The 274688-nt window shown below is 45.7% G+C and overlaps 7 protein-coding genes and 2 long non-coding RNA genes across 13 annotated transcripts; 7 read left to right on the forward strand and 2 right to left on the reverse strand.

Annotated features, from left to right (window-relative positions):
* The first annotated feature begins 31426 nt into the window (after positions 1-31426).
* EIF2B5 (eukaryotic translation initiation factor 2B subunit epsilon) lies at positions 31427-61008 on the forward strand. Its single transcript, XM_082224155.1, has 16 exons — positions 31427-31630; positions 36999-37123; positions 38189-38374; positions 38495-38672; positions 40646-40726; positions 41315-41392; positions 43467-43779; positions 44771-44916; positions 45494-45632; positions 46535-46636; positions 47873-47980; positions 48202-48292; positions 50333-50456; positions 53742-53867; positions 57250-57360; positions 57845-61008. Exons 1-16 carry the CDS (start codon positions 31463-31465, stop codon positions 57908-57910), a joined length of 2142 nt encoding a protein of 713 aa, XP_082080281.1. The 5' UTR covers positions 31427-31462; the 3' UTR covers positions 57911-61008.
* Positions 61009-65883: 4875 nt separating this feature from the next.
* On the forward strand, positions 65884-121677 carry DVL3 (dishevelled segment polarity protein 3). Of its 3 annotated transcripts, XM_082224158.1 has the most exons (17): positions 65884-66220; positions 94676-94745; positions 100005-100126; positions 101202-101308; positions 102020-102155; positions 103452-103545; positions 103740-103809; positions 104859-104998; positions 110042-110118; positions 110800-110867; positions 111812-111862; positions 111979-112128; positions 113908-114039; positions 114778-114945; positions 115555-115767; positions 117507-117899; positions 118337-121677. In XM_082224158.1, exons 1-17 carry the CDS (start codon positions 66054-66056, stop codon positions 118366-118368), a joined length of 2190 nt encoding a protein of 729 aa, XP_082080284.1. In that variant the 5' UTR covers positions 65884-66053; the 3' UTR covers positions 118369-121677. The 3 variants fall into 3 exon arrangements, with proteins under 3 accessions (XP_082080284.1, XP_082080282.1, XP_082080283.1); XM_082224156.1 differs by lacking the exon at positions 111812-111862 and having other exon boundaries at positions 65933-66220; XM_082224157.1 differs by lacking the exon at positions 111812-111862 and having other exon boundaries at positions 65933-66220; positions 117507-121677.
* Positions 121678-126723: 5046 nt separating this feature from the next.
* Positions 126724-155782, forward strand: AP2M1 (adaptor related protein complex 2 subunit mu 1). Its single transcript, XM_082224456.1, has 11 exons — positions 126724-126858; positions 136128-136244; positions 142640-142905; positions 144437-144519; positions 148475-148610; positions 148723-148864; positions 151001-151120; positions 152941-153076; positions 153521-153618; positions 153760-153871; positions 154659-155782. Exons 2-11 carry the CDS (start codon positions 136171-136173, stop codon positions 154791-154793), a joined length of 1302 nt encoding a protein of 433 aa, XP_082080582.1. The 5' UTR covers positions 126724-126858; positions 136128-136170; the 3' UTR covers positions 154794-155782.
* LOC309533390 lies at positions 151021-152442 on the reverse strand. Its single transcript, XR_014220202.1, has 2 exons — positions 152350-152442; positions 151021-151465 (listed from the first exon to the last, which is right to left on the reverse strand). It is a non-coding gene; the product is annotated as an uncharacterized lncRNA (long non-coding RNA).
* Positions 155380-158952, reverse strand: LOC309533426. The gene is made up of 2 exons (XR_014220239.1): positions 157793-158952; positions 155380-157705 (listed from the first exon to the last, which is right to left on the reverse strand). It is a non-coding gene; the product is annotated as an uncharacterized lncRNA (long non-coding RNA).
* Positions 158953-160963: 2011 nt separating this feature from the next.
* LOC309533222 (matrix metalloproteinase-23-like) lies at positions 160964-177915 on the forward strand. Its single transcript, XM_082224507.1, has 8 exons — positions 160964-161532; positions 162178-162305; positions 164434-164570; positions 168173-168340; positions 169012-169176; positions 170511-170624; positions 172924-173056; positions 176141-177915. The coding sequence occupies exons 1-8, from the start codon at positions 161380-161382 to the stop codon at positions 176355-176357; spliced, it is 1215 nt and encodes a 404-aa protein (XP_082080633.1). The 5' UTR covers positions 160964-161379; the 3' UTR covers positions 176358-177915.
* A 2211-nt stretch (positions 177916-180126) lies between these two features.
* LOC309533185 (cytochrome P450 2J5-like) lies at positions 180127-207509 on the forward strand. Of its 3 annotated transcripts, XM_082224401.1 has the most exons (10): positions 181199-181334; positions 184532-184634; positions 186652-186814; positions 187634-187783; positions 196142-196302; positions 198351-198527; positions 200975-201116; positions 201954-202141; positions 204179-204320; positions 206492-207509. In XM_082224401.1, the coding sequence occupies exons 2-10, from the start codon at positions 184632-184634 to the stop codon at positions 206668-206670; spliced, it is 1305 nt and encodes a 434-aa protein (XP_082080527.1). In that variant the 5' UTR covers positions 181199-181334; positions 184532-184631; the 3' UTR covers positions 206671-207509. The 3 variants fall into 3 exon arrangements, with proteins under 3 accessions (XP_082080528.1, XP_082080526.1, XP_082080527.1); XM_082224400.1 differs by lacking the exon at positions 184532-184634 and having other exon boundaries at positions 180128-181334; XM_082224402.1 differs by lacking the exons at positions 184532-184634; positions 198351-198527 and having other exon boundaries at positions 180127-181334.
* Positions 207510-213964: 6455 nt separating this feature from the next.
* LOC309533146 (cytochrome P450 2J2-like) lies at positions 213965-227317 on the forward strand (the record flags this gene model as incomplete). The annotated part of the gene is made up of 9 exons (XM_082224326.1): positions 213965-214195; positions 218522-218684; positions 219791-219940; positions 220697-220857; positions 221616-221792; positions 223813-223954; positions 224340-224527; positions 225836-225977; positions 226952-227317. The coding sequence occupies 9 exons, from the start codon at positions 213965-213967 to the stop codon at positions 227146-227148; spliced, it is 1551 nt and encodes a 516-aa protein (XP_082080452.1). The 3' UTR covers positions 227149-227317.
* A 23577-nt stretch (positions 227318-250894) lies between these two features.
* LOC309533147 (cytochrome P450 2J2-like) lies at positions 250895-268616 on the forward strand. Its single transcript, XM_082224327.1, has 9 exons — positions 250895-251239; positions 253276-253438; positions 254397-254546; positions 258865-259025; positions 260493-260669; positions 263116-263257; positions 265767-265954; positions 266920-267061; positions 268287-268616. Exons 1-9 carry the CDS (start codon positions 251009-251011, stop codon positions 268481-268483), a joined length of 1551 nt encoding a protein of 516 aa, XP_082080453.1. The 5' UTR covers positions 250895-251008; the 3' UTR covers positions 268484-268616.
* Positions 268617-274688: the final 6072 nt, after the last annotated feature.

Consider the following 274688-nt stretch of genomic DNA (forward strand, 5'->3'; position numbering starts at 1 on the left):
GCTGTTAATCTGCAGTCTTTGCGCGCGCGGTGGTTTTGGGGAAACGGGAGCTTCTCCTCCCACCCGGAATGAGCTCCGTTGGATTTTTCTTTGTAAAAACGCCCATAGGATTTTGCGCTGGTGCTGAGCCGGCTTCATAGGATGCGCGGAGTGGATTAGTTTTATTTGACAAGGTTCATGTACCGCTTTAATCAACAAAAACCTCATAAGTAGTTCAGATAACCAATGTAAAACATTCAATGCGAGTACCAGTAACTTTAACAACAAACTGGTCTCGGGGTCGTTGCTTCTACCCCCACGTTAGGAGAAAGTTTTCCTGCGTTGGAGGGCGTGGACTAGATGACGCTCTTGATCCCTTCCAACAAGTCTATGATTCTATGAAATGCACATCAAGCTTATCATAGAATCTTAGAGTTGGGTCATCTACTTCAACCCCCCTGCAATGCAGGAATCTCAGCTAAAGCGCCCATGGCAGATGGTCATCCAACCTCTGTTTAAAAACCTCCAAGGAAGGAGAGTCCACCACCTCTCGCGGGAGTCTGTTCCACTGCTGAAAGAAGAAGAAGAAGAAGAGTTTGGATTTGATATCCCGCCTTTCACTCCCCTTCAGGAGTCTCAAAGCGGCTAACATTCTCCTTTCCCTTCCTCCCCCACAACAAACACTCTGTGAGGTGAGTGCGGCTGAGAGACTTCACAGAAGTGTGACTGGCCCAAGGTCACCCAGCAGCTGCATGTGGAGGAGCGGAGACACGAACCCGGTTTCCCAGATTACGTGACTACCGCTCTTAACCACTACACCACACTGGCTTTTACTGTCAGAATGTTTTCCCGAATGTTTAGTCAGAATCTCCTTTCTTGCAACTGGAAGCCATTAGTTTGAGTCCTACCCTCCAGAGCAGGAGAAAACAAGCATGCTCCCTCCATGTGACAGTCCTTAAGATACTTGAAGATGGCTATCATATCTCCTCTCAGTCTCCTCTTTTCCAGGCTAAACATACCCAATTCCTTCAACTGTTCCTCATAAGGCTTGGTTTCCTGACGCTTGATCATCTTGGTTGCTCTCCTGTGCACACGTTCCAGCTTGTCAACCCTCCTTCTTAAATTGTGGTGCCCAGAACTGGACACAGTATTCCAAGTGTGGTCTGACTAAGGCAGAATAGAGATATTATTACTTCCCTTGATCTGGACACTAGAATTCTGTTGATGCAAAGTAGAAGTAAAATCAGTAATATCAATGGGCAGGGAAACAAAACAACAAAATCCTTCCAGTAGCACCTTAGAGACCAACTAAGTTTGTTACTGGTATGAGCTTTCGTGTGCATAGCTTTTCTTGTGGCTGCCACACTGAAAGACTAATTGCTAGCAAGTGTGGCACAAACGTTAGTTGGCACTTGTAAAGGTGCCAGTTCCTCACACCAAAACAGTCAAGTGGGCATGTATTGAGAGTAAGGTGGTCTGTACTTTGTGCCATTCATTGCATTGCCCTCTGATAACCATTTGCAGTTCCATCCTGCCCACATTACGCTGCTGGGAGCAATGATGCAGCTGATGAGGTGCACTCTAGTCTACGAAAGCATATGCTGTGATGTCATGGAACGTAAAGCTATTGATAGCAACTGGCCTTAATGGCTGTATTTACCGTCAGTATCAGAAGCGGCGCATAGTTTCTGAAACTCACAGGAGAGTTGCAGTTGCGTTCATGTCCTGCCTGCAGACTTCCCACAGGCATCTGGCTGGCCATTAGGAGAACAGGGTACTGGACTAGATGGGCCATTGGCCTGATCCAGCCCTAAGGCTGGATGTCTAGGATATGGAGCAGGGAGAGTTAAAAGGCCACGAATGCCTTGGTTGTGGCTTTGTTTCAAAGCTGCTTCTGTGTTTTATTTCTGTAGCATTTTACATAGTTACTATCTTAGTCTGCAATCAACACACTTGCCTGAGAGGAAGCCCCGTTGGCTTTCGTGTGGCTTACTTCTGAAGAAAACATGTCTAAGATGGCACTGTTAATTATTTTCCTGTATACTCCCCTGAGAGTTTTAACTGAAGGGCAGCGCTGACATTTTCTAAATAAATACATGAAATGCAAGCACTCCATTAGATCCTAGCAGGTCCAGAACTCATGCAAGAGAAGAACAAGGTGACCTACTTACAAGGATAGTATAATTAGCAATGGCTTCCTACCTTATTGACCACCTCACTTGAGGCTAAATATGTAGCATCTGCTGTAGGAAGGAAATGGTTGGGCCTTACCCAAGTAAGTGAGAGTGGGAAACGGTTGCTGCTGAGAGGCAAAGCTAAGGCCAGGGAAAATAGAATAATAGTCATATAGTCCAACTCCTGCAATGCAGAAATCACAGAATCCCTAACGGGTGCTCCCTCCAATCTCTGCTTTAAAACCTCCAGTGAATGAGAGGTCCATCACCTTCCAAAGCCCTTTCCACCCATTTAACAGCTCTTACTGTTGGAAATGGTGCTGAAGGAGACTCTTGAGAGTCCCATGGACTGCAAGAAGATCAAACCTCTCCATTCTGAAGGAAATCAGCCCTGAGTGCTCACTGGAAGGACAGATCCTGAAGCTGAGACTCCAATACTTTGGCCACCTCATGAGAAGATAAGACTCCCTGGAAAAGACCCTGATGTTGGGAAAGATTGAGGGCACAAGGAGAAGGGGACGACAGAGGACGAGATGGTTGGACGGTTTTCTCAAAGCTACCAGCATGAGTCTGACCAAACTGTGGGAGGCAGTGGAAGACAGGAGTGCCTGGCGTGCTCTGGTCCAGGGGGTCACGAAGAGTCGGACACGACTAAACGACTAAACAACAACAACAACTGTTGGAAAATTCTTCCTAATGTTTTCTCAGAATCTCTTCTCATTTGAATCAATTGGTTTGGGTTCTACCCTCTGGAGCAACAGAAGACAAACTTGCTTCATCTTCCATGGGACAACTCTTCAGATATTTGAATAAATGGCCTCAGGGGTAGCTTGCAATAACAGGCCAATCAAAATGTAATTTGGATATTTCTCCTGGAGCAAAGTATGGGGGAAGTGCTATAGTTAATTTGCATAATTTGCATGTGTATCTGAAGAAGTGTGCATGCACACGAAAGCTCATACCAAGAACTAACTTAGTTGGTCTTTAAGGTGCTACTGGAAGGATTTTTTTTATTTTGCATATGTAAGTTATTGCTACAGATGATTTGCATGCACTCATTTTTACAGTCCATGCTCCTCATATGTAGAGCAGGGATGGCAACCTGTGGCCTTCTGGATGCTCTTGGAGGCCTCCCAACAGCGCCAGCCAGCAGAGTCAAAGGTCAGTGATAACAAGACGGGGGGGGGGGGGCGGTGTCCAGCTCTCAGAGGATGACCTCCAAACCATCCTAAATATCTTCGCAGAAGCTTACAGAAAGCTTGGCCTATCACTCAACATCCAAAAAAACCAATGTGTTGCACTAACAAACACAAAAAATTTCAGAAATAGACTGGAAAGAGAAATTGCTGAATTGCAAATTATTACCAAACTTAAAACCATGGAGAGACCTGGTCTGAATAGAGAAATTGGATTCTTATCTCATTATACATGATAAAGCTATTTTTAGCCATCTCACCCCTTGCTTTTTCCTGTAAGACCAATTGCAGTCGTTAACAGTCATCAACAGGTTTACTATGCCTATCAGCCAATCACCCCTCCCCACCCTCTCATTACATATAAGGGTCTGGTGACTTCTGTTTCAGTGTATCTGCATAAATGTGCATGCACATGAAAGCTCATACCAGTAACACACTTACTTGGTCTCTAAGGTGCTACTGGAAGGAATTTTGTTTGTTTGTTTGTTTTTTTGTTCAAATACAAAACAACCCCTCTGCAGCACCACAAATCCAACTCAATAGTATAACATTGGAAAGTGTTGATCACTTCTCTTACCTGGGTGGTTATCTTTCCACATGGGCCAATATTGGTGCCGAAATCCGGCATTGCCTGAGCTCTGTGAGTGCAGCTTTCTCCCAATTGAAGTGCAGAGTGTTTGAGGACCGGGACATTTGCTGGGAAAGCAAAATGCTTGTTTATAGGAGCTATTGTACTACCAACGTTACTGCATGCTTGCGAAACATGGACCACTTATAAACGCCATTTCCAACTCTTCAAAAGATTCCATCAACAGTGTCTCCGAAAAAAATTTGCATGTCACTTGGGAAGACAGGCAAACTAATGCCTGTGTACTGGAAGAAGCAAAGATCACCAGTGTTGATGCAATGATTCATCAACTTCATTGGACTGGTCATGTTATTTGGATGCCTGATTATAGTCTTCCAACGCAACTACTCTATTCCGAACTTAAAAATGGAAAGTGTAATGCTGGTGGTCAACAAAAGAGCCTTAAAGACTGTCTCAAGGCAAATCTAAAAAAATGTAGTATAAACACTGACAATTGGGAAACACTGGCCTGCGAACACTCCAGTTGGAGAACAGCCTTTACCAAAAGTGTCATGACCTTTGAAGACGTTCAAATGCAGGATAAAAGGGAGAAATGTGCTAAGAGGAAGGCATGCTTGGCAAACCCTCACCGTGATCAACTCCTGCCAGGAAACCTATGTCCCCACTGAGGAAGGATGTGTGCATCAGAATTGACCTCCACAGTCACAGTCACTGTTAAGACAATGTTCATGGAAGACAATCTTGCTTGGCTTTGAGTGATCCATGCCAAAGAAGTAGAAGACTCCTCTCCCATTCACTAAGGACAGGGAGGGTATGCCCTTTTGTCAGCTATAGCCACTTCCGGGCCTGCCCCAGGAGGTGGGGTTGCGGGCATCACGCCCTTCCCCACGTGAGCGGGGGCTGGTCTCAGCCCCCGCGAGAGCAGGGGAATCCCATCCGGCCACGCCTCCCGGCCAGCCAATCGGCTGGCTGGAGGGGGCGTGGCTTGCCCTATTTAGGGCCGGAGCGGAGGGGGCTCGCCCTCTCTTCTCCGGCTAGCCCCACGTTTCTCCGGCGACCAGCTGATCGTTCATCGTTACCACGTGGAAGCGTTGCAGGAGCACTTTGGAGCGCGCCTTTGCAGCTATCGGGAAACCATTTCAGCAGGCATCAGCCTTGCGAAGCGGTTACCGCTGCCTTTCTCTTGAGCCGAAATCACTCTCAGGGAATCCTTTACTCCCTACCTGCTTGCGTGCTCCGTTTCACCGCAAGCCAAGAAGAGCTGAAATCGCTGGGGGTGTTTCTGGGGGGCTTATGCTCGTAGGTCTCCGGCAGCTGGAGGAAGGATCAGCCGTCGCGTCTGCAGCCCACGTGTGGCAGCTACACCTCCGATCTTCTGGTGGATTACAGTCTCCGCTTCAGCCACCCCTTAGCTGCGTGGCTCCGGCAGCCGCCGGCCAGCTGATTCCTCCTAGAACAGCCTCCCTCCTGCGATTTCCTCCATCTCTCCGGATCAGGTTGTATCGGCTTTAATTTGCGGTGGAATTCTGCGAGGGGTTTGGCCGCTGGCCTTAGGAGCGGCGTCCTTTGCCTGTTCTTTGCCTGTTGTTGCGTTTATTTCCCTGCTGTCCCGGTTGCTCCCCTTGCGGGGCTTCTCTTCAGCGCGCCCCGGTTCGCCTAAGCGTTCCCAGTCAGGGCACTGGCTGGTTTTTGCCGCTGCTTCACTCGATTGCGTGCGTCTATTTTGCATTGTTGTGTCTTGCTGGGGTAAGGGCGCCTTTACTGCATCGGCTGAGTGCGTAGCGAAGGGTAGGCTCAGCTACTGTTGCGACTTAATTAGCAGGGGGGGCGCTTCTTTCGCGTCAGCGTCGGCAGCGCTTGCAGTTAGGGACGGCGGGGGTTCCTTGGCGTTACTCTTCCTGCTCCCCTTTTGCCTATTGTTTCTGAGCCGCACTATTGACTGTTGCTAGGTAACGAGCCCCAGGCCATTTAAATTGCCCACGTGGTCAGTCGACGGCCGCCATTTTACAATAGGCTACAGCACATAGGAAGCGGTGTGCCGGCTTTTCTATTGGGCTACCGTTGCTAGGCGAACGTCTGCCCCGGCGCCATTTTGAATACCACGTGGCTTGCCTAGCGGCCGCCATCTTACTAGGAGAAAACACCTGGGATTTTTCCTTTCCGTTTGCAGCCCCCCTACGTAAATTTATCAAGAGATATAGCCATTTAAGTTTATCCTGTGTCGAATTCATTTGTTGATTTACTCAGTTGGGCTGCCAGCTCTCTTAGGGGACATAACCCAGCAGCATTAACTGGCTCAATTAAAGCTGCATAACTGACCTCTTTAAAGTGCTTGGGTTAGTTAGAGGCCTTATATAGTATTGCAAGTCATTGATTCACCTCCGTTAAAGGAATTGGTATTGCTTTCTTTTACTAGGTCATTTAATTAGGTCTGCTAGGGCTTTAAGCGGCTTCCTTCCCCTCTCTGCCTGACAAGTCCTTAATTGCTGGTTCTACTGGATTTAGTGGCACTGTGAGCCTCCATTGGTTATAGCGTTACGTTCATCTTGCCCATATAGTTTATTACAGCTGTTTAATTACAGTGCTTTAGCATCTCACGGTTACTTAACATATAGATATAATTTGATTAGGTGCTTGCATTGAAAATCAACTCATTTGGCTATCACAAGACAAATTTACCTACCTGCTCTAATTTAAATTAAAGTAAATGATATAAGAAGCAGGAGCCTTAAGTTCCAATACATTTCATTGCTTTACTTGCTCTTAACAATTTTAATTGCGATATAGTTGCAATCAATCAATTCGGCAATCGATAGATAAACAAATAAACAAATAGTTAACAACAATAAGAATAATTATAATACATATACATATATAATAAAGCGCTCTTTGGTGGGTATCCAGGGAAGACAATTCTGAGCAACTGGGTCGAGTGCGGACAATACTGAGCTAAAGTGATTGTCTGGTGTTTTACTGGTGTGCACAGTAGTGAACAGGAGCAGTTGGGTGTGTTAACTATCATTCCATTAAAGTTTTGCCAGTGCAGACGATACTGAGCTACGCACATTTGCAGTACTACGTGGTTGGTGTTTCATTGATCAAGATAAGCAAGCATCCAGAGCACATCATGTCCGGTCAAGGTAACCAAGTAAACTCCACCGTGGCTGGAGGGCTTCAGGGGAATCTTGAGGAGCCCCAACCTTTTGTAATCCCAAGTAACCCTCAAGCCTTGGCAGATTTTTTCACAGCATTTCAAGATTTCTATAGGCATAGATCTTCAGGACAAGGGGCAGCGACACCGGCAGCGCAAGTGACAGCGGCACCAGGGCTGGCGCCAGGGGCACCATCGACAGCGGCACCGGTGGTGGCGGTATCTGTAATGGAGGCACCAAGAGCGTTCACACAGGATTTCATTCCAGACACGCAACCTCACGAGGTGCAACTACCCGGCACTTCTGCAGCCGCGGTGGCAGCGCTGAAAGCAGCCAAGGAGTCAACACCCCGGCCCAAAAGGAATACCCGGGCACAGTCGGCCGGCCCGGGCAAGGCGAAAGGGGCCCCGAGGGGAGGCAAAAAGGGTAAGGCTTGCGTTCATTGTCCCGGGGCTACTAATCTGCAAAAGGATCCAGGTGTTCCAAGTCTCTTTCAGAACCCACCACTGCAGACAGCACCAGCCGAGGGTGGCTCAAGTTCTTCTTCCGACGAGGAAGCCCAGGGGACGCAAGCAGCGCAGGCGGTAGCCGTTCCGGATCAAGCCATTCCTGAGAACCACTCGGGGAAGAGGAAAGAGAAGAGGAAGCACACCTCAAAGAAGAAGAAGAAGTGTAGGCATTCGGATTCAGAGGATGATTCAGGTACCTCTTCTTCTTCCGATTCAGATAGTGATGCTCCTAGGGAGGAGTACTGGGGCCACGGGGAAGACGTGGTGGGTCTTCCTTTATGGGTGAACGAGAGAAGGGCTAATTCCTACAGGAAATCCTTTAACGGGACCCTCGAATGGAAGGATGGCGCTTTGGTCCAGGATGTTAAAACGTCCACTAATCTGTCTACGGATTTCATCGTAGGCTCTCATTTATCTCCAAGAAAGAGGAATAAGATCCTTAATGGAGAATTTATAGATGTTTTCAGACTGATACCTCCAGCCAATCACCCCTCCCCACCCTCTCATTACATATAAGGGTCTGGTGACTTCTGTTTCAGTGTATCTGCATAAATGTGCATGCACATGAAAGCTCATACCAGTAACACACTTACTTGGTCTCTAAGGTGCTACTGGAAGGAATTTTTTTTGTTTGTTTGTTTTTTTGTTCAAATACAAAACAACCCCTCTGCAGCACCACAAATCCAACTCAATAGTATAACATTGGAAAGTGTTGATCACTTCTCTTACCTGGGTGGTTATCTTTCCACATGGGCCAATATTGGTGCCGAAATCCGGCATTGCCTGAGCTCTGCGAGTGCAGCTTTCTCCCAATTGAAGTGCAGAGTGTTTGAGGACCGGGACATTTGCTGGGAAAGCAAAATGCTTGTTTATAGGAGCTATTGTACTACCAACGTTACTGCATGCTTGCGAAACATGGACCACTTATAAACGCCATTTCCAACTCTTCAAAAGATTCCATCAACAGTGTCTCCGAAAAAAATTTGCATGTCACTTGGGAAGACAGGCAAACTAATGCCTGTGTACTGGAAGAAGCAAAGATCACCAGTGTTGATGCAATGATTCATCAACTTCATTGGACTGGTCATGTTATTTGGATGCCTGATTATAGTCTTCCAACGCAACTACTCTATTCCGAACTTAAAAATGGAAAGTGTAATGCTGGTGGTCAACAAAAGAGCCTTAAAGACTGTCTCAAGGCAAATCTAAAAAAATGTAGTATAAACACTGACAATTGGGAAACACTGGCCTGCGAACACTCCAGTTGGAGAACAGCCTTTACCAAAAGTGTCATGACCTTTGAAGACGTTCAAATGCAGGATAAAAGGGAGAAATGTGCTAAGAGGAAGGCATGCTTGGCAAACCCTCACCGTGATCAACTCCTGCCAGGAAACCTATGTCCCCACTGAGGAAGGATGTGTGCATCAGAATTGACCTCCACAGTCACAGTCACTGTTAAGACAATGTTCATGGAAGACAATCTTGCTTGGCTTTGAGTGATCCATGCCAAAGAAGTAGAAGACTCCTCTCCCATTCACTAAGGACAGGGAGGGTATGCCCTTTTGTCAGCTATTTGCTAGTCATTGTACACCATTTACCCATAATTTCCCTAACAAAGGAGATACTTGTCAGGACCATTTAAATCATGGCTTCTTAGGCTCCTTAAGACAAGAGGGTTGGTGGAACCAGCAGTGCAGCTGATTGTTATCAGCAGGGAGGCATTTGTTAAGTAAATGGCTCACAAGGCCCAATAAATATTTGGCAGAAATTCTCTCCCCTCCCCTTCCCTTTCACTCCTTAGGCATGAACCTGGTGACTCCAACATGCAAATGTTCCAAGTCTAATGTGAGGATAGTTGAAATCACCCATTGCTGCAGCATTTCCTATTTCAGATGCCTACTTGATTCCATTCTCCATCTCATGATCACCCTCAGCGTTTTGGTCAGGAGACCAAGTGTTCAATTACTAAACCATCTTAATTTCAACTTCCGCTTTCCTCAGTTAAAACAGTGGACACTCAAATGGAGCAAAGGCTTATTTAATTCAGTTGCAGATGTGGTTGCTCTCCAACTCCCTTCCGCCCTAGCAAGCAAGGGATAAGAAAGAGTTGTAGTTTATCAACACATGGAGAGCAGCAGGTTCTGCACTCCTGTTTTAAATATACCTACCAGCCCAGGGGGACTGGGCCTTCAAGAAAACCAAGTGGGTAGGACATAGTGTCTGTCAATCACCTGACATCATGATATCAGATGACTGACAAGTATGTGGGACAACACAGCTGTCAAAGTTTTCACTGAAGCTTCTGCTAACACAAAGCTTTGTGCTATTGGACCAAGGTGGGCTTCCTACTTGGGTGTTGGGAACATACCTTTCTCCCGCAATTGGGAGCTCACATTAAGCTCCCAGTTGCTCCTTTTGTAACCAGGTGACATAGATTGTCAGGTATGGAGCAGGTGGGCATGGCTTGCAAGGAACAGCCTGGCAGGCAGTATTGGGACCACTGCCCGGCCAAATTTGGTCCATCATCCAAAAGTCCCCATCCACAACCAAAACATTGCAGTTGTGGAGCACTCTTGCCTTTTTTCAGGATACTCCATTCCTGTCCCACCCTTCATTGCAGGGGGTAGGGCTAGATGACCCTTGGGATCCATTCCAACGTGATAATTCTGTGACTCTATGATTCACAGATACTTAGCGTTCTTTGGCCACTGAGCACATTCTGTCCTCATTGGGTTGTCTGTAGCCATTTTTGCCCTGTTAGGTTTGTTCCCTCCTAAATAAATATGTTTCTACTTCTCCAAACATTAGGGTTCACCAAACACAGGGGTACCTCTCTCATACTGATACCTCACTCTTATTTCTCATTGGCCCCATGTCACCAAGTTTGCTATTTGTTGGTATATGATGATGATGTCAAGGCTGAGCCTACAAAACATAGATATTTTTAATATTTAAAAAAGCATACCACTCCAGGGTAAGAACCTGAAAAAGGGCGAGGGTGATTTAACACTTGGGAAAGTTGTTTCTTTGTGACTTGGGAGTTGGCCACAACCATCTCCTGGCACCCGATGAGAAACAAGACACCAGGAAGGACAACATGAAGCCATAATTTCTGACGAACAAATGCAGGTTTTGTTCTGACATTGTGTTCCAGAGCTCCTTTTTAAATGTCCTAACCCAGCAAGGAAGAACAGTGCCTGGAAGAAGCCATCTGGGGCTGCCAGTTGTTACATGCACATAGTTGCCCGTCAACAACAGCCAGATAGTCTCCAATAAAACTCTCTTTTTTGCCTTCAAAAAAAAAAAGACAAAAAGAGCCAGATAGGAACCGTTAACTGCAATATACTTTATGGTCCTCATGTCATCTGTCTTCACCATAATTTGAATGGGACCAATCTATATCACCTATATTTAATGGATAGAATCAACCAGAGTGTTGCACACACTGTGTGTCACACACAACATATATTTAAGGCACATGATGCTTCTCTGCAAACAGTCCTGGGAACTGTTTTTTGCCCCTTACAGGGCTGCTTCTCCCAGCACCCTTGACAAACTACAAACTACAATTCCCAGGATTCTTTGGGAGAAGTCGTGGGCTTTAAACGTGTGGCATGTAGCCAGCCACAAATCTTAAATTTTCATGAGGTAATTCATATGTATAGATACCCCTAGGAAATTAAGATGGTGGGTCTCTGCACTTTGCAGTCTGCCAGGCTACTGTAATGGTCCAAACTTTAGCTTCATGGCTGAATGAGGGAACCTTTGACACTTGAAAAAGAGAGTAATTAAATTGCCTAAGGGCCGCACTCCCATCTAAGCAATCTTCTGGGGACCACATGCAAATGGTGGATGGGGACAGAGGCGAAGCAACAAATGTAAATGTTAACTTGGTACAGTAGGCTAGTTTGAAGGAAGGTGTGAAGTAGGGCTGGTGGGGTGTGGGGCCAGGAGAGAGTTGCGAGGGCCAGATAGAGGGGTCTGGGGGCTGCATCTAACATTCATGTCTGAGGTCTCCCAGCCTCACTCTAAGTGCTACACCATCAAGAGTAATATGAGATGGGAGCCTTGGGGACAGTAAATGAGGTGAAGGGACAACAGCAACTGTTCTTTGAGTTATTCTTCTCCACAATTTCTCTTCCCTGGGGTGTGAGCCTGGGCAGAGTGTATGGGGCACAGGGCTGCCCAGATGACACAAGCATCCCCTCTTAGCCTTGCTAATGTGATCCAAAGGAAAGGAAAGCGATATGTTTGGCACCAGCTTGGCTGCAGGAATTGCTAGAAGCAGACAGTGTACAAGGCATCATCTAACCACACTGAGGGCTCCACTCCAGATTTGCATCGGGTTTACTTTGCTTCTCCCAGAGATATCCCACAAGGCAGCAGGTATGGATTTTTCCTCTGGGATTTACTCTCAAAGCATTTCTGACAAATGAGGTTTAGGACCAGAGTTTTTGTCCTCCTAGATGGTCTCCCTTCCCAGGATGATGAGCCCCATCTGCCCCTCACATCCCTCTACATCTCATGCAGAAAGGATTACATTTCCATGGACAGAACCAGGACAGGAAATATATCTGATGCCATGGCTTCTGCCAGTTGCTGCGTGCCCCTTGCAGACTCGGGGGCAATTCACAGGAGCCTATTTCCCCCAGGGAACGCTCTTTACCAATCACTTTTCAAAGAGTTCCTGGTTTCATCAGAGGCTCTTATCTCTTGCAACTCACTTCGCCTTCTGATTCATCCCGTTCTGGCAGGTGAAAAAAAACAGCTGCTGTAAGCAAGATGTTAGGTTTGAATTCCAGGGTAAATGAGGGTAAACACAAATTGTTACAGCTTATAGTTCAGTTTTCTTATTATTAAATGGAGTTCTTGTTTCCTTGGACACACATTTCAAGTCTATTTAATTAGTATATTGATTGTTAAATTCCATTCTGATTGTCTTTATCGTTTTTGTAAAGAACTATGCAGAAACTCTGGTTTTAGTATGCTGGCTGCTTTGACCGTAATAATAAACATTAATTCATTCATTCCTACTAACCAAGTGGTGACTGAGAAAAAGCCTCACCGCTAGCGAAAGCTCCCAGTCTTTACGCCACACATTAGAATAACTGGGGCAGGGCAGGGGATGCATGTTTTTAATTGTTTACTTGCTCCTGCAGATGGTAAATTGTTTCTTTGCATTGCGCCTGATCTGGAGAAGCAAAAGAGCTGGTACAGTGTAAAGATCTGGTTGAAATGTCGCCGCCCATCCCTCACCTTGTTAATTTCTTGCCCTGGTGGGGTATCTTTTTATTCATTATATTTTATTAAATTTCAAAAAATTCACATATACACTCCAAAACATAATAAATTTTTCTTTTTTCTTTTACTTCCATTGCCGTTTTCCATGGTGTTTACAATTTCTCCCCCTTGCTTATAATCATAACCACCATACAATAACACTGTGAACCAGTGTGGTGTAGTAAAGAGCAGTGGGCTCGTAATCTGGTGAACCGGGTTCGCGTCTCCGCTACTCCACATGCAGCCGCTGGGTGACCTTGGGCTAGTCACACTTCTCTGAAGTCTCTCAGCCTCACTCACCTCACACAGTGTTTGTTGTGGGGGAGGAAGGGAAAGGAGAATGTTAGCCGCTTTGAGACTCCTTCGGGTAGTGATAAAGCGGGATATCAAATCCAAACTCTTCTTCTTCTTCTCTGATTTCTTCTGTTGCTCATACTTCAAATCCTGCTCATTAATTCATCATACTATATTGCATTAAATATTCTGAAAAAGGCTTCCATTCTTCCACATAACAATCCTCATTAGGTTCTCTTATTTTTGCTGTTGGCTCTACCAATTCTGCCTAGTCCATCGCTTTTCTTATCCATTACCCTGGTGGGGAATCTCTAGTTTATGGGCAACCATTTACCTGCTCCTGTTGCCACAGCACCCACTACAAAAGACAATCAGCACCAATTTTGGGTGAGGCCTCGCCCCAAAGAGACGCAGTCATGCCCAAGATCGGCACAGATGGCAGCACCACTTCTCTGCTGGTTGAGGTGGCAGGGCAGATGGGGCACCCACAGGCATGCTGCTTGGGGAACTTCTGCCGCCTGAGGCAATGGTCTCACCCTGCCTAATGGTTGGGCTGGGTCTATATGAACCGATCCAGCAGGTTCTTCTTAGGTACCCAGCCAGCCAGAACCCTGATACTGAGCAAATTGATCTCAGAGGTCTCATTGGCTCCAGTCCAACCAACTGCAAATTACCTGTGCTCAGATTGCAGCCTGATTACGGAGTACTTTTCCCACACCACAATGGCGCCCTGCAAAATCCTTTTGCAAGTGCTTAATAACAGGCTAAGAGGAAGGGTTGCAAAATGACCTGTAAGAAGAAAACCACAGAGGATGCATTATACAGTGGGAAACTTGTAATAAATAGCCTTAAGCATGGACTCGCCTGGTGTTTTTAACACACAGTTCAGCCGATATCTTATGCTTCTTTTCGAATTCTGTCTTAGCTCAAGAACACATTTAATGGAGTGGCCGGGTTGGAAATAAATTCCTCTTCTCTCAGTTAACCTTCTTCATCACTGCCTTTTGCTTTCTTTAAGATGAAGAACAATAATTTCTGATATAGCAGGATGTGCTTCCCAGGGTTAAGTATTGTTATAATTTGGGGGGAGACCCCCAAACCCAACAAGACTCCCCTCTCAGCCTCGCTGATGTGGTCCTAAGCAGAGTAAGGCATTTGGCAGCAGCTTGGCTGCAGGAGTTGCTGGAAGGCAAGATTCCAGGCAAGTTAAAAAATACAGTCTAAGCTTCCTTTCTGAGGAATATAGCAGGTGAAATGGAGGAAAGTGGCTATAAAATAAAGGGTCATTTTTGTGGCAGAGAACCAAGTAGCAAAATAATGCAATTGAAAATAAAATAAAAACCTATTTTAAAACAGTATCAGCTACAAACATTTTAATAAACATTTCAATGCTGCTTTTTAAAGATTGATTTGTGGCAAGCAGCCCAGGGAATATTTGCTGAGAGACTGCTATATAAATGATAATAGTAACAACTTATCTTCCTTCTCCTCTAAGGGCTTTTGTCTATTATTGCCCACCCAAATCTTCAAAACTTTCTTGATGCAAAATCCTTTCTATCATGTCCTCTGCTTGCTCCTTTTCAACACCACACATGTGAAGTGTTTTTTGTTTGATTGTTGGTGCAAATTTAAGTATAGTTATTATTGTAAACTAGAATAATGGCTTGAACTTTAACTGAGCTGGTTTGGCCACAGTTAATCAGATATCTTCCTGTAGAATATTCCACTGGGAGCTTTGAGCTTGCAAATATAAACTGGTTGGGTTGAAATTTTACTGCTGTTTGGGGTTATTTTATTCTGAGTGGTGTATTTTTGTTTTGTAAGCATGTTTGGAAATTCACACAGCTCTGTTCACCTCCTGCCTTTCAGCATTTGCCGCCTGAGGCAGCTTCCTCACTCTGCCTCCTGGTAGAGCCAGCAACGTACGGAGAGTACCACTTTGGCACCATGAGTCCCTTGTAAGCAAATGCAACTATTTTCTGCCGGGGAGCACTGTAGACATGCATGCTGGTTCCTTAGATCAGTGGTTCTCAATTTTTTCTCCTGGGCCACACTTTCAGAATAAAAATCTCCTTGTGCCACACCAATTTTTTTATTGATAAGAAATACATTTGGAAGGTGGGAGAAGAAACACCTCCTCCAACAGTGCTTGGTTAATAACAAAGAATACAACTACTTTATAATATCACCAACATCATCAATTTATTTATCTAGATGCCTCCCATCTGACTGGTCTACCCCAGCCACTGAGGGCAGCTTACAACAAATTAAAGAAATTAAACCTATTGTAACGGGACTGCCAAGGAATGTCTTTGAGTGGGGGGCGGGGGGAGGAGAAGAGTCAGAGTGGGAACAATCAGAAGGAGACAGAGAGGAAGTGACGGAAGGGGAAGAGGGAGAGAGCCAGGAGGCGGGAAGGCTCTCTGATGCTGAAGCAGAGCCCCAGCACCGCACAGGGAGCTCAGGAACAGAGAGTCTATGCCTGTGCCTTTGGCACAGGAAAGGAGAGGGTTAAAGAGCAGGAATCAGAGATGTCCCATGAAGCTTCCCCACCTTTTCTGTTGGAGGAGAAGCAGGAGAAGACCACTCCCCGAATCTGAACTGGACGATTCGGATGCATGATTGTACTGTGCTGCTTGTACATATGTAAAATAAAGAACTGTAAATATCTCTCTGAGTGAGCAGAGGGTGCTTATTGCGAAGAGCATACACAAACCATCACACCTATTGAAGGACCACACATATCTGCTATTTGGGTCCCTCAACACAGATTCACACAAAGCAGCAAAACGCTCTTGCAGGTTATTAACAGGATTTTTATTTGAAGTGCATATGCAGAACAAAGGCACAGGGCGATCAGTACGCAACCTGTACACAGTAGTCAGGGTGCGCCCCTTTATATATATTTGCAAAATAGAATACCACCTGATCTCTTGCAAGTCACCTGATTTCTTGTAAGTCACCTGATTTCTGGGAAATCAAAACTTATAACAAGTTCCTATATTACCATATAAGGTCTTGGTCTTCTCTCCCTCCTTCCTGCAACCTCCCTCATCCTGGTGTGACAATAAATCCTGGTTCTTTATCTCTATCTGCCCAGGCTAGACATTCTGAGGGGCCCATTTGCAATGTAACATTTAAGCATGTCCTTCAATAATAGAACAATTATATTGTAATATGCTCATTCACTATTAAGCACAGTAAAACATCAAACATTAAAAACTTCCCTATACAGGGCTGCCTACAGATGTCTTCTAAAAGTCAGATACAGTGGTACCTCAGGTTACAGATGCTTCAGGTTACAGACTCCGCTAACCCAGAAATAGTACCTCGGGTTAAGAACTTTGCTTCAGGATGGGAACAGAAATCGTGCTCCAGTGGCGCAGCGGCAGCGGGAGGCCCCATTAGCTAAAGTGGTGTAGCACCCTGCTTGTGGTTAACGCTTAGCTGGAATGAAATATTCAAAGCAGCAATAGAGAAATTAAAATAATAATTTATTTGTCAGACAAATAAATGAGAGACACAGTGGTATATGGATACCAAAGCTCTGCCCACTCCAACCCTGATGGCCAGCACTTATATTTCCTCAGCCCAGCCCCTTTGCTCCTCCTTTGGCTGCCTCTGTCCAATCAGCCTGGTTGAAATTCCTATTGGCTGTTTGCTAGAACCAATCATAAAAGATACACCCACTTCCTATTTCCTTTTATGGGAGACAAAGAGCTATATTTCCTTCTATCCATAAATGGCAGACAAGTAGCCATATATCTTACATTTGCCTCGACAAGGCACCTTAATTACCAGATCATCTTTGCCCTATTGCCCTATTCACTCCAAAACAGATGGCTAAAACAGATGGCTCATGGTAGCAGAGATCTTGGGTTCACCTTCTCACACACCATCAATGAAATAAGAATCTAACATAATAATCTAACATTTCTTACTTTCTAAATCCTTTGCATACTTACATTTAAGCCGATATATTTCATACATTAACATATATAGCTTTTTAGAAGAAAAGGAACTTAGTAAAAAGGAAACAGCTTCAGAGAGAAGCCTCTTCGGTTTACAACCCCCCTTTCCCCAGCCAGCTGCTGTTCCTATTAGCTCTTGCCCTTTAACCTTATGAAAATATGGCTCAAGTCTAATGGGAGGCACCTAGTATTATTTTCTGTTAAACAATAAATCTCACTATTTACCAACTCTTAATTGTATTTTTGCAGCTTGATTGTATTCTGTAATATGTAGGGTCACTGTAACCTTTGCTCCCAGCCTGTAATTTCCTTTTACAACTTTGAGGTACTCGTCTCCTGCTAATGCTATAAATCAGAGGGGCCCTGTTTAGGAAGCTAAACATCTGCCAAAGTACTTAGCCAGCTGGTTTCTGCCTGGCATGAAAGATACAAATATTTACAAATATATTTTTAAGCTCATTTTAAAATACAGGTCTTGATCAGATGCCTCAGTGGTACCTGAGGTTAAGAACAGTTTCAGTTTAAGAATGGTCCTCCAGAACGAATTCAGTTCTTAACCCGTGGTACCACTGTAGTTGTTTATTTCCTTGACATCATAGGGAATCCAAAAAGCATAAAACAATGCAGCCACATAAGAACATGGCTGATTCCCAGAACACAATATTGATTGTCCTTGAATCTTCCTGCCACACTTGCCATCCTCTCCTGCTACACCAGTGTGGCATGCCACACCCTTTGAGAACCACTGCTTTTGATTCTTACAAGGCTTTGGTTCTCAGTGGATCCTGCGGAACAGTTCTACATGACCATATTGGATCAGGCCGAATGAGAGGGGGTTGCATCTGTCCCCACCTCATACAGTGAGGTCACCAGGGGCCCCCAGTGATGTCTTCTTGGGTGCACACACATTTTTGCACACAGAGACCCTGCAAAAGCAGAAAACTACCACTTCTGCGTGGAAAAGTATTGAGGACAGTGTTGCCATGGGGTTATATGTGCCCACTATCGAAAGACCAGCACTGATTGCAGCGAAGATGCAATGCAAAAAATGTGTAGGCTCATTGAGCACACATCCTCAGCAGGGGCTGCAACACACCACCCTTTCATGTGCAACTCACCTATCAAAGTGACTCAGCATTTTGCTAACCCCAAGATTACGTAAATCTGAGTGTGCATTTGTTCTACTGACCTCCTACCTGCTTACACACCCACGCTTACCTAATAAAATCCCAGGCTCAGCTACCATTGAAGGGTGTGTGCTGTTATTTTTCTGGCTTATGAAACACTTTTACATGCTAACATTGATGCCGTTTTGCCATCTCAGTATAGCTTTTCCCTCAACAACCTATGTCACTATGATTCCTTCTGTAAAGATGATGAACTGCAGCGAAGATTGTGACTTGCCATCGGCCATGCAATAATTGCGTGGAAGATTTAGGACTTGCTCGGACTCCCCCGGACCTGTCACTCACAGAACCATGCTGGCTCCCAGTACTGGGTTTCAAAATATAGGCTAAACAAATTCATTTGCATAAGAGAACAATCTTTGCATAATTTACAGAGCACAGGGTTTGTAGCTTGGGTGTCACTTCTCATCTCTGTATAATTTGGGCTTTAATGAAATATGGGGCCTAGATTTCACACATCACTAACACCTAAGACGCCTCATTTCTTTCTTTCCAGGAAAGGAAAAGCAACTTCTGTCATTTTAGCACAGTACAATATGGTTCTATAACAATGGCTCTCCAGCGATGACATTTTGCATAAGAACATCAAGGGGGACTTTGTCAAAAGCCTTACTGAAATCAAGATATACTATGACCACAGCATTTCCCTGATCCACCAAGCTTGTAAAGGTAAAGGTAAAGGGACCCCTGACCGTTAGGGTTGCGGTGCTCATCTTGCTTTACTGGCTTCCGGGTCATGTGGCCAGCATGACTAAGCCGCTTCTGGCGAACCAGAGCAGCGCATGGAAACGCCGTTTACCTTCCTGCTGGAGTGGTACCTATTTATCTACTTGCACTGGCATGCTTTTGAACTGCTAGGTTGGCAGGAGCAGGGACCGAGCAACGGGAGCTCACCGTTCGAACCATTTGCACCATTTGAACCGCTGGCGTTCCGATCGGCAAGCTTGTAACTCCATAAAAAAAGAAATGATTCATCTGGCATGACTTGCTTATGAAAAACCCATGCTGGGTCTTAATAATCACAGTATCCTTTTCTAAGTGCTCACAGACTTCATTATATGCCTCCAGTCTACAGGGACCTCACCAGTTCTCCAAGAATTCTCATAGAGACACAGGCTCTGAAATTACACCTGCAAGCTTCTTTGTTTTATTTTATTTTAAATTTATTTTTATTAAAGATTTTATTGGTTTATAAAAGTACATGCCTTGTTTCTTTTTTCAGGTTGTACAGACTTTCTTACAAATCAGTTACATTTGTTATGAGACATTAGTGGTGGGGAAGAAGTGGGGGGAGAGGAGGCATGGTGTGGTGAGGCTTATATTATTTTGTATAGTGTACATGTGGGGTTTTGTGTCAGCGTCAACTGGGTAGGCTGCCTTTTTATTCGTTTATTACATTTCCTTAGTAGTGAGAGGTATTGGGGGGGCAGGTGTGGTTGGTTGGCTGCAGAGGGGTTTGTTTGCATTTGTGAGGGGGGGGCTTGTTGAGTCAGGTAAATCAGATTGATTCGTATGCTGTTAGTGAGTTCTTGTCATTGTCTTGTTGGGCTGTGTATGTGATAAAGGGGAGCCATACTGGGGTGAAGGCATCCTCTTCTATTTGTCCCCGTGTCAGTTTCAGTTTATTGCTTAGCTTTTCTAGTAAGGCTGTTTCCCATACAATTTGATACCATTGGTCCATGTTTACTCCTGATACGTCTCTCCAGTGCCTGCTATGAGGCTTCTGGCTGCTGAGAGTAGGTGGATTATAAGCTCTGTATAATGTGAGTGGTCATTATGTGATCTTAAAGATTTTCAGTAGTGCCAGTTCTGGGGTGAGTTCTAATACCTGTTCAGTTATTTTGCATATCTCTTGTAGGACTGCTGTTCAGAATGGTTGGATTTTAGGGCATTCCCACCACATGTGGAGATATGTGCCTGTGGAGGTGCAGCCTCTCCAACATCTTGGTGAGGTTCCTGGGCGTATCGGCACCAGTTTCCATGGTGTTAAGTACCACGTGCAGGTGAGTTTCAGAGTGAGTTTCCTTCTTTTGGCCAATATGGACTTAAAGGGAAGTTTAGACCACATTTTAGTTAATTTCATAGTCTAAACTGTGCTCCCATTGTTCTTTGATTGTGTCAAGGGGGTTTGTGGGATGTTGGAGCAATATTTTGTATATTGTGCATGCCATCCCTTTGCCATGTCCCTCAGGAGAATTTCAAATGTGGTCAAGGGCCTAGTGGCTGCTGATTTTACTGCTGGATTGTTTAAGAAGGCGTGTAGTTGATGGTGTGTTAGCCAAGGTATTTGAGTCTCCCCTAGTTTGTCTTGAATCTCTTGTGTTGGTATGGGTTTGTTGTTTTGTAAAAATCTTTTAGACACTATAGGCTTCCAACGTCTTTCTGAAGGTGTGGAAGTCATTGCACTCTCTAAAGTACAGGGGATTTCCACTGGAAAACTAATAGGTCATGTGAACTGGAAACCAGAATAAGGACATCACCATACAATGTTCCTAGTGCTACGAAGGCAAGAGTAACAATAGAGACTCTCCAATAAAGTCAGCCTGGAGTGCGTGGGAGTGCTTTGCTCTCTCCGTGAAAATCTAGCAAATACAGAGGAAAGATTTACCAAGGAATGAAGTGTTTGAGAAACTGCAGCTGTAAACCAAACGGCATTAAGCCAGTACACATTATGTTGGAAATGTCAAATCTAACTTTAGATTTATCAAGCCACTGGTTTCCATCCACCACACAAATTCCTGTGAGGCGTTAGAGGCTGCCATAACTACATCTAGGTGTAATGTGCCTTGGGTGTGACGGATATGGGCAGTGATTAACTTAGGTACCTGCTCTGTTTGCAGCCCAATCCTGGAGGTCTGCTCTCCAGGCAACACACCGGAGGTGCTGGTACCTTCACAACAGGGGTCACCCAGTGAACTTCATGGCCAAGTGGGGATCTGAACCCAGGTCTTCTAAGCCCTAGCCCAACACTCTGGTTTCCCAAGCCACTCTGGGTGGCTCCCAACAGAATATTAAAAGCATGATAAAGCACCAAACATTAAAAACTTCCCTAAACAGGGCTGCCTTCAGATGTCTTCTAAAAGTCAGATAGTTGTTTATTTCCTTGACATATGATGGGAGGGGGTGCCACCACCAAGAAGGCCCTCTGCCTGGCTCCCTGTAACTTCACTTCTTGCAGTGAGGAAACCACCAGAAGGCCCTTGGAGTTGGACCTCAATGTCTGGGCTGAATGATGGGGGTGGAGACGCTTCTTCACTACATGGGCTGTTGCCCACACTGGAGACATAATAATAATAATAATAATAATAATAATAATAATAATAATTTTATTTATACCCCACCCTCCCCGACCAGAGCTAGGCTCTGGGCGGCTAACACCAGTTAAATTACAGTAAAAACATAATGGGGGGGACCCAATTTAAAATACAGGTTAAAATGCAATTTAAAATGCAGCCTCATTTTAAAAGTAGCCCATAGATCAAGACCATAAGGGGAGGGAAACATAAGGGTCAGACTGAGTCTAAACCAAAGGCCAGGCGGAACAGCTCTGACTTGCAGGCCCTGCGGAAAGATGCATTCCACCAAACAGATTCAGGCACAAAATTGTGACTCAGGAGCCTTTATTCCTTTGATTTTGGAGGAAATCCAGGAGTGGAGTTTTGTGCAAACGGCTTGTGAGCTCAGTTCTGGTACTTGGGTGGCTCAGGAGAGGATTCCTTGAGCATGTCCTCAGAGGCACCCTGACTCTTCATTCCCAGTGTGTGAGTCAGGCTCCCGAGCCATTTAACTCTGGTTGGCCTAATCTGTGAGCGGGGGACTTTTTCTTCTTGCTGCTGTTAAACATTTAGGACGTTTACCCCCTTCCTCCCGGCTTCCCCCAGAGGTGAAGACCCAGTGCCGTTTAGAGGAGGGGGTGAATGTGTAAAGTATTTGTGGTTTCTGAACTGAGTGCGTAAACAGCAAAGACTTCTCAACGTTGACACAATTCCCAGAGCCCAGCCTTTTAAGATAAACATCTATGACCATGAGACTAAGGATAACATTACAAAACATTTGTGGTGGAGCAATGGAGCAGGAAATGTTTCTTAAAGGCACAGTCCTACACAGGAGTTTTCCTGGATGAGGGGCTGTTCTCTTCTGGAGCCACACTACATCTCTGGAATGACCAAGAGATGCTGGGGGACCACTCCATCCCCTTCTGCAGGTGAAGTCACGCTTCCCCTCCAACACACAAGCTGATGAAAGCTTGCTCTCTAGCAGGGCGCAGACAGCAGATAACACTCTGACAGTCCCCTTTCCCAGTTTCCCAAAGATATTGCTGCACGCCACGCTAATCTCCAAGTGACATGAGTTTCCAGAGATTCCAAGCACCTGCCCAAGATTCATATGCACCAGCAGAGACTGTGGTGTCTTTATGATATATGGTTTATTTACACATATATACAACCCGAGCCTACGATGAAGGGGTTCACAGCATGGACACCCCAAGAGGGTCTTGTTTCTCCCATAGCCACAGCCCTGGATTCAAACATCAGTGTCTTCCTTTTTTCTCAGATTGCTGCTCCAACTCACATCACTCCAAACTATCTGCTCTCAACTTTGCCTTTTCCCTTCTCACTACCCATGAGTTGAGGGAGGTGGCACCACCCATTTGTCACCTTGCACAGAGCCACTTCCTTTGTTCCCCTTCATGGCCCATCACATCACCAGGAAGCTAGCTAGCTATTTCAGGAATTAGGTGGTCCAGGAACTCCCCCCCCCCGCCGCCAAATAACAGTGTTATGCCCATTTCTCTGAAGCATTATGTCTGTCCTGGGATTGACTGGTTGCAGCCACTCATCAATCAGAATCCCACCTGCGTCAAGCAGACCTTATAAATGGAATCCATCTGACCGCCCAGAGGGAACCAGAAGCCTATTTGTAGGTAGCTGTGTAGAGCAGAGATAGAAATGTTTGTTTCCTTTGCTTCTCCCTTTTGCTCTCTTCATAATTGCTGCTGGAGTTTATGTGCATTTGTGACAGCTTGTGGGAGGCTGTGTCCTTCCAACACTGCCTTGAGCGTCTGGGCTCCTGCCACACATTCGTGTCTAGGGAGAATTGGAGGAAAGCAAGCAGTTCAGTTTCCTGGAGAGAAAAGAGAGGTGGGAGCTGGATGCCCCATCAACTTTCTAACTGATATTAATCGCTTGCAGCCTTAAGAACTGATTGCCCTTGTCTCAAGGTCGGAGAGGGGAACAAGGACTGTGCAAGAGCTCGCTGTAGCTTGACGTCTGTAGCAACTGTTTGTGCAAATAGCCTGAGAAATGAATCGATCTTCCTATGTTTTGTTTGGACGTCACGTCAGCGGCTCGTACCAAAGGAATACACACGTGTTGCTGTAGATAAAAGCTTGAGGCATGGAGGCATGCAAGCCAAGACCTGCGCGATCAGTTAAAGCACCAAGGGGAAACTTGTGTCTTTCTTCCTGTGCCAGGATCCACACGGCACGAGTCCCAAGTTGCCCTGAGCAGAGCAAAAAAAATTCCTCAAGTCTGCTTGCAACAAAACATTTACAATAATAGACCAGGAAGGAGTTTTTTTTGGGGGGGGGGAGTGGGCTTCTGGTGGTGGTCGCAAGGGGTGGAAACACTTGGGTGAAAGGAAAACACCCATTCTTCAACTTCACTATCTTTATTAAATTTTCTGTCACTTTGTATGGAAGAAAAACTTTCAAAGTGGCTTGACAAGATATTACGCTGATAGTATGCAGTGGTCTGACTTCACCCCCAGAGGCACACTCCCTTCTCTCTCGAGACAGATGCCAACAACTGTGTTCCTCTCTTGATTTGCAAACAGGGACTGAAGCAGAGCAAGAGCTCCAGCTGGTGGCTACGAAGTGAACCATCTCTGGGGGAAACCAGGGAATGCACTGACTTTGGGAAAAGCTCCCACACCTTTTCAACAGCAGCCTGGAGACTGGAAAGGAATGTTTTTAGCACAGGGTTGGGGAACCTTATTTCAGCCAGAGGGCCACAATCCATTCTGGGTCACCTTCCAGGGGCCATGTGCCAATGCTAGGACAAAAGTGGGCAAAGCAATGAATACAAATTCAACCTTCCTACAAAAGGCTGGTTTCCAGACACAGAGACACAGCTCTCTATCCAGGCAAGAAAGAGGGGGAAACATAGGGGAGCCCTGGAGAGGAGGTGTTGCCTGGAAAGAGTCTCAAGGGCCAGACAGAATCTATATCCATAGCAGTGACCAGGAGAGGAATGACAGCTGGGAGGAGCGCAGAGAGAAGTGAAATAAAAAAAAATTAAGGTCTTATATATATAATAAATGTTCATGGATGTGCCAGGCAAACACATACATAAATGTATGGGCCACATATCTGAGGCAGCACAGGAGGGCAGCCCTGGAGCCATTTTGGCTCCCAAACTGACCAAATGTTTTCTCTGCAAGGTCAAAGGAGAATGGAAAAGCCTCCTCATTGTCTTTTCATTCACAAAACTTTTCTTAAGGGTATATCTGTATATGAATAGGGTGAGCCTGTGACCTGGCTCAGGAACTAAGTATTTGTCACTACAAAAGACTGGCCAGGCTCCCCATGGTATCCAATCAAGTAAGCATTAACAGGTAACCTGCCAGACAGGAGATAAACAATCACAGGAGATAAACAATGCACTCAGATTTCTGTTGTAGACCGCCCCTTCTGTGATGTAGGTATGGTGTGTCTGGGGGGTGGTCTTGAGCTACACCCCTTCTGTAATGTATGTAGGTGTTTCTGGGGGTGGTCTTGAACTGCAGAGCGGGCAATTTAAAATGTCTATATAAGGGCGGGCATACCTTTGTTTGAGGTCCTCCTCCTTCTCCTGCGTGTGAGGGGAGCACCCTGTTGCAACATTTCAATAAAGATCAGGCTTACTAGCTGCTTTGCTTCTCAGTATTCTCTGGTTGGCCTCTGTTCTTTTCTCCGACCGATGGAGAACCTGCAAAGGACTCTATAAGGGCTCTTGTGTCCCCCAAAAGGGAATAAGGGCAGATTTTCATTTATTACAGAAGAAATGTCATGGTGCATCCGCAGCAGCACAACTGTGCACCTTCATCTGCCCCAGCTGCAACAAAACATGTCTCTCCCGTATGGGTCTCTACAGCCACAGCAAATGCTGAAACAGGCCAACAGTTTGCTCTCACCCGCAAAGGCACATTCCTCCACTGTCTCCTGAGACAAACAGGAGGCAACCTCTGGTTATCTCTCTGTGTTAAGAGACTGCTATTAAAGGTTGAAGCTGGGCCAGTGAGCTGTCCTCCTGCTTCCAGATCCCTAAATCAGCCTTCCATAACCTGGTGCCTAGAAATCACTTTTTTTTTTTTTTTTGGCCTACAACTCCTTTCTGCCCGGATCAGCATTCCCTCAGAAACCGTCAGTCCCATTAACCAAGAGAGAGAGAATGTCATGACTGTGTGATTTTGCTTCATTTAAGATTGCTGGACTTCTGATTCCAAACTGAACATTTTACTATTTCTTATGAAGGTAAGACTATAAACTTAGGAACCACTTCCTTGCTTTGTCACCAAGACCTGCTGATTGGCTTCAGCCAGTTCTAACATTTGCTCCCCAGTTGTTGGAGGGATGGTGAAGTATTCCCACAACATCCGAAGTGACATTTCCCCTATCTCCATCTGACAGGAAACACCAGGAATAGATTCACAGCTCTTGTCTTCACTGTGCTGTTGGCAAATGCTATCCCTCATCCCACCCCCAAACGATAGTACTTTGGGGTGTGATGTCCGCAAAGAACGCCTGCTAAAAACATTCTTGTTTAAACTAGCCTACCCAGATGCTGAGAAAGTCAAGGTAATTTTTATCTGCTTCAGCATCTGAACTTTTGTATGCTTTCAAGTAGGGTTGTGAATTTTTCTTGATTTGGCTGTTTTACCTTTCGTAAAACGCTTTGAAGTTGTTGGTTTTTTGGTTTTTTTTAACAATCAAGTGGTGTGTAAATTTTATGAAACAAATAAGGAGAGTAGCTTCCCTTCATTTCCTTCATTTCCCTCAAAGGCCTGGAAACGATGCCTTATGAGGAACGGCTAAGGGAGCTGGGCATGTTTAGCCCGGAGAAGAGGAGGTTAAGGGGTGATATGATAGCCATGTTCAAATATATAAAAGGATGTCACATAGAGGAGGGAGAAAGGTTGTTTTCTGCTGCTCCAGAGAAGCGGACACGGAGCAATGGATCCAAACTACAAGAAGATTCCACCTAAACATTAGGAAGAACTTCCTGACAGTAAGAGCTGTTCGACAGTGGAATTTGCTGCCAAGGAGTGTGGTGGAGTCTCCTACTTTGGAGGTCTTTAAGCAGAGGCTTGACAACCATATGTCAGGAGTGCTCTGATGGTGTTTCCTGCTTGGCAGGGGGTTGGACTCGATGGCCCTTGTGGTCTCTTCCAACTCTAGGATTCTATGATTCATTTGTGAATCCTCTTCCAACCTGGCCACCCCCCTCCCTTGAACCTTCAGATACACAACAAGTAAGGTTTCCAATGCTCTTGGTGTCTCTCTTGAAACTTTTGATGTATTTGGTCTTTAAGTTTCACTTTCTATTATGACCGATTAGCACAGAGAATGAGGGAAACAAGGAAGCAGATGCTGGATACATCTTTCCTTTTCTTCCATTGGGTTCCTACTTTACCCCAGCAGTTGAAATGGTAATACTTCCTTGCAAGATTATTATTATTATTTCTAATTAAAAGGTAAAGGTTGTATTTCAGATTACTGAATATATTTGCCACTGGAGATGCTGCCAGGGATTAAACCTGGGGATTTGTGCATGCAAATTACCATAGATGTTCTACCACTGACCTTCAGAAGGGTTAGAAGGAATCAAGCAGCCCTTAAAGTATCCTGGACCCAAGTCATTAGGCCTTGCACATTAATACAATGACCTTGAACTTGGCCCAGTAACTTATGATCAAACAGTGCAAGGTTTTTAAGCACAGGAGTTATATGCTGGTGGTAGTTTGCCTCTATCAACATCTAGCTGCAGCATTTTGCACCAGCTGGAGCATCCACACCAGGCCCCCAAGGGTAGCCCCACAAGGTGTGCATTGCAGTAATCAAGCCTTGGGGTTACCAGAGCATGAATCATGGTGGCCAAACTATCCCTGTCCAAGACATCACTGGCACAACAACAACAATTTGACTGGTTTGCCCCAGCCACTCTGGATGGCTTCCAACAAATATAAAAGCACAATAAAACATCAAGCATTAAAAACTTCCCTACACAGGGCAGCCTTCAGATGTCTTCTAAAAGCTGTATAATTATTTATCTCCTTGACATCTGATGGGAGGGCGTTCCACAGGGCGGGCGCCACTACCGAAAAGGCCCTCTGCCTGGTTCCCTGTAACCTCACTTCTCGCAGTGAGGGAACTGCCAGAAGGCCCTTGGAGCTGGACCTCAGATGGGGGTGGAGATGCTCCTTCAGGTCTACTGGGCTGAGGCCATTTAGGTCTTTATAGGTCAGTACCAAAACTTCGAATTGTGCTCAGAAACGTATTGGGAGCCAGTGAAGATCCTTTAGGACCGGTGTTATATGCTCCCTTTGGCAGCTCCCAGTCACCAGTCTAGCTGCTGCATTCTGGACTAGTTGTAGGTTCTGAGTCACCTTCAAAGCATTTGGCGATAAAATTCCTAGCCACTGAGGCTGCCTGTGTCACCTTCAATGACAAAGATGGATCCCCAAACTATTAACCTGTTCTTTCAGAGGGAGTGTAACCCCATCCAGAATAGGCGGCTAACCAATCTAATCTCCTCAAGTGGTTTTCTGGTATCAAACAATCTGCAAGTGGCCTAGCTGAACTCTTCTACTGCTCAGTGCCATGGTGTCAAGGCTAGTATTGCCGGCAGCACTGTTTGTACAAAGAGGAGCTCCTTTGCTGACGCAGCGTCCTTTATCCCAGGCAGACGCTCTCTTGCGCTGACATGCCAGCTAATCCTCTCCCACCATTTTGGGCTGCTTTATTTCCCCAGGGCAGCTGGTCTCTGATGCAGCATCTGTTTCTCAGCAGAAGTCTAATCTAGCTGTTTTATTCCTGCCAACCAGCACAGTTTCTCCTCTTCAAACCCAGCCTTGCCTTCAGTGATGCTGTAAACCTTTAGTCTAAAAATCCTTGCCAAGCCTATTATCTAAATAATACACTCATTAGCTTCCCCCCGCCTTAGGAAAAAAGATAAATGGGTCACGATCTTGTTTATATTTCGCATCAGGTTACAAATATGCTGTCTTTTCCTAGATTACTACAGATCCAGGGGTACTGGTATGGCCTTGGTCCAGTATACCTGAAGGAGCGTCTCCACCCGCACAGTTCAGCCCAGACACTGAGGTCCAGCTCCGAGGGTCTTCTGGCGGTTCCCTCCCTGAGAGTAGTGGGCTCAGGACTGTCCTACACCCTGAGAGAGGCATTGTTGTTGTTGTTTAGTCATTTAGTTGTGTCCGACTCTTCATGACCCCATGGACCAGAGCATGCCAGGCATTCCTGTCTTCCACCGCCTCCTGTAGTTTGGTAAAACTCATGCTGGTAGCTTCGAGAACACTGTCCAACCATCTCGTCCTCTGTCGTTCCCGTCTCCTTGTGCCTTCAATCATTCCCAACATCAGGGTCTTTTCCAGGGAGTCTTCTCTTCTCATGAGGTGGCCAAAGTATTGCAGCCTCAGCTTCACAATCTGTCCTTCCAGTGAGCACCCAGTGAGCTGATTTCCTTAAGGATGGATAGGTTTAATCTTCTTGCAGTCCATGGGACTCTCAAGAGTCTCCTCCAGCACCATAATTCAAAAGCATCAATTCTTTGGTGATCAGCCTTCTTGATGGTCCAGCTCTCACTTCCACCCATCATTACTGGGAAAACCATAGCTTGAATTATACGGACCTTTGTCGGCAAGGTGATGTTTCTGCTTTTTAAGATGCTGTCTAGGTTTGTCATTGCTTTACTCCCAAGCAGGCGTCTTTTAATTTTGTGACTGCTGTCACCATCTGCAGTGATCATGGAGCCCAAGAAGCTAAAATCTCTCAGTGCCTCCATTTCTTCCCTTCTATTTGCCAGGAGGTGATGGGACCAGTTGCCATGATCTTCGTTTTTTTGATGTTGAGCTTCAGACCATATTTTGCGCTCTCCTCTTTCACTCTCATTAAAATGTTCTTTAATTCCTCCTCACTTTCTGCCGTCAAGGTTGTGTCATCTGCATATCTGAGGTTGTTATTTCTTCCGGCAATCTTAATTCCGGCTTGGGATTCATCCAGCCCAGCCTTTCGCAAGATGAATTCTGCATATAAGTTATCGCAAACCAAAGCACTCACGCAGGACCTGCTCCAAGTCTGGGGAGAGGCAAGCAGGCAAAATTTTATGCATTTATCCTTATTTAAAAGAATAAAAATAAAAATTGTGTGTGTGGGGGTGTGTGGCATCTGAATATAGACTGCATTTTTAATCAAGGCATATATTGGCTTATATCTTGATCAGGTTCCTAAATTAAATGGGCTTAGATTTTCAAAAGTTTCATGCCAGGCAGACCAGCTGCTTAGAGAATCTTGGCAATGTTTTCCTCCTAGACAAAGGGGCCCCTTGATTTATAGCAGAAAACAATTCTCAAAGTCGTAAAAAGGGAATTACAGGTTAAGAACAAGGTTACATAGACCAAACATAATTAGGAATGGGTAAATAGTAAAATAAAACTGTTAAACTTGAGCCACAGGACAAAAGGCCAAGAGCACATGGAAAACAAAGCAACTGGCTGGAGAAGGGGGGGAGTGTAAACAGGGGAAGAGGCTTTTTTCCTATTTTATTTTGAGGCTGTAAACTGTTTCTTCCTTTTTACTTTGAGGAAGTTTATCCTTCTAAAAAGCTATCTATGATAATGTATGAAATATGCTGGCTTAAATGTAATTATTAAGAAATGCTGGATTCTTATTTCATATAGTTGTAAGAGTTGTATTTATTCTGAAATTAAGTCAGCCACCAGCCTAGCCCCCCTGTCAGACAGGAGACGCCAATCGAGCACTCATGACAAATGGCTGTCAGGCCTTTGTTTAAAGACCTCCAAAAGGAGATATTTCATTGATGATGCATGAGAATATGAACCCAAGGTCTCTGACATCTGTTCAAGATAAAATTTTAAAATTATTAACCATCTGTTTTGGAGGGCAAGGAAGGCAAGAGGTGAGCTGGTAATTAAGATTCCTTGTTGAGACACATGTAAGATATATTACTACTTATTTGTCATTTATAGATGTAACAATATATAGCTCTTTGTGTTCCATATAAGGACAGGAGGATATGGGTGTATCTTTTAGAATTGGTTATAGCAATCAGCCAATAGGAAATTCAACCAGGCTGATTGAACAGAGGCAGCCACAGGAGGAGCAAAGGGGGCTGGATTAAGGGAATATAAGTGCTGGCCATAATGGCAGGAGGCCAGGCCAGAGCTTGGTAACCATATACCACTGTGCCTCTCATTTATTTGTCTGACAAATAAATTATTATTTTAATTTCTCTGTTGCTGCGTTGAATATTTCATTCCAGCTAAGCGTTAACCACAAGCAGGGTGCTACAGGGGGGCGGGGTTCCCTGGGGAATGCCTTCCCATCAGATGTCAAGGAGATAAAGAACTACTTAGCTTTCGGAAGGCACCTTAAGGCAGGCCTGTATCGGGACGTTTTTAAGGACTGATGCTTTATTATGTTTTTATATGTGTTGGAAGTAGCCCAGCGTGGTAGAAAGACGGTGGGGAATAATAATAATAGTACTGTAATAATAATAAAAATTGTGAATAAAAATTATAACTTTTATTATTGTACTCTGAACTCAGCAACCATTTTATTTGGGTGCAGGATCGCTTCCCAACTTCTGTGCATAAAACAAGCCGCTAAAGAAAAAAAGGCGCCGGAGCCACGCGCCGGCCACACGAAGTCGAGCGTGCGCATGCGCCGCGCGTGTCCCTCACTCCTCGCCTCCCCCCCCCCTCGCGCTGGTCTTTGCTCTCCGTCTTTTGTCCATTCTGATGCACCGTCCACCTACCCCTTTCCCCGCTCTTTCCGGAAGCGGAAGAGGCGGGCCGACGGAGGCCGCGAGCGACAGTGAGTGAGAGCGAGGCGTGATGGCTGCCCGCGTCGGCGGCGGCTCCTCCTCAGGGAAGCGTGGAGCCGGGTCCGGGGGCTCCCGGGGAGCTGAACCTCAAGAAGAGCCGCCGCCGCCTCTCCAGGCCGTGCTGGTCGCCGACAGCTTCAACCGCCGCTTCTGCCCCGTCTCCAAGGACCGGCCCCGGGTGAGGCGGCCAGGGGTGGCGGCGTGGCCTTGCCTCCCTCACGGAGGCGCCGGGCCGAAGCGAAGCGCCCGGAGCTTCTGCCTTGCCTGAGGGTCGGTGGGGGGGGCGTGTCCCAGGTTCGACCCTCAGAGGCATCTCCGGGCAGGTCTGGGAGAGACCCGCTAGCCGGTCAGCGCTGATAATTCTGAGCTGAGTGGACCAGCCTTGGGGGCCCAGGTGTTTTAGAGCCGTAGAGTTGGAAGGGACCCCGAGGGTCATCTACTCCAACCTTGCAAGGCAAAAGGATCCCTGGCAGATCCCCCCCCCCCGACCTCCACATTAAAACCTCCAAGGAAGGAGATCTCTGGACTACAGCTGCCGGCACTTCTAGCCAGCAGCCAGGGAGGTTGGGAAAGCACTGCTGGCATCTGTCTCAGGAAGGTTGCAGTGGCCGCGGCGGCTGTAGAGACCGAAGCGGGAGAGACATGTTTTGTTGCAGCTGGGGTGGATGAAGGCGTCCTCCGGTTGTACTGCTGCAGGTGTACCGTGGCATTTATTCTCACTGCGCTCCTCTCGTTTCTCCACTGGTCGCTGCTGTGGATGCATACCCTGTCTCCAGGCACTGTGACCATTTGCAAGGGATTCCCACACAGCCGGGTTAATGTTGCCAGCCTTCATGTCACAAATCTAGACACCTTCGTAACGCAGAATTGGTCTGCCAGCAGCCTTGGTCCCTGAAGCTGACTCAGCTCTGTGTTACAAAGGTGTCTGCAAACGTTACATGAAGGATGGCAACATCAACCCTGCTGTGTGGGAATCCCTTGCAGATGATTGCAGTGCCTTGAGGTCTGGCTCGGCCTAAGGCAACATCCTCTGATGTTTGTGGAAGGACTGCAGCTCGTGTCTGCATTGGCCTGATTCAGTCTTCAGTGTCATCTCCAGCTGAGTTGAGAGAGACTCCTGACTGAAATCCTGGAGAGCTGCTGCTGGCCAGTGTAGGCAGTATTGAGCTGGGTGGACCCCAGTTGTCTGGCTCATTTTGGGGAGGAGCCACAGCCCAGAGAGTTAAAGTGTCAGCCTTGCAAGCAGAAGGTTCCAGGTCTGATCCCCGGTGGCATCTCCAGGTAGGGTTTGGAGATGTTCCCTTTCTGAAACCCTAGAGATCCACCACCAGTCACTGCAGACAATACTGAGCTAGATGGACCAATAGTCTGACTTGGTATAAGGCAGCTTCCTATGTGTACCCTATGAGTAAGCCCCATTGGATTCAATAGAGCTTCCCTGTGGTTGGTCACAGTTTGGATTGTGCTGTCATTCAGTAGTTGAAATTCATCCCCCTTCCTCCCAACACTGATCTTTGCTCGTCTTTGGAAAAAGCTTCATCTCTCCTGTTGCATGACAGTTTGCTGTTAAAGCAGCATAAATTATTTCTTTTCTTATAAAAAAGAATGGCTGACCTTCAACTAAACAATCGCACAAGCCGAATGAGCCCCTTGTGCAATGGACCTTTTGTTTTCTCCTTGCCCCCTGCCCCCATGCACACACCCCATTGTCCCCAAATGTGCTGCAGAAGGTTGGGGGAACTTCATAAAAGATTTAGGGGGTGTATGGGGAGAAGAGGGGGAGAATGTTTTATTGTGTAAGGAGAAATCCTAGCAGTGACACAACATTTTCTTTAGTGCTATGTTGAATTCCACCCTTTGTGTCTTCCATTCTTGGAGAGATTACTTCCATTGTATCTTTAGACTCCATTCATAGCACACTCCTTTCTTAACTGATAGTTCCAAGAATCTCATTGTAGGGACATATTTAAGATGTTCACCTCCAGCCTCTGAGCCATGCACCCAACACTGCAAGCATTTTGTGTACACACAAATACCAATGAAAAATCTCTGCATTGGGAAGTTTTAGGGATAATTTCTGAGGGCTGGAAAGATGTTCTTTTATCTGAAAGTGAGCCAGATTAAGTCATCTTTCCACCTGTCAGAACATTAGCTTGCATCTTTTAAAGTAAGGAAAGTCATGATCCCTTACATTCAGTGCAATAGAAGGGTTAGTACTAAGACTTAAGCCTTTCTAGATATTGTCAGTTGATGGAGAAGGTAACTTCTCTGGGATAATTCATATGATCCATGAACAACAGCATGCCTTCCACTGAAATTACCAGTTGTTGTGGAAGATGCGTCATCCTTTGATCTTGCCTTTAAAAGGGGGGGGGAATCCAGTATTTAGGAAGCCCTTGTAATCTGTGTCATTGCTGGTTGTTAAGCAGGCTTTGCTGGATAGTTTTTCAGTTTACAGCTGGCAAAACTTATTAAAAAGAGACACCTATTATTGTGAAAATAGCAGCTGAGCCCTGTCATAGTTCAAGAAAAGAGAATCAGTCAGCTCTTGAGCAGATTCCTTGGTAGGCTGGAGAATTCATGTTTTCTTGCAAGAGGAGTCCACAGTGATGGCTACTGGTGGCTGATAAAAATATTATCCAGTTTTGAGGCACCTGCAGTCATCTGAGGAGTTATGTGCAGCATTTACTTGATTGCATGCTTGTTTTGGAATGAACACATGCAACAGTTTGCTAAAACAGTTTCAGCAGAGTGCATGTTAAAGAACACACAAAGAGAACTTGGGACTCATTTTCAACAAGAAACTTTAAGTGAAGAATACCATATGCAGCAAGCTGGAGTGAATTGATTAGACTCAAGTTGCTGCCAAGTTTTTGTGGCACGATGGGGGGAAGGGAACTGAACTAATTTTTTTGCAGGGGCTGATGGAGACAATAGCATTGCTCTTAAGAAACTCTCATAGATGAACTTGTAGGCTATGAGCAGGAATGAACAGAAGGGTGCCACGACTGAGAAGGCCCAGTTAAATATAGTCACCTGTCTTAACTTGAGAAGCAGGAGAAGGATTTCCCCCCGCCCAGCAATCTTTGATTTAAAGGGAGAGTGTGTGGGCAGATGCATTTCTAAAAGTTACTGAGTCCAGACGATTAAGGGTTTTAACAATTAGCACTTTGAAGTTTTCCTGGAAGCTGTATGGTTCATATGGTTCATTGAGTTAGCTGGCTTTCGGCAAAATGCACAAGGCAGACACCTAATGTATAGGCATGTGTACACCTCAGACATGCAGGTCCCCTAAGGTCTTAAAACTTTAATGTGGAAACTTCCCATCAGTCACTAGTTTACAGTGAAGAAAAATAAACTACAAATCCATGCTGTGGTTAATTAGGAAACAATCTGCACCAGCAGCCTGAATGATGTTTAACGTTCCGGCTGTTGGAGCTACTGTTGTCATGTGTGCCTGGAAACAATGTGTGCCATTGTGTAAGAAAGGAAAGATGGCTGATCAGTGTGATAAGAGAGCACTTTTATTCCCTGAAATTTGAGGATGTGGCCATATGTCAAGAACCCTCCCACCACAAGGTAACAGCCAGGGGGAAAGGGAAATAGGAGGGATCAGGGATTATAACAGCTGAAGTATGGCTGTGCTATTTCGTTTCCTGTACTTCCTGTGAATGAAAGACTGAATTTGGGCTGAAACGAAATTACAGGCAGAGGTTTCTAGCAAAAGTTCTGTCGGTTCGCCTGTCTAGACTCTGTGGAATGGAGCCATGAGGCAGGGAATGTGTGAGAAGGCTGACTTGTGGGTTTTTTGTTTTTTCGAAGGTTGACTTGTTAATTGGTTTATACACAGAAATGATTCAAACAGGTTTTACGGTGAGGAAAAATAAAACACATACCTGGACCGTGGTTAGTGAAAGAGGAACTCCAGCAAGTATTTTGGAGGCTGCTTTGCTTTTTACCTTGCTGACGTGGAAGCTGCTGCCGTAATATGTCGCTTTGAGGGAGTTGTGGCTTTGCTGGAGGCTAAAGAGGCAAAACCACCACACAAAACTGCATTCCTTCCCTGCATTGAATTAGCCAGCCAGTCTTGTAAGAAGAGTACTTTTACTACCTAAAATTTGAGGTTGTCGCAGCCTGGGAGGATGTGTAGCTTTAGTGTTGTCCGATGAACAACTTGGGTCCAGGGTACCATAAGGATCGCCCAAGTCCTTATATCCCAGCTTGTTCACTGGGATAATCTGGAGGAACGCTGTTCATTGTACCCACTGCTACAGAGGCCTTACTGGCCTCAAACAGAAGTCAGACATTTAGTGTCAGTGGTCCCATGCCTTGGAACACTTTTCCAGCAGAAATTCAGCAGGCACCCTCACTTTTGAAGACTTTCCCATGCCAACAGGCCTATGTAGCAACTTGAAGGTTTTTTGTTTTTTGAGTGGCCAGTTGTTTTAATCATTGTTTTGCACGGCTCTTTCCCATTTTATCTTTGTATACCACCCTGATACTGTAGTAGATAAATGGCAGTATATAAATAAATGATGACTTTGGCAACTGGACATGCAATGTTTTTAACCTTTGATGTTTTATTGTGTTTTTAATATTCTATTGGGAGCTACCAAGAGTGGCTGGAGCAACCCAAGTTAGATGGGCAGCATATAAATACAATCATCATCTTGCCACTTATTTTGGGAGACTGGTTGAGGACAGAACGGGAGATAAAAGGATGTGATTTGCTGGCTGCTGCATCAGCAATAGGAGATAGGAGAGCATGACACAGCAGGAATTCATACCAGGCCATGTATTATTGGCCGTTAGTATGTTTTGTGATGCAATCCTTTGCATTTCTGCTTGGGTCCAATTCCCACCAAGTTACGTGGGAATGTGCCTAGTAAATGTGCCTAGATTTGCAGCCTTACAGAGCAATCCTAGGCATGCGTACTTGTGTATTTAAAATTTTAATTGGCTAATGCTAGAAGGAAGATGGAATGGCGTGCAGGACTAAGTCCCCGAAGAACATAAAACTTTCAAACTCGGCAGTGCTGTTAAAGAGGATCAAAAACTTATTCTAACAAGTTTCAGGGGCATGAATTCTATAAACCCAGGGTATGGGGTTGTTAATTTCAAGGTCAAATTACACATTATGCTAAATGCATGATTGCATTCAATATGTCTGGTTGGTTTTTTTAAAAACCTAGTGGCTGTGGATTGGGACCATGCAGGGAGTGTCCCTGTACTGGACATCCCTGTCCAGATGAAAATCACCCCTTGAAGTTTGCCATTGGAGAGAAGACACTTTTAGCACCAGTAGCAGCTTGGGGGCTGATTTTTGTCAGGTGTGCTGGGGAGGGCAGGGCTTAACCCTCCTTGCTGTGGTCCTGATCCTATTCCCCCGCATGGCTGCTATTTAAAAACAACACCACACAAACTGTTTCATTGAATACAATCACACATTGAAAAAGACGTTAGGGTGTGTTCCTGCTAGCAGAATTATAGAATATAATCTATTATAACTTTTTTTGTGGAGACGCTGACTTTTCTTTATCCTGCAGGCTCTGATTCCATTGGCAAATGTAGCCATGATAGACTACACCCTGGAATTCCTAACTGCAACTGGAGTGGAGGAAACCTTCGTCTTCTGCTGCTGGAAGTCAGCAGAGATCAAGGAACATTTACTGTAAGAGCAGACACATTTTTGTTGCTTTTGGTCCTCCTTAGCTTTATCTCAGGTCAGCTATTCCTGCTGATGGCTTTTGTAGGCCGGAGGTGGTCAGCCCCCATAACCTCAGGCTTCAAGTGGCATATAGGTTTGTGGCATCCAAGGGCAGATATGCTACAAGATGATGCTGTGCTTTGCTAGGAATTGGGCGCCATGTATGAGTGTGCTCAGTGGTGGAACTGAGGCAGAGAGAGATGGTGGGGGGAGAGGGAATGTTAGCAAGAGAGAAAACGGGATTTTAAACCAGCCCCTGCTTTCCTCAAAGTCTGTAGTACACACTCTTTATACAAACAGTAGGGTGACAGAATAGTTAAGATATCAAAGATACCTTAAAATCAACTCATTCTTTCCAGCTTTCTTTTGTTAGGTGACACCCACATATGAGAGGTTTCCTGTAGACAGTTTCTTTTATACTTCATACACAAGTCAATATCTCTGTTTTCCAAGATAATCAGGAATAGTTCCTGATCTCCAAATTTATAGCAGTGCTAATAAAGAATAATAAATATGGGCTAAGCAGTCTTGTAGCTTTATGCTCTGTTCAGGTAGACTCATTTGGTGATTTCGGTTCATAATGCTGGTTTTGGGGTTTTTTAAGTATGTATGTCTTTGGATTTATATCACTCCTTATTCTGAATTCTTAGAATGACTAGTAGCATTTTAGTATTCTGTGTTTTTTTGAAATCTCCCCCATGCATGGAGAAATCTTTTAGCCCGATCCTCTGCATTTTTATTATTAATTAAATTTATTAGATGCCTTCTCTTGCCACATGCTGCTCAAGGCATCTTTACAGAAAACAAAAACAAAAGTGGCAAGAAAGAAACGCTTGTTTTCATTAAAACCAATGGGGGAGGGGGTGTTAGGGTTATTTCCTTGTTGCTCCCTCAAGACATTTCAAGCCGTTTGATTTGTAATATGGTTTTTGTTTCCTCTAATGCCAGAAAAAAACATCATGGAGTCATCTGCTGTACACAGTGTGCATATGTCCCCTTTAATTCCATTCTATCTGCCTTCTTTGCCAGGAAATCTAAGTGGTTCCGTCCAGCCTCTCCAAATACTGTACGGTTTGTGACTTCAGACCTCTACCGCTCACTTGGTGATGTGCTGAGGGATGTTGATGCCAAGTCACTCGTTCGCTCTGACTTCATCCTTGTCTCTGGAGACGTGGTGTCCAATATTAACATTTCCACAGCTTTGCAGGAGCACAGGTGGGTATCTGGGAGGAAGATGAAGCAGCCTTTCTTGAGTCTCTGACTGTTTTCTCCTGGTGTGTGTCACTTAAATTAAAATCTCTCTTCCTTCACCACACCCTGACCACCTCTTTACAGGCTACGGCGGAAGCTGCAGAAGAACGTGTCTGTGATGACAATGATTTTCAAGGAATCCACACCAGGTCACCGTTCCAGGTGCCAAGAGGATGACGTCATCCTTGCCATGGACAGCGCAACAAAGCAAGTGCTGCACTACCAGAGAACTCAAGGGCTGAAACGCTTCCGGTTCCCTACGGTGTGTTAATAGGGGAGCAACTGTCAGGAACCTGAGGATCAGATTGGACTAAACAGTTGCGCGAGTGGGAGCCAGCGCAGCGAGTCCTGTTGGTGCAACAGGGGTCTCCCTTCCCAACTAGCTTTGAGGTGTTAGGGATTCATATGGGGGAGGAGAGGAGAGAAATGCTTGCAGTGATGGAACAATCCTAATAATATGACATTGAATTCCTCATCCAGTTATGTTCTTCTCCTGATAATCCATCACTGGTTCCCTTCCAAGACCCGGGCTCGGGCTTGCTTTTGAGCACAGATAGTTCAGTGCACCTCCCGTCTTATCTTGCAGGGTTGGTTGATGGTTGAATAAGAAAATGTTGTATGCATGCCTGAAACAGGAGTAGGGAACCTTGCGCCTGGCTGCAACCCACAGAGCCTTTGGGTTCTCCCTCTCAAAGGAACAATGAGGCTCTGCCTCAATGGTCTGAGGCAGTGTGTCTTGGATTACCAGTTCAGACGGTTGGGAATCACGGTTGGGTAGAGTGCTGTTGCGTTCAGATAATGGGAGAAAGAAGGGGGGATGGAGAGGACAGAAGAGTGAGATAAGAGAAGGGGAAGTTTAGATGATGATGATGATGATTATTAATATTATTATTATTAATTGAATGCTGTGGATGCTTGTGAATTGATGCCATTTTCGTTCCACTCGTTTCTGGCACTCCCTCTAACACCTTGGGGCAGCTTCATGTTTTATGCACAAGTGTGGGCAGATATGCAAGTGACATTCAATAGTGCAGCCTCTTGCGAGCCAGTGTGGTGTAGTGGTTAAGAGCGGTAGATTCGTAATCTGGTGAACCGGGTTCGCTTCCCCGCTCCTCCACATGCAGCTGCTGGGTGACCTTGGGCCAATCACACTTCTTTGAAGTTTCTCAGCCCCACTCACCTCACAGAGTGTTTGTTGTGGGGGAGGAAGGGAAAGGAGAATGTTAGCCGCTTTGAGACTCCTGAAGGGGAGTGAAAGGCGGGATATCAAATTCAAACTCTTCTTCTTCTTCCTGAGCTCATTGTGGGGACATGAGTGAGGAAGTTGAGCATCTCCCCTTGTAGCAAAGGGCAACTTGCTGCACCCTAGTTTCAGTTTTACACTTCCTTCTGTGAAGGAACCCCACATGTTGCCTTAAAAATGTGGAAAGTCTTAAACTAGGTGCATGATCCTCACTTTCAGTTCAAATCCTAGGCAAGCTCATACAACCGGGGAAAATAGGTTCGTCCCCAGCTTTGGTGGGACTCGTCCTAGCCTGAGTCAGTGGTGTTTCAAGTCAAAGGGTCTTGGGTTCTGATAAAATTTGAAAAGACACCTCTGCCTGAAACCTTCAGAGCTGCTGGCTCTTGGAGCAGAGAAAACTGGGCTCTCTTGGTGTGAAGCAATTTCATATGTTCATATAGAGGATGTGTTTTCCTTTGTGAGCACCTCCACCTAACTTGTGATACTGTCTGGAAACACTGGGAAGCTTATTGTTCTGCATCTCATTTCACCCTACCAGTGGGGTCGCAGGGGAGTGTTGCAGAGCTCTCTAGATTCCCTGTGTAGTGTTGTGAAAAACACACAGGCCATTCACAAGCAGAAAACCACCGATTTTAAAAGAAATGTTAGCATTCTTTACCAGGAAACTTAGAAGAAAAGCAGGTAACGGTTATGCCATTAACATTCAAACATCCATTGATTAAAGTATTAAATGCTGAAAACGTACTGGAGTTTGCTCCTGATTTCAATTCTGTGTACTGTTTCTGCAGGCACTAAATGTTTCTGCTGCAGGTGGTTTAGTCTGAGCTGGTTGTTGGGCTTGGCTCATGTGACACCATACACACGTGGTCCATTCAAGACACTCCTCCTGCCAGATTCTTGCTGTCGATTCTCTAGGTTAGCACGGAGAGATGTTGGTATCAAATTTGTTGTGCGAGGCTCACTAGGCCTTTGCTGTGTCCTTACCTTTTTAGAGCCTGTTCCAGGGCAACGTTGAAGAAGTACAAATACGACATGATTTGTTGGACTGCCACATCAGCATCTGCTCTCCACAGGTGGGTGTCAGAAGCAGACTCAGTGTTGCCGCTGGAGAGGCCTCCATTAAGCAACGTTAAGGCAAAATGTGTTAGCTGGACGCTGAGGGCTGGCTGGTGTTTGCTGTTTAGGGAAATATTTTATGCAGAAGGATTTCTTCAGCCTAGAGGAACGACTGCTTTGCAGTGAAACAAACTGAATCTTCCATCCATCATTGCATGGCCCTGAGTATTATTGGAGAGTGAGAAAAATATTTCTCTCTGCTCTTTCCGCACAATGCATGATTTTATATGACTTTTGCCATGCCCCCTCTTACTTGCCTTTTCTCTAAACTGGAAATCCCCCAAGGGTTGTAACCATAAGGCTATGGAGGTTAAGGCTATCAATGGCTACTTGGATGCATTAAATCTCTTTTGTGTTACACTTAATGGGAGGGGGTGTTAGAAATTCACTGCATTTTCTTGTGTTACACTTAATGGGAGGGGGTGTTAGAAATTCACTGCATTTTCTTCATCTTGATGCAAAGCTTTCTTAAGAGGATTATTTGGAACTGTGACTTCCTGTTCTGGCTTGTTTACCCTTATGTCGCGCTTCTTCTCTTCTCGCAGGTGGCAGAGTTATTCACGGATAACTTTGATTATCAAACTCGGGATGACTTGGTGCGTGGGCTTCTAGTGAACGAAGAAGTAAGTTTGTGTGATGGGAGGCTGCTCTGAGAGGATGAAGAGCCAGAGGCTGCACAGTGCTAACGTCAAGGACTGATGAAGGGGTTTGTGGGTGGAGGAAGTACAGGGAGCTGGGGGCCTCAATCTTTAGTGTCATATTTGAGCAATGTTTTGGCTGAATGTGGCAGATGGTTGTCCCAGGCTGGTTGATGAGGCACATCCACTGCATTTTGACATCAGGAACACACCTTCACTGTATTCTTTTCGGCAGCCACTTAAAATGTTTTTCTTTGCACAAGCCTATTCAGACATACATACATACATACATACATACATACATACATACATAATTTTATTTATATGCCACCTTTTCATATGCCACCACGCTGAAGGTGGCTTAACAACATGAGAAAAATATACAGTAGTACCCCGCAAGACGAACGCCTCGCGAGACGAAAAACTCGCAAAACGAAAGGTTTTTTCGTTTTCGAGTTGCCTCGCAAGACGAATTTCCCTATGGGCTTGCTTCGCAAACCGAAGCTTGCCCCGGGGACAGCGGGTCTTCTCTTTTGAAGCAAGGGGCGGCGGGGAGATCGCTTCACCCCACCGCCCCTTGCTTCAAAAGAGGTCCGGGGGCAGCGGGAAGCGCTTCCCGCTGCCCCCGGACCTCTTTTGAAGCAAGCTGCTGCGCTTCTCCCCGCAGCCGCTTGCTTCAAAAGAGGTCCCGGACCTCTTTTGAAGCAAGCGGCTGCAGGGAGATCGCTTCTCTCCGCAGCCGCTTGCTTCAAAAGAGGTCGTGGACCTCTTCTGAAGCAAGCGGTTGTGGGGAGATCGCTTCTCTCCGCAGCCGCTTGCTTCAAAAGAGGTCGCGGACCTCTTTTGAAGCAAGCGGTTGCGGGGAGATCGCTTCTCAGAAGCGGGGCGGGGGGGCGGGAACACCTGCCCCAGCCACCCCGCTTCGGAACGCTGCCCCGAAGCGGGGTGGGGGGGCGGGAACACCTTCTGAAGGCGGGCGGGGGGCGAAAGTCTTCGTCCCCCCTGCCTGCCTTCGCAGGGGCTTTTAAATCGCCCCGGACAGCGGAGAAGTCCTCCGCTGTCTCGGGGTGATTTTAAAATGCCGCCCGCCAGCATTTTAAGATCGCCCGGACAGCGGAGAAGTCCTCCGCTGTCCCGGGGTTTTTTAAAATGCTGGGGGTGGGAAGAAAAGCCCTTGTCCCCCCCCCAGCCTTCAGAAGAGGTCCGGGGACAGACTGTCCCCGGACCTGGTCTGAAGGCGGTTTCCCTAGGAACGCATTAATTGATTTTCAATGCATTCCTATGGGAAACCGTGCATCGCAAGACGAAAAAACCGCAAGACGAAGAGACTTGCGGAACGAATTAATTTCATCTTGCGAGGCACCACTGTATATGGACATACCAAAAGTAGTTCTAAACAATACATAAAGCATTTAAAAATACAAAACCAAACTGAAATGTTTCCATATGAATCACAACAAAATCTAAAATAAAGATACAAAAAAGCCAACAGTAACCACATCCTCCAACAAAAATTCCCCAACAACAGCCCAGCTCAGGAGTCTGTTTGGCAGCCTTAGCTTTGTAGCTGGATCAGTTAGGGCCCTCCCAGACTAAGTGGAAAAGGCCTGCAAGGCAGGGAGCAGGTCTTCCAGGGCTCACAGGTCAATCTCTGACCTTTTCTTTATCTCTTTTTAACATACGTGTTGTCTTATGCTCAGCTTGGTATGTGGCCTAATTACTGAGTGACCTATGAAAGTAGCTTTGCAGGGGTGCCATAGCTGTGTGCAATGAAACCCCTGGAAGGGTAGAAATCCAACAAGCAGCTGAAGTCTTCGAGAATCCAAAATCCGAGTCAGATTCCAGCTTCCTCACGGAATGGAGCCAAACTATCAGCTGCTTTGCTTGGGAATTGGGGACCATGGCCTGTCCTTGCTGTTTTGGCTTTTTGAATAGCATCTCTGAACAGTGCCTCTCTCCTGGACGCTTCAGTTGAGATTCCTGCATTGCAGCGGGTTGGATTAGATGACCTTTGGGTGCCCCTTCCAACTCTACAGTTCTGTGATTCTCCCTTCTCCAGGTCCTGGGCAACCAGATCCATATGCATGTGACATCCGAAGAGTATGGCGCCCCTGTGTCCAACTTGTTGATGTACGAGTCCGTGTCCTTTGACGTCCTGCAGCGCTGGGTTTACCCGTTGACTCCGGAGATGAACTTCACCGACGCCAAGACGCAGAGTTGCACGCATTCGCGGCACAACATCTACCGGGGGGCGGGGGTGAGCCTGGGCCATGGCAGCGTCTTAGAAGAGAACGTCCTCATCGGGCAGGGAACATCCGTTGGCAGGAAATGCTCCATAACCAACAGCGTTATTGGCCCCAACTGCAAAATAGGCAAGTTCTTCCCTGAGTGAGGGTGCATGGGTTGGTGGAGAAGTCCGCACCGTTTTGTGGTTGAAGGAGCAGGAGTTCTGATAGAAGAAATGATAAATAGCCACCAAGAGACAAATGGGGGAGGTGAAGTTACATCGGAAGGGGCAGAATTATCCATCTCTGTCTCAGCGAATTGGTTCTGCTACTCAGACAGTGTAGCATAGGCTTTGACAATCTGTTCTGGATTGCAAGCTGTCACAGCTGGGTTGGAGTGCGTTGCAGGGCCTGGGGTGGTTCAGGCTCAGACTTCATGGGGTTGACCCATTGGGTTATGCTTGAGTCTTCTTTTGCTCCTTGTGTTTGCCCTACATAAAAGACCTGCTGCTACCTCTTGTCTTTGAGCGCCAGCATCCCAACACTGGGGACAGGCTCAGAGCTGTCACAGCATGCTAGGTTCTGCTCAGAACATGGAAGGTGGCACATCTTACCATCTGCAAGAGAAGGGTGGGTGAGCAGGAAAGGTAGGAAATTGGGGGAGCTGTGACAAGGGAGAAGCAGGTAAAGGGAGGGCTAGGATGAGTCAGGGTATATATTGGCAATCCCAGGTTCTTGCATGGAGTGTCTGTAGGGTTAGCTACAGTGTCTGTAGGGTTAGCTACAGAGAGCCAGTGTGGTGTAGTGGTTAAGAGCGGTAGTCACGTAATCTGGGTAACCGGGTTCGCGTCTCCGCTCCTCCACATGCAGCTGCTGGGTGACCTTGGGCCAGTCACACTTCTGTGAAGTCTCTCAGCCCCACTCACCTCACAGAGTGTTTGTTGTGGGGGAGGAAGGGAAAGGAGATTGTTAGCCGCTTTGAGACTCCTGAAGGGGAGTGAAAGGCGGGATATCAAATCCAAACTCTTCTTCTTCTTCTTCTCTAGCTAGCAGCATCGAGTGTTTCTGCTGCATGATGGGTAACTGTGTGGTGTAAGATGACAGTTCTGTTTCACTTCCTTTTGTCTGTGATTGGCAGGGGATGAGGTCATTTTGGACAGGGCGTTCCTGTGGAATGGCGTCCGTGTAGGGGACCATGTACGAATCCAACAGTCTATAGTGTGCGACGAGGCCGAAGTGAAGAAGGGGGTAATCTTGAATCCTCGCTGCGTTCTCACTTCCCAGGTGAGTTCGAGGAGCTGCTGCTCTGCCCTTGGACTAGGTTTCTTATGTGATATGTCAGTGGACAGATTTCTGGCCCTTTGTCCCCAAGACACCCCTTTCAGAATTAACAATCTGGCTGAAGACTTGTTTTTTTAATAATAATAATAATAATAATAATAATAATAATAATAATAATAATTTATTATTTGTACTCCGCCCATCTGACTAGGTTGCCCCAGTCACTCTGGGCAGCTTGATGAATGCCCTAGGCTAGTCACTGACCCAGCCTCTGTTGCCAATCTGTGAAATGGGGATAATGATGGCCTGCTTTGTGGGAGTCCTTGCGACGTAAAGATCGCAAGGCATTTTGAGCAGCTGTTAGCTTTGCTTTAAAGCAGGAGTGTGATGGCCAAGATGAGAATTGCTGGCGGCTTTGACCACTGACCTTTCCGCAGGCGCTTGGATTTGTTCCTTGGACCATCTGCCTGCGTGAACGCTCTGTAATTCTGGGACTGGGGTTTGCAGGTGCTTTTTCCTCCCGGAGGAGTCAAAGCACCAGATATTCCTGGCATAGATGGAAACATTGCTTCATTTCCAGGTGGTGGTGGGACCTGACATGGTCCTCAAAGAAGGCACCGTCATCTCTCTGCATCCCACGGATGAAGAGGAGGAGGATGACGACCAGTTCAGTGATGATTCGGGTGTGAACAAAGAAGAGAGCAACGTGAAGCTAAAAGGTGTGTGAGCAATTCTGTCTGGAATTGCTGGCAAGCAAAGTGTGGGGTCCCCTACCTCCCCCCCCCCAATGCCTTGTATTCATGGTGACTTTTACAGAGCCTTGTGCTTGTTCAGTTTGGAAAATTAGATAATGTGCAAGTACTGGTGGTTAAGCAAGTGGCTGAGGGACCTGTCCCTAGGGGAGCAGTAGGGAGGAGATGCAGGAGAGGACAGAGACTTCAGCTCCCCCTGTTAGGTGGTGCAGCGTTCAGCATATCAAGCTGATCTTAGGTTCAAATCCAAGCTCAGCCATGGTTTTGCCAGCCTTCGTTTCTGCATCTTGAAAATTGCAATTGGGGCTTAATTGCCGGAGAACGTAAGAAGAAACTGGTATTCAGAAGTGTTACTGCCTCTGGCCATGGAGGCAGAGTGTAGCCATCATGGCTAGTAGCCACAGATAGCCTTATCCTTCATGAATGCGCCTAATCTTTTAAATCCACCCCAGTTGATAACCATCACTGCCTCCTGTGGGCTAAGTTCCATAGGTTTAACTGTGAGCTATATAAAGAAGCAATAGCTTCAACCTTCTTAAAAGGGAGAGCCCACTGTTAACTCTGCGCTGTTGGTTGGTTCGTTTTTGATAACATGGAAATAATCTGATGCTGTGTTTTAGAGAACGATTTGAAAAGAAAGATGACTGTCCAGGGAAGAGATGGGGAAATACCATGCTAAACATGTACAGTACCATTTTCAATATTGAACACAGGCTGCCAGCCTTGATCTACAGGTCATCACGCCCTGTTTGGGCCACATCTATTGGGGGGGGTGTGGTCATGCTGGCCACCTCCTTTTCTTAACCCAGCCTGTTTCTTGAGAAGTGGTTGAAATCAAGCCAACATTGCTTCCTTTCCCCCTACTCTAGGCTACAATATAGCGGACGTTGGCTCAGAGGGGAGAGGCTATCTCTGGAAAGCAGATGATGAGAATGACGTAGACCAAGTGGAGCAAAGGCAGAGTCTTTGGGGTAAGAACAAATGGCACAGGGGCAAAGTGGGTTTGAACAGGCGCCTGTTAGTGGAATGTCACAGCCACAGAAGAGAGGGCTGTTGATTGTGGGCCCTGCCCACCAGCTGCTTGTCCCATACAGATGCCCTTGGAATGATCAGGAGCTGGGCAAGAAGGCAGAAGAGGCAGCAACTTCCCTTAGCCTTGCAAATGATTGACTTGTTCCGTGTTCAGGCTTCCTCCATATGGCACAGCCAGCAGCCAGATACAGGATTCTTATTCTTACTATTTTATTTATTCACCTGCTGGTGGAAGAACAACAAGGAGGAAGCCAATATAGCTTCTCTAGGGAGGGAGTTCCAAAGGCTAGGGGCAGCCACCGAGAAGGCCTCCTAGGAACATGAGAGCCAGTGTGGTGTAATGGTTAAGAGCGGTAGTCTCGTAATCTGGGGAACTGGGTTCGCTTCCCCGCTCCTCCACATCCAGCTGCTGGGTGACCTTGGGCCAGTCACACTTCTTTGAAGTCTCTCAGCCCCACTCACCTCACAGAGTGTGTGTTGTGGGGGAGGAAGGGAAAGGAGAATGTTAGCCGCTTTGAGACTCCTTAAAAGGAGTGAAAGGCGGGATATCAAATCCAAACTACTACTACTACTACTACTACTACTACTACTACTACTACTCCTCCTCCTCCTCTTCTTCTTCTTCTTCTTCTTCTTCTTCTTCCTACTTGGGAGGCCATGCCGATGCCTTCCATAGGCAGGATCCTGCACTCCCGGGTGACAGTTTCCTTTCCTAATACTTGCTGTGGTGTCCAAAGATCAGCTGAGAGCATCTTGCAGTACATAGTTTTTGGTAGACTGAGCAAGGGTGGGGTTCAGCACTGCGTTCTTCCAATTGTCATCTCCACAAGCATTTCAGCTTGCCAGATGGAACGATTCCCCCCTCCTCCCTACATGCGCTGTTCCTGAGGTTCTCCGGATGCCCCCAGAACCAATTTCAGGGGTGTGGAGGGAGGCGAGGGAGGGGGAAACCTTGTTGTGCAAGTATAAGTCCTTGCTCAGGGTTTGTGCTCAAGGGGCTGGTTAGGCGAACCCTGCCCTTTAAAAAGCCATTCTTGAGTGGCTTCATAGCTTTGCATAAACACCCAGCAAGTGGAATATCATCCTCTGGGCTGGGGCATAGAAATGACGAAGGGCCAAATTGATTTTGGGGGTAACTTCCGCAGCCGGTCACTTTTTCTTTCCATCTTCAATAGGTCCCATTTTAAATGCAGAAGAAGAAAGCGAGTCAGAAAGTGATATGAGTCTGGGGTCTGAAGGAGCAGACAGCCGGACAGCTTCTCCTCTGTTGGATGATATCAAAGGTAAGAGCCATTTGGCCTTCAAGGTAAGGAGTTAGCTCTGCGTGCATCCTCTTCCCTGTTGTGTACTGTGTAGAAAACCACTTGTGCAATAAAGAGAATCCAAGCTTGGCCACTGGACTTTGCAGATTTGGGAACTGATGCCTCCTGCTATTGGCTCTTTCGCAGGGAGTGCTGGTGTTTGTTGCTTCTGATCTAACAATCTGCTGTTTCCTTGGCTGCAGTTTTCCAGAATGAGGTGCTGGGTACGCTGCAGAGGGGCGAAGAGGAAAACATCTCCTGCGACAACCTGGTTCTGGAGATCAACTCTCTCAAGTATGACAATGTCACCCAACCAAAAAAAATACATTTTGAACTTGCAGGAGGTTGTTGTTTGAGGGTGGTCTTCTCAGTTCAGAGACAAGACAATTATGCAGAGCCACAATTGCACGTGTGAGGCCCACAGTTACATGTACAAAGCTCTATTTTGTGTCAATTTGATTTTTGAACAGCAGGAGATAAAGCAGAATTCAGGTCAATTCCCTGTTCTGTTCCTCTTGCATCTCAGGCTTATTTCTAAAGCCAGTCATGGAAGTGAGCAGCAGGAGGAAGAGGATGCTCTGACCAGGCGTGTCTGTATGTTCCCTGTCTCTCCACCTCTTCCACGATAGCAGAGACATTTTGGGTGGTTGCAGTGCTAAACCTCTAAGTTAGGAAACTTCTCTAGGCCTGGTTTTGGTGCTCCATATGTTGTTGGACTCTCTTTCCGGTCATCCCTGACCATTGACCACGCTGCCTTGGGCTAGTTTCCCTGCTCTAGGTTTGTCTGCTACAGGATCCTTTCCCACTCTGTAACCTTACGCCCACGGAGGATAAGGCTATGCTCTGCCTCCACGGTCAGAGGCAGGATGCCTTTCAGCACCAACTGCTGGGAACTGCAGGAAGGATGCAGAGATGGATGCTGGAGCAGGTGGATCATTGACCTGGTCCAGGCTCCTCTAACATCGATGCTCAAGAGCTGCCCAATGTTTGAGAACCACTGAAGCAAAGAATCTGACACATCTTCATGTTCTCCTCTGGGGTCTTCTGTGAGCAAGCACATGGGCTCTACTTCTGAGCTGCAGGGCCCAACTCCCAGATGCCTCTGCGATAGCTCAGTGGGTAGAGCAAGAGACTTTTAATCTTAGGGTCATGGGTTCAAGCCCCACAATAGGTTAAAGATTATTTCATTGCAGGGGTTGGACTGGATTCTATGATTATTAACACTTGTAGTGTGAGTTACAGTATGAGTTTCTTTACTGCTAATAGTAGGCGTAGTAGTAGTAATAAATCAACTGAGAACATAATCTGTAAACTTCTTGTCAAATTGGCATGTTACTTTTCTCAGCATGCTATTTATATAAGATTATTTTTGTGGCAGTAAAGTTCTGGTCGTAGGCTTTGCTGGCACTCTTAAATTTTTAGGGCTGGGTCTGGACACTGGGGACTGTGGCTGAGCATGCAGTAGTACAGAGCAGATCAAGATTGTTAAAAACAAAGTAGTGAATAGAATGTTTTTTTCAAATGACAGCTATGTTAACACAGAATCTTAATATAAGCATGATAGCCGTAAAGTGAATCTCTAAACTAGATAAGTGCCTCTACCAAAGATAAGTGAGTTATGGGAGAAGTGCTGATAGTCTGCCTACCAAACACGAGGCATTTCATTTTCTTCTGATGAAAGTAAGTTGTTCAAGTCTCTCCAGTAGCTCTTTGACCTTGCTTCCACCCTCCAGTCATGGGAATTTCATTTTTGCCTGCTAATTTGTTTTTGTGAGGGGAAGGCAGGGATAGGCAAAGGCAGAAAGGAGCAGCCCTGAGAAGAGGGGAGGAGAAGAAAATACAAATTTTTCCAGTGTGCAGCTTTAACTTCAAAAACTACCATGAGTGCTGGTTGTAAGAAAAAGCCTATATGGCAACATTTCAAAGATGTTATCTTTGTAAGTAAAAAAAAGGAATCATGTAAAATATGCAGAGGTGCCAGGTCTGGTTGGAATGAAAAAGTGTAAACAAACAAAGAACAAAAAAACCACCCTACTTAGTTGTAAATGAAAACCACATGGTCAGACTTCTGCCATTGTTTAAAAAATGTCTGACAAAGGATCACAGCAGGAAACTCTTTCAAATTACTTCATTTATTTTGGATATTCTTCCTTACTCATTTGAGCCAACCCACCGTGCAATTCTACACTAGCAATTATAGAGTGTTGTTGAAAGCATTGTGCATTTTCTTTAAGCTGTGCATGTTGATAGTGGGTAGCAGATCAGATAGGGGAGATTGATGAGTTCCCCATCCATGTCCCATAATACCTTGCTATCTCTCTCTTCCCCATTCAGATATGCCTATAATATTGGCCTGAAAGAGGTGATGGAGGTGCTCAGTAAAGTGGTTCTGGAGTTCCCACTGCAGCAGCTAAATGCGGAAAAGGACCCTCAACATTACTGCATGCTGGTAGTCCCTGTGAGTTTCCCTGCTCTCTCACTGGATGCAGTGTCTGTCTCTACTTCTTCAGGAACTCCCCTCTGTTTGGAGAAAGGGCAGTATTTGCTGTTCCAGAGACACAGGTCTCTCCAATGCCTCCGATGAGATACTGCTAGATGCTCCCTGGGCCATTGTTTCCTGTGTTGGATTTTGTGAACTGTAAAAGCATTATCTACAGAGAAAGTGCTCGCTGTGTTTGCAATTTCCTGCTCATCTGTGGTCTGGAAAGCTTATTACCTATCTTTTATTTCTTTTCTTTTCTTTTTAAAAAAGTACTTCTTATGCACCCTTCACCAAAAGGGCAGCATACGAAAGTGTAAATAGGATCAATTCACACAGCATATATTAAAAGCCAACAAAGCAAGCATAAGAAAACCCAAGAAGTCAAAATCCCTAACGTAGCTGCATCTTTTTGTTCTTGCTTCCCCCTCCCCTTTCCTCTGTCATGGTGCCGCTGCCTCTTAAATGCTTTAATAGTTTTCTTTCGTAACTCCTCTTTCCTGCAAGTATAAAATAGTAAGAAGCTGTTAACAGGCTCTGGCCGAAGTGCTATACTTAGTGGGGCTGTCTTGCTGCTTCCAGAGTGCTAATTAAATGGTGCAGGAGAGGATTGGCCAGGAATGCAAAGGGCTTCCTGTCTTTCATCCTTTCTCCTGTTCCTGGCAGTCTGTGCTGATAATCCTTGCAGTGCCCTGACTTGTCTCGGGCGAGCGCAAACGGAGCTTCAGGAAGGCTTCTTAAGCGAGGGGTGCATTCGACAACTAGCCTCCCCCAGAGGATACATGGGGGGCTCCACTGGAGCCCAACTTAATTGCTCCTTTCTTCCACTCCTTCTGTTGTGTCACAGGAAACTGCCTGGTGCACTCTTGCTCAGAATTGTCTACACCAGAAGTGGGAGACCTTTTAAAAAGAGGATTGGACAAATTCATGGAGGAGGGGGCTTTCGGTGGCTACTAGCCGTAATGGCTGCGCTCTGCCTCCACATTTTTGAAAGCAGCAATGCTGCTGAGTACCAGTTGCTGGAAACCACAGGAGGGGAGAGGGCTGCTGTTCTCACATCCTGCTCACGGGTTTCCCACAGACATCTGGTTGGCCTGTGTGTGTGAAAACAGGGTGCTGGAGTAGATGGGCCATTGGCCTGATCCACCAAGGCCACCTGTCATGGAAGTTTTAGCTGAGATTCCTGCATTGCAGGGGGTTGGACTAGATGACCCCTGGGGTCCCTTCCAACTCTACAATTCTATGGTTCCGTGTTCTTAGTGGGCTTGTTTGTTTGTTTTTCATCCTGAGGGCCATATTGCTCATGGTCAACCTTCCTGGGGCCACCTGCACGTTGCAGGTAGGGCAATGGATGTGGCTCTTTGTGTAGTGGGCTATAGGTCATCCATGCAAAAATCGGTGTTTTCTATAGAGGCATCTCTCTCCATCCAGGCATTAACACAACTGAAGGGCATATTGCAGCCAGGCAAAAGAACTGGAAGAGTTCTTTTGATTGGAATCCCTTCTCCATTCTCCCCCACCCCGTGTTGATTTCTCTAAACCAGGCACCTCTACCCTTTCCAGACCCAGAACCCACTTTTAATGCAACAGGGACTCATTTCTTAACCTTTCACCATATGTTTGCATGGTGGCAGTGCTCCTGTTGAGAGTCGCCTTGGATCAGGTCACAGCCCACCAGGTGAAGACCAGTGTTCTAGGCTGATACATTGCTTTGGGTTGGAATCTTGTCCCTTCCATTGAAGGCTCTCCTCTCCTCCTGCACCACCCTCCCTTTTCTCCAGTCCTCTGGAGCTAATCTGGGGAAGGTGGGTGGGTGGCTGCAAGAGGGAGGGGAAACTGGGCAGAAACTACCTTCTTCCCTGTCCCACGGACAGAAGCCTCTGCTGGATTAGAGAGCCTTCCGTCAGCAGACAGACCAGTGCTTTTCATAATGAATATTGCAGGGTTTTTTTCCTTTCAGCTAAATGTTTTCCATATTTAACTGGTTTTGTTTTACTCCTTGTGTGTTGCCTTGGGTGTTTACAAAAGGTGAAACTTGAGTAAATAAATTTTATTTTTTATTTTAATGCCTTTTTCATGGTACATGCAAAACTTGCCGTTCATTCCTGTTATGCGGAGGGCTCTGCCAGGATGTCACTCACGTCCTCTTGACTGTAAACAAAGCTTGCAAATTAATTCTGAGTTTCCATGCCATGCAAGCTGCCCGCAAAATTAACTCCACACACACACACACACACACACAGTATATACAGCCCCTGCCCCTTGCATCTTTATTTTAATTTATGGAATAAATAATAATCCGCTACATTATCAAGATACTTTAAAAAAAATCAACCTAATTTTCAGAACAAATGGAAATTTCCTGTTTTTTTACAAGCTCTCTGTTAATAAGCAAGCAGCTCTGGTCCTTGTGAGAATGTGAGCTACAGTGGTATCAGTTACAGACGCTTCAGGTTATAGACGCTTTAGGTTACAGACTCTGCTAACCCAGAAATAGTACCTCGGGTTAAGAAATTTGCATCAGGATGAGAACAGAAATCGCACGGTGGCAGTACGGCAGCAGTGGGAGGCCCCATTAGCTAAAGTGGTACCTCAGATTAAGAACAGTTTCAGGTTAAGAGCGGACCTCCAGAACGAATTAAGTTCTTAACCTGAGGTACCACTGTATTAGTGGGAATGCTGACTGCATTTAGAGCAAGTTTTTGGCTCCCCAGCTCCCATATTCTTTGACCATTGGCCATTCTGGCTGGGGCTGATGGGAGTTGTAGTCCAAAAACTTCTGGGTGGCCTTTGATGGTGCACAGACGATGCACATAGTTATAATGGATAATGTGAAAGGAGTTTAATTTATTTCGGCTTCGCCCAAATCTGCAACCTGTAACCGGTTGTTGTGGAGCAAAATCAACAGAAGGGCTAAGCCTCAAGTACAAGCGATTCTTGTTTATTTGTAAGCTGTAATAAATTCCCACCATGCTGCAGTGTATGTGATGGAGCTGCGTTGTAAGGCACTCATCCATCCTGAACTGCCAAGCAGGGACAATGCACCATCTCCAATTACACAAGTTTTAATTAGTATCACATGCAGCTGTTGCTACAGGTGCTAATAAAGCATCCTGTCGTTATGCTGCCAACTCTTTCTGTTGCCTATATTTGTATAACGTACTGCAGTGTTTCTCAAAACTTGTCTTGCTAGCTAGGGATGATGGGAATTGTAGTAAAAAACACCTCTTTGTCTTTCTTCTGCCCACTTTACCCCTCTAACAGTTGCTGAAGAACTGGGCTCCAGTCTTCAAGAACTACATAAAGCGGGCGTCAGATCACTTGGATGCCTTGCACGCCATCGAGGAGTTCTTCCTGGAGCACGAAAACCTATGCATGTCCATGGCCAAAGTGAGTTTTTATGCGAATGGGAAGGGTGTGTGTGAGAGAGAGGGAGAAAGAGCTTGTTATTTCCGTGTCTGCTTGAATTATGCCTTGTTTTCTGCACCAGCACTTAGAGTTGTCCCTTATCAGGAAGGGAAGGGTTCATGTGCCTGTCAGCAGGAGTTGATTAAGAAGCTGCTTTCCGATCGTTGAAAGGGACTTGTTTGTGCAGCCAACACAGTTGGCGCAGAACACACTGCTGTGTGCCCCTTGTTAAAGGCAAATGTTCAAGACGCACAAACTCCCAAAAGCCTGCTATGTAGCGAGAAGACGCTAACCCTCGGATCAGATCCCAGTTTAGAAAGCAAGTTTTGCAAAGGCTCAGAAGCCTAAGCTACTCAAACCACAGGGGTCCACACAAAGTCTTCTGTTTTTGGTTAAGATGCCACCTTTTCAGACTTTTCCTCTGTAGCAATGTTGAGTTTGAAGGAGGGGTGTTAAGTGAAAAAGGAGACCTTTGAGATTTTGCTCCGGCTCCTGAATTGCAGAAGTCTTTCTTCTCCCCTGAGCTGGTGGAGGCATACAATTCTCTTGCATCACCTGCACTGCTGAGACTGCCAGGGACCTTGGAGGGCGCGTGTGCCTCTTTGCCAAACGTTCCTCTTCAACCAGGCCTACAGCTGATTAATATTCCACAGCGTTTTAAATGTGTTTTTGGGAAGGCAGTGGGGGGCGGGTGTTAATAGGTTTTTTTTAAATGATATTTATTAGAAGTTTAAAAATTACAGAAAAAAGGGGGGGAGAAAACAACAACAAAAATTTAACAGGACATACATTACAATACACAGAGAAAAGAAAACATAAAAAACAATACAACAATACAGCAAAAAAGAACAATAACATTAAAACACACATCCATATTCCATATCTTTATCTTTCATTTACTTGTTTCATCGACCTCACACCTCCCTTTTTGTATTCTAATTCAATTAATTGTTTCAGCAAATTCTTTCCATCTTTCTCAATTTTTATTCTATAATTTATCTTAACGATCTAACCTATTAATTAACTCAGCAAATCCTTTCCATCTTTCACTGTATTCTGTCAATAAATTACCTTAATTTATTTTAACCTTATCTTACCATAAAAAGCCTTAAAACTTAAACTTAAAACTTAATACTTATTTATACATAACTCCATATCGTTTCTACTAAAGCCAAATAGTTTCATTCCAACATTTTTCCTAACACTCATTAATTTTACACTATTTCTCAAAATAATTTTTTAAAAACTTTCTTCCAGTCTTCATCCATCGTCTCTTCTTCCTGGTCTCGGGTTATGTCAGTCCTTTCTATCCATTCCATCTAGTCCATCAACCTGGTGATCTTCTGTCTGAGGCTCTTAAGTCTTTTCCATGTCCCTTCTGCAGATCTTCTTCTTGTTTATACCTGCACTTTACTTTGTCTTTTGTTGATCTTTTTCTTAATTTCTTTCCTTTCTCATTGAGGAGTAGGTCTCGGGGAGACTCCAACCCAACAATATCTCCATCCCCCCTCGACAGGTCAGCCCACTCTCCACAGTCAGCGCTGTGATCCAAAAAGTATTTGAAGGCATGTTTCAAAGTCCCTCCAAAGTTAAGAGCCCCCACAACTCCAGACCCCCCCGGCCCAAAACCAAATCCCAAAAGCCGAAACGGCCCTGCATAGGGGGATCCATCCAACTTCCCATCTCCAAACCAACCAGTACTCCATCTCTCCAAATCTGACCCTCTCCAGGTTCAATCTTCAAAGACTGCAGCTTACGCTCCTACAGGGCCTCGGGTCTCTCCATTTGTGTTAGTTGAGGTTCAACAACAGCCTCCTCCATTAGTTTCTGCATTTGCCCTGTCAAAGCAGATTCCTGGGTTGGTTCCTGAATGGTTTCTATATGCGTATTCACTGTTTGTCCAAAATTACTGACTGCAACAGTCATCAAATCCATCTTCTCATGCAGCTGCTCCAACAAAGCGCTTGTCTTGCAAAAAGCAAGCACCAAAACTTCTTCTAGGCACATTCTTGTCCAAGGTCAAAGTCTGGTCTCACGATCCTTAATCTCCACAGCTGTGGAATTCCCCAGATCGACTCCAGCAACAGTTTAACAAGCTCCCTCTAGAGGAGACAATTTCTATTTGTATCCATCTTTTAAAAGCAGGTCCAACAAAAGAAAGTTACTTTCGTTTTTCAAATATTTTGTTTCTTTTAAATGCAAAAGGCAACATTGGAATCAATATGTTACTCTTTTTTAACTATCTGTCAAAAGACGTTTCATTCACAGTCAATGAACTTCCCCAAAACGTCTGTCTCTGACATCCCGTTCCCAGGTTTGAGACGGTGGAAATTTATCTTTCTTTACTCTCTCTCCTGCAGGCTTAAACAATCTAGAATTCCCCCTCCTCTTCTCCTGCTTTCAAGAGGGGTTTTGGTAGTTTTAACTGAAGGAAACGACTTTCCAGACTTTAGCTTGCAAAATTTTGCTTCAATCTATTTACAAAAGCGGAAGGCGGACTTCCTGTTTAGAACCTTCCCCCTTCGGTGCCAAATTAAAATATTTCGTAGTCCAATTTTCCGTTCTACTCCCGGGTTATTGTTTAGAATCCAATTGTCCACAGGAAAAAGTCAGTGCTCTCCGGCAACGGCTGTGCGGCTTCACTCCGTAAAAGTAGCGGTTGATTCAAAACACTGCGCCACTCACCCCACTTCGCTTCAGGACCCCGAAAAAGGGTTTCCCCGCGAGTAGGGGAGGCGCTCTTGGTGTCAGCCGAATCCCACATTCCCAGGCTTCCTCCGCCTGGGATTTTTGAAGGGTCTCCGCCTTCGCCGCGGCGGCAGACCCGATTTTCGCGAAGCAGGTTCCTCTCGGTCAGAGGAACTCCACCATTGCCGATGGCGCTAACCCGGAAGTACGGGTGTTAATAGTTTTGGTGTCTTTGGTGTCTTTGTTTTAACTATCTTGTATTTTGTTCTGTGAGCCACTCTGAGATCTTGTGATGAAGGAACATTTTTGCCTGGTGCCTAAAGATATATAATGAAGGTAGACATAACTTGGGTTTGGCAGTGTGGTGGGGCTGCATTGTACAGGTTTGACTTTTGTCACTAGCTGTTTTCCATGCAAGCCTCAGGAGACAAAGGTTTTTTATTTAAAAGTGCCGGCATTTCTACGAAGCCTCAGGAACTGAAAGAGAGCTGTGTGGGCCTTGCCTGCTCTGCACAGTTCCCTGTCCTCAGCCTCCTCATCTTGCATCCCAGGGCCTCTCCTACCAACCAAGCAAGCTTCTGACATTGGTTTGCTTTGCCCTTTTGGCCCCCGAGTAAGCACCTGATCCAGAATAAACTGCCCACTTCATCTTAAGTGCCCAGGGCTCTTGTTGCAGGTGTTGATGACTTTCTACCAGCTGGAAATCTTGGCAGAAGAGATGATTCTCTCCTGGTTTTCTCAACGGGACACATCGGATAAAGGCAGGCAGCTTCGTAAAAACCAGCGGGTGAGTCTCCAGGGTGAGAGGAAGCCTTTATTGGCAGTTGTGTTGACTCTTTTTGTTGAGACCAGCAAGTGCACACGTGGCACCTTTTGGCAGTCTCTCTCCAGGGTTTCAGGCAGAGGGAACTGCCAACCCTACCTGGGGATGGGGGAATGAGCCAAGGACATTCTGCGTACATTACAGGTGCTCTGCTGCTGAGCTCCAGCCTAATTAAGCGGGGTAACATTCAATAATGTGCCAACACACCCCTGCTGGAGCCTGAAATAGTACAGGCCATTCTGCCACCTCATTCTGTACCTGTAAGCCCCATGCAGTGTGTGGTAAACCAAGAATGAAGCGAGCAAACTTCTGTGTACGTGTGGATCAGCCTATACAAGTGAGTTCAGTTGTTGGTCATGAAAATGTCTGAAGCTGTTGGTGTTCCACTGGGGAGTTGCCTTTGCCGATTTCGTCACGTCCTGTTACAGCTTCTTCTTTGCTTCCTCAGCTTCAGAAGTTTATCCAGTGGCTAGAGGAGGCCGAAGAGGAGTCGTCCGAAGGGGAGCAGAACTGACCTGGCAGCCTCTCTCAGAAAGAGATGCCCCCTCTCCCTGCTTCCAAGAGGGAGAGGGCTGCAGTGCCAGACTTTGCCTGGCGGAGCGAGCAAGAGCGAGACCCGGTGCATGGCGTGTACGTGGGGGACCTGAAAATCAAAGCTGACTGACAATCCCATTGCTGTTTATGTACTTAGCATCTTCCCCTGAAAAGGCACCGCACGCAGGACAGTGAGAGAGCAGTCAGAAGGAAAAGCCAGAGACGTGTGTAATGTTAAAAGATTTTTCTGAGACATGTATGTGTGAGGGTGCGTGTTTGTATGTGTGCATACAAACACACAAACATGTATGTGTATGCACACAAACATCTATGGTGCTGTATAAGGAAGCTGTCCACTGGGACGGGGGCTTTGCTGCTGCTGGAGGTGGTGACAGAGGCAGATCCAGACCGATTTCCATGTCAACCTTAACCCTTGGGGGCTTTGAGCCACTTCAGATTTGCATAGAAGACAGTCCCGTAAGACCAGATGCCCCAGGAGCCCCTGACTTTCCTGTAGTGCTGCACGTGCAGTGGGTGTCCCCCCAGTTTCATTGAAGGGAACAGCTGGTAAAGCAACGTGAGGCAGGAAGAGAGTTCAGCAGCCCAAAGTCAGGGCCGATACCCGAAGCCTCAGCTGCAGATGGAGGTGGAGCTGTTCCTGAATCCGGAGAGATTCAGAAGAGAGGTGGCTTAGCTTCCATTTTAGCTTGGAGGTCCACTTGGCAATGCAGCCTTTGCCAGAATCACAGAGCCTTTTCTGTTTCAACTTTTGTTCATACAAAACGGGGAAATCTTCACCTACCTCACCAGGAGTTCATTCATAAATGAAAAATCTGTAGCAAGCAAATGTTGTTTTTACGCCCCTGATGGTGGGAGCCCTTTGTCTGCGTCAAGCCTGCTTACTGACCAATCTTAACCCTTTGGATCTGGAACAACAGATCCACACCCAGCTGCAGCAGAACAGATGTTCTTGGTATCTTACCAAGACGCTGCTGGAGTCTGTCCTCTGCAGCATTTGACAGGTTGCTTCAGAACCCTTTGGGAGTTCTGTTTTGGCCCTTGGGGACACTCACACGGCATAGATGCAAGTTAGGTCAATCACACATGCTCCACATAATTCTAGAGATTTTCCAGCCATGCTTTATATAGGGCATAACCAAGATGGTTCCTTCTAGATGTTGTGGGACTAGAACTCCCATCAGCCCCAGCCACCGTGACCAGTGATCAAGGATGATGGGAGTTGTAGTCAAAGCAGCATCTGGAGAGAACTGCATTGGCTAGCCCTGTTTTATATAAGAAACACGTTTCCTCTTAAATGCTGACATCAGAAGGCCTGTGGTTCTGGGTTTGGCCTAGGAGTGTGTGGTAGCACGTTCTCCCTGCCCTGGCACCATTCTCATAATTCACAGAGTCCTCAAGCAGCCGCCTTCTCTTGAGTTGCAGGTCAGCATCCATCCTTCTGCTAAAAGGGAACATGAGGCACAGCAGGCAGTTGCCTGCGTCTATCAGTCAGTCTGACTTGTTGATCTTGTTCCTTCCGGGAAAGGGCTGCAGTCTATCTAGAGGAAGGGAACCCGAGCTTTGCCAGTCTGGAGGTGGCTGTAACCATTGGTGCTGCTGTGCCATGCTGGCACATGTGGACTGCCAGAAGCCTCTGGGGGAGCATTGCCTGCTGGGATGGAAGCTCTTGAACATTGGCGGTGGTGTTGGGGTCTTCTTGTCGCCACATCCTCTTGTAAATGTCGGGAAAGAAGATGTGCTTTTTCTGTGTCTGCCAATATTTAATTTGGGGAGTAATTAAACATCCCTTCCGCAAAGAATGGGCTTTCTGTTCTGTAATATGTTGGTATTCGAGCAAAAGTCTTGGGTAGGCCTCATTGGCCCAAGGCTCTTAAATCCCATTTACATGTTGCTCAATTGGTGTGGTTGCCATAGCTCCTGCAGCAATCTGTGTACCTGGAATGAGTTCTGCCCGTGTGGTTCATTGTCTTGTTATGTTTACAAACCGCACAAACGATGTCTGGATCCTTGGGAGGCCCGCCACTAATGCATGGTTTGCAAATCTGTTAGGAAGCCAGACTAGGTGAGCGGAAGCCGTTCTGCCTCTCCATACCTGCATGGAGGGGAACGAACAACCACAGAGGTAGTGGCAAATGTAGCAATTAAAGGCATGTCGAATGGGGAGCTTAAGGTCCATTCCTTGTTTTGTGTGCTGAACAGGAGTTCCAAAATCCTTGTCGTGACTGGATTCCACTGAGTGACTTAGTAGGGATTTTAAGTGGATTAATGGGACTGGTAACCTTTTCAATTAAGAGATACATGCCATTCTGAGAAATCAGAGAAATACTAGTAGCTGTCTTATTTTGGGTAACGTGACTGATGGGGTGGCTATAACACAATCAGCAATGGAAAACGACTCTTGGGTGAGCTTCTGACCTGAACCACAGCAAGGTTGGCAGGATTGGGAAGTTGGTGATAATGTATTTACAGTAACCAGTCACACACACACACAGTTGAAAATGGGCACTCCCGCATTAGTAATCCAATTCACATGTGATTTAAAAAACACCTTTGTCCCAGTTCACAAGTGATAGGATTGCACTTCCCTGATGAACTGTAATCCAGTGATTTCACTACTTATTTCCTGAGATAGTAAATCGTAGCAGAATGTGTTTCTTTCAATCCTGGTGTCATGCGATGCACACATCTTACTTTTGCTATGGGTAAAATTTACCTCTCCTTTTTAATATTAACCTGGTCCCTTGAGAAATGGAGGGTAATGTCTGGCAATTTTGAAGTCAGGGAAGAATTTGTTGTTTTTTTAATCTCCTCTCTTGGCTCTTGGAAATGTGTCTGGTTTTATGGAGCATTAAATTGAAAAGAGTCCCTATTTGAGACTTTGTAAAATTTTTGCTCTTCCTGCAGTGATAAATTCTGTATATGAAGCCTTCCTTAACTCCCCCGCCCTGCACATTATAACTGTTTACGAATGCAGATATAACACTCCACATGCTCTAGCCTACTGTGAGCTCTCCAAGTGTTTACAAGCTGTATAAAATGCAGACATTTAAAAATCTCGCTGGATGCCTGAGGTTTTCTCTTTTAACAGTTCAAAGGTGGCTTTAAAATGGGTTTGCCTTGTAATTCCATATCTGATGGGGGTTTTTTTGACTAGAGGCAGAGAATACTTTGTGCTACGTAACAAATCTATGGTTTGCTCAAATCCTGTGCTCTGAAAGTACCAATTTTTATTGTGTGCATTGATTGCTAACATTCAGTCATACTGGAATTGAAGCATTCTCTAGATTTGTTGAACAAAAGAATCCAGCAGTGCCATCCTATGCATATTTGTTTGGAGGGGGGGGTGAAATCCTACTAGGCTCACCAGGATTTACTCCCAAAGTGTGTTTTAGGCAGCAGGCTTGAGAGTATGAAAATGAAGCTGTTACAAATGATATATCAGAAGCAACTATCTGAAAACCATTTGCACCGTCCAGACCACGGTTTTCCAAACTTGGGTCTCCAGGTGTTTTTCGACTATAATTCCCATCATCCCTAGCTAGCAGGACCAGTGGTCAGGGATGATGGGAATTGTAGTTCGAAAACAGCTGGAGGCCCAAGGTTGGGAAACACTGTTCTAGATGATGTCCAGTGATGCTACTTTTAAGAACCTTTCTTTTGAAGAGTAGCCAAGCCTGAAAACCTGATTTCAAGGTAGACTCTCAATTGTAGCTGAACAACTCTTTATATATTCCTACTTGATAAGAGGAAAAGAAACAGCTTCCCCCCAACCTAGGCCTAGCCTATATGCATGTGGTTTGTGTTGAGCAGTTACACGATTCCCTGAAATAATTATGTGCTGGGGCCTATCAAGCATTTTGCTGGTATAAAAATGAATAATGTTGGATGCGAATCACTCCGTAGAATATATCACAATCTTTAAATGTCCATCAGCATAACCCTTTATATGAAATGGAGAGGATGTGCCTGCTTCTCTGATGCTGCTCATGCAGTTGCCAAGGTACAAACAGAAAGACAGTGTTGGGCTAGTTGCTGATAAATCTCTTTGGTCAACAATGGAATTTGGACTAGGGGGTAGAATCCTGCCTGTTTGGATTGGCACGGTTCCACTTGAGAGGGTGGGAAACTAGCCTGAGTGCAGCAATGGGAATAACATACCACAGTGCAAAACACAACCACCCCTGTGCTTGAGGCTATGTGCAAACCAATTCCACACAAGTTCGGAGAAGGAATTGTGAGAGTGGCATTGGGCACTGAATTCTGCATTCCTGAAAATCTTTGCTTTAAAATAATGTTTAGCCTTCACAGGTGTGAAGATATGCTTGAAAGCTCATGCAAAGGCTGAAGAAACCTTAGCCACAGGGATTGCTAAGTAAGATTTGTTCAAGGAAGAGGTGGGGCTTAAGACTTGCATATCTTTTTGGCCCTTTCCATGACTAATAGTAGCAGAATGAATAACTCAAAAGAAATTATGCAACTGTACCTAATTTGCATAATTAAAAAGGCTCCAGAACTTGCCTTTTCTTGCTGCATCATTTTAATTTATTTTGTGTTTTTTTTATTTTAAATCTCTATAAATTCTGTATAAATAAATGCAAGACAGCTTAGAAAAAAGAAATGTCTTTAACACACATCACTTGAGAAGGGGAAATCAACAATAAAAATAAAACATTTGGGGTTTTTTATATGCTGCTTTTCCACAGTAAACCAAGCAGTACATAGTGTTGTACACTGCATCTGTTTTGCCAGGTGATCTGTTTAAACTGCCTGGTGGCAATTTGATCCATTAAAATAAATATATTAAAAAGTGAAGGTGGCAATTTGATCCATTAAAATAAAATTCCAAAATCCGTAGTTAGATGATACCTCTTACTGGGACCAACCAAAATGTCACAAACTGTTGCAAGCTTTCAAGTTATCCAGAATTCATCAGGTAAGAGGTTCTAAAAGGTAGGAACTGGAGGGAAGTGCAAAACTGTTGTAGCCATACAGTCAGCATTTAGATTGCCCCATTTTCAAAAAGAGGGTGCAGCTATTGCTTCTTTATCCTTGCTTTGTAACCTTATATGTGTAACACCTAGCACAAACTTATTCAGTCTGCAACTGAAGTCTAAAAACCAGCCTTATTTGCGTACCATCTTTCCTGATTAAGTGTTCCGGGAGGCTCAAGTATTTGCATATTTTGGTTGTTCAACAATGGATTTTGGAGTTCCTGTATAGATAGAAATCAGTTCACATTAAGATCCGATCACTAGGCAATCAGCAAGCCCCTAGCTGTTGACAGGATCAGGTACAAGTGTAAGCCCTTCTGCAAACGAAAGGAGAAGCAGAAGCAGTCTGACAAGTCTTCATGTGAGAGAATTGGTCTCAGGCATTCCAGAGGGGCACCTAGGTAAGAGGCCTTTGCCACTTGAAAGGTTAAGGCGGCAACCTTGCACAACCACTAGCCTTATTGAACATTGTGCTACCTATTTCAGAATAATCACCTACCTAATAGCTGACATAAGATTTAGCTTCCCACCTCACAAAAGGAGAGGGAAAATGTTATTAGGAAGTAGCATCTGCTACAGGGCCGGCCCACCCCATCCATAAGGCAAAGTGAGGATCGCTTCAGGCGGCAGGATCCATAGGGGCAGCAGATCCTGATCTTCCTTGTTCTTGATGTAGATTTTCACTCACCCCTTCTTCTCTGGTGTGGGAGGCACCATTCTGCAGTTTGTTTCAGGTGCCAAAATGTTTTGGGCTGGCATTATTGCGTAAATATAAACAAGGTCAGGGTGAAAAATCAAATCAGGATAGTTGAAACCTACCATCTGGAAAAGAAGTGGCAAAGACTCAACAGTGTGCATGGACACCTAAGAGAGAAGCGACCACTGGCGTCCGTTCAGAACTAACTACTCCCAGTCTCTATTCAGCCCAACTCCAATAGGACCAAATCTCCATATAAATTCTGACCCAGCAGCTTGACACGTCATGGTCTGCCTCCGCACGAGAGCTATCTCCACAATAAATGGCTAGTTTCTAAGGTGCCTTAGGATTCCTTGTAGCTTCTGCCACAGCAGAATAATGACTGGAATGTGGTTGCTTTAAAACTGCCTTTTTATCTGTTCTCAGACTGTATTTAAGCTCTAGAACCAACATGGCTATAACAGAAAAACATTAAGCACCCTTCATTCACTGCATCACCAATTAATTTAAAGCTTATCAGTGATCTAATGCTTACTTAAAGTAGCAGCAGCTTTATGGTCTGTAGCGACTTGAGCAACCACAATTTATTTTAAAGTCAACAGACGCTCTGCCTCCACTCATGTGCATATGGTACCTGCAAGAGAGATGGGAAACCACTAGCTCCAAAGAAGCAGGGCCTGCTGGCTAGTCCCAACAATGCATACTGAGCACCAGTCTTTGAAAACAACAAAACAAGCCTAAGTGAACATTTTTGCTTCTGAGCCAAAGAGAGATAGTAATACGTTTGTGCATATGTGCTTGTTTTTGTTTTAACGGGGCTTGGCCTGGGCTTCCTATGGAATGTTTTCTGGTGCTGTATACTTCCCCTCACGCTGCAAGTTTAGCCCTGAAACATCTTACGAACAAAAAGAGATCAGGCCATGGCCCATTTAGTCCAGCATCCTGTTCTTACAGTGGCCGACCAGAAGCCTATGGGAAACCCTTCAGCAACACGTGAGCACAAGGCCCTTCTCTCTTACTGTAGTTTCCAGCAAGAAGAATTGCTGCCTCCATCCGCGGAAGTACAGAATCAGAGAGTTGGAAGGGACCCCAAGGGTCATCTGTTCCAACCCCCTGCAATGCAGGAATATGCAGCTGTCCCGTACGGGGATTGAACCTGCAACCTTGGCGTTATCAGCACCACACTCTAGAACCAACTGAGCAGGATAGCCCTCTCCTCCATGAACTGTGATATTTTGTTTCTGTCCTTAACCCATATACACTTTGCACATACCAGAGGAATGAATGATCAGTTTATTACACAAAACTGAATTTATATCTTCCCTTTTCCTGCTAGGAGATCAAAAGAATACTGTGCGGGGCGGACTTGTTTCCATTTGTTATTATGGCATGTATTTTTGTATTCCAAACCGCCCCGTGATCTTCGGATGAAAGGTGGGGCAGAAGTTCAATAAAAGAGGAACAGCTGCTCTCTTAAAGCCATCCAAGCTGGTGGCCATCCCTGTCTCCTGTGGGAGGGAGTTCCATAGTTTAACTCTGCTTATCTGTCCTGAATCTTCCAATATTCAGCCTCGCTGGATGTCCATGACTCCCAGTTTTATGGAAGAGAAGCTTCTGTCTTTCAACTTCTCCGCAAGCTGTGCATAATGCCATGCGCATAAAGAAATACTAAAAAGCATTGGAAGTACTCAACTGAGGTTCTGTTCCCCGCCCCCCAAAATGACCTGCTTTTTGGTGGTGTGTGTGTGTACATACACATATATACACCCAATATTTCCCCCAAAAAGCTCAACATCTTTGGCTGCCCCCCCCCAAATGATGTCATGAATTTCTATCATGGCAATATTTTAGTACCTGTTTTCTACTTCCATGTGGCGCGCTTAGGAGTCCTTCAAGCGGTCTGGGTACCACCTCCCTCGGGGCAAAATAAATAAATGAAGACACCCCCCCCCCACCAATAAGCGGCCTTCCCCTTGGCGACCCTCCCCCTGAGGCGCGGCTGCCCCGGCCACGGAGGCTCCATTCTGCTGATATTCCCTGAAGGGCAGCCCCGAGGACGAGGCGAGCGGCGCTGGCTGCAGTGGCGGGGACGGGGCCGGGGCCGAGGCCGGCGTCCGCGTGAGGCGGGGCTGGAGAGGCGGCGCTGGCGAGGCCCGGCGGCCGCGGAGGGGAGGAGCCGCCGCCGCCGCCGCCCCAGGAGGCGCTGAGGCGGAGGCGGGAGTTTGCGCGGTGAGGCGGAGGCCGAGGGGACCCGGCCCGGAGAGCGCGAGGCCTGCGTGGCCCGCCCAAGCCGCCCCCCCCTCCGGCTTCTGGAGAGGCCGCCGCGGCCGGCGGGACGCTCGGCTTGGGCTACTACTAGGCCGCGCCTGGCTTTGCTCCAGAGGTCCCGGCGAGGAGGAGCGGCGGCGGCGGCCATGGCGGCGGCGGAGACCAAGATCATCTACCACCTGGACGACCAGGAGACGCCGTACCTGGTGAAGCTGCCCATCCCGGCCGAGCGGGTGACGCTGGGCGACTTCAAGGCGCTGCTCAACCGGCCCAACTACAAGTTCTACTTCAAGTCTATGGACGATGATTTCGGGTGAGACGGAGGCCCCGCTCTCCTCCTCTCTCTCCCTCCCTCCCTCCCTCCCTCCTTCCTTCCTTCCTTCCTTCCTTCCTTCCTTTATCTTCTCCCCCCCTTTCAAAATCAACGCCTCGCCACGGACACGTCTGCAGCAGCAGCAGCGGCAGCGGCGGCGGCGGCGGCCGAAGCCCTCGGGATTCTGCCGCAATGAATGGCCCCCTTGGCCCGTCCTGTGTTGCTGACCTCCTTTCCCTCTCTTCCTCGCGAGTAGTGCGGGGCGAGCACAGCCCCCTGCCCTGGCTCATCTCTAGTGGGACCCCCAACAGGCAGGCAAGAGCTTCTCCTTTCATAGGAGGGGACCCCATCCCCCCAGGGTTCCCCCCCCCCCAATGCAGGGATCTCAACACAAGCATCCATGGCAGATGGCCACCCGTGTTTTGCTTGAAAACCTCCAAAGAAGCGGGAGCCCACCACCTCCCGAGGTTGTCCCATTTCCTTCTCAAGCCTTTGCAGAAGAGCTGAGGGAAGGGGAAAGAAGGGGCTTGGGAGACATAAACCCACCTGAGCAAAGCCCCGTTCACCCCAAAGAGGTTAAATGGGAGTGAACCTTAAATGCTCTTCTCTGCTAGGAAGATCTTCCAGTTGCCAACCAGTGCCAGAATCGAGGTCTGTGTCTTTTTCTGGCTGCCTCTCACACACAATTCTCCCCCTGTCATGTTGGTGGTTCTTTGCATTGGGGATGGAGGACTTGTGGCCCTCCAGATGTTGTTGGAACCCCCCCCCCATATCACACCCAGCTAACATAGCCAGGGAGGCTGGGAGCTGGGTTCCAGCATTGCCTGATTCCCCAGACCTCCCTTGCAGGCTCTCTTCCCTCCAATGCATTAGAGCAAGGCGCACTTCATAAGTTCCCACTCCTGATAAATTTCATTCTTCCTTGAGGAAGGAGATCAGGAGTCTTCCAGCACCAGCCTTACTGCCGGCATGCAGCCCAAGCGAGGAGAGAATAGGGCCGCTGGTGACTTAAGTGCGGTTGTAAGAGATGTGCCCCAAGAATCCCTTGCCGGGTCAAGAAGATGGGTTCAATAGTTACCCTTTCTTTCCCCAGCATCCTCTGCAGTGCACTTCTTAGCTTGTGCGGTGCAGACCCCTGAAAGGCCTTTTGTATGCAGTTAATATCTAAAACTGTCCAGAAGAAGCAGCTACTGTAGAGTCCTGCTCTTTCACCCTGCAGCGCTCCCCAACACCCAAATCTTTGGTGTGTTGGGGACACTGACATCCCAAGGGAAATTAACCATGGTCTCCTGTCACTGTGCCCCCTCCCTGTTTTGATGCTTCCTTTTGCAGGACAAGGTGGTGTCTCTGAGTAAAATGCAGGAGAGGCTGTTTTCTTTTGGGCTGGCTTAGCTTCCCAAAACCTATTCCTTGTAAAACCCTGCCCTCTGCTCGGATTGTGTTCTGTTCTGGTTTGTGAGCCTCTCCCACAATCCTCTGAAGGCCGTGTAATTTTCCAGACTCTGATTGTATGTCCTAAGACACAAAGAAATTCCTCTTTAAGGAATTGGCTATGTACGGCTGCTGCTCCTTTCCCCCTCCTTATATTTCTGTGACACTCTCTTTCCTTCTTCTTAGGATCTTTCTGTCTCTTGCAAATACATACACACACACTTCACACCTTGCTGTCTTTAACATCCTATCTCTGTGAATCTTTCCTGGTTTCCTGCTGCTCCTAGGGTTCCAGTAGCATTCACAAGATTGAAGTGCTCCTTTGGTGTTTGCTTGTGAGAACTGGACAGCAAGTTTTGTTAGAGCTTTGTAGTCCTACAAAGACATTCTGCTTGTGGCCACCTACCCTGGGGTTGTATCCTGCTCAGAGCTCTTGTTATAAAAGCTGATCTACAAGTGTAGCGCAAGTACATGGACCAGCCTTTTTGGTACTGTAGCAGTTCACAGTAGAAATCGGTATTTGTGTGCATGCTCCCCCATACACAAAACATTTAAGCAAGAAAGCTAAGGTAGAATCTCTCTTTCCATGTGTAGGAAGCATTTAATGTGTGGCACATTTGATTCTGTGACTTTCCCCAACTGCATTCTGATATATACAGTCCCATAGCTCTCCCCACCCCCATCCTCCTGAATTTGCAGATGACTGCAAAGGCTGGTTTTGACCTAACAATGCATGTTTGGCTCAGAAGTCTGCACAAAGCTTGTGGAAAATGTAGGGAGTAAATCAATAGGAGGCATTTCCCCCATATAAAGCACAGGTCATGATTTGCTGGTTTTCCTGGCATATGAAAAGTTCCAGGGATGTTGAGTTTTTTTGGCTCACATATTTGCTGGCTCTGTGTTTGTCATTCTTGATTTCAGTATATTGTATCTTGGTCCCTAAGTCCTAATATTTTAGCTGAGTCTGCTGTGTGTTGCTAAACAGCTGTTGCCTCCCAGGCAGAGAGGGCCTGCCCTTTCCTTGGTGGAGGAAGTGCTGTGGATATAATGTTTATAAACCAGCACATTAGGATCTTTGAAATCTTACACTGGAAAATAATTGGCGCAGGTCTGTTGCAATCTTGCCATATGGGCTGAAATTGTATAGTGGTAAATGAAACATATGGGAAAAGTCAGGCTATTCATATCCAGCAATATGGTAGGATAGTGACTAGTGGATCAGAACGTGACCATGGAGACTTGCGTATGAAGCTTTGCTTGGCCAGTATCAATAGCTCAGTTTAAGCTGCTTTATAGGGTTTTTGTGAGGATAAAATAAGAATACTGCGCGCACCCCCCCCTAAGTTCTCAGAGGATTGGTGGGATAAAAAATGTGACACAATGATAAAATACTTTATTTGGTGACAAAGATTCAAATTATTTATGCAGAAGAAACTCTTTAAATAAATAGGGTGAACACCACAGTGCCTGTCCACCAGTCAAATGGACATCACTGGCGAAATAGATTCTGCCTGCAACCCCACTTGACTTTCCCCCCAGAGGGTTGAAGGTGGTAGGGAGGAGACATTGGATGGGAAGGTCATCTCACACAAGCAATGGTTCCAGTTACAGATGGGTAGCCGTGTTGGTCTGCCATAGTCAAAATAAAAAAATTCCTTCCTGTAGCACCTTAAAGACCAACTAAGTTAGTTCTTGGTATAAGCTTTCGTGTGCATGCACACTTCTTCAGATACACTGAAACAGAAGTTGCCAGATCCTTCTATATATAGAGAAGGTGGGGAGGGGTATTACTCAGAAGGGTGGTGGGAATCGGAGATTGGCAGATAGCTGAGATGAGCCTGATGAGCCTGTTGACGACTCTTAACGACTGTAGTAGGTAGGGGGTGAGAAGGTGAGCAGTAGCTTTTAGTCATATATAATGAGATAAGAATCCAATGTCTCTGTTCAGACCAGGTGTCTCCATTGTTTTAAGTTTGGTAATGAGTTGCAATTCAGCAGCTTCTCTTTCCAGTCTATTTCTGAAATTCCTTTGTAGTAAAACAGCTACTTTGAGATCTTGTATAGAATGTCCTGGGAGATTGAAGTGTTCTCCTACTGGTTTCTCTGTTTTGTGATTCTTGATGTCAGATTTATGTCCGTTTATTCTTTGGCGTAAGGTTTGGCCTGTTTGTCCAATATAGAGAGCTGAAGGACACTGTTGGCATTTGATGGCATACACAATGTTAGACGATGAGCAATTAAATAGTCCCGAGATGGTATGTGTGATGTTGTTGGGGCCAGTAATGGTGTTGTCCGGGTGTATGTGGCAGCAAAGTTGGCATCTGGGTTTATTGCAGGCTCTGGTGCCAGTGTCCGTGTTAAGTCTGGTTGTAGTATTATTGTGGGTTAGGAGTTGTTTAAGATTGGGTGGCTGTCTGTAGGCAGTGAAAGGTCTTCCTCCCAGAGCTTGAGAAAGAGAACTGTCATTGTCCAGGAGAGGTTGTAGATCTCTGATGATGCGTTGAACTGTTTTAACTTGGGAGCTGTATGTGATGACTAGTGGTGTTCTGTTATTTTCTTTTTTGGGTCTGTCTTGCAGCAAGTTCTCTCTGGGTATCAGTCTGGCTCTGTTGATCTGTTGTCTAACTTCATCTGCTGGGTATTTTAGTTCTGAAAAGGTTTGCTGTAGATCTCTTAGGTGAGAGTCTCTGTCTGTAGAATTGGAACAGATGCGGCTGTAACGTAGTGCCTGGCTATATACAATGGACTGTTTGGTATGTTTGGGATGGTAGCTAGAGGCATGTAGATATGTTTGTCGGTCAGTTGGTTTACGGTATCCATCCTGTATTTTTATAGTAGTGTCCAAAAAATGTATTTCTTGCATAGATTGATTCATTGTAAGGTTGATTGTGGGGTGAAAATCATTGAATTTCTGGTGAAAGGTGTCCAGGGTCTGTTGACCATGTGTCCAGATGATCGTCAATGTATCGCAGGTACAAGAGAGGTTTGAGTGGGTAGGAGTTTAGGAAATGTTGTTCTAAATCTGCCATGAAGATGTTGGCATACTGTGGGGCCATGCGGGTGCCCATTGCTGTGCCGCTGATCTGAAGGAACAGGTCATCACCGAATTTGAAGTTGTTGTGGGTAAGGACAAATTGGCAGAGTTTGGTGGCAAGGTCCGCTGTGGTTTTAAGAGTCGTTAAGAGTCGTCAACAGGCTCATCAGGCTCATCTCAGCTATCTGCCAATCTCCGATTCCCACCACCCTTCTGAGTAATACCCCTCCCCACCTTCTCTATATATAGAAGGATCTGGCAACTTCTGTTTCAGTGTATCTGAAGAAGTGTGCATGCACACGAAAGCTTATACCAAGAACTAACTTAGTTGGTCTTTAAGGTGCTACAGGAAGGAATTTTTTTATTTTAAGCAATGGTTATCGGCAATGTTAGAAACTAAGATGTGGAAGTTAGGAACTAAATGGCGCATTAAACCTAGGTTATGGGTGCCACAACAGAGTGTCTAGGCGGTTTTTATAACAAGAATCCAAAGCTGCAAATGAATGAACTGCAGCTACAATCTTATGTTCATTTTTCACATGGTCTAGTTTTCATCTTGGTATGAGCTTTCATGTGCATGCACACTTCTTCAGATATCTGAAGAAGTGTGCATGCACATGAAAGCTCATACCAAGAACAAACTTAGTTGCTCTCTAAGGTGCTACTGCGTCAGACCAACACGGCTACCTACCTGAATCTAGTTTTCGTCTGAAGACTGAAAAAACAACAACCCATAGTTCCCCTGCCTTCCCTCCCTAATATTCTTATGAGGGCTCCTTCTCCAGTCTTAAGAGTGGCTGGAAGTGGGGAGGAAGAAAAAGGTCTGTCTTTCTTTCCAGCAGTGGCAGTTTTAATCTGAAATCTTAGGCGCCGTACTGCACCCAGAGCTCAGGAACTGCTCGCATTAATGAAATTATCTGTCGCAAAACGCGTCTAGGACAATGGGAGTTAAGAACACTGGTTTTCGGCAAGAGTATGTAAAGGTGTACATCAGCTCAGTTTGTGTATTGCATGTTTGCAAAATGTCTGCTTTTTTTTTTTTTTTTAGATAAACAGTGTGGATAGCATGTTAAGCCAGGCCTTAGATCTGCATTTAAGTACTACCTTTGCAAGGATACGTTGTGAGTAAAAGAGCTAAAAAGGGCTTCTAGCAAAATATTACTCAGTGGCCTGGTTTGCGTGTTACACTAAAGTTTAAACATACTATGGTTAAATGCGTCCATGATGCTCAAAAGTTCCTAGGGTGCTCCTTTCCTGTTCCTGCTGTTGCCATGCCAGAGACAAGAAAGCTGGAGTCTGGCTTGTCCTGTTATCTGAACCTGGGCTCCTCAAAACAAACCACAATCAGGAACCAGGGTTTACTCTTGGCTTAGTGCTAAAGAAGCCAACCATGGGCCTGAGTTGGAGAAAACACAGCGGAGACTCTGGCTTTTGTAATCTGCAGCACGGCAAAAGCAGGAGTTGGGGAAGTGCTTTGTGGGAAAATCCTGAGCAGTGTTCACAGACACACTGCTCAATCACATTCAATCATAGCTTGCTTTAAGCTATGGGTTAATGCAGGGGTGGGACACCTCTGGACCTCCAGAGGTTGTTGGATTACGGCTCCCATCATCCCTGACCATAGGTCATAACTGGCTGGGACTGATGGGAGTTGAAGTTCAACAATACCTGGCAGGCTACAAGTTTCCACCCTTGGCTAACAGGATGTGTGGACAGGGCCAGTTTTCTTTAATATGCAAAAAGGAGATAGGATGTTTAAGGGTAAGTGAAAACAGGACTAGGAGATAAATAAGGACATTTATATCTATATAGTCCAGTCAAGTAACCTTTATTGGCATCACATAAGAACATTCAGAATACATTCAGAATAGATAGGCCAGTGCGATCTCGTTGCCACCCCAACGGCACAGTCACCCGCCAAAGGGCAGAAGAGGCGAGCAATCCGCCTCATCTCTGTGGGTTTCCAGCAAGGGCAGGATCCTGTAGCATACTTCGGGGACAAAAAATCAGATAGAGGAACTTAGCTACTGTCTTGGTGAGCTCCTGGTCTTTCCCTTGTAATAAGAAGTGCATGACCTCAGTCTCTGGTTTCCACGTTGGAATACATATATGGTCTAGATAGAAACTGTTGGCAGAGATCATCATACATTTTGTATTTAAGGGCCATGTGAATATCTATATAGTAATGGAGCAAAAGATTCCTCAAAATAACTTGAGAAGTGCATTCCTATATAAGCGTACTTAGAATTAAGTCCTATGAGTTCAGTGGGGCTTCCTAGTTAAATGGCCTAGGATTGTAGCCGAAAGTGGATTACACAGCTCCCAAATCCTTTGCCAGTGTACATTTTTACATAATGAAGATTTCCACTTTGCGTGAGCATGTTCTAAAATTTAAACAGTACTGGAGAAATATAACAAATACATCATTTAATAAATAAAACAGTTGAATGTTGGATATCATTTCCATTAATTTTGTTACTTTACTTGAAAGACTTCCATAGGAAACCATTATAGAAGCTGTTATTGTATCAACAACGGCTGGAATAGGCATGACAAAGAATTGTGTCACTAAACTGTGAAGGCTCTAGAAAACAGTGGGGTTAACTTAGTAGACATAGTTAGTCAGCATGTGGGAACAGAGCCGACATCTCAATAGCTTCATTAAAAACATGTACTGTAATTTGTGAAGTACTTCATGCCTTTTTTACCTTTTACTTTTGAAAACTGCTGTGAGGTAAGCCTGTATTATTCCCAGATTTGCAGATTGAGGAGCTGAAGTGGAGAGGAGATGACTTGCTTAAGGCCTTTCCAGGAATCTGTGACAGATCTGTCTTTGGAGCCCAGCTCCCCCAGTTCCAAGGCCAACTCTCTTTCACAAGTTCTTGTTACACCTAACAAAGTGGGCTTGAGTCCACGAAAGCTCATGCTGTAATACATTTGTTAGCCTTTAAGGTGCCACAAGACTCTTTGCTGTTCTTGCTACAGATGTTTTTCTTTTAACGGTGGGAATATTGAGTTACATCAGTAAGCAAATCAAGGGTTTTTTTTTTGCGAATTTCCATATGTTTTGCTGTTCAGGTATCACTAATGTTATTTAAGCAAAGGTTCTAAGGTTCAAATGGAAAAGGTCCTATATAAATGGTAGACAGTAGTGAATTTTGGAGAGTGGTTTGTGTTAGGAGCAGTTGCCTTGGTTTCATAAATGGTTCCACAGAGAGAGAAGGGCAGGGTTTAATCTCACAGGTCACAAATGGGATGTCTTTTAGATCCCAGCAAGGGCTGAAAGAACAAATGCGGAATGCTCAGGAATGGGCAGTAAACCTTGACTCACTTGGGCCCCAAAGCAGCTAAAACAGCTGTGGAGGAAATTCATCCTACACCCTCATCCTCTTGAGAACTGGGTTGCTTGCAAAGCAATGCAAATTTTACAAGATGTCAACTTAATAAAAGCCACTGTGTGTGTAATAATGGGCAGTTATGTAATGTGGCCCAGTCTGCCTGGGCCTGGGCCCCACTTCTATTCAGAAGAGAATCTCTTTCTCTGCAAGACAATAGGAACACCAGGCCTGGAATGTGGTTGTGCTCAGCCCTAGGCTTCTCAAACAAGAGGAATGAAGAACTGCTAATTTGGAGAAGAGCTTACTGATGTGTCTACTTGAGATTAGCATAAAGACAGTGGGCAGTTTGGGAGGGGGGAAGCTGCAACTCTGTAAATGCATTGAATTTTCCCAAAGGCTCATGGGTGGGCAGCTGTTTTCCCTTCCCTCTTTTATAGTTGCATTAATCCCGTGAGTCAACAATATTCCTGTTTTACAAATGAAGATTCCTAGTCTTTGCAAGTATTATTTGCTCCTGTCACAAGAAGTGGAATGTGATGGTGGGGAGAGGCTAGAGCAGGGGTGGTTTGCTTGTGGTGCTCCGGATGTTGTTGGACTCAAACTCCCATCTGCCCCAGCCAGCATGGCCGGCAGTCAGGGAAGATGGGAACTGTAGTCCAACAACATCTGGAGGGCCGCAGGTCAGCCACCTCTAACATATAGAATCCCGAGTTCCATGAGGGAGGGTGTGACACTGATGTGACGGATGAGTGCAGAGATGGCAAGGAAGCCCCTTGATGGAGAGAATAAAAAAACAAACTACTGTACCCTAAGAACACCTACAGTTGGAAGCATGCCAGACTGTGGGCAAGTGTGAACCATTTTGTATTGGATCCCTGAGTGATGGATTGGCTGCCGATCTTCTGTGAAGTGTTTTCCACCTGCTGTTTGTTCTAAGGTCCTGCTTGTTCAGCTACATGCATTTCGTTATGAGCTGAAGTACAGTGGTGCCCCGCAAGACGAAATCAATTCGTTCCGCAATTTTTGTCGTCTAGCGAATTTTTCGTCTTGCGAAGCACGAAATCCCATAGGAATGCATTGAAAATCAATCAATGCGTTCCTATGGTCAAAAAAAGGCCAAACAAAGCCAAATTTGGTACAACAACAGTTTATTAACTGCTCTTTAAAGTCACACATACTGTAAAGAGCAGTTCAAAAATTGAAGGGAAAATAAATTAACTTTATAAACAAAACATGTCTTTGTTTTTAGTCAAAGAAAAAAAGTCGCGAGACGTTTTCGTCTTGCGAAGCAAGCCCATAGGGAAATTCGTCTTGCGAGGCAAATCGCGAACGGAAAAAACTTTCGTCTAGCGAGTTTTTTGTATTGCGAGGCATTCGTCTTGCGGGGCACCACTGTACTGTCTTTAGCTGCCTTCTCACTGTTCTAGACAATTTGCCTTTTGCTTCAGGTTGTGCAGTGTCTTGTAACTGCTGTGTGCTTGGGTTAAAGTGAATGGCAGTCGCCTTTTATATGGTTTTTTAAAAGCCCTTCTCATTACATTCCTCACTCACTCACACAGGGACATGAATGGCATGTTGGCATCTTGTTATCTTGTTATGATGACTTGCTTCTCCAGTTTGTTTTTTTATTCATGCCGATTAGTGCTTTGTACAGTTGTTACTCTGCTTGTTCTTGTGGTTCTGTCCTGTTTTGCACAGCACTGTTGCTAGGAGTCAGAAGTCCAGCAGGCGTCTTCCTAACTGCTTTCTTCCTAACTGCACATAACAGCCTCTGTCGCAGTGTTTGGGATGGGCACCCTGACACTTCTCATAAAAGCCAGATAATACTATCAGTAAAGGTAAAACATACTAAACGCCTGGGCAGTGAGCCTTCCCCTGGTGCAGAAAATACAACAGTACTAGGCAAGCCTCCAGAAATAATATACTCCAATACATATTTTACCGATCTGCGGATTCATACTGTGACAGTCTCCCAGTGTGTTGCTGATTTGATCTCAATCTCTTTGGTCAAGTTTGCATTCTCACTCTTTCCATCAAACAGATGTTTCTGTTGTGGCCATTGATGAAGAGCATGATTACCAACAGAAGCTGATCCTTCTGGTCTTTCCTACATAACATTTCTGCGTTTGGCACTCTGGTTCCCTGTGCCAAGCATACAGCGCTTTACCACAGACTTTTGGGGCTAGTATGACACCCCCTCTTCATTACTAGGAAATTGTGGCAGCTTTCATAGAATCATAGAACTGTAGAGTTGGAAGGGACCACGAGGGTCATGTGGTCCAACCCCCTGCAGTGCAGGAATCTCTTGCCCAACATGGGGCTCGAACCCACCGTCCTGAGATTAAGAGTCTCATGCTCTACCGACTGAGTATCCCCTATATAGAAGTTCAGGAAGCATGTTAACGTATCGCAGCTCTAGGGTGATTGGCTAGTGGTGACAAGGTTGTGCCTGAAGTTCAGCAGTAGGTTAGTAGTAGTGCTGTGCCAAAACGGTTCCTCCAATTTCTCCGAGAGCTTTTCCTCTAGGTGTGAGAGAGGCTTTACAATTTCAGTTAGTGCAGGGTTGAGCTTAATTTGCCCTTGAGAGATGGCCGTGCACGGTGTCAATTGGAAGGTATGTTGAGGTCCTGTAGGGTTAAAATTTATAATTTTGCATCACAAGGGTGTGAAGACCTGCTCAAAACCTATGAATTTGGCGATTGGAGCAGAAGGTATGTGTTAATAGAGAGATAGTGACACTCCCTTAAGCTGTTGAAGGTCTCCAGGCAGGGGAACGTGTTCATTATCCTGACAGCTGGCAGGCGGTGCAAGGTCGGGACAGCTGTAGGCCTGTACTCAGCTGCTGCAAAGCAAGGGTTCTAGCATTGCCCTATCCTGTGAAAGCAAAAGGGTTTTTTCTTCCTAGGTGTTGGACAGCTTCCCCCAAGCCATCAGATTCCTGAATACCAAGCTTGCAATATCTTGCTCTGCTGACAGTTGGTTGCATCTACAGTTAGACACTTCACACCCACACCAGAATTATGAAGTTTGATTGCTTTTGGCCATTTTTCTGGATAAATTTTGGAGTCTGTGGCAAGTGATGGGTGGAGAGTGGACAGATACTTTTGTGTGCAGTGGTGAGGAGACTACGAATGTGAGAGATACCTATCAGGATAATAAAGGTAGCCATTCAGATATCATCTTGGGTAGGTCAACTCACAGGCAGATTTGGATTCCTTGCTTATCCTGCCTTCTAGCTATGGAAGCCTGACTTGTTGCTGGAAAATATTTTTGATAGGAATTACATAGTTAGAAGTTAGAATTTCACCACTCCAATGTATGCCACTTCATTTATTTGTTAAAATTTATGCAGTATACCGCTTGATTGCAAGAAAACACCTCAAAGTGTTTATAAATATAACCTGCCCCTCACTTTATGGTCCCAGAGAGGGTTACATAAGCAGTCACATTTTAAAATGATGTTCAATTCATTGAAACCATACATTAAAACCACAATGCTAAAGAAAATCACAGCAACAGAAAAACAGGAGTTGCTTGTTATTATATTATATTATGTATGTTTGTGGTTTTATACTGTAAACCACCCTGTGATCCTCGGATGAAGGGTTGTATAGAAATACAATAAATAACATCACCATCATCTTCAGAGGGGAAACATCCACTCAGCCCAAAGTCTTCCTGTTGACTTACTTGATGTGCTGTTGCACATTAATCTAACCTGGAGAGATCATCTTGGAATTCCAGTTCTCCAGGTAGATGTGTGTGCTGAATGTGGCCCTCACTTATGAACACATTGCCTTGGGATGCCAGGTAAGGCATTGGGATGGAGACCATTTGTCCTCGACTTGTATGAGGGGCCAAAGTTGATACCCACTTCACCCCAGACTTGGTTGTTCAGGGTCCATCTCCCTTACCGCCCAGCAGTAGTACTCCATTGGGGGCCCCCTCAGTCACCCCTGCTCTCTGTCTGTGCTCTACTCCCATCATGATGCCCAGAACAAAAAAGATGAGGACTCTGGAGTTTGAAGAGGAACCTTGTGAATTAAGGATAGGAGTAGAGTGAGTTGTAACATCCAGAGTATGAAATTTCAACCAGGAAGGCTTGGGTTTGTCTCCATTGAGACCTGAGGCTCGCTGAACTCATTTGGGACCATCACTGTCTCTACCATAAAATGAGAATAAAATGTGGGAACAATATGTGGCGGAAGGATGGGAAAAATGAAAGAACAACATTGTGCCACTGCTATTTTATAAAGTAAACATCAGCCCGGCAGCTGGCAGGCAGTCTGAAGCCTCTGGGTCGCTAGGCCTGGTATAAATGCCAGGAGCCTGGTCTTCTTGCCCGTACCTGTTCAACAAAGCGGCACCTTCTAACTGCTGCACACCTGGCTCCAGTTTCAGCAAAGGACAACAGGAACCCTGTGTTGCAAGCTCACCATCTCAGGTCTAAAACAGGTATGGCCCTAACTGCCCCCCCCCTTTACTCCTATTTGAGAATGCCTGGCGAGGGATTTACTTGCAAAGTAAACACTCTACTGCTAGCTGCAACCCTTCCCCTAACAGAGAAGCAAGCGGTCTTTCTGTTAGTGTGACACAGCGATGAGATAGCTGCTTTCCCCTCCTGATTCTTGCATCTCTTTTTGCAGCTGGTGTTTCCAATTTTAAGTTCCGAGAGATTCCCTGGTCTCAGCTGGTGAGTGAAAATTAGTATCCCAAGTAATTGCTGGTCTGATGGCTAAGCCAGGGCTGCTTAATTATCACCCATCTTTCACGGGATGGGTTCAAGGCTGAGCTTTGCGGGACTTTGCAGAGGAGAGAACAAAGAAAACGCTGCTGGAATTCCCAGTGTGTCAGCCAGACGCTGCTGGTATTTGGCAGCCTCCTCTCGCACACATGTGCATGGGGGAAATGTGTTGACGTGGGCAGAGCAGCAAATTGATTTATTTTTATTGTATGTCCTGTTTGAAATCAGTGCCAGGAACCCCTGTCCTCCTAGCAGAGACATTTTCCGAATAGAGGATGGATCTCCTAATAAATTGCAGTCCTCAAATGATGTTCCACCTTCCCCTGCCTTGTGAACTGCTAGCCATTTGTATCCCAAGTTGACATTTCTTGCTATTGTTGACAGTTTGCAGGAGCCCCTTGGCTGTGTCATGCCGCTGGCTGATGATGGCTGCCTCTGTCACTTGAAGTGGGGTTTTGTGGAGGGCCAAGAGAGAATGTGAGGACACTATTTGCAAGCTTTGGATGTGCTGTGTGGCTTGTTTGCTTTATTAATTTCCATTGTTGCTCATCTGGTTGAGTGGCAGGGCTGCCTTGCTTCTGAGCTCCAGGCACTGACTTGCTGGCTCCACCCAGATATTGTCGTCTGGCTCCTTAAAAGAGCTGGGAATGTTCTGCCCTTGAATTACCTTGGTTCGCCTATTGTCCACTGAGGCGCATTTTGTCTGTTCTTTTGGTGCAGAATGATGTGATACCATGTTTTTTCTCTGTCCTTTCAAAATATTCCCACAACTCCACTTTCTCCCTAAAACCATTTTGTCCTCAAGCTGAATTTAAGCCTGAGTATGTGGCGCTGTGGGTTGGTTAAACCACAGAGCCTAGGACTTGCCGATCAGAAGGTCGGCGGTTCGAATCCCCGTGACGGGGTGAGCTCCCGTTGCTCGGTCCCTGCTCCTGCCAATCTAGCAGTTCAAAAGCACATCAAAGTGCAAGTAGATAAATAGGTACCGCTCCAGCGGGAATGTAAACGGCATTTCTGTGCGCTGCTCTGGTTCACCAGAAGTGGCTTAGTCATTCTGGCCACATGACCCAGAAGCTGTACGCTGGCTCCCTCGGCCAATAAAGTGAGATGAGCGCCGTAAGCCCAGAGTCAGTCACGACTGGACCTAATGGTCAGGGGTACCTTTACCTTTACCTTATGTGCACATTTGTCCATTGTTACCCTTGCCTCTCCCTTCTGTGGTCTCAACCCCTGCCCCCAACAAAATTAGTGTGTAGCTTCCTTGGAGCAAGGACCTGCTGTTTTGCTTATGAAATGGGGTGAACTTTGGCACTGTGTAAATAATTACTGATCCACATCCCCAGCCCGTGGGACTTGATGGCAAGTAATACCTGAAAGAATTCATCCACCTTTACTTGGGGAAATGGAAACCTATAGTTTTATTTGGGAAATGTGTGCAGCCATTGCGAATAAATAAATACAGTCCCCAAGTTTCCCTCGACCATTTTGTAGTACACTTCCTAGAGTTCCACTATCAAAAGCTCGTTCTCCTTCTTTTCATACCTATTTCAGCACCATAGGCTTATAACACACCTCTTGTTTAGATAGGTTTCTGTAAACTGGTAGATAGCTCGTTGCTGTTGCTGCTTTTATTATTATTTAAATGCATGGACTGTGCAACACTTCTAAAGCTCTTATGGAAGAGAGTAGTGGAAGGTTGTTTTAATTTTTTTTTTAATGCTGCTTTCAGTGCAACGCTTAACACCAGGTTAAAAAACTAGTAAGCTGCAAAGTCGCTCAGAGGTCTCTGTGATGCAATGTAATGGCTGTTCCCTGAATAACGGACATTCACATTTAACTTGAGGAGCACAGTGCTTTACTGTGTTCTACTGATGCAGGGCATTTTCCATTTCTGAAAAGAATGGCCTCAGATTCTGTACATTTTGGTGGTTTTTGAGGGAACCATCTAGACCAAATCTGCACAGTTGGCAGCATCTTAACCTATGAAGAATTGCCAGAAGACCCCGTGCCAGGTCAGGTCTTGTTAAAACAGTGAGTCATCCTCCCCCTCTGGCTACTTGGAGAAGAGGACTTGCGTGGATTTCTGGTTTAGCCTGAACTCGCCTGTCTTAGGCTAACAACGAAGCCATAGCAGCAATTTGTTTGATCTGCTGATGCATCTTTTAAGATTTATTTCTTAGGACTTTGTTCAGATCCGGCTGCCATTTAGAATGCGAACACCTGCTGCAAATGGAGAGTAAATTTCAGCTTCCCAGAAGGACACATCCGGCACCTCTTTGAGGGTCTCTGTTGTTCACTGCTGAGAGGGCTTCTCTTTCAGCATTATTGTGTCAAAGATAGGGTCACCAAACCTCCCCGTTTCCCGGGACAGTCCCCAGATTTGCAAATTTGTCCCTGGACAAATTCCATCCCCAGAATGTCCCCGGATTTCATCTAATGTCCCTGGGAATCATGGCAGCAGCAGCGGCAGTCTCAGCAGCCCAGAGCCAGCTTGGTAGCGCAGTTGGCTCTGGCTGGCTTCAGGAGCTGCCAGCTGCCATGGTGCCCGCCATTTTGCCTTGCTGGAAGTCCCCAGATGATGTGTTGCGCACAAGACACATCATATGGGGACTCAGTGTAGGGGCTGAAGATGTGGTGCTGGGCGCCACCAGCGGGTAAGAGCTGCTTGGGGTTGTTGATCTAGGTGTGCCACTGTGACTTGGTGCTCAGCTCGCTGTTGGTGCCGCTGTCCAAGACCAGCAGCCTGGGCTCCGGCTCGGCCTCCGGGTGGTGCTTGGGCAGCTGCGGCTGCTGCTCGGCTTCGCCATTGTGCTCCTCGACTTGCAAGCGGTGGCTCAGCTTGTTGGCCAGCTTGTCTTTGGCCATCGCGGACGAGATGTGAGCAGGAGACGAGCTGATCTGGCCCAAGCGCGCCTCCTCCTGCTTGCTCGTCGCCGGCTCTGCCCCGGACCCGCTGGGCGGCCGCCAGATTATTCCTGAGCAGGAGATGCCCAGACAGGCGGGCAGGGCAGCAACAGGAGGAGGGGGTTTCTGCTAACGCTTACTCCTGAGTAAGCCTGTAGGGGATCGCAGTGCAAGGAGGGGGAGGGAGGGAGGGGGGAAGCATGGCTAGTGCTCCAAGAAAGGCCGGGACACAGAGGAAGGCCATGCAACAGAGGAGACCACAGAAGAGAAGATACTACTTCTTTATTTTTTAGTAACTTTTTCCTCTTTTTTTAAATTAAAAAAGTATTTATTTATAGTGTTCCCGGATTCATTGAAAAAAATCTGGTAACCTTAGTCAAAGAGCTTTATTGAAGTATAATACACAAGGCTTGGAATTTTCTCATAATAAGGCTCTGTTGAGACAATTGAGTTTAAGTGCCGATAAGCCTTGTGATTGGCCAACCAACCTGAAATTAGGAATCATGGTTTAAGTCTTCCTGTAAACTATGGGTTGGTGTGATGTCCGAGTTGACGAACAGTAGTTAGGGCAATTGCCTTGAGTGCTGAGCTGATGGAAAAAGAAAGCATGTGAGCATCTCTGAACTATGGGATGTTCAAACCATGGTTTGGGTTGTGAATCCATCCTTTTGAGTTTTCTAATCAAACTTGTATATGGATGTACTCCTTTCTGGCAAGTCTTTCCTCTGCCACCTCTCTTCCTCAACATATCTTACCAAAGGTTTCCTTTTCCTGAAACCTATTACAGTACTCCTGCTTTTTCTCAGAACATTTCCGGTGCCTGGGCGATTGCTGACCAAAGACTAAAGTCCTGCAGCTGTGCAGCATCAAACTGTTCTCTCCTCAGCCAACAATATGTCTGCTGTGTCTTCCGCACAATGGACCCTGTGATTCAAGGCAGCTTCTGAGCTGCCCCATTGCTGTTCACGGCCTAATTCCCTCGTAATTAAGGAAATAGCTGACAATGCGCAAAATGATGCAGCACACGCTGCTTCCTTTGTGCTCGGTGAGATCATCAGTTGGACTGGGGTGGGGGCAGAAAAAGCATGTTGAATTGAGTGTCATTGTGTGTCAACTGACTCATCCTGCCTGTTCCTTACCTCTGATAGCACCATCTTCTCCCACAACCAAGGGAAAAGCCTGGCTAGACTAGGTAACACCCCTTAGATTCCAATCCTTAGCTCCCACAGTCTTCCAGGTGTGACTTTCCATGACCCTCAGATCTTGCTAGCTGCTTGCAAGTCCTGTGTACTAGATAATCTAGTTGTGAGAAGCATGGTCTGGCTACTTGGCCTCTGGCTCTGTTTGCAGATTGTCTTTTAGGGTAAGCATGCAGAGTGACCCCATATTCACAGAGCACTGTCTGCATGCTAAAGCATTCCCACATTTACCAGTTTCTGCCAACTTCCGCTCACTTCTGATGCTTGGGTTGATGCTACTCCAGGTAGTGCTATTTGCCCATCCCTAAAGCTTTCAATGGGGACGCAGGTAGCACTGTGGGTTAAACCACAGAGCCTAGGACTTGCCAATCAGAAGGTTGGCGGTTCGAATCCCTGTGACGGGGTGAGCTCCTGTTGCTCAGTCCCTGCTCCTGCCAAACTAGCAGTTCGAAAGCACATCAAACTGCAAATAGATAAATGGGTACCGCTCCAGGCGTGAAGGTAAACTGCGTTTCTGTGCGCTGCTCTGGTTCACCAGAAGTGGCTTAGTCATGCTGGCCACATGACTGGAAGCTGTACGCCGGCTCCCTCGGCCAATAAAGCGAGATGAGCGCCACAACCCCAGAGTCGTCTGCAACTGGACCTAAGGGTCAGGGGCCCCTTCACCTTTACCTTTAAAGCTTTCAATGGAGCCTGGACTTGCCTTCATTTTTAGGTATCTGTAGGACGGAGCACTTTACTCTCTACCGTGTCAATTTCTGGCCAAATCTTCTTTTCAGATTTGTTTTCCTGAACTTACTCGTCTACTTCCTTCAAAACCCTGTAGTTGGCATATCATATGTTCTTTTTAAACCCCTGCAGTCATTACTCACTCCTGCAATTAAGAGTGAATTGGGGGGGGTCCCCTCACTTGCTGCTCCTGTTGTTGTTCCCCCTGGCAGCTCCACTGCCACACTGTCCACGTGATGGCAGCATGCCTGCAGTGCCCCAAATGCACGTAGGCTCAGTACCAACTGCTGAACAATAAATTAACAAGCAGAAGGCAAGTTTCCCTTGATGTGTGTGAAATTTTAGTTTTTTCTTATATCATGGTTCTACAAGTCCATATACATAAGAGCCTAGATATTAACTTCCATTACTTCATGTATTCAGGCTATTGTGCCTACAGGAGAGGATGAGTGCATTGCCCTTTTGACAATGATCTGTGCAAGCCTTAGCAGAGAAGCAACATGTTGGCCTTGCATTAAGCCACAGCTTTCCCCCTTAAATTGAGTCCAGATGTGTGATGGAGCTGTAGCAACATATGGAAAAACCCCACTGGCTGCTAGTGAGCAGCAAGTCACTTTGGCAATTGCAAGAGCTTGGCTTGAGGCCTTAAGACTAATTGCCAGTTGTCTTAAGCCACACGCCCCAGCCCAGGGAGCTAAGTAGCTGGGCAGGGGAGGGGTATGCGATGATAACTAGCTTCTCAGAATTTACTTCTGACATTTTATCCTAGCCTTTGCTGCTGTAGGTCCCCTTTGAGCAGTGTAGATAGGGCTTGGCATCAAAAGTAAGTGGGTCTGTCTAAAAATTAAATATTCTGTGTAGCCCCGGTGGGTCCTACCCACTTCATAGGCAAACTTCATCCACACTGCACTCAGCAATGAAATTTGAATGTCATGTGTGGGGCCTATATTTGGAGTGGCAAAGCCCCAAGCATGTAGCACACCAGGGCAAGCACATTTGGCAAAAGAGTTTTCACTCATAACTTGTCAGTTTTTACTCTTGAGCTGCAGTTACTATTTTGAGACGCCTGCAAATTCATTTCACATTCTTGATCTGGCACTATGCTGTCCTGTGGGGTTGGGAGCCTCCAAACTAGCTGCTGCTTATTGACTTTGTAAGAAACATCTACCCTTCTGAAAGCTGAAATGTGGCCAACTTCTCGTCCAAAAAAATCTTTAGAGGGAAGGAAGAGTCCAAGCGAATGCTGTGTATGCTATGCTTTTGTCAGCTTGCATTTCTATGATTCAGGGTTGATTTCAACTTCTAGCTGGTTCAATATTTTGGAGAGGAAGAAGGGCAACGCCCTATTTCTTGAGGGTGTGTGTGTGTGTGTGTGTGTGTCAGAACAAGAGCTGGGAGCCTCTGACTGTGAAGTTGGATGAGATGTAGTATGGAGGGAGATAATAAGGCTGTGTGTGTATACTCAGTCCTCAGAGCCCTATTCAGGAGCAGAAGGGAATGGCCATATGCAACATGACCCTCTGCTATTAGCAGGCAGGATAAAGCATTCAGATTGGACCGGAATGTGTATAAATGCTAGGATCCTTCTGTCCTGGTCCGGTCAACAGAGCAGCACCTTTCTCCAGTTGCACTTCAGGCTTCAGTGAAGCCCCAGTTCAAGTAGAGAGGTAGTCCTCAAGAAAAGGAGAAAAAATAATATCTTTTATTGGGGAATTTCAGGGCAGCTTTTAGCCCTTAGCTGTTGTCACTTTTCTAGTTGTAGCAGGGAGAGGGCTTATGTGGTCCTTGCAGGCTTTGGGATGAGCTTGATACGCCAAGGTGTCACGCAAGAAAAATCCCATTGCAGAGAGAGGATAGCTGCCAGAAGGCCATATTGCCTGTGCTGGGAAACTTCTCTGTCCTATTTTAGCTTGCCTTTGTTTCTTTGCTGAAACATACCTTGTTCTTTGGGGGAGGATTTCATAGACTCATAGAACCACAGAGTTGGAAGAAACCCTGAGGGTCATCTAGTGCAGCCCCCTGCAATGCAGGAATCTCAACTAGATTGGACATGACAGACGACCATCCATCTGTCCAATGAGCTTCTTGGCCTCATTGGCTTCTCGTACCTGTTGCTTCTTCTTGTTGCTTGATAGTTGGCTTAGAAGATCCATTTAGAAGTGGATACTAGCAGTTTTGTAGAGGGGCATGCCTGTGTCATTGATTGCTTGCCCTGGCCTGAAAGAATTGAGATTTAGTAGGAGCCTAACAACTTGAGAGATGAGGTTTGATACAGAAGATGTCACTTTCAGTTGATGGAACCTTTCGCCTTCAGGTTTGATAACCATGTGCCTGTGAGCAGCAACACCACAGATGTCTCTCAAGTGCCATTGGTTGGCAACTGGCTAGAATACTTTTAACCAGCTGCCTTGTATTTAAAATCTTCAGTTATAAATACAATTACATTTGCATAGGTTAGCATAATAACAGAACTGTTTAAATTCATTGAAGTAATATATACATTTCAGCATAACAGCCCTGCATTAGCTTGAATTGTGCTTTATATTGCATATAGTGGTTGGCCTAGGTAGGGACATGCATCTCTTTGAATGGATCAGGGACACCTATCAAGCCAGATGTGTACTACAGTGTACATTTGGCTGCATATTCTCATAGGCTGCAAAGGGAGGTCTCCCTTGAAGGGTTGGGACACATGTCTCTGTGAGTATATATATATGGACCTGTTTTTCTGTTTTATCATTCTGTTGGCATCCTGTAACCTAGATGGCCACTGCACTAACTTTTGATGTTCTGTGGCCTGGCCCTGTGATGGGAGCTAAAGGGGAGTGGGGAATAGTTCAAGGATCCACATGATGTGGCACACAGCTGTAGCAGCTTTTTGGGGGAGAGCATCCACTGAAAGATGCAACTGGTGTGGATGTCATTGCAATTTGTTGTTGATGGAGGCAAGGGCGGTGCAGTCTGCCACAGCTTTTACTCATTGACCACTGAAATACCGTATTTTTTGCTCTATAAGACTCACTTTTCCCCCTCCTAAAAAGTAAGGGGAAATGTGTGTGCGTCTTATAGAGCGAATGCAGGCTGCGCAGCTATTCCAGAAGCCAGAACAGCAAGAGGGATCGCTGCTTTTGCTGTGCAGCGATCCCTCTTGTTGTTCTGGCTTCTGAGATTCAATTTTTTTTTTCTTGTTTTCCTCCTCCAAAAACTAGGTGCGTCTTATGGTCTGGTGTGTCTTATAGAGCGAAAAATACGGTAAATGACTTTGTAAGACAAAGAGGAAACAAAGCTGTAGCTGAATGGTCAAGGGAGATCTGGAGTGGAATTCTTAGGCTGGGGCTGAAAACTCTTGATGTCCCTTCACAAAAACACTTGGCAAGATCCAGGAATGAGGCTTTGAAGCTGGTCGCAGTGGATAACCAAGGCCAGCCAACATCTTTCTGGCAAGTTGATACCTGCTAGAATCATCGAATTGTAGAGTTGGAAGGGACCACAATGGTCACCTATCTAGTCCAACCCCCTGTAATGCAGAAACCTTACGCCCAATTTGGGGCTCAAACCCATGACCCTGAGATTAAGAGTCTCGTGCTCTATCTTTTGTTTTGTTTTATTTGTTAAAGTCATAGCCTACCATTCCTCCTAAATCTGTGATAGAACATTACCGTTAAAAATAAAATCATGTTTGGAACATTTAAATACAGTAAACATAGCAAAGCATTAAACAAATGTTAAAAGAGATATGACTAAATCATGTGTCTGGACATGCCCACTGAATCAGAAAAGTTTCAGCAGGCGTCACAGTGTTAGGATGTCATCTGCCTAGTGCTAGTGGATAGGGAATTCCAGAACGCTGGGGCTGCCACATTAAAGGAATTATTGTCTGTGCCGTTTTGCATGAAGAAAGTCTGAGTTTTGCGCTCTGGAGAAACAATGGAAATAAGCAAGTTGGTGGTATTCAAAGTTTTACTCAAAGTAGACTTACTGAAAATAATGGACCTAACTTAGCTATGTTTTGGTGAGTCTACTTTGAATAAAACTTAAAAACCACCCCATTTGCTGATAACCAGTTGAATGTTATTTCTAAACCAGTTGTTTCTATATTTCCTTCTTCTGAAATTGCAGTGTTGTTGGCATTATGGGGCTAGTGGTTAGGCAGCTTTTTGTGATAATGCTTCTAGGTGTGGGGTTGAAGAAGCTCAGCTCTGTTCTTTTCTCTTTTCTCTCTCCTCCTCGGCCCTTCCTGCCCTCCTGCTGAGTTGAGGCTTTTCCAGGAATGAGCAGTTTTGCTCACAAAGCACATTCCACAGCCTCAGTTCCTTTTTGGCAAGAGCGTTTGCCTGCTGTTAAACCAGAGCCAGGCCCAACTTGTCAACCCTTTTTCTAAGGCTGGGGCTAGAGGGGTGCAAAGCAAAGAGAGGGGTGCAGAGGTGCTCTATTTAGCTGCCTGCTTGAGGGTTGGTTCTGCCTTGATACCTGCTAAGCCCTTGGTGTCTGAGGAGCACTCGGCTACTACCCTCCCCCCCTCCCGCCCCACATTCTGGCCAGACAAACTTGCATGGGACAGTCTGAAATCCCTTTTACTACACCGTCTCCTGTGAATTAATTGAACTTTAATTGAACTTTGTTGGCATACGTCTGTCTCAAGAGACAATGGAGTACGTCTCCAGTGGTGAAGTCAAATCTGTGTTAGCAGCACTGAAATGACTTCCCCAGGGTGCAGGCCTGGGCAGTGTGTATGTAAATTCTGGGCTGCCTGGAAGGCAAGACCCCCCTCTTGGCCTCGAGTAGAGCAATACCTTTGGCACCAGCTTGGCTGCAGGTGTTGTCGGAAGGAGGCATACAAGGCGCCGTCCCACCATCTTAGGGACTCTGGAATTGTGTAGGGGTTTACACTTTAGACTTTTCTTCTCCCGAAGAAATCCTGCAAGGTAGCAGAGGTTTAGGATCAGAGTTTTCCTTCTCCTAGGCACACAAGTTCCATCTGCCCCCATATCCCTCTAGACCACGTGTAGAAACTGCCTTCTTGACCGCTGGACCCACTACTGTTCTCATCTGTTCAATCCATCAGAGCCTGTCTTTGCATGCAGGGAAAGTCCCTAATTCACTGAGGGTTTGAGACCCATTGGCTCCCCTCATCTTTAGCCAGCCAGTCAGAGCTGTTCTAGAAGCTGTCAGCATTTACATGGAAAGAAACTGAGTGTGTGCAGGGCTTAGTTAAAGCACCAACACCTACCCACAGATTTATTGCATTCCTGCATTGCCCTTTTTCCCTTTATGGATCTCAGTGTAAAGGGAGTGAACTCCTGGTCTCCCACTCTGTTATAGGGCAGCCTCAGATCTGCTTAGCATCTGTGATGGAACGACAGCAAGCACCTTCAGGGCATTTTCTGGTGCTGGATTTGAACAAGAGTTCACTTTGCAGCCATATTTGTGGGGTAAGATACAGAGGGTGGTGAAAGGCTTATTGCAGCCACAATATAATCATGTCTAGTCACAACATTTTAACTATCTTAATTACTACATGCAGAGGTAGAAAACATGTCACTAATGTGTTCCCTAATGGTCATTGTAACCTCTTATTATCCTCAGAGCAATTTCAGCTTTCAGTGTGAGTAAAACACACTTCTAGGCAGTCAAGCTTTACAAAAGGCCGTTCTCCTCCCCATTATTTGTTTTTTCTTACAGGCTACAAGTAATTAAATATAGTTAGGTGTGTGTGCAGACAAGTAAGAATATTTGGAGGTTAGCCATTTCTGTGGATTTACTGCCAAGCTAGGATACAGCAAACAAAATAACAGACTTTTGTAGCTGGCAGCACAGCATCAAGTGACTTGTGTTGACAGTGGTGTAGATTGTGTTATATGAACAGAGGACACATTGCTAGATTCAGTCAAAGTAGCAAATTCATCTTGTGCAGTTTGCCGTTCCTGTGAAATTTTGCCAGTGCTCATTGGGATGGCGTTCCTAGTGAGAAACCGCTTATGACAAACACAGGTTTGATAATCCTGGTGTGTGTTATGTTGCCTGTCTTAATATGGGCACAGCTCTTGAAATATAATCAGTAATAATTTCTAATAGCTAACAACATTCAGGGTGGGATGGGCACAGCATTTGGCTCAACAAGCGCCTGGAATCCCTTCTAGTATGCTGCCTAGGCAAGATTTGTGCGCACTGCAGCCTCTGCGTCCCAGTGTCAGAAGTGGAGTGGATGCCAGCCTTGGCATCAGATTTACTCTTAGCTCCCACCGTTAAAGGGGGAGGGCTCCTGTGTAACAGGATGGTTCCTTGACTGGAGAAGCTGAGAGAGGCATATCTGGAAGGCAGGTGATGGGAAGCACTTCTCAGAATTTTCCTGAACCTACTTTGGGGGGGTCTCCACCCCCCAACCTCCTGGAACCCTCCCTGGGATCAGACATCTTTTGGGGGGTTGGAATCTGTTACCCCGTCCCCCTGGGACTCTCCTCCAGGTCTAACTCCCATTTTTCCTTGGGGTCTGACCACTCTTCAAGGGGACTCATGACAGATGGGAAGGGCTTCCAGCATTGATACATCTCTCTTGAAAAATGTAAGTCGCAGGCCGTATGTATATTTAACCTTCAAGTAGATCCCACTGAACACAGTGAGGGTGATCTGAGTCTGGGTGCATGTGATCCAAGTGTGTGGGAGAAAGAAACGGAAAAAACCTGAGCATCCGGAATGCTTCCCTGAATTGCAGTTAATGCAGAAGCAACATAATGGAACTAAAAATTAAGCAGTTCATGCATTGCAGTTTGACAGATATAACCCACATGTTTTTATTCCATTTCCCCCCATCCATGAGGACTAGATCCCCCTGCAAATGAAAATGACAATCCTTGGGTTCCCAGCTTCTTCAGTAGGTTCTGTTCTGACTCTGTTGACACAGTGCCTGCCACCAAAATGTATACTGAGTCAGTCTGTTAGTCTGTCTCGTTCAGTATTGACTTTACTGACTGGCAGCAGCCCTCCTGGGTGTCAGGCAGGGGGTTTTCCCAGCCTACCTGGGGATACTGGTGATTGCACCTGAGATGTTCTGCAAGCATAGCAGGTGCTGACCACTGAGCTATGACCCTTTCCACAAAAGGACCTGCAGGCAGGTGATAAATTTAAAAAACCTGAGCATCCATAAGCCTCTTTCACCTAGAGTTATGATCCTGTGTCAAGGTGGTCCCTTGGTGCTCTGCAGATTGCACTCCTGGTTTTGTGAGTAAGGGGTTGGCCCACTGGCTTGCAGTTCAGTTTCTCGGCACAGAGCCTTCTGGATCTCTTTGAACCTCTTCTGCCTGCATCTCAGTAAGACACAGGTAGCTGGTTGGTTGGTGCAGAAGATGTGGGAAATGGTGTCACTTTAAAAGACTCCATTCAGATTAAATGAGTGCATCTGAGCCTTCAGGGCTTGAAGGAGCAGGTTCCTTTGATGTATAAAGTAGGGACAGAAGGCGTCGTCTGGGTGGGGCAGAGTTAATTAGGATGGAAAACCCTATTTGCCTCCTGCAATTTTCTGTCCATGTTTTGAAATGGGCAGAAAAATCCTGCCTGCAGAGGAGTTCCACAACTGGCAGAAGCACCAGGAGTTTCCGACTTCATCTTATTACCCCAGTTTCTACGTGGATACAGGAAGCATGCAAGAGGAGTGCACCTCCAAAGCTAACCATAAAATGAGAAAACATACTTAACATGCCCGCCAAAACAAACATGTCTTCACCAAGTGCCTGAAAGGGGCCTGTCTGATCTCAGCTGGGACTGAGTGACACTGAATTGAGCCCACAATATTGAACACTCTGGGTGGATCTGAGTTGTGTAATTCCTCTCAAGAGCTCTGTGATTGGGCAGGGATATAAGGCATCCATCAGTCCCTAAGGTATCCTTGAACCTAAGTCGTTAAGGGCTTTGTAAATTAATACAAGAACCTTAAATTTGGCTCAGTAGGAACTAGTTGTTGTTGGCACCTGTTTACCTCGAGAGACAATGGAGTGTGCTTCTGGGGGTGAAGCCAAACGGCTGCACTGGGAGCACCGAAGTGACCTCCCTGCGATACAAGCCTGGGCAGAGTGTATGGAGGCCCTAGGCTGCCAGAACGACAACACAAACACACACGGCATTGCTGATTTGGTCCAAAGGAAAGCAAAGCAATACGTTTGGCACCAGCTTGGCTGCAGGTGTTGCCAGAAGGAGACAGTGTACTAGGCTCCATTCAACCATCTTAGGGGCTCCACTTTGGATTTGTGTAGGGTTTACTCCTTGGCCTCATCTTCTTGCTTTAAACACTATAGTTATATGACAGTAATAGCCTGTCGAGACTTTCTCTGTGTCCCCATGTAATTTCCAGCCCTCCTTCCCTCCAGTGCTGTAGACTGACGGGCCTTTAAAGCTCAGCTTGCGCATTTTCCAAACCCATTTTGATGTATGGATCCTTGGAGCACTGGGAAAGATGAAGATTATTGAGGCCATATAGGTGGCCATTTTTCAAATAATATTTGTGCTGTACAGATTGTAATCTTCATCTTGTGCATGAAGTTACTTGAGTCCGTTTTTTTACAGAACTCAAGTTCAGGCCAGAAAGCCAAGGATTCTTGTGTGACCAGAATAGCCAGTGGATTTAAGAAGGGTGGGACTAGTCACCACCCCAACTAGTAGAAGCCACATTGTGCCTCATTCAAGTTTCTCAGCCTTTTAGGCAACCATGAGGACTAGAAACCCAACGTTCAGAAAGCTGAGCTTCTGAGGATTTTGTTGGAGTGAATACATTTTTCTCAGCAGAAGTGGGCTTGGTTGATCATGGCACATTCAGAGGTGTCTTGCCTGAAGAACATAGGATTTCCAAAACATGAAAGTGATTGACTCCCCTTTTTAAAAAGATGGGGCCTCTCCTAACAGTAACACAGTGTCTGAGCTGAACCCTGTGGGCTGCCTTCTCTGCACCCTCCACCCCGCCAAGGCGTTGACCCAAACGATTGTACTTTCTTGCATGGTTCCATCTGGTGAAGCAACTTCAAAGTCTGTCTCATTTTGGCAGGAACATATGGCCTTCCATAAGTGAGGAGGGTTTTGCGGTGGGGATATCTCAGCCTCCGTTCAGCCTACACGCACAATTGCTTTCATTTATGGAGCTTAGACACTGGGTATATTGAGGAGAAAAGGCCATATTTTTGTCTTGTCTTATGCCCCAGGATGCTCAAACATGTTGCTACAGGTTCTTTGCTGGGATGGAAATAAAGCGATTTAAATAAGAGTCAGCTAAAGATTTCAATCTTAAGCTTTTAAAGGCCTTTTGTCAAATAGCTCTTGTTTTGCTGTGTGCCCAGGGAAGGTTAAGCCCATGTGCCTCTAAATCGTCTTCACCAGCCAAGGATGCCTGAGGCCAGTTGCTGGAGGACTAAAGGAGGGCAAGGGGGGCAGCAATCAGACAGCTCCGCTCTTTTGGCCAGGCAGCAGCAGACGGTCAGGCTCCTTGTCTTTAAGTTATGCCTGGCCAGTCCAAAGACCTTTTGCTGCTTCCAAATTCAAGGCCAGATGTTGCTCACACCTGTTCCCGTCTGTCCTCAAAGGGGCCTCTGAGAGCTTGAGTGCCCCAGAATCCCTGCCACTCTGATCTGGAGGCATTGATACACTTGCGGAACAGAAGACAACAGTCCCTTCTTGTTCACAAATGTTGCATCTGTAGCATGGCTCGGCAAACTAAGGCCTGTGGGCCGGATCAGGCCCAGTTGCCTTCTGGATCCGGCCTGCAGATGGTCCGGGAATCGCCACGTGGATCTCCTGCACGCGGATCCCTCATATGGTGGCTGCGCCTCCTCCCTCCCTCCTCCTGGCTTCTCCCTGCCCTGCCTAGAGGAGGAAGGGGGCTGGGTTTTGTTGGTGCCAGCAGCAGCAGCGCTCGAGTGGCCGCCATTTTGAGCAGCCCCTCTCCGCAGCCCTTCTGCACGCTGCTCATCGTCCCTCCACTGCTGCCACCAGCCCCTGCTGCTTGTAAGACACAGGTAAGCAGCCACAGGGGCTCGTAGTGCTCTTGCATCATTTCCCCCCCGTCAAAATATAGTCTGGCCCCCCACAAGGTCTGAGAGACAGTGGACCGGCCCCCTGCTGAAAAACTTTACTGACCCCTAATCTATAGGTTCACTTCATTTAGCCAGCAACTATAGATTTTCTTTCATATCATTTGCTCCAAGTAGGCTTGCATTCTAAGGAATCTCTGCTATTTTTTTTTAAAAGGAAACATTAGTCTTGGCAATGCAATATAATATAGGCTCCCCATAGTTTATGCAGGTTACAGAACCCAGTTTTCCTTTGTACAGGATTGGGACCATCCCACCATGTCCCCTTTGACTTCTGTCTTCCGGGTATGTTACGTTATAGTCTGCCTTTCATACCTTAAAATACCCTTGTGGTAAGATGTTGTGTGTAGTCTAGGAGCCAGCAATAGAAAGGGGATCAGTTCTCTTCCTCAGAATAAAACATCAATTGAAATATTGAGACCTGACTGGATAATGTGGCTTACTTTGATTTATCATTTTAAAGTGAACAATGTTTTCACCTGTCATTGTGCAAAACAGCCTTGTTCTCCCCCTATCTTTCTTTTAAGAAGGATTCCTATGCAGATTCTTGCTTAGTCATGTAGTTTTCCGGGCAGCCTAGACACGTCTCTACATCTCAATCTTGCTTCGCTTCACAGGGCTCTCTAAGGGATAAATGAACTGTTAAACACACACACTTCCTTTTATAGAAATCATAAATAAGAAGCAGAAATTGGAGAGGGCTTAGCTGCAAGTTGACAGATCCACAAATATGACCTGAGAAATAAGCAGATTAGGAAGTACAGATGTTTCTGGTTGGATTTGAGCTGTCTTGGTTGGGTAGCTAGGGCTTAGGATGTGGAATTGAGATGCATTGATGTATCATGCCCAATCTCCGCCTCTTAAGAAACATCCTCAGGTTTTATTTTTGTGGCAATCCAAGTTCTTCTGGGTTTTTTTGCCCTAGAATCAGGCTGCCAGCTCTGTTATTTTTTGACCTCATGTGCTGGCCTGTACTTTGACATCTGTCTCTCTCTTCTTTTTGCAGCGTTGTGAAGGAAGAAATCTCAGACGACAATGCAAAGCTTCCCTGTTTCAACGGCCGCGTGGTGTCTTGGGTAAGCTGGATTCTTGACTGGGTTTCTTTTTCCAGGCAGCCATGTACAGGAGTGGTTTGACCATGTGGGCAGGTTAAGCAGCCGTTTCAAGTGACATATTGGAATCCAATTAGCTGAAGTGCCCCTCCTCACAGGGCCTGTAATTGCAATGCCTAATTCTCAGGTTTACTGCGCCTGTGTTGCCTCCTCATCTTTGGTTCTCTGGCCTCTACCCACCCAGCACCTTCTCCTTTTCCATTTAAAACTGAGCATGCTCTATTCCACCTTGCCCAACTGGCCGCAAAGGAGCAGCAGCAGCAGCCTTGCCTAGGAAAAAGAAAAGCAAACACAGCTTGTCCACTTGCTGGTCAGCTGGCAGGCTGGCATGCCGGTTTGAGCACTTTATACCACACTGGGCTAGGAGTTCAGCTCAACCATTGGAGAGGAAGGCAGCAGAAGCCTTAAAACTTGGAAGGTGAAAGAATGTGAGAGTTAGCGGCTGTGTGCATGTGCAAGTCTCCCGGTAGTCCTAAGCTGAAGCAATTCCCTGTTCTGTCTTCACTTGCCCTGCTTATACTTTGATGTGAGAGGAGCCAGGGCTTTTTATCCCCCCCCCTTTATCCCTTAAAAGCTTTTTGCAAGGTAGTTCCTTCCAGTGAATGCCTTAATTTTGCACATGTTCAGCTGAAACCAGGTGGACCACCTCAGAGTAAGGAGGGTTGGGGTTCACATTCTAGGCTCTGGAGCACATCATCAAGCAGGGCGCAATCCATAAAACCCATTTTTGGATTCCTTTGGACTCTTAACCCAGTGGGTAAGAACCTAGCAATGTAAAACTTTCTTAAGCATATCTACTCAAAGGTAAGTCCCCTTCCGTTCAGTGGAACATACACTGAAGCAAGGGTGCATGGGATGGCAGCCTTGGCATGAAAGAGGAAGGAAGCAGGGAGCGACTCATTGGCAAGTGACAACCTCTTCTTTTCCTTCCATGGCTGGATATTGGATAAGCTCCAGTGCATCCTCATGAACTAACTGATTGTTGCTGGAAGTAGATGGATCTTTGGTATGTAGTCATCAAAACAATTCAGTTTTATGCCACTGATAGAAAAGTTGGGCAAGTTATTGTGTTTGGGGACATGCTTTAATCAATTTGAATTAAAATTAATCAAGACCTTAGTAATATGTAAGTGCAGCATGGTTCACCGGTGTTTCCCAAACTTGGGTTTGCAGCTGTTGTTGGACTATAACTCCCATCATCCCTAGCTAGCAGGACTAGTGCTCCGGAATGATGGGAACTGTAGTCCCAAAACAACTGCAGATCCAAGTTTGGGAAACCTTGGTTCAGACAATTATTCCTCATTTTATAAACCATTAGAAGAAAGGATCCTGGTTAATTTTCCTGGTTCATTAACCAACACTAACGTAGATTAAAATGCTGAAACTAGGTCAGTACACGTTTTCATAATGGGAAAGATCTCGTACCACTGCTAAGCTCCCAGCTCCTTTAAAGTCTCTTTCAGTGTTTGCCTGTGGAATGTAAACATCTACCCTAATTAGGTCCAAAGCTAAACTAGCAATATGCTAAACAAATCAAGACAATCTAAATTAAAACCTCTAAAGTCACAGGCTGCTTGGTAGGTTCGATAGGAGTGAATGTGTAAAACTGATTTCTGACTGTTTGATATGCTGTAAAACAGCTGCTGTGTAATGAAGCAGTGTCTTTAGCAGCCTCTTTTTGTATTTATTTTCAGACACATCCAGATAACTTCTGTGAGCTTGCTTTTACAGCAGCCATAGAATGGGCTGGGCTGCCATAGTGTGTTTTGCTTCAGGAAGCAAATGTCTTAGCCCAGTACTGGCTGCACAAGCCAGATGTCGTCTTCTAATACCACAGGTCCCAGTGGAGTGTTAGTTCTGTGAGCTTAGAGGCCCGGATTTAGGTTGACGCTTATGCTAGATTTGGATTCTGAATGCTTTACCATCAGTTGCCCCTTTTATGACATGAATAATATCAAGACTGCTCTTGTCCCTATGATTTTAAGGAAATCCTGCACATGTTGTGCTCTACCAGGTTGAGTAGACCTCATGTTTTGGGTGCCTGCCCGAGGCTGGAAAAACCAAGGGGTGGTTCACCACTGAAAGCCCGCAACTCATGACTGGTGCAATGTGTTGGTTTTATGGGTAACACATTGTGCTGGCCTGTTCTAGGGTGCAACAGTTTGCACGGTCGCTTTACTGTGGAAAAAGTCCTTCTTAGCTTCTCTCTCAGGCCAGTCAGTCACAGAACTGCTGATGCCATATTAATATTGCCAGATGCTCCAAAAATTGCTGCGCTGGCTGGTGGTGATGGGAATTGTAGTCCAAAACATATGGAAGGCTCCAGTTGGGAAAGGCTGTTGTAAATGGTTGAACTTCAGCAAGGCCTTCTTTGGGGCTCAGTCCTGTTCCTGTAATGCAGGGACAGTGATAATGTATGTGTTCATGCATCATGCATAGCCACTGCTTCCGCCTTCCATTGTACTGTGTCACCCACTTCTGGAAGGGGGCCACCCACCCACACGCAGGAGGAATCCAGAGGATGGAAGAGGAGGAGATATATACACACTATGAGCAGACATCTGTCCTCCCTGCTGCCTCGCTACCCCCCCATCCCTACTCCACCACCCTCCATTACAGATTTTGACCCATCTTCTCTTTCTCATAGAACCCAGTAGTCCTCATTGACCTGTAACGAAAAATGAATGAGGCTGCAGTAGGAAGATGTTTGATGGGGAAGACAACCTGTCTTGCTTATCTGACACTGGTATCAGTTATCACTTACCTGGGATTTGGGAGGGGGTGGAGAGACACCATATTTCCACAGCATCAGCTGCGTTTCTGTTTGGATAAAAGTTGAGGGGCAGTCAGAAACAGAAACAGAGGTTGGGGAGAAACAAGTCTCATAGATATGATCGGACCAAAAGTTAGTTGCAGCTGACGCTACAGCCCCTTTCACCCCTGCCCTCTGACGGATGTCAGTGGCTGCCGTCAATCGCCATGGGAGACATTGACAGAGCAGCAGCTGGGAAGGTTGGGGCAGCAGAGAGGTGAGGGGCAAAACCTGCCCCCTTTTAGAAATAGATGACCTCAGAAACAGCTATTTGCTGTAGAATATCCTGCTGAACTATATAGATTACCAATGCTTAGTAGCACCCAGTCCTAGAATAGTCATTATCATTCCACAAATATGGCTTCTAGCACACAATCCTGAAAACTTCATTTTGAAGAATAAACGAAGCTTCTAGCCCGTTTACCTGCAAATCGGGAAATACTCTAAACCCATTACTGTGTTAACAATCTGTGCTAGACAGAGTGTTGTAGAACTTTTGAATAGCCAGGTGTGAGATCTCTGCATTTATTCACCTTTCTCTTGGCAAGGTCCTGGCCCGCCTCCCCCCACTATCCTTTCCTTCCTTTTGCAACGATCCCACATTCTCAACCCCTGAATATTATCCAATTAGAATAATCAGATTTCCTAACTGGCAGGGTTTATTCCGGGCACAGAATTTTGAGATTTCTAGGCACAGCCTTTTGGCTTTGTATGCCATCTGTTTCCTAGCAGGACAGCTGGGCCCTTTGAGTGACGAGTGGCCTCTTCCTTTGTGCATTGTGCCTGTCGCCTCCTGCTCTCATATCCCCCATGACTTAGGGGTGGGGTGAGGGTGTGTGTGTGTTGCTGGGTCCAGACACTGAGGAGCTATTTCAGGAGTGTGACTCTAATTTTAGGAAGATGGGGTGGGGGAGTTCAGCCAGAGTCCGTCCAGACAGCTCAAGAGGCCAGGGATTAGGCAGGATTGTTCATCCAAGGAATCCTGTCTTCAGGCATGTTGGTAGACGGATTCCCAGCCTGTCGCTCCTGGGAGAAAGAATCCACCTACTTCCTGTAGCTGCCAAGTTGGTTCTCAAGGCTCTTCTCTACATAAAGGTAAAGGTACCCCTGACCGTTAGGTCCAGTCACGGACAACTCTGGGGTTGCGGCGTTCATCTCGCTCTATAGGCCGAGAGAGCCAGTGTTTGTCCGCAGACAGCTTCTGGGTCATGTGGCCAGCATGATTAAGCCGCTTCTGGCGAACCAAAGCAGTGCACAGAAATGCCGTTTACCTTTCCACCGGAGTGGTACCTATTTATCTACTTACACTTTGACGTGCTTTTGAACTGCTAGGTAGGCAGGAGCTGGGACCGAACAACGGGAGCTCACCCCGTCGCGGAGATTTGAACTGCTGACCTTCTGATCGGCAAGCCCTAGGCTCTGTGGTTTAGACCACAGCGCCACCCGCATCCTTCTTCTCTACATAGGTTTCTTTAAACATATGCATTCATTTTAGCAGAAGGAAGTAACTAGTAAGTGATGGTTTAGTACTTTTAGGAAGTACTTGATGCAGGGGAAATGGTTGCAGCAGCACCAGCAACAGTTAAAGAACATCAAATATTCAGTGGGCTATCCTTGCATCTCTGTTTTAATGTCAGTAAACTGTTAGGGACATGGGTGGTGCTGTGGTCTAAACCACTGAGGCTCTTGGGCTTGCCAATTGAAAGGTCGGTGGTTCAAATCCCCGCGACGGGGTGGGCTCCCGTTGCTCTGTCCCAGCTCCTGCCAACCTAGCAATTCGAAAGCACACCAGTGCAAGTAGGTAAATAGGTACCACTCTGGTGGCAAGGTAAATGGCATTTCTGTGTGCTCTGGCTTTTATCATGGTGTCCTGTTGTGCCAGAAGCGGTTTAGTTATGCTGGCTGCATGACTCGGAAAGCTGTCTGTGGATAAATGCCGGCTCCCTTGGCCTGAAAGCAAGATGAGTGCTGCAACCTCATAGTTGCCTTTGACTGGACTTAATTATCTGGGGTGCTTTACTTTTTTTACCTTAGGGTGTCCCCTCCCCATCTTTTGTAGCTTTGTTTGTTACTATTTTTAGCCTGCAAACTATTTTTAGCCTGTTTGTTACTATTTTTAGCCTGCAAAGCTGATTTTTAGTCTTCCTCTGAAGACGCTTTTTGCAGGTGCCTCTGTAAGTGCTGTGGTTTGTCCTTTATCCCTGCAGTTAGAAGTTAGATCTTGGCTCCCATCCCAGCTGCACAACCTCAGAGTGACATCCTTATTTCTTATAGTGTCACTAAACAGATGTACGTAACTATATCAACAGGCTGCTTCGTTATATTGCAATATTTTGAACCTACGCTTCAAAATGGAAGAGTATTTTTATCTGCCTAGGCTGGCTTACCTTCAGCTTGTTTTCTCCTTTCAGCTGGTGTCTGCTGAGGGATCTCATTCGGACGCCGGGTCTGTCTGCGCCGACAATCAGCCGGAGCTGCCGCCCTCCATTGAGCGTACTGGAGGGATAGGAGACTCCAGGCCTCCTTCTTTTCAGTAAGTTGTGTGTCTGTGTCTGTGTATAAGGAGCAGCCTTACCTTGAGCAGGGCGAAAGTTGAGCAGTTTCTCTGCAGGAAGCACGTTCAAGGTTCCATTCTCTGCTGGCAAAAGGGAAGCTTAGTCTCTGCCTGTTTCAAGTGGCAGGGATAAAAGTTAACACTAGAGAGACCCAATTCCTGAGCATGGTAGCCTTGTGCCTGGAGTGCTCTCAGCACGGGATCCACAAAGGAAACTGAGACCACTGTTGAACTTACTGGGCTTCTTTCCTCTTTTAACACTTAAACTTGACACAGTGGCTTATGGACACTGTTCTCTGGCACCCACCCCTGCCATATGTAGGAGTGCCCATAGCTGAGTCTTAATCCCCAGTAGCTCCTGTTGAAAAGGATCACAGATTGCTGGGAAATACCCTGACCTTGGAAAGACCTTGGAAAGTTGCTCCTGTTCAGAGTAAACAGTAGCAGGCCAGATGAATTGATGCTTGGCCTTGGGGTAAGGTGCCTTCATACATTGCTGTTGCTGTACATGGCTACCTTCATGTTGAACAAACCTCAGACCTACCCTAGAGGAATAGGGGAGCAAGTGGGATTCTTGGCAGCATCATGTAAAGGTCTGTAGGTGCAGCCTGAGGACACTGGGAGCGTTGGCACTCCAGATAGCTGCTGGCTTCTGCCCCTGACCAGAAAAAGTATCTAGTGCAGCCTTTTCTGGAGTGTACTACTTCAAGGAGCCATGTGTTTAGATGTTTTCCTGGCACATGTGAAACTAGCAGGAAGAAGAAGCCTGATAACATTTCTCTCTGATATGCTAGGATTTTTTTTACATATAGAAAGAAGAGTGCATTTGGTTTTTTAAAAAAAGAAAATACAGGAAATGCCAAATATTCAGGCCCCCATCCTGCCGTCTGACATGGTACAGTCCAGAAAGGATTGCACAGCACACCTTTTGCATGTTTTAAGTTCTGCCCTCAGCCTTTTCTTTTAAGCCTCACTTTTGTGAGCAAATTTGAAGGAGGTGCTTCTGCGCAGTTTTTTACTATGTGTGTGTGTTTGTTTGTTTGTTACTCTGCAGTCCCAATACTGGAGGAAGTCGAGAGAACCTGGATAATGAGACGGAGACTGACTCAGTGGTATCGATACAGAGGGAAAGGCCGCGCAGGAAAGATGGACCTGAACATGGTGAAGTTTATTTCCTAGAGTTCAACTGGCTATAGTAGTAGTCCCCACCCCACCTCTATCAAAGTCTGCTCTGCAGGCCGTGCTCTTGACTCCGCTGCTGTGTGCATGGGTCAGGTTCATGCCCATCCTCAGGCCTTGGGAGGTCCACCTTCCCTGCCGCCATCCCAAGCCAACAATTTTTGAAATTCCCGTGCAATTCAGGGCCCCAGCAGCCCTGTACCCACTCAGGGCCTGGCTCCTCCACGGACCCAGCTGCCCATCTGACCAAATGGGCAGACTAACTTTCCCTTTTAAAACAGAGATTGAAAAATGATCTGACAAGTTGTGGGGAGAGGGACCCTGCTCAAAGATTGCTTGGGACTCAGGAAGGCCTTCCCCTTCCCATACTGCTCGTGAAAACTGGGTTCAGATTTTTAGTTTTCTGCTAATGGAAAGAGTTTGCCAACGAGGGCTGCTATGTTGATATAACCCTCTCCCACTCAACCCTGCCAACCTCCTTCAGGGTTGTTGTTCTGTAGGATTGCCTAGTTTGCACAGTGTGTTATGAAGGCACCATTATTTGTAGGCCCCCTTATATTTTCGCTTCCCCATTGCTAGAAAGGCAAGTGGTGATCTTTTCCCAGGTGGGATATATATTTGTTTGACTCTTTGAAGGCCTTCTCTTCTGAATGGTTCCCCTTGGCCGTTGACCCTCTCCTCCTTTTACTCCAGCCCCCAGGGTGAACGGGACAGCCAAGGCAGAACGGCGGCGGGAACTAGGGGGCTATGAAAGCTCCTCCACCCTCATGAGCAGTGAACTCGAAACCACCAGCTTCTTTGACTCAGATGAAGATGATTCTACAAGCAGGTAAAGGAATATTCATGGCTTGGGAGAAAGTGACCTACTATGACTGGAGTCTGGTGAAGGATCCCAAATAAAAACTCCTCAGTTCCTCTTTCCAATCTAAGGCTTCTCCCTTGACTCGCCCCAGTCATTTCTTCCTCCAGAATCTAGTCTCCCTGGAACAGTTGCAGAAGCAAAGAACTGATTTGAGTTCCAGAGATTTGGCCTTTCTTCACATTGTGGCAGTCAGCCAGGGTTTGCAAAAGTGTGTGGACTTGCCAGGGACCTGACCCTGACTCTCTTGAATGTACGCGTAGGAGACACTTTGTTCAACTGTGCTTGTCTTATTTGCACACACTGCAGTATTTACCTGTGCATCGTTTTTCTTCTAAAGAAGAACCGTAGCATCAGTATTAGCCTGGAGTTTGGTAGACTGCGTGCAGGATATCTTTCATCTTCCAATTGCTCATATTGCCAAGTTGGTTTAGGCAGTTTTCCCTCTGTCCTGAACATTGCTCTGCCACAGTTAGGAACAGCTGCAACCAGAAACAGACTGTTGAGTGATGTGAACACCTCCCCTGCCCCCAAAATACTCTGTAGGTATGTTTTGTTCACCACCGGCTTTTGTTAGAAAGTTGCCCACCAAACATGTTCAAAGGAGGACAGTGTGTATTCCAGTTCCTCCCCAGTTCCCTTAACACCAGGAATGGGATACCTATGATCCAGATGTTGTTGGGACACCCAACGCCCGTCTGCTCCAGTCAGTGGTCAGGGAAGATGGGAGTTGTAGTCCAACACAGGCCCCCCCTCCCTGCTTTATGCAAGAAGCAATAAATGAAACTTTTTAATGGTTCGCCAGGTTCCCCATGGAGTCATATTTCTCCCACAGTGTAAATCAGTCTTTGCCGAACTGGTGGCCCCCAGATGTTTTGAACGACAACTTCCATCAGCCACGGCTGTGCTTGCAGAGGCTGATGGGAATTGTGGTCCAAATCTGAAGGGCAACATGTTGGCAAAGCCTGGCACAGAGCGCCTCTGCAGCATGTGGCCTAGCCTGTTCTAATCTCTTGGAACACATTTTTGTGATGCATCTGTTCTTTTGCTGCTTTGGTTTTGTGTGTGCTTGGGGACAAGAAATGGGTGGAAGAGGAGGTCCTCTCTTGTGCAAGGGATTGGCCAAGGTGGCTCCCTGACATCTTCTAATTATGTTCCTAGTTACCCAGAGGGGTTTTTGTTTTGTTTTTTGGCCTCCTTGCTCCCTTTTTCTGTGGTTTTCCTGGTGGCCAGCTTGTGAGCCTTGCCTTTGCCTTCATACTGTAGGTTCAGCAGCTCAACAGAGCAGAGTAGCGCCTCCCGGCTGATGAGAAGGCACAAGCGACGCAGGCGGAAGCAGAAAGTACCACGCATTGAACGGGTGAGATGCCTGGGAGGGTGTCTGGGAGTAGCGGGAGTGCTACAAGTGACCTCACGAGTGGTTGGGCACAATTTAAAAATTAAGGGAAAAAAGGAGAGAACCTCTGAGGGCATTGTTACCCCACCCTCTCCACAGGTCTTGTAAGTGGCATGTAGGTTACGTTTTGGGTCTCATCCTCTTCCTTTCTATTGTAGTCCTCATCCTTCAGCAGCATCACAGATTCTACCATGTCGTTGAACATTATCACAGTTACCCTCAACATGGGTGAGTACAGGTAGTTGCTTGAAGCCATTTGGCCCACATAACCCAGACTAGGATGGCGGGAAGGAAGTGGGCAAACGGATATTTTGCATCTCAGGCCTGATTGCCGAAGAGAAAACTACAGTCGTACTTTGGATCCCAAACACTGAACGTTTTGGCTCCTGAATGCTGCAAACCCGGAAGTGAGGGTTCCAGTTTCTGAACGTTCTTTGTAACCTGAACATCTGACACGGCTTCCAATTGGCCGCAGGAGCTTCCTGTAACAAATTGGAAGCTGCACCTTGGTTTCTGAACATTTTGGAAGTCTAATAGACTTCTGGAACGGATCTCATTTGACTTCCGAGGTACCACTGTGCTGGATTTCTTCTACCGTAGACAAAATGTTATTTCATAATGTAATGTTAAATGGCCTGTGCCATTTATTTATTTTTTACTAAGTGCTATATGTTTATATCATTTTCCATTTGTCCGCAGTCTCTAGTATGTGCTACCACACAGGTAATGCCTATCTCTGTGTGTTCCCCTCCTTCCCCCCCCTTTTTTAAAGCAGTTTCCTTTTTTGCTTACCAATAAAACAAGATGATTTAGATTTGGTCATCCAATCCCCCCCCCCCCAACATTTTCAGCCTGTCTCTATTTTCTGTTGTCTAAAAATACCTCAACACTACAAACAACACAAGCAACACAATGACCAGTATACTAGATAGCACTGCAATTCTTATTGCATAATATACCGGTACATAATTTGGTACAACAAAAACAAAATAGTGTTTTTGTTTTTTGGTTTTGGTTTTGTTGTACCAAATTATGTATATTATGCAATAAGAATTGCAGTGCTAGCTAGTATACTGGTCATTGTGTTGCTTGTAGTGTTAAATTTGCAACACAGGGGTTTGTTGTTCTGTCTAAAAATACCTAACAGGCATTCCTTGTAGCTAGTTAATGGCCGGACTAGATTAATGAAATGCTGGCCATTGGTTGTGTGCTGTTCTAACTGCACAGATATCTCCCCTTCGGGTTCCTTCCAACTCTATGATTCTATGTTTGTACAGAGAAGTACAACTTCCTGGGCATCTCCATCGTCGGGCAGAGCAACGAGCGTGGTGACGGCGGCATCTACATTGGCTCCATCATGAAGGGAGGGGCTGTGGCAGCCGATGGAAGAATTGAGCCCGGAGACATGCTGCTGCAGGTGCTTTTTAATTTTTTAAAAACTTTGAGAGCCAAATGTCCAAGAGGCCTTGGTTTCATGCTATACTCACAATATGCGAAGCTCAATGCGATGCAACGCGCAAAGGACTGGGGAGGAGCAAAGCAGCCACAGGTTTCTGTCCAGGAGCCCACATCGTTGAACACTGAGCCTAGGGTTTGGCTGAGCATGACGTGAGAACCAGGCCTCTTTCTACAGAATCCTGTGTGATCACGACAGAGATTTCAGTTATGGCTCAGTTGGAAGGGCATGAGACTCTTAATCTCAGGGTTGTGGGTTCAAGTCACACGTTGGGCAAAAGGGGGTTGGGCTTAGATGATCCTCCTGGTCCCTTCCAACTCTACAATTCTGTGATTCTATACCAGAGAGTGTACTTGCTCTCTCTGGAAGTTTGAGTTCACATCTCCGTAGAGAAGCGCAGGTCAGAGATAAAATCAGGATGGCTGATTTGGAATGTCTTGTTTGTGTAAATGATGTGGGTCTTATCTCAAGGGAACCCTGGGGCCATGATAAACCCTCTGGGCTGTGTACCTAAGGCAGTGTTTCCCAACCGGTGTTCCGCGGCACACTAGTGTGCCGCGGAACGTTGCCTTGTGTTCCGTGGGAGGGAGGCGGGCGAGGCGGGCGGCGAGAGGCGAGAGGCGGGGCGGTGGCGCGGCGAGCACGCGCGGGGCGGCGAGCGAGCTCCCTCCCACATCCCATCGCCGCTTGCTTCGGCCAGCCTACTGGAGGAAGGCGCGAAAACCTCGCGCATGCGCAGGCCTTCCGCCTGCGACAGCCCAGTAGGCCGGCCGAAGTGAGCGGCGATGGGATGTGGGAGGGAGCTCGCTCGCCGCCCCGCGTGTGCTCGCCGCCCGACTCGCCCGCCTCCCTCCCACGGCACACCAGCCTACCTCCGTGGGAGGGAGGCGGGCGAGTCGGGCGGCGAGCACACGCGGGGCGGCGAGCGAGCTCCCTCCCACATCCCTCCCCCCTCCCCCGCCCACTCTGCCGGAAGAGCCGCGAGGCGTTCGAAACCCGGCGCGAGTCGGAAGCGGCGGTGCGATGCCCGTGGAGGAGAACGGCGGAGCCTCGTCCGGGAGCGGCGCAGGTGGGGAGCCGCCAAGAGAGGCTGGGCTGCCTCCTCAGGGTCCGGGGGGAGGGTGTTTATTGTGGGCTAAGGGGTCTCCTGAGCATGTGCAGAGCGCTCTCCGCCTCGCCCGCCCCGCCCCTCAGCAGAAAGCCCACGAAGGAAAGCCCAGCAGCAGCACCCTTCTTTTTATCGCTTATTGTGCAGGCGAGGCTGCCTCCCCCGATGATATAGATATGAGAGAGGAGGAAGTCAGAGAGGTGGAAAAAATATGGGGCTGGTGTCGGTGGGATTATAACCTCCCTCACGAGGATAAGTCGGAATTTAGCAAAGTAGGGTGCAGCTTTCCTCCCCCCTCCAAAAAACAAACAAACAGAAAAGTTTGTAGCACTGATCCTGAAGCCAAAGTACAATTTTAGCATGCTGCTATTATTTTCCACCTCATTTCGCTTTGTAGCTGGTGACCGGTATCCATTACTTGTTGTTTGTATTCTTGATGAATGCTATATTATAAAAAGACAACAACAGGGGGACAACGGAAGAATTCGGGAAATAGATGGTGGCAAAGGGGTTGGAGGTCTTTTAAGATAGAGCTTTCAGGAGCTAGAACCAACAAGTACCGTGTTGTGTGTGTGTGTGTGTGTGTGTGTGTGTGTGTGTAACACATAACAAGAAGCAACAAGTACTGTGTTTTATATATGGGTTATTTTGTGCTAGTTCTTAAGGCAGGCATATTCAAAGTCTGCTTTGGGGCCCAATTCGACCCTCCGGCCGGTTTTATCAGGCTCCTGTGGCAGTTCATTCATTTATTGCTGTCAAATTCTTTAAAAAGGTCAATAAACCTTGGGGGGGACATCCCCCCAAAAGCTCTTCAATCCTAAAAAAAAGCTCAACTTTGGTCGGCCCTCATGCATGTTCACTTCCATCAAATCTGGCCCTCTTTGAAAAATGTTTGGGCACCCCTGCCTTAAAGGGCTTCAGCCTCCCAGAGTGGCGGGGAATAATAATAATAATAATAATAATAATAATAATAATAATAATAATAATTAATTGACAGGTGGTGTTTTTCTAGGTGAGGGGGTGGGGACTGTAATAACAAAAAAATCAGCTGTATATCAACCGCTGTTTTGCAATGAGGAATTGCAAATAAGGAAGATCAAAAGGAGAATGTTTTTTTTTGGGGGGGGGCTCTCTTCCTCTTCCTCCTCCTCCTCTCGTTCTTGCTCCTCTTCCTGGCAAAAGGGCTGCTGAGACCCCTTCTCTCTTGGGTGCCGGTGGGTGCTGTGACGTTGACGCTGCTGTGGCAAGTGCCTTTACTTAGCAGAGTGCATTCCCCTTTACACAGGAGGGGAGGGAAAAAATTGAAACTTACACTTTCGTGCGTCCCTCCCGTCGCGACGCTGCGCGCTGACGTCACGGGGCTGTAATGGTGGTGTGCCTCGAGATTTCTTTCATCAAACAAGTGTGCCTTTGTCCAAAAAAGGTTGGGAAACACTGACCTAAGGCTTTGAAAGCTTAAAACCTGCCTGTTACTAGGCAAGAACTGTCAGATCTAGGAAAGCGGCCATAGGTGGGGGGCAGAGCACACATTTTGCGTGTACAAGCCCAAAGCTCAGTCCATAGCATTTGTTTAAAACATCTTTAGTCAGCCCTTCACTGACAAGGAACCCCAGGGCAGAGAACAACAAAGCAATTAGTATTCTGCAGTACAAACACTAGAGCCGATAATACATCAACGCAACCATACCCCACAAATGCTTGGGTGAAAAATAGGTCTTCAGGTGGTGGCAGAAACTGCTAGGTGATTTCTGTTTCAGATAGAGAGTTTTCTATCTCAGAGGGATTGGCACCAGGGGACCACCACTGAGATAACTGCATAGCAGATCTCAAATGCCTGCAGCACAGCTGGGAAAGTCTGCCCTGCTGATCTTAATGCAGAGGCAGTTTCATATATATGAGCAGATTTTTCCTTTCTTTTTTTAAAAGATATTTATTAGAGTTTCCAATTTTTTACAAACAAAAAGAAAAAACAAACATAAAAATATTAAAAACACATAAATTTCACAACTTATTTTCTCATAACTTATTTCCCCGACCTCCTCATACCTCCCCTTCTTGTATACCCAGTTTGAATTGTTTATACAGCAAATCCTTATCTCAAAGCATTACAGCTTAAAAAGGGAAAAAAGAAAGAAAAAAGAAACACCTTATTTTCTCTCCAACATCTTAAATTGTTATAACTTTAATTTCTTGCTTACAAAAAGAAAGTCATTTTATCATAATTACAGCTTGAAACCACTTAATTTCAATCCAACATCATTCAACATTCCTTAATTTTACAATATTTTTGTAAATAGTCCTTAATTTTTTTCCAGTCTTCTTCTGCTGACTCTTCTCCCTGGTCACGGATTCTGCCAGTCATTTCTGCCAGTCCCATACAGTCAATCAGCTTCATCTGCCATATGAGCAGATTTTTCAAGTATTTAGGCCCCATGTTCTGTAGGGCTTCATAAATCACCCCTAGCCCCTTGAATTTTGCCCAAACAGCATATTCTGAGCAAATGGAAATCTTTCAGGGTAGGCGTTCCATGCCCCCAATGGGTTAAGTCACTTAGAAGCCTAGCTGTCACATTCTGCACTCGCTGCAGCTTCTGGATCTTCATCAAGGGTAGCGCCCCCCCCCCCAGCACATTATAATAGTCCAGCTGGGAAGTCACCACTTCATTGGTCACTGTAATCAGACACTCCCTGTCCAGGAACTGCTTTACCTGATGAACCAGCCATAGCTGACAGAAGGTGCTCCATGCTAGCCATCTCATTGTCCAAGGAAAGGGCAACCCCACTTGGAACAGGCCAGAAATCTACTTCTCAGATCTGATAATAGCCCATGCACAGCTCCTCTGTCTAGTTTGGTTTCAGTTTTGTGACCTCCTCCAGTCCACCACTGTGTTTAGGCATTGTTCCAAGACGTGTACAGCCTCACCTGATTCAGATGGGAAGGAGAAACATGGCTGGGTGCCACTTTGCTCCGTGATGCTAAATAGCATGAGGGATACAATGGAACCTTGCAAATCCCCGCAGCACAAAGTGTGCCACAAGGCTGAGCAATAGCTCCCTTCTGAAACTGGCCCTGCAGGTAGTAGTGGAACCGCCAGATCACTGTAGGCTTCCTAACCCACGGAGCTGGTCCAGGAAGATGCCTTGGTCAATGGCATCTAAAGTCACCAAGAGATCAAGAGAAGCAACAGCCACACTCCTGCTGTCGCGCTCCTGATACAGGTCCTCAGTCAGGGGAGCCAAGGCTGTTTCAGCCTGAAGCACAGGACTGAACCCAGACTGGAAAGGGTCAAGGCAATCAGTTTCTTAGAAGACTATCTGATGTGGAGCAGCCACTGCTCTCTCCAGCACATCTCTACCTAGAACTAGGTGGTGGGGCTGGGAAATACTTCTACCTGATGGTGACCAGATTGATCCATCTATCCCAGGGGTCAGCAGACTTACTGCACCTCGGGCTGGTGTCTCCAGCGCCAATCGTGCAGTGGGCTGGAGGGCGGGGGAACGCGTGCCCATACGTGTGTGCGCACACGCTATTTCCGGCGCACTTCCGGGTCAGAGGAGCATCATAAATAGTTTGTGCACATGTGCACGGGCCTCCTCTGACCTGGGTGTGCACTGGAAATAACTTGCATATGCACAAATAACGCTTGCACATGTGCACAAACGATTTCCAGTGCTTCGGAAGTGGGCAGCCGCGCAGCGCAGTGCCGGTAAGAGCGGGCGGCAGCAGTGGGGGTCGCTGTGGGCTGGATAAACGAGTCCCTTGGGCCTTATCCAGCCCGCAGGCCTTAGTTTGGGGATCCCTGATCTATCCCAGTACTGCTGTTGGGCATCTCCACATGTTCATTTAAGATCCATACACTTTTGTGGGGCTCTTACATTTTCATCTTTCTCTGCAGGTGAATGACATCAATTTTGAAAACATGAGCAACGACGACGCTGTGCGAGTGCTGAGGGAGATTGTGCACAAGCCAGGGTAGGTAGCCTTTTCTCCCCCTGCAGCTCCAAGGCAGCTCACTCTCCAATCCTACAACTGTTCTTGGGAGTGTGGGCTTGGTGGCGTCTGGTAATGCAGGGCTGGCGCTCAGTTTCTAGCAGTGCCCCCTGGTGCCCTGCAGAAGATCCATGGCCATCTTGGACTGCTGACTGTTCCAAGTGGGCCTAGAGGACAGTTAAGTCCCGCAGATCAGTAAAAATAAAAAATTTCAAGGAAAGATAGCCCAAGGCTTACAGGTTCGCTGTGTGCGAGCAAAAGACAAAGATAGTGGCACCAGCCTTCATCTTTTCTAGTTGCTGCATTTGGGTTTGGTGGCAGTGGAATTCTGTTTAGGCAAAAGGACAGCCTCTCTGGCCCCTGACATTTTGTTTTCCCTTTTTATATTATGTTATTTACTTTGATATAGCAGAAAGGGGAACACAAAGTGTCAGGGGGCCAGTGTTCAAAGCAAGCGAGAACTTCTCACATGTTTCCCTGTCTTTTTCCATCATAATACCCCAGTACTGAGCTTTAGGGATGTAAAACTCACCCACTCTGTTTATAGGGGAAGATTTATTCTTGTTTCTTCTGCATGTCTAGACGTGTGTATGTGGGTGGTTTTTCTGCGAACTGAGCTGACCAGATCTGGTAGCAGTGACAGCCATTGTGTTTCTCTTCCAGGCCCATCACTCTGACTGTTGCCAAGTGCTGGGATCCCAGCCCCAGGGGCTGCTTCTCGCTACCCAGGAGTAAGTAGTTTTTGCTTCATTTCTTAGTTTGCTTAGTAGTGTGCATGAGGACTGGTATTCTATAGAACCAACAGTTAATAACGTGTCTCTCCCCTTCCATATTGCCTTGTTGCAGGATGCAAGTGGCCAAGGGAGTTGCATGTTTGAATGCTCCTTTACTGGGATGGAGTAGGGGCTCCTTGTACCCAAATAGCGTATGGGAGAGAAAGCTAGGCCGAAGCCCTGCACCCTGCTAGTTTTACAACATAGAGGGAGATTTTATATACATGAGACCCAGTGTGGTCTAGCGGTTAGAGTGCTGGACTGGGATTTGGAGGGCCAGGGTTCAAATCCCCACTCAGCCATGAAGCACCCTGGGAGAACTGGGGTGCCAGTCGCACTGACTCATCCTAACTTACAGCACATGGTTGTTGGGAGGGCAAAACAGAGGGGAGGGGGAGAAGCATGTTTGCCACCTTGAGTACCTTGGAGAAAGGTGGCATAAAAATGTAACAACAAATAAATATTTTGTAGGCGTGATCCCTTACCTGCATCAATAATAATAATAATAATAATAATAATAATAATAATAATGATGATGATGATGATGATGATGTATTACTTATACACAACCCATCTGGCTATCTTGGAAACACCTGACTGCTTCTTTCTGTTGAATGTATAAATTGGCCCTAAGGGTGTGACGGAGGTTTCGAACCCTTTTTTCTGGTCCTCTGTGCTGCTCTCTCTTTCTCTGCCTCTCTCCTGCCCCTTTCCATCTCTGCCTAATCAGTCCCCTATTCCACATCGCACCCAAGACAAGCTACCAAGTTAGCAGGCCAATTACCTGCATGCAGCCCATGCCCCGCATACCCTCCCCGTGCCCCCCTGCCCGCCTCCGCCTAGGGGGAGCTCCCCCCCCCGCACCCCTCGTGTTGATCCTCCCTCTCTTCTTTCTCCCCCAGTTGCTCCCCAGCGGATCTGGGCTGGGCCAGACTCTCCATGCTCCGATCCGGGTGAGTCCCGGCTGATGCTGGGGGAGGACAGGGCTTGCTCAGAGGTGGCAGGTTTGGCGAGAGGGGAGGACTCTTGAGGAGGGGGCCTCCTCACGTGCCCTGTGTGTTCCCTTTAGGTGAGCCCATCAGGCCCATTGACCCAGCAGCCTGGGTTTCCCACACCGCAGCGATGACCGGCACCTACCCAGCGTACGGTATGAGCCCATCCATGAGCACAATCACTTCCACCAGCTCCTCCATCACCAGCTCCATCCCAGAAACCGAACGTAAGTCCTCGTGCCTGTGTGTCCCCCACCCCTGCTTGGCTTCTGGTCACCTGCACGCCGTAACCTGATAGGAGCAATACACGCACAGGGGCAAAACCCAGATTTGAGGCTTGGAAAGAGGATGGTTTCCCTCAATAGATCTTGAGCAGCATGGAAAGAGGCGTTTGCTCCATCTTTTGCTAAAGCAACAGGGATGCTTTTAGAAGTTAAATATTTTAAACCAAAGATTGGAGGAGGAGCAGAATGAGGGACCTGTGTGAGGCTAGGCGAAACAGAAGGCCACAGATTTCTTCACTTAGTTGCTTCTTCTAGGATAATGAGCGTTTCCTGTTTGTTTGTGTGGTCGGTGGGAGAATCAAGAGGGTTGCAAAAAGGAGGGAGGAGAACCCTGACAACTTTACAGGGCCATCTATTTTTATTTATTGTATGTATTGGTAGCATTTTTACATCCATGCCTGAAAGCGACGTTGAAAATAAAAATAACAAAAGACATCACATAAACATGTAGCAGTGTGCAGTGATTTTTCTGGTGGAGCAATATCCTTCTCATTGAAGCAGCGTTGACTGAATTGCTTGAGATAAATGGCTATGTTTGGGGCTTAAACACTGCAGAGTCCCTTGTAAATGGATTGAAGTTAAGCAGTCGCTGGCTGAAAACCCTGAACAGTCCCAGAACAACTTCAGGGAACATGGGTTATTCAGGTGGACGCAGTGCTGGCTTCCTGTTAGGCAAATGGTGAGGAAGTTGGAAGATGTGATGCTGAGCACAGGAGAACTTACCCTCTCTTCCAAAAGGGAGCTCAAGAGAGGAAAGGTGGATGTGTTAGGAATTGTGCAGCAAAGAGGTGCGTTTGGGACAGCTGCCTCATAGCGCTGGCCTCTGAGTGGGTTTTGGCCAGAGGCTATGAAGTTGGCCTGTTGAAAAGACTGGCAAGGCCTGGTGCTGCAGCTTAGTTACTGAAACTAAGCAGATGTGTACCTGATCAGGTGTTTAAGCTGCTCTGAGCTTTCTTAAAAAAGCTGTTGTTGAAGGATAAAACAGTCTGGGCAGTAATGGAGGTTGCGTGCCAGGGACTGGCAGGGCTCTGCAGAGCAGATGGAAGGTGTAGCGGGCCAGAAGCTGACCTGGGGGAAGAGGGTCATGATTTTTGGGGTTTTGTGCCTCCTGCGAGGCAGCAGCCAGAGATGGGGGAGGAAGGACAGGATGTGCTAGGAGAGGAGGGAGATGCGGTGTCTGAATACCCTCCCCACTGTCCCCCAGGACTAGGAGCAGCTTGAAGAGGCAGGCACAGCTATAACTTCCGTGTCGAAGGACTCACAGGCTGTCAGATGAGGGTACTTAAGTTTGGGGCGGCCACCCATTGCACCAGAAGTCCAGCTCGGAGCATAAGCCCGGGGAGGTGCGCTGGCTGCCTAGTCACCAGAAGTGTGTGTGTGTGTTTAGTGCACCTCTGGGGCAACTGTAAATTTGTGCTTTGTCAGTAAGGGATTAAACCCTGCTTGGGCTGGGTGTGCTCAGGGCGTTGTGGTTAGACTGCAGTTGACTGTTTCTAGGAAAAAGGCAAAGAGCAGCCCCTTATGAGGCCTGCTGCTCTCTTTTTTTGCACCTTCAGTGGTTCTTAGGGGGAATCCTGACCCAAGAAGGATTGCAGAAGCTTAGGGTGTGCCTGTGATGTATTGTTCCCTTGCCCTACCCTCCTGTGTGTGGCACCTTCATGTGCTCCTCTGCCTTTCCATCCCCTCTCATCTCTGCCTCCCTTCCCTCCGTCCGACCCGCAGGTCTCGATGACTTTCACCTGTCCATCCACAGCGACATGGCCACGATCGTCAAAGCCATGGCTTCGCCAGAGTCGGGCTTGGAGGTGCGCGACCGCATGTGGCTGAAGATCACCATCCCCAATGCCTTCATTGGTAAGACGCAGGCCCTCCATAGGGCAAATGGGTGAAGGGCCACCGGAGAACCACTTGCTGTTTGCCTCTCCCAAGCAGATAACGGTCTCAAGCCCCTATTTGAGATAAGCGATGGGAGCTTCATAAGGAGGACAGGTTAGATGTGTATCAGAGGGAAAACATACTAACCTGTTTGCAAGAGAAGTGTCTCTAAAAACAGGATTATTCATGGCATCTGCTGCAGAATTGGAATCCTTAGAGTCTCAGCTTTCACTCTCTAGCCCTCAAGATCAGCAGAACAAAGAGGATACTTAGCATTTACACAGTACAGTTAAGTGTTTTATGTGTCCTGTAAGATGGGTCTTACTATGCCTGTTTCAGAAGTGGGGCTGGGGTGTCCTTGAGGCTTAGAGCATAATAGCTTGCCTGAACTGAGTTCAGGGGTGAGAATTGAGTTCAGGGGTGAGTTCAGGGGTCAGAAACTTCTGGTTCACAACCTTCATTCTAAGCCACTGTGTTGCACCAGATCGAGCACAGAGGTTGGCAAGATGTTATTGAGCACGTCAGGTATCTAGGTACATTGTGACTCCATCATGACTTCTGAACATCATCTTCTTTATAGCCCAGTAAGCTGGACTAAGGCAGCAAAAGAAGGCTGGAGCCAGCTTCCCTCCAAGCACCTTCCTCTCCTCAGAGCAGAACAGGGTGCTATCTGCTTCCATCCTTGCTGAGTCCCTCTTTGCTGCTGTCTCTTGGCAGGATCTGATGTGGTAGATTGGCTCTACCACCATGTAGAAGGCTTCACAGACAGGCGAGAATCCCGCAAGTATGCCAGCAACCTCCTGAAGGCCGGTTACATCCGACACACTGTCAACAAGATCACGTTCTCGGAGCAGTGCTACTACATCTTTGGCGACCTCTGCGGCAGTAAGACTCCTTCTTTGCACTGTGCAGGGGGTGGGGGAGCAAGAACAGGTAGTGGGTGGTTCTGGCAGGCTCTCAACGTGGCCATCTGTTTCCTGGGAGAGCAGAAGTAGGAGAGCCCTCAAAGCAAGCCCATGTGGCTTTACAGAATCATGGAATTGTAGAGTTGGAAGGGAACCCGAGCTCCTCTAGTCCAGCTACAACGCAGGAATCACAGCTGAAGAATCCACAACAGATAGCCACCCAAACTCTGCTTTAAAATCTGCAGTGAAGGAGAGTCCACCACCACCCAAGGGAGTCTGCTCCACTGTCAAAACAGCTCTTATCATCAGAAAGTTCTTCCTAAAGTTCAGTTGGAGTCTCCTTTCCTGCTGAACCTGACATTGTCCTTTCCCTTTTGCCCTGTATTTGCCCTGTCAGACTAGTCACCTCCTCTGTGGGGATCTTTAGCTTTCAATCAAAAACTCCCCACCAGGAGATAAGCATCCTTCCATGCCGCTCTTTCCCTCTTTGCACTACAACCTGAATTTCATAGGTAAGAAATGAGGATAAGCTCACTTATGCCCTTGCTCCTGGTGTAACCTTTGCCCTTTCTCTGTCCCTATTTCACAGACATGGCCAGCCTGTCCTTGCATGACCATGATGGGTCCAGCGGCACCTCCGATCAGGACACCTTGGCTCCTTTGCCTCACCCAGGAGCTGCCCCATGGCCCATGGCCTTCCCCTACCAGTACCCGCCACCCCATCCATACAACCCCCACCCTGGATTTCCTGACCCAGGCTACAGCTATGGAGGCGGAAGTGCGGGCAGCCAGCACAGCGAAGGTAAATGTGAGCCGTGTGGGACATGGGCGGAATTCCTCCCATGCCATAAAGATCGTATCACATGCAAGCACTTGGCTTGTTAAGTCTGAACAGCTGGGCTTCCTCTTGAGGAGCAACCTCGCTTCTGCCCAGAGATAAATGGGCCAAGTGGGTTGGGGAGGGGGGATTAGTTCCTTTGGATTGCAAGTGTTTGTTAGGGTCAAGTTCTTGAGAGTGTCCCAGAGCCTGAATTTGCTCAGTTGTGGACCTCTTTTGGCATCTCTGTCAAAGTCAGGGGGTTTAGTGGCTGATCACAAGGTTGTGAGATCTGCTTAGAGACCCTGTGGTTCCCAACGTGGGGCACATGCCCCACGGGGGGTGGGGTTGATTTTTAAGGGGGGCAATTTGGGAATGAGTTATTAACAGTGAATGGCCTTTTAGGCTTCCTCCACATGAATAGGAGTTCACTTTTTGAATAATAAGAATATATGTCACGGCGGGGTGGGGCATGGTCAAAAAAAGGTTAGGAACCACTGGCTTAGACCTTTGGGGGGGGATTTCATTTAGGGCAGAGAGATCTGCTGAAAATATTAAGAGCCTTCTCTGTAGCAGCACCCAAATGATACCCAAAGGGCCTTCTCGGTAGTGGTGCCTGCAGTTTGGAACGCCCTCCCATCAGATGTCAAGGAAATAAACAACTATCTGACTTTTAGAAGACATCTGAAGGAAGCCCTGTTTAGAGAAGTTTTAAATGTTTGATGTTTGATCGCTTTATTATTATTGTAATGGGTTTAGGGGTTGCTCGTGCATAAGTTGCCGCCACTCCTGGCGAGGTTACCTGGTTGAACCCTTTCTGACTGGACAGCCTCTAGCTTCGTGGCTGTCTCAGTCGCTGGCAGAATCCGTCAGTGGGCGTTTCTTGAACTTCTTCCAGCACAAAAGTTCTTTGATGCCTAGTCTCCTCCTAGTCTCCCTGTGCGGAAGCCTTCTGCGCAGGGAGGGTGTGGGCAGCGGAGGACCCGTACTCTCTCCGCTGGTCTCCGGCGAGGAGTCTTGGAGCCTCCTCTCCGATTCCCCCATCTGCCCCCCTTCTCCACTGGTGTTACGCTGATTTCCTTCCCCAGCAGATGGGCTGCCTCTCTCCCTACTGGGACCCTCTCCGGCATCCCTCTGGAGCCTTCCCTCCGCCTCTAGCTCCGATGGCAGTTCCCTGACAATTATTATTATTATTATTATTATTATTATTATTATTATTATTCTGTTGGGAGCTGCCCAGAGTGGCTGGAGAAACCCAGACAGATTGGCGGAGTATTATTATTATTATTAATTATTATTATTATTATATCCTGGGAGATCTGTTTGGCTCTTGCCCTGGCCATGTTTTAATGCTGCCTGGTGGGCTTTCTTTATTTCTGAAGGCAGCTGTTTATAGGGAAGTTTTGTAATGTTTGATGTCCTACTGTGTTTTCATTTACTGGAGGATGCCCATAGCCTTTTGTTATACGATTGCCACTTTCCTTCTACTGGAGATAATACAACAACAACAAAATTAGTATAACACCGCTTTGCTTCCTGCTCTCTCTCTCTCCCCCCCCCCAAAAAAAAAATTTGCCTGGCTTCCCACTTTTGTGCTGCACTTCCATGGACTTTGGGCCCAATCCTGCAAAGTTACAGTTGAAGGCTCATGTGAGGTTATTCCTACCTATTCTGATGGGCCTGACCCAAATATTCTCTTGTCCCCCCCCCCATTTCTTGTGCAGGAAGCCGGAGCAGCGGCTCCAACCGCAGCGGCAGCGAGAGGAGGAAGGAGCGAGAGCCCAAGGCCGGGGAGTCCAAGTCGGGCGGCAGCGGCAGCGAGTCGGACCACACCAGCCGCAGCAGCATGCGGAGGGAGCGAGCGGCCAGCGAGCGCTCGGTGCCGGCCAGCCAGCGCAGCCACCACTCGATGGCTCACAGCATCCGCAGCCACCACAGCCAGCAGTCCTACGGGCCTCCCGGCCTGCCGCCTCTCTACAGCCCTCCCATGCTGCTGATGCCTCCGCCACCTTCCGCCCTGGGACCCCCGGGGGCTCCCCCTGGCCGAGACCTGGCCTCTGTGCCCCCTGAACTGACGGCCAGTAGACAGTCATTCCGAATGGCCATGGGCAACCCCAGTGAGTTCTTTGTGGATGTAATGTGAAACGCCGCCCCTCCCTCCGCCTGCCTGCCGCCCCATTGGTTTTGTCTCCTAGGAACAGCCCGGCCTGCGGGGGATTCCTTTTCTTTTCTTTTTTTGGTCTTGGCAATTATGAAAAGGGAAAAAAAACACCCTGAAAATAAACTGAACTAAATGTTTTTGATTCTAATCCCTGCCTGCAAGAGGGCCCGGCAGCCTCGCCTGAACCACCCCTGGACTTGATTGCAGAGGCGCGTCCCCCCCCTTGCTTGTGCCAACCCCTCCCCCCCATAACCCCTTCTCTAACCCATTAATCCGCATCTGCCTGGGGACTCTGCTGCTCGCCTGTGTTTTCCCTGCCGGCTCACTTCTCCTGCCCTAAACACATGCCCTCTTTCTTCTCGCCCCTTTTTTGTGTCCCTCTCTGTCGAGCAGCCAAGAATTACGGGGTGTTTGACTTCCTCTGAGCTGGCCGCCCGTGCTGGGGAGAGCCGCAGCGTGCTGTGGTGGTTTGGCTCCCCCACAACCGAGGAAGATGCAGAGCCCTGCAGGCAGGCACTTGGCCATGTGGGGGCTGAAGATGGCTTCTTTCCATCCTGGTGGAAGGTGCCCCACCTTAACCATAACCCCTGGAAGGGAGCAGGGCTCAGATCCAGCTGTGCCTTCAGTCTTCCATCTGATAAGATGTAGCAGCTTGGTGGCCATTGGCATGAGGTTGAGAGGAGAGCTCCCACCTTCCCAGGCAGGTGAGAGTTCCCCTTGAGAGCTTCTCAGATGGTGATAAGAGCTGGAAGCCACCAAAGAGGCTCACACCCTTCCTTGATTCTTTGCCTCCCATGTCTTGATTAGCGCCAATAGCGAGAGTGCCAACCCCCAGTATCCATAGTTCACGTTCCTGAAGGTACTACAGGTACAAGCGCCCCCCCTTTCTCTACCCAAGCACTCATGGTGAGCCATCTTCTTGCTGTATCTCTTTGACGTCTGGTGGCCTGTTTAGTAGAGCCTTTTTTACTGCCACCTTTTCACACCCAGGTCTCTCTTGTGCCCATCAGTCCGTTGTCTCTTAAGCCAAGCTGTTTTTAGATGCTCTCTCTCCTCAGCCTGCTCCACTGTTTCGTTTAAATGCCTTGCATCCACACTGCATAACCCTGGCAGCAGTATCCCTTGGTATTCCCTCTGCTCACCTCCACCTCTTCTTTGTCTCCTACCTCTCTTTCATCCTTCCTTTTCTTTTTAACAATCCCAAAACTGAAAAAGTGATTGGGGGGGGGGTGGAGGAAGAGATGTGGGGTGGGGAGGTAGACAAATATCATCAAAAAGATAATTTCATTAGCACAAATAGTATGAAATAAGTTCTGATACAGGTTTTTAAGCAGAGGTTGGAAGGCCACCTGTCATGTATGATCTAGTTGCGATTCCTGCATTGCAGGGGCTTGGACTGGATGAGCTTTCAACTCTACAATTCTATGAGGATTTTAACAAAGCAACTTTTGGGGTCGTCATGGTTGTGAACATGGGTGGATCTCCAAAATCAGAAGAGTTGCTGCACTAGGCTTAGGTCCCAGGGGCCAGATGAGTTGCTCCAAGTGGACCCCTGCACTATGATTCCAGCAGCAAAATAAACAGTAAACTTGTACGGTGCTCCTGTTCACTGTTCCTGTCACTCAGCATTGTCCTCTGCCATGACGCTACAGTCCGTTTCCCTCCTCCCCCAAACATTCATTCATCTTTCCTTGGCCATTGAGAATACACTGAAATTTTTATTGGGTTCTTTTTAGGGTCTCCCTCCCAAAAAAGTATTTTATGTACTCCAGCAAATATCAGATTGCTGAGCCTCCTCCCTCTTGGATGCAGAAGTCCAATAAATATTTTTAACCATAACTATTCTCAACCATAGCTGCTACTAGAGGTGTGCTTAATTTACCCAAGAGCCAAATTGTTTTGCTGCAGCGCCATCACCCAGGCTAAGGATCAGTGGGGAGTGGCTGTCTGTCCATAGCTTTTTCCTCTGCTACTTTTTAAAGACTGCTGTGGTGATCTGTAATCATGGACTCTTCCCTTTGATAGCTGAGGGACACGTAGTAATTTTACCAATGAACTATGACCACCTTTTATTCTGAACGTGCCCAAGGTTAGCTGAAGCCTCACCCTTAACTTAGACCAGCACATTTTATGCCAGCTGTTATGCCACTACCCATCCCAAACTGATACTGAGCCATGCTTGGAAACGAGGCCTAACTTTTCACTGTTGTGCATGGAAGAGGGGGCTTTAAAAATGTACTCTCCAAGCTGAGTGTTTGCTTCTGCTGTCCCCACCCTCTGAACAAGCACCAGCACACCAGTGAAAAGCAAGTGAGCAGGGCATGTGTAGAAAATAAGGGCTCACTCTTGTCTCCCTTGCCGTCCTTTCCTTAGCAGCTGTTAGGCCTTTCTGGTTTCTTCCCTTTTCTTCTCGGACACAAGTGCAGCAAGGTTTGGGCTTGAAGGCAGCGGGAAAGAGTCCCACAACCAAGCCCAGACTGCTCTGTGGGCACACTGTGTATTTCTTGGGTGTCTGGGATAGAAGCAGGGCCTCTGGCTTACCCGCATTGCTTGCTGCTGTGCTGCAACATAGACACGCCAGAATCGCACGTGGCAGAATGTCAGTTTCCAAAACATTCCTAGCCCTCACACTTGCAGAGGGAGCACAGTGGCCGTGTTTGCTAAATCATAGAAAATGCAAATAGTTGAAGAAGGGATTTAGGAAGTCCAGAGACATCTTCACCCAGTGTAGTGCTGTGTCCTTCCTTGTGGATTCTGTTTAATCACCCTGCCTTTTCTATACTTGTCCTCTCCACTCCCTGCATTTCTCAGTGAATCCTAGCCCATCCTTCTCAACCACCCATGCTCAGAATTTCTTACATCTGCAGGTAGGGAAGGCTTGCAATAGAGGAGTTATACTAAACTGCAAAGCACACATACAGTCATGCGTGACTTTACACAATTTTCACGCAGTTTCCCGTACAGAAGTTCTTGTAGGAAACTCATCACACGTGAAGCAATACTTAACTCTGCTTGCTATGGCAGGGATTTGTTCAGTGGAGAATTCCAGAGCCTTTGACCATCCCACACCGATGCAAAAATTTGTACGATTTATCACAGCCCACCTTTAGCTAAACTGCTTTTGTGCTCTTGCCAAGGACCTGGTTGGGAGAAGCACCCTCTATTAGACGGTACATTCTAGTCCCCTTGCGGCCCATAACTACCTTTGGCCTTCCTGCCATGCAACAGTTATCAACCGTTTTTGGAATGTCTTGTGGGGCTTGTTGTTTTTAAGATTGAAGTGTTCCTTCACTCCTGCTTTCCTCTCCAGTCCAGCATCGGCTCCCCCTTTTTTGCTAGTCCCCTACACCCACCACCGTGATGCCAGTTCTTCTACACCTTTGCCACTGCTCTGCTCATTTGGTCTATTGAACCATTTGCCCCCTTTCTGCCTACCATTAGTCTCTCTTTCAGGGCATTGCCCGTGATCTCAAGTGTCAAGTTGCCAGTCCTCCCTCTCTCCTCCTCCCTCCTCCTCCTGGTGCTATATTGCCATTCTGTCTTCCCTCTTCCTCCTCCTTCCTCACCTGGTACTACGTCGCCATCTTGCTCTCTTTTCAACTCCTTTCCCCCCACTTTGGTGCTATTTTCTCTCGTCACACATATTGCCCCTTCCCTCACGCACCCCTCGGTTTTATATAAATTGAAACCACCCTACTTTGTTTTTATTTATAAAATAGTTTTATTGGACTCCACCTTGCCTGTGTGTGGCTCATTTTTGTCAGTGTCCAGAAGATTTAGCTTGCCCCTTGTACATGTGACATCATCATAATCAGATACAGTCGTATCTTAGATCCTGAACGCCTTGGTACTCAGACATTTTGGCTCCTGAATGCAGCAAATTCGAAAGTGAGTGTTCCAGTTTGTGAATGTTCTTCAGAACCCGAATGTCTGACGGGGCTTCTGCGGCTTCCAATTGGCTGCAGGAGCTTCCTGCAGCCAATCAGAAGCCACACTTTGGTTTCCGAACATTTTGGAAGTCAAACGGACTTCCAGAATGGATTCTGTTCGACTTCCAAGGTACGACTGTATTTTTTTATTAATAATTATTATTATGTATGTGCTGCCCATGTGACTGGGTTGCCCCAGCCACTGTGGGCGGCTCTTGACAAAAAATAGTAAAAAACGCAATACTACAACACACACTAAAAACTTCCCTGAACAGAGCTGTCTTCAGATGTCTTTTGAAAAGCACATAATTGTTTTATCAGTTTGGCATCTGCTGGGAGGGCGTTCCACAGGGGGAGGGTATGACTGCCGAAAAGCCCCTTTGCTGGGTTCCCTCTAACCTCCCCTCTTGCAATGAGGGAACCACCAGAAGACCCTGGCGCTGGATCTCAGCGTCTCGGCTCCATTCACGTTTTCAGCTTTCATTTCGCTATAATGTCTACACACCCACATCCTTTAATGCTTATGGAAATGCCCCTTTTGGCTCCCTCCTGCTTCTGGAGTAGCACTGGATGAGGTTTTGGAGCAGTGTCTTGGGAAGCTGTGGCTCAGATGTAAGCCTGGTTTCCAGGGAAGACCATTGTACAAAAAGGAGCAATGGGACAGATAGGAAGCAGGGGAAAGAGGACCAGAAAGCTGAGATGTTAAAAACAAAGGGGGAATGGAATAGAGAATAAAATACCAAGTGGACAATAAAAGAATGGAAGAAAGGGATGTGTAAAATAGAAGGAAAAGGTTGTGGAGAAAACAAACAACGGTAAAATGGGGAGTGGCTCTTCTGAAAAGGCAGGTAGATGTGAAGGAGGAAGAGCAACACCCTGCACAAAACGGCAGCAGCACACAAGCCACTTTCTGCTGTTCACCAACACCTGTGTCAGCTCCCCATCCCAGTGGTTGTCAGTGGTGTCTACAATTTTCCATCCCTCAGCAGAAGAGTGAACTGGAAGGAAGGGAAAGATGCAGCAGGCTCTACCAGCAAGCAGCAGATGAGTTGCATTTGTAACCTCACAATGTATTTTGACAGTACAGCGAGCTTGGGAAATTGAGAATTTTCAGGCAATTATCTGTGCAAATGGGACATCAAGATAACAAGGCACTGGTGCACTTCAAGTCAATGGGAATAAAAGCACCAACCTGTTCTGCCTTGCTCAGACCACACCTGGAATACTGTGTCCAGTTCAGGGTGCTACCATTTAAGAAAGCTGTTGACAAGCTGGAACGTGGGCAGACAAAGGTAAATAAGATGATCAACGGTCTGAAAACCAAGCCTTATGAGGAATGGTTGAAGGAGCTGGCGATATTTAGCCTGGGAAAGAAGATCTAGCCAGTGTTGGGTTTTTTCTGTGGGAACTCAAGCACACTCGGTACCGGCACCTCCATCTTCAGATATCTAAGGGGCTGCCACATGAAAGATGGAGCAAGTTTGTTTTCTCCTCTGGGTGATAGGACCTGTACCAATAGATTCAAGTTACAAGAAAGGGTGTATATATAGGTGTGAGGGTGTCGTATTCAACTAAGTTTTACTCAGAGCAGATCCACTGAAATTAATGGACTTAGCCATGTTCATTCAATTCAGCTAGTGTACTCGGAATAATACCACCCATCAACTACACACAAACAAATGTTGAGAAAAACATGTAGTACATGCTTCTGGAACTATATGGACCACTTCAGAATGCAGGCAGTGGACAGTTTTTCTTGAAGAGAGATTTTTCTTCTTGAGCCAGTCTGTTCAGCTGCTATGCCGTTGCTCTGTTGGCAAAAATAAGTCTTGTGGCTCCTTAAACACTATTTTGGGGGCAGAAACTTCATAATACTGCTACCCCTCTGTCAGCTTTTTTTTTTTAATGTACAAGTCTTTTTGAAGTGTAGGTGTCTATTTTTAAAAATAAAACAGACAGGACAAGCCTTTGTTTTGTGGGGGGGGGAACCCAAAAATGATCAGTGTTCTTTGGCTGCCTCTAATTCCCTTTGTTTAAGTTTACAGTGGTGCCTCGCAAGATGAAATTAATTCGTTCCGCGAGTTTTTTTGTCTAGCGAATTTTTCGTCTTGCGAAGCACGGTGTCGGAAAAGTTTTGGAAAAGCTTCAAAAATCGCCAAAAACCTCAAAAAAGGCTACCACACGCGTTCTATGAGTTACTCCTTGAAGTCAAGTCGCAACTGTATTAACGGTGTTAAGAAAAAGGAAACAAACTTGCAAAAAACGCAAGACGTTTTCATCTTGCAAAGCAAGCCCATAGGGAAATTTGTCTTGCGAAGCAGCTCAAAAACCGCAAAACCCTTTCGTCTGGCGAGTTTTTCGTCTTGCGAGGCATTCGTCTTGCGGGGCACCACTGTACTTGAGTTGCTTGGTGCTATTTACAGTCAGACATGACAGTACGGCATGGATATAAAATATACATGTCATAAATGCCCTCTAGATTATGTTTGTTAGCTGTCTGTGGGGTATACATCTTAATGAATTACAGTGGCCAGGTCTAAAGAGAACAGGTTATTTAATGGGCATATAGAAGATGGAATTTATACATCTCTAACAGGTGTAACGGGCCGTGGGGGGTGCTGTGGGTTAAACCAGAGCCTAGGACTTGCTGATCAGAAGGGCGGCGGTTCGAATCCCCGCGGCGGGGTGAGCTCCCATTGCTCGGTCCCTGCTCCTGCCAACCTAGCAGTTCGAAAGCACCTCAAAGTGCAAGTAGATAAATAGGTGGGAAGGTAAAGGGCGTTTCCATGCGCTGCTCTGGTTCACCAGAAGCGGCTTAGTCATGCTGGCCACATGACCGGAAGCTGTACACCGGCTCCCTTGGCCAATAAAGCAAGATGAGCGCGGCAACCCCAGAGTCGGTCACGACTGGACCTAATGGTCATGGGTCCCTTTACCTTTATAACAGGTGTAAAGAGGGAATTTCAGCAAGTATAGCTTGTCATATAAGCTACTAGTAGTGCAGATAGGTAATCTAAGACTAGAGCCTGGGACTTCCCCTCCCCCTTCCCTTTAAGCATCCATGTGTATTACTTTACTACTGAATCACACAATTAACACTTTCCTTCTCCCACCTGCGGCCAATTACTGCTGCATCCCTAATAGGGCAAAACCAATTTGTCATTCCTTTTTTTTTAAAAAAAACAATACTCTGAAGAACACAAATCATAACACCATCAATACAGGAAATAAAATGCGAGTTTTGCTTCTGCCAGCTTGATGCACAGGTCCTTTCAAATGAGCAGTTTTGTTTTTAGAAATATACAATACATTTTTAAAAGTTATAAAAATTACTGGAAGGAGCATCCATGAAAAGGCTCAGCCATCCTCTCCGCTGTTAAATGTTTTGTATGGTTCAAAGTAGGGTTGCAAATTTTTCTTTTACTGTTTTGTAAATGGCTTTGAGGGTTGGTTTTTATTGGCAGTCAAGTGGTGAATAAATTGTGCGCATGCCTGATGATCGTCTTCCAAAGCAACTACTCTATTCCGAACTTAAAAATGGAAAGCGTAATGCTGGTGGTCAACAAAAGAGGTTGAAAGACTGTCTCAAGGCAAATCTAAAAAGAATGTAGTATAAACACTGACAACTGGGAAACACTGGCCTGTGAGCACTCCAATTGGAGAACAGCCTTTACCAAAGGTGTCATGGGCTTTGAAAACACTCGAAATCAGGACGCAAGGGAGAAACGTGCAAGGAGGAAGGACCACACCGTGATCAGCTCCTACCCGGAAACCAATTTCCCCACTGTGGAAGGACGTGTGGATCCAGAATAGGCCTCCACAGTCACTTATGGACTCTTTATTAAAACTGTGTTTATGGAAGGCAGTCTTACCTTTAAAGCCCTATACGGCCTAGGACCCTCGTACCTACGGAACCGCCTCTCCTGGTATGCCCCACAGAGAAACCTACGGTCTGCAAATAATAACATCCTCAAGGTCCCAGGCCTCAGAGAGGTTAGGCTGGCCTCAACTAGAGCCAGGGCCTTCTCGGCTGTGGCTCCAATCTGGTGGAATGCTCTGTCACAAGAGACTAGGGCCCTGCGGGACCTGACATCTTTCCGCAGGGCCTGCAAGACAGAGTTGTTCCGCCAGGCCTTTGGCCAGGGCACAGCCTGACTCCCTCCTCTGGCAACCTGCACAGAATTTTGCTTAATTGGTTGCCTTCAATTTGATTTAATTAATTTTTATAATGAAATATTTTTAGATTGTGTGACTATTTGACTATTTGATTGTTGTTAGCCGCCCTGAGCCCGGCTTCGGCTGGAGAGGGCGGGATATAAATAAAATTTATTATTATCATTATTACTCAGCTACAAGCGATCGCCAAAGAAGAAGAAATTTTACGAAATGTCACAGTTGGGTGGGGCGGGGGGGGGGGAGATGTCCCTGCCTGCCCCACTGCAACCTCCACCTGCTGAAAATCCCTCTGCAAAAAGAAAAAAAAGGCAACCCCCAACTCAACCCTATTAAAAGTGCAGGAGCCTCGTCCACTTTCCCCACTAAATAAAAATAATAGAAAACAAAGTACCCCGCCCCCCCCCGCCCAGTATGCGACGTCGGCAGCCTCATCATCCCGTAAACAGGGTCTGTAATCGAACGGAGGGATATAAACTACACTTCCCATCGTGCCCTGCACGCCACCTCCGCCTCGAATGGAATCCGCGATCTTGCGCGTTGCATTCTGGGTTTAGCAGCAGCAGCAGCAAGCGGCCCCGCCCCTCCTCCCCAGCACCCGCTCGTCCTTAACCACCATCCCGAACTCACCCTAAAGGAGGGCGTCGGCGCATGCGTCCTGGGGCCCGGGCGCGACCCGCGCGTGCGCAGTGGCGGCGGCGGCTCTGCAGTGATAGGGGAGGGGGGAGCGGCCGCCATCTTGCCAGTCGGTGCCGGAGGGGGCGCAGCTGGAAGGACCGGCGACGGCAGCCGCCTCAGCGACGGCGCCACTAGGTGAGTCCGGCCAGGCGGAGGTCGCCGCCGCCTTCTTCTTGCGGCCCATTTCGTCGTTAGGGTGGTTGTCATTGTGGCTCCTTCTCCTCTTCTGAAAGGGGGCCTCGCCGACGCGGGCTGGGCTCGTCCTCCTCCTGAGGGGCTTCTTCTTCGCCCTTGAGGGCCGCTGTTCCTAAGCCTCTTCGAGGGATGTGGTCGGGTGCCCTTTCCCGGGAAGCTTTATAGTGTTTAATTACGCTTTTCTATATGTTGGGGGCCTCCCAGAGTGGCTGGGTCAACCCAGTCAGATGGGCGGGGTACAAAATTTATTATTATTATTTATTCTTAATTAATTAATGTAGCCTGGCTGAGGCGTCGGAAGCGGGTTTCTGAGGGAGAGAATCGCCCTTCAGCAAACGGGGCGTGCGAATAACGGGCTGCCTTTCCCCTGTTCTGGCGTGAAGCTTCCCATCCATGGCCGCTTCGGCTTTTCAGAGCAAAAACACCACCGCACGTCCTCGGCAAGGATGTGTCTCCTCCGGGTGCTCGTGGCTGTTCTGGGTGGGATCGGGACGAGCCCGTTGCTCGTGAGGAGCCTCACATTAGGCTTGGCACTCGCGGAGCGCAGGAAGCTGCCTCATGCCGAGGCCACCCAGCTCAGTGTTGGCGGCACTGGCTGGCAGCGGCTCTCCGGGGTTTTTGCTGGCCTTCCCTAGAGATGCGGTCAAGGGGTCCTGATCTGGGACTTCCTGCTTCGCGAGGCAGGCTGTCTACCAGTTAGCTTTGGCCCAGAGGCGGGGTGAGAAGGGAGAGATTCTGTACAGAGAGACAGTGTGGTGTAGTGGTTAGTGTTGGGCCTGGGAAACCAGAGTTCAAATACCCACTCGTTGGGTGAACCTGGGCTATTTACTGCTTCTCAGCCTAATCTACTTTAATCTACTGTCTTGGGGATTAAATGAGAAGATCCATGTGTGATGCCTTGAGGTCCTTGGAGAAAAAGGTGTGCTATAGATGCAAGAAATGATTAAATTTAAATAAATCAATCCTGCAGGGTGTGTGAGGCCCGTTGTTTTTGAACTTGGGTCAGGGGAAAGGCAGCGGGTCCGTCCTCATCACTCTCTTCATCCCTTATTTATAATGCTTCTGAAATTACTCAACTGGCATGCAGCGAATCCTCAGCATGAGGTAGAAAGGCCTTGCGTGGTTCCCCAATGAGGAAGTCCCTTTGCCTTTTGTCCTTTACCTTTTGAGCGCATTAAGTCAGAAATTGTATTTTGAGGGCAGTGCTGGCTGTCCCAGTGTTTGAGGCTCTATGCAGCTTAATGCAGAATTGGAAAGCTACAAATGTTTGCCCCCCCCCCCCAACTTGGGGTCCTGTTGATGTAATAGCTCAGGAGTGTTGGGCTTCAAATTTGGCTAGCATTTGTGGGATCAGGGCCAAGTTAGTGTGATTCAATATGATTAAGCAAAGATGGTACTACTGGTATTCTTTATGGGGCAGGAGACTTTTGGCTTCTTGGTAGCTCTTCTCTTTTGTTCCCTGCCCCCACAACCTTGCCCAAAATTCCTGCGGTGTGGTGTCTTGCACACCCCGCTATAAGAAGCTTTGAAGATGTAACTTTATCATTTGAATGAGGCATGTGGCAAGTGCAAGAATAAGGGGAGGTTTTTATTTGGAAGTGTATTCAGTTTAATTGGCTAGATGCCAGGAATAAACGGCTTCATCCAGAGCTGGCTGCATGTTGTTGACCAAGGCAGTGAAAAGAGGCATTTCCTTGGGAAGGAAGTTGGAATTGCTGTTAGTCCTCTATCCAAAAGTTTTAAGTAATTTATGTCCGAAGGAAATACAGTGGTACCTCGGCTTAAGAACAGTCCGGTTTATGAGCAATTCGGTTTACAAACTCTGCAAAACCAGAAATAGAACTTTACGTTGGTCTAAGAACAGAATCCAAACGGTGGAAGGGCGCCGGTGGCGGAAGGCCTCATTAGGGAAAGCGCGCCTCGGTTTAAGAAAGGTTTCGGTTTAAGAATGGACTTCGAGAACAGATTAAGTTCGTTAACCGAGGTACCACTGTACCAGTAATGTCTCTGCAAGTGTGAAGCGGGGGTTGGGGTAGAGGGTGCAGGAGGTTATTGCCGACTTGCTTGAGTTAGCATAAAATTCAGCTCCCCCACCTTCCTCCCAACATTTGTTGGTAACATGTATGTTTCTTTCGGTTGTGGAGTGTTTCTGGGTGGAGAGCGGCATATAAGGACCAAGTGATGTATGCAGTCTGTGCACATTTATTTTGGAAAGCAGTAGAAATATCACATTGCTGAGAAGATGTGATTTTTTTTGTAGTTTTCTAGACATGCTAATTAATTATGTGCCTGGAATACCAGTCATACCAACCATGGTTGCACATAAGTATTGTGACTGAAAAAAATAGCTGGCTGAAATACACAATAAATCCTTTTCTCTTAAGCCAATTTCCAGTGTGCAGATGGCTACCTTATTTTTCTTTCCTCCAGAAAGGAAGGCAGGACTAGTAGCTGGCATAGCATTCTGCTGTAACTCTTCTTGCCTTAAAGTGCTAGTATCTCTTTTAAAAGTAGGTGGAAGAATGAATTATACAGGTTTCATAGTGCTTCATATTCCACAGGACCATGATAGCTGCATGGGTGGTACTATTCCTACTGCCGCTATAATAGTATAGCTGTAATCCTGACTATAATAGTAGTGTTGATATCTTGCTGCTTGAGGGTGATTGTGACTTGGCCAAAGGTCACCAGAACTCATTAAATTTTAAGGCTGCTTTATTGTTTCAGTGGTCTGGTAAACCTGGATGAAGAGACGTGGGTGACTCTGTGGTCTAAACCATTGGGCCTCTTGGGCTTGCTGATTGAAAGGTCAGCGGTTTGAATCCGTGCGATGGGGTGAGCTCCCGTTGCTCTGTCCCAGTTTCTGTCAACCTAGCAATTCGAAAGCATGCCAGTGCAAATAGATAAATAGGTACCACTGCAGCAGGGGAGGTAAGTGGTGTTTCCTTGCACTCTGGCTTCCACCACAGTGTCAGGTTGCACCAGAAACGGTTTAATCATTCTGGCCACATGACCTGGAAAGCTGTCTGTGGACAAACACTGGTTCCCTCGTCCTGAAATGAGATGAGCGCCACACCCCATAGTCGCCTTTGACTGGACTTGACAATCTAGGGGACATTTACAATATTTTTCACTCCATAAGGCGCACCTAGTTTTTAGAGGGGGCCTGTCTGCTTCTCCCAGAGCTTCTCGGGGCTGCTGGGGGAAGCCCGGGTCCCCCAGCCCCAAAGAGCAAAGAAGCCAAGACAGCAAGCGGGATCCATCCCGCTGGCTGTCTTGACTTGTGTCTTGGCAGCTATCCCTGAAGCCTTTGGAGCGCAGCGGGACCTTCAGGCGGCTATCCCTGAAGCCTGGAGAGCGAGAGGGGTCGGTGTGCACTGACCCCTCTCGCTCTCCAGGCTTCAGCGCTCCCTCTGCGCTTTGGAGGCTTTGTGTTGCTATCGCTGAAGCCAAGGAGCCTGCATTCGCTCCATAGGACACACACACATTTCCCCTTAATTTTTGGAGGGGAAAAAGTTCATCCTATAGAGCGAAAAATACGGTACCTTTTTAAACCTGGATTGCCCCAGCCACTCTGGGCGACACCCAACAAAATATTAAAAACACAAGAAAGCTTCAAACATTTAAAACTTCCCTTCAGATGTCTTCTAAAAGTCATATAGTTGTTCAATTTATTTTTGGCTTTAATGCTCATGGACAAATCCAAAGGTTTCTGCCAAAGAACTGGCTATATATGTATATCAGTTGCATAGATACAGTGGTGCCTCGCAAGACGAAATTAATCCGTTCCGCGAGTCTCTTCGTCTAGCGGTTTTTTCGTCTTGCGAAGCAACCCTATTAGCGGTTTAGCGGCTATTAAAGGCTTAGCGGCTAAAAGGCTATTAGCGGCTTAGAAAAAGGGGGGGGGAGCGAAAAAAAATCGCAAGACTCACAAGACTTTTTCGTTTTGAGAAGCAAGCCCATAGGGAAATTCGTCTTGCGAAGCGCATCGAAAAACGGAAAAACCTTTCGTCTAGCGGGTTTTTCGTCTTGCGAGGCATTCGTTTTGTGGGGCACCACTGTAGACTAGAAATGATTGATGGTATCAGTACCACCTCAGTCTTGCTAAAAGTTTACAAGGAGGCCTTCTGGGACTTGGGGTGTTTGCGTAATTGCCCATTTCTGTTTGAATGTTCTAAAATTATATTGAGATCACTAGTAAAGATCAGCTATCCTTGCTGGAGGACAAGGTCCAAACTCTTCAAAGAGCATCCTCTTTCCTGGAATGGCTTTCACCTTCCCTTCAGGTTTTTGCTAGTTAATAGGGAACCTAATGTAAATTGTCAGCAGCTGGGCTGAGAGGGAAAGGTAGAGGGCTAATGGCAGAACTTGCTTGCACTGCCACTTGCTTTTGGCCTTTCTTTTTGAGGACAAGCTTCTTCTTTTTTTGCATAGTCACTGCTCTAGGCTTCCAAACAGGAGGCAGACTTGGAACAGTGTCAGTCAGAAATGCCAATGGTGGACTCCTCCATAGTTGAGTAAATGCCTTGGCTCACAGAAACACACATTTCTTTTTGTCCAGTGGCTTCTCATTTTCAGTACTGAAAAGTGTGCCTTCAGTGTTCGAAACTCCCATTGTTCTAGGCACAATTTGCGACAGGGAATTTCATTAGTGCGATCTGTTTCTGAGCTCTGGGCACAGTACTGCACCCCAAATTTCAGACTGAAACTGCAGAGTGGAAGGAAAGGAGAAGAGACCCTCTTAATAATATTAGGAGGGTGGGCAGGGGAAGGACTAGACCATGGAAAAATGAACATAAGATTTTAGCTGCAGTTCATTCATTTTCAGCTTTGTATTATATAAATAGCAGGCCAAGACATTCCATTGTTGTGCCCATAACCTAGGTTTAAGGTGCCATTTAACTCTCAGCTTTCATATCTCAAATACTGTCTGACTTCTCTGTTAAGAGGTTTGAGAAATGCTACTATAGTTAACTGGGTAAGGGGAACAGCATTCATTATAAGTGATGGTGACTTGAGCTGATTAATCTGTGTAGCAGATGGCTCTCAGAGATCAGAGAGCCATATACTGTCATACCTCATATTACGTTTGATTCATGATACGCTTTTTCAGGTTGTGTCCTGTGGCAACCCGGAAATACCGGAAAGGGTTACTTCTGGGTTTCGCCGCATGCGCACAAGCACCAAATTGCGCCATGCACATGCACAGATATGGCACTTCATGTTGCAGGCTTTTCATGTTGCTGACGGGCCTCCGGAATGGATCCTGTTCGCAACCAGAGGTACCACTTTAAATCTAGGATTTTCCAACTGGGGCTGGGTGTTATATTGATACATTGTTCCAAACCGGTTTGAAGTCCATATCATGATATTGGTTTCATAATTTTTGACCGGCCAAAAACCCTGAAGCCAGCCAATACCTCTACATAACTCCATCCTTATTTCAGACATCATGATTCATCACAATGTTGAAACATTGTGATATATCACATTGTTGAAAACCAGCTATCACCCAACCCTACTTCCAACAAAGTGTTTCTTTGAGATTAGGATAAGGCTAACTCCCTTTTAAGTTGATGGCCATTTCTTGTTACAAATTCCATAGCTTTACTTCTCACTGTATGAAGAAGCTCCTTTTGACTGTCCTTAGTGGTCTACCACTCATTTTCATTGAATGATGATTGGCTTTAGTATTATGAGAGGTGGGGGGGGGGGAACCTTTCACTCCACTCTATGCATACTTTTGTAAATCTCTATCATATTTTCTCTTTCTGATGAGCCTGTTCATATTCTGCTCATTTGAGCTCTGACTACTTAGCTTGAGCTGAGCTGTGGAACTCCTTGTGACAAAGTTAGTCAGCAACATAAATTTCTCTAATTTGTTGGGGTGTAAATAATATTTGATACATGGAATAGAAAGCGTTCCACTGTGTTGAGAGGAAGTCTTCCCAATAGGGTTGAGAAAAGCAGCAGTGCTCTAAGACAGTGTTCTTCAACCTTGGGTCTCCCCTCATGTTGTTGCGCTATAGCTCCTGTCATTCCTGACCATTGGCTATGTTGGCTCAGGATGATGGGGAAGCAAGGTTGAAGAACTGTGCTCTAAGGAGCATGAAGTTATTTGAGAGAGATACTAGTCTGTACTGATGCTATCTGCATTATTTGGAGAACGGAACAAAATATGCATGGCTGGCTGTGATCTGTAATTGCCATCAGCTCAAAATGGCTATGTGCAAGTCTGCTGTCTATAATCTCCCTTGCACAGTACTGTTAGGAAGCTAAGATAAGAGCCGTTGTTAAAATGGATGTGCTGATTTGTGTACAAGACGAATTTGTGCTACACCCTTCAAGCAACGATAAAGCCGCTTGCTTCTCTCAGAGCAGTTTGTGAAAGTGGTAATCCCAATTTGATATCAACTTGGATGCCCACAATTCTGCTTGCCAGGGCAGACTATCTTTTCCCTCCGACTCGCAGCAGCCTCTAACAGGTGTTCGCTTGTACAGTTTGGATAAAAAAAGAAAATGGCTGTAATTTCCTTATCTTTGAACCAATGAAGCAAGACCCTGTTGTGTTTGCAGAATCAGTAGCCAAAAAGGTAGAGACTTGGCTAGTAGCCCAAGCTGATACTTGTGGATTATTGTATAAGAAGCTAGGAACAGTGGTACCTTGGGTTACAGACGCTTCAGGTTACAAACTCCGCTAACCCAGAAATAGTACCTTGGGTTAAGAACTTTGCTTCAGGATGAGAACAGAAATCGTGCGGTGGCGGCAGCGGGAGGCCTCATTAGCTAAAGTGGTACCTCAGGTTAAGAACAGTTTCAGGTTAAGAACGGACCTCCAGAATGAATTAAGTTCTTAATCCGAGGTACCACTGTACAGTAGTGTCTTATTCCACCTAGTACTCTTGGAGCATGACATTGAGGGGGGAAATGCAAATTTAGAGCCTAAGGTTATTGATTAAGAAACAAGTTTTCTCTTTCATGTGAGAAGATGTTTCATGTAAGATATTTGAAGATGGCTATTAGGCCTGGCCAGTGTATCGATGCATCTGAAAAGTTCTCACTCAACCCTCCCACCCATCCCAAAAAACTCTCAGCTGCACTGCTGGGAAACCACACAGAATGTGACTGATTGTGACATCTGAATCTGGGCTCATAGTTTGTGTCTCTCCAAACAAACCATAAATACTAGCCAAGTCACGTTGAGGCTTTTTTCTTTATAACGATCAGATGGTATATAAATTTTATGAAACAAATAATAAATTATTGGCTTACTGTTTGTGGTTTATTTGGAAAGCAGCAAACTGTGTGCCTCTACCTTGGATGTCATGATAAACCAGATTGTGTCTTGTTTCCCAGCTGCATGGCAGCAGTAGGCACTGGGGAGGAGCAGAGTAAGAATTTGGCTGCTCATTCATATTAAACCCTTAAAAAACAAACAAACAAACTTCTGTGCTATTCCATAATTTGGTACAAATGGTGGATTCTGTACCCTCGCCTACTTCACATTGTTAAAAATATAAACTTTCTTGCTACATATCATGAGCTGTTGGTTCAAGGCAGAACTGAGAACAAAGCTTCCTCTTCTAATTCCAAAGAACAGCTATGGACAGTTACTTGGAACATGACTTTGTCTTTATGTGGAACAAATCATGGCAACCTTCCGCAATGAGTCATCCTGCTGTGTTATGTACTACAATCTAATGTTGCCAGTTCTGTGTCTTACAAGACTGTTCTGTTTTTGGAGTTGCATACAGCCTGTCCCAACACTGCAGGAGAGATTTCTAGAGCCACCTGCTGGGTGATTTCTAATTGAAGATTTAAAGTTCTGGGCTTCCCCAGGCTCTCCATGGAAACTTAGAGCTGATGAGAGTTCTCAAGTAGGAATAAGAAGTATTGATTTCATAGGGTCCACAATTCTCATGTTTCACCAACTCTTTATGTTGATAAGTGGCACGCTTTATAGGTTGGATGATGTAATGTTAGCTATGAAAGTGCCCTGCTAAGGGCTAAGAAGGCATGCCAGCCAGCCATAACCATTTTCAGAAGCTGCATAAGAGCAAAAATATGTTACAATTTTCACTTAGTGTGGCAGTGCGCTTTATGATTGTTCACCTAAGCAGATACAGGTGTGTACACTTGACTCAACTTTTTAAAACAGGAAGGTAGGCATCCTTCCAGGAGCAAAGCATCAAGGAGATAGAAACAAGAGAATATTGTTAGTAGCAACAACTGCCTCTCCACAACCCTTATTCTTATTTGCCAGGATGCACCTCAGCTCTTTGAGGAACTCTGACAGATGCCTACCTCCAGCCAGAGAAACCAGGAGCTCTAGACATCTTAAGGAAAGTGGGGTAGGATAGATGCTTTTAGATAAGAATTCAAGGATGTACCACCACAGTTCTGGGAACAACTGGGCCAGAAAACTTGTGTGCATTCAATTATATAACAGAAAGGAAGTAGCTCAGGAGTAAGTGTCATAGATAGTGCTATGAGTATTCTGAACGAATCGTATGCAGATTCATGTAACTAGGAGCCTATTGAGTGGTGAAGTAACTTGCACTGTTTGCAAGTGTGCTTTCAAGAGCTGCTTTTGCAAGGCTGATACTGAAGTTAGACCTATGCAGGTACAGACGAGCAGCTACTTAACTCTTTAGCTGCACCTTGCAAATAAGTCTAGCTTAGACTCTAAGGAACACAATATGAAGTTTGCCTTGACCAGAGATAATAACAAAATATCTTATTGGACTACCTCATTTAAATATTGCAGTTCCATGTGACTAATTAGGGGAATTGGACAAGCTTCCAAGCCAGTGTTTGCTTATTAGGCAAAGAGTAGTTTTGGGACTAGAAGTCCACTGATGTCAGTTGGTATTCTACCAAAACCTGAAAGGACTCAGAACCTTGTTCTGGAAATTGGATTTATAAATTTGAGCACTGCATATTATGGAACTGTCTGTGTAGTAGGGATTGTTGGTAAATGATGTAAGCATTAAGATGTCAGCATGTTCTGTTAGGATGCACAAATACTGATTTTTGGAATAGAAGTGCAAGGCATACGCTTCCTTGATGGGAACAGGCCAGTGTCCAAGAATAATCTTGATCTGGTGAAATGGGAGTTGGTGAATTAGCCGACTTATCAAAGCTATTAAATTGTCTTAAGCCTATGCTCTGTACTGTAAGTCTCATAATCTCCTCTCTTGTATCTGTAGATATGATTTAAGCACCATGGAAAAGAAAGATTAAGATTTCAACATGATTGGAGGCCTATTCATTTATAATCATAAGGGAGAGGTTTTAATCTCTCGAGTCTACAGGGATGACATTGGGTAAGTACTTCAACAACATTTTCACCCTAATTTCATTCTGCACCCGCATCCAAGTTCTTGTAGCTTCTGAGCTGCTACTTTAACTGTGTATGCATGTAGAGATTGTGTGCTATGTGTTGCATCCAGTCTGTGTCTATTCTGCTACGTCTCTGGGTATATCATGGCTAGAATCATTCCCAGTCAAATGTCCATCATGGTAGCGTAGTTGGGAATAGCTCTCCTTAAATGCCATATTGATTCTAGTATGAGGAGAACTTCTTTAGGATGGTCTCTGATGGTTACAGGGCTACAGCCATCAATGTGACATTGATCATCGTCTGAACAGTTTCATAGGCTTTAATTTCTATAGGAAAGTACTTAAAGCCTATGAAACTGCTCAGATGCTGATCAGTGTCACTTTAATCATTGTACTCCTGTGACCATCACAGACCTGTCTTGAATGCAGCACCTTGGTGTCTTGGTTCAGATTCCTGAGTGCTTCTCTGTTGGGTTTAGAGCATGGCTTAATTCTAGCGCCCTAGAAGTATAGCTGGCTTTTGGATCAGGACTAGATTTCAGTATCTTTTTTGTCTCCTATCTTCCTTCAGCTTAAGAAACCGATGCATGCTTTGTAGAATCCTAGAACTTGATCCAATGAGTCAACTTTGCAAGCATTTACTATAATTCTGCGCTTCAAGATTTATTTATTTATTTGGTCTATATACTACCCTTTATCCAAAGATCCCAGGGTATGTACAACATTAAGAACATACCTTACACAGTATAATATTAAAAACATAATACAGTACATAGTAGTACACAGCATAATAAAATAATCATAAAAAACAACAACCCCATCCCAGCCCTCAAGCCTGCCTTGATGTTGTGCCACATACCTGGGTGGGCACAACTGGCTGAGAGCAGCTCCACACTTTTCACCCATCAAGGGCTCAGAGACTTACAATTGCTGTAGAGTAGTGGCCTACTCTCTGTTCTGCTTGTCAGGGCTGCTTTGCCTTCCCTGTTACAGCCCTTGTTCCAGCAAAGGAGGAATCTGAAGCCCATGTTAAGCTCCTGATTGTTCGCTTGAAGACCCACCCTTACTTGCTGCACATCTGATGGCATGTATGATGCTCGGTGTAGTGCAGCTGAGCATGGCTTCCTCTGAATGGTCTCTTGGGCCAAATTGGGAAGCATGGTGGGTCAGTTTTGGCCTACGGGCCTGAGTTCCCTGCACCTGAAGTACAAGTTTAGCATAGTTTCCCATATCTCTGCTTCAGACTTGGGCCTGCTATGGTGATTGGTGTCTGATCTTTTCTGTTATGCTTTAGGCAGCAGGACCTTAGATCCCTTTGGTGACTGTTGGTCTCATAACCTGTTACTGTTAAGCACTGTTCTGGCAGAAGCTGTAGCCTTTAAGTGCATAATTATAGTCTTAAAGATGAGTTTTTCCTCTTAAGGAAAGGTAAAATCTGGTTCTTAAAATCAAGAAAAAATCATAACCATACATTAAAACATACAAAAGAAAGAAGAAAGGTAAATACCTCTTTACTAGTCATAGATTTGTGAAGTATAGCCACACTCCAGTAGCTGGCAGATGAGACGTAATAGAGAATATTCTGCACACCAGATGAGGGAAAGTAAAAGTCAAATTCTACAGCTACATAACTTCTCAGGGAGTTACTGTATTTTTAATGAAAAGAGTGCAACTATAACTTACAGCCAAGGCCACACTGTCAAATGAGTTTTTGATTTTGCCTGCAGTGTCTTATTCTGGATCTACTGGGCAGCTGCATGTTCAAAATATCTCCAAAATATCACTCCTCATATCAGCTCAGTGTAATGCATAATGCATTATGCGTGAATGTGTCTTAACTTTGTTCCTAGCCTTGGAAATTTGTGCTTTAACGCTTGGAACATGGCACCTGACACTTAAGCATGTCTCTACCCCAGGAGCTCATGCTAAACTGGTCCTCATCTCTTTTTGTATAGATAATGTAAGCCGCACTATTCAGGTTTGTAAATAGCAACTTACCCATTACCTGCGGCTATTTTATCCCTGCCAGGAGTCCTTACAAAAGTTGTTAAAGCAGAAAGTTGTTGTTATATGTGGGATAAGAGGTCACCTACTTCTTGTGGACAGATAAAGCTGGATTAAATTTATTATGACGAGCCCAGCATTCACTATTACCTATTTGCCAGAAAGTTGGTGCATATTTTTTAAAAAATTTTTTTTTTGTCTTGTCAAAGTGCCTCTTCTGCTTCCTGAATGCTACATTAAACTATTGGTTTTGGGGAGGGGAAGGGGTTTGAAACCTGTACACTATGGACACACAGAATAAAGCTTCAAATGACACCTTTATCTGGTGCCTAGACATGATCAGAGTGACTAATGTAGACTGTGGATTGGTCACAGCTCAAATTTCTAAAGACAAAGAGGGCTAATAGTAGCATGCCTGCATGAGCTTGGAACTTCTGCACAGCTTATTACAGCTGATCTGTGCTGCCATCTTCTATCACAGGACTCTCAATCATCTTCTCATAAGAGGGCTGTGATATGAAACTAGTTAACTATTTTGAAACATGTTTCCCTTTAACTATTTTTAAACGCACTTGGCTGCAAAGGATTGGGGCAGAGCTTTAAAAACCTGTAACACTTGTGGCCAGTCTCAAGTGGAGCTTCTGGCTTTCATTGAACAGCATGTGTCTGCCTAATATGTGAAAGTAAATTCCATGAACTTCGCATGGTTTAAACAGTGTAAAAATTAGTGAGTCAAATTAAGAGTTCTGGATTTTGTCTGAGAGCTTTGTACTGTACAGATCACAGTTAACACTTAAAAAAAAACACCTTATGCATGTATAGAGAAGTGGGGTGTAATTTGCACAGATCCCGTTGCACAATTGTGTATCGATAGAAAACTAATACAGCTAATCCAGGATATGTAGTATGGGAGATAAGCCCTACCTGCTATTCTTGGTGCATCTAGTGCATTATGGAAGTGCTACAAGTAGAAAATAGATGGTTGTATCTTACTCTTAAGCAGCCTGCTTGTCAAAGCGGAAACTGCAAGGAAGCAGGGTTGCTGACTAAGCCCCAATTGGGCCAAATGATAGTGAGATGGGAAGGAATGTGCAAGTTTGCAATAACGCTTGTCCAGATAATGCTGTTATTTCCCAATAGATGCCACACTATTAATAACTCTGACCAGGGCAGCAAAATAATGTAACAATGTTATAAACCTCATGTAATTCACTTGGCAACAGATTTGTTAGATAACTCCATCTCTTTGCTGAGATATAATTTTCATTCTTGACACTCCAGAAGCCACTGATGCAGAATTGGCTGCAGTTCTAAACAAAAGTGATGCCACTACTAAGTTTCTATTTGCAGATTTTAGTATTACAAGCAGGTGTGGGGAGCAGAATAGATCTGTGCTGGTGTCTTGCAGAGAACATGCAAGGATCTATTGCTGCTAGCCATGCCTTTCCTAGTTTCTACAGAAGGAAAGCTTTATTGGACAAATCATAACTTCTGTTATCCATGAAATGTGTTTTCATGCATTGAGGGCAAATTACCAGAGCCATGTGGCTTTGGAATGTTGACCTAGTATGCCTATATAACAGTTTGATAAAGCAATGTCCTGAATTACTATACTGCTCATGCAAGACTTCTCTGGTCAGGTTTGTAGTATGCATGGGGCATGTCTGTCTAGTGTGCAGCAGTGATCTTCTAGCTGCATGTTGGCTTGGCAAAAAATAAAAAAATATTGCAGTACAGACAATCATATTAGGCAGCTGTGAAGTTTGGGTACCGATCAGTCATTGTATTTCCTCATTAGCATTGCTGCCAGATACTGAATTTTGAGAACTTGCCCCTTCAGTAGCTTTCAAGAATCTGTTTCAAAACATAACTAGCATTCAGGTATTTGTATTTCTACCAGTTTATCTCAGTTAGAGCACACTTGTTCAGATTAGGATATATTTCAGTGCATTGACTAATTCAACGAAGTATTCTTTAGGAAAGGAAATAGAAATATCAGATTGCAGCCACCACTTTTGGATGGACAAGGATGTGGCAAAGGATGTGTAGGCTAGATATAGGCTGCTCTGCCCACAACAGCACACTGTCTTCGTTTAAATGGTAATAACAGAATCTGAGCATATTCTAACTTGAACTTGCATATGTAAAGTTGCTGCCTTAAACATCAAAGGAAGTGAGACTTTACAACTTGCTACTTGAATTCTTTTAAAATTTGTGTTTCTTCATATTGCATTTGCATAGCGGAGTCAGAATGGCTTGAAAAGTGCAACCATCCCTCTAAATCTTCAGTTGATGTAGAAATTGTCAACTGGGGCTAAGGGCAAAGAAAAGTGTTTGGCAGGGACTTTCAAAACTCGAAGTATTTGTTCCAAGAGTTCTTGTTATAAATAGGATGAGGCTGCACTCATAGAAACAGAGTAATTTATTTCAGTTGGTGGTTTTGTGCCTCAAAGGACTTTCAAGAACTGGCAGTCTGATGCTTCCCATCTCCTAAAGCAGCTGAATTGCCCTCCAAAGTTGTAAGATGGACTTGAAAGCTAGCTAATAATGCAAACTCTAAAACATTCTGAGTTGTCACATTTACTCTTCAATATCTTTAGGGCATGAATGTTGGCATTCAAGTTTCTGCAGCTGAGGACTAGAAATAGTTAAAGCCAAAGCAAAGCAGGCTATTAAAAGTGTGGCCAAAGGCTAATTCAAGCTTTGGCTTCCTTGTCCCCTATTTTATCAGTGGCATCAAGTGGCTTGATCTGTAGCTTTCTCTTGACCTTGAGTTCTCCATGAACAGTGTTAAACCTGTATGTTTTGCTGCCCCTGTAAGAGCTTCTGCTGCTGCCGCCTAGGGAATTTAAGAACCACTTTGAAACTTTGGAGTGGGAGGGGGTTGCTGTCTGTCGTCTCTTCTTTCTTTTCTTTCTTTTTGTTCAGATTCATTGTGCTTTATGTGTATGTGTGTGTTCTAACCTTTCTCTTGTTGCTGTCACTCCTCCTTTTTCTTCGCTGGCGCCATTTCTGTTCATCCCATCTCATTGGCTGCTGTAGCAATAGGTAAGAGATGTATGGCAGGATGTAATGGGCACTGCAGTGTGGGGAAACGGATTTGATATACCAAATTTAATAGTATGGCCAAAGTCACTGTAGTATTACATCAAAAGCATGTTAACATTAATGCAAATAGTCCGGCCCATTTCAAAGCAACTCATCACCCTCCCAGTTTAAGAGGTTGAAACCTACAGACTCTTAAGTCGCTTGTATAACATATTGTCTGACCTCAAGGAAACTGGTGTATTGAGAAGCTATGTACACCTGAGTCTCCTCCCATTATTCTTAGAGCTAGTATTACTTGGGCAGATTCATCACGTAGTAACGTTGATGCAAAAGAAGCTTGGAAAGTGCACTCTCTTAAGAGTGAAACAGACACATATAACATCTGTCTGCAGCACTAAAGGCAGTTTGGAGCTCTGAGTAGAGCAGGCAGCTGAGCAACAAAGTTTCAACAAATCAGGTGTTCTGTCTTTCTGGCTTCACCTCTCTTGGTTTTTCCTTCTTCCCTGTCAAAAGTCTCCTCCCATTTTATCCTTGCAGTCCTGTGAGGTAGGCTAAGCCAAGCAGGAGTGACTGTCCCCAGGTCTCCCGGTAAGCTTGGTTGCTGAGCAGGAATTTGGGCCTGGATCTCCCTGGTCTTAGTTGGCACTCCAGCCATGATGCCACACAGACTTGATTTGAGTTTGGTGGAGCATGTATATTGCAACAGACTCTCACTCACTACTGCAACCAAATATTTAGTATGCATTGGCAGATGCATGGATGATGAGGAATGATGTGCTTTGGTACCTGAAAGCATTAAATGGTAAATAAAAGGTACTGCTTTGAAGTTCCCTGTTGTTTTCATTCCCATAGATGCTTGCAGAGCCTCCTGATTGATAATCTCCCCAGGGTGGAGATTCCTTGCCCTCCTGGGCAGCTTGTTCCACTGCTGAACTTACACCGGCAAGCAGTTGCTTCATGTGCATAACATACTGTTCTGTCCATAGTGTTTTTAGTGCCCATAGAGCAGTGCTGTTCAACTTGTGATACTTCACCATATGCCTGACTGTTCAAGTGTCATTAGTTGAAAAGCTCTGATTAAGAGCTAAATTTTACATCTATTTAATAATAAACTTGGTATAGACTATACATGTAAACCAGATTAAATCCTTAAGAAGCATGCCTTCTGAAGTTGGAGGAATAGGTCAGCATGCCTGTGTCTGTCAACAACACTTTGGTTTCTTCAGCAGAGATATAGGTAAACAACTTGGTGGGATAGTATGTATCTTGTCTGCCTGGTGCTTTTGGTCTCTCACTCTTGTCTTCCTGCCACATTCCAATTCTCCAGGCGGAATGCAGTGGATGCCTTCCGGGTCAATGTCATCCATGCACGGCAGCAAGTGCGCTCACCTGTTACCAACATTGCCCGCACCAGTTTTTTCCACGTCAAGCGTTCCAACATCTGGCTGGCTGCTGTCACCAAGCAAAATGTCAATGCTGCCATGGTCTTTGAGTTCCTCTACAAGATGTGTGATGTGATGACTGCCTATTTTGGGAAGATCAGTGAAGAGAACATAAAGAACAACTTCGTGCTCATCTATGAGCTACTGGATGGTGAGGATGGGCCGTTCTGACTCAATGCTGGGGGGGGGGGGCTTGTTTAGCAGTAGATGCCCAGAACTTGCATTGTAAACTTGGGGTTCTTCCATCAAGTGAATCCTAGATTTGGAAACAAGATTTCAACTCGTAATGTGCTTTGTTTGTAGAGTTTGTAGAATTAAGTTGCAGACTGAAGACTTTATTTGATGCAGGGTGTGTGTAGTACAAATACCACTTGTTTGGGAGGTAGAACTCTGCTGAACAGCCTTAGCCTACACTAACTCCATAATTGTCACTAGTGTACTTGTAGAAATTCTGCTTTAATGAAAGTCTCATGACTTGACTAGTCCCTAACTTGCACCAAGGAGACAATTGGCTGTATCTGAATTTGCTGCTCTAACTGCAACCTTCCAGTTGGCACCCCTAATTCTGTTTCTGCTGCATTATTTGACCATTCTGATGCAGGGACTCTGCAGAACTACCTGCCCTCAGATTAGATACATCGTGGAATGTTTCACATACAGAAAGATGTGATTAGGTTTGCGAGGGCAGGTAATTCTTCATATTACATGCTTTAAAAAGTGAACCATGTGATCAAAAAGCAAACCTTTTCAGGTGAAAAGTGAAGTGTGCTTGCGATTCTAATTCAGGAAAAAATATACACCCTCATTTAACAGTCTGGTAAGCCTTGGTTTAAAGAATCCTTCTTAACAGCTGCTACTGAGAGATGTTTCAGTTCAACTCTATTCCCACAGGCTAACTACTACTCAAAAGGTTCAGTACTTTCATTTGCAAGGTGGCAGATGTCCACTTTAATTCTTAATGCTGGCCTTTCTGTGATCCAAAGAATGTAATTAAGCTTCCTTAGTTCCCAGATTCTGTAGTCATGGTTTAATTACTGCTGTATCAATGTGACAAAGATAGTGGAATTCCAGGAATGGCACCAGTGTGCTGGAATTTACGAGTCTGGTTCCTAAAGCTTCATTCAAGCCTGTCTGGGAGAGAGAGTGGGAAGGCTTTATAGATCTTCAGCTTGCTGGAGTCTAGCAGGAAGCAGGTCCTCAAGCGCAGTGTCACTTCCTATTTGTGTTGCAGATCTGGATCCTGAGAGGCAGCTCAGAGGGTGGGGTTGGGTGGGGGCAGCTAATGGCAGTTTTCTTTTTCTCAAGCCTGGCTGGTCGGCCTGCCCTGCGACACCTGCTACTCTGCTGTTATTTTTTTAGGTTTTGATTTTTATGGTATGCTCATGCGAAAATCAAAACCTAAAGAAAACGCTGCAAAGATAGATTATTCTGCTGCTGTTGGATAATCCTGCTTCAGAGCAGGTTCCCTTGGATGTCTGGATTCCATCCTGTTAAGTGGACTGTCTGTCTTACCTTTACTGCTGCAAACTATAGGGCAGCTCCGTGGGATCAATGTCGAACATGATTGCAGTTGGTGTGGGGAATTGGGTGGTTGCTTGTCAGCGTGAGCAAAGGCTGCAGTTGATGCACCAAACTTTCTGGTGGTTGCCTTTTCTCTGATAACTCTTTACCCCCTTCTGTAGAAATCCTGGATTTTGGTTACCCTCAGAATTCCGAGACGGGGGCCCTGAAAACCTTCATAACTCAGCAAGGAATCAAGAGCCAGGTAAAAAATGGGAAAGAGGGTAGGAAGAGTTGGGATATGGGGTGTGTACTTTTCTGTACATGATTAGTTAGAGTGACCACAGACTCTCAATGACTGTGACAGAAAATGGCTATTTTTAAAACATACTATGCCCTTTTAAAATGTGGTTCTTTTTTTGGGGGGGGGTTATTTGGTTGCTGTTTTTATTTTGATTATATATATTGTGGTTTTATATGTTCTTGTTTTGTGAATGCCCTGAGACTTCCGGGTATAGGGCGGTATATAAATTCAACAAATAAATAAATAAAACACGGAGCTCCTCCTATTGGGAGATGGATGGTTTTCTGGAGTCCCTCCTTTCTCATCGGGAAACAAGGTGTATGAATCCCTGAAGTGCTCTTACTGTCTTGGCTTATATCCTTGGACTGTTTTAAAAGAACAGCGTAATTAAAGGACCCTATTCAGCTTTGCCAGTTCTAGAATAACCTGCCTGCCTCCAGTTCTCTAACATGGTCCGGGTAGGTGCTTGTATAGAAGATCAAAGCTGGACGCCTGTGTGTTTACTCAGAAACCTTTCAGTCAAATATTTCAGGTGTTGGCTTCTGCATTGTAATGACTCTCTGGCGTTAGCAATTGTATCAAAATACAGTGGTGCCTTGCAAGACAAAATTAATCCGTTCCGCGAGCCTCTTCGTCTTGCGGTTTTTTCGTCTTGCGAAGCACGGCTATTACCGGCTTAGCAGCTATTAGCGACTTAGCGGCTATTAACGGCTTAGCGGCTTTAAGAAAAAGGAAACAAACTCGCAAGAACTCGCAAGACGTTTCGTCTTGTGAAGCAAGTCCATAGGGAAATTCGTCTTGCGAAGCGACTCAAAAAACGCAAAACCCTTTCGTCTAGTGAGTTTTTCGTCTTGCGAGGCATTCGTCTTGCGGGGCACTACTGTAAGCTGAGATGCTGACTAAAGACTAACACTGTTGTAATAAACCTATGTGAGAAAGCAACAGATCTTCTGCCCTTGGTCTCTTAGTATAGGTGGAAAGATAAGAATGAGATATGGCTTCAAGTTACAAGAAAGGAGTTTCCAACTAAACATCAGGAAAAACTCTGACATTAAGAGCTGTTTGACAGTAGAAGGGACTCCCTTGGGAGATGGTGGACTCTCTCCTTCCTTGGTTTTTCAGCAGAGGTTGGTTGGCCATCTGTCATGGGTGCTTTAGTTGAGTTTCCTGCATTGCAGGGGGTTGGACTAGATGACCCTTGGGAGTATCTTCCAACTTTACAATTCTATGATTCTATTTTTGGAGTGGAGGGCAAGAGAAGGATGTTGGAAATGGTCTGAAGCACAAGACTGGAGCAGAACTATAGCACTGTAATTCAAATGATGCTTCAGAAATTAGTTCAAGGTGGCATATGGAAGGAGTCATGAAAAGTGGCATGTTTTATGCTGTAAGCAATCTGGGACAGATTAAGTATAGATAAACAGGGCTTGTAAATTGGCCAAAAGATTTGACCTGCACTAATACTAGTGGTGCCTGTACAGCCTCCATGCAATGAGTCCTGGACAGTAATTTGGCATGCTGCCATGATGTAACAGGAATGTGGTTGATGTGTAGATAAAAGGCTGCCCTAGAACAGGGGGACTAGTGAAGAGTTATCACTGTGGGCAGCTGATATGGATGAACAGTCTGGTGCTGGGAAAGAGCAGTGGAGACCAGGCCTTTGGCCAGGGCACAGCCTGACTCACTCCCTTGGCAATCTTCGCAGAGCTCTGGCCCAATGGTTGCTAGTGGCTTGAATTAATTAATTTTTATAATGAATGATTTTAGAATGTTGTTTATGTTGTACTTTTGTACTGTTTTGTTGTTGTTAGCCGCCCTGAGCCCGGCTTCGGCTGGGGAGGGCGGGATATAAATAAAATTTATTATTATTATTATTATTATTATTATTATTATTATTATTATTCATATTGCTGCTCGGCAGGTATCTTTGGGATAATCAGTGGCCAGTTTTGGATGTAGTATTAAGCCAGCGATGGGGAAACTCAGGCCTGGGGGACAAACCCTGCTGGCCTCAGTCTGTTTCTAGGGACTCTGCCCCCCACAAACCCCCTTCTCAGGCACACCCCTCACCTGCCTTACTTTGCACCCGCCTTCAATTTTTTTTACTTGGCTAGAATGTGTCCTTGAACTCTCTCGTAGTGCCTCTTGCTAGCCTTCCTAGAGAATAAAGAGAGGTGTATGAGTCTCTCTAGAAAATAACCTGCTGTTCAAAGGTAAATTTGACATTTGCTGTTCCGCCTTGTTTGCCCACCACTGGCATGTTACCCACCTCCTGGATACCAGATGTTGTCAAAGACATGGGTGGCCAACATGCCAGCCAGTTTTGAGAGGTGGAGTGTGTTCTGGTATTGATATAGGCATGGAGTTGGGTCAGGATGTAGGTACTTGCCATGTCCACCCCCATCGTTTAGCCCGGACACTGAGGTGCAGCACCGAGGGCTTTCTGGCAGTTCCCTCACTGTGAGAAGTGAAGTTAGAGGAAACCAGGCAGAGGGCCTTCTCGGTAGTGGCACCCGCCCTGTGGAACACCCTCCCATCAGATGTCAAGGCAATAAGCAACTATGTTACTATTTAGAAGACACCTGAAGGCAGCCCTGCTTAGGGAAGTTTTTAATGTTTGAAGTTTTATTCTGTTTTTAATACTCTGATGGAAGCTGCCCAGAGTGGCTGGGGATACACAATCAGATAGGTGGGGTATAAAGAATAAAATTATTATTATTATTATTATTATTATTATTATTATTATTATTATTATTATGAAGAAGAAGCTAGCCTGTGGTCTGAATTGATCCATTGCCATGTGTCAAGTCACATGTGAATGGACAAATGGTCTCTCTCTCTATATATATATAGGTTGTAAATTTAAGAGGAAATCATCCTCTATTTCTGATGCTTCTCTCAAGGGGCAGATACTTAGCTTAGTACAGCATTTTCTGTCTCCAGATCACCTGAGTTGCAGAGGCATCCAGGCAATCTGGCCTTGAGTCTCGCCCTGCAGTCCTGCCTGTTAGATTATTTCTTCCCCATTGCTGGCATTCTCAGCCTAGTCTAGTTCAGCCTTTCTCAACCTGGTGCCCTCCACATGTTTCGGTCTGCAGCTCCTACCAGCTCTGCTCAAACCAAGTTGAGAAGGCAGATCTACTAGAAGACTCCTCCCTCGGCCAGGCTTATTAACCGAATAGATGAGCAGCTTTGTAGAACCTGAGATTGTCCTGAGCATAACACTCTTCTCTCTTCCTTCCTCCTTCCCTTCCACTGACCTGCTTGGCTCCTAACCCTGTATGTGCTGTGCTTGCTGCTATGCATCTGTTTTTCTCACTCTGCGTGTGACTGGTGGACCTGCCTATAGCATCAGGTAGGAAAATTTGCAATTCCTCCCAGGTCCTTCCAAAGGGGCACCAGTTATGAGATGGTTCTGAAACGGGGACTGACCAGTGGCCTTGCACTGCATGAATGATTGTAGAGTCTTTTTGGGATGAAAAACCAGTTGATTGGGCCGAGTGGGCAGTGACCCTTGCTCTGGCATAACTACATCTTCAGCCTCCTTGTAGTATTCAAATTGTGTTTCCTTGTCGTACTCCTGGCTTGCAAGTGCCTGCTTCCACAGCACATACGAGGGCAGAGTGCACTTTCAATTGTAACATTTCCAAACCCAATGGGGGTGTAACTTTGAAATCTTGACCCTTAGAACAGATGCACCTAAGAACTTACCTCCTTTCCTAGTTGACGTGACTGATGTTCTCCACACTGATCTGCCCACTGGCCCGGTTGGGTGTTCATAGAATAAATGGGTAGTGGTTGCAGGTATGTCTATTTGTAGCAAGTTTATTGTCATGCAGGGCAATCTTCTGTTGTTGGTAGAGTTTGCCCGTGACATATTGGGCTCCTAAAAGCATGTATGTTCTTTGTCCTTCAGACTAAGGAAGAGCAATCTCAGATTACAAGCCAGGTAACTGGTCAAATTGGCTGGAGGCGTGAAGGGATCAAATATCGTCGCAATGAACTCTTTTTGGATGTGCTGGAGAGTGTGAACTTGCTGATGTCACCACAAGGTAAGTGCAGCAAAGGGGCTCCTATTCTAGTGAAATAAAGGAAGGAGGTTGAGGGTGACAACACTTTCTTCTCTCCTGCTTTAGCAGTTGTTCTTTCTGCGTTTCTCTCCAGGTCAGGTATTGAGCGCCCATGTCTCTGGCAGGGTGGTGATGAAGAGCTACCTGAGCGGAATGCCAGAATGCAAGTTTGGCATGAATGACAAGATTGTAATTGAGAAACAAGGCAAAGGGACTGCGGATGAAACAGGGAAGAGGTAGGGGTGGGGGCTGACTGTGGGCCCCAGTTGGCACAGCTGAACTTTGTGTGTCTTTCTGCCCTGTCTTGCTCCCTTCTCATTTGGGAAGCCACTCTAGCTTTCTTGAGGGTGATTGTTCTTGTTTTACACCCTGCTGAGACCAGAACCACTTTTGTTTATAACCCATTTCCAGTAAGCTAGTCGATTGTTCTCTAGTCTTGCTGCTGCTACTTCCAAATTGATGATGTTTTGAATGGGAGTGAGAACAGCAGAAGGTATAAATAGCGAATCTTGATTTAACAAGGTACCAAGCAAAGCTGATTTTTCATTCCACTCAACATTCCCCTATTGTTGGCTTGGCCAATTAGCAAACTATCCCAATCTAGTGTGTATTATATGTTATGAGCCTGTAAATTAAGAGCCATGAAATTGCGTCGCTTCCCGCTGGGTTAGCTAGTCTGTGGAATGAATGGGAGTGGTGGGGTGGAATAATGCCACAACCAGCATTGGTCTGCTTCTCCCTCCACGTGTCAGCTTCAACTAAAGCATAGCTGTCTGTGGTCTTGTCAGTTTTCAAATGGACCACCTGGGGTGGTGCAGGCTGACTGGCTCTGAGGCCCTCCTTACTCCCTGATAACCACTTTTGTTAATGAATTCTTTTTTTTTTTCCTTTTTGTGTTCTGCTGACTCCAGTGAAACAGGAAGGTAGATAACCTGCTTACTGCTGTGTGCACGCACTCCTCACCCCTTCCCCATCTTTTTGCTTTGTGTGACTTGTGCATGTGCCACCATCTTTAGACACTTCCACACAGGTCATGCCTGTGATTGAAGGCTGAGCTGCCACTTGCCTGTTCTAGGGAACAAAGCCCACTACAAAGTGTTGCTGTCCCATCAGGCTGGTCTGGGGACAGTCCTGCGCAAGCTGGGCGAGTTTCATAAGGCTTTATAGTAGGGGTTACTACTCCTGGCGAAGGCTGTGGTTGGCTTCTTGCATTTAGCAGAGTAGCCAGATGGCGCAGGAACTCCTTCCTCCTCCCAGGTACGAAAGCAGGTGGGGAAACCCACGAGAGAAGTTTGAATAGGAAGATGAATCTAAATATGGTTTTATTGTGATAACAGTGGGCAGAGAAGTAAATTCATTGGGCTGTGGGAAAATTACTTTTCTTCAACACTGCATCATATGTGTGTGAGAGAGAGCCTGAATTTCAAAGAGATATTCCCAGTAGAATGCAAGAGACAAGTTGCTAAGTGAAGCCTTTACCAAACCCTTTCGGCAAAAGATACTGGCCAGGCTGTTCAGCCAACTCCCTCTTGAAACAAAGCCTGAACCATATAAATATGAAGCAAGCTGTTTCCTATGCCCATTCCATGTCTTGGGCACCCCCTTCTGTACCCTGTGGCCCAGAAGCAACCCTTCTGTACTCTGGCACACCCTCCTTGAATGACGTCTGTGTCTCGAGTGTCATTCGCTTGCTCCCATTCAACACTTGCACTAGCCAAGAGTTGCAATGAGATCTTGGTGGTGTTGGATTGTTCCTGGAGTTTTTCTTCTACAAGTGGCTGCGGGGAGCCTCCCCTGCCTCTTTCAGCAAAAGGTGCAAAAAAGTGAGACCTCACTGGATGCTGTAAGTCACCACTAAACTCCAGTGACTTTGCTGATCTTTTAAGCCTGCTAGAGAGGAAATTTTCTGGCCCCCAAGTCCTTTCTGGTACATGGAAATGCAAAGGTTGGAGGGCAAAGAGCTCCTTCCGCCTTGTGTTGCTTAATGGTCTGAACAAAATCCCTCTTGTAGGGTTATGTTGCTTCTTCCACCCAAAGGGCTTGGGCAGGGCAGACTGGACTCCAGTCTGCCAGATGAAGTGTTATGGGCAGAGCAGGAGTGAGCCTTGTATAGCGATCACTGGTGGGCTGCTGGGGAAAAGCCTGTTACTTGAGTCTTGATGGATAGCCAAACAGCCCTACTGCCTGTGAGGGAATCCGTTGGCTCCAGTTGCTCTCCTCTCTGCCTCGTTTACTTCATAATTCCTTCTGTGATGGCAAAGTGCTCTGTAGAGTAGTCTCATTGCAGCTGATAGCCTGAGTACTGCTGCAGCCTCAGATGCATGCCAGCTAGTGGTTCTGATTGTGACTCTCCTTGTGTTCTTGTGCCGTAGCGGGAAGCAGTCGATTGCTATTGATGACTGCACCTTCCACCAGTGTGTGAGGCTCAGCAAGTTTGACTCGGAGCGGAGCATCAGCTTCATACCCCCAGACGGCGAGTTTGAACTCATGAGGTATGGCTGGTGGGAATAGGCTGGCTGCACAGGTTTGCCTCTGCCTTGGCTGCCATAGGGGAATCATGGGGGGGGGGGGGCTCCCTGCAAGTCACAGCTAAGCATTCTTCACTTGGTCACTTGCATTTTTGAGTACAGAACTGGCACAAGGGGTGGAGCTTATAACTATTGCATTGATCGTGAGGTGGTGATGATTGACACTCTTCTGCTTGAGACATTGGAGGCCAAATGGTGCCTAAAGATATATAATGAAGGCGCCAGGTAAACCTCCCTGGGGAGAGAATTCCACAAATGGGGAGCCACTGCAGAGAAGGCTCGTTCTTTTTTTAAAAATAATATTTATTACTTTTAAACCTTACAAAAAGGAGAGAAGAAAAGAAAAAGAAAAGCAAAAAACAAAAACAAAAAAACAATACAGTACAATATATAAACAATACACAACATAACATTAACATTAACACATTAAACAAAACAAAAACAAAAACAATTCAAAAAACACACATACCATCTCAATATCCTCTCATTAATTCCCTTGTTTCATCGACCTCCTCTCACCTCCCTTTTTATAGTTCATTTCTATTAATTATTTCAGCAAATCCTTTCCATCTTTCTCTATTTTCTGTTATGTGATTATCTTAACATATTTTAACCTTATTTTCCATTAATACTATAATATTTATGCTTAATTCCTTAAAACATTTCTACTAAAGCCATACAATTCCCTCCCAACATTTTTCTAACACTCATTAATTTTACATTATTTCCATATATAGATTTTAAACTTTTTCCAATATTCTTCCACCGTCTCTTCACCCTGGTCTCGGATTCTGCCAGTCATTTCCGTCAATTCCATATAGTCCATCACCCTGGCGATCTTCTGTCCGAGGCTCTTAACTCTTTTCCAAGTCCCTTCTGCAAGTCTTCTTCATATTTATACATGCCCTTTACTTTGTCTTCTCCTGATCTTGTTCTTATTTTCCTTCCTTTGATGCCGAGAAGTAGATCTCGGGGAAATTCCCATCTAGCAATGTTTTTATTCCTTCTCGACAAGTCAGCCAAATCTCCATAGTTAAAACTGAAATTCAAAAGATATTTCCAGTCGTATTTCAAAGTTCCTCCAAGTCTGGCGGTCCCCACAACTCCAGTCTCCTCCTGACCCAAGTCCAGGTCCCAAAGGTCAATAAATCCCTGCATGAAAAGGCTCGTTCTTGTGTTGCTGCCCTCTGGACTTGTGGAGGAGGCACATGAAGAAGGGGCTCAGATGACAATTGCAGGATCTGGGTTGGTTCATATGTGGAGAGGTAGTCTTTGAGTTATTGCGGTCCTGAGCGGGCTAAGGCTTTATAGATCAAAACCAGCACTTTGAATTGGGCCCAGAAACTAATTGGCAGCCGGTGCAGTTGGGCTTTGAACGAAAACTCTGTTTCCCTCTCCCCAATAAATGTACATAAGCTCCACTGTTCTCAGCACCTTTTTGCCTGCTGGAAATACATGTGGCTGCCTTTTCAGGTTTTTAAATTGCATTTTCATTTAATTGTTCTGCAAAGTAGACTGAGAGCAGTTTTTAACTTAACTGTACTTAACACCTGCTCTGTCCGTTATGTCCTCTTTCCTTTCAAAAACTAACAAGTGGTTTAGCATCAGGCTGTCCTTTCAGATCAAGGGTCCTCTCAAGGAGAGGATTTGCAAACTGTGGCATGGCCACCCTCTGTTTCTGTAAGCGAAAGCATATCTGTTTCTCTTCTTGTCACCATCCAGTGGTGAGACACTGGGATGCCTTCCCCTTCATCCACTAAAGGATGTTAAATCTTGACTCTCAGGTATCGAACCACTAAGGACATTATCCTGCCCTTCCGTGTGATCCCCCTGGTGCGGGAGGTGGGCCGCACCAAGCTGGAGGTGAAGGTTGTGATCAAATCCAACTTTAAGCCTTCCCTCTTGGCTCAGAAGATAGAGGTAAGTGCAACAAGGGCATCAGGTTTGCACAAGATGCAGCAGTATGTTGTAGTGGTGTTGGGAGGGGGCTTCTGTGGAAGGAGTCACTTCACCTCCAACTTGTTAGCCTATGAAAGATGGGGGCAGGGGTTGTTGTCCCTGCTTTTCCCTCTTGGTGCCTGAGTATAGATGCTGCCAGGCCTTTGCAAAGCCTTTGCTTTTTATGAAGATCAGAGTGCTGTAACTGTCCTTGGATATGATGCAGGTTTTGGCTGGATATGTTTGCACTGCAAGAGAACCACACTGCTAGTACCTGAGCATGGCTACATTTCACTATCGATGGCAAAGCCAGCTGCTCCTTATGTGTCCTGGACTGTTTGTTGACAAACGGGAAAAGTTCTGTTGAAATGACCACAGAAATGACATTTCTGTTGAAATGGAATTCAAACTACTTCTGTCTTCCAGGTGCGAATCCCAACACCTCTTAATACAAGTGGCGTTCAGGTCATCTGCATGAAAGGGAAGGCAAAATACAAGGCCAGTGAGAATGCCATTGTCTGGAAGTAAGTCAGTCCTGTCACACTTCTTGCTCTGGGCAACTGTAGCCTAATAAGGGTATTGGTACTGGCGGTTCTCATACTCCCTTCCAGGCTTACCTGATTTAGAGAACAGCTTCCTCTTTATTTCCTTTTCTTGTTTCTTAGAATTAAGCGTATGGCTGGAATGAAGGAGTCTCAGATCAGCGCAGAGATAGAACTGCTTCCCACCAACGACAAGAAGAAATGGGCTCGGCCACCGATCTCCATGAACTTTGAGGTACGAGGGCAGAATCTTTTCCTGGATGGCTGCTGAAGCCACCTATGAATTATTCCAGCTCCAGGCAGGGGCAGCATTACTGCAAAAACAAAGGTGCAGTGAGCACAGGCATTAATTTCTGGTATGCCCCTGTTTAACAGAAGTCATTAACAGAAGTCATAGCTTTTGTGTGTATGCCCCCAAAGGTCACTATAGGACTTTTCATCCTGATTCCCATTATGATGCAAGTTTAAGAAATCCCCTGCAAACCGAACTACCATGCTTTCTGTCTTCCTAAGAGTTGAAAAGCTGGAATGAGAGAGTCATTAGCTTCCAAAAGCCACGGTAATTGGCAAGGTTGTTTGCTTAACTGGCATTCCACAAGGACACTACAGGGTAACTCTGGAACATGGGACAGAAGTGGGGGGTTGAGGAAGATCTCAGGTTGTACTGAAAGCAAAATTTGCACATTCCTATCACAGTTCAAGGTGGTGGTTCAGCTAATCATTAGCTACTTATGTATGTCCCTGCTGGGGAATGAACAGGATCCTGCAAGCCACCTGTGTATTTAAATCTGTCTCCCAGTTGTGTGCTTCTGGGTAACAGCTGCAGATTTCTTACTGGAATTATTAAAAGGTAGCCAGCAGTTTCACTTTTGACTTAAGGAGATCTTCAGAACTGCTGAGGTGGTAGAGAACTAAAAAAGACTCCTGCTATGAGCAGTTTCTTCAGTGCTGTATGTTGGGGTGAGCAGCTTTTACTCACGGCATCCAGGCTGTAGACTTATTTCTGCTCTCCTTTTGCACAGGTCCCATTTGCACCATCCGGGCTAAAGGTGCGCTACCTGAAAGTCTTTGAGCCAAAGCTGAACTACAGTGACCACGATGTGATCAAATGGGTGAGGTACATTGGCAGGAGTGGAATCTACGAGACAAGATGCTAGCCTTCAGCAGCCAGCTGGCTCCCTCTTCCCCAGCCTCCCTTGGTCTCAAAGTACAATTGAAGAGCATCTCTCTGGCCCCTCCTCCGTACAGAGGCTGGAAGCTAGACTCCTGCAGCTTCTCTGGAAAAAGAACACTGGTGCCTGCTCTGGCTTCAGTCACTGTTGGAGTTTGCAGCTGGCGTTGGGCGGCTAGAGAGCCCCCCCCCCGCCACAGCTTACCTCTTGCTTCTGTCCCAGGGTATAAAAGGGCCAGTCTAACCACCACCCCCTTGTGGTCATTCTAGGGAACATCCACCACCATGTGATAAAACCCTCCTCTTCTGTTGGTGTCACTACTTGCATCATATCCTAGTATTTTTGGAAGTTCTTGTGCATATGTACTTGTAGAATAGGCCTGAAAACCATAGGCTGGGCAAACCTTGAGTTGATTCTGGCTCCTGTGCTTGCTATTGCTGTTGTGATTGTTGCTGTGCAGCCAGAGTGGGGCTCACACTTCCCCTCCCTCTTTGTTGTGTAGAGTCCTTGATATGGAGCCCTGCTCTGGGAAGGTTTGTGACCAAAAAGGCAGAGGGTTGACATCTGCTCCTTGTTGGGCTGGGGTGGGTGGGCATAGCACAACATTTCAAAGCCTTGGGGCCCTGCACCTTCCCCTTCCCCACCCCCAATCAGAACTACACCGTCCTCCAAAAAGTAAACCCAGCAGGCACATGAGGACAGGTCAGCTTGTCTTTCAAAATCTACAGGTTTTGTCCTCTTAATTTGGAACTGGCCAGTTACGTAATTCCTTGCCTCCATTCTCTTCTCTCTCCCTTGCCCCCGCCCTTTTTTCTTTTTGCCCAATCAGTTTATGCTTTCATTTCCCAAAATGCTTTTGGGTCAATAGAAATGCTGCTGCAACCCACAGTCCTCTGCTTCTGATAGTGTGGTCTACCATTTTGTACACTTGTGATTTGTCCAGTTCTAAACCCAATAAAAGTATGTAGAACCAGCTTGTTTGTAAGTGGTGCTCTTACTAGGGGAGTCGTGGGTTGGATCCATCACCAGACAGTGGCTACCCTGTGCTCTAAAAACTGGGAAGGGACCAAAGCTGCATCCCTGTGCATTTGCCAGTTGTTGGCCTTCTGCAGAGCTTTCCAAACTTTCCACACTTTTTAGACATGTATCATTTCATGACACAGTAATTCAGTTTTTCTAGCAAGCAAGAGGTTAAACTAATTGCTTTCCAGCCCCTGGAGGAGCATGGAGAGCGTTAGCGCGACGCACCTACACACTGCAGCTGACACACTAATGTGTCGTGACACATAGTTTGGAAAGCTCTGTCCTATAGTGTCAGCAATCAAGCTGTATTTTTCAGCCTTGCAGTCATTGCCTACAATTGAGGGAGAGCAAAGTCTTGACAGCACTGGCACTCAGGGCCGCCACAGAACTGCCACAAAAGCACATTTCTGTTACTGATACACAACTCACATCTACAAAGGTCATTGTGTTAAAGTACTGAGGTTTCTCTGCTAAACAATCCCCACATGACTGCTGTGGAGTTCTTGCCTGGTGCAGGTTTCTGGGAAGTGTTCTGCCATGCACTCTCAGTTCCGTTAGGGAACCAGCCAGACCTGTTGGGATTTATCGTAGCTCATAAGAACAGCATGAACGCCACACTGCAGCCCACCCCTCCCTTCAGGGCCGTGTCATAACAAGTGATTGGTCGAGGTGGAGAAGAGGTCTTTTGAGTAAAGTGTTTCAGTAAAGTGTTTCACACTGACGGGAGTCATATCCAGCGCACGTTGAGGTTTTTTTGGAGAGGATCAGCCTTGGAAGCATTAACTTATGCTCAAATGTTAGTTTTTGCTTCACTATGGAAATTGGTCAGTAACTGTTGAGACAGTAGAAACTGCCTATAAAAACCAGGCAGCCAGCAGGGAGATGGCCAGAGTGAATTCTACTGTGCCACATCGCAGTCCTGGACCCTACAAAAAACGAAACCTTGAAGAGGATTTTTAGTCAAAGCTCACTTTGCACTTGGAAAAGGGTACTCTTCACATAACTTTGCTATAGGGCAGCCATCCCCAACATGGTGCCCTTTGGGCTCTGATGTAGCTGCTTTAGTGCTTTACCAGCTCAACATTCCTATTAGTATTTTTGGCTTTAGTGGCAGTTCACTGAGCCAATCCACCTCCCCTGCTTTTCCAGGCAAGACAGAAAGTGGATGCTATCACTCTACACATTAGGCTGTGGCGTGGAGGTGTTCCTTATGTTGCTGTCGTGAATGGATTCTGGATTCTGCAGCTTCATAGAAGGCTCCAATTGAAAATGTTATCTTGCTGCTGTGAAGGAACTTCACCACCAGGGGGATTTATTCTCTGTGAAGCCTGCCAGCACCGTTTGAGCAGTGGGTGGTTGCACATGCTTCTCTTGGTCTCTCATGGCAAATCTAGCCTGAAAGGTATATGACATAGGTGATTGGCAGATTACAGGGGAATAATTATCCAGGGTATCAGGTCAGGGCCAGGTAGAGTGGACAGAAACAATGTGATTCATCTCACTGAATGCATCAGCCTGTTTATGGGGGGCGTGGGCGTCATAAGCCACTTGATTTTGCAGCCTGGCTTACCCTGTCAAATGCCCAGCAGGCTACAATCTATAGCTGCCTTTGGCTAGTTGTCAGAGGTGCCGGATGAATGTCCAGACAGCTTGCGGATTGCAGTGGAAGTGGAAAGCTCAGTAGACTAGAGCCTCCTTATCTTTCATTGCACAGCTGCCTCAGAGAGTAGACCAGTTGTGTCTTTACCCCCTAGTAATAGCTGCCTCTACTTCCCTCTCAACTCCTAGCTCACCCAGATAGGAAGGAATACAGGGGAGACCTAGGAAATACTAAAATCCTGAGACAATGCACCCTGCGTTTCCCAGCCAAATCCCTCTCGCTATGCACAGAACCAGCCTATTGCACGCTGTCTTTCCCAGAGATCACAGCATTTACTGTTTTTTTACACCTGCAATCTTACGCTCCTATATGAACCCAAGTGGCTTAGACATATGGGAGATCACTAGATTCCCAGATTTTGGCAAACACACACTGCAGACCCCAGTAGCCAAAGTACAAGAAGTTTTATGAATAATAGAAGGAAGGGAAGGTGGCAAAGGGATAAGGCAGGTTTTTTTTTTTAAGGAGTGTTGTGGCTGAAAGCTACCTATCATGACCTAATAAAAACTGGCTTCACAAGCAATATAATGTAGATGGGTATGTTCTGATGGTTGAGGGCAGACGATGAACTCCAGTAGTAGGGAGGGAATCAACAGACCCTGATGTGAGGAGTAGGGAATAAGGCAACAACTCAAATTTAAAGGGCTTTTTTTCGCACACTGGTTTGAGTGGTCAAAAAGAGACAGGTGTCATTCAGAGCCTATGTCACAGTTGATACCTTTGGTGGGGAAGTGGGAAGGTGCTAGACACCTTGGGGCAGATGGAGTTGGTTATTTTTCCAAATTTCCTGCCAGATAGCAATGGAAGGACAAGAGATCAGGCTCACAGTGGTTATTATAGAGCCTTATGCCAGGAGACCCAAATTCAACTCCCCACACTTCCATGAAGCTCACAGGCTGACATAGGCTTAGTTAGACTAAGAGTAACCAATCTAGTGACCGTAAGTATAAAAGGGTAGGGGAGTATATTGATGTATTCTGGCTTGAGTTCCTTCCAGGAAAGGCAGGATATATAAATTAAATAAAAATGGAATCCAATGACTTCCTCACCAGCAAACTCTGGCAATCTCACTTCAGGCTCAAGTAGCTTTATTTACACTTCCATGTTGATTAGCTGTTAGCATCAGAAAGAAGTCGAACAAGTACAACTAACCACTTCAGACTCGGTGAACCCTTAGTAACTTTCTTAAGTGCCAAACTAGTAACAGGCTAATTTCATCAGTCAAAAACCTGTTTTTAATATTCAGCACCAGAAAGTTAATGTAGGGTTCCCATTATTTCAAGAAGTGAAAATCCAGACACAAAAGTTGTTGAGCTTTTGGGAAGGTCCTTTTTGGGAAGTTCCTGCCATGGCTCAGCATCAGTATTACTAGCAAGATCTCCTGCTACTCGTGAGTGAGAGAACAACTTTTAGGCACTTTTGCAAACTTGGAACTTTAAATTTGGCAGGGCTGGTGCACCAGATGGAGATGGAACTCTTTCTTTCCTTCCTTCCTTCCTTCCTTCCTTCCTTCCTTCCTTCCTTCCTTCCTTCCTTCCTTCTTTAAAAAGCAAAACAAAACATGCCAATTTTATCACAGCGCCTCCATGGCTCCTATATTTTAGCTCTGGTCCTAACTCCACCGTGATGAGTTCTCAGTCACAGAGGAACCTGGAAGAGGAGGAGGTGGGGTTAAAACAGTGCAGGAAACGAGAGGAGCTTGAAAAAATAGCAAATATTGCCCTCCCCATCTCAATGCAGATTTCAACCAGAGTTTTGCATGCAGGCCAAAGCAGCACAAGTCTTCGCTTGTCTGTAGTGTTGATTCTGGCCTGGGCAGCTATTCTGGGACAGTAAGAGGCAGTGTGCAAATTCGGAGTAGGAAGCAGCAGGCCTTTGCTGAGCAAGAGGGGCTGCACCAAGAATATGCTGCACTCTCCAAAAGCTGCTGGCTGGGTACTCTGCTTGCAACTGCAGCCCACACAGAGGCCCTGAGGCCCTACATGTGGCAAGTGCTTGCACAGGCCAAAAATGTGAACATGGGACGCTATCCTGTATTGTACCAGGGAATTCATCCATCTGTCAGTGTCGTCAACACTGACTGGCAGTGCGGCTTTCTGGGTTTTCAGTTGGGAATCTTGCCAGTCCTGCCTAGAGGTGCCTTGCAATGCAACTGAGATCTTCTGCAAGCTTACCACTAAGCTCTACAATCCTTTCCTTCCACGCCACTGAGGTTTGCTGGAGGACAGCGCCCCCTTCTGTCCTGATTGCAGCAGCGTCGATACTTGCTAACTGCTAACAGTTGCTTCTCCCCCCCCCCTTCTAATGTTTTCTTTGGCATGCTTGAATCTCTACTGCTGGGTCTTCCAACAGTAACTCCATTTGGTTTAGCCCCAGACCCACGTCTGGAAAGGGAGAGTCTTTTGACAGTTGGAGCACTGCCAGTGGTGAAGGCCTGGCAACACGGATGTGTGGATAGGCCATGCCAGACTCTCCCTTTCCCTCCAGACAGAAACAGCAGCAGGTAAGATTAAGGAGGGCATCACCAGGGCTGCAGGACAAGATGCCTCTCATGCCTGGGGTAAGATGTACTCTTTGCATGAAGGATGGTGACCAAAACACTTAATTCAGAAGCGAAACAGAATTAAGGCTGCGAGCTCAGTTACATCTACATCAGTTTTGCATATTGAATGTTCTGCTTTTTTGCAAACACTTTTTTCCGCGGTGCTCATGTCACAGCCCTCTTGCACCTTCATCCTTCCAAAGCTGCCATGGTAGTAGTAGTAGTAGTAATAATAATAATAATTTATTATTTATGCCCTGCCCATATGGCTGGGTTTCCCCAGCTACTCTGGGCAGCTTCCAACAAAATAGTCAAAATATAATAATCCCTTTCCCCCTTTCTGACCTTGCTGTACAGCCTTCTCCTCTTCATCCCTCTTCCTGTGTTTCAGCACCAAAAATATTGCAGCAACAGATGAGAAAGGCTGGCAGCTTTAAGGCTGTAGGGAGGCAGTAAAGAGTTCTATGCTTGGGCCGGCAGAAGGTTCGTCAAGTTGTGCAACCTGCCACATGAAGAATCTCGCAAGCTCAGCTAATACAGCCAACAGCTTTCTGTTCTTTTGTTCCTGACAACTGGTATTCAAAAGCATCTTGTCTGCTGCAGAGGTTCCAAATGGCTTTTGCGGGTTGGCTCATCCTCTCTGAATTTGCCTGAATCTATCAAGGAAAGAAAAAAATACATCGGTGGCTGTCACCACACCGGCTGTGGCAAACTGCGGGGTGGCCCCAGCCTGGTGGTTGAGCATCTGCTTGGCATGCACAGTGGCGTAGCGTGGGTTGTCAGCACCCGGGGCAAGGCAAGTAATTTGCGCCCCCTAACCCGTGGATTTGCGCCCCCTAACCCGTGGATTTGTGCCCCCTAACCCTAACCCTCAGATGTTGCGCCCGGTGCGGCCTGCCCCCCTGCACCCCCCACGCTACGCCACTGGGCATGCAGAAGGCCCCAGGGTCAACCCCAAACATCTCAAGGGAGGGCTGGCAAAGATTCCCCGCCCGCAGCCACAGAGAGCCATCACCAGTCCGAGCAAACACTCCTGGGCTGGGTGGCAGCTTCCTGTGTAATTTCATACATTCGTTGCGCCTTGTGGTTGCGGTGCCGAGGAACTGGGATGTCGGCGGTTCTCTGGATCGTAGGGAAGAGATGGGAGTCTGCATCTGGAAGTTCCAGCAGGCGCCTGCTTTTGTTCCTGTGTATTTTGGACAGATGGATCCAATCTGGCGAGGCTGGGGGCTGGCCGTCTTGCGGCAGCAGCGGGGCTCCTTTTTGCAAGGCTGCACATCTTCATGGGGCAGGCGGCAGCGATGGGCGAATCCTAGAGGCCCAGGACGTTGGCAGGAGTGGCCTCCATGCAGAGTCCTGGACTTCCTTCAGCTCCGAGGCCCCCTGTGTGCCCCAAAATGTCAAAGTGGGGCTGGGCAGCAGCGGTAGCCGCTGGAGCAGCAGTTGTATTTGTTCTGCTGCCTGCAGCTCCTTGGATTCTGCAAGATGTGGAGGCAGAGGTGAGTTGGGGGGGGGGCTGTGCCTGGCAAGGGAAGCTGATGGAATGTGGTTGACAGGAATTGAGGGGGGGGAAAGGAATTTAGAGGGGGGGTCTCTTCGCTGTTAGATGGGAGCAGCTTTCTATGGAGAGGAAACATTTGTCCCTGGAAAGGGGATGCAAATTAAACAATGCCAGTTCCGTTCAAATTCATGGTGGAGGGAGGAGAGGTTGCAAAGGGGACTGGTCAAAGGTAGGACCTTTGCAGGGCAATCCTAGGCATGCCTGCGACTCAGAAGGAAGTCTCACTGAGTTCCGTGAGGCTTACTCCCAGGTGAGTGTGCACAGGGCTGCAGCTTCGAATTCCTTCTTCCACGCAAACCTCCCTGCCCCTCTCCCTGGTAGCTTCTCACAAACCCCTTTTCCTTGACAGCCTCAATTCGCTGGAGGCTCCCAAAAGGTGGGTGAGGAATTTCTCCACAGGGCAGCCAGCCAGGAAGACTACCATTTGCATAGCTTGAGGTTAAGGGGAGTGGCATGTGTGTGTGTGAGAGAGAGGGGGGGGGAGAACATGGGATCCTCCAAGTTTAAGACTAGAATAGGGCTTTCAGCTGGAATGGCTCAAAAGATTTGCTGAATGGCCTCCCCTGCCCTTGCTTTTTTGCAGGGGGACGAAGCAGCCCAATCTGTTGTGGCTTCTGCTACTTGGCAACCCAACAAAGGCTTGACCAGAAGGAGGCGCTATGCAATCAACCCTCTAGGCTACAAATGGGACCACGTGAATCTGACCTACAAGTAAGCATGTTTATTTGGGGTGGGGAACCAATAGCCTGGTTATTGCAGGCTTACTAAATACAGTGTCACAGGGCAACTTATTGTTATAAGAATTTTTTTTTGGAGCTGTCGTGTTGCTCTGTACTACTAGATTTGATGCTTTCCATCTCTGCTTGACAACTGGACTACCTCCCGGTGGGTGTGCATGTTACCTCATGTAAGGTCCTCCAGACAATCTGTTTTTTGAGCATTCACCCTGATTTGCTTGTGCAAAGCTTCCATGGGGGTTTAATGTCCGCTAAGCATTTGTTCTGATTGGTTTTCAGGGAAGTTAAATGACAATGAACATTTGTTGTGATTTGCTTTTGCAGCAGTTATACATCTTATCATCAAACTATTTCACCTCTTTAATTCCATTTCTCCATCACTTTCCTAACTGCAAAAATTCAATTTTTTAAAAGTGGATTTTTGTGTGCCAGAGTACGAAAAAGAAAGTGAGCCAGGAAGGGCTGGGCGATGGGCTCTGTGTGATGGCAAATGCCTCCCTCTGTGAGGGAGTCTTCCCAGACCTGCCTAAAGAAGCTGCACCCAGCCAATATGGCCAACTATTGCCCAGTCTTAAATCTTCCATTCTTGGGCAAGGTGATTGAGTGGATGGTTGCTGAACAAATTCAGACACACTTGGAGGATGCAGACCACTTGGATCTCTTCCAGCCGGGATTCAGGCCTCATCATGTGACTGAAACTGCCTTGGTTGCGCTGATTGATAATCTCTGGTGGGCCAGGGACCAAGGTGAAAGCTTTCCTAGTTCTGCTGGATCTCTCAGCGGCCTTTGATACCATCGACCATGACATACTTCTGGACCGTCCAGAGGAGTTGGGAGCTGGGGGCACTGTTATACAGTGGTTCTGCTCCTTCCTCCTGGGCTATGTCCAGAAAGTGGTGTTGGGGGATGAGTGTTCAGACCCCTGGGCTCTCACTTGTGGGGTCCCTCAGGGTTCTGTCCTCTCCCCCATCCTTTTTAACATCTATGAAGCTGCTGGGAGAGATCATCAGGGGGTTTGGGCTGGGTGTTAATCAGTATGTGGATGATACCCAGTTCTACCTCTCTTTTAAATCAGAACCAGTGAGGGCAGTGAAGGTCCTGTGTGAGTGTCTGGAGGTGGTTGGAGGATGGATGGTGGCTAACAGATTGAGGTTGAATCCTGGCAAGACAGAAGTATTGTTTTGGGGGGGGGACAGGGGGTGGGCAGGTGTGGGGGACTCCCTGGTCCTGAATGGGGTAACTGTGTTCCTGAAGGACCAGGTGTGCAGCCTGGGAGTCATTTTGGACTCACAGCTGTCCATGGAGGCGCAGGTTAATTCTTTGTCCAGGGCGGCTGTCTACCAGCTCCATCTGGTATGCAGGGAAGACCCTACTTGCCCGCAGACTGTCTTGCCAGAGTGGTGCATGCTCTGGTTATGTCCCGCTTGGACTACTGCAATGCGCTCTACATGGAGCTAGCTTTGAAGGTGACTCGGAAGCTACAACTAATCCAGAACGCGGCAGCTAGACTGTTGACTAGGAGTGGCTGCTGGGACCATATAACACCGGTCCTAAATGATTTCAATGGCTCCTAGTGTGTTTTTGAGCATAATTCAAAAGTATTGGTGCTGACCTTTAAAGCCCTAAATGGCCTCAGCCCAGTATACCTGAAGGAGTATCTTCACTCCAATTATTCAACCCAGACACTGAAGTCTTCCTCCAAGGGCCTTCTGGTGGTTCCCTCACTGCGAAAAGTGAGGTTACAGGGAACCAGACAGAAGGCCTTCTTGGTGGTGGCACCCTCCCTGTGGATTTTGCCACTGGTATGCATGGCTAGACCTGGTGGTTTTTTGCGCGTGGGGTGGTGGTAACGTGACAGTATTCATATTTCAATGAAAGTGCTGAGGTTGCCATCACGAAAGAGAGAGAAAGAGACGTGAGTAGCATCACCCCAAAAATACTGGCTAGACTGACCATTTGAGGATTGTATCCTCCCTACAGCACCCCCTGGTGGAAGAACCTGCCAGCACAAGAGTTTGAAATCACCCCAGTCTTCCGCTGCTCATAATGTTCCTGGTTATGCTTTTCCCCGGCTTGCTCTCTCTACCACTTTCTGGCTGCAGGATTGTACAGTTCCCCAGCACCCTCAACAAGGTGGACACCGAGCGAGCCATAGCGAGCGCCTTTCGCATGTGGAGCGATGTTTCTCCCCTCAGCTTCCGGCGCTTGGCCCCTACCCAGCTGGCAGACATCACTATAGGTAGGAGTTGTATAATGAACCCATCCCTAATGCAATATTACTGTGTCAGGAATATGTTGCCCAAGGCACCTGCCATTGCACACCAGTCTGGAGGGGCCACTGCCCTAATTCTGCCCATCACCCCATTCCCTTATTGTTGGTCATTTTCCCACCAGCTCCTCTGTCACTGCAGAGAGCAGTTTCCTAGTCGCTTTTCATATTCCAGGTGGCAAGTGAAGCTGTTGCTTCTAGAAACAGTTTTGAGGAGCAGGTAAGAACCTCAGGCGCTCCCATCAAGACAAAGGCCCATCGAGTTCAGCGTCCCTGCTCTTGCAGTGGCTGAATAGAATTCATAGAATAGAATAGAATAGAATAGAATAGAATAGAATAGAATAGAATCATAGAGTTGGAAGAGACCACAAGGGCCATCGAGTCCAACCCCCTGCCAAGCAGGAAACACCATCAGAGCACTCCTGACATATGGTTGTCAAGCCTCTGCTTAAAGACCTCCAAAGGAGGAGACTCCACCACACTCCTTGGCAGCAAATTCCACTGTCAAACAGCTCTTACTGTCAGGAAGTTCTTCCTAATGTTTAGGTGGAATCTTCTTTCTTGTAGTTTGCATCCATTGCTCCGTGTCCGCTTCTCTGGAGCAGCAGAAAACAACCTTTCTCCCTCCTCTATGGGCCATCCTTTTATATATTTGAACATGGATATCATATCACCCCTTAACCTCCTCTTCTCCAGGCTAAACATGCCCAGCTCCCTTAACCGTTCCTCATAAGGCATTGTTTCCAGGCCTTTGACCATTTTGGTTGCCCTCCTCTGGACACGTTCCAGTTTGTCAGTGTCCTTCTTGAACTGTGGTGCCCAGAACTGGACACAGTACTCACAGAACTGTAGAGTTGGAGGGGACCCTGAGGATCATCTAAGTCCAACCCCCTGCAATGCAGGAATATGCAGCTGTCCCCTACAGGGATCGAACCTGCAACCTTGGCATTATTAGCATCATGCTCTAACCAAGTGAGCTATCCAGGCTGATGCCTATGTGAAGCCCCCAGGCAGGACCCATGGGCAACAGCAACTAGCATTCAGAGCCTTACTGCCTTTGATAGGGCAGGTATATCTTAGAAGGGGTTGCGATCTTCTTGTCTCCAAGAGCTACCGTATTTTTCGCTCTATAAGACGCACCAGACCGCAAGACGCACCTAGTTTTTGGAGGAGGAAAACAAGAAAAGAAATATTCTGCATCTCAGAAGTCAGAACAAGAAGAGGGATCGCTGTGAAGGAAAGCAGCAATCCCTCTTGCTCTTCTGGCTTCTGGGATAGCTGCACAGCCTGCATTCGCTCCATAAGACGCACACACATTTCCCCTTACTTTTTAGGAGGGAAAAAGTGAGTCTTATAGAGCAAAAAATACGGTATTTCTGCATATCACATATGTGACTGTAGTGGTGCCATTTTGATTTTTATTCCACATGTGAAAACGCTCAAGTTTGGGACTGCCCTGGAAATATTAGAAAGTGCCTGTGATGGTGCCCAGATGCCGTGGGTTAGTCTGCCTTGTGCTCCCAGACGTGGATTTAGCTCAGCACAACTGGTTCCCCTGCTCTGGGCGTAGAGCTGAGGGAAGAGCCACAGGGCCTTGCAACTATGACACAAGGCGTGGGCAGAATGGAAGGCTAGAGGTGGTGGTGGGGGGGACGGGACGGGACACACAACCAAATGTTGACCTTGCACAGGGCACCGCTGAAATTTGAAAGACCAAAGTCCACCCCTGGTGCTTCTCTACCTCCTCCCCCTCTCTTTTGCTACTGTTTTAACATCTCTTCCAAACTGCTTCTGGCGTAACCCAAAGAGCGGAAGAGAGACTTCCCCTGGCAGATTTATTACATCTGGGCTAGTTGGGGAAAGTTCAAAGGAGCTCAGCAGAGATGAAAAAGGCAGCAGAGGGAATGGAAGACACATGGAGTTGGATTTATTTCGCCTGGATGCAGGAGTGTGTGGGAGAACAAAAGAAAATGTTGGTCTAAATGGGTGATTGTTACTTAAACAGAGGGGCTGTAGGAGAATGACTTGTGTCTTGTGTTTCTGAAGGGAGATTTGGTAAGCAACAAATATCCAACATAAAATAAGTTGGGGATTCCTAGCCCTGCTTTGGTTCAAGGAAATGGTTTGTAGAGGTTGCCAACATGTTGCCTTCCAGATGTTGTAGGCAACCATTCTGTAAATCCTTGAGTATGCTTCTGATAGAGAAGTTATGGTAGCCTGTCACTTTAAGAAACTGCTGATTCTGCAAGTTGCCCCCCACCAATTGGGGCAGAAATACAGCTAATATGTAAATCACAATGATACAGCTAGAACATAAGTTGCTACATGATGCAAATGGCTACACGTAACACAGGTTCCTAACCTGCACACTAACACAATGTATTCATGCAGGGTCATAGCAGAACACGGTGGGAATCAGAGCTTAGTCAGCAGAAACAGCCAATGCTTATGTGTATGGTTAGTCCAACAACTTAAATGAGGTAATGATGTATATAATTGGTGGAAATTGAAATGCTTTCTTTGAAACTTTATAAATACCACTGCCCGAACCACTGGGAAGGACTGCAACCTTAGCAGAGCTATCCCATTGTAACCTATTGCTTTGCAGTAAGCAACGATGGACTCCTAACTCCTCTCGTTTCTGAGTTTTATTGGCGTAAACTCAGGAGATAAGCTGTTTTCTGGCTTACTTCATGTTTAGTTGGAATCTCCTTTCTTGTAACTTGAATCTATGGGTTCGAGTCCTCACCTCTGCAGTTTACTGGATGGTATTAGATTGGCCTGATCACTGCAGATGGTGACAGCAGTCACGAAATCAAAAGACGCCTGCTTCTTGGGAGAAAAGCGATGGCAAACCTAGACAGCATCTTAAAAAGCAGAGACATCACCTTGCCAACAAAGGTCCGTATAGTGAAAGCTCTGGTTTTCTCAGTAGTGATGTATGGAAGTGAGAGCTGGACCATAAAGAAGGCTGATCGCCGAAGAATAGATGCTTTTGAATTATGGTGCTGGAGGAGACTCTTGAGAGTCCCATGGACTGCAAGAAGATCAAACCTCTCCATTCTTAAGGAAATCAGCCCTGAGTGCTCACTGGAAGGACAGATTGTGAAGCTGAGGCTCCAATACTTTGGCCACCTCCTGAGAAGAGAAGACTTCATGGAAAAGACCTGATGTTGGGAAAGATGGAGGGCACAAGGAGAAGGGGACGACAGAGGACAAGATGGTTGGACAGTGTTCTTGAAGCTACTAGCATGAGTTTGACTAAACTGCGGGAGGCAGTGGAAGACAGAAGTGCCTGGCGTGCTCTGGTCCATGGGGTCACGAAGAGTCGGACACGACTAAATGACTAAACAACAACAACATTAGATTGGTCTAGGACTGCTGGGAGCTGCTGTCCAGAACACCAGGTTGGCAAATCCTCTGCCAGGTTCTCTCTCTCTCTCTCTCTTTCTCTCTCCTTATCTTACCTTGCTGGATTGTTGGGATAAATGACGGAAACTTTGTGCACTGCGTTATGGGAGCAAATGCTGGCAATAACCAAGCCCTCTGTCTTCCTGGCTGCCGCCAAGCAGGTTTCTACACGTTCAACCACACCGACTGCTGGTTCTCCCCGCTGCACCCTTGCTTCGATGGGCTCAATGGGGAGCTGGCCCATGCCTTCCTCCCTCCCCGCGGCGAGATCCACTTCGACAATCATGAATTTTGGATTCTGGGACGCTCCCGCTTCAGCTGGAAGCAAGGTACCGTGCACAAAGTAGCGTCTACATGTTTTGGTGAGGACAAGAGAGTGGATGGTTTTGCTATGGGGTGGGGAGCCACATGTGGCCCCAGGGGCCTCTCTAGCTGGCCCTTGGAGAGGAGGCCACGCCCCCTCTCTGCAGACCACAACTCTGCAACTGCCTCACATGTCTTTGCCTGTCTGAACTGTGATATTGCCTCTGACTTATCTGAACGGAAGGAGTCTCTGTGTGTAGAAACCCTTGACTTTAGTGTGGCTTGAATGCACCTTGCTATACAAAGCAGGGGCCACATTCACCCCATGTCAACTCTCCAGGGGCTGCATCCAGCAGTGAATGTGGCCACTGGCTCTTGCACAGACACTCAGATACGCAGCCCACCCGCTGCCCCTATGCAGATCTGTTGAGGAGAGGGTTGAGGGCTGGAGCCTAACAACACCACTATTTTGAAATATTAAGTGGTATATTAATGCCTTCCAATAAACACATTTGGAAGCCTAGAGGTTCTCCATTCCTCTCAGAAGAAATTGAGGCTGGTGGGATGTTGTTCCAGAGGTTCCTATAACTTTCTGTGTGGGCTTCTCTTTGGAGCTGGCCTGCAGAGATGCCAGGCAATGGTGGCAGAGGAATTCTGGTCCTCTTCTTCTTTTTCTCTTGCCTTCTCTCTTTGGCAGGCGTCTGGCTGAATGACCTGGTGCAAGTAGCAGCTCACGAGATTGGCCATGCCCTGGGGCTCTGGCACTCCCGGGACGCCCGCGCCCTCATGCACCCCAACGCTACCTACAGTAGGACGTGGCGCATTGGCCAGGATGACGTCTGGGCCATACAGCGGCTGTACGGTGAGGAGCACACCTGGCAGGCGGTTCCAAACCAGTAAGCTCCAACATCTGGTACCAGTAGACTTCCCTGTTCAGCTTGGGAGCACCTGCACTGCTACGGGGCAACTGTCCTGTGCGGAGATTGTCACTCCTTTGCTCATGCCTCACCTTTTCTCGGGTGCTGAAACAGGATGGGCTGCCCCTGGTTTCACAATATGTATCCTATACAATATGTAGGATAAGCACAGGGACAATTCACAACAGCTGTTATTGGTGGTAATAATATAACCTTCCTAGATTAGCTCTGTAGTGGATTTGTTAAATTGTACACGCGGGCAGCTGTAGGCCAGAGGCAGAGGGAGTCAGCGATCTAGCTCACAGTCTTATGCAGCTGTTTCTGTTACCAGAATCCTTTTAGCAAACTTTCCCAGCCTACCTCCAAACTCCAGTTTTGATTTCTGCCCAAATGCAAACTTGTTTCATCCCTCTCAGGCCTTAATCTGAGACTGACTTTCAGCTCCAGTTGACGCAGGAAGGGGGAATACCTCTCTAGCTGGCTTGGGCAGGTTGATGGCCTGTTTTGGACTAGGTTCAAGAAGGCTTTGAATAGTATGTCTACAACTCCTGTTGGGCCAGAGCTAAAAGACGGCACTTGTGAGTTTGGATGACCACAGAGGAGCAGTCATGCTAGTCTGCTGTAGCAAAAAATATTGTGGCACCATACAGCCAAACAGGTTTATTATGGTTTTATAGACCATAGTCCACTTCATCCAATCCAGGATGGCTATATTCTCTCTCCACTGTCAGAGGCTCTGAGTACCCATTGCTGGATATCTCAAGTCAGGAGTTGTTGCGCTCAGGTTTTTTGCATTGAGACATCTGGTTGGCCACTGTGAGAATAGGATGCAGGAGGACTTGATGGGCTTTGGTCTGATCAAGCAGGGTTCATTTTCTTATCTTAAGCTGGCAGGTGTTATATACACACTTGTTAGAGGAAAACAACTCAAACAGTGAAGGCAAGTGAAAATGAAATGTAAGGATTTCATCAAAGTTTAAATGTGTGCAAAATTAAGAACTGCGAGTTAATCAACATTTGTAGTGAGATGGAAAACTGTATCACTCTTTAAGCCAGAATTGACAGAAATGAATTTCTTCATATATTTTAATTCAGCACGCACACACGCACACACACACACACACACACACACACACACGTATATATACATATATATATTCAGCTTCATCTATTTTAATTCAACTTGAAACCTCCTCTGCTCCCTGAAGCCAGATCTATTTCAACCAAGATATAGACACAGCTGCTTTATGTGTGACCCCCCCCCCTCCTCAATTTGCAGGCTGTGTGGATGAGAAGAGGCAGTGCCACCTGTGGGCCAAAAAAGGCTTCTGCACACACCAACGGCAAGCCTTCATGAAGAAGCACTGCCCCAGGATCTGTAATGCCTGCTTTGGTGAGACCGGGAGCTCCTTGCTGCTCTTGCTCTGCAGTGGGCTCTCTGATTTTTTTGAAGGGGGAGTGAGGGTTTGTTGTGCAAGAGCTCCAAATCAGCTTCAATTACGTAACCTGAATTTGAATCCCACCCCAAAATAGCAACAGTCATGTCTGTCTCTTTCTTACAGTCAAAATAAAAAAAATTCCTTCCTGTAGCACCTTAAAGACCAACTAAGTTAGTTCTTGGTATAAGCTTTCGTGTGCATGCACACTTCTTCAGATACACTGAAACAGAAGTTGCCAGATCCTTCTATATATAGAGAAGGTGGGGAGGGGTATTACTCAGAAGGGTGGTGGGAATCGGAGATTGGCAGATAGCTGAGATGAGCCTGATGAGCCTGTTGACGACTCTTAACGACTGTAGTAGGTCTTACAGGAAAAGGCAAGGGGTGAGAAGGTGAGAAGTGGCTTAGTCATGTATAATGAGATAAGAATCCAATGTCTCTGTTCAGACCAGGTGTCTCCATAGTTTTAAGTTTGGTAATGAGTTGCAATTCAGCAGCTTCTCTTTCCAGTCTATTTCTGAAATTCCTTTGTAGTAAAACAGCTACTTTGAGATCTTGTATAGAATGTCCTGGGAGATTGAAGTGTTCTCCTACTGGTTTCTCTGTTTTGTGATTCTTGATGTCAGATTTATGTCCGTTTATTCTTTGGCGTAAGGTTTGGCCTGTTTGTCCAATATAGAGAGCTGAAGGACACTGTTGGCATTTGATGGCATACACAATGTTAGACGATGAGCAATTAAATAGTCCCGAGATGGTATGTGTGATGTTGTTGGGGCCAGTAATGGTGTTGTCCGGGTGTATGTGGCAGCAAAGTTGGCATCTGGGTTTATTGCAGGCTCTGGTGCCAGTGTCCGTGTTAAGTCTGGTTGTAGTATTATTGTGGGTTAGGAGTTGTTTAAGATTGGGTGGCTGTCTGTAGGCAATGAAAGGTCTTCCTCCCAGAGCTTGAGAAAGAGAACTGTCATTGTCCAGGAGAGGTTGTAGATCTCTGATGATGCGTTGAACTGTTTTAACTTGGGAGCTGTATGTGATGACTAGTGGTGTTCTGTTATTTTCTTTTTTGGGTCTGTCTTGCAGCAAGTTCTCTCTGGGTATCAGTCTGGCTCTGTTGATCTGTTGTCTAACTTCATCTGCTGGGTATTTTAGTTCTGAAAAGGTTTGCTGTAGATCTCTTAGGTGAGAGTCTCTGTCTGTAGAATTGGAACAGATGCGGCTGTAACGTAGTGCCTGGCTATATACAATGGACTGTTTGGTATGTTTGGGATGGTAGCTAGAGGCATGTAGATATGTTTGTCGGTCAGTTGGTTTACGGTATAAGGTGGTGTCTATGCCAGTGTTTCCCAACCGGTGTTCCGCGGCACACGAGTGTGCCGTGAGACATCGGCTGGTGTGCCGCGAGATACCTGGAGGGAGGCGGACGAGTCGGGCGGCGAGAGGCGGGGCGGCGGCGGCGAGGAGAGGCCGCGCCTCCTGCTGCTGCCTGGCGCTCCTCCTCGCAGCCGGCAGCGCTGCCTGGGCGCCTCCGCGCGACTCTGCCTCGCTGGGTTTGGTCTCCCAGCAGAGACGGGTCACACGCGCCCCTCCCTCCCTCCCTCAGCCTGCGCGGAGGGAGAGCCAGAGAGAGGCATCGCTCCTGCGCTCCGAGGCGGATTGAGCGCAGCTGAGAGGAGCTGCCGAGGGAAAAAACTTTCACTTTTGTGCGTCCCTCCCGGCGTGACGCTGCGCGCTGACGTCACGGGGCGGGGCTTTAATGGTGGTGTGCCGCGAGATTTTTTTTCAGTAAACAGGTGTGCCGTTGCCCAAAAACGTTTGGGAAACACTGGTCTATGCGTCCATCCTGTATTTTTATAGTAGTGTCCAAAAAATGTATTTCTTGCATAGATTGATTCATTGTAAGGTTGATTGTGGGGTGAAAATCATTGAATTTCTGGTGAAAGGTGTCCAGGGTCTGTTTACCATGTGTCCAGATGATAAAAATATCGTCAATGCATCGCAGGTACAAGAGAGGTTTGAGTGGGTAGGAGTTTAGGAAACGTTCTAAATCTGCCATGAAGATGTTGGCATACTGTGGGGCCATGCGGGTGCCCATTGCTGTGCCGCTGATCTGAAGGAACAGGTCATCACCAAATTTGAAGTTGTTGTGGGTAAGGACAAATTGGCAGAGTTTGGTGGCAAGGTCCGCTGTGGTTTTATCTGAAATGGTGTTCCTTATAGCTTGTAAACCATCGTTGTGTGGGATGGTCTTTCTTACAGAGCACCCTGCGGCCACCACCGCCTCCTCCCTGCCTGTTCGGCCGTCGCACGTTCACACCAGATACATTTCCAAGGGCAAAGTCATCACCTTCCGCTGTGGACTGAACTCTTCCAGGTTGCACTTGCAAGCCAGGTGAGAACGCCTGTGTATTCTCAAACAGACTCTGCAACACTGGCCAGTGCGGTAAATAATATTTGCCTCCTGACCTGAGCGCGGTGCATGTTTCTTTTAGAGCTCTGGAGAAGTAAGTGTGGCGATCACACAGGGCCCCCGGACGTTTCACGGTCTATTGACCCTGTGCCACCACTGCGGTTGCTTTCTTCACTGCCACCACCCCGCTTCTCACGGGGACACACGGAGTCCAGACAGTAGTTAACATAAACAAATAATCAAGTTTATTTTTAAGTGCAGAAATAAGCGTATGGTTTCGGTTTATTTTTCTCTTGTCAGTTTCTTAAATTTTAGTTCCTACAACTTCAAACTGAATTATTCCCAACTATCTATCTAACTCCCTAACAAATCCTCTCACTCCCTCACAATACAACTCAACCAACCCACTGCGTATTCCACCCTCTTCCTTCTCCAACCCAAGCCTCAACTCCCAACTGACAAGCCTCAACTCCCAACTCCCAAACCTCAACTGCCAACTCCCAAACCTCAGTTGTCTTTTCAAAACCTCCCACTCTATCTTTTACTCCCCCCTCGCATTCTCACTGGCCAATCACATCACACCCATTTTTAACTCTTTCCTTGATGCATCCTAGGGGCAAACGCCACAGTAAGAAACCCTGTGATTTCTCTCCCACCCTGCCCAAAAGGCTGCAGCAATCCAGCCACCTGCCCACCTCCCTAACCCAACTTCTCTCTGTGGCCAGTGGGACAATATGGTGGGCATGAGGTTGGGGTTGTAGGCAAGATATAGGAGAGACATCTCCCTTCACTGCATGCTGAGAGCACAGTCCAAAATATATTCCAAAACATTTAAAGCAAGCATGGGAACCTTTTGTTATAAGAATTCTAAGGCCCCAAATATAAAATAAACGTTCATAAATGTACAAGGCAAGCACATACATAAGTATATAAACCACAGTGTCTGAAATAGTACAGGAGAGCAATTCTGAAGTCATTTTGACTCTCCCAAACCATTTTGATTACAGGTAGGTAGCCATGTTGGTCTGGCGTAGTCAAAACAAAATTTTAAAATTCCTTCCAGTAGCACCTTAGAGACCAACTAAGTTTGTCATTGGTATCTCCCAAATTGTCGTCAATATATTTCTCTGCAAGGAGGGAGGAAATGGGGAAAGCCTTCCCTTTGTCTTTTTGCTTACAAATCCTGTCTTAAGGGCATATTTGTGTATGAATAGGGTGAGCCTGTGACCTGGATTCAGGAACCAAAAGTATTAACCATCACAAAAGAATGGCCAGGCTGCCCAGGTAAAGCAATCAGTGACCACTATCAGGTATCCTGGAAGGCAGGATCTCTGCTGTAGACCGCCTCCTTCTGTGATGTATGTATGATGTTTTAGAGGGTGGTGGTCTTGAGCTACAGGGTGAGCAATTTCAAAAGTCTATATAAGGGCTTGCATGCCAGTGTTCAGGGTTCTCTCCTCCCTCCTGTGTGTGTTGAGTGGGGACCCTGTTGCAACAGTTTAATAAAGTTCAGGCTTACTCTCCGCTTTGCTTCTCAACATTCTCTGGTTGACCTCTGTTATTTTCTCCCACCAAAAGGGAACCCACTTAAGGACTCTATATGGGCTCTTGGATACCCCATAAGGGAAAAGGAACAGTTTTTCCCCTATAACACTTTGTTCCCAGGGCAGCAGGACTGAACCCCAAAGTGCAGGGGGCCAGACAGGAAGTGACCAGGGCACCCCCTTCCCCCTCTCTGCTACCCCTCCCCCCCACTTGCATGGAATTAGGCCAAGGACCACATGGAATTTTGTCAACGGCCACGTGTGGTTCTTGGGTCACTGGCTGCCCACCCCTGATTTAAATTGATGGTGCTCTCACACCCCTGCCAAACTTTATGCTGGGATTCACAGAATCAAAGAGTTGTAAGGAACCCCAAGGATCATCTTGTCGAACCCCCTGCAGTGCTGGAACATGAATCCATACAAAGATCGAACCTGCAACCTTGGCGTTATCAGCACCACACTCTAAACAACTAAGCCAGGGGTCAGCAAACTTTTTCAAGAGAGGGCCGGTCCACTGTCCCTCGGACCTTTTGGGGGGCTGGACTATGTTTTGGAAAAGAAAAATGAACGAATTCCTATGCCCCACAAATAACCTAGAGATGCATTTGAAATAAAAGCACACATTCTACTCATGTAAAAACACGCTGATTCCCAAGACCGTCCGTGAGCTGAATTTAGAAGGCGATTGGGCCGGATTTGGCCCCCGGGCCTTAGTTTGCCTATGCATGAACTAAGCTAACTGGTCTTTGCTTGCTGTCACTTATGGCAAGTGTTAAGGTCTTATTGTTTAATACGTTATTGGTTAATATAAGGCAAGGTTACTCACTTTGCAGGTCCAGAGCAGGAGGCTGTTAGCCTGCTCATAGATGAACACACAGCAATGTAGGAAAACGAGAGTAGCCACAAGCTAAAGGGTGGAGTGTTCGCTCCAACCCGCAAGAACTGGAGACGATATTTAACTCGCAATTACCAGTTACTGCAGTGAACACCCAACCTCAACGTTACCGCATGTGGATAAGTCCCTAATGAAACAAGGCACTGTTAGGTGACAGAATACATATGGGAGGGTAATCCCACATTTCCCTAGCCTGAAGTAGGGAAGTTTGCCATACTAGCATGTGAAATGCAGAGGAGCAGATGGATGTTGAAATATACTCAGAGTCGAGTGTGGATTTCATGCTCTTTATTCAGCTCATTTATTCAGCGAGGAATGGAAGTTCCCCCAAAACGTCTGCTTTATATACATTATTTGCACAATGGGTCCCACATGATTGGCTAATTCTGGGATTCTCCTGTAGGCCAATCAGGTTGCGGATTCACTTCCACCTGGAGCTGGATTGGGTGGCTCCTGAGGACCAATCAGACTGCTGCATTCTGGATCCTATTGTTCTAGGACCAATCAGACTGCTGCATTTTGGATCCTATTCAACTCAGTACATAACAGATGTGGTTTTGGTGAGGATGCGAATTGTGGGGCTGAGCTAGTCTCCTCCTTCTGACTCCTGCCTTTTCCCGCTTCCAGCTGGTATAAAGATGGAGAGCCTCTCTCTCACTCGCTGCCAGGCTTCGAATTGCTGCCCAGCCAGGATCTGCGAGTTGTCGCCACTGAGTTCAGCGAAGGGAGGTACGCCTGTTTGATCCGCCACGGCAGCAGGACTCTCCGGGTTAATTCCTGGCAGATAAAGCTCAAGCCCAGAAGTCCTTTGCCTCCCATGATGGGCGTACAGGGGAGAGCATGAACAGGAGCGGCATTGTGTGAGGTGTGTTTATAGTCCTAGCTGGCTTGGCACTACCCACATGGATCTGGTGTGGCATCAGTCAGTCAGCCACTGCAGGCTCTGGTCTGGACTCACCTGCTCTGTTGCCAGATATCTTGATTTGGGAGGTCCTGTGGGGAATAACCTGTCCAGATTTGGGTACAGAACCTGGATGATGTGTTATTTGTCTTCTGAACCCACTGAGTTTTCACCTAATCACATCCAGAGGCAATAAGTTGAGTGTGTGTTGTCCCACTAATTTGGGGACAGGGTTAGAGTCACCTCAAGATTGTACCTGAGGCCTTCTGCATGCAGAGCAGATTCTCTGCTACTGAGTCTCACAACTCTTGCCACTTAAAAAAACACCTGTTGAAGCCAACATTATTCCAAGACCTGCAGCAGAGGTGGGGAACTTGTGGTCTGCCTGATGTTGTTGGGCTCCAATTCCCATCAGCCCCAGCCAGCTTGCCTAATGGTCAGGGAAGATGGGAATTGGGAGTCCAACAACATATGGAAGGCCACTGGTTCTCCATGTGTGTGCTATCCCTGAGAAAAAAATACTTCATTTCAGTACACAGAGCAATCCCCAAGCCATCTAGGCTCATTTTGGAAAACTTTTCCCAATAGTTGTTTCACTCACAAATTCTTCAAATCCTGTTAATAGATAAACCTCTGCAAAACTGGTCTGGCAAGTATTTGTTTAAGCCAAAGCAGACCGACTGAAAGAGCATCTTCTGTCTATTTCAAAGGAATGGACCAGACTAGCAAGGAAAGACAATCAGCAAATATTATCACCCATCTTGACAGACAGGAGACAAGCTACACTCTCAAATTTCTGTAGTTGACCGCCTTTTTCTGTGATGCTTGTACGATGCTTTTGGGTGGCCTTTAGCTAAGGGGCTGGGCAATTTCTGAAGCCTTTAAAAGTTATTACTCTCCTTTGTTCAGGTCCTCACATCCTTGCAAGGGCGGAGGGGACTCTGTTGCAACAGAAAATTAAAGATCTTCCTTTTTAAATTTCTACTGGTTCCTGCCTCCACTCATGTTTCTCTGACAGACTTGGGGGGCACTGAGTCCCTTGATGGAGAGCTGGGCTGTAAATGCCAACCCCATTCCCCCCCCCCCATGCCAGGAATCGGGGCCTCTTCTGCATGCCAAGCAGAGTTCCGGCTTTTGCGCTATGGAATCCTCCCATGAACACTGCCAATCTTCATTTGCCCTCTCTATGGGCTGGTCCATGGCAACTTCTGGAATCTGGCTGCCTCACACCTGTATTGCCTGAGAACAATCGTCATTTACCTCCAGTCCTTGAGAAACAGGTAGGCAGCTCAGGTCCCCATTTTGCATAGGAATTTATAGGCTTTGGGAAGCTTCTGAGTTCCTAGAGAAATCACACTGGCTTTTTCAGCTGGCAGATGAAGACTTATTTGTTCTTACAGGATCTGGGAACTGACTGTTTTTTAAGGAATGGGCTGATGTGGTGATGTTTTTATTGTAATGTTTTAATAAAGCACATACACACACTTCTGTTAATGTCCAACTGTTTTTAATGACTGATTTCCCCCTGTGTTTTAGCTGTTTCTAGTTTATCAGCAAGCTTCATTGAATCCGTGTGGGGGTGGGCAGGAAATGGGATACAGTGGTACCTCGGGTTAAGAACTTAATTCGTTCTGGAGGTCTGTTCTTAACCTGAAGCACCACTTTAGCTAATGGGGCCTCCTGCTGCCGCTGCGCCGCCGAAACACGATTTCTGTTCTCATCCTGAAGCAAAGTTCTTAACCTGAGGTAATATTTCTGGGTTAGCAGAGTCTGTAACCTGAAGCGTATGTAACCCAGGTACCACTGCATAAATAAATATAATGATAATAATCTCAACATTTTCTAGAAGGTCAGAAGGAATTTCCCACCCACATTTTATCTTCTTTTTAATTTTAAAATATTTCCTCCCATTATTTCTTTTTAAAAAATTCTTTCAGCGTACAACACTATAAAGATAAATAGTGTTATATCCCACTCATTAAACAAACTCATCTGATAGTGTGTGCGGTATAAATATGAGAATATATTCTTCTTTCTATAAGCGGAGGTATGGCATTTGCCTCGTGTTGTTGCTTGACTAATGTTTCCTAGAGATCATTCACGACGCAGCACCTGACAGATTAAATTGCTTCAAGGTATGATGAAGTTCTATTGAATACAGAAGTTCCTGGAATGCCAAACATAGCAGCCTTTGTGTGATGCAATTGTAATCTGAAGCAAATGGAAACTTCTCAAGTAATCACCATGCTAAAAAGAGCTCAGTGCAAAGGTATCTAGCTTGCTTCCATCCTGTGCTAGTCTTTTGAGTCTCTTTAGAATATGGTAATTTCTTTTTACTTTATTATTAATTTTATTATGAAACAATAAGTACCACAAGCTAACAGGTAAGATGAATATATAACAAATATCAGAAAGCACATTTTGCAAAGAATTTGGGGAAATGACAAATTTGCAAATAATATGCAATTTCGGTGGATATTTTGCTCTTCTAAAGGTCCCAACCGGGTACAGTGGTACAGTGGCTATCACTGAAGCCAAGGAGCCTGCATTCGCTCCATAGGACGCACACACATTTCCCCTTAATTTTTGGAGGGGGGAAAGTGCGTCCTATAGAGCGAAAAATACAGTATGTGGCCAAAGAATGCAAAGGTTTAGGGTTGGAATGGCTAAATGCCGGTGCAAACTTAAACATGGTCTACTCAGACAAGAAACAAGTGCACTTGAGTTAAGTTGGACTTACTCCCACGTAAGTGAACATCAGACTGAAAGGCTAAATATGTTTCTGATCCATGCCATTTTTCTTTCATGTGCTCACCAATAAAGATTTTCCATTGATCTTCAATTATTATTATTTTTCATCCACATAAAAATTCATACCATCTGGCCTGATGAGGAGTTCTGGAGAACACATAAGCTTACACACTATTTTGTGACATTTTGGCTAGCCTAATGTGGCTTCTGGAATATTTCAACATTTTCGCTCAAAATGTGCATATCTCAATGTACTTGGATGCATTTTCTGAGCTGCAGAACATTAAGGAAATGCAAAAACTGGTGGATGACCAAGTTATGCAGATTAGTCCAATGTGTGCTCAACTTGCATCAGTAGGTCACAAAAAGGTCAACTTCCCCACTTATACCTGGGAGAGAAGACTGCTACACACTGTTAAATATATTAAATCTAAAGAATATACTTTTTTTTTGGAGGGGTAGCTTGGCTGTCTTCTGAGGGATCTCCTACAGCCATGCAATTCTTGATGGTAAGATTGAGTTTTGGTCAGCAGAAGAGTGATGGAACAAGCAGAATGGACACGGACTGTCCAAAGTGTTGGTGCTGACCTATAAAGCCCTAAATGGCCTCGGCCCAATAGACCTCAAGGAGCGTCTCCACCCCCATTGTTCAGCCCAGACACTGAGGTCCAGCTCCGAGGGCCTCCTGGTGGTTCCCTCACTGTGAGAAGTGAGGTTACAGAGAACCAGGCAGAGCGCCTTATCGGTAGTGGTGCCCACCCTGTGGAACACCCTCCCATCAGATGTCAAGAAAATAAACAACTATCTGACTTTTAGAAGACATCTAAAGGCGGCCCTGTTTAGGGAAGTTTTTAATGTTTGAAGTTTTATTCTATTTTTAGTCCTCTGTTGGGAGCCACCCAGAATGGCGGGGTAAAAATAATAAACTGATGATGATGATGGTGATGATGATGAAAGGTCTGGCAAAAGTCAGCCACCATTCTTTTGCTAAGGAGATGTTTCTCCATGGATAGGCTCTTGTGGAAGGCAAAAGCCATATGCACAATGTAGTTGCCCCGCTCTGTTGGCTGGAGGTGATGTCATCAAAGTACACCAGAGAAAGAAGTGGGAGGGGAAGGTGTTTTGTCTTGAACAGAGATAGACCAACCAGATCTCTGTGAGAATATCCAAAGCCATGGCTTTGGTTCTCTCCCACTGCCTCCAATCCAGCTTAGGTCAGGACTCAGGAGCACAATACTTCAAGGACTGCCTCCCCCCATATGAACAAACCCAGACCTTGCACTCACAATTTGAGGCCCTTCTTCATGTGCCTACCCAACAAGAGGTCCAACATACCCTTCAACTGCCCTGATTAAATTGAGGCATCCCATTTTTAGGAGCTGCGCCCCCCAAAAACACAAGTTTTGGGTCAAAATGCCCAAGAGCCAGAGTAAAAAAAAAAGTTTGTTTTGGGGCTCTGTTAACTCACACAGGTCACATTACTTGTGTGGGAACACAAGAAGGTATGGTTTTCAGCCTCAACATGCTGGAGGGTATGGTCCAGAGGGTGGCAACAGGGGAGCGGGCCTTTTCTGTGGTGGCCCCATTTGCAGAATGTTCTCCCCAGGGAGGCTCTCCTGGCACCTTCATTACATATCTTTAGGCATCAGGCGAAAACTTTCCTCTTGTCCCAGATTTTTGGCCAATTAAATGTTCAGTGGACTTTTAAACTGTGTGGGTGTGCAGGGTCTGATGGCAATTAAGACCTTCCTTGCTTTATCTGAGCATCTTGAATGTTCACACCTCACGTGCCAAAGGAGGACAGCCACATTCCTAGGCTATAAATGTGCCTGAAATGACCGCATAATTCTTCCCTGCTTAATTATAGCGTATCTCTGGGCAGCATCTCTCCGTATGATGTGATGGAAGGGTATAAAAGAGCACCGAGTCTTTTAAGAGAAAGCAGGAAGTCAGCCCAGAACAAAGTCATTCATCTAACTCAGAGAGAACGGTCAGGTAAACATGGGGCCAAGTGAAGTTCTGGTTGCTGTGGTCATCTGTTGTCTGACTGTGCAGTTTGTAAAGCTCTTTTGGAAACACCGACGGCTCCCCCCTGGACCTCTTCCATTCCCTCTCATCGGAAGCCTGTGGAGAGTTGGCTGGAAGATTCGTCAGGATACTTTGATGAAGGTATTTTTCTAAACGATAATAGCAGCCGAACCAACAACAGCATAGCTGGAGAGGTGGGTGGGGAACTCGTCCTGAAGGACCAGGACAACACAGTGAGTTTTTTCATGTGTTGATTAATGTGCCACTCGCTTTGTGGTGATCCTCAGTGAGATGATGGCTCCTTCACGGAGCTTCAGGGAGCTGTGGGAGTGTGTCCGAGGGTGGAATCAGGACACTGCAGCAAACACTGCGTTACTGCTCCTTCCTGTCCTTGTCTCAACTCTTTCCAGTAACATGTAATGCAGTGTCAACATGGGACATCATCTAGCTGGGCTTTTTCTTGCCCCCACTAGGTATGTGGCTGAACGGGGCAGGAAAATGCCCCGTATGCAGTGGTTGCTGGTGCCCATTGGGAACTAATAAAATAGAGAAAGGGAGAACCAGGTACGCTGCCTTGAGAAGAAAGGTGGAATATAAAGGTAATAATAAATAAATAGATAGGTCGAGCCAGTTTGCTCTGGTCCTGTTGCGTTGCCCACGAAGGCAACTGTAGTGAGTAGAACCACGGACTAAGGAGCCAACAAGCAGTGGGCAGGTTCTACATAAGATGGGCAGGTGGTGGCGCTTGAGGGCAAACTGAGGTTGGCGTGCCCCACTTGCCCCAGTGGACTGCCTATATGGTGATGCCCTAATCCAACACTGAAATTGGTTTGTGTTTAATTGGACTTACAATGTGGGTGTAAATCCCATAGGGTTGTCACAGGAGCGTGCTGGTCCATAATCACACAGTTCAAAGCTGGAGTTAACTCTTCATGAGCAAAAACACGATCTCCACAGAGTTGGTTGAGTGTCAGGCCTAACAACCACAGCAGCTCCTTCCTGGAGTTCTTACTCCTTCAATGTCAGCTGCCAAGACTGAAAGTCCCTGCCTCCCCACAGCTGCCTAAGTCTCTTCCTCTCCAGGGCTTTCCCCAAGCAATCGGAGACCGTGTCTGTCTGCGTGCCGCCAACCTATTTTCCACCCTTTTCATGCCTCTTCTGGTTCTGGGAGACCAGAGGGGGAGGGGAGCAGCAGGAAGGGGAGACATTTGTGCCTCTTCACCAACTGGACTCATCTCTGACTCTGGACTTCTCTCTGCCACCACCTCCCCTACAGACCCTCTCAGCTGCTGAGATCGGCAGAGGAGGCCCTCAGAGGCTTGGTGGTTGGTGGCTGGGGAGAGGGCATTCTCTGTGGCAGCCCCAAAGCTGTGAACTCCACCCCTCCAAAGAGGTGTACCTGGCACCTTCATTATGCAGCTTTCAGAGAATGCTGAAAATGCACTCCTTCTCCTGGATTCTGACACTTGATGTGTATGTTAATAATAATAATAATAATAATAATAATAATAATAATAATAATAATAATAATAATATGTTGGATCCAGCCTAAGTTTCCCTGCCCCACCTGTTCTGTTTCCACACTTGGCACTCCCCCAGAACGCCCCCTTTCCACGATTGACACCAGCTTAAGACCTGCTGGGTTCAGCTCAGCCAACTGAGCCCCAGCTAAACCTGGATGAAGGACTTAGGCTGACGTATCTGCAGCTCAACCAGGACGGGGGATTTAAGCTGGCATAGCCCTGCTGAGCCAGAAACCTCTTAGCTCAGCTGGAGATCTACTGGATCCTAACTGCTCATCCCCATCAGATTTTTCCCTAGGATTGTGCCATCGGGTGGGAAAAGTCATTTTGCTCTTCTTACTTTGAAGCAGCAGGGGATCGGAAAGCCTTGCTGTTTTAGTCCATATCCCTCAAAGATCTACCACTTGATCCCAGTCTACCTTATTCCCACTTCTGTTCTAAACAAACAAGCAAGCAAGCAAGCAAGCAAGCAAGCAAGCAAGCAAGCAAGCAAGCAAACAAACAAACAAACAAACAAACAGACAAACAACCAGCTGAAAGAGAAAAAGAAGAGGCAGAGCTGAGAAGAAGGCATGCCAAACAGTATCAGGCGATGGATGGTTAAGCATGCATTGGAAGTATCAATCTTAGAATCAAAAGGAGATAATTAAATAATCATAGAATCACAGAATCAGTGAACTGTAGAGTTTGAAGGTGACAGCAGCCACAAAATTAAAAGACGCCTGCTTCTTGGGAGAAAAGCAATGACAAACCTAGACAGCATATTAAAAAGTAGAGCCATCACCTTGCCAACAAAGGTCCGTATAGTTAAAGCCATGGTTTTCCCAGTAGTGATGTATGGAAGTGAGAGCTGGACCATAAAGAAGGCTGATCGCCGAAGAATAGATGCTTTTGAATTATGGTGCTGGAGGAGACTCTTGAGAGTCCCATGGACTGCAAGAAGATCAAACCTCTCCATTCTGAAGGAAATCAGCCCTGAGTGCTCACTGGAAGGACAGATCGTGAATCTGAGGCTCCAATACTTTGGCCACCTCATGAGAAGAGAAGACTCCCTGGAAAAGGCCCTGATGTTGGGAAAGATGGAGGGCACAAGGAGAAGGGGACGACAGAGGACGAGATGGTTGGACAGTGTTCTCGAAGTTACCAGCATGAGTCTGACCAAACTGCGGGAGGCAGTGGAAGACAGGAGTGCCTGGCGTTCTCTGGTCCATGGGGTCACGATTAGTCGGACACGACTAAACAACTAAACAACAACAACAAGAGTTTGAAGGGAACATGAGGGACATCTAGTCCAACCCCCTGCAATGCAGGGAACCTTTGGCCAACATGGGATTTGAAACCACGACTCTGAGATTAAGAGTCTCATTCTCTACTGACTGAGCTATCCCTCAGTCTCATTGTGGTGTTTTGTTGTTGTTATAGCCTGCTCTGAGATCTGCCGACAGAGGGCGGGGTATAAATTATCTAAACAATTATACAAAAAGCGGAGGTGCGGGTGAGGAACCTACGGGTACTTCCAGATTCTTGCTATTTTGGGGTGGGGTTCAGCTACATACCTGCAAATTCACGTTGCACAATTGCAACCTGATTGATGAGATTGTGTGCAACAAAACCCATGTTATGACAAGCAAGTGAGGGGAAAATGCACTAGAAGGTGTGGGATATCGGCCATGTAATCTGCAATGTCCCCCAAGGTGCCACAGAAATAGAGACCCAACTCCTACACTGTGTGGAACAGTCCTCCTGACAAGATGCAGTCTGCAGGCTATGAGAATCTCATCTTAAATAGATTTTCACATGTTTTCTTTCTTGTAGCTGGGAATCATTGCTTGGCTGCTGCTTGTTTAAGGAAGAACAGAGAGAAAATGGGGGAGAGAGGAAGTAAAGGCTGTTGACAGCTTGCTAAGTCCCACCCATGGTAATCTGAGCTCAGGGTGCAGGTTAACCCTTTCGTGTGAGTCAGTAACTGTATAATACAACACTGATTTGGAATGCAGAAGCAGAATTGCAGCAGGGTGGTGATGGCGGTCCTAAGCCCTCTCCCAGCTTGCCTCTTCACGACAAACTGCCTCTCTGTGGGAGGGTTTAAACAGGGAGGGGTGAAGTGTGGATTGCATTGCTTGTTGCTTGAGCAAGGTTAAGCCCCGAGCTGACATTTTTCTTTCTTCGGGTGCAGGTCATTGGGAGCTTTAGGAGAGTTTTCCTAAAATGCTGAGAATTTTGGGCTCCTGCAGGCATTCCAGATTGGAAGGTCTTTTCAGGAAGAATCCCCAGTGCAAGTCCACTGTTAAGCACAGGGACACAGGAAGTGGTCTTGTACCAAGCCAGACCATTGGTCCAGCTAGCTCAATATTGTCTACAATGACCGGCAGGGATGCTCCAAGGTTTCAGACAGTGGGCCTCTCCCAGCCCATCCTGGAGATGTCAGTGGAGATTAAGATTAAGATTAAGGACACTGACAAACTGGAACGTGTCCAGAGGAGGGCAACCAAAATGGTCAAAGGCCTGGAAACGATGCCTTATGAGGAACGGCTAAGGGAGCTGGGCATGTTTAGCCTGGAGAAGAGAAGGTTAAGGGGTGATATGATAGCCATGTTCAAATATATAAAAGGATGTCACATAGAGGAGGGAGAAAGGTTGTTTTCTGCTGCTCCAGAGAAGCGGACACGGAGCAATGGATCCAAACTACAAGAAAGAAGATTCCACCTAAACATTAGGAAGAACTTCCTGACAGTAAGAGCTGTTTGACAGTGGAATTTGCTGCCCAGGAGTGTGGTGGAGTCTCCTACTTTGGAGGTCTTTAAGCAGAGGCTTGACAACCATATGTCAGGAGTGCTCTGATGGTGTTTCCTGCTTGGCAGGGGGTTGGACTTGATGGCCCTTGTGGTCTCTTCCAACTCTATGATTCTATGATTCTACAAGGCAAGGCAGATGTTCTGCCACTGGGCTACAGACTTCTTCTGTTTTTAGCAGCTGCAGCAGCCTAACTGCCAAAGCAAAGCGAAGGCCTACTTGAGTGTGAGCTGGTTTACTCATGAGGTGAAGTAGGGTGGTAGAATCAGAAGGGCAGTAAAATTCAAAAGGCAGTGAATATCGTATGGTAGAGATGCTGAAAGGAAGTGCCAGCATCCACCAGTCTCTGTGGTCTTCCTCCACACTTTCTATTTTGTTGGGACAGGGATGCGGGTGGTGCTGTGGGTTAAAGCACAGAGCCTAGGACTTGCTGATCAGAAGGTCAGTGGTTCGAATCCCCACGACAGGGTGAGCTCCTGTTGCTCGGTCCCTGCTCCTGCCAACCTAGCAGTTCAAAAGCACTTCCAAGTGCAAGTAGATAAATAGGTACCGCTCCGGCGGGAAGGTAAACGGCGTTTCTGTGCACTGCTCTGGTTCGCCAGACGCGGCTTAGTCAAGCTGGCCACATGACCCGGAAGCTGTACGCCGGCTCCCTTGGCCAATAATGCGAGATGAGTGCCGCAACCCCAGACTGGACCTAATGGTCAGGGGTCCCTTTACCTTTAGCTAATGGGACAGACTTTTGTCAACAGAAACACTAGGTGTTCTTGTCCCAGTAATGGAATCACATCAAATTCTTCTCCGTGGCCCCAAAGAGCATCAGCAGAACAAACATTCAGGTCAGAAACACATGCTTCAGGCATCAAAATTTCGCCTAACAATTCCACAAGTGTCTCCACTCCACCAGTCCCAGGAGCCATTGCAGCTTTTCAATGGGAGTGGAGGGGAAGTGGGTATTTTCCCCAGAACCAAAGACCTCCCTCCCCATACATTGTGGTCCTGATCCAACTGCAGTATAGTAGTAGTAATAAATTTAATAAATAATAATAATAAATACATTGTATGCTGTTATACAATCTGCATATCAACTAGCTTGGCCCTGAGCATAACATTTGTTTTGTTTGCTTTGACTCCACTTACAGCTTGCAAACAGTTATGGAAACATTTTCACGTTATGGATAGGACATACTCCTGTGATTGTATTGTCTGGGTTTGAGGCTGTTGACAATAGTCTAACGGACAACCCAGAAGCATTGTCTGGACAACCAATGTTCCCTGTTTTTAAAATTCTGGGCAATGAAAAGGGTAAGTTGTTGCACTCAGCCATTTTTATTTGGAATGTGGGGAGGGGTCGTTTCCTTTCTTTTCCTCAGCCAGCATGGAAAGTGTGGGATATATCCAGTTTCATGTAACCAATATGCTTAACTCTAATTAATGCATTAAAGGGTTAAGACCACAGAGCAAGCTGTCCTGCCGGGCTGAGCTAGGTAGGAGGAAGGGTTACCAATCTCTTTGTTTTCTCTTTCCACCATGTGAACCCTACCAGGAAGGATGTCTAGGGTGGTTGCTCCAAGCCTAGACTATGTGGCTTTGGCAAGCCATCAAATAATTTAGAAACTCTTACCAGTGGTGCACCATGCTCCACCGAAGTGAGTGTGTCCTTCTCAGGTGCCCTCCAGCTGAGGGTAGCTGAGGGGGATGCACTGGCTGTCCACCAGCCTCTGTGCTGCCCCCGCGAGTGGCCCTGGGCTTGCAGACCTGCTGTGTCTGTTGGAGGCAGGGGCGTAGGAAGGGGGGGGAGGTGGGGGCGGTGTGCCCCGGGTGCCATCCCTGAGGGGGGTGACAAAAAGGCACACCGCAGGGGGCTCGCCCCCCCGTGCGCAGCGGCTGGAGCCACCGCTGCAACGTGCAGGGGATTGCTCTCCCCACCACCGACATCACAGCAGTCAATCAGAAGCCGCGCTTTGAAAGTCAAATGTTTTGGAAGTCGAATGGACTTCCGGAATGGATTCTGTTCGACTTCTGAGGTATGACTGCATTGATTCATTCACCTCTAGCTGTGAACCACCTAACCAAGAACGACCCAACACTGGGTTTTTTTTTAATAAAAAAATATTGTTGCAGGTATTATGTTCTCCAATGGCAAAACCTGGAAGCAGCAGAGGCATTTTGCACGATCTACCCTGCAGAAGATGGGGCAAATGAAGATGTGTCTGGAGCATCAAATAGAAGAGGAAGCTGCTCAACTCGTGGAGGCCTTTGCACAGGAAAAAGGTACGTAAGCAATGGCTAAAAAATTAGGCGCTTGTACTTGCTGATATGCAGCTGCTGGCTAGCTAGCCTACCTGCTGCAACAGCTGCAGGAATTTTGCTCTGCAGAAATGGTGATTCCTGGCCCTTCATTCCAACCCATCAATGGAGCTTGAACACATCCTCAGATCTGCCCTTAAAGTGAAATAGATGCTTCCAAGTAGGTAAAAGTCTTCCAGGCTCATAGAAGAAGACCCGTGCTTGGAACTCCGCTTTACAATTTTAATCCTGAGATATATAAATATATGGCGAGTCCTTCTTCATCAGACCACAGGGCAGCCAGATGCTCATCTGGGGTACTGTTGCAGGCCACCCCAAATCTCCTATTGGTGAGAGATTCCAGGGGTTCCAGACGCTTACCCAGGGTTCGGTTTCCTTGGAATGAGGGAAACCAGAGACTGTGGCGTCTTGAGGATACATGGTTTATTTACACATATAGGCAACCTGAGCCAAGGATGGAGGGGCTCAGAGCATTAGCACCCCAAAAGATCTTGCTTCCTCGAGAGTCACAGCCTTGGATTCCAGCAGTAATCAAGCATGGCTCGCTCAATCTGGCTTCTGCCTGCTTCTCTCTCAGCTCACACACAATCTGTCTATCTTATGCAGGGTCTCTCAATTCAGTCAAATTCTCCCCCCTTCACCCTGCAGAAAGAGGGGTTTAGAAAGTTTCCTTGGAAGTTTTAAACATTCTTTTAAAATTGTCAGCAACAACTGCTTTCACTTTTACTTCAGTGGAAAGGGATCGACTTCCGTAATTTAAATCCCTTCAGTCCAATTAATTGTCCAAATTTAAAGCCTTTTTTTACTCACGATTGTCCAATCTTTTATAATTTGGTCTGAGAAATTGGTTGTTCATGATTGCCGGACTTCGGAGCTTCGCGCAATGAAGAAAGCGAGTAGATTCCACAGTACCCGCGTCTCCAACCCCGCTCGCTCTCAGGGCGAGCTTACTGTGGAGCAGGGGAGTCGCAAGGGATACCCGCTGGAACACCAGGTCCTCAGAATGCTCGATCTGAGTTTTTTCGGGGCTCTGTGATGCTTTCGTGGGCACCCCAATCTTCAAAGCACAAGGGCTCTTTCAGATGAAAGAGCTCTCATCCGCCATTAATTGCACGACCAACTGGAATTCCAGAGCAAGTTCTTTTGCTATATGAACGATGGTACTTAGGTGGCAACTGTGGCCACCATAGAATCATAAAACTGGGGGACTTCCGGGTTGGTGCGACCAGCTAATGGCGGATTCCCTCCGAGCTCCGGAGGGAATCGGCTCGGTGGAGGAGGGGTCCTGCCGCGGCGGCGACGCGGGGACCCTCAGAAACCACAGGCGCGGATGCCTGTGGACCTGGTGACTCGGCGGGCACCATTTGCGCCCCCTCCGACCCAAAAACAAGCCTTTTTAAAGGCTTCGGAGCGGGTGGCGGAGAGTGGCGTGGTGCTGTGAGTAGACCGCTTCTTCCACGGAGTGAAGCTGCAAGCCATGGCTGGATAGCGCTGACTTCTTTCCTTGAACATTTGGACTCAAAATGCAACAACCCGTGAGTAATACGGAACTTGGAATTTGGAATTAAAAATTCTCCTTAATTGAATTCGGTACGACCGGGGGAGGTGTCAAAAGGAAGTCCGCCTCCCCCCCTTTTGCAGGCAATCTAAAGCAAGAATTAAACAACTAAGATCGAGAGACTGTATTTCTCTTTTTTGAGACAAAATTCTTAATTTCACGATTTGGTCTTATAAGTTTATCGCTGGAGGATTTGAACTGATTTTTAGAGTTGAAGTGTAACCCCCCCCCGGATCCGGGAGTGACCCGCGAGGGAGCCTGTGAAGATATTTACAGAGTTTGACAGCTGTCAACTGAGCTGTCAAAGTCAAGAAATTCTGTTTTTTGTTATTGGTGTTGGTTACTCTTGTTACATTGGACTGTAAGCTTTTAAAATTAGAGTGGCAATAACAACAAAATATCCGGATTGTTGGAAAAAGAACACTTAGTAACCAAAATCCCTCTAGAGGGGATTTGGGACATTACAATGGCTGCAGATGGAAAATTACAAGCAGAGCTGGATAGGGTCTTTGAACTTCTGGGAAAGCTGCACGAGCAGAGTTTTGTTATGGCTACGAATCTGACAACTTTGAATTTTAAAATAAACAACTCTGCTGAAGTGGTGGACTTGACTCAAGATTCTCAAGAAGAATCTACAGCTGGGAAGCAAGATATATGTGCTGTTTTGGAGGAATGTGAAGGAGGAGCAGAAATGATGCAAGTGAAAAAAGACAACCAGAGGCCTCTAAGGTCAGGATACAAGGAAGATAAAGTTCGGATGTCAAAAATTTGGTTTGAAATTGAGAATGAAGAGTGGGGATTCTTCCCCATGGGGAGTCCGGAAGACTTATGGATTACAAATTTGACCAAGATGAAAATTGGAACGTTTGAGACATTTGGGAAATTTGGACTTGGAAAGAACAAGAAACAAGATCTGGACTCTTCCTTTGAATATGGAGGACTGGTTGGAAAAAATATGGACCCTTTTGGGTCAAAGATGCTCCGAGATCAGATGTTCAACATAAAGGACAGTCAACAAAACCGGCTGAAAGGGACTGAAAGAGATTTAAAGGCCTCGGATGTGATAGATCCAGGCTGAGAACTGTTAGATTGAAGGACATTTTTTTTTTTAAGGGATCAAAACCGGGGGAGGGGGGAAAAGAGCTTTAGAATCCAAAGGGTTACAAGTATATGCTCTTATTTGTTAAGATTTTTTGTAAGTATTCTAATAATTGGGAATTTCCTGAAAGGGAATGTGGATCGATCTTAGAAAAAGGGGTTGATGTTGGGTCTTAAAATGAGATATAGAAGTTTGAAATTGGTTAACTAAGATGATTTAAGTAAAATATTAATAAGGGATTAATTTGGGTATAAAGAACTTGCTGGGCTAAATTTGGAATGGGGATGCAAGAAGGGGAAGTGGGGGAAGTCCGGGAAAGTGGTTAAGAAAATAAGATTTTAAAATTATTTGTGTTATTTGTGTGTAATGTTGATGTTTATGTTTTTGTGTGTTTGTCTTAAAAAATGAGAAAATCCTAATAAAAATTTTATATATAAAAAAATAGAATCATAAAACTGTAGCATTGGAAGGGGCCACAAGTGTCATCTAGTCCAACCCCCTGCAATGCAGGAATCTTTTGCCCAACATGGGGCATGAACACATGACCTTGAGATTAAGGGTCAAAGAAACTTGCCTGACTAGTACAACCATGGAATCCACAAGGGTTAAAATTTATGCCTTGCTGGATCCATAAACCCAGGAATTAGAAGAGAGCCGGGCGTCATGCAAACGGAACACAACGGTATGCACTGGCAAAAAAAGAAAGGGAAAGAAGGACACCAATTTGCATAAAATCTGCATATAATAATGGCTATGCAAATGCAAATCAATAAATAATGTCTATAATTGAAACACCACTCATCTCAACACATTGGGAGAAGACTATGACCAGGTGGCCAGGATGCCTATTTAGTCTGCTGTTCAGATGTATCTGATGAGTAATTTCAGGACCCCAGCTCTCCTTTCTTTTGGCTCTTTATCTTTAATTGCAGATAGGTAGCCGTGTTGGTCTGCCATAGTCAAAATAAAAAAATTCCTTCCAGTAGCACCTTAAAGACCAACTAAGTTAGTTCTTGGTATGAGCTTTCGTGTGCATGCACACTTCTTCAGATACACTGAAACAGAAGTTGCCAGATCCTTCTATATAGTGAGAAGGTGGGGAGGGGTATTACTCAGAAGGGTGGTGGGAATGGGAGATTGGCAGATAACTGAGATGAGCCTGTTGACGACTCTTAACGACTGTAACAGGTCTTACAGGAAAAGGCAAGGGGTGAGAAGGTGAGAAATGGTTTAGTCATGTATAATGGGATAAGAATCCAATGTCTTTGTTCAAACCAGGTCTCTCCATGGTTTTAAGTTTGGTAATGAGTTGCAATTCAGCAGCTTCTATTTCCAGTCTATTTCTGAAATTCCTTTGTAGTAAAACAGCTACTTTGAGATCTTGTATAGAATGTCCTGGGAGATTGAAGTGTTCTCCTACTGGTTTCTCTGTTTTGTGATTCTTGATGTCAGATTTATGTCCGTTTATTCTTTGGCATAAGGTTTGGCCTGTTTGTCCAATATAGAGAGCTGAAGGACACTGTTGGCATTTGATGGCATACACAATGTTAGACAATGAGCAATTAAATAGTCCCGAGATGGTATGTTTGATGTTGTTGGGGCCAGTAATGGTGTTGTCCGGGTGTATGTGGCAGCAAAGTTGGCATCTGGGTTTATTGCAGGCTCTGGTGCCAGTGTCCGTGTTAAGTCTGGTTGTAGTATTATTGTGGGTTAGGAGTTGTTTAAGATTGGGTGGCTGTCTGTAGGCAATGAAAGGTCTTCCTCCCAGAGCTTGAGAAAGAGAACTGTCATTGTCCAGGAGAGGTTGTAGATCTCTGATGATGCGTTGTACTGTTTTAACTTGGGAGCTGTATGTGATGACTAGAGGTGTTCTGTTATTTTATTTTTTTGGGTCTGTCTTGCAGCAAGTTCTCTCTGGGTATAAGTCTGGCTCTGTTGATCTGTTGTCTAACTTCATCTGCTGGGTATTTTAGTTCTGAAAAGGTTTGCTGTAGATCTCTTAGGTGAGAGTCTCTGTCTGTAGAATTGGAACAGATGCGGCTGTAACGTAGTGCCTGGCTATATACAATGGACTGTTTGGTATGTTTGGGATGGTAGCTAGAGGCATGTAGATATGTTTGTCGGTCAGTTGGTTTACGGTATAAGGTGGTGTCTATGCGCCCATCCTGTATTTTTATAGTAGTGTCCAAAAAAATGTATTTCTTGTATAGATTGATTCATTGTAAGGTTGATTGTGGGGTGAAAATCATTGAATTTCTGGTGAAAGGTGTCCAGGGTCTGTTGACCATGTGTCCAAATGATAAAAATATCGTCAATGTATCGCAGGTACAAGAGAGGTTTGAGTGGGTAGGAGTTTAGGAAACGTTCTAAATCTGCCATGAAGATGTTGGCATACTGTGGGGCCATGCAGGTGCCCATTGCTGTACCGCTGATCTGAAGGAACAGGTCATCACCGAATTTGAAGTTGTTGTGGGTAAGGACAAATTGGCAGAGTTTGGTGGCAAGGTCCGCTGTGGTTTTATCTGAAATGGTGTTCCTTATAGCTTGTAAACCATCGTTGTGTGGGATGTTGGTATACAGAGATTCCACATCCATAGTAGCTAGTATAGTATTGTTGGGAAGATTATTTAAAGATTGTATTTTCCTCAGAAAATCTGTGGTGTCACGTACATAGCTGGGAGCACTGATGGCATATGGTTTCAGAACAGAGTCCATATAACCGGAGACACCCACTGTAATAGTGCCAATACCTGAAATGATGGGGCAGCGGCGTAGCGTGAGTTGTCAGCACCCGGGGCAACGCAAGTAATTTGCGCCCCCTAACCCGGGGCAAGGCAAGTAATTTGCACCCCCCCTAACCCCTAACCTGCGAGTTGCCGCTGGCGCTGCCGCCCAAACGACGCCGCTTGCCCAGAGGAGGAGGGGGGCAGAGAGGCGAGGAAAATGCAACTGCCCAGCAGCTGCAGCAGCAGCGGCGGAGGCGGGGCTGTGAGGAGGGGCTGCCTGGCGCGTCCTCCGCGGCGAGCGCTGAGAGCCGCTGCCTGCCGGGCGCCTTCAGCCCGGACGCGCGCACAGCTCGTCGGTTCTGCGAGACATGCGGCTCCGCTACAGCCTGCGCCCGAGGCTCTTCGGCGACTCCGGAGGCAGCAAGCGCCCCCCCCAGATGTTGCGCCCGGTGTGCCCGGCACCCCTGGCACCCCCCACGCTACGCCACTGTGATGGGGCGTCCTGGATTTCCTGGTTTGTGTATTTTAGGTAGAAGATAGAAAGTTCCTGGTCGAGGTTCTGTTGGTGTGTTGGTGAGGATCTGTTCTTGGATGTGTGGGGGTAGCTCCTTAACAATCTTGTTCAATTCTTTCTTGTATTCTTGTGTGGGGTCTGAGTCCAATTTTGTGTAAAAGGCGGTATTGGAAAGTTGTCTGTGAGCCTCCTGAATGTAGTCAGTTTTGTTCATGATGACGACAGCTCTTGGGTGGCCCTGCACGGTATAGCTCATAGCTTCTCTGAGTTATTCAAGCCCCTTCGCCACGGCAAGGCAGTGATCCATGAAGGGGATCCATGAAGGGGAGATGTATAGACAATATCTAAAAGAACCATGTCCCCATATAAAAGCTTTAGAATGCTTCGAATAACTCTCAAATGGAAATAAGGTAAAAAGAATACAAACAAGATTTAGTACAGATCAAATTTGTTGGAATATCAGAGGCAAGGAATTGAGGAAACAAGGACCCATATCAAGGAGGTTGGAAATATTTTTGTGTATTGGTGAAGCAGTGTTACAAATCTTTGCTTGTTTGTTTGTAAAAGATGTATACTTTTTCAATGCAAGTGTGTGCTTGTGACGAAAGAGAGAGAAGGGCTAACTGCCATTGAATACTGTGAGTTGTGGCTGTTGCCTGAAGATTTGTTCTGCAAAAAGGGGAAGGACTCTCCCCGCGCTCTTGCTTAAAGGCTGGGTTCGGAGGGTGGAACAGCGTCTACGGCCATACTACCCTGAACACGCCCGATCTCGTCTGATCTCGGAAGCTAAGCAGGGTCAGGCCTGGTTAGGGTGCTGTAGGCTTTTGCCTCCTTTTGCCGGGTCAGCTTGCCGCCCATTTCACGCCAGGCGCTGCTGCCTGCTCTTCCGATCTTCCTTTTAATTTGCTTTCCTTCTGACTGACACCTTTCGAGCCTGCTTTCCCTTTGCAAGCCCCTGCCCCCGCCCCCTGCTCTGCTCAGGGCGGCTTGCAAGCATTTAAAGTCACAGCTCAGCTGAAATCTATCAAGAGGCAGCAACTGCTGGAGGTGAAGTGCAGCACAGGAGAGCTGCAAGTGGAAAGCGTCCGCAGGACGGTCAGTTCAATTGTATTCAGAGACAGCCACAAATGGACAGGAACTATGCAACGTGAAAGCTGCATGTGGAATCGTGCCTTTCCTTTCTAACCTTTAAAAAGCAAATTTTGTATAATTTTGCTATTTCTTTGTCTGTTTTATTTTTGTTTTCTTCTTTGCTTTTTTCCTAAATGTTCTTTGTGTCTATGTGTTGATTTTAAACCAATAAAGATTAATATTTTTTTAAAAAGAGATGGTAGAACATGAGATTCTTAATCTCAGGGTGGTGGGTCTGAGCCTCATGTTGAGCAAAATATTCCTGCATTCCTTCAAACTATACAGTTCTTCTTCTTCTTCCTCCCCCCCTCCTTCTCCATCCAATTATGTATTTATTTATGGCCTGCCATTCTCATCCTAATGTCCCAAGGTGGGTTGCAACATTAAAAAAACTATTATAAACAATTAAAAACAACTTAGAATCATAAAAATATGGCCAATTGTTAATGGGTGTTCATTCTGATTTTTTTTGCCGGGCAGTTATGTGACAATGATCATTCATCCAGATTTGCCTGCGGGGTGTTTATACACTTCCTGTTAATCATTTGTCCACCCCCCACTTTTCAGTGCATTTTTCTAATTGTAAAAAAGTTGTTTTATTCTTTTTTTAATATAAAAAGTGGGGTTTATTGAAATAGGTCAACAGAGTATTTTAATTCACTTTAACCGCATAAACCCGAATCTCCAGTAAACCCTTGTATCCTTTTTGCAAAATAGTGACAGACTCGACTGGAGGCACCTGAAATGTCTGGTTCTGAGGCCACAATACTCTGAAACATTCAGAGTGGGGTAGATCTGTGGTTCTCTCCCAACGTCTCTAATGCAAGGGTTGGCAACCTAAGGCCCATGGGCCGGAAGTGGCCCACAGAGGCCATTTAACCAGTCCATGAGCCGCCCGCTCGGTGAGTCCTTGCGCATTGCACTAAACTGGCGCAGCGTGGCGCGGGGTCTCTCTTCTGCAGCTCTGGAAATCGCTTCTGTGCATGCCCAGACACCAGAAACTGCGTCTGCGCATGTCTGCAGCGCCAGAAATCGCTTCTGAGCATGCACAGACGCCAAAAATCACTTCTGCGTAAGCGCGATTTCTGGCATCTGGGCATGCGCAGAGGTGATTTCCGGCACTGTGGACATGAGCAGACATGATTCCCAGTGTTGTGCTGTGCCGGCCCGGCCCATGGAGGATCTCTGCGGCAGTGATCTGGCCCATGCCCGGTAAGCCTTGCCGACCCCTGCTCCAAAGCCCTGGGCCAGTGGAATGAATGCTGATGAGATTGTCTTGGCTGTTTGTCTGCAGGACGGCCTCTGGACCCTTCGCTGCCCATCATGCATTCAGTCTCCAAAGTGATTTGTTCTCTGGCATTTGGACATCCTGTTCCCGTGGAAGAGAAGGCCTTACATGAGCTGACTGAACACATCAGCACTGTTACAAAATTTAGGGGCACCGCTGGAGAGATAGTGAGTCATGAATTATCCCCTGTTCCTTCTCGCTCTCCCAGCTCCGAGGAGGGCAACGCTGTATCTGCACACAAACATGTCCAGTGTTGAGTCAGAGCCAGGCCAGGTTATCCTCATCCCTCCTCACTGTGGTCCTTTTTCAGTGGAAGTGATGGAGAAGGGACCTGCCGCATTCTGCATGCAAATGGTGCATTCTGCCATTAAGCTATGGCTCTTCCCTAAGAGCTGCTGTATGGTGATGATGATGATGATGATAATTACCCACCCTTTATCCTAAGGTCCCAGGGCAGGTCACAACATTAAAACGAAACATTGTTGTTGTTGTTGTTTAGTCATATAGTCATGTCCGACTCTTCGTGACCCCCCTGGACCAGAGCACGCCAGGCACTCCTGTCTTCCACTGCCTCCCGCAGTTTAGTCAAACTCATGCTGGTAGCTTCGAGAACACTGTCCAACCATCTCGTCCTCTGTTGCCCCCTTCTCCTTGTGCCCTCCGTCTTTCCCAACATCAGGGTCTTTTCCAGGGAGTCTTCTCTTCTCATGAGGTGGCCAAAGCATTAAAAACAGCTTAAAACAGGTTACAACCACAAAAATAAGGTGGCTACTCAGTCCCAGTTTTGAGGCTTCCTGTAGGCATCCTGTTGAACACACTGAGAACAGGTTGCTGGACTAGATGGGCCATTGACCTGACTCTTCTGATGCCCTTATGTTCTCCCAAGTGACCTCTTTACCAGCCCCTGAGCTGTGAGATTCCCTCTCCACAGAGGTGTTCCTTCCTTGTATAGCCTCCATTGCTTCCTTCTGTTAAGTACTGTTGTTTAATTGACACTGAAATGGAAAATCCCTCTGGAGTCTCCTAAGCATGAAGAGCTTTCTGAGCTGCCTAGATAGGTTGCTAATTAACTATTGTTATTGTTTTCTGGTAGCTCTGACATAGTGTTTTAACTTTAGATCACATGAGAGGTACTGAATTGCAAATTCGCCTTCTTGGAAGGGTGGTGGCTGAGTCTTTGTTCTCAGGCTCTGTTAAAGGAAGATGCCTCTTCAGGAGCTGCATAGCCTAGGGAGCTGGAATGCAGGCTAATGGAGCCTGTGTGTCAGAGAGAGCTATGTTTGTCAGCTCTGGTTATAAGTTCATTTTATTTCTAAGATGCTGAGCCTGTGCTGGACTTGCACAAGATATTGTATAGAATGATTTGGAAGTATCGTTTATTAGCACTGTAGGGATGCGGGTGGCGCTGTGGTCTTAACCACAGAGCCTAGGGCTTGCCAATTAGAAGGTCGGCGGTTCAAATCCCCACGACGGGGTGAGCTCCTGTTGTTCGGTCCCAGCCCCTGCCCACTTCAAAGTGCAAGTAGATAAATAGGTACTGCTCCATCGGGAAGATAAATGGCATTTCCATGTGCTGCTCTGGTTTGCCAGAAACAGCTTAGTCATGCTGGCCACAGCTGGAAGCTGTCTGCGGACAAATGGCGGCTCCCTCGACCTACAGAGCGAGATGAGCACACAATCCCAGGGTCATCCGCGACTGGACCTAACAGTCAGAGGTACTTTAACCTTTTTATTTGGATATATCGGTTTTTGTTTAGCATTTGAAGAAAGTTCTTCAAGTAAAGTTTTGAACAATCTAATGAGTCTGAACAATGCTTCATTCCCAAAGGAGTCAATTTTTATATCGAGTCGCTTCAAACTGCACAATATTCAGTACTGTTTTTCTAGAAAAAGAGGTGCCAGAATTCACCATGAATGCCTCCCTTGTTCTCTTAGAATGGCAATGGGACCAACCTGAGAGGTGCTAGAACTGAGTTCTGGTGAGTTCTGGCTGGGAAAAAAACCCTGGAAATACTGATGTATGCAATATCTTCCAGTTCTGAACTTTTTGCTGTGCGCCTGAACCGCCATTCCCAAGCTTTATGTCTGCTCCCAAGCCTGCCCCTTGTCTTCCCTGAATCCAGGTCTCTTCCTTAATTACAAGAGCCCAAACAGGGGCATCAGGGATTACATTGCCAAAGCAACACTCACACATTTTCTTTTGCATTTCCTGCAGCTATACAACGCTTTCCCTACACTGTTGCGGCACATTCCCGGGCCTCACAAAAAGGTTTTCTCCTCCTGTGAATTCATGCGTTCTTTTATCAGGAAGGAGGTAGAAAATTGCCAGAAAGGTGGGTTTTCCCAGGAGCAAAAGGACTACACTCACCTCTATTTGGCTCAGATAGACAAGGTAAGTTTCTGCTGGAGTGCCTGAATTTGGCACAGCTCATGAACCACTGAGACAAAAGCCGCCCACAAGTGGCTGGGAAGCTGTGGCTTTGCAACAAGAAATTGTGTCTCTGTGGCGATCACACAGGGCCCCCGGACGTTTCACGGTCTATTGACCCTGTGCCACCACTGCGGTTGCTTTCTTCACTGCCACCACCCCGCTTCTCACGGGGACACATGGAGTCCAGACAGTTGTTAACATAAACAAATAATCAAGTTTATTTTTAACTGCAGGAATAAGCGTATGGTTTCGGTTTATTTTTCTCTTGTCAGTTTCTTAAATCTTAGTTCCTACAACTTCAAACTGAATTATTCCCAACTATCTGTCTAACTCCCTAACAATTCCTCTCACAATACAACTCAACCAACCCACTGCGTATTCCACCCTCTTCCTTCTCCAACCCAAGCCTCAACTCCCAACTCCCAAACCTCAACTGTCAACTCCCAGACCTCAACTGTCTTTTCAAAACCTCCCACTCTATCTTTTACTCCCCCCTCACATTCTCACTGGCCAATCACATCACACCCATTTTTAACTCTTTCCTTGACGCATCCTAGGGGCAAACGCCACAGTCTCACACAAGACTTTCTTTCCCTAACGGAGCATAGCCTGTTTATTTCCTGTTACGGTGAAAATATCTTGTTCAAGGTGCTCCTACCAGACCCTCCAAGTATCCCTATTTTCCAGGGACAGTCCTGGATTTACAGAAGCCATCCCAGTTTTTGATCTGATCCAGGAATGTCCCGCTTTTCCTTAGGATGTCCCTAGTTTCATCAGAGAAATGTTGGAAGGTATGCAGTTATGCAACGCCCCCCTATACAACCTTTAGAAGACATCTGAAGGCAGCCCTGTATAGGGAACATTTTTAGTGTTTAATATTTTATTTATATATGTTGGAAGCTGCCCAGATTGGCTGGCGCAATCCAGTCAGATGGGCAGGGTATGATGACGATGATGACAATGACGATGATGATGATGATGATGATGAATAGAGTGTTCCTATTTTCATTGGAGAAAAGTTGGCAGGTATGTAGTACTGAACTATTAAAGCCCCATACAGTTCAGGACTAGGTTACTTGAGAGGCTGCCTTATCTTGTATATAGCCAGTAGGTCACTGCAGTCTATGGGAGAGTATTTCCTAAAGGTTGCGAAGAGATCCGAGGCCCTCTCCATAGCAACTCGGAGCTTTTAGCATGGTTGCCCTAGTTCTGTGGAACCGCATTGCTATCAAGATCTGACAGGCAGCCGTTATCCGCACCTCCTGGAAATAATTGTAGGCATTTTTGTTCCGACAAGCTTTTCCAGCTGGGCGAATAAGCCTCTTCCACGGATAAATATCACTTGCGGTGTGGTAAAGCAGCATTTAAATAGGCCAAACCAAATTAACACAATACAAATCTCTAAGCAGTTTACAGAAAAGCAAGGACTGGTCCTGTGTGTCAGCACCAGCATCCATTCCAGTCCACATTGCTTAGTATATTGAATAATATGGTACCGTTTTGGATAGAAGTCAACTGGGAGTGATGCAGCACTCCCTGACGGTTCAGTATTAGTGATAAATGGATTAATTAAATTGTGCATTGTTTCTGAAGATTGGATGTTCTGGATATGAACTCTCTCCACTGGCTGTTACTTGTTTTGTTTACAATTATGGCTTACTATGTTGATTTACAACAACAACAACAACAACAACAACAACAACAACAACAACAACAACATCCTCTACCTGCAGAAAGCTAGCCTGTCAGGGAGAAAGTTCTTAGTCTGGCTTCTCCCTTGACATGCTGCTTTTCTGGGTGCAGAGGTATTTTTGACGCAGGTGGCGCATACAGTCATGCAATTCTTTTGTTTGCTGTCTGCAGCTGCACAGTCCCATTATCAACATACCCATTCATTTGCCAGGCCACACTCATTTTTATTCCAGCCCCACCCACCACTGGCATGTGGTCCCCACTAAGTTGTCTACAAGGTAAGGTGGCCCTAGGCCTTGTTTCCCATCCTTGCCTTAACCGGCTCCCAAATCACAGGAATGGCTGGCGCAGTGGGGCAGGGCTGTGGATCTGACACCGAAATTGCTGCCGTTTACCTGGATGGGGCAGGACACAGGTGAGGTTGTGGGTACACAGGCCCAGCAACAGAGTGAATCTAGTGTTCCCGCTGGTGCACCGACCTAGGTCAGTGGCAGGAGGGGGGGCTTCATGGTGCAGCCTCACCATCCTGGCTGCTGCCACCAAATCACAAAACCCCAAGTGTTCTTGCAAGCTAGGAAGTGAGGCAAAGCTTCCATGGAGCCAACAAAGGAGGTAAAAATTAGTCTCAAGAACTGCACCCAGGGCAAAGGCAACACAGTGGTTGCAACTGAGACAGCCAAGCTTTTGGGTTGAAATGTCATGCTTCTAATCCACAGGAGAAAATTGACTCCACAACTACGTTTGATGAAGACAACCTGGTACAGGTTATCTTTGACCTGTTTGCTGGAGGCACAGACACTCTAGTTGCCACTCTCTCCTGGGCTTTGCTTTTTATGGCGGCCCATCCCAATATTCAAGGTGAGAGGGGCTGTATGGCGCACGTGAAGGATGCTTATTCTGTTCTATGTACAGCTTGGGAGGGGCGAAGGCTGTAGCTCGGTGGCAGAGCCTCTGCTTTGCATGCAAAAGGTCCCAGATTCAGACCTTGGCATCTCTAGCTAGGGCTGGGAATGTCTAGAACCAGAATTGTAGAGTTGGAAGGGACCCCAAGGGTCTAGTCCAACTCCCTGCAATGCAGGAATCTTGTGCCCAGTGTGGGGCTTGAACCCACAACCCTGAGATTAAGAGTCTTATGCTGTACCAGCTGAGCTGTCCCTGAAGCCCTGGAGAGCTGTTCCCTGTTGGTGTGGACAATATTGTGCTGGGTTGCCAAATGACATTAAGCAGGCCCAGATGTTAAAGCAAAATTCTGGGGTTGTAATTGAGTGAGGCCCTATATATTATTTGAGAGCATGGTTGATTGATTCTGCTTCAGTTTGTTCTCTGATGCTTCCCCAATAAGGGAAAAAGCAGGACAGAAAATCATGTCTTTCACATAGAAAGTGATGGGATTTCAGGAAGCAGTTAGAGGATATGCACTGATTGGAAATGAAGCAGCATGACCACCCCAAAACATTTGCAGGCACAGACATAATAGAAAGCATGATCATGTGTGACCGCCCCAAATAGCAATGTGAGAACAAATCATCGTCAATGTGCAATAAAGGGCCAAGGGGCCATGGAGGGGCCAAGGGGTTCTCTTTCACAGCTGTTTAGTGGCTGGCACTCTGGTGACCCTTGAGAGAAGAGTGCTTCCCAAATACAACCTTCCCTCTGCCCACCTATGAATTGAAACACCTTTCCCCCCGCCCTCAGAGCAAGTCCAGAAGGAGCTAGGAAGTGCTCTCAGTCCCTCCAAATTGGTCTGCTATGAGGATCGGAAGCGATTGCCCTATACCAGTGCTGTGATTAAGGAGACGCAGCGCTTCAGCAACATCATACTATTTGGGGCACCCAGAGTTTGTGTAGACGATATGAATGTGCTTGGCAACTTCATTGAAAAGGTACAGAGCGACTTCTACCACCCCCCTCCTCTTTCCCAGGTTGAACGATTGTTTGACAACAAGTTTTAGCTAGTGCAATTGTTGCGTTGGATTCCTCTGTTGAGTGGCATTGAAGCTCACCCATTCACTAGTGCAAGAGCCCTTTTGTGAGCAGATGGAAAATGTTGACTATATATATCCTTAAAGACCTACCTTGGCTCCCGGAATGTTTCGGAGCACAATTCAAAGTGTTGGTGCTGACCTTTAAAGCCCTAAATGGCCTCGGCCCAGTATACCTAAAGGAGCGTCTCCACCCCCATCATTCAGCCCGGACACTGAGATCCACCTCCGAGGGATTTCTGGCGGTTCCCTCCCTGTGAGGGAACCAGGCAGAGGGCCTTCTTGGTAGTGGCACCCACCCTGTGGAACACCCTCCCATCAGGTGTCAAGGAAATAAACAACTATCTGACTTTTAGAAGACATCTGAAGACAGCCCTGTTTAGGGAAGTTTTTAATGTTTGAAGTTTTATTCTGTTTTTAGTCCTCTGTTGAGAGCCGCCCAGAGTGGCTGGGGAATAATAATAATAATAATAATAATAATAATAATAATAATAATAATTTGCTTGACTTACAGCATTCCTAGGAGTATAAATATTGATTTGGCTTTTATTGCAACATTAAGAATATATTTCTTTGTTCTATGGAACAATTATGAAGTTGGCTTCCTTCTCTTACTCTGAAGAAACCCATCAGTTTTATCTTATTTGCTATTTCAAAGGTTTTGATCATCCACCCTCAGGGTCCTTGTTGCGACAAATTGTTATACAGGTAACTGTCAATAGATTTGTGACCATTTATCTATCCTGATCTTTAACACAGCCAAATAGAGGCGTCCATTGGAAGTGAATACCTGGTAATTAATAATAATAATTTTATTATTGATATCCTGCCCATCTGATTGAGTAGCCCCAGCCTCTCCGGGCAGCTCCCAACAAAAAATTAAGAACACCATAAAACATAGCACATTACAAATTTTCCGAAAAAGGGCTGTCTTCAGATGCCTTCTAAATGTCAAATGCTTGTTTATCTCCTTGACATCTGATGGGAGGGCGTTCCACAGGGCAATTAATAATAATGTTCTTATTTAATATTTTATTATATTATTATTTAATTCTTTCAATCCCTCTAACCACATTATCGCAGAACTTCTATATATATGTGTGTGTTAGAACATGTACATTGCATTGTGGAGGGGAAATCATTTTAATTAAATTTAAAATTTTAATGGAAGCCACACTGGTGAATCCGGCTGTGAGACAGGTGCCTGTCGTTTCCCACAACACTGACTGCACTGTGAGGAAGTTAAAACAACCCTGCAATGGCAAATCCAGTTGCTTGAGCTCAGCGCTCCTTTCTGTGCCTGGCCAAAATAAATTAAAGGGGACCTAGAAGCCTCGTGTAGTTGGTTATGGTGGGTCTTCTGGAACAGTGTCATAGTGTGGGAGCAGGCCACAGGGACTGTTGTCCTGGGCTCAGCTCAGAATTGTTAGGGGTGCAAAATGTCAACACTCAGTGCTGCTTCAATGCAACCATGCGCTTTCATTGCTGGACTCCATTGAAAATGGTGAACCAGGAAGTGACCTCTCCAGACAACAGAACGCCTCTTCTTTTCTTATTTCTGTGGCTGTGATCTCCTGGGTGATACGGATGACGTTAGGCAGTTGAATGAGCCCTCCCACCCACTGCCTTTGCGTGGTCCCGGGCACTGGCAACCCATGCTATGACACTGTTTCAGAGGTCCTAGCATTTGCCCTAATAGGCTATTTGCTGGCCTGGGTGTAGGACAGGCTTCCTCAACCTCAGCCCTCCAGATGTTTTGAGACTACAATTCCCATCATCCCTGACTACTGGTCCTGCTAGCTAGGGATCATGGGAGTTGTAGGCAAAAACATCTGGAGGGCCAAGATTGAGGAAGCCTGATGTAGGAGTTCTCCACCTATACCTGTCTGACCAAGATATTAAGAAGTATAGCTAAACCCTCTTTTCTCTTCTTTGCAGAATACTCTGGTGATTCCTGATCTGTGCTCTATTAATCTTGATCCCAAGCTTTGGGAGACTCCTCGCCAGTTCAACCCTAACCACTTCCTAGATAAGGATGGGAAATTCATAGTGAGAGATGAATTCCTCCCATTTGGAACAGGTAAATGCACAGACTTTTAGAAAGCACAACTGCAAACTTGACCTGCGACATTGAACAGCAGTGATTGTTTTGAGGACAAAATCTTGAAGGAGGAGCTGAGAAAATGCAGAGAAGCCATAACAGGCTTTTGAAAGTAACCCTTTAAATTTTCGGACCTGCTAGCAGAGGACCAGTAAGGAACCAAGACGCAATCAAATGCAAGCCTTTTAACTTTGTTCAGGCAACACTACGTGCTAAGCAATTTCGACAGAGGAGTCTTGGCAACACTCTTCTAAGTACAGGCTTCCCCAGCAAGGTGGGAAATAAAAGCTAGAGACCTAGCAGAAAATACATCTTTTTGCCTGGCATCTGAAGATATGTAAGGGTGGTGCCAGGTGAGCCTCCCTGAGGAGTGAATCCCACAGGTGGAGAGTCACCACCGAAAAGGCCCATTCTTGTGGACCTCCCATGGAGGGGGAAACATGGAATAGAGCTTCAGATGACTATCCCAGGGTTCAGGTCAGTTCATATGGGGAGAGGAAGTTTTTGAGGTACAGTGGTACCTCAGGTTAAGAACTTAATTCGTTCTGGAAGTCCGTTCTTAACCTGAAACTATTCTTAACCTGAAGCACCACTTTAGCTAATGGGGCCTCCCGCTGCTGCTGTGCCACCGCCGCACGATTTCTGTTCTCATCCTGAAGCAAAGTTCTTAACCCGAGGTACTATTTCTGGGTTAGTGGAGTCTGTAACCTGAAGCGTATGTAACCCGAGGTAACACTGTATTAGTGGTACAGCTTTCTAGGTCAAAACCAGCAATTTGACTTCGATCCAGAAATGAATTGGTAGCCAGCGCAGTCAGGCCAGGATTAGTGCTATATCTTCAAATTGTCTTGCCGCAGTGAGCTACCTGGCCTCTGAATTCTGTATCAGCCGCAGTTTCCGAACTATCTCCAAAGGCAGCACCAGGTATAATGCGTTTCAGTAATCTAACCTAGAGGATACCAGAGTGTAGGCAATAGAAATTAGGCTATCCCGTTCCACATCAATTAGGCTTGCTCACTCAAGCTGCAGGATTGCAGCTTGAGTGTCAACCATATACACACTTCTCCTTCTCCTCCTCCTCCTCCTCCTCCTCCTCCTCCTCCTCCTCCTTCTCATTATTTACCACCCTTCATCTGAGGATCACAGAGAGGTTTACATTTGTTGTTGTTTAGTAGTTTAGTCGTGTCCGACTCTTCGTGACCCCATGGACCAGAGCACGCCAGGCCCTCCTGTCTTCTACTGCCTCCCGCAGTTTGGTCAGACTCATGCTGGTAGCTTCAAGAACACTGTCCAACCATCTCGTCCTCTGTTGTCCCCTTCTCCTTGTGCCCTCCATCTTTCCCAACATCAGGGTCTTTCCCAGGGAGTCTTCTCTTCTCATGAGGTGGCCAAAGTCTTGGAGCCTCAGCTTCAGGATCTGTCCTTCCAGTGAGCACTCAGGGCTGATCTCCTTAAGAATGGATAGGTTTGATCTTCTTGCAGTTCATGGGACTCTCAAGAGTCTCCTCCAGCACCATAATTCAAAAGCATCAATTCTTCGGCGATCAGCCTTCTTGATGGTCCAACTCTCACTTCCATACATCACTACTGGGAAAACCATGGCTTTAGCTATACGGACCTTTGTTGGTAAGGTTTACATTATAAGAACACAAAAATGCACAACATAATTGCAAACAAAACAATACCCACCCATCCATCCCGGTTTAAAAGGCCATAGAATGTTTAATCAGCCAAAGGCCTGGTTATAGAGAAATATTTTTGTGCGGCACCTAAAGATATGTAAGGAAGGCATCAGGCAAGCCTCCCTGGGGAGAGCATTCCACAAGTGGGGAGCCACCACAGAATAGGCTTATTCTTGTATTGCCATCCTCTGGACCTCTTTCAGAAGAGTCTCAGATGAGGGGCGCAGGGCCTGGGTTGGTTCATATGGAAAGGCAGTCCTTGAGGTATTGTGGTCCTGACTTCCATCTCATTGTGTGGACATGTGCACCATCCCCCTTCCTTCTGCATAGGTTCTTCAGATGCTTTGGTTGCGCACCATATGCAAATGTATACCATGCACTCTTAATTATGGAGTATTACGTGGCGCTTGAGAGAATGAGTGATGCAGGTACGTGATACTTATTTTCTCCTGTTTATTACTTCTGCAGGAAGCCGTGCATGCTTGGGGAAGCACATAGCACAGGTGGAACTCTTTGTTTTGTTTACCAGCCTCGTGAGAGCATTTACCTTCCGGCTGCCAGAGGGAGTGAAGGAAGTGAACACTGAACCTGTAATAGCTGCTGTGTTGCATCCCCGTCCATTTAAGCTGTGTGCTGTTCCACATTAGGCTACAGCCCACAGAAGACCAAGGCTGGAGAGTTTAGAGTGGCTTATTGCTCACTGGGGATTTTTCAGCTCCTACTGCAAAGCTTTATACTTTACATCTCCATAGCCTGGTTGATCTGCTCAGTTTGTAGAGCAAGAGATTCTTAACCTCAAGGTCGTAGGTTCAAGCCCCATGTTGGGCGAAAAGATTCCTTCATTGCAGGGAGTTGGACTAGATGACCCTCATGGTCCCTTACAACTCTATAATTCTGTGATTCTGTAACACATGCATTGTTTCGGGAGAGAATTCAGGTAGAAATAAATGACAGAACTGGATGAAAGGATCTGAGAACAGTGGCAATGAGTGATCTGAACAGATGCCATCGTTCTAACACCAACATTCAGATTAGCCTGTTGAGGAGTAAAAGCACTGAGAAAAATGAAATCAATTTGCACCTGAGTGCAGATGGCCGCATTACATTTTATGTACTCTGGTTCATGATAAAAGGTAAAGGGACCCCTGACCATTAGGTCCAGTCGTGGCCGACTCTGGGGTTGTGGCGCTCATCTTGCTTTATTGGCCGAGGGAGCTGGTGTACAGCTTCTGGGTCATGTGGCCAGCATGACTAAGCCGCTTCTGGCGAACCAGAGCAGTGCACAGAAATGCCGTTTACCTTCCCGCCGGAGCGGTACCTATTTATCTATTTGCACTTTGACGTGCTTTCAAACTGCTAGGTTGGCAGGACTGGTTCATGATACCCAGGGACAAAATGCACACGCTTCTCATCAAATGTGAAAAATTGCACACGTGTAAAATTTAGCATGTGGTCCTGTAAAATAAAGTGTATTTTTACAAAAGCATTTTTCAGACATGACTTGAGTATTTTTTTAAATATAAATTTTATTAAACTTTCACTTTAAAGAATAAACAATAATTTCCAATATACACCTACCAATCTCATTCCCTACCGCTCTACTGAGCTTATGACTTCCCTCCATCCCGCCAACAAGCTTTCCCTTTTCAAATCTATATCTCACAGTTTAATCTTATTTTATAAAGTCCACGTCGTAGGATTTATTTCAGTCCTGCCAGTGTCTTCAAACTTCTACAGTTATTATTTATATAGTCAATGAATTTACTCCAGTCTCTTTGGAATTATAGTTCGTTGTGGTTTCAAATTCTGCAGGTCAGTTTTGCCAGCTCCGCATAGTCCATCATCTTTGTCTGCCACTCCTCCACCGTCGGTAATTCCTGTAACTTCCACTTTTGGGCTAATAAAGTTCTCGCCGCAGTTGTGGCGTACATAAATAGTCTTTGATCTGCCTTTGCTGTTTCCTCTCCCATCAAGCCCAGCAAAAAAGCTTCTGGCTTTTTGGGCAAGGTATATTTGAGCATCTTTTTCAATGACTTCTGAGTATTTTAAAGGACTGAATAGGAATTCTGTAGCTTCACTGGCACATGCTCCCTGTCTTTTCATTCACCCATCCATTCCAATTTGTCCTCAGATTTTTACATTATAAATTAGACCGGGGCTGATGTTGGAATGGTGGCCCTGCGCCGCCTTGATCACCTTTGGTGTGGTGGGAGAAGCATGTGAGATAGGTTGAGTGGTGTGGGGTGTGGCCACTGGTGAGCCAGTGAGTCTGGTGCGGGTTGGTTGCATTGGGGAGAATGTCGCGAGGGGCAGGCAGGTGCAAGTGTGTGCTTGTGACGAAAGAGCGAAGGGTTAACTGCAGTTGAATACTGTGAGTTGTGGCTGTTGCCTGAAGATTTGTTCTGCAGAAAGGGGAAGGACTTTCCCTGTGCTCTTGCTTAAAGGCTGGGTTCGGAGGCTGGAACAGCGTCTACGGCCATACTACCCTGAACACGCCTGATCTCGGAAGCTAAGCAGGGTCAGGCCTGGTTAGTACTTGGATGGGAGACCGCCTGGGAATACCGGGTGCTGTAGGCTTTTGCCTCCTTTTGCCGGGTCAGCTTGCCGCCCATTTCACGCCAGGCGCTGCTGCCTGCTCTTCCGATCTTCCTTTTAATTTGCTTTCCTTCTGACTGACACCTTTCGAGCCTGCTTTCCCTTTGCAAGCCCCTGCCCCCGCCCCCTGCTCTGCTCAGGGCGGCTTGCAAGCATTTAAAGTCACAGCTCAGCTGAAATCTATCCAGAGGCAGCAACTGCTGGAGGTGAAGTGCAGCACAGGAGAGCTGCAAGTGGAAAGCGTCCGCAGGACGGTCAGTTCAGTTGTATTCAGAGACAGCCACAAATGGACAGGAACTATGCAACGTGAAAGCCGCATGTGGAATCGTGCCTTTCCTTTCTAACCTTTAAAAAGCAAATTAGAAGAAAAATTGAAAGAGCGGGCAGCAACGCCTGGCATGAAATGGGCGGCAAGTGGAGGAGCAGAGTTGAAAGCGGGGCCGCTGACCGGCAAAAGGAGGCAAAAGCCTACGGCACCCAGTATTCCCAGGCGGTCTCCCATCCAAGTACTAACCAGGCCTGATGCTGCTTAGCTTCCGAGATCAGACGAGATCGGGCGTGTTCAGGGTAGTATGGCCGGCCCGTAGACACTGTTCCAGCCTCCGAACCCAGCCTTTAAGCAAGAGTGCTGGGTGAGTCCCTCCTCCTCCTCCTGCAGAACAAATCTTCAGGCACCGGCCACAACTCATTGCATTCAATGGCATCACAAGCACCCAGTGTCTTAAAGCAGGAGCCTAGAACTCAAGCACCCATCCCCCTGGACCACAAACTCTGAAGAGGCACACCTGTCCCATTGCAACCCAGCCAGATGGGCAGGATAGAAATAATAAAATTATTAATATTATTATCATTCCATCCTACGTGGGGCATCCTTTCTGTTTCTTCAGGAGCAGGGGTCTTTGTCTCCCTGACCCTCAGTGCACTCTCATGAAGACACCCGAGCCTCATTCAGAAGCAGCTGGTTCTCTCAAGCGCCCATGGCACACCTAAAGTGACCCCCCTTCCAGCCCTGAGGGGGAGGAGGTGGTGGCCGCAGTGTTTGGGGGTGGCTTGGAAAGGAAGGCACCGTGAAACAATATGTTTGAACCTTCACTAATTGGATTGGGATAACGTGGCCACTTTGTAGTCCTTTTTGTAAACTTCAGACTAGATTACTGCAATGTGCTGTCTGTGGGGCTGCCCTTGGTCTTGGGGCAGAAACTCCAGCTGGTACAGAATGCATCAGCAAGACGTACAGCTCAAAAGATTTTCTTATGCAGTCCTTGCCCAATGGGCCTGGAAAAGTGGAGCACCTCCTGCAGAAGATCTTGCACATTGATTACGATGTTTGAAAAGGAAGTACTGTATGTCATTCCTATATGTTATGCCAGTGTCACTGGATTCAATGCTAATTGTACCTAATTGTTATTCAGCAGAACACCCAAGTTGTTTCATGATGTTAATGATGACTCTAAGAACATGACGACTTCCAGGAGGAATCTAAAACTGACTCAAGGGACCTAGTTATATGCTAATTGCTAGCTTCAGAAAGGACTGCTGGCTTAATTTGCAAATGACTAGGCTTGCAACAATTGTTTACAGAGACTACCTGGATGTAATAGGAACCTATACACTGCCAAGCAATTTATTCTTAAATGGAAAAATGTGGATGTTGCATGACACATCTTTGCATACAGATTTAAAAGTGTGTTTTTCTACATATGAGCTTAGCATTTGACCTTGCTTTGTTAGAGAGTGTTGGTGCATTTTGAAATACTGTACACCTCCACATAAGCCCGCATTTTCATTCAACATTTGAAACCTCTTAGTAGGCTAAAAAAACCTGTCCAGAAATCTGATGCAAGTAGGGTCGACACCTTTGGTCGGGCAAAATATGGGAGAAGTCCAGGCGTGGTGGTGAAATTGGGGGGGGGGGAGAGGGCTAAAAATTACTTTCACTGGTGCAGAATGAAATGACTTCGAAGCAATCCAAAGCAATTCCAATGTTGGTCATACGGATTGAGTAGACCCAATGAAATTTATGGAACTAAGCTAGCAATGCACATTAATTGCAATGACTCACATCCTCCCCACCTGCTGAATTTCTGCCTATCAGAAGGATGGTAAATGTAGAAACCCGGCCAAAGAAAGGAAGAGCTGGAGATAGCAACAACTTCTGTTTCTCTCCCTAACAGAGCTTTGCCTCCAACATCCCTTTCCATATAGCTGCTAATGCTAATTCATTCACACACACACACACACACACACACGCATCATAGTCAGACAAGTTCATCCAGCAACTAGGGTTACATCTTTTCTTGCCACAGATTTGAGGCTTTTTTTTAAAAAAGCCATTTGTTATCTATAGCATTCACAGAATCACAGAATTGTAGAGTTGGAAGGGACCCCGGGGGTCATCTAGTCCAACCCCCTGCAACACAGGAATCTTAATTAAAGCATCATTTAAAGCACTCTTATACCACTTTAACAGTCACGGAGTCCCCCAAAGAATCCAAGTTTGTATGGAGACCCCCTAGTCTTCTCCTAGAGATATAATCCCCGGTTTCTTGGGCCAGTCCAGTCCTGCCTCTTTAAACAGACTAGAATGGCTTCCCTGAGCAGGTCACCATTTGCAGTTTCAGCCTTTGCCTAGAAGAAAGTCACGAAGTCCTGGCGATTCTGCCAGTCTCTGCTTCCTCCCCCTGCATTTGTGATATAAGGGGTAACAAGGATGGTCTGCAATAGAGGGATATAAGAAGTGCTGGGGGGGAAAATACTAATTTAATTTTTTTAAAAAACACAACCAATTCTAACAATTGTAGGTGGCATGTGCCATCATAAAATATGCATTTAGTTCTGTGTGTGACAAGGGGGTGGGGTGGGAGAGCATCTTTCCAAAAACTATTAATTGGCAGGATTAATAGAGGACACCTCGTATTCACAGGCACCAGAGCTGCTGCTTCTGGGACAAAATGCTAATAATAGAAGTTCCCCTGGTGCGGGACTTGACATCTTTCCTCAGGGCCTGCAAGACAGAGCTGTTCCACCAGGCCTTTGGCCAGGGCACAGCCTGACTCCCTCCCTCGGCAATCTTCGCGGAGCTCTGGCCCAATGGTTGCCAGTGGCTTGATTTGAATTAATTTTATAATGAATGATTTTAGAGTGTTGTTTGTGCTGTACTTTTGTACAGTTTTATTGCTGTTAGCCGCCCTGAGCCCAGCTTCAGCTGGGGAGGGTGGGATATAAATAAAATTTATTATTATTATTATTCATTATATACCTTTAGGCGCCAAGCAAAAACATTCCTTTTTAACCAGGCCTTTGGTTGATTTGATTGACATCCTATGTCCTTTTAAAATGTGGTTTTATTTTTTGGGGGCAGGGTTATTGGTTTTGTGGTTTTATACTTTGATTTTGTTCTATGAACCGCTCTTAGACCTCCGGGTATAGCGTGGTACAGTGGTACCTCGGGTTAAGTACTTAATTCGTTCCGGAGGTCTGTTCTTAAGCTGAAACTGTTCTTAACCAGAAGCACCACTTTAGCTAATGGGGCCTCCTGCTGTCGCCGCGCCGCTGGAACACAATTTCTGTTCTCATCCTGAAGCAACGTTCTTAACCTGAAGCACTATTTCTGGGTTAGCGGAGTCTGTAACCTGAAGCGTATGTAACACGAAGTACCACTGTATATTAATTAATTAATTAATTAAGTAAGTAAGTAAGTAAGTAAAAAAATAGAAGGCAGTAGACCAAAACAAAGAAATGCCTGGCCATGTGTTTCATCTTACAAACAAAACAAAACAAAACAAAACAAAACAAAACAAAACAAAACAACAAAACAAAACAAAACAAAACAAAACAAAACAAAACACACTCATTAGGCTGCTGCTCCACTATTGGCTATCCTGGAGCATCAATCAGCCAGCTATGAAGGGGAGGGTGACCTCAACCTCCTAAGTACCTACCATGTTTAGTTGTGCATGAGAGAAGCAAGTTGGAGTGAGCGCCCAAATGTCCACCTGGCCAACCCCTAGGTGTGGTCCTGCCAGCAGGGCTCTTATGGCGCCATTAAAAAGTTTTGGAAATAGGAAGTTAGCAGGCAAAATGAAATAACAAGACAGCACTTAAAGGATCATGACATGCTGCTGAACCCCTGTTTCGTATTGCTCAACAGTGGATGGAAACAGGTAGGACAGTTTAGCTATAAAGATAATATCGTTAGTCTGTTACTTGCAGCTAAACTGTAGGTGGCTCAGAGTTGGAAGAAAACTCAGGCAAATACTTGACTCGTAACTCAGTGTTTGGATATATACCAGCAATTCCAAAATTAGCAAATGCTGCATGTGACCTGAGGCACTTCCAAAACAGGAAATTCATAGGGTCCCTTTCCTTGGTTAATCAAATGGCAAAACTAGATACATGTTAAACGATATATATGTTGCGATAAGGGATAAGGATGTTTCCGAAAGATGTATATGCTAGGGTGATGCATGCATAAGCATGCATATGTTAGTCAAACTAACTAACTAACTAACTAACTAACTAACTAACTAACTAACAGCGTGTGCAAAATTGCATGCAAAATTACAAAGGTGTGGTATATTGGGAGAAAATTGCAGGAAAGTGCTGGTGAATGGATGGGGTATAAATAATAAATTATTATTATTATATTATTATGAGGATTTAATTTTTTCAAGAAAGAACAAAGGCAGAAATTTGGGGGACTGAACTGAAGAATGGAAAAATGAGAAAATGAATTGGATAATTTGCTCATCTTTGGGACAGCATGTTTATGCTGGGATAAACTTGCCTGAGCCATAGAGCTATTGGAGACAGGGAAGTGGACAGGAGAAACAATAATAATAATTGTCACAGAAACAATAATAACAAAAAATGCAAGACCTAGGTTTAATGTGGGACAAGCAGCTCACCCCACTTAAGAGTTAGTTAAATACAACCCTGATATCCCAGTTTTCTGTTTACAAGAAGAGAAGCGAAAACAAAATTTGTATAAAATGAACAAATACTATAAAAATAACTATTGCTGTAACAGAATCCGTAACAGAACAGTAGAAGAAAGGAGGCTAGCAAGAATGACTAGAAAACAAAACCAAGACCCAAAGGCTGTCACAGGACAGAAACATTTGATTCACTGCAGTGGAAACCCAGACTATAATATAATGGGGATAAAACAATTAGCCATCTTGATAAGAGATACAGTCATAAAGGTGTGCTATAAATAGATAATTATAATAAATGCTAGTTAGTTAGAGAGTCAGATGAGTCCAGTTTGTCTTTCAAAAGTGGAGTACATAAATAGGTGCCGGCCAGGAAAATGAGAGAGGTGGCGATGTCTCTGATGAATGCAAAATGCCCTCAGAAAAAGGGGATTCCTCTCACCCGGCTCTGCCTGGAATAAAGGAAGACCGGACCATGGGGCGAGCATCGGAATCTCTGATTACTCTGGTTCCGCGTAAGATTCTGCGCTTGATGAAACTGCCCTGGTCCCGCAAGCGCTACCCTCCTGGACCCCTTCGACTTCCCATCATCGGAGGCATGTGGCGGTTTGGGGTCATGCTCTCCCTGGATACTTTCATGAAGGTACTTCTTTCAAAATACTTCTTCAGCTGAAAAAGAGGAAGAGCGAAAAGGCATTGCAAATTATTTACTTTATTTGAGAACTGTGGATAATGATTCCCCTGTGAAATCTAGGGCTTGAGCGTCTTGGCAGATTTTTCTGCCTGCTGTGGCAATTGCAATGTGCTGCATTGTTTAAATTGTTTTTGTTGTTGTTGCTTCTTTCATTTCTTACATATTGAATTTTAATGTATTACAATTTTAATTCCATAAGAGTAAAAATGTAATGCAATAAAATGCACAGTGTAAGAAATAAAAGAAGGAATACAAATACAATAAGAAATCAAAATGAGTATTCAAATCCACAGACATGCTGTGGAGCATATTAATGCAGCTTGTGGACTCTTGGTGGCCATGGAACATATCTGGGAATGCTTGATCTATGGGTCTTTTAAGAATTTATGTGCAGAAGAAATCCTTGAAACAATATATTTTTGGTATTCTCTCCAACAAAACTACTGTTCATATTAAAGGTTAATCAGAAATTTAGTTACGCAGTTCTCAATCCAATTAGTTTTTCAGGGTTTTTTCCAGTAATTCCAGCCAATTAGTCAAGAATTCTCTTCTGCTTGGTCACATTGCCAACGAAAATTATCTTTCTTTTTTAATAAAAATTAACCGATTGTGAAATAACTGGGTGAATGGCCATATTCATTATCTCATATAAAAGTTTGTGATATTCTACCCATCGATGGATGTGGAAACAAATAAAGAGACCTCAGTGGAACAAATATCAGATCACCAACCTTTTGCCTTTGAGAGAGAGATCTGACTCTTTGGGAGTAGGTGAGATTCTTGTGGTTGAAGGGAAGCCTGTCTGAGCAGGTACAAAAAGGTTATTTAAGGCCATGTGCTAACTGCAGAAATACCTTTTATCATCTTAATTTGATATGTCACCTTCTTAGAAAGCTACTGTCTCAAGGCAGAGATCTATAGTGTTCTGTCCTCAAGGAGTGACAACCACAATGTGCTGGTGACTGGCAGTGGCCGCCGACACCATAAAACACCGGTCCTGAAAGATCTTCATTGGCTCCCAGTACGTTTCCGAGCGCATTTCAAAGTGTTGGTGCTGACCTTTAAAGCCCTAAACAGCCCTGTTTCCCTGAAGGAGCGTCTCCACCCCCATCATCCAGCCTGGACACTGAGGTCCAGCACCGAGGGCCTTCTGGTGGTTCCCTCACTGTGAGAAGTGAGGTTACAGGGAACCAGGCAGAGGGCCTTCTCGGTGGTGGCGCCCACCCTGTGGAACGCACTCCCAGCAGATGTCAAGGCAATAACTATTTTACTTTTTAAAAGACAACTGAAGGCGGCCCTTTTTAGGGAAGTTTTTAATGTCTGATGCAGTATTGTTTTTAATATTCGGTTGGAAGCTATTATTATTATTATTATTATTATTATTATTATTATTATTATTATTATTTCTTCAAAAGCTTCAGCTAACACTGCAGCACATCCCCCCCCCCCAAGTATGGCTTCTTATATATCCAGAAATGGCACCACCCATGAACCGGACAGTGGTTCTGCAGGCTCAAGAAAATCCTTGGGTTTGCAGAAGTGCACAAAAAACCCTTTAGAAAATGCATTAGGCTGTGTGGAGGACACACCCCAAAATGTCACATTGAGGGCTGCGAAGTTTCTTTGGGACACAGCCTGCTGGTGGGAGGAGGTGGAAAACCAGTTAGGAGGTGGAATGGTATGAAGCACCCTAATAGTGGTCCTGGATGACTGGCTAGAGCCCTGAATTGCGAGTGACACTTGCCCAGCCCAGATGGCTTGCACTGCAAAACTGAAACCACAAAAGGTTCAAAAGAAACACAACCTGCAGCCGGCATAGTAGATCATGTTCTGTCCATTCCCAGTAACATCCAGCTGGGTGGCCTTACATTATAAGTTCTAAGACTTCCCTGGGCTGCAGCATTCATCTCTCACACACACTAAAGCCAACTCCCTTGGCTACCCCCTGGTCTTCATCTATGAACAGGGTAAAAGGCTTCTTGGGGTTTGGGATGCCAAGCGCTGGGGCTTGTTGTAATGCCACTTTGAGATCCTGAAAAGCCTGCTGCTGTTCCCTGCCCCATATAAAAGGATCCTTCTCTATTCCCCTAGTTGACTCATGCAGGGGCTGAGCAATGCTTCTGTAGTTAGTAGTGAGTCCAGGAGATATTGTACATCATCATAAGTGGGATTATAGGTTTTAAAAATCCCTTCAAACAATTTTATAATTTTTGCTGGATTCTCCTCAAAAGAGGGGTTCTGATTTCTCCAATTACAAACATCTGCACTTGAAAAGGGTATATGCTGGACCGTGTAGGTCTGTGGTGCCTCCGCTTGTCCAGCTGGGACAGGGGCTGGCGGATCATAAACCCTCCGAAGGGGCATTACTCCGGCTGCCTGATCCTTCCTGGTTTTCTCATACTGTCTGTGAGACATAACTCTCTTCGCCGCCTGTCCCCACTTACGTTGCCATCTCTTCCTCTTTTCAGGGGTGCAGCATTCTGCTGCCTCAACTAACAAGGGGCTCACATCCAACTTCTTCCTCAAATGGCTTTACAAACTCCTTTAGTCTCTCTTTCTGTTTTTCTGTCCACATTTTCTTTCCTTTATTCATATCATCTAGTGTCTTCCTAAACTCTTCGTCATCTTTCTCTTCTTCCGTCTCACTATCCTCCTTCGCAGGTCCTCCTCCCCCTACACCAGTGCCTCCCTGTGCTTCTTGATTTTGGCTTGGGGGGGGTTGTTGGAGGGGCTGTCGGTGGAGTGTAAGGTGGTAGCTTAATCACTCCCCCCTCCTCATCTTCTGGGTCTTCTAACACCAGAGGCTTCACTGTACAAATCCTGTTCTGTGTGTTGCTGTCACAGCAAGACTTTAGCCATGGTAGATTCTTTTCTACATTGGTCTTTCATGTAGAGATATAGGGGATCTGGTCTGGGTGGACATTTAATATATTTTGCCACAAGGGGTTGATTCGCCACAGGGGGTTGATTAATTGCAAATCAAAGCCACGCAGTTTTCCAGTTATTTAAAAAGCATTCCAGAGGAATACATTGGCTTGCTCCAGACCCCATTTTTCAGATACTCCGCTCCTAACCGGGTTTCAAAATTCTCTCACACTCCACATGCTACAGATTGTCAGAAAATGCACAACCCTACAATCGCTCGGCCAAGGGGACACTAAGCCTTGGCCCTCATTCAACAATTCATCCACTGGAGTATCTGACACACAACATGCCAACAAAACACTCAATTCCCTCTGCCCCATTCCCTTTCCCAAACCTTACTGGTGGCACCCTGTTGCCACGGCCAGTTCCTTTCCTGGCAGCACTTTACTGCTACCAGGTGAGGCTGATCAGGCCTCTGGCCCTTTCCCTCGGGCCCCTAGCCCTTTCCTTCAGGCTTACCTTTTTCTTTCCGCTGCAGATTCCCTCTTTCGGCCTCTTTTCTCCCTCGACCAGGTGTCTCCACTCCAGGACGGTGTGGCAATCTCCCCCTACAAACTGGCAGGGTGTGCACTGGAAATGCGAACGCCGATCTGAGCTGTTCACCTGTGGTCGAGCCTGGCTCTCCTCGATCCTCTGGGGTGGGGCGATATCCCGGACGAGCCCCCAAAAATATAAAGCCTTATTTCGCCAGGGAATCGTTTTGCCCGCGTCCCCAGGACCAAAGAAAGAGTAAAATAACACCAGGAAAGTTTCTTCTTTGGAGAAAAGGGTTTAATCTGTGCACAGAGACAGCCAGCAGAATATAGTTTCTGAAATCTGACTGCAAAGTAATACACATCAGCAAACTTTCTTATACCTGAAAGCATTCACCCACCTCTCAGACCTCCCCCAAAACTTCCCCAATCAGCTGGCAAGTTTTCACTTATTCCCTTTTAGGGCATATCTATATTGCTTGCTAAGCACTCCCTCGTCTTACCCCTGTACGTGTGCCTTTTCTGCTTGCTTAGCAGTCCCTCCCCTCTCCTTCGTACACGTGTCTTTTTTGCTAGCTAAGCAGCCCCTTGTACGTGTCTATTCTTATCTTGCATTACTGAAGCAGGAAGCGCAAGGCAGGAAATGGCCCCATAGCCTGTCTGGTAGCTGGCTTGACCACAATTTGCAGAAGTAAGTTTGGTGCAGAAACTCACTATGTGTAGTTAATATGAAGATTAACCCTTCAACACCTTACGGCTCCAACGTTTCCTGAGCGATGATTCAAATCAAAATGCCCCTACGAGCCAGTACTTGACGCTTCCAAAATATCCTGAATATAACTAATCCCTTCTTTCTCTTTTTTTATCTGAATGGCAGTTGGCAAAGCAATATGGGAACATTTGCACGGTATGGATTGGGCCTATACCTGCAGTCATACTGTCCGGCTACAAAGCAGTCAAGGAAGGCCTAATCAACCATTCGGATGATTTTGCTGACCGCCCAGAAACTCCGTTCGTGAAAAGTGCAGCAAAAAATAGGGGTAAGTTGTTGGTTTGAGTATCAGGTTTTACTAGCCTTTTCTCCAGTGAAGGAAACAAAGGACCCTTCCATATGGGATGTACCTTTTTCCCATGGGTGTCTTCTTCTGCAACATTTCATTGATGCAAGAATAGTGGTGGATTTATACTGGACAATCCACACCGCTTTATTAGTTGTTCTGCTTTCCCAGTGTTACTGCATTATCCAACGAAAGCTGGACAACCCTCCGCCTGGAACATTTGCGGAATGGAAAGTTACAGGATGTCATTAGGAAGTAACAGGACATGCACTGATGGGAAAGGGAGCAGCTTGGGCCTGTGCATTCATGATGGTTTGCGCTGGTGTAGCGGTTAAGAGCAGTGGACTCGTAATCTGGTGAACCGGGTTCGCTTCCCTGCTCCTCCACATGCAGCTGCTGGGTGCCCTTGGGCCAGTCACACTTCTTTGAAGTCTCTCAGGAAGGGAAAGGAGAATGTTAGCCACATTGAGACTCCTTGGGGTAGTGATAAAGCAGGATACCAAATCCAAACTTTTCTTCTTCTCTTCTTTCAATGTTGTTTGTACCTGCAAAGTGTTGGGGCAGTGACTCACTCCCAGTCTGTACATATTGATTAAAGAGCCGCAGTTCCATAATGGAACTGGTAGTGCAGTGTAAAAAAGAAGCTAGAAGTACTAGCATTGTAACCAGTAAAATTAATGTAAATAATTCTTTTAACAGTAGTTTTCACATGCGCTAATTTTCTCTTATTCTTGATGGCCCCAGGTATTCTGCAAACCTCAGGACCCCACTGGGCATGCTGATACCTCCCTGCTGTTAGCCTCATTTTGGCTCCAATCCTGTTGGTACTCAGTGCTTGAGTTTCGTAATAGAGGGAGTGATGATGAAGGTCTTGTTTTTCATATGCATTTTCTGAAACATTCACTGGTGTCCCACATCAGAGATATAACACTCCACAACGAAATAATTGATTCTGCACCAGTCTTCCTGTTCTTAGGTTCTTTAATGCCTAGGCATGGACTGCACTGGTGTTTTCTAGGCTGCTGATGTAATAGCTTTTATATGAATTTTGTAAGCAATAATTTCTCACTGGTCTGTGATGGTTTTAGGTATTGTACTTTCAAATGGTCACACCTGGAAGCAGCAGAGACGGTTCAGTGTGGTTACTATGCGGAAGCTGGGGCTGGGGAAGAAAGGCATGGAGCACCAAATAGAAGAGGCGGCCATTGAGCTTGTGGAGATCTTTGCACGTGCAAAGGGTATGTGATAGAAGAAAATGAGGCTAACTCAGGTTGGTTTGTTATCCACCTCTGCCTGAGACAATCTGCGGGTTGGGGCAACTTCCTGGGACTCACAGCAGAAGAGTGGTTCAGTTTTGGAAGCTGAGAGAGAAGAGTCCACTGGCATCCTGTAAACTGGGTAGGGATTGCATGGGAATACAAATATTTAGCAGCTGCAGTGCAAAGAGTCAGTGCCTAGTTTGCATCCTGCTGGTGTAAAAAATAAATTAATAATAATTGATGGAAAATGATGGATTGCTGAGGTGCCAGGACTTGCTGTTGTTTGAGACCATTACATTGTCTGTGAATTGTGCAGTTGTCTCACCCTGATTTTACTAAGTAGGCAAAGTGTGTTAAACTGTTTTTTAAACTAAGGAACTTTCTTAATGGTTTCTTTCTTCTTTGGCGATCACTCATCGCTGAGTAAGATTGTCTTCCATAAACACGGTTTTAACAATGAGTCCGTAAGTGACAGTGGAGGCCAATTCTGGATCCACATGTCCTTCCACAGTGGGAATATTGGTTTCCGGGCAGTGTGGATTTGCCACAAGAAAGGAGCAAGAAAGACTGATTTTGAAAAGCTGTTAACTAATCACAATTTCTCCTTTTGCATAGCAAAAGAATAATGTGTGTGTGTGTGTGTGTGTGTGTGTGTGTGTGTGTGTGTATATATATATATTCTTTATATATATATATATATAAAAGCATTGGATCTCATTAGGATTTCATCTGCAGGGCAGCCATTTGACCCATCCTTACACATCATCAATTCAGTCAGCAACGTGATATGCGCCATGTCCTTTGGATACCGATTTTCTGTTGAAGATAAAGAATTCCTGAGGCTGGTGGAAGCCATTCGGATTAGCTTACAGTTCGGAGGCAGCTTCTTTCATGGCGTGAGTAGGTTGAAGCTTAGGCTTGGTAGTGGGTGGGTGAAGGAGAGCATGAGATGGGAGGCCCGTGAACTGTGGTTGCCTACAGTAGACATCAGTTCAAACTGGGATAGCCAGCAATGTCAACTCCAGATGCTGTGGACTACCACTCCCATCGGCCCCAGGCAGCATGGCCAATGATCAGGAATGATGGGAGCTGTAGTCCAAATCATCTGGGCAACACCACATGGGTTACCCCTGTAACATTATAAATGTGAACAATACTGAATTTCTCCTCCATATCACCTTTCAGATACTCAGGGTGAAATTTCTAGCCCTCAAGAACAAGCCAAAGCATTATTATTATTATTATTATTAATAATAATAATAATTATTATTATTATTATTTATACCGTGCCCATCTGCACACTCTGGGTGGCTTTCAAAAAAATATTAAAATACTGTAGTACATCAAACATTAAAAGCTTCCCTAAACAGGGCTGCCTTCAGATGTCTTCTAAAAGTCTGTTAGTTGTTGTTCTCTTTGACATCTGATGGGAGGGCGTTCCACAGGGCGGGCGCCACTACCGAGAAGGCCCTCAGCCTGGATCCCTGTAACTTGGCTTCTCACAGTGAGGGAACTGCCAGAAGGCCCTCAGTGCTGGACCTCAGTGTCTGGGTAGAACAATGGGGGTGGAGACGCTCCTTCAGATATAAGCATGAGGTTGGAGTTGACTTGTGGGTTGTGTTGCTGATAGGATGTGCCTTTCCTTTCCTTGTAGCTCTACGAAATTCTCCCGTTTGTCATGAAACTTCTCCCAGGGCCTCACAAAACCGCATTGTCCTCCATTGAGATGGTTGTTTCATTTGCGAAGAATGAGATAGCGAGGCACAAGGAAGACCAGACTGTGCATGAGCCCATGGACTTCATTGATTTCTATCTATCTCATATAGAGAGGGTAAGTAAACTGCTTTGTGGGCGAATGCTTCTTCTTCAATGAATCGTTGCATTCTCTGTTACGATCGAACAATAACATCTGCGGGACCGCTGGGAATCTCCCCTGCACTTATTAGTCATTTTATGTAAACTGTGTTACTTTTACTGTTGATAGCCGCTCTGAGCCCGGCTTCGGCTGGGGAGGGCAGGATATAAATAATTTATTATTATTATTATATTATCATGGGAGTTGCAGGCCCAAAACATCAGGAGGGCCGAGGTTGAGGAAGTCTGGTATAGGAGCATAATAAGAGCTCCTGGATCAGGCCAATGGCTTCTCTAGTCCAACATCCTGCTTTCACAGTGGCCAACAGGATGCCTGTGGAAACTGGCAAGCAGGATCCGACCACAAGAGCAACTCTCCCCTCCTGCGGTTTCCAGCAACTGTGATTAAGAAGCGTTGGTTAGTAGCTGTTCATAGCGCTCTTTAAAAGCCATCTAGGGTTTTTTTTGTTGTTTTTTTATTCATTTTTATTTTTTATTCATTACATACACTTTTACAATATATTCCTCCCTCCCTCCCCTCCAAGGCTTCCCCCAACTTCCGCTTCTGGTTTGTTTCTATTTCCACCCATTTTGATATCTCTTAACAGAAAAAGTTATTAATAACATAATTTTAAGCCTAAAGACATAAAAATAACAGTAAATACACCACCATCTTTCACTATTTTTCAAAACATTTTCTAATGCTAATAATGTGAATGTTTATTTAAATCCTGCCATCAAGTCTATTGACCTTCTTTGTTTCTGCAAATATAATATGAGTAGTTCCCAATCTTTTTCAAAGTCTTTTTCTCTTAGTCTATCTGTCATTTTTCCCAGTTCTGCATAGTTCATCAACTTCTCTTGCCATTGTTCTTTAGTTGGTATTTTTCCAGTCTTCCAGTTTTGTGCAATCAACATTCTTGCTGCTGTAGTGGCACACATAAATAAAGTCCTCATTTCCTTTGGTATGTCTTGACTTAAAATACCTAACAAAAAGGCTTATGGTTTTTTTGTTTTTTTTAAAAAAAGTTATTTTCAACATTTTCTTCAATTCATTATATATCATTTCCCAGTAGGATTGCAAAAAGGTAAAACACTACTAAAGCCATCTAGGTTGATGGCAATTGCTCTCTCCCATGAGAGGGAGTTCCATAGCTTACCTATGTGCAGAGACTGGAAGGCCACCTGCCATGAATGATCTCGTTGAGATTCCTGCATTGCAGGGGGTTGGACTAGATTCTCACAATAAGAATGGGGTTTTCCTTCCAGACTGTCATTGTTGGTTTTTTGGATGGGATTCAATAGCATACAAGCAAATTTAGGGTGCACGATTATAGAGGATTGTTGGAGGTTTTGAACAATGATCTACTCCCCCCCCTAAGATACGGAAAGTGACAGGGAATTGCACTTGGAAGTGCGGGGTAACAATTGCTTGGATGCAGCAGCATCTAACCTCCTCACAAACAAATCAGGATGCTCAAGGAGCAGGTCATCTGGAAACACCCTCACATTAAGGTCTAGTATCAAGAAGAGAAATAGCATGGTGTTCCGATAGTGACAGGAATCAGATTACTCAGGTGGTAATTCCTCTACTCATCCTTGGTCTTCCTTGTGGCAGTCACTGTTTGACCTCTGCTCAATAGACAGCTGGAACTTCCTCAGTTCCTGATGGAGGTAAGTCTTAGTTGATTAACTGTATGCACTTATGTTGATTAATCAATAAAATTTACGTACGTAAATGCAAAAAACAATAGTTTTGAAGCAAAAAGTATACTTTTCTGATTTAGCACATCTGTGTCACAGCAGGCATAATCTCAGGAAAGGCACCCCCTCATTTAAAGAGGCACTTCGCTGCCTGCAATTTTTATTAATACTTGCATATTATATGGAAGGCCCATTTTCCAGGGCTTATACTGGTGTAAGATCCACTGGTCTTAGTTTAGCCGACTGGGGCCTGTGAGTGAACTGAATCTAACCTCCGCTATTGCTTACAACAGAACAAGGATGACCCCTACTCTACCTACAATGAGGACAACCTGGCTCAGTGTATTTTTGACCTCTTTATTGCTGGAACAGAGACAACTGCTACCACTCTGCAATGGGCACTGCTCCTCATGGTGACACACCCAGATATTCAAGGTGAGAGGGAACTGTGCAATGGCAGCAAGAGGCCATTTTGACCTCTTGATCTTGGACCTGAATTTCTTTCAGATTGGCCCCCATCCAGCCCATTACTACTTCTGGGCAAACACCTTCAAAGTCTCTCTTGATTCAGATGGAATGGAGATACAGAGCTGTGTGTCACCAGCATACTGACAGCACCATGCTCCAGATCTGTGGAAGATCCCAGTAGATCTTGCTGCAAGAGGCTACCCTTCTGAAAATCATTATTTAGGTTTTCCGCCCCAGCAGGTCTAGGTGGAATACTTTCCTGTGGAACAAATACCCCTTAATGATTGCTCAACTTGTTTAATTTGAGATGTTTCATCCAAAACAAAGCTTAATTCTCCACCATTTTCCTCAGAGAAAGTCTACCAGGAGATGGAAGATGTTTTCGGTTCATCTCACTCAATCCGCTATCAAGATCGGAAGAAGCTGCCCTACACCAATGCTGTGATTCACGAGATCCAGCGTTCAAGATATATCTTTTTAATTGGGCTTCCAAGGCAAACCGTGAAGGATGTGAACTTGCATGGTTTTCACATTCCAAAGGTACAGACGATTGTAACAGTTGCATTTCTATAGCCCAGGGGGAAAGGCAGATTCCCTTGCAGTGCAAATTCTGTAGAAAGTAACTATAGCTCCTTCCATTTCCAAAAAAGAGAGGGGAGTTCATGCAGGGATATCTTGCGCTGTGTCCTCCAGATGTGGACCACAACTCACATTATCTGTGACCCCCATTATTGATCTATGTTGGCAGGGGCTGTTGGGAGTTGTAATCCGCAGCAGGAGTGGTTGGTGAGGAGAGGTGCAGCTGCACACCTAGCCTCCCAGCAGCAGAGTTGCTCCTGCTTCCTGGGAGGAAGAGGAATGAGATGACAGGGGAGATAGCATCTGTGCAGGCACACTGGTGGGAGTGCCCCAGAAATGCACAGGATCGCTTCTGCGGAGCTTCTTCACAATTTGCATCCTTCCATCAGCACTCAAGACTTTTAAATTCATGAAATGCAAATCTGAAAATTCATCATTTACAGTGGTGCCTCGCAAGACGAAAAGAATCCGTTCCACGATTCTTTTCTTCTAGCGGTTTTTTCGTCTTGCGAAGCAACCCCACTGGCGGCTAAGTGGATTAGCGCTATTAGCGATTTAGCGCTATTAGCGGCTTAGCGGGCTTAGCGGCTAAGCTGTTAAAAGGCTATTAACAGCTTAGCCACTTTGAAAAAGGGGGGGGGGGAAGCAAAAAAAAATATATGGCGAGACTCGCAAGACGTTTTCGTCTTGCGAAGCAAGCCCATAGGGAACTTCGTCTTGCGAAGTGCCTCCGCGACGGAAAACCCTTTCGTCTAGCGGGTTTTCCGCCTTGCGAGGCATTCGTCTTGCGGGGCACCACTGTATTAAAGAAAGAAAATGCAATTCTTCAGTTCCAGGAGAATGAAGCTTGTATGTAAAGATTAGTGGAAATAATAATAATAATAATGATGATGATGATGTTTATACCTCACCCATCTAGATGGGTTTCCCCAGCCACTCTGGGTGGCTCCCAACAGATTAAAAACAGAATAAAACATCTAACATTAAAAACTTCCCTAAACAGGGTTGCCTTCAGATGTCTTCTAAAAGTCAGATAGTTGTTTATTTGATTGACATCTGGTGGGAGGGTGTGCCACAGGACAGGTGTCACCACCGAGAAAGCCCTCTGCCTGGTTCCCTGTAACCTCACTTCTTGCAGTGAGGGAACTGCCAGAAGGCCCTCGGAGGTGGACTTCACTGAGCGATGCAGGTGGAAAATGGGGGAACTGAAGGGCAAAAGTGCAATGTTCTGTTTAGATGCATCCTGAGACAAGTCTTCTTTCCCTGCAGGGGGCTGTGCTTGCTCCAGATCTCCGCTCTGTTCTTCTTGATCCTGAGGAATGGGCAACACCTAAAAAATTCAACCCAAACCATTTTTTGGACGAGGACGGGCAGTTTGTGGTCAGAGAAGCATTTCTGCCATTTGGTGCAGGTATGTGCAAGAAGCCTCAGCTGTCGCATGCTTTCTTACCAGATAATTTTCACATTCTGTGTGATCTTCCACACAACATAAATGCCACTTCTGGAGATGTAGTGGAATCTAGTGGAAGTTTAGCGCTCGTTTCAATTTGTTTCCAGAAAGCAACCCGTTCTCAGATCTGTTAGCATGGAAAATAGAGCCACAAAATTTGGGGTGCTCCCACCATTTTCATTGGTGCATCATGGCAGAACAGAAGCGCACATGCGCCCTAAAGACTAGCATTGGATACAACCCAATAAAAATAGTTATAATAAGTATTATTATTAGTAATAACTAGTATCATTCATAAAAACAATGGTAATTATTAAATACTACTATTAGCACTACTAGCTAATGATAGAGATTGTAGCATACAGTTTTAACATGTAATTTTAGTACATATAATTCTTTTTAAATTACTGGTTTGATTCTTTATATTACCTTCATTATGAACCTTGTTTTCCATGTTTGCTTTTACTGGAATTTTTAATGAACACTTTAGATTATCTTTTGTAAGCCGCTTAGAGGTCTTTAGTTTGAGGAAGCAACTAAAGCAACTTTTACTAGACTCAGGGATTAGGGGAGATCTGGCCTCCCGCAAACCCATAACAATACTTGAAAGGGAGATTTAAATAAACACATTACTGAAATAAAATAAGTAACCAGTCCTGATCTCATGCTGAGCTCAGCATCTTGGCAGCCCCTGAAATAAAGCCCACTTTCTCAGTGACATCCCCACACCCCAAAGTTGAAAGGGAGGCATGGGGGACTCAGGAATCGTAGAAAGAGGAGTTGCTGCAGGATGCTTTCATAGACTGAATGAGGCCTTGACCCAGATTCTTTTCTCAGAGTCAAAGCAAATTGGTGCCCTGGGTAAATACTCTGGGGTATAGGTGGAATAGCAGATAATTCAGTTCCTGCTTTCCTCTTTCTTTATTTTCCTGCAGGTGCTCGGGTGTGTCCAGGGGAGCAAATGGCAAAGATTGAGCTCTTCATCTTTTTCACAAGCCTGCTGAGAGCATTCAGGTTCCAGCTGCCAAAAGGAGTGAGAGGAGTCCATAAGAAGCCTATAATAGGGCTGACGGTCCGTCCTCGCCCCTACAAAATCTGCGCTCTTCCCCGCTGCAGCCACATAAACAATTAGGGGGGCTGATCAACTACTGCAATCTCCTCCTTTAATCATTTCCCGCCATCCTCACATTCTTTCTTGGCTTCCTCAATTGAGATTCCCCAATCTGTGATGCCACTGTGATCCTGCTGCTGCTCTGGTGAGTGCTGGGAAGACTGCTCCCTTTCCTTCCAACTCCATCCAGCCTAGGGGGCGGGGCCTGCACTCACCTCCACAGTTTAGAGGCCTGAGCAGCTTCCTGCAGCAAGTGACAAAATGGTTTTAAATGCTTTAAGTGCTTTTCATTTGCTGCACCTTAAATGGTTGTTGTTGTTTTTTTATAATTTATTTATTATATAGTTTGTATTTTGCTTTTTAAGGGGAAGGGTCAGGGCTGCCTGAGAGTAGGCCTCAGCCAATAGATTGGGTGGGGCAGGTTCCACAGGGGGGAATGCACTGGGACACCCGATCTCAGTGATTACGGGCAGGAGTTATGCTAAGACCAGTCCATGTCATTACCGAGGAGGCAGGGTTAGTCGTTGTTTGAGGACTATCCCTGCCTCCAGGTCCGGTCCTTACTGGAAGGATACTGGAATCAGCAAGGGAAACCCACATGACCTGAAATTGTTGCAGTGCAATGCCAGGTCAATGATGAATAAAACCACTGCCATCCATGACCTGATTGTGGATGGAGGATTTGACCTGGCATGTGTGACAGAGACCTGGTTGGATGAAGCAGATGGGCCTGTCCCTGCCGCTGCTTGCTCACCAGGTTTCTCTTATGCACAGCAACCCAGGTCATGTGGGCAGGGAGGGGGGTTGCAGTGATTTTTAGGAAGTCATTAGTCTGCAGCAGGCGTCCTATTAGGAAGACCCAGTTTTCTGAGTGCATGTTCTGGAAGTTGGGCAATAGGGGCAGTACAGGATTCCTACTGGTGTACCGACCTCCCTGCTGCACCAAGGATTCCCTGCCCGAGCTGCTTCAGGTCGTGGTGGATATGCTCCTGGAGACACCTAGCTTGGTTGTCCTGGTGGATTTTAACATCCATGCTGACACAACCTTACAAGGAGCCGCTCGGGACTTCATGGAAAGCATGGCCTCCATGGGGCTGTCCCTGAATAAGTTTGGCCCAATTCATGCCTTAGACTTGGTGTTTACCTCTACGGATGTTGGTGATCTGACACTAACTAAAAGCGAAACAAAAGAAGTGCCATGGTCAGATCACTTCCTGGTGCAACTGGACTTCTCCACGACCCTTCCCCTCTGCAGGGAGGTGGGACCGATTCGGATGGATCCAATTGGTTTCCAGAGAGTGGTAGGGGATGTTTTATCCCAAGTTGATGGCCTCTCAGCTGATTCCCTGGTGGCCCGCTGGAATGCGGAGTGAACCAGGGCTATTGACTGACTGGCTCCGAAGCGCCCTCTCTGATTGCACGGAGCCCAGACAGCCCCGTGGTTTTCCCCGGAGCTGAGGGTGATGAAACAATTGTTGAGACGGCTAGAGCGCCGGTGGCGGAAAACTCACTCTGAATCAGACCGGACATGGGCTAGAGTTCAATGTCGAGCCTACCAAGTGGCAATGGTGACGGCGAAGAGGGCCTTCTTTGCCGCCTCCATTGCATCTGCAGAAAACAGCAGCAGGAGACTTTTTCAGGTGATTCGCAATCTATCAGAAGCACCTATACCACTGGGGCCTGGTAGGGACCCCAAGATCTCCTGCAATGCTTTTGCAAAGTTTTTTTTGCAGATAAAGTCACTCAGATTCAGAAGGAGGTAGACTCCACCGTGGGAGCAGGGCCGGGGTGGGGGAGTGCTAGAGTTCTGTCTAGTCCTGTTACATGGGATCAATGGGTGTTCATCAGTATGCAGATGACACCCAGCTCTACCTCTCCTTTAAATCAGAAGCAGTGAAGGTGGTGAAGGTCCTGGGTAAGTGCCTGGAGGCGATTGGAGGATGGATGGCGGCTAATGGATTGAGGTTGAATCCTGACAAGACAGAAGTACTGTTTTTGGGGGATAGGGGGCGGACGGGTGTGGGGGATTCCCTGGTCCTGAATGGGGTAACTGTGCCCCTGAAGGACCAGGTGCGCAGCCTGGGAGTCATTTTGGACTCACAGCTGTCCATGGAGGTGCAGGTTAATTCTGTGTCCAGGGCAGCTGTCTACCAGCTCCACCTGGTACGCAGGCTGAGACCCTATCTGCCTGCGGACTGTCTCACCAGAGTGGTGCATGCTCTAGTTATCTTCCGCTTGGACTACTGCAATGCTCTCTACGTGGGGCTACCTTTGAAGGTGACCCGGAAACTGCAATTAATCCAGAATTTGGCAGCTAGACTGGTGACTGGGAGTGGCCGCTGGGACCACATAACACTGGTTCTGAGAGATCTGCATTGGCTCCCAGTACATTTCCAAGCACAATTCAAAGTGTTGGTGCTGACCTTTAAAGCCCTAAATGGCCTTGGTCCTGTATACCTGAAGGAGTGTCTCCACCCCCATCGTTGAGCCCGGACACTGAGATCCAACGCCGAGGGCCTTCTGGCGGTTCCCTCATTGTGAGAATTGAGGTTACAGGGAACCAGACAGAGGGCCTTCTTGGTAGTGGCGCCCACCCTGTAGAACACCCTCCCTTCAGATGTGAAGGAAATAAGTAGCTATCCTATCTTTAAAAGACATCTGAAGTTTTCAGGGAAGTTTTTAATATTTAATGCTGTATTGTTTTTAATACTTGATTGGGAGCCGCTCAGAGTGACTGGGGAAACTCAGCCAGATGGGCGGGGTATTAATAATAAATTATTATTATTATTATTATTAATGAGTTACCACCAGCCTGGCAAATATTCATTGTTCCTTGTTCATTGCTTGTGCACATCCGGGACCGATTTCTTGCAGTTCTCCTGTGTGTTTTAGAGACGGCAAGGGGTTATCTGAATAAACTATTTGGTCAGATCTATGTTCTGAGCTGTGAGTGTATTATTTGATAAAGGATGAGCTGTTATATGCCACCCCAGTCTCTGTGAGCGCTACAAGATTCTAAGGGTTGCAGGCACACTATAAACAGGAACTGAACGCATAGCCACTGTGGTTTTAAACTCGTTCATTTCCTGTTGATGGAAAAGCTGTTGATGTTACGGATCACCTGACCTGCTCGTATGGATCAGATAAGAAACTAAATAACTGATCAAGCTGGCCGTAATGAGGTCACCACAGGTGTCCTATACTAGCCTACACATAAAATCTTCTTCACAATTTTCTATTTCCTTCTGGAAATAGTCCTTTTGAAAATAGCAGGAGTAGCAAGAAGGAGCAAATAATTTACTCGATGAATATTGAAGAAGGCAAGCTGCCACCTGGTGTATACAAAGTACAAAACTGGGTTTACTAACCACAAAAATGGGTTGTTCCACCGCCCTCAGAAGCTTGGGGTGGTGGCAGCCCAGGAAAGGCATTATTTGTAGCGGCCCCTAAGTTGTAGAACTCTCTCCCACCTCTTTACCCTAGTTTTTGATACATGAGATGCGTATATTTTTAGAACCCACCTTATTTTTATGATGTAAAGTTGTTTTTCTGGGGAAACCCAGCCAGATGGGTGGGCTATAAATCATCATCATCATCATCATCATCATTGTGTAATATTGCATCTTAACATTAATATTGAGTTTTAATTGTTGTAACCCAACCTTGGAACTCAGGGTGAAGGGCAGGTAAAAAATTGTAATAAATAACAGCGACAACTTGAATGCTGCAATTCAGAGCTTTGCTCAGCATAGAACTCTTATCTTGTTGTATGCTATAGCACTTGGACTTACATGCATCAACCTCTGCTGTCCCCCCTCCCCCATTTACTGAAGAACATAATTACAGTGGTACCTTGGTTCTTGAACTTAATCTGTTCCGGTAGTTTGTTCGTTCGATTCCCGAAACCAAGGCGTGGCTTCCGATTGGCTGCAGGAGATTGGCTGCGGAAGCCACATCGGACGTTCGGCTTCTGAAAAACATTCGCGAACCAGAACACTTATTCAGGTGGAATAAATTATCTCCAGTTTAATTGCTGGATCTATGAGAGAATGGGTTGCTATCAACTTCTGCCTGCTGACAAGTTTGAACAGTGTGTGTGTCTCCTTTTGTTTCTTCAGGGTGAAACATTACATTGCATTTTGTTTTTCAATCACATAATGACAAGTATGATGGAGGGCTGTCAGTGATTGCTTACTACCCACATGGATGGAAGCTGGGCTTCTGCCTCAGTGGAGTCCACGTCAAGGCCAGCAAAGAGGGGGAGTGCTGCATCTTACACACACACACACACACACACAGAGAGAGAGAGAGAGAGAGAGAGAGAGAGAGAGAGAGAGCCCATGCCCCACTATCAACATGAGTAGAAATGGGCAAATCTGTCCATTTTGGATTATGCTTAGGATGGTTTTGTTAGTTACTATATGCTCTTTCACCACCTGTAAACTGTTTTAAAGGGAATTCTATAGGCTGGGTTGATTCTGCCATCTAGGGTTGAAACTCGGTTACTTAACTGAGCCCCAGTGCTAAACACAATTCCTAACAGGGTGAAGGTTTAATCCCATGTAAACTCATTTGGAGACCAGCCGCATTAAGGATGTGCTTTTAATTTGTAATTGCCATCCTCACCACCCCAGTGGCGTAGCGTGGGGGTGCAGGGGGGGCCAGCCGCACTGGGCGCAACATCTGGGGGGCGCGCTCGCACTCGCAGCTCTCTGCCCCTACTAAAATCCACGGGTTAGGGGCCGCAAATTACTTGCCTTGCCCCGGGTGCTGACAACCCACGCTACGCCACTGCACCACCCTCATATGTGTGCCACCATTGCATAAGGTTATGTGTGCAGGAGTGATTTTATCCCACAGTAACTGCATGTTCTTACACAAGTCTACTTATAATCATAGTATTGTAGAGTTGGATGGGCCCCAATAAGTAGGTTTACTTCCTGATATGTCTAGATACAGGTAGGTAGCCGTGTTGGTCTGCTGTAGTCGAAACAAAATAAAAAACTTCCTTCCAGTAGTACCAGAGAGACCAACTAAGTTTGTTATTGGTATGAGCTTTTGTGCGCATGCATACTTCTTCAGATACACCAGGAGTGTGCATGCACAGGAAAGCTCATACCAATAACAAACTTAGTTGGTCACTAAGGTGCTACTAGAAGGAAATTTTAATAGTGTTCCTGATAAGTGTGTAGGATTGCAGCCTGATTGGGTGTGTCTTAAACAGGACACAGAACAACAAAACAAAACCACCCATCCCTTCTTCAGCCAGCTCCCCCCACCCCATTACAGTGGTCAGGCTGTCCTGGACCAGCTGGTAAAAAGCACTCTTAGCCACTGAAGGAGCATATCCACCCACATTGTTCAGCCTGGACACTGAGGTCCAACTCCAAGGGCCTTCTGGTGGTTCCCTCACTGTTGGAAGTAAAGCTACAGGAAACAGGCAGAGGGTCTTCTCGGTAGTGGCGTCCACCCTGTGGAATGCCCTGCCTTCAGATGTCAAGGAGATGATTTGCTTCAGGATGAGAACAGAAATCGTGCAGCAGCGGCGCAGTGGCAGCAGGAGGACCCATTAGCTAAAGTGGTACCTCGGGATAAGAACTTAATTCGTTCTGGAGGTCTGTTCTTAGCCTGAAGCACCACTTTAGCTAATGGGTCCTCCTGCTGCCACTGCTGCACGATTTCTGTTCTCATCCTGAAGCAACGTTCTTAACCCGAGGTAATATTTCTGGGTTAGCGGAATCTGTAACCTGAAGTGTATGTAACCCAAGATACCATTGTGTAACCTTTAGAAGACACCTGAAGGCAGTCCTGTATAGGGCAGTTTTTTAATCTGTAATGTTTTATTGTGCTTTTATATATGTTGGTAGCTGCCCAGAGTGGATGGGGCAACCCAGTCATATGGGCAGGGTATAACAACAACAACAACAACAACAACAACAACAACAACAACAACAGATGTAACCTGTGCATTTAGTAATGAAGATGGATCGAGGAGCACCTGTAGATTATGAACCTGCTATTTCAAGGGTAGTACAACATCATGCAAAGAAGGCAATGGAGCAATTATCTGGACCACCTACTTTCAGGAAGCACCTGCTCACAGAGCCTCAGTCTTGCCAGGTTTCAGAGTCAGGGCTTATCAACACTTACCTTTCCTCTGTTCCTTCCAGGCACAGTCAGTGCTCTGTAGCTTTCCCTATCAAAATCCACTCCTTAAAGCTCAACCAGAGTGAATGGCAATCTGCAGAGAACCTAAATTGACATTTGCTCTGACTGAGTGTGCTAAAGAGAGGTCCCTGGCTGGTGAATTTAGAGAATAATAAATTTTTTTTATTTATACCCTGCCCTTCCCAGTTTAAAAACCGGGCTCAGGGCGGCTAACAGCAAATATAAAACATTGATTAAAATGCGACTTAAAAACAGCATAAAATACAACATAAATGCAGCATCAGTGTCAATAAAATTCAAAAATTCAGGGGTCATTCTGGGGAGAAAAAACAACCCCAGTCAGTAAATATCAAATGATACCAGGGCTAACTGGCCAAGTTGGTCCTACTAGGGCCAGCAAGGAGACCAGGGAAGAGTTCAAATGTGGGGTCACCTAAAGACAACTTGGTTAGGCCCTGATAATCTTCCTTCACTCCATTTCAGTCTCTGTAGCACAGCCCCATAGTCCCAAATAATTGCATCTATACCCTTAAGGTGTATGAGCTGTGAGGGGAGGGGTAGTACCTTTGGTGGGGAACACACATGCTCTCACCTGTAGCTCCTAGAAGCTGTCAGCAGCCACACCTCTGGAAACGGCTTTGACTGGATGGCACAACCAGGTGAGGGAGCTGATGAGTCTCACGTTCTCAGTGAGTTAGGGACTTCCCCAGAATGCGACGGCAAACTCTGGCGGATTGAGCGAATAAAACCAAGAGTGGGTCCAATGGTCCTGAAGGCAGTTTCTGCAGATGCTGTAGAGGGAAGTGAGAGGCAGATGGGGCTTGTCAACCAGGGAAGGTAGCCCACCTAGGAGAAAGAACTCTGACGCTAAACCTTCACTGCCTTGCAGGACATCTTCAGAAGAAAAGGCTAAGAAATCTTCTTCTTTCTTCTTTGGTGATCACTCATCGCTGAGTAAGATTGTCTTCCATAAACATGGTTTTAACAATGAGTCTGTAAGTGACTGTGGAGGCCAATTCTGGATCCACATGTCCTTCCACAGTAATTTCCAGGCCGGAGCTGATCACGGTGCGGATTTGCCAAGGTTGCCTTCCTCTAAGGCTAAGGAATAAAACCTACACAAATCTAGAGTGGAGTCCTTAAGATGGTTGGATGGCACCTTGTACTCCTATCTCTGGCAACTCCTGCAGCCAAGCTGGTGCCAAATGTATGGTTCTGCTTTCCTTTGGACCACACCAGTGAGGCTGTCATCTGGGCAGCCCAGGACCTCCATACACAATGCCCAGGCTTGCGCCCCGGGGAGGTAACCTCAGAGTTTGCCTATGGTGAACTTTGATTTCAAATTACTCTCAATTATTTGAGGGACACATATCAGGATCAACCATGTTGACTGCTGTATAGTAATCCATGCCTGGAGGACCGCATTTCTGGACTACTTGAATAAAGTGTCAGAAGGCATCTCTAAAGATATGGCCTTCATAAGTGGCAGGAAAACCAGCAGGTGGCAGGTGGCAGCTTCTTTGAAGAAAGCAAAACAGCATTAGGGAGAGAACATTCAAGAAATATTCTAAGAGAGAGAAAGAGAAGGCTGGAGGAATGTTGTGGGAAATGGGATCTTTGATTACTCTGATCCTGCACTTTCAGAAATGGCTCTTTTCACATGAATTTTACCCTGCTGGGCCTTTCTGGCTTCCTACCGTTGGAGGCATATGGCAGTTGGGGGGTCATGCTTTCAAAATATACTTTCATGAAGGTACATCTTTTAAAACTGTTTATCGTCTGAATAAGCTGTCATCAAAACCAATTTGTTTTATTTATTTATAAAAAATATTTATATACCATTCATCGGTTAAAAACAAAATGAAAAACCAGAGCAGTTTACAAAGATTATATATAAAATAATATAATAAAAAAGTTTTTAGAATGTTATAACTAGAAACCAGGCAACTATTGTGGAAAGATGTGTTCTTAACTGTCTGCATAAGCCTTTTCAGCAGGTGTTTAAACTGTGTTGCACAGCTGATGTTCTTTGCATGGTCATCTGTCCAGTCATTAATTAATTAATTAATAATATTAATTCTGCTGGGTCTGCTCTGGGTAAGCATTCATGGAATACAACTTGTTGGTTCTGCATTTGAGCTGAGTGCACTGTGGAAACATTTTAGAGTATCCTTTCCCAACCTGGAGCCCTTGGTGCCCATTGAACTAAGGAGGCTGTACTAAAGCTAACTCAGGATGCCTGAAGAGCAAAAGGCTTACAAAGAATTTTTGTAAAAATACATAGAATTCCATTTCTAAATGAACTAAAATGAGCCCTCAGTGGATGCCCCAGAGACACACAAATGCATTCGTATTCCGTAGACCTGCTAGTTCCAGAAGTCCCTTGTGATTTCTTGAAGGAAGTATACTTTCCGTGTACAAATCATAACTGAATCCTAAACTGGAAAATGAAAATGAGGCTACAATCCTAAGTGTGTTATACTTGAAAGCTAACTTCCACAAGATTGTCAGTGTTTGTAAAAAACAGCAACAAAGGTTCTTACATCCCTTTGTCGCCTCAACCTGGTCCTCGGACCCTTGTCGGCATAAAAGAGTCCACGAGAAGAGTATCCTTGCAGAGTACTTTCTGCTTTTATTCTTAAAGGTCTTTCTGCAAAAGCGACTGACCAACTGTACACACATCAACACTAGCAGCTTTCACTAACCAACCAACCAACCCCAATTTCTCACTCTATATATACAACCCGGTGCTGACTCATGCTGACCCTGCTTTTTTAAGCATTAAAGAAACAGCGGCCGTTTTAGCCATGACAAAGATCAAGAGGAATCACATTGGAGAACATATGCTTACAGTGTTAAAATACAGCTTTTAAACCCCTTAACCCTGCCTCCAAATTGCTTTGGTGGTGGATTTGGGCTGGGTGGCTCCCAGGGTGGCACAGGGTGATTCGCCGCTTCAATTGCAGCTACAGAAAACACCAGCAGGAGACTCTTTCAGGTGGTTCGTAATCTACCACCTTTGTCATCGGAACCACCAAGATCTCCTGCAATGCTTTTGCAAAGTTTTTTTGCAGATAAAGTCGCTCAGATTCGGAAGGAGGTAGACTCCACCGTGGGAGCAGGGCCAGGGTAGGAGAGTGCTAGAGTCCTGTCTAGTCATGTTATATGGGATCAATTTCAATCTGTTACCTCCAAGGATATGGACAGGCTGCTTGGATGAATGAAACCAACCACCTGTCTTCTTGATCCTTGTTCATCCTGGCTGATAAAAGCAAGGTGGGAAGGGGTGGGTGATGGGCTCCGTGGGGTGGTGAATGCTTCCCTCTGTGAGGGAACCTTCCCAGACCCGCTGAAAGAGGCGGTCATTAAACCGCTTCTTAAAAAAAAATCTTTAGACCCAGCCATTTTGGCCAACTATCGCCCAGTCTCAAATCTACCATTCTTGGGCAAGGTGATTGAGCGGGTGGTTGCTGAGCTACTCCAAGCATGCCTGGAGGAAGCGGACCATTTAGATCCCTTCCAATTGGGATTCAGGCCTCACCATGGGACTGAAACTGCCTTGGTCGCACTGGTTAATGATCTCCAGCGGGCTAGGGACAAAGGTAATAAGGCATCTGATGAAGACCTGCATTTTAAAATGAGCTTAAAAATATATTTGTAAATGTTTGTATCTCTCATGCCAGGCAGAAACCAGCTGGGTGCTTTGGCAGATGTTTGTCTTCCTAAACAGGGCCCCTCTGATTTAGCATTAGCAGGAGACGAGTGCCTCAGGGTTGTAAAAGGAAATTACAGGCTAGGAGCAAAAGGTCACACTGACCATACAAATTACAGAATACAATCAAGCTGCAAAGACACAATTAAGAGTTAAACTTGAGCCACATCTTCCTAAGGTTAAAGGGCAAAAGCTAATAGAAACAGCAGCTGGCTAGGAAAAGGAGTTGTAAACTAAAGAGGCTGCTTTCGAAGATGTTTTACTGAGTCCTTTTTACTTTGAAAAGACCTGTGCCAGGGGTGATATGATAGCCATGTTCAAATATATAAAAGGATGTCACATAGAGGAGGGAGAAAGGTTGTTTTCTGCTGCTCCAGAGAAGCGGACACGGAGCAATGGATCCAAACTACAAGAAAGAAGATTCCACCTAAACATTAGGAAGAACTTCCTGACAGTAAGAGCTGTTCGACAGTGGGATTTGCTGCCAAGGAGTGTGGTGGAGTCTCCTATTTTGGAGGTCTTTAAGCAGAGGCTTGACAACCATATGTCAGGAGTGCTCTGATGGTGTTTCCTGCTTGGCAGGGGGTTGGACTCGATGGCCCTTGTGGTCTCTTCCAACTCTATGATTCTGTGATTCTGTGATTCCTTCTAAAAATCTATCTATGTTATGTATGAAATATATTGGCTTAAATGTAATTATGTAAACGATTTAGAAAGTAAGAAATGTTAGATTCTTATGTTAGATTCTTATTTCATTGATGGTGTGTGAGAAGGTGAACCCAAGATCTCTGTTTAAAATAAAATTAGAACCATTAGCCATCTGTTTTGGAGTGAATAGGGTAATAAGGCAGCAGGGGCCAAAGGTTATCTGGTAATTAAGTGCCTGGTCGAGGCAAATGTAAGATATATGGCTACTTGTCTGCCATTTATGGATAGAAGGAAATATAGCTCTTTGTCTCCCATAAAAGGTAATAGGAAATGGGTGTTACTTTTATGATTGGTTCTAGCAAACAGCCAATAGGAATTTCAACCAGGCTGATTGGACAGAGGCAGCCAAAGAAGGAGCAAGGGGGCTGGGCTGAGGGAATATAAGTGCTGGCCAACAGGGCTGGAGTGGGCAGAGCTTTGGTAACCATATACCACTGTGTCTCTCATTTATTTGTCTGACAAATAAATTATTATTTTAATTTCTCTATTGCTGTGTTGAATATTTCATTCCAGCTAAGCGTTAACCACAAGCAGGGTGCTACAGTGAGAGCTGTTTCCTAGTTCTGCTGGATCTCTCAGTGGCCTTTGACACCATCGACCATAACATCCTTCTGGACAGTCCAGGGGCGCTGGGAGCTGTGGGCACTGTTATACAGTGGTTCCACTCCTTTCTCCTGGGCCCTGTCCAGAAAGTGGTGTTGGGGATTGAGTGTTCAGACCCCTGGGCTCTCACTTGTGGGGTGCCTCAGGGTTCCGTCCTCTCCCCCATGTTTTTTAATATCTATATGAATGGTAAATTTGAGACTGGGTGATTGTTGGCCACCCCCTGCCTCCACATGCCCCCAGGCACTGGCAACCCACACTATGCCACTGCAGCTGTATGAGGCTTGCTTGACTGGCTAGTCATTTTAGCGGTTTGTACTGCTATACTCTGATATCACAGTATATAAATGGCAGTGCATAAATTATTTTATAGATTAAAAAAACTCATGCATACATAATGTGAAATATCAATGGTGCAGGCTGTCTCAGAAAGGTGTGCTTAATACAGTGGTGCCCCGCAAGATGAATGCCTCGCAAGACAGAAAACTCGCTAGACAAAAGAGTTTTCCGTTTTGGAGGTGCTTCGCAAAACGAATTTCCTATGGGCTTGCTTCGCAAGACGACAATGTCTTGTGAGTTCCTGCTGGTTTTTTCCCCTCCCCCCTTTTCTAAGCCGCTAAGCTGCTTATCAGCTGATCCGATCAGCAGATAAGCCGCTAAAAGCCGCTAATAGCGCTAATAGCGCTAATCCGCTAATCCGTCAATGGGCTTGCTTCGCAAGACAAAAAAACCGCTAGATGAAGAGAATCACAGAACGGATTCTTTTCGTCTTGCGAGGCACCACTGTACATCAAAAACAATGTTTAATTTCATTCCTCTAGGGGGCGTTTGCAGCCTCTGTGTTTGCAGGCTGCTGAGAAACAGAGCTATGGAGGCCTTTTCCTAGCCCTATTTTATTTGTATACTGCTTATCTGTCAATAAAACCTCTAGGCAGCGCACAAAACCTGAGCTGACCACAAGACCTGAGACTTTTTGTCCTGCAAAACAAACCTTGGCCTGGCTGCGAAGTGGAGGTTTGGAGTCTGCAAGAGCTACAGTCAACCCTGGGCCGGGGAGGAGTAAGTGGCCAGTTGGAATAATGGACCTAGATTTGAGAGACGGCGGCTTATTTTAATTTATGAATTAGCCTTATGGGCAGTTTTGTCTCCTGGTGCAGTTGCTAAAAGAAGGTCTATAGTGTGTGGATAATATAATTATATAGTTTAGCCACAAGGTGGCACTGGACTTAGTTGTATCTGGGTTACATTTCTGTTGCTCTTCTGTTCTTGTGTGAGACACACAATGAACATTTCTGTCTGCCACCTCTACTGCCATGTCCTGTGAGCCGTTTGTGACACAGTACACAGTACACAATTTGGCCGTAGGTTAGGGAAGAGTGTGTGGATGGGTAGAATAGTGTAGATACAGGGCAGTTTCCTTACCCACTCATTTCTCAGTAGGGCAGCTGGCCCAACCCATTGGGGTGCTGGTGTTGGTTTATAGCCAGAAGGGGTGTGTGTGTGTGTGTGAAGGAGAGGAGGTGCTGGCTTTGTTGCAATTTGTATTGGACAGGAAGTTTGGTGAGATTTCTGAGACCAAAAAGACTTTCCCCAGCAGCCTTAGTTGTTCAGTGCAACATTTGCATCAACCATTTGGGGTGAAGTCTTTTTGGACTCAAAAATCTAAAGTGGGAGTAGGTGAAAAACATACAGGGGATGGGGAGAGCATAGCTAGCAAAGACTATGATAGTTTTTGTTCCAAAGACTGGCCAGGTTCCCCAGGGTATCCAATCAAGTGAGCATTAACAGGCAACCTGCCAGACAGGAGATAAACAACGACAGGAGATAAACAACACACTCAGATTTCTGCTGCCCTTTTTGTGATGTAGGTATGATGTGTCTGGGGGGTGGTCTTGAGCTACACCCCTTCTGTGATGTATGTATGATGCTTCTGGGAGTCTTGGACTCCAGGGCGGGCAATTTAAAATATCTATGTAAGGAGGGGCACACCTTGGTTCTGGGTTCCTCCTCCTTTCCTGCGTGTGAGGGGAGCACCCTGTTGCAACAGATCAATAAAGATCAGGCTTACTAGCTGCTTTGCTTCTCAATATTCTCTGGTTGGCCTCTGTTATTTTCTCCTACCAATAGGGAACCTACATAAGGACTCTATATGGTCTCTTGGATACCCCATAAGGGAAAAAGGGCAGATTTTGCTTAATTTTGTTTAGAACACAAGTTATGCCAAAGTTGGTTATGCTTATGAAATACACTTTTCAGTTTGCTTTGTGTTAATCTAACCTAGAGGTTACTCAGAGCAAACTGTCTACATAGCGAGGGAGCCTTTATCTAAGGAGCTACCTCTTGTTGCACAAAGGACTATGAAATTGTGCCTTAAGTCTCTTTTGCTAAAACATTCTCTTCTTATGTTTGGATGAATAATTGGAGAGAGAGCTGGAATCTCCCCGATATTTAGCAATACTGTGCATATGTTAAAATGTCAGCATGCAATCAAGGCACTGTCCTTTCGCCTGCTCATCGGTGTTTGCTGTACAGCTCATTTTTTTTTTATTGGTTTTAATTCATTTTGTAACATCATACATTAAACCAAACAAAAAGACATACATAACACATTCACACCAAAAAAAATACATAAAAAATTAAAAAAGGAAAATGATAATAAAAGGGACAAATAAGGAGAAGGGAAGAAAAGGAAAAAAAAAACCCTTAACATAGGACAACAACAAATTAACTACATTAACTACAAAACACATAACACTGACTGACCTCCCTTCATCTCGGTTTCGGAATTTGTTAAAAAGTTTTTCTATCTGCAGTTTCTTCTCCTCAGACCATTCTTTACATCACAAGTGTTATATCGCACCTACTGTAATTTTTAGATTTTTTACCTCTGTTTCCTTGTATGCCATAAATTTATTCCAATCTTTATTAAACTTTGTATCTTTTTGATTTCTTATTTTCTGTGTCATTTTTGCCAATTCTAAATAATCAAATAGTTTGGATTGCCACTCATTTATAGTTGGGATTTTTGGTGTCTTTCAATTCTGCGCTATTAGTGTTCTGGCAGCCACTGTCGCGTACTGAAAAAGTGTTTGATCTTCCTTTTTGATTTCCTCTCCAGTTATCCCCAGCAAAAAGGCTTCAGGTTTTTTTATAAAGGTATATTTGAAGATTTTTTTTAGTTCATTGTAAATTGATTCCCAAAATTTCCTGATAGGTTCACACAACCACCACATATGATAAAAATCACCCTCCTTGACCTTGCACTTCCAACATGATTTCTCACCAATTTTATATATTTTATCTAGTTTTACGGGCGTTACGTACCACCTGTACATCATTTTATACATATTTTCCCTGAGTGTTGTGCATGCCGAGAATCTCATACCTTTATTCCATAATGCCTGCCATTTGTCAAACTCTATATTATACCCAAAGTCCATTGCCCATCTCACCATTACCTCCTTTACTTCTTCATCCTTGGTGTCCCATTCAAGCAACAGGCTATACATTTTCGATAGGAGTTTTGTTTTGCTTTCTAGTATTTCAATCTGGAATCTAGATTTCTTCTCACTTATCCCATTTTTTTTGTCTTCGGTCCAGATGGAATTAATTTGGTGAAATTGGATTCAACCTGTCAATTTGTTCTTTGTTTCTTCATATGGCCTAATCCTCCAACCGGTTTCTGTTTTTACTAGTAAATCTTCATAGGTCCATCTTTCTCCTTCGATGTTTGTTTTTTTTATTGTCAATATATCAATTGGCGATGGCCACCAAGGGGTATTCTGTTCCAGTAATTTTTTGTTTCTTTCCCACACCTCCAGCAGTGGCCCTCTAAAAATATGGTTGGAAAATCTTTTATGGACCTTTTCCTTATTACGCCATAGGTAAGCGTGCCAACCGAATCTTATATTAAATCCTTCTAAATCTAACAGATCTTTATTTTTTATAACAATCCAATCCTTGACCCAACAGAGGCACGAAGCTTCATAATACAACTTTAAATTTGGAACTGCGAATCCTCCCCTATCTCTTTGATCTGTAAGTAATTTAAATCTAATTCTTGGCCTTTTTCCTTGCCAAATAAATTTAGAAAGTGTTTTCTGCCAATCCTTGAATACTGAAGTTCCCCTGATTATCGGTATATTTTGAAATAGGAATAACAGTTTCGGTAGTAGACTCATTTTTATTGCCGCCATTCTTCCCAACCAGGAGAGTTTTATTCTGTTCCAAGTATCTAAGTCCTTCCTTATTTCTTTCCATGTGGTTATATAATTATCTTCCATCAGATTGATGTTCTTTGTCGTTAACCAGATTCCAAGGTATTTTACTTTTTTGGTTACTTTAATTCCAGACTGAGATTCAAGATGATTTTTATCCTCCTCTTTCACATTTTTAATTAACATTTTAGTTTTTGTTCTATTTAATTTAAAACCAGATAGTTTTCCAAATTCTTCTAACAGATCTAACACCTTACTGACACTCTCTTTTGGATCCTCCAAAAGAGCTCAAATGATTTTCTTATGCAGTTCTTGCCCAATGGGCCTGGAAAAGTGGAGCACCTCCTGCAGAAGATCTTGCACATTGATTACAATGTTTGAAAAGGAAGTATGTCATTCCTATATGTTATGCCAGTGTCTCTGGATTTGATGCTAATTGTACCTAATTGTTATTCAGCAGAACACCCAAGTTGTTTTATGATGTTAATGATGACTCTAAGAAAATGACGTCTTCCAGGAGGAACCTAAAACTGACTCAAGGGGCCTCAGAATCTGCTCGGTCACTACCCAGGGACCTAGTCGTATGCTAATTGCTAGCTTCAAAAGGACTGCTGGCTTAATTTGCAAATGACTAGGCTTGCAACAATTGTTTACAGAGAGTACCTAGATGTAATGGGAACCTATACACTGCCAAGCAATTTATTCTTAAATGGAAAAATGTGGATGTTGCATGACACATCTTTGCATATTGATTTAAAAGTGTATTTTTCTACATATGAGCTTTGGATTTGACCTTGCTTTGTTAGAAAGTGTTGGTGCATTTTGAAATACTGTACACCTCCACATAAGCCCGCATTTCCTTTTTTTTTTAATGCTTTTTATTAAGTTTTCCACAAACAACATATAAAACAATCTTTACAATCAACATTTTGTGTCATCTTATTTACACTGCGTATATTCACGCCCCGACTTCCTTCCGTCCCTGTTTTGGTTTTCTTAATATATGTCTTCTCTTGTAGTTTCTTATTCACATTCTATACACATCACAGGATTTATGTTAACCCTGCCATCATTTTCCCTAAATTTTCTCTTAAGGTGGAGCATGCTGTAAATTTCACCCCTTCATTCCATAATTTGACCCATTTGTCATAATCGATGTTGTAGCCAAAATCAACTGCCCACTTTATCATAACTTCTTTGACCATCTCATCCTTAGTGTCCTTAGTGTTTTACCTTCTTTTAATAAACCATTAACCTGATGATATTGTAACCATCCTGTAAGCCGATCTTTTATTTCCTCATATGGTTTAATTCTCCACCCATACTCTGTTTTCACTAATATATCTTCATAAGTTATTCTCTTTCCCTCCATATTTAATTTTTTTGTTATTAACATATCTGTCGGAGATAGCCACCAGGGTGTGGTTCTTTCTAACAGGTTTTTGTTCTTGTCCCATACATCATATAGGGCGCCCCTGAAAATATGATTGGTAAAACCTTATGTATTTTCACCTTGTTTTGCCACTGATAGGAGTGCCATCCGTATCTATTATTATATCCTTTTAGATCCAGCAAGTCCGTGTTTTTTAAAATTATCCGTTCTTTTATCCAGCACAAACAAGATGCCTCATAATATACTGTATTTTTCGCTCTATAGGATGTACTTTTCCCCCTCCAAAAATGAAGAGGAAATGTATGTGTGTCCTATGGAGCAAATGCAGGCTTTCGCTGAAGCCTGGAGAGCGAGAGGGGTCAGGAAGCTATCTGCAAGCCTTCGGAGTGCGGCGGGAGTGCCTGCCGTGCTCTGAAGGCTTGCGGATAGCAGCCTGCAGCCCGAAGCCCAGGGAGCGCTGCACAGCACGCCCTGGGCTTCGGGCAATATCCGCAAGCCTTGGGAGCTCGGCGGGAGTTGCGGGAAAATCTTATAGTCATTATTTAACAATGAAATTGGCCTGTAATTCTTAATGTTTAGTCTATCTGTATCTTGTTTAGGGATTAAAGTTATATATGCTTCCTTCCATGTGTTTGGTGTATTCCCTTCCTTGTAAAATATTATTCATGACCTTATAGAGTACCGGAGTTAATTGGTCTTCAAGAATTTTGTAGTATTTAGTAGAAAGGCCATCCGGACCCGGAGCTTTGCCTATTTTCATCTTTTTTATCGCATTTTGTAACTCTTCTGTTGTTATTGGTTTATTTAATTGTTCTCTTTCTTCCACTGTTATTTGTTTCCCTTTATAATCTTCTCGATATTTTTCTATTTTACTTACTTCCTTATTCTCTTTCTTATATAAGTCTTTATAAGAAGAAGAAGAAGAAGAAGAAGAAGAAGAAGAAGAAGAAGAAGAGTTTGGATTTGATATCCCGCTTTATCACTCCCCGAAGGAGTCTCAAAGCGGCTAACATTCTCCTTTCCCTTCCTGCCCCACAACAAGCACTCTGTGAGGTGAGTAGGGCTGAGAGACTTCAGAGAAGTGTGACTGGCCCAAGGTAACCCAGCAGCTGCATGTGGAGGAGCGGGGAAGCGAACCCAGTTCCCCAGATTACGAGTCTATCGCTCTTAACCACTACACCACACTGGATTCCTGTAAGGCCTTCTTTATTTCTCTCTGATCTTCTATTTGATGTTCTCCAACTTTAATTTTACTTATCACATTCTGCTTTTGTCTTTTTCTTAATTGCCAAGCGAGAAGTTTCCCTACTTTATCAGCCGATTCAAAAAATCTCTGCTTCATGTATGTAATTTTCCAATCCACTTCCAGATTTACCAATATTGAAAATTGTGTTTGTAGCATTTTCATTACTTGTTTAGTCTGTTCATCTTTAGGTTTTATAATTAATTTCCTTTCACACTCTTCTAATTGAGCCAAGATCTCTTCTTTTTTCTTTTCCCTCAGCTTTTTCCTGTAATTATTTTGTTGAATCAAGAAGCCTCTCATAAGCCCGCATTTCCATTTGACATTTGAAGCCTCTTAGCAGGCTAAAAAACCTGTCCAGAAATCTGATGCAAGTAGGGTCGACACCTTTGGTTGGGCAAAATATGGGAGAAGTCCAGGCGTGGTGGTGAAATGGGGGGGGGGAGGGCTAAAAATTACTTTAACTGGTGCAGAATGAAATGACTTCAAAGCAATCCAAAGCAATTCCAATGCTGGTCATATTCATAGAGTAAAGTAAAGGTAAAGGGACCCCTGACCACTAGGTCCAGTCGTGACTGACTCTGGGGATGCGACGCTCATCTCACTTTATTGGCCGAAGGAGCCGGCGTACAGCTTCCGGGTCATGTGGCCAGCATGACTAAGCCGCTTCTGGAGAACCAGAGCAGCGCACGGAAACGCCGTTTACCTTCCCGCTGGAGCGGTACCTATTTATCTACTTGCACTTTGACGTCCTTTCGAACTGCTAGGTTGGCAGGAGCAGGGACAGAGCAACGGGAGCTCACCCCATGATGGGGATTCGAACTGCTGACCTGCTGATCGGCAACTCCTAGGCTCTGTGGTTTAACCCACAGTGCCACACACATCCCTACTCATAGAGTAGACCCAATGAAATTTATGGAACTAAGCTAGCAATGCACATTAATTGCAATGACTCACATCCTCCCCACCTGCTGAATTTCTGCCTATCAGAAGGATGGTAAATGTAGAAACCCGGCCAAAGAAAGGAAGAGCTGGAGATAGCAACAACTTCTGTTTCTCTCCCTAACAGAGCTTTGCCTCCAACATCCCTTTCCATATAGCTGTTAATGCTAATTTATTCACACACACAGAGAGACATGAATCATAGTCAGACAAGTTCATCCAGCAACTAGGGTTACATCTTTTCTTGTCACAGATTTGAGGCTTTTTTAAAAAAGCCATTTGTTATCTATAACATTCATAGAATCACAGAATTGTAGAGTTGGAAGGGACCCCGGGGGTCATCTAGTCCAACCCCCTGCAATGCAGGAATCTTAATTAATGCATCATTTAAAGCACTCTTATACCACTTTAACAGTCACGGAGTCCCCCAAAGAATCCAAGTTTGTATGGAGACCCCCTAGTCTTCTCCTAGAGATATAATCCCCGGATTCTTGGGCCAGTCCAGTCCTGCCTCTTTAAACAGACTAGAATGGCTTCCCTGAGCAGGTCACCATTTGCAGTTTCAGCCTTTGCCTAGAAGAAAGTCACGAAGTCCTGGCGATTCTGCCAGTCTCTGCTTCCTCCCCCTGCATTTGTGATATAAGGGGTAATAAGGATGGTCTGCAATAGAGGGATATAAGAAGTGCTGAAAAAAATACTGATTTCTTTTTTAAAAAACCCACAACCAATTCTAACAATTGTATAATTAGGTCTTTAACGTCCCTTGAAGGACAGCCAAATTTAAATAACAATTCGACACACAGCTGCAAGGCATTTGCGAGCTTTTTTGCGGAGAAGGTCCTGTTGCTCCGCCATGACCTCCCTGCCAATTTGGATACAATGAAGGAACTGGAGGCCCCTCGACTGTCCTCGGGTCCAGTATTGGACCACTTTGACCAGATATCCCCAGCCGATGTGGACAGACTCCTCCAAGCTGGAAAGCCCACCACTTGTCCTCTTGACCCGTGCCCGTCCTGGCTGATTAGAGTGTGTCCAGACGAGGTGCGGGCCCCCCTGGGTGATATCATCAATTTGTCCCTTGGCACTGGGATATTCCCAGGGGAACTGAAGGAGGCAGTGGTGCGTCCGCTCTTAAAGAAAACATCATTAGATCCTTTAGATCTATCCAATTACCGCCCGGTTTCGAATCTTCCATTCCTGGGTAAGGTGATTGAGAGAGCGGTTGCTGAACAGCTTGGTAGGTTTCTGGATGAAACATCTGCTCTCGATCCATTCCAGTCCGGCTTCCACGCTGGTCATGGGACCGAGACGGCTCTGGTCGCCCTAACAGATGATATCTGCAGGGAGCTGGATCGAGGCGGGTCGGGGCTGCTGATTCTTCTAGACCTGTCAGCAGCCTTCGACATGGTCGATCACGAACTTCTGGACCACCGCCTTGCCGACGTGGGGATCCAGGGCACAGTCCTTCAATGGCTGTGCTCGTTTCTCTCCGGTCGGGGACAGAGGGTGGCGCTTGGGGGGGAATTGTCATCGTGCCACTCTTTGGTGTGTGGAGTGCCTCAGGGTGCAATTCTCTCCCCGATGCTTTTTAACATCTGTATGCGCCCCCTCGCCCAGCTTGTCCGGAGTTTTGGGCTGGGCTGCCATCAGTATGCTGATGACACCCAACTCTATCTGTTGATGGATGGCCATCCTGACTCGGCCCCAGATACACTGGCCAGATGTCTGGAAGCTGTGGCTGGATGGTTACATGGGAGCCGGTTGAAGTTAAATCCTTCAAAGACAGAGGTCCTCTGGCTGGGACGGAGCGATATGGGATTGAGGGGGCAACTCCCATCTCTTGCGGGGGTGCAATTAGTGCCAGCATCGTCCGTTAAGAGTTTGGGTGTAATCTTCGATACCTCCCTCTCTATGGAGGCGCAGATTACAGCTATAACAAAGGCGGCATTTTTTCATCTCCGCCAAGCTAAGCAGTTGGCTCCTTATCTCTCTCGCCCTGACCTAGCCACTGTGATCCATGCGACGGTCACCTCCAGACTGGATTATTGTAACTCGCTCTACGTGGGGCTGCCCTTGAGACTGACCCAGAAACTCCAGCGGGTGCAGAATGCCGCAGCGAGACTCCTTACGGGGTCTTCGCTGCAGGATCACATTCATCCGGTGCTATACCACCTGCACTGGCTCCCGGTGGAGTACAGGATCAGGTTTAAGGTGCTGGTTTTAACCTTCAAAGCCCTATACGGCCTAGGACCCTCGTATCTACGGGACCGCCTCTCCTGGTATGCCCCACAGAGAAATTTACGGTCTGCAAATAAAAACACCCTAAAGATCCCAGGCCACTGAGAGGTTAGGTTGGCCTCAACTAGAGCCAGGGCTTTCTCGGCCGCGGCTCCAATCTGGTGGAACGCTCTGTCACAAGAGACTAGGGCCCTGCAGGACCTGACATCCTTCCGCAGGGCCTGCAAGACAGAGCTGTTCCACCAGGCCTTTTGTCAGGGCGCAGCCTGACCCCCTCCTCTGGCAATCTGCACAAAATTTTGCTTGATGGTTGCCATTAATTTGATTTTAATTTGATTTAATTAATTTTATAATGAATGTTTTAGAATGTTGGACTATTTTGATTGTTGTTAGCCGCCCTGAGCCCAGCTTCGGCTGGGGAGGGCGGGATAGAAATAAAATTTATTATTATTTATTATTATTATTATTAGGTGGCATGTGCCATCATAAAATATGCATTTAGTTGTGTGTGACAAGGGTCCGGGGGGGGGGGAAGCATCTTTCCAAAAACTATTAATTGTCAGGATTAATAGAGGACACCTCGTATTCACAGGCACCAGAGCTGCTGCTTCTGGGACAAAATGCTAATAACAGAAGTTCCCCTGGTGCCTTCATTATACACCTTTAGGCGCCAAGCAAAATCATTCCTTTTTAACTAGGCCTTTGGTTGATTTGATTGACATCTTATGTGCTTTTAAAATGTGGTTTTATTTTTTGGGGGCAGGGTTATTGGTTTTGTGGTTTTATACTTTTATTTTGTTCTATGAACCACTCTTAGACCTCCGGGTATAGCGTGGTATATAACTTAATTAATTAATTAATTAAGTAAAAAAATTAAAGGCAGTGGACCAAAACAAAGAAAGCCCCCTTCCCCAAATGCCTGGCCACGTGTTTCATCTTACAAACAAAACAAAACAAAACAAAACAAAACAAAACAAAACAAAACAAAACAAAACAAAACAAAACAAAACAAAACAAAACAAAACAAAACAAAACAAAACAACACACTCATTACTCAAACTCAGTGGTGGGACCCTGCTCTTTCTCTCTCTGCCCTTTGAAAAGGCTGCTGCTCCACTATTGGCTATCCTGGAGCATCAATCAGCCAGCTATGAAGAGGAGGGTGGCCTCAACTTCCTAAGTACCTACCATGTTTCGTTGTGCATGAGAGAAGCAAGCTAGAGTGAGCGCCCAAATGCCCCCCTGGCCAACCCCTAGGTATGGTTCTGCCAGCAGGGCTCTTATGGCCCCATTAAAATGTTTTGGAAATAGGAAGGTAGCCTGCAAAATGATAACATTAAAATAAAATAAAAACATTGAAATGAAAACATTAAAAAGTTTTGGAAATAGGAAGGAAATAGGAAGCATGCAAAAATAGGAAGGTAACCTGCAAAATGAAATAACAACACAGCACTTAAAGGATCATGACATGCTGCTGAACCCCTGTTTGGTATTGCTCAACAGTGGATGGAAACAGGACAGTTTAGCTATAAAGATAATATCGTTAGTCTGTTACTTGCAGCTAAACTGTAGGTGGCTCAGAGTTGGAAGAAAACTCAGGCAAATACTTGAGTCGTAGCTCAGTGGCTGAGTAAAGTGTTTGGATATATACTGGATATATACCAGCAATTCCAAAATCAGCAAAAGCTGCATGTGATCCAAAACAGGAAATTCATAGGGCCCCTTTCCTTGGTTAATCAAATGGCAAAACTGGATACATGTCAAACGATATATATGTTGCGATAAGGGATGAGGATGTTTCCGAAAGATGTATATGCTAGGGTGATGCATGCATAAGCATGCATATGATAGTCAAACTAACTAACTAACTAACTAACTAACAGTGTGTGCAAAATTGCATGCAAAATTACAAAGGTGTGGTATATTGGGAGAAATTTGCAGGAAAGTGCTTGTGAATTTTCATGAGGATTTAATTTTTTTCAAGAAAGAAAAGAGGCAGAAATCTGGGGGACTGAACTGAAGAATGGAAAAATGAGAAAATGAATTGGATAATTTGCTCATCTTTGGGACAGCATGTTTATGCTGGGATAAACTTGCCTGAGCCATAGAGCTATTGGAGACAGGGAAGTGGACAGGAGAAACAATAATAATAATTGTCACAGAAACAATAATAACAAAAAATGCAAGACCTAGGTTTAATATGGGACAAGCAGCTCACCCCACTTAAGAGTTAGTTAAATACAACCCTGATATCCCAGTTTTCTGTTTACAAGAAGAGGTGCGAAAACAAAATTCGTATAAAATGAACAAATACTATAAAAATAACTATTGCTGTAACAGAATCCGTAACAGAACAGTAGAGGAAAGGAGGCTAGCAAGAATCACTAGAAAACAAAACCAAGACCCAAAGGCTGTCACAGGACAGAAACATTTGATTCACTGCAATGGAAACCCAGACTATAATATAATGGGGATAAAACAATTAGCCATCTTGATAACAGTTACAGTCATGAGGGTGTGCTATAAATAGATAATTATAATAAATGCTAGTTAGTTAGAGAGTCAGATGAGTCCACTTTGTCTTTCAAAAGTGGAGTACATAAATAGGTGCTAGCCGGGAAAATGAGAGAGGTGGCGATGTCTCTGATGAACGCAAAATGCTCTCAGAAAAAGGGGATTCCTCTCACCCGGCTCTGCCTGGAATAAAGGAAGACCGGACCATGGGGCGAGCATCGGAATCTCTGATTACTCTGGTTCCACGTAAGATTCTGCGCTTGATGAAACTGCCCTGGTCCCGCAAGCGCTACCCTCCTGGACCCCTTCGACTTCCCATCATCGGAGGCATGTGGCGGTTTGGGGTCATGCTCTCCCTGGATACTTTCATGAAGGTACTTCTTTCAAAATACTTCTTCAGCTGAAAAAGAGGAAGAGCGAAAAGGCATTGCAAATTATTTACTTTATTTGAGAACTGTGGATAGTGATTCACCTGTGAAATCTAGGGCTTGAGCGTCTTGGCAGATTTTTCTGCCTGCTGTGGCAATTGCAATGTGCTGCATTGTTTAAATTGTTTTTCTTATTGTTGCTTCTTTTATTTCTTACATATTGAATTTTAATGTAATTCCATAAGGTTAAAAATGTAATGTAATAAAATGCACAGTGTAAGAAATAAAAGAAGGAATACAAATACAATAAGAAATCAAAATGAATATTCAAATCCACAGACATGCTGTGGAGCATATTAATGCAGCTTGTGGACTCTTGGTGGCCATGGAACATATCTGGGAATGCTTGATCTATGGGCCTTTTAAGAATTTATGTGCAGAAGAAATCCTTGAAACAATATATTTTTGGTATTCTCTCCAACAAAACTACTGATCATATTAAAGGTTAGTGTGTATCCTATCAGAAATTTAGTTACGCAGATCTCAATCCAATTAGTTTTTCAGGGTTTTTCCAGTAATTCCAGCCAATTAGTCAAGAATTCTCTTCTGCTTGGTCACATTGCCAACGAAAATTATCTTTCTTTTTTTATAAAAATTAATGTGAAATAACTGGGTGAATGGCCATATTCATTATCTCATATAAAAGTTTGTGATATTCTACCCATCGATGGATGTGGAAACAAATAAAGAGACCTCAGTGGAACAAATAGCAGATCACCAACCTTTTGCCTTTGAGAGAGAGACCTGACTCTTTGGGAGTAGGTGAGATTCTTGTGGTTGAAGGGAAGCCTGTCTGAGCAGGTAGAAAAAAGTTATTTAAGGCCATGTGCTAACTGCAGAAATACCTTTTATCATCTTAATTTGATATGTCACCTTCTTAGAAAGCTACTGTCTCAAGGCAGAGATCTATAGTGTTCTGTCCTCAAGGAGTGACAGCCACAATGTGCTTTACGTGAGACTGCAGCTAGACTGGTGACTGGCAGTGGCCGCCGACACCATATAACACCGGTCCTGAAAGATCTTCATTGGCTCCCAGTCCGTTTCCAAGCACATTTCAAAGTGTTGGTGCTGACCTTTAAAGCCCTAAACAGCCCTGTATCCCTGAAGGAGCGTCTCCACCCCCATCATCCAGCCTGGACACTGAAGTCCAGTGCCGAGGGCCTTCTGGCGGTTCCCTCTCTGTGAGAAATGAGGTTACAGGGAACCAGGCAGAGGGCCTTCTCGGTAGTGGCACCCACCCTGTGGAACGCACTCCCAGCAGATGTCAAGGCAATAAACAACTATTTTACTTTTCAGAAGACAACTGAAGGTGGCCCTTTTTAGGGAAGTTTTTAATGTCTGATGCTGTATTGTTTTTAATATTTGGTTGGAAGCTATTATTATTATTATTATTATTATTATTATTATTATTATTATTTCTTCAAAAGCTTCAGCTAACACTGTAGCACCCCCCCCCCAAGTATGGCTTCTTATATATCCAGAAATGGCACCACCCATGAACCGGACAGTGGTTCTGCAGGCTCAAGGAAATCCTTGGGTTTGCAGAAGTGCCCAAAAAACCCTTTAGAAAATGCATTAGGCTGTGTGGAGGACACACCCCAAAATGTCACATTGAGGGCTGAGAAGTTTTTTTGGGTCACAGCCTGCTGGTGGGAGGAGGTGGAAACCAGTTAGGAGGTGGAAAGTTATGAAGCACCCTGATAGTGGTCCTGGCTGACTGGCTAGAGCCCTGAATTGCGAGTGACACTTGCCCAGCCCAGACGGCTTGCACTGCAAAACTGAAACCACAAAAGATTCAAAAGAAACACAACCTGCAGCCGGCATAGTAGATCATGTTCTGTCCATTCCCAGTAACATCCAGCTCCAATGTTTCCTGAGCGATGATTCAAATCAAAATGCCCCTACGAGCCAGTACTTGACACTTCCAAAATATCCTGAATATAACTAATCTCTTCTCTTCTCTTTTTTTATCTGAATGGCAGTTGGCAAAGCAATATGGGAACATTTGCACGGTATGGATTGGGCCTATACCTGCAGTCATACTGTCCGGCTACAAAGCAGTCAAGGAAAGCCTAATCAACCATTCGGATGATTTTGCTGACCGCCCAGAAACTCCTTTCCTTAAAAGTGCAGCAAAAAATAGGGGTAAGTTGTTGGTTTGAGTAGGAGGTTTTCTCTTAGTCTTTTATCCAATGAAGGAAACAAAGGACCCTTCCATATGGGATGTACCTTTTCCCCATGGGCATCTTCTTCTGCAACATGTCATTGATGCAAGAGTAGTGGTGGATTTATACTGGACAATCCACACCACTTTATTAGTTGTTCTGCTTTCCCAGTGTTGCTGCTTTATCCAATCAAAGCTGGACAACCCTCCGCCCGGAACATTTGCGGAATGGAAAGTTACAGGATTTCAGCAGGAAGTAACAGGACATGCACTGATGGGAAAGGGAGCAGCTTGGGCCCCTCTAAACATCCTTTCTTTGTGCATTCAATGATGGTTTGCGCTCTTGATGCTTTTGGAGTGGCCACAAAGAAGCTCTTCTTTCAGTGTTGTTTGTACCTGCAAAGTTTTGGGGCAGTGACTCACTCCCAGTCTGTACATATTGATTAAAGAGCCGCAGTTCCATAATGGAACTGGTACTGCAGTGTAAAAAAGAAGCTAGAAGTACTAGCATTGTAACCTGTAAAACTAATGTAAAGAATTATTTTAACAGTAGTTTTCACATGCACTAATTTTCTCTGAATCTTGATGGCCCCAGGTATTCTGCAAACCTTAGGACCCCACTGGGCATGCTGATACCTCCCTGCTGTTGGCCTCATTTTGGCTCCAGTCCTGTTGGCACTCAGTGCTTGAGTTTGGTAATAGAGGGAGCAATGATGAAGGTCTTGTTTCTCATATGCATTTTCTGAAACATTCACTGGTGTCCCACATCAGAGATATAACACTCCACAACGAAAAAATTGATTCTGCACCAGTCTTCCTGTTCTTAGGTTCTTTAATGCCTAGGCATGGACTGCACTGGTGTTTTCTAGGCTGCTGATGTAATAGCTTTTATATGAATTTTGTAAGCAATAATTTCTCACTGGTCTGTGATGGTTTTAGGTATTGTACTTTCAAATGGTCACACCTGGAAGCAGCAGAGACGGTTCAGCGTGGTTACTATGCGGAAGCTGGGGCTGGGGAAGAAAGGCATGGAGCACCAAATAGAAGAGGAGGCCATTGAGCTTGTGGAGATCTTTGCACGTGCAAAGGGTATGTGATAGAAGAAAATGAGGCTAACTCAGGCTGGTTTGTTATCCACCTCTGCCTGAGACAATCTGCGGGTTGGGGCAACTTCCTGGGATTCACAGCAGAAGAGAAAGAGAAGCTGCTCAATTGCAACTCATTATCAAACTTAAAACCATGGAGAGACCTGGTTTGAACAAAGATTCTTATCCCATTATACATGACTAAGCCATTTCTCACCCTCTCACCCCTTGCCTTTTCCTGTAAGACCTATTACAGTCGTTAAGAGTCGTCAACAGGCTCATCTCAGCTATCTGCCAATCTCCCATTCCCACCACCCTTCTGAGTAATACCCCTCCCCACCTTCTCACTATATAGAAGGATCTGGCAACTTCTGTTTCAGTGTATCTGAAGAAGTGTGCATGCACACGAAAGCTCATACCAAGAACTAACTTAGTTGGTCTTTAAGGTGCTACTGGAAGGAATTTTTTTATTTAGCAGAAGAGTGGTTCAGTTTTGGAAGCTGAGAGAGAAGAGTCCACTGGCATCCTGTAAACTGGGTAGGGATTGCTTGGGAATACAAATATTTAGCAGCCGCAGTGCAAAGAGTCAGTGCCTAGTTTGCATCCTGCTGGTGTAAAAAAAAAAAAATAATAATTGATGGAAAATGATGGATTGCCGAGGTGACAGGACTTGCTGTTGTTTGAGACCATTACATTGTCTGTGAATTGTGCAATTGTCTCACTCTGATTTTATTAAGTAGGCAAAGTGTGTTAAACTCTTTTTTAAACTAAGGAACTTTCTTAATGGTTTATAATGACAATGGCCAGGGAAGGCTGCAATTAGCACAGTAAATTCAGAATGTTTAATTGAGTGTTAATTTAGTTTATAATGAAAGGAAGTTGAAATTAATGAACAGGGTTGGGCTTGGGTCACTATACAATATATTGTCAGGCTCTGGCAATAATTTGCAGTTGACAGCAACTAATTAGAGTGATGCATACAATGAACTTTCGGCTGGATCCAGGAGTGACTTGTATGAGCAGAAAGGCGCTTGTACTTGAGTTTGGTGCTCTCATCCCCAGATTCTGCAGATTTTCCCTGCTGCTGCAACCTGGCCGTGCTCCATCACTCACCATTAAGGAGAGTTCCCTGATCCTGAAGAGCAAATTGTTGAGAAAGCAAGAAATGCAGTGGAGTGTGTGTGTGTGTGGAGTGAGCTGGCAGTAAATCACACAGTGCAATTTGGAGTTAGCTCTTTATTAGCAAAAACATGATCTGCATGGACTTGACGGAGTGTCAGGTTTAATGAGCACAGCCACCCATCCCCGGCAGATCTTGTCTGCATGGAGCAGTTCCTGAGACTGAAGGTTCCTGCGTTCCCACTGCTGCCTAAGTCCCCTCCTCTCCAGGGTTTTCCCCCAAGCAATCGGAGACTATGCCTACATGCAGCCAATCTCTCCTCTGCCCTTTTCATGCCTCTTCTGGTTCTGGGAGAGCAGGGGGAAGGGGCAGACACCAGTGACTCTTCACCAGCCTGACTCATCTCTGTCTCTTGGCCTCTTTCTTCCCACTCTCCTGCTTCAGCTTCTGCCTCTGATTCTGGACTTCTCTGTGCCACAGACCCTACCAGCTCACTAAGCCCAGTTATCTCCTCATTCTTCTGTCCCATTCTTCTGTAAAATGGATGCCTAATTGATTCCAATTTGGAAACAAACAAACAAACAAACAAACAAACAAACAAACAAGAACATATATTGGAATAACAATGGAGATAAGGAGCAAGAAAGACCGATTAACCAATCACAATTTCTCCTTTTGCATAGCAAAAGAATAATAAGTGTGTTTGTGTATGTGTGTATGTATGTGTGTATATGTAGATATGTGTGTGTGTGTGTGTGTGTGTGTGTGTGTGTATATATATATATATATATATATATATATATATATATATATATATGCAGGTTTTGGTGTCTTCGGGTGTCTTCCCGTGTAAGAGTCGGGGTGTCTGTGCGACGTTTCGACGAGGTCTCACTCGTCATCTTCAGGCTGGTGCTTTCGGCTTCTTGTTACTGGAACAGAGCAGAATCTGGTGTTTGAGTTCCTATAAATACTGTTGAGGGGTGTGGTGTATAGCCTCCAACGTTCTGGGCAGAGAGGAAGTTCCTAGATTAGTGTGCCTTTTCTTCTTTTGTTCCTTAATTACTTGAGGGATATCTTGAGTGATTTCATGAGTGATATTCTGAATACCACTGGGTGGGTCATTAAGTGTAGATTAGTTGCTAAAGCTTTCGTGTCTTGACCTCTTGAGCTTGTGAAGAGTTTTTCTGAGAAGATGGCTGTGCTGCATTTAGTTGTGCTCTGGCTTGGCTTCGTGTATAGGGGCGAGCTGTGGTTTTGTGCCTTGTGCCAGCCAGATCTGTGTAGGGATTGCAGGGGGGTGCAGCATCCGGAGGTGCCACTATAGTTTGGATACTGGATGGAGTCTGTAATATGTCTGTGGAGAGGGTCTGGGTTTGGGTCTGGTGTGGTTGATTGGTGACGGCGTTCTTTGTGCCTCTGGTTCTGGTGTCGGTTTTTGTGGGGAGGGCTAATTTCCAGATGTCTGGCAGGCGGGACGTGTCGTCACGCTTGTTCATGTTGTGAGGGTGTTTCTCTATCTCGATGGCTTCCATGATTATTCTCTTGTGGTGATGTTCCATGTTAAAGAGCAATTTGGAATCTGCAAAATTAATTTCGTGTCCTGTTTCATTCATGTGTTGGAAAAGAGAGGAAGTTTTTTCTTCTTTTTTGACGGCATTCTTGTGTTCTGCGATACGTGCATTTATTCGTCTGTTTGTTTGTCCAATGTACGTGGCTGGGCAGACTTTGCAGGGTATTTCATAGACCCCTTGGTTTTCCAGCTGGATTTTGTCTTTTGGGTTTCTGAGGATATTGGCTATTTTTTGGTTGAAATACCCTGCAAAGTCTGCCCAGCCACGTACATTGGACAAACAAACAGACGAATAAATGCACGTATCGCAGAACACAAGAATGCCGTCAAAAAAGAAGAAAAAACTTCCTCTCTTTTCCAACACATGAATGAAACAGGACACGAAATTAATTTTGCAGATTCCAAATTGCTCTTTAACATGGAACATCACCACAAGAGAATAATCATGGAAGCCATCGAGATAGAGAAACACCCTCACAACATGAACAAGCGTGACGACACGTCCCGCCTGCCAGACATCTGGAAATTAGCCCTCCCCACAAAAACCGACACCAGAACCAGAGGCACAAAGAACGCCGTCACCAATCAACCACACCAGACCCAAACCCAGACCCTCTCCACAGACATATTACAGACTCCATCCAGTATCCAAACTATAGTGGCACCTCCGGATGCTGCACCCCCCTGCAATCCCTACACAGATCTGGCTGGCACAAGGCACAAAACCACAGCTCGCCCCTATACACGAAGCCAAGCCAGAGCACAACTAAATGCAGCACAGCCATCTTCTCAGAAAAACTCTTCACAAGCTCAAGAGGTCAAGACACGAAAGCTTTAGCAACTAATCTACACTTAATGACCCACCCAGTGGTATTCAGAATATCACTCATGAAATCACTCAAGATATCCCTCAAGTAATTAAGGAACAAAAGAAGAAAAGGCACACTAATCTAGGAACTTCCTCTCTGCCCAGAACATTGGAGGCTATACACCACACCCCTCAACAGTATTTATAGGAACTCAAACACCAGATTCTGCTCTGTTCCAGTAACAAGAAGCCGAAAGCACCAGCCTGAAGATGACGAGTGAGACCTCGTCGAAACGTCGCACAGACACGTTTCGTATATATATATGCTTTCGTAGATTTTCACGGGTACAGGAATGCAGGTTTTGGTGTCTTCGGGTGTCTTCCCGTGTAAGAGTCGGGGTGTCTGTGCGACGTTTCGACGAGGTCTCACTCGTCATCTTCAGGCTGGTGCTTTCGGCTTCTTGTTAATGAGCACAGTTCCAGTAACAAGAAGCCGAAAGCACCAGCCTGAAGATGACGAGTGAGACCTCGTCGAAACGTCGCACAGACACCCCGACTCTTACACGGGAAGACACCCGAAGACACCAAAACCTGCATATATATATATATATATATATTATTTTTTGCACCATAACACTCACTTTTTTCCTCCTAGAAAGTAAGGGGAAATGTCTGTGAGTGCTATGGAAGGAATGCCTACGGGTGGCATGCCTACGGATTTTCCTCCTCTAAAAACTACGTGCGTGTTATGGTCGGGTGTGTGTTATAGAGTGAAAAATATGGGTATATATGAGCATTGGATCTCATTAGGATTTCATCTGCAGGGCAGCCATTTGACCCATCCTTACACATCATCAATTCAGTCTGCAACGTGATATGTGCCGTGTCCTTTGGATACCGATTTTCTGCTGAAGATAAAGAATTCCTGAGGCTGATGGAAGCCATTCGGATTAGCTTACAGTTTGGAGCCAGCTTCTTTCATGGCGTGAGTAGGTTGAAGCTTAGGCTTGGTGGTGGGCGGGTGGAGGAGAGCATGAGATGGGAGGCCCGTGAGCTGTGGTTGCCTACAGTAGACATCAGTTTAAACTGGGATAGCCAGCGATGTCAACTCCAGATGCTGTGGACTACCACTCCCATCGGCCCCAGGCAGCATGGCTAATGATCAGGAATGATGGGAGCTGTAGTCTAAATCATCTGGGCAACACCACATGGGTTGCCCCTGCTGCAAGGGATATGTCAGTATACACCAGGGGTCAGCAAACTTTTTCAGCAGGGGGCCAGTCCACTGTCCGTCAGACCTTGTGGCAGGCCAGACTATATTTTTTGGGGAAAAAGAATGAATTCCTATTAACCACAAATAACCCAGAGATGCATTTTAAATAAAATGACACATTCTCCTCATGTAAAAACACCAGGCAGGCCCCACAAATAACCCAGAGATGCATTTTAAATAAAAGCACACGTTCTACTCATGTAAAAACGCGCTGATTCCTGGACCGTCCGTGTGCCGGATTTAGAAGGCAATTGGGCTGGATCCGGCCCCCTGACCTTAGTTTGCCTACCCATGGTATACTCTCTCTCTCTCTCTTTAAAAAATATATGTTTATTGAGTTTTCAAAAGCAGCAACCTGCAAACAAGAAAAACAAAATGGGAGCAAAGGACAAGAACTGTGTGGAGCACATTATTGCAGTCAGAATGAAACAAATAAAGGTTCAGTACAGTCTTGCAAATGCCGTAATAAAATAGATTCCACGAAGGGACATTTTGGAAGGAAGTGGCACATATTGATAAGGAAGCCTCACCACACAGACATGGTCAGAGGCATCAAATACTTCTGAAGACCAGTTGCTAGAAACCACAGGAGCTCTTGTGCTCAAATGAGTTGGCCACTGTGAGAACAGGATGCTGGACTAGATGCAACCTGATCATGGAATCATAGAACTGTAGAGCTGGAAGGGATCATGGGGGGTCATCTAGTCCAACCCCCTGAAATGCAGGAATCTTTTGCCCAATGAGGGGCTTGAATCCCATGACCCTGAGATTAAGCGTGTCATGCTGTACCATATGGACAATCCCAGATACAGCAGGTTCTTCTTTATGCTCCAATACATCTTTGCAAAGCAAATTTTACACTGTTTTCACTAATATATACACTTCTTATGTGCCCTTTACCCTAGCATATGCCTTTTTACACATTGCTTGCCTGGAGAGCTGCACTATAAAGATCAGAGGAGTGCAGATTTCAAAGTGTGGCTCTGTTCCTGTATTGTTCCAGAAAGTTCAGGCCAGAAAGTTCACTTATAAATGTGAACAATACTGAATTTCTCCTCCATCTCACCCTTCAGACACTCAGGGTGAAATTTCTAGCCCTCAAGAACAAGCCAAAGCATGAGGTTGGAGTTGACTTGTGGGTTGTGTTGCTGATAGGATGTGCCTTTTCTTTCCTTGTAGCTCTACGAAATTCTCCCGTCTGTCATGAAATTTCTCCCAGGGCCTCACAAGACTGCATTGTCCTCCATGGAGATGGTCTTTTCATTTGCGAAGGACGAGATAGCAAAGCACAAGGAAGACCAGACCGTGCATGAACCAATAGACTTCATTGATTTCTATCTATCTCAGATGGAGAGGGTAAGGAACTGCTTTGTGGGCGAATGCTTCTTCTTCAAGGAATCGTTGCATTCTCTGTTACGATCGAACAATAACATCTGCGGGAATTCTGGGAATCCCCCCTGCCCTTATTAGTCAGCCGCCGTGCAGTGAAATGATTGGGGAAAGTAGATCTTTTCATATCCTTGACAGTCTAGGACAGGCTTCCTCAACCTCGACCCTCCAGATGTTTTGAGACTACAATTCCCATCATCCTTACCTTACCTTACCTTTCTCGTCCTGATCTGGCCACAGTGATCCATGCGATGGTCACTCCAGGCTTGATTATAAATGAGAACATTTTGGAGGTCCCAAGTCGCAAGGTGGTTAGGTTGGTCTCAACTAGGGCCAGGGTCTTTTCAGTACTGGCCCTGACTTGGTGGAACGCTCTGTCACAAGAGACTAGGACCCTGTGGGACTTGACATCTTTCCGCAGGGCCTGCAAGACAGAGCTGTTCCGCCTGGCCTTTGGTTTGGACTCAGTCTGACCCTTATGTTTCCCTCCCCTTACGGTTTTGATCTATGGGATCCTTTTAAAATGAGGCTGCATTTTAAATTGCATTTTAATCTGTATTTTAAATTGTTTCCCCCCCCCTATTATGATTTTACTGTAATTCTACAGGTGTTATCCGCCCTGAGCCTGGCTCTGGCTGGGGAGGGCGAGGTATTAATAACAACAATCATCATCATCATCATCATCATCATCCCTGACCTACAATTCCTGCTAGCTAGGGATCATGGGAGTTGTAGGCCAAAAACACCTGGAGGGCTGAGGTTGAGGAAGCCTGGTATAGGAGCATAATAAGAGCTGCTGGATCAGGCCAATGGCTTCTCTAGTCCAACATCCTGCTTTCACAGTGGCCAACAGGATGCCTGTGGGAAACTAGCAAGCAGGATCCAAGCATAAGAGAAACTCTCCCCTCCTGCGATTTCCAGCAATTAGGATTCAGATGCGTTGCTGCCTCCGACCATGGAGGCACGGCATAGACATCCTGGCTAGCAGCTATTCATAAAAAGGTAAAGGGACCCCTGACTGTTAGGTCCAGTCATGACCGACTCTGGAGTTGCAGCGCTCATCTCGCTTTGTTGTCCAAGGGAGCCGGCGTACAGCTTCTGGGTCATGTGGCCAGCATGACTAAGCTGCTTCTGGCAAACCAGAGCAGCGCACAGAAACGCCGTTTACCTTCCCGCCGGAGCAGTACCTATTTATCTACTTGCCCTTTGAGTGCTTTCGAGCTGCTAGGTTGGCAGAAGCAGGGACCGAGCAACAGGAGCTCACCCCGTCACGGGGATTCGAACCGCTGACCTTCTGATTGGCAAGTCCTAGGCTCTGTGGTTTAACCCACAGTGCCACCCGTGTCCCTTAGCAGCTGTTCATAGTGCTCTTTTAAAGCCATCTAGGTTAGTAGCAATTGCTCTCTCTCATGGGAGGGAGTTCCATAGATTACCTATGTGCAGAGGCTGGAAGGCCACCTGCCATGAATGATCTTGTTGAGATTCCTACATTGCAGGGGGTTGGACTAGATTCTCATAATAAGAATGGGGTTTTCCTTCCAGACTGTCATTGATTTTTTTTTGGATGGGATTCAATCGCAAACAAGCAAATTTAGGGTGCACGACTATAGAGGATTGTTGGAGGTTTTGAACAATGATCTACTCCCCCCCTAAGATACGGAAAGTGACAGGGAATTGCATTTGGAAGTGCAGGGTAACAATTGCTTCGATGCAACAGCATCTAACCTCCTCACAAACAAATCAGGATGAATGCTCAAGGAGCAGGTCATCTGGAAACTGATGGAGGTAAGTCTTAGTTGATTAACTGTATGCACTTATGTTGATTAATCAATAAAATTTACGTACGTACAGTGGTGCCCCGCAAGACGAATGCCTCGCAAGACGAAAAACTCGCTAGACGAAAGGGTTTTGTATTTTTTGAGTCGTTCCGCAAGACGAATTTCCCTATGGGCTTGCTTCGCAAGACGAAACATCTTGCGAGTTCTTGCGAGTTTGTTTCCTTTTTCTTAAAGCCGCTAAGCCGTTAATAGCCGCTAAGCCGCTAATAGCCGCTAAGCTGCTAATAGCCGTGCTTCGCAAGACGAAAAAACCGCAAGATGAAGAGACTCGCGGAACGGATTAATTTCTTCTTGCGAGGCACCACTGTAAATGCAAAAAACAATAGTTTTGAAGCAAAAAGTATACTTTTCTGATTTAGCACATCTGTGTCACAGCAGGCATAATCTCAGGAAAGGCACCCCCTCATTTAAAGAGGCACTTCACTGCCTGCAATTTTTATTAATACTTGTATATTATATGGAATGCCCATTTTCCAGGGCTTATACTGGTGTAAGATCCGCTGGTCTTAGCTTAGCCGACTGGGGCCTGTGAGTCACTGTGAACTGAATCTAACCTCCGCTATTGCTTACAACAGAACAAGGATGACCCCTACTCTACCTACAATGAGGACAACCTGGCTCAGTGTATTTTTGACCTCTTTATTGCTGGAACAGAGACAACTGCTACCTCTCTGCAATGGGCACTGCTCCTCATGGCGACACATCCAGATATTCAAGGTGAGAGGGAACTGTGCAATGGCAGCAGGAGGCCATTTTGACCTCTTGATTTTAGACTTGAATTCCTCTCAGGTTGGCCCCCATCCAGCCCATCACTACTTCCAGGCAAACACCTTCAAAACTTCTCTTGATTCAGATGGAATGGAGATACAGAGCTGTGTGTCACCAGCATACTGACGGCACCATGCTCCAGATCTCTGGAAGAGCTGTGCAGATCTTGCTGCAAGAGGCTATCCCTCTGAAAATCATTATTCAGCCCCCCCCCAGCAGGTCTAGGTGGAATACTTTCCTGTGGAACAAATACCCCTTAATGATTGAGCAACTTGTTTCACTTGAGATGTTTCATTCGACTTCCGGGGTGGCGCCATCAGCAATGGCGGACTACCTCTGATCTGGAGGGACTAGCTCCACGCGAAACGGGTCTTTTCCGCTACAGTGAAGCGGGGACCCTTTCAAAAATCACAGGCAGATGAAGCCTGTGACCATGGGACTCGGCGGGCACCTTTAGCACCCCCCCAACCCGCAAAGGAACCCACTAACTGCTTCTTCCGTGGAGTGAAGCCGCACAGCTGTTGCCGGAGAGCACTGCCTTTTTCCTGGGACAGTTTGGCTTCTAAAATAATCACCCGTGAGTACTTAAATCTCGGACAATTGGACTTTAAATAAGGACTTGCGTGCAGAAAGGAAAATTTGGCTTAAAAGTTTACTTCAATTTGGCACTGAAACGGGAAGGTCTAAACAGGAAGTCAGCCTTCCGTTTCTTTGTAGATAGATTAAAGATAGACATGGCAAACTAGAGCTCAGAAAATCGCTTGTAAAAGGTTAACTTTCATCATTTAAAATTGTTGAACCCCCTTCAGAAGCAGGAGAAGAGGGGGGATTTTTTTTCGGACTGTTTAAACCTGCAGAAGTGAGTGCAAAATAAAGTAACTTTCCACCGTCTTGATCCTGGAGCGGGGTGTCAGGATTGACGTTTTTTGAAGCTCATTGACCAGAGACAAATGTCTTTGACAGATAGCTAAAAGAAGAGAAACATAGTGATTCCATTGTTCCCCTTCGCATTTTAAAGGAACAAATATTGACAAAATATCTGAAAAAGGAAACTTTGTTGTCAGACTTGTCTTTAAAAGAAAGAACAAATAGAAGTTTTCCCCCTAGAGGGAGACTGTGAAACTGTAACTAGCTTGCAGCTGTTACTGATTACAGTCATGGGAATAGACTCTGACCTTGCAGGACACTGTATTCAGAAGCTCTGTTGTGTGCTCTCTGTAAAACAAATGCCCTACTGGAACAGCTACATGAGACGACGGACTTGATGACTGATGCGATCAGAAATTTTGAACAGGCAGTGGGAAATTATATGGAGCCCACCCAGGAATTAAATCAGGAGTATGCCCTGACAGAACAGATGAGGGAAGAGGATGTTGCTGAATCTGAGATGGAGGGAGCTGTGGCCCAGCAGGATCATGAGCTTTTGGATTTGACAAATGAACTTGGAAAAAGCCAGATTTGGAAAGATAAAGTTTGGTCTGGTTTGGAAATGGGGGGTTGCATAGACCCCCCCTATGCAGGAATGTTTGGACTTTTCAAGTCTGGCAATGGGCCGTGAGATGTTTGAGGTTGTGGGTGCTCTTAATTTTGGAGGGACTTTGAAGCATGTTCTTAAATACCATATGGAGTTTAGTGTGGACTATGGAAAAGGGGCTGATTTGTCGAGAAGGGTCAAAAACATTGTTAAGCTGGAGTTCCCACGAGTGAAAGGAGCAGGAGACAAAGGAAAATGCAGCTATAAATATGAAGAAGAGCCGCGGAAGGGACATGGAAGAGACTTAAGGGCCTCGGATACAAGATTGCCAGGTTAATGCGCTAGATTGATGGGATAAAAAGGACTGACAAAACCCAGGACCAGGAGGAAGGGACGTTGGATGAAGATTGGATTGTTTTTATTTTCTTTTTATTACTAGGATTGTCTTATAAAATTGATGAATGTTAGAAAAATGTTGGAACGAAATTACTTGGCTTTAGCAAAAATGTTTAAAGAATTATGTAATAATATTATGGTTATGAGAAGTTGGTAAAAATAAGACTTAAGTTTTAAGCTTTAAGGTTTTTTATAGTAAAATAAGATTAAAATAGATTAGGGTAATGTAATGACAGAATATTATGAAATATGGAAAGGATTTGCTGCGACAATTAACAACCAGGATACAAAAAAAGGGAGGAGGAGGAGGTCAAAGAAAGAAGGTAATGACAGTTGAGGATTTGAGAATGATGGATTTGTTTTTGAGTGTTTGTAGTGTATTTTTGTTTTTTGAACTTGTATTGTTTGATGTGGTTTGTTTTTTCTTGGTTTTGTTTCTTTTTCTGCTTTGTTTTCTTTTGTAATTCTAAAAATTTTTCAATAAATATACTAAAAAAACCCAAAACAATTTCCACATGCCAAAAAAAAAAAGAAAAAAAAGAGATGTTTCATCCGAAACAAAGCTTAATTCTCCACCATTTTCCTCAGAGAAAGTCTACCAGGAGATGGAAGATGTTTTCGGTTCATCTCACTCAATCCGCTATCAAGATCGGAAGAAGCTGCCCTACACCAATGCTGTGATTCACGAGATCCAGCGTTCAAGATATATCTTATTATTTGGGGTTCCAAGGCAAACCGTGAAGGACGTGAACTTGCACGGTTTTCACATTCCAAAGGTATAGATGATTGTAACAGCTGCATTTCTATAGCTCAGGGGGAAGGTCACAAGATCACAGGAGAGGCAGGTTCCCTTGCAGTGCAAATTCTGAAGAAAGTAACTATAGCTCCTTCCATTTCCAAAAAGAGGAGGGGAGTTCATGTAGGGACATCTTGCGCTGTGTTCTCCAGATGTGGACCACAACTCACATTATCCGTGACCCCCATCATTGATCTATGTTGGCAGGGGCTGTTGGGAGTTGTAATCCGCAGCAGGAGCGATTGGTGAAGAGAGGTGCAGTTGCACACCTAGCCTCTCAGCAGCAGAGTTGCTCCTTCTTCCAGGGAGGAAGAGGCATGAGATGTCAGGGGAGATAGCATCTGCGCAGGCACATTGGAGGGAGTATCCCAGAAACGCACAGGATCGCTTCTGTGGAGCTTCTTCACAATTTGCATCCTTCCATCAGCACTCAAGACTTTTAAATTCATCTGAAAATTCATCATTTATTAAAGAAAGAAAATGCAATTCTTCAGTTCCAGGAGAATGAAGCTTGTATGTAAAGATTAGTGGATATAATAATAATAATAATAATAATAATAATAATAATAATAATGTTTATACCCCGCCCATCTGGCTGGGTTTCCCCAGCCACTCTGGGTGGCTCCCAACAGATTAAAAACAGAATAAAACATCTAACATTAAAAACTTCCCTAAACAGGGTTGCCTTCAGATGTCTTCTAAAAGTCAGATAGTTGTTTATTTGATTGACATCTGGTGGGAGGGTGTGCCACAGGACAGGTGTCACCACCGAGAAAGCCCTCTGCCTGGTTCCCTGTAACCTCACTTCTTGCAGTGAGGGAACTGCCAGAAGGCCCTCAGCGCTGGACCTCACTGAGCGATGCAGGTGGAAAATGGGGGAACTGAAGGGCAAAAGTGCAATGTTCTGTTTAGATGCATCCTGAGACAAGTCTTCTTTCCCTGCAGGGGGCTGTGATTGCTCCAGATCTCCGCTCTGTTCTTCTTGATCCTGAGGAATGGGCAACACCTAAAAAATTCAACCCAAACCATTTTTTGGACGAGGACGGGCAGTTTGTGGACAGAGAAGCATTTCTGCCATTTGGTGCAGGTATGTGCAAGAAGCCCCAGCTGTCGCATTCAGACAACACTTTATTCCATTTTCTTGATGTTTTCTTACCAGATGATTTTCACATTCTGTGTGATCTTCCACTCAACATAAATGCCACTTCTGCAGATGTAGCAGAATCTAGTGGAAGTATAGGGCGAAAAATACGGTATTATTATTAGTAATAACTAGTATCATTCATAAAAACAATGGTAATTATTAAATACTGCTATTAGCACGACTAGCTAATGATAGAGATTTTAGCATACAGTTTAAACATGTAATTTTGGTACGTATAATTCTTTTTAAATTACTGATTTGATTCTTTATATTGCCTTCATTATGAACCTTGTTTTCCGTGTTTGCTTTTACTGGTATTTTTAATGAACACCTTAGATTATCTTTTGTAAGCCGCTTAGAGGTATTTCGTTTGAGGAAGCAACTAAAGCAACTTTTATTAGACTCAGGAATTAGGGGAGATCTGGCCTCCCGCAAACCCATAATAATAATAATAATAATAATAATAATAATAATAATAATAATTTATTATTTGTACCCCGCCCATCTGGCTGGGCCTCCCCAGCCACTCTGGGCGGCTTCCATAGAAAAAAAAAAAAAAAAAACCAAAAAACCCCCCACTAAAATATCATACATTAAAAACTTCCCTGAACAGGGCTGCCTTAAGATGTCTCCTGAATGTCAGGTAGTTGTTTATCGTTTTGACATCTGATGGGAGGGCGTTCCACAGGGCGGGCGCCACTACCGAGAAGGCCCTCTGCCTGGTTCCCTGTAGCTTTGCTTCTCGCAATGAGGGAACCGCCAGAAGGCCCTCGGCGCTGGACCTCAGCGTCCGGGCAGAACGATGGGGGTGGAGACACTCCTTCAGGCACTTAAAAGGGAGATTTAAATAAACACATTACTGAAATAAAATAAGTGACCAGTCCTGATCTCAGGCTGAGCCAGGTCTTGGCAGCCCCTGGAATAAAGCCCACTTTCTCAGTGACATCCCCACACCCCAAAGTTGAAAGGGAGGCATGGGGGACTCGGGAATCGTAGAAAGAGGAGTTGCTGCAGGATGCTTTCATAGACTGAATGAGGCCTTGACCCAGACACCCAGATTCTTTTCTCAGAGTCAAAGCAAATTGGTGCCCTGGGTAAATACTCTGGGGTATAGGTGGAATAGCAGATAATTCAGTTCCTGCTTTCCTCTTTCTTTATTTTCCTGCAGGTGCTCGGGTGTGTCCAGGGGAGCAACTGGCAAAGATTGAGCTCTTCATCTTTTTCACAAGCCTGCTGAGAGCATTCAGGTTCCAGCTGCCAAAAGGAGTGAGAGGAGTCCATAGGAATCCTATAATAGGGCTGACGGTCCGTCCTCGCCCCTACAAACTCTGCGCTATTCCCCGCTGCAGCCACATAAACAATTAGGGGGGCTGATCAACTACTGCAATCTCTTCCTTTAATCATTTCCTGCCATCCTCACATTCTTTCTTGGCTTGCTCAGTTGAGCTTCTCCAATCTCTGATGCCACTGGTTGATAAAAGAATTACCACCAGCCTAGCAAATACAGTGGTGCCCCGCAAGACGAATGCCTCGCGAGACCAAAAACTCGCTAGACGAAAGGGTTTTGCATTTTTTTGAGCTGCTTCGCAAGACGAATTTCCCTATGGGCTTGCTTTGCAAGACGAAAACGTCTTGAAAGTTTGTTTCCTTTTTCTTAACACCGTTAATACAGTTGCGACTTGACTTCGAGGAGCAACTCATAGAACACGGTGTGGTAGCCTTTTTTGAGGTTTTTGAAGACTTTGGTGATTTTTGAAGCTTTTCCAAAACTTTCCCGACACTGTGCTTCGCAAGACGAAAAATTCGCTAGACGAAAAAACTCACAGAATGAATTAATTTCGTCTTGCGAGGCACCACTGTATTCATTGTTCCTCATTCATTGCTTGTGCACAAGTATCTGGGACCGATTTCTTGCAGTTCTCCTGTGTGTTTTAGAGACGGCAAGGGGTTAACTGAATAAACTATTTGGTCAGATCTGTGTTCTGAGCTGTGAGTGTATTATTTGATAAAGAATGAGCTGTTACCTGCCACCCCAATCTCTGTGAGCGCTACAAGATTCTGAGGGTTACAGGCACACTTATCAGAGTCTGTGTTCCCTTTCGGGACAACGAGACACAATAGAAACTGTGGTGTATTTATGATAGATGGTTTATTTTCATGTATGTACAACCTGAGCCAACGGTGGATAGGTTCCCAGCATTACACACTCCAAGAGGATTGCTTGCTTCTCTCATAGGTGCAGCAGCCAATCTCCTGCTTTCCTATTGGCTGTCATGTTGGATCCCAAGTTGGTAGCACCCATTGGTAGCTTTGCCCCCCCTCCCCGCCTGCTTGCCAAACTGCTTGCAAAATGCAACTATTTTCCTTTAGCTTATATCACTGCCCACCAGGGACTTCCCCTTCCCTTGCTTGTAGCTGCAAATAGACCCAGAGGGGTTTTCCTTTTGCCCACATGAGGCCAACACCATTCCTGAAACTTAACTTAACCAGTGTGGTGTAGTGGTTAAGAGCGGTAGACTCCTAATCTGGGGAACAGGGTTCGCGTCTCCGCTCCTCCACATGCAGCTGCTGGGTGACCTTGGGCCAGTCACACTTCTTTGAAGTCTCTCAGCCCCGCTGACCTCACAGAGTGTTTGTTGTGGGGGAGGAAGGGAAAGGAGAATGTTAGCCGCTTTGAGACTCCTTAAAGGGAGTGAAAGGCGGGATATCAAATCCAAACTCTTCTTCTTCCTCTTCTTCTTAACTCTGCTTTTGTCTCTGCTAACCACCCCCCGAGTAAGCGGATGTTCTTCTCTGGAAGATCTCCAGAACTCATCTCTATTGTGGCCACCTAGCAGCCTGATGTGCAATTACAGCTACATCACCAGTTCTAATCATTTATGTCCCTGTACAACTCATAGCCACTGTGGTTTTAAACTTGTTCATTTCCTGTTGATGGAAAAGCTGTTGATGTTACGGATGACCTGACCTGCTCCTATGGATCAGATAAGAAACTAAATAACTGATCAAGCTGGCCGTAATGAGGTCACCACAGGTGTCCTATACTAGCCTACACATAAAATCTTCTTCACAATTTTCTATTTCCTTCTGGAAATAGTCCTTTTGAAAATAGCAGGAGTAGCAAGAAGGAGCAAATAATTTACTCGATGAATATTGAAGAAGGCAAGCTGCCACCTGGTGTATACAAAGTATGAAACTGGGTTTACTAACCACAAAAATGGGTTGTTCCACCGCCCTCAGAAGCTTGGGGTGGTGGCAGCCCAGGAAAGGCATTATTTGTAGCGGCCCCTAAGTTGTAGAACTCCCTCCCACCTCTTTACCCTAGTTTTTGATACATGAGATGCGTATATTTTTAGAACCCACCTTATTTTTATGATGTAAAGTTGTTTTTCTGGGGAAACCCAGCCAGATGGGTGGGGTGAATAATAATAATAATAATAATAATAATAATAATAATAATAATAACAACAATAACAATAACAATAACAATAACAATAACAACAACAACGTTGTTTAATATTGCATTTTAACCTTAATATTGAGTTTTAATTGTTGTAACCCAACCTTGGAACTCAGGGTGAAGGGCAGGTAAAAGATTGTAATAGATAACAGCAACAGCTTGAATGCTGCAATTCAGAGCTTTCCTCAGCATAGAACTCTTATCTTGTTGTATGCTATAGCACTTGGACTTACATGCATCAACCTCTGCTGTCCCCCCCATTTACTGAAGAACGTAATTACAGTGGTACCTTGGTTCTTGAACTTAATCTGTTCCGGTAGTCTGTTCGACTCCTGAAACCAAGGTGCGGCTTCTGATTGGCTGCAGGAGATTCCTGCACTCAAGCGGAAGCCGCGTTGGATGTTCGGCTTCCGAAAAATGTTTGCAAACCAGAACACGTACTTCCAGGTTTGCGGCATTCAGGAGTCAAAATATACGAGTACCAAGGCATTCGAGGACCAAGGTACGACTGTAAAACTGTCCCACAGGGGATTTGTTCAGGTGGAATAAATTATCTCCAGTTTAATTGCTGGATCTATGAGAGAATGGGTTGCTATCAACTTCTGCCTGCTGACAAGTTTGAACAGAGTGTGTGTCTCCTTTTGTTTCTTCAGGGTGAAACATTACATTGCATTTTGTTTTTCAATCACATAATGACAAGTATGATGGAGGGCTGTCAGTGATTGCTTACTACCCACATGGATGGAAGCTGGGCTTCTGCCTCAGTGGAGTCCACGTCAAGGCCCCACTATCAACATGAGGAGAAATAGGCAAATCTGTCCATTTTGGATTATGGTTAGGATGGTGCTGTTAGTTACTATATGCTCTTTCACCACATGTAAACGGTTTTAAAGGGAATTCTATAGGCTAGGTTGATTCTGCCATCTAGGGTTGAAACTCTGTTACTTAACTGAGCCCCAGTGCTAAACACAATTCCTAACAGGGTGAAGGTTTAATCCCATGTAAACTCAATTGGAGACCAGCCGCATTAAGGATGCACTTCTTATTTGTAATTGCCATCCTCACCACCCTCATTCGTGTGCCACCACTGCATAAGATTATGTGGGCAGGAGTGATTTTATCCCACAGTAACTGCATGTTCTTACACAAGTCTACTTATAATCATAGTATTGTAGAGTTGGACAGGCCCCAATAAGTAGGTTTACTTCCTGATAAGTCTAGATACAGATAGGTAGCTGTGTTGGTCTGCCGTAGTCAAAACAAAATAAAAAACTTCCTTCCAGTAGCACCAGAGAGACCAGCTAAGTTTGTTATTGGTATGACCTTTTGTGCGCATGCATACTTCTTCAGATACACCAGGAGTGTGCATGCACAGGAAAGCTCACACCAATAACAAACTTAGTTAGTCACTAAGGTGCTACTAGAAGGAAATTTTAATTTTGTTCCTGATAAGTGTGTAGGATTGCAGCCTGATTGGGTGTGTCTTAAACAGGACACAGAACAACAAAACAAAACCACCCATCCCTTCTTCAGCCAGCTCCCCCCACCCCATTACAGTGGTCAGGCTGTCCTGGTCCAGCTGGTAAAAAGCACTGTTGGAAGTAAAGCTACAGGAAACAGGCAGATGGCCTTCTCGGTAGTGGTACCCGCCCTGTGGAATGCCCTGCCTTCAGATGTCAAGGAGATGAGTAACTATACAGTGGTACCTCGGGTTAAGAACTTAATTCCTTCTGGAGGTCTGTTCTTAACCTGAAGCACCACTTTAGCTAATGGGTCCTCCTGCTGCTACTGTGCCGCTGCTGCACGATTTCTGTTCTCATCCTGAAGCAAAGTTCTTAACTCGAGGTAATATTTCTGGGTTAGCAGAATCTGTAACCTGAAGCGTACCACTGTGTAACCTTTAGAAGACATCTGAAGGCAGTCCTGTATAGGGAAGTTTTTTAATCTGTAATGTTTTATTGTGCTATATATGTTGGAAGCTGTCCAGAGTGGCTGGGGCAACCCAGTCAGATGGGCAGGGTATAATAATAATAATAATAATAATAATAATAATAATAATAATAGATGTAACCTGTGCATTTAGCAAGGAAGATGGATCAAGGAGCACCTCTAGACTATGAACCTGCTATTTCAAGGGTAGTACAACACCATGCAAAGAAGGCAATGGAGCAATTATCTGGACCACCTACTTTCAGGAAGCACCTGCTCACAGAGCCTCAGTTTTGCCAGGTTTCAGAGTCAGGGCTTATCCACACTTACCTTTCCTCTGTTCCTTCCAGGCACAGCCAGTGCTCTGTAGCTTTCCCTATCAAAATCCACTCCTTAAAGCTCAACCAGAGTGAACGACAATCTGCAGTGAACCTAAATTGACATTTCCTCTGACCGAGCGCTAAAGAGCGGTCCTTGGCTGGTGAATATAGATAATAAAAATAATAAATTTTTATTTATACCCTGCCCTTCCCGGTTTAAAAACCAGGCTCAGGGCGGCTAACAGCAAATTTAAAACATTGATTAAAATGCAACTTAAAAACAGCATAAAATGCAACATAAATTCAGGGGTAATTTTGGGGAGAGAAAAAACCCCCAGTCAGTAAATATCAAACAATACCAGGGCTAACTGGCCAAGTTGGTCCTACTAGGGCCAGCAAGGAGATCAGGGAAGAGTTCAAATGTGGGGTCACCTAAAGACATCTTGGTCAGGCCCTGACAGTCTTCCTTCACTCCATTTCAGTCTCTGTCTCACTGCCCCATAGTCTCAAATAATTGCATCTATACCCTTAAGGTGTATGAGGTGTGAGGGGAGGGGTAGTACCTTTGGTGGGGAACACACATGCTCTCACCTGTAGTTCCTAGAAGCTCCTAGAAGCTGTCAGTAGCCACACCTCTGGAAACGGCTTTGACTGGATGGCACAACTGTTGAGTGATTTCTTGCCCAGATAAGCCTGGCATCCGGCCCGCTTCCAAAGCTGCGCCAGGCCTCTGCATCGCAGTCTGCATTCCAAAGTTCTAAGCAATAGCAGAGTCTGGCATCGTTCAGAGAAATCAACTTCTGTGCTTCAGTGTGCATAAACAGAGTCTCACACAGAGGTGTTGTTGTTTAGCTGTTTAGTCGTGTCCGACTCTTCGTGACCCCATGGACCAGAGCACGCCAGGCACTCCTATCTTCCACTGCCTCCCGCAGTTTGGTCAGACTCATGTTTGTAGCTTTGAGAACGCTGTCCAACCATCTTGTCCTCTGTCGTCCCCTTCTTCTTGTGCCCTCAATCTTTCCCAACATCAGAGTCTTTTCCAGGGAGTCTACTCTTCTCATGAGGTGCCCAAAGTCTTGGAGCCTCAGCTTCACAATCTGTCCTTCCAGTGAGCACTCAGGGCTGATTTCCTTAAGAATGGAGAGGTTTGATCTTCTTGCAGTCCATGGGACTCTCAAGAGTCTCCTCCAGCACCATAATTCAAAAGCATCAATCCTTCGGCGATCAGCCTTCTTTATGGTCCAGCTCTCACTTCCATACATCACTACTGGGAAAACCATGGCTTTAACTATATGGACTTTTGTTGGTAAGGTGATGTCTCTGCTTTTTAAGATGCTGTCTAGGATTGCCATCGCCTTTCTCCCAAGGAGCAGGTGTCTTTTAATTTCGTGACTGCTGTCACCCCTTCATGGATCACTGCCTTGCCGTGGCGAAGGGGCTTGAATAACTCAGAGAAACTATGAGCTATGCCGTGCAGGGCCACCCAAGATGGACAGGTCATAGTGGAGAGTTTTGACCAAACATGATCCACCTGGAGCAGGAACCGGCAAGCCACTCCAGTATCCCTCCCAAGAAAACTCCATGGACAAAAACACACAGAGGTACTAAAAACTAAAAGCAGTTTATTTACAGCAGAACTATCCATTATCTAGCACAGTACGGAGCATCGTGAAACACGTCTGTTCCACATGAAAATGAAAGAATAGAACAAAGGACGGAGACTCTCAGAAGTGACGCAGAGTCTCTCCGCCCCACAGTAGGCAGGACGCACACTCTGAGCTGTTTAACCCTGTAAGCTCAGGTTCTCCTCACAGGTGAGGGAGCTGATGAGTCTCAAGTTCTCAGTGAGTTAGGGACTTCC

This window comes from Podarcis vaucheri (genome assembly GCF_965113315.1).
Source record: "Podarcis vaucheri genome assembly, chromosome: 5".
In the NCBI taxonomy this organism is placed as follows: domain Eukaryota; kingdom Metazoa; phylum Chordata; class Lepidosauria; order Squamata; family Lacertidae; genus Podarcis; species Podarcis vaucheri.

Excerpts from the sequence above, each read along its gene's own strand:
- LOC309533222 (XM_082224507.1), top strand. The coding sequence starts at position 161,380 with ATGCAGAGTCCTGGACTTCCTTCAGCTCCGAGGCCCCCTGTGTGCCCC. Across the intron at positions 161,533-162,177 it reads TGCAAGATGTGGAGGCAGAG|GGGGACGAAGCAGCCCAATC; the intron begins GTGAGTTGGGGG and ends GCTTTTTTGCAG. Across the intron at positions 164,571-168,172 it reads GCTGGCAGACATCACTATAG|GTTTCTACACGTTCAACCAC; the intron begins GTAGGAGTTGTA and ends GCCGCCAAGCAG.
- EIF2B5 (XM_082224155.1), top strand. The coding sequence starts at position 31,463 with ATGGCTGCCCGCGTCGGCGGCGGCTCCTCCTCAGGGAAGCGTGGAGCC. Across the intron at positions 41,393-43,466 it reads GGCTTCTAGTGAACGAAGAA|GTCCTGGGCAACCAGATCCA; the intron begins GTAAGTTTGTGT and ends TCCCTTCTCCAG. Across the intron at positions 44,917-45,493 it reads GCTGCGTTCTCACTTCCCAG|GTGGTGGTGGGACCTGACAT; the intron begins GTGAGTTCGAGG and ends CTTCATTTCCAG.
- DVL3 (XM_082224158.1), top strand. The coding sequence starts at position 66,054 with ATGGCGGCGGCGGAGACCAAGATCATCTACCACCTGGACGACCAGGAG. Across the intron at positions 94,746-100,004 it reads ACGGCCGCGTGGTGTCTTGG|CTGGTGTCTGCTGAGGGATC; the intron begins GTAAGCTGGATT and ends TTCTCCTTTCAG. Across the intron at positions 112,129-113,907 it reads CTCCATCCCAGAAACCGAAC|GTCTCGATGACTTTCACCTG; the intron begins GTAAGTCCTCGT and ends TCCGACCCGCAG.
- LOC309533147 (XM_082224327.1), top strand. The coding sequence starts at position 251,009 with ATGCTCTCAGAAAAAGGGGATTCCTCTCACCCGGCTCTGCCTGGAATA. Across the intron at positions 253,439-254,396 it reads AAGTGCAGCAAAAAATAGGG|GTATTGTACTTTCAAATGGT; the intron begins GTAAGTTGTTGG and ends TGATGGTTTTAG. Across the intron at positions 260,670-263,115 it reads ATCTATCTCAGATGGAGAGG|AACAAGGATGACCCCTACTC; the intron begins GTAAGGAACTGC and ends TGCTTACAACAG.
- AP2M1 (XM_082224456.1), top strand. The coding sequence starts at position 136,171 with ATGATTGGAGGCCTATTCATTTATAATCATAAGGGAGAGGTTTTAATC. Across the intron at positions 136,245-142,639 it reads GTCTACAGGGATGACATTGG|GCGGAATGCAGTGGATGCCT; the intron begins GTAAGTACTTCA and ends CCAATTCTCCAG. Across the intron at positions 153,872-154,658 it reads CGATCTCCATGAACTTTGAG|GTCCCATTTGCACCATCCGG; the intron begins GTACGAGGGCAG and ends CCTTTTGCACAG.
- LOC309533185 (XM_082224400.1), top strand. The coding sequence starts at position 181,167 with ATGGGGCCAAGTGAAGTTCTGGTTGCTGTGGTCATCTGTTGTCTGACT. Across the intron at positions 198,528-200,974 it reads ATTTGGCTCAGATAGACAAG|GAGAAAATTGACTCCACAAC; the intron begins GTAAGTTTCTGC and ends TCTAATCCACAG. Across the intron at positions 201,117-201,953 it reads GGCCCATCCCAATATTCAAG|AGCAAGTCCAGAAGGAGCTA; the intron begins GTGAGAGGGGCT and ends CCCCGCCCTCAG.